General features: G+C 45.0%; 4 protein-coding genes across 4 annotated transcripts; 1 reads left to right on the plus strand and 3 right to left on the minus strand.

The window, feature by feature from the left end:
- Nucleotides 1-8,855: 8,855 nt before the first annotated feature.
- cacng4b (calcium channel, voltage-dependent, gamma subunit 4b) lies at nucleotides 8,856-19,619 on the minus strand. The gene is made up of 4 exons (XM_018761703.1): nucleotides 19,348-19,619; nucleotides 10,221-10,304; nucleotides 9,480-9,620; nucleotides 8,856-9,376 (listed from the first exon to the last, which is right to left on the minus strand). Exons 1-4 carry the CDS (start codon nucleotides 19,568-19,570, stop codon nucleotides 8,856-8,858), a joined length of 969 nt encoding a protein of 322 aa, XP_018617219.1. The 5' UTR covers nucleotides 19,571-19,619.
- Nucleotides 19,620-42,389: 22,770 nt separating this feature from the next.
- Nucleotides 42,390-64,775, minus strand: LOC108939967 (voltage-dependent calcium channel gamma-5 subunit). The gene is made up of 6 exons (XM_018761673.2): nucleotides 64,491-64,775; nucleotides 50,234-50,472; nucleotides 46,695-46,781; nucleotides 44,611-44,751; nucleotides 43,905-44,050; nucleotides 42,390-43,742 (listed from the first exon to the last, which is right to left on the minus strand). The coding sequence occupies exons 2-6, from the start codon at nucleotides 50,427-50,429 to the stop codon at nucleotides 43,485-43,487; spliced, it is 828 nt and encodes a 275-aa protein (XP_018617189.1). The 5' UTR covers nucleotides 50,430-50,472; nucleotides 64,491-64,775; the 3' UTR covers nucleotides 42,390-43,484.
- Nucleotides 64,776-70,197: 5,422 nt separating this feature from the next.
- LOC108940048 (protein kinase C alpha type) lies at nucleotides 70,198-216,406 on the minus strand. Its single transcript, XM_018761858.2, has 17 exons — nucleotides 215,741-216,406; nucleotides 213,717-213,748; nucleotides 165,550-165,632; nucleotides 126,514-126,625; nucleotides 125,468-125,596; nucleotides 114,038-114,194; nucleotides 113,811-113,945; nucleotides 112,151-112,244; nucleotides 101,389-101,532; nucleotides 100,343-100,516; nucleotides 98,025-98,116; nucleotides 96,915-96,977; nucleotides 95,288-95,426; nucleotides 88,739-88,819; nucleotides 85,948-86,055; nucleotides 81,382-81,522; nucleotides 70,198-73,456 (listed from the first exon to the last, which is right to left on the minus strand). Exons 1-17 carry the CDS (start codon nucleotides 215,908-215,910, stop codon nucleotides 73,292-73,294), a joined length of 2,019 nt encoding a protein of 672 aa, XP_018617374.1. The 5' UTR covers nucleotides 215,911-216,406; the 3' UTR covers nucleotides 70,198-73,291.
- Nucleotides 216,407-221,656: 5,250 nt separating this feature from the next.
- Nucleotides 221,657-225,814, plus strand: LOC108939838 (beta-2-glycoprotein 1-like). Its single transcript, XM_018761482.1, has 8 exons — nucleotides 221,657-221,795; nucleotides 222,175-222,351; nucleotides 222,638-222,734; nucleotides 222,954-223,030; nucleotides 223,462-223,650; nucleotides 224,859-225,038; nucleotides 225,169-225,366; nucleotides 225,543-225,814. Exons 1-8 carry the CDS (start codon nucleotides 221,726-221,728, stop codon nucleotides 225,605-225,607), a joined length of 1,053 nt encoding a protein of 350 aa, XP_018616998.1. The 5' UTR covers nucleotides 221,657-221,725; the 3' UTR covers nucleotides 225,608-225,814.
- Nucleotides 225,815-288,358: the final 62,544 nt, after the last annotated feature.

Raw genomic sequence — 288,358 nt, forward strand, 5'->3', positions numbered from 1 at the left:
TCGCACTTTTAAAACCGAGATGCTAGTAGCTGTAGCAGCTTCAAGAGCTGTGCTTCAAGGTGTGAACGTGCGTGAATGTGTGCGCACTCTCCGCATGGAGCGCCGAGGTCCGCAGTGTAGCGTGGGCCCAAACTTGAGGCCGGACTCACAGGTGAATACCCCCAGGGCATATTTCCCTTCAGAGGCCAGTCATGGTGATTATTCTCATTTTAGAGGGAGTCCAGAACGCATCAAAATGAGTGGTTAATCTGGGAATTACTGGCAGACTCCGCAATGCGCTTCTGTAATTGTAATTGGCCTAATCGTAAGTACAGCATAAGTTTGTTGCACCACTCCCCATTAAACTTTGCAAGGGCAACTGCTTTATGAATTTAAATAGCACGGATAATTGCACTCATTTTGGTCATATGTGCAAGTATAGTGGCACTTTTGTTTTCTTTCCCTGTCTGACTTTCCCCTATTTCCAATGATGACTACACTTTAGGCAGGACACGTGTGCTAAAATGCCCACCCCCATCCTTTATGGAATTTTTTTCCTTTGCTGGTAGAGTTAGGGGGGTGTGGTGGCACAGCAGGTTTGACCAGGTCCTGCTTTCTGGTGGGTCTGGGGTTCAAGTCCTGCTTGGGGTGCCTTGTGATGGACTGGTGCCCTGTCCTGGGTGTGTCCCTTCCAGCTTTGTGCCCTGTGTTGGTGGTTAGACTCTAGCTTGCTGTGACCCTGCTTGGGACAAGTAGCTTCAGCCTGTGTGTGTGTGATAGAGTTATGAGAGTTACCTGATCCTGGGACTTTAAAATACAGGGGTAAAATTCTGAGGAATAGTTAAGAGGACAAATTCATTGGCACTTAAAGTGATAACTGTAAGAAAGAACTCACTCATTTCCTCACCAGTGGAAATGGTCCAGGTTACATTAATGTATGTTGTTCTTTTTTTTAATTCGATTTAATTTTTTTCATCTCATGTGTCATAGAAATAGTAATTTGATAGGTAGAATTTTTTTGTAATATCTGGGTTTATTCTGGTGCAATCATGGTGCACAAAACCTCTTGTTGCATGTTGAAAGAGTTTACATTTTAACTTTAAGTTTTGTTGAAAGGTAACCTTAATTGGTGTCTAATTTTACATACAGCTGAACAGAATTAAAAGTCATCTGTGGATATCTATGCATTTTTCAATGACAGGCAACATAATTCAAATTTAACAAGATTATAGAAGCCCCAAGGCCATTTCCAAGAAGGTCATGCAAACCTCAGCTGTCTGTTATAAAAATAGGCAAGAATCCTCCTACAACCATTTGCACCAACTCCGTAGGATTTAGTGGCGAGATCCGTGTCCAGTATGAAGTGCGCAGGTGAACAGTAACGTCATATGTGATAGATTCTGTTACATTCTAATGAGAAAATTTCCTATTTAGGAGACCAGGCAAAGGAGTAATAACTGCAAGCGATCATTGGCCGTAGTTATTAAACGTACCCTTTTAACTTCTGACGTTAAATGGGCAGTTAATTATAAACCTTGATGAAAACTGTGAGACTGATCGTTTCCGAATTCCTTTTTGATTAAAGCCGGACAAGGAAGTTCAGGCACCACATAATCATGGTTGTCATTATTACCATTCTTCATTCAGCTGACACCTTTGTCCGAGGCATCCTGCAATTTTATTTCTGTAAGGTATACGACATACAACGATTTGCCCATTTTTACAGAAAGGTACTGCATATTTACTGCACCAATTCAGGGCAAGTACCTTCATGAAGGATATTAAAATGGGAGTGGGGCTCTGAACCTGGGACTTTCAGATTGCAAAGCAGCAGTCCTAACCACCACGGTATGATCCAACATTGCGTTAGTGCAACTGGAATCTCAGATTGTTAATAGAACAGAAAGGCTTTCTCATCTCCTTTTTGTATTTGGTAAAAGTAACTTGTCACGTCTAGGCTGTATCAGGGCTCAGGAAAAAAGGGGTAAAAACAAATTCACAGAGAATTCAAGTAGTTTTTAAGATAAAGTTGTCATGTTAGGTATTGTTCACATGTCCTGTAAAATTCAAAATATATTTAACCTTTTTAAATGCATATATATTTATATACAGTATATGTTTATTAAGGTAATTTTTCACACAGTTAAAAGGTATGGTGAATAAGATATGTAAATATTGACAGAATAGCTCAAACCACTGAATCAGTTCTTTCCAAATAATAAGTTGCATGTATAACATTTTTTAAACATACTTGTCCATTTTCAACTCCGTCTGCTTTTTCCATTTTTATTTTAGAGCAACAACAGTGTGCTTTGAAGGAATGTCATTTCTCACTTTGTATTTTCCTCCATTGACATATGTTGCAAAATCCAGATTTTTCAGGTTGTTTTCTCCAATGCAAATTACAATGTTAAAGCACTTATAGGTACTCATGCATTTAGACAGCTGGGCAATTTTACTGGAGCAATTACAGTGAGTACTGGGGTAAGTACCTCACTCAAGGGAACTACAGGCAGAGGTAAGACTCGAACCTGTACCTTTTGGGCCTAAAAGGCAGCTCTTCTAACCACTATGCTACCAGTTGCCCCTTTGCCTTCATGAGCTTCTAGTTTTCAGAAACTGGTATGAACAGGATGTGCAGAAACAGGTATGAGCATCAGTTCACCCTAGAAGTCGACTCATGTATTTTTCACCCTGCTATGTCATTGTTTTCGCAGTACAAGTGCCTTTATTCAAAACTGATCAAAGTAATCATGTCTTGTTTCCCTAAAGCGAGCAAAAGGCCAGTAATGAACGGTTCTGATGTGCAATGCACGTCCGCACGTCCGCACGTCCTAGAGGGGTACAGTGAGAGGGAGTGCGGCCGGGGAGCGAGATCCCGAGCCTTATTCTAACAGTCTGACACTTATTTGGAGCAAAGACACTGTCTCGTCCCAACAGAGCGGAGGTGCGGAGGAGCAGCTGTGTAGTGTCCTTGCCCCCACGATCTGGCTGATGGATCGCCTTTCATCTACCCAAAGTGCACAGGAGATGCCGATGCAGGCCGTGGGGGAGCCGCTGACAGTTTGCATGCATGGTTCTGCTCAGAAAATCAACACAAGTACCATTATCCTGTGCAGTCCAGACCCCTCTGGACAAGGGACCCGTCTCTTATTTCCTCCGTCCCATCGATTTTAGTTGCAGAGGAATATGTAGATGCGTTCCCTCTGCCCCTCTGTGGCCAGTGACGTCTGACCTATTGACCTCTGGGCTCCCCTGAGGAGTTCAAGTGAGCTAGCAGACTGTGGTCTTGACGGAGAGCGTCTGTCTCCAGGGTCTGAGCCATGTTCCTGCTCTGGAAGGACGCTGATAGAGGAGGAGCACTGGCCTTTGAGATGACTTCCTTTTCATGAGTGTTTCTCTCACTGTACTCTTCAGCAGAGCATTCAGGAGACCCGTGTGATTGTTGCACGATTCTGTGTTACTTCATTCTGTCCCCTGGCGGGCTGGTAGTGTTAAACCTCAATCGCTCTCTCAACAGTGTAATAGCATTGTGTTGCCCATTGACCTTGGAGACTAATGATTATTTTTGAGATGCACATTACTTTTAGATATGTTATCCAAAAATAAACTGACCTATATAAACGAGGCCCGACGATCTTGGCAGATCTTCCGATTTTGAATCACTGAAACGAGGGCCCAGTCGCTGCTTATTAAACCCTGGTAAACACCGGGCGTAAATGGAATTGTGGTTCACATCATCACATCTCTCCCATTTAACGGAAAGGACCAAGAAGCAACTGGACGTGACAGGCTCTGGCAGGAATGTCTGCTAAAATACCACAGTCCTAATTAGAGCTCGCCTTACAGTTTTTGGCTGCTCGTCCGGCAAGCTTTAGGATGCACGGTAATGTCTGCCACCTTCAGCTGCATAGATTGTTTGTTACTGATTGCTGCAGGCCACATGTGAGGCTAGATGCTCAAATGGAGGTTATGCACTTTTAATACTTTGGCCTGCGCTGACTCTCTCGCTTGAGCCTTTATGCGACTAGGAGAGGTTTTCTGATTAATACACACTAGTGTGGACATGACCAGCGATTCCCCATGCATTCCCACTGGGGATGTGCTCCATGATGCTTGAAGGAATGGGCAGCATTGGGTGGGGTGATCAAGAGAGCAGATGCTTTAAATGAAGTTCAAATGTTAAATCCCAGAGAGCGAATGGTATTCATTGAACCAGCTGCTTAACTGCAACCGGTTGAACAAGAAAATGGATGTGTGTAAAAACCTTCCAGCTAAGTTCCATTAGAGTGAAATTGTCCATCCATCCATCCATCCATCCATCCATCCATCCATTTTCATTAACCGCTTGTCCTGTCAGGGTTTCAGTAGTTCAGGGCCTCTCCTGGAAGTACTGGGCACAAAGCTGAAAGAGGCACACCCTCGACAGGACATCAGTCCATTGGAGGGTATCCAAAAACACACACAATCACTCAGGGACAGCTGGTAACATAGCTTTAGATCCAAAAGTTGCAGCTTCAATCTCTGCCTCTGGTTGTAGCACCCTTGAGCAAGGTACTTACCCTAAATTGCTCCAGCAAAATTACCCAGCTGTCTAAATGGCTAAATAATTGCGAATAACTTAACATTGTAAGTCACTTGGTAAAAAGTGTCAGCTAAATGAATAAATGTAAATCACCCATTTACACCCTATGGGCGATTCAGTAATGCCAATCCACCTGAACTGCAGAACGTATGCAGTGCATTAAGCAATTAGATTCTATTAAATACATAGCTAAATTTAAGGTCACATCTGCAGTTGCATATTTTAGTTTTCCCTACTGAAGATGTTGCACTCAGCAAAAGGTTCATGCGACTGATTGCAGCACTACTGTATTCGATCATATATTTTAGATTTCCTTAAAGCAGGTCTGAGAGAACTGTTAGTAAGCATTTGAATGTACCAGTTCCGTGTTGGGGAAGCATCTTTTATTCTGTGTTTACTTCACACTTAGAACCAACAAAACATATTACACTCATAGCTACCTGTACAGTATAACTGTGAATGACACAAAAAGAAGATGTATTTGATAATGGCACAAAAAGACAACATGCCCCTGATTTCAGTTATTTCAGTGAACTGCAACTCTGCGGAAACTGAGAAGAACTGAGAATAAATGCAACATTTAAAAAAAACCCACAAACTGTGTTCTTAAAAGATTCAGTAGAGGAAATAATGTAAGTTAAGTACAGATATATTATTTAGCTATTTTACAGATTGCCATAGCGTTCATAGATGAAAGCTATGTATTGCAAAATCATATCTATCTATGGCACACAATTTAAGACAATATAAATGTGTTAATTGTTATTCCTAGTCTACATAAAGCTACAGTACAAGTGGTAAAATATATAATTCTCTTTTTAAAGAAAATAACATATAAAATTCACGGAAGAAGGCCTTCAACACTTTGAAGCAGTTATGACAAAACAGCTGTATTTTGCTCTTTGCAACCACAAGAAGGGCTCTTTAACTGCTCTCCAGGTTTTCCACTTTCAAGCACAAGCCAGTCAAATGCTGGGAAATCCTTTGAGCCCAGAGGCCACCGATGTGTCAGAAAGCGGTGTTTGGTGGTCACTGGCGATCTGTCGCACAGTAGAGAGGAGTGAGCTCTGGCGGTCAACCATTTGGCCACCATCACACATTCCCACGTGCCCCGTGAGCCCTTTACCGTGGGCCTCTGGGCCAACAAACACAACTCCCGCAGAGCCATTCCTAAGAACACGCAGTCGAAAAGCACACTCGGTCCTGACATCAGCTCTCAGCGTAAGGTGAAGACAGCGGTGTGCCCCGCTCCGGCTGTATGTGGCCACGTTCCGATGCTGCCGTCCTCAAGGGCAAACAGCGATGGTTCGAGGCAGAGATGCGTGGGCCGCAGTGTCGTCAGCTAGACCTCCCTGCCTTCCGCTTCCCCCCTGGTGCCGAGGCATCATCTGTTGCGCGGCGTCATCGTCGGACGTTATTATACACCGCTGGGAGTTCCTTGATCTTTTGCTTCTGAACCCCTGATATTTGCCTGCCTTTTCTTTTATTCCCGCAAAAACGATCAGTTTTGGTGCACAACTGAAATTTACATAACACATCCGCTTGAGGAAGATAGAAAGGCTGGGAGGGTGACGTCTGCTTGATGTGAACAGGGGATTATCCTCCGACATGAAAGGAGACCACATTTAACCTGCATTCAGGAAAATGTCAACCGTTTTGCCAATGGAACAAAAGTTCAAAGCCATCACGATGAAGGAAATAAAGGCCTCACAATAACAAATCCCTCTATTTTTTGTTTGCTGTTGTTTGTCTGAGTGAGCACAGCTTACGCCGTCGGTGCGACGTGAGCGGGACTGTACTGCTGCCCATTTTTCACACTTCAGTGTCACGTTCCTTGTTGGTACATCAATATGGTCTCTGCAGAAGCTTTCTTTGCTGGCCAGCATATTTACCGTTAGTCAAGGGTCCTAGCTAAAGAGGTCAGTAGGCGTGCAAATTTGACTACTCTAAGAGTGCAGAAGACAAGCTGATGAATGGAATAATAAAGCTATGTGTGTGCATGTGTGTGTGTGCGTGTGTGTGTGTGTGTGTGTGTGTGTGGGAGGGTGGTTGCCGGAATCTCCTTTGGAAAAGGCCAATGCAAGGGGAGTATTGATAGTGGGACGGCTCTGTTAAATGAGGGTTCTCCCGGTGCTGTGGCTCCTTGCCAAAAATCACGCGTCTCAAGAAAGAGCCATTAAGACAAAGAGCCCAGCTGACAGCCAGGCGGCCGTTCATCTTCTCTCGCACAGCTGCCCAGGAATTACCGCCGGAACGCTCCTTCGAACCACACAAGATCGCGTTCGTCCTCGGGTTTAATCGGCTCTCCCTCCGAGCGTCACGTGGAAATCTTCTCGATTCAAGTGAAGGTGTACTTCACGCGGATGCAGCCAAAATAATACTAGAAACTGCTTGGGCTGGTCGTGAATTCTGGTTGTCTGTAAAGGTTGCTATGGTAACAGTTCACATCAATGGCTTCATTCAAAACAAAATCCAAACAGATGTTGCTTTTTCCGTTTCCCCTCTAAAAAGCCAAGCAGTAATTTAATTACGATTCTAAAGAAAGCTGAGCTGTGTTTGCTCGGTCCCCAACAATGAGAGATGACAATGTAATAGATGTTGGTGTACTTATCAAAGCAAGTGAAAATAGATAATTTTATTGGATATATCACAGTATAAATTATAGCTATTCATTGCAATCCTTTTTCTTCTCCTTTCCTTTTGATCCACCCTGTAAACAATATTTATCAACAAGAGTTTTTATCCATTCACTACCAATTCATAGCTTCAGTTTTTCTCAAAGGGAAAATTGCCTCTTTTCCCCTCAGTCCCTTTACTTCAGCTGTTACTACAAAGTTTGGATTTATTACATCATCATTTTATCATCTGCCCTTCCAGAATGACAACAGTTTACCGCGGTACAAATCACCGTACTCTCTGCCCCATGCCCGAGGAACTGGAATTATCTGCTGACTTCTGCGGCCCCTAGAAAAGAAGAGACTGTAATTTCTCCTGTGCCTCTCAGACTTTGCCGATCAGAGTGTGTCACAGCGCTGCCAAGTCCATTGAGTTTGTTAAACTTCGCTGCTCTTGAACCATTTCTGATCCCTAACATGGTGAACCACGTCGCTCCCGAATCGGCCGTGAGAGACAGAATGTGACTTCTGTATTTCACCGCACGTGACAAGATGAGCCGAATACGCAGCACTAGAGCGACTGCGCTGCCTGATTCAGCTCTATACACAAACTCTCTTGCTTAAAAGAAAAAAGCATCAATTTTTAGTCCCTCTCATTCTCTCATTGTGAAGTTTCAACCAGAGTCCAGGACCTTCTCTGAAATGCTACAAGCGAGCAGGAAAGGATATACAAAAATGAGTGGCACGCTCTCTGTATTAATACGACACCCAAGAATTCAAGACAAATTTTTTTAAACTGTTACAGCATCCCTGAGCAAAATTTGTCCACACCGGTATGAGAGAGATGTTCATTCCCACCAGTATTACAGGGCACATAAATATGTAAATAAGAAATAGACTGCAAGTAGAATATGACACTTATTACAAGATTCACAGAAAGATTCGCACAGCCTGTGAGCCGCTGGTGAGAGAACACACTAACGCATGGAACCACACGGCGACTACGGGACATATGGCACATGATGGAAGGATAAGGCGACGCCCCTACGCACAGCGGCTGTGTATGCAACAGACTGAAGTGAAAAACGCTACAGCTTTTTTTTTTTTAACTACATTTTCGTTAGCACCAGTTTGTACTTTACAAAGATAAATAGCGTCAGACCTAATCTTTGTTAAATATATGCAAGTATAAGTCAGACAATTTACTATATTCTGCCGCCGCAAAAAAAAAAAAGAGAGTGACATAAAAAACTCCCAATTCTGGGATGGAGAAATTAATAGGCTATCACTGTCTTATTCCAGTGTATCAAAAAATATTGCTACTAAAAATCTGGTTTGCCTGTACTTCTTCAGGCTAAAAGAAATGGTATGTCTTGCATCAAAGTGCTTTGCAGAAGCAGGGCGGTCAATTCACTCGTGTCTTTTCAGTGTTTGAGGGTGTTGTTTTGGCATCTTGAGGCCAGCGTACAGTCTGCGCTCTCCTTCTTTGTTTATTCTCAACTACTGCTTTTCCACTACCGTTTCACAGAGAGAGGACTTTTTGCTTCTCGCTTCAAATCAATTCAGATCTCTGAGCACCAGCTGTGGTTTGTTTTGGTTCCTCTGGTGCTCCTCTGCGTGGGCTTTGCTTCCTTGGAACCGGCCTCTTTCGGTGATGCTGCCGAGGATAAGAAGCCTCATACTGGGGTGGTCCTCCTGTTGATGCCTTCCTTGAGATCCTTCGGGAAGCAGTTATGGACCTGCAGGAAGCTGGGGTCGTGGTCGGGACTGTAGGAAGCCCCAGTGCCGGGTTTGAGCTGCTCCCTGGTCAGCGTGTACATGGAGATCTCGCCCACAGGCATGGCACTCACCATCTTGAGCCCCACAGGGGAAGTGTCCCGCGAGGGGTCTGTGGAGCGGGAGCTGGAGCGGGAGCGCCTCCGCCGGTAGCGGTAGCTGGGCATGCGGGCGTATGGGGAGGACGAGGAGGCGGCCTTGATGAACTCCCTCTGCGCTTTGAAGCGCACCTCCTTGTTCTTCTCAATGTATATGTTGACGGCCAGGACTCCGATGGACTCGGCCACGATGAAGGACAGCGCCCCAAAGTAGAAGGACCAGCCATAGTTGTACTGGTTCTTCTTGTCCTCGTCTTTCTTGTCGCTTGGGTCTCCCGCATTGCTGGAGATGTAAACAATGATGCCAATGATGTTGCTCAGGCCTGTGGTGGAGTGAAAACGAGAAAAGAAGGACTGTTTAAAAGAGCAGTTTGTGGTTTTCGTCCGGGATCTTACTGGTCGCTTCATTTCATTTTTGAGACTGACCTGCTGCCACAAAGAGGATGCCACCGCTGAGTACGATGTTATTCTTTCCACTGTATATGCGGCCCACCCCCACACAGAGACCACCCAGAAGCAGCAGGATGGTGCTGAGGATGGGGAACACGCTGGATGCCCGGACAATACCTGCATGCCACACATGTTCATCTCATTCATTTCTACATCACCTCGTTTGAACAGCTGAGTTTTTAAGTGCACCGTGTTTAAAGTGTTCATGTGCGTCCCACTGCTCTTGCGCCCCTTTCTCTGGACCCATCAGAAACGGTCACTCCATTACTGTACTTTTTGAGTTCCTTGTGGTTATGAGGTACATTACTGTGCAACACTTTTATCCACATGCCTTGCACACAGCAATCGCTGCGATACAATAAAGTCCGTGGAGCTCATTTTGAGAATATACAAAACCCATCTTGTCTGGCGTGAAAACACGATATTTTATTTACTGAACCAGTAGATTCAGATCAGTGAGTCATCTGTGCACCGGCATCGGGTACTCTCCTAGTTTTAAATATAATGTCCATTACATCTATGAACACTAGACGTAATTTCGCCTTGCTCTTCACTGGCGTCTGAGCCACGTCTCTCTCCCTCTTTGAAGGAACACAAATGTCAGTCTATTACCGCTCACGCTTCATACAAAAACATGTTTAAAAGTGTCCTTGTGCAATACACAGACACCTAACAAACCCTCTGGGACAGGAGTTCAGGAAGGGTTCTGTCACTCACGCAGAAGGTACTCCGAGCTGTCGGTGTCGTAGTCGTTGTCTTCTGGGAAGTGATTGATCCGGTAGCAGCTCCCTCTGTTGATTCCTGCAGGAAAGGAGTTGCTGTTAGTCGTAAGTATCGTGCCGAAAAACTTAAAGTAAATGCACTCCTAAAAGAGTGATCAAAGCACCTTCTCCAGCTCCTGTTTCTTCTCTATTCCCTGGCACATTAATGAATCAGGCCATTATAGACTGCTCATTAATTAACAGCAATTAAAACTGTGACCGAGCAGTTTTGCTTCATTTTGCATTTCCATCCTGCACCTCTGAGCTCTCAAACAGCACGCAGGTCCACTGAAGAGCCAGACAGAAGCGGATGAGCCAGATGTGGCTGTGACTCCACGGCTGCGTCCTGACCGCACCGTCTCTGTTGTGTCAGGCCCTACGTTACAGATGTGGTGCAGGAGGGGAGCAACATCAGAGCCTCCTTTGTGTGGCACTACTTAGCAAAACCTCACTGAGGTTACTGAGACAATCTTACAGAGAGTGTTAGTGTTCTTTGTTGCTGAAATACAACGAAACATGAATTGGATCATCTCCTGTGGATAAGGACTTCTCCTTGCTTGCGTGTGCTGTTTCGTTTACTGTCGGTGCTGCAAGATTTCACGGTCCAGGTTTTCCTAATGCGATGGAGTGCTCTCCTTCGGATGACCCTTCAACCTGAGGTTGACGTTAGTTCTCCGTACCCAACCGCGTCTCTCACAGCTCTGAATGCACCGCTTCCCACCTTCCCATCGATCCTCATGGCCCAGGAACAATGTCGGAGCTCAATCGGAAACCAGCAATCGCCACTGCGGGTTGCTTTTGTTCTCCAGTTCAACAACTGGATGAACAACACCATCATCTCTGAGACCGAGACGCAGTTATTTATTTATGTTAAATGTGTGTAGTTGAATTTCCAATAGAGAAATGAACTTCTTTGAATGCGTACGTGTGAGTAAAGCCCAGCATTCATGGAGTCTATTATGTGTGCTCATGCGCTGGTGTGATTTAAGTGGGAAGTTGTCCTCTGCATTTGTAAGACCGCTGAACTCAGCATCACCCATGCAGCATGTTTCAAAGCAACCTACTACATTCTTCTTGACTGGCTGACCGGATGTACAGTTCAGCACCACATAAAGACCGGAGTACTCGTTTGTGACAAGTCAGATGTCCTTATTTTTGTGCATTCTCCAAAGATGGTAATAATTTGTGGTTTCCTGCGCAGGCAAATGGCTCAAGAAGACGCACAGTCACAATGGAGATTAGCAACGCTGCAAATCACATCAGATGAAAACACAACAGAACGCAGAAGCTTTTTCTTAGGAGAGCACGCAATTCTATTTTGGTGGACTCATAATAATCAGCATGCAACGGCGCTGCGAAAGTCTGACAGCCCTATGTTTTTTTAATGTATGTGCGAAGGGGTTGCCAGAGACATTAAATGCCCCGTGTGTAATTGCGGTGATTTACAAACATCCACATTGTGTTTGTCTGAGGGGAGTGAAAGGGAATGAATGAGAGCTTGTGCTCTGACGGACAAGGCAAGGCTTCCAGCGCCGCAGCCGCGTGCCATGTCAAAGCGTCTTCCTGCCAATTCCTTGCTCGTAAATACACAAACGATCCCGTGTCAGACAGCGGGGAGATGCACGAAGCAACCGTCACAATTCCGGAAGTAATTGCACGCGAGTCAGCGGAGACTAATTTCTCAGCAAAAGCTTTCAAGGAGGCACCGTGTGCCACTCCGCTGAACCCATTAGGTGAAAAGCATTGAGCTGCTTTCTTATTCAAACATGTGTGTGTGTGTGTGAGAGAGAGAGAGAGACAGCGAGAAAGCGAGAGTGTGTCTGCACACTTTTAATTGCCTATAGGGTGTAATCAGGGAGACTGGAGCTAATTATTGTTAAATGGGTCTGGGGAAGTGGGGCAGCGGTTCTGTCTAGTCAGTGCAAACAAGAAGAGGACAGTTTAAGGAAGCAGACAAACCCACTTGTGGCTCCCCAACCGATCCCTCCGGCACCTTCCGTCAGGAGACACAGGAAGCCTCACCAAACGGCACATTTTCCCTCAAATGTTCAAGGGAATTATACATTACAGTCCTCCAACAGCAAAGTATGAATATTAAAGCATATTTTTCCTCTGATTTGCCTGTATCGCCTAGAGGTTTAACTGTGTGAAACTCTGTACCGAGGAAACTGCAACTTTTTTTTTTGATTTTTGCTTCCTGGAACAAGTTAGTTATGGAACCTGTGGTACATGGGGCAGCTGAGAAATATATGAGTTGTAATTAACTCGGGTCGACATCGGCGCTCTCTGGACATGTGTAACAATGCTGTCTTACTAAATGATGCTGTCATTAATTGAACCGCAAACATTTGGCCTCGGTATATGAGCTCCTCAGGCCACAGTGAGATCCTGACTTGTTTCACTTTTATTCAGAGGTAAAGCTAAAAAGATATGTAGGATCTGAATAACATATGAATGGCTTCTTTCAGAAGCTCAATGCGACCGTGTTCGGCTCGACATTGAAACGGGTAAACATCAGGCTGCGAGTAGAGCGTATCTCCGTATTGCTTTTTCTCTGCTGTTCGCCTCCCTGTGTCGCTGGGGAATTTGGGATCTCGCCGATCGGAGACACAGGTCCCACTGATCCTCAGTCTGGCCACAGCGTTCCCCATCGCAGATCCCGGGATGGGCTTCCCTCTTCACAGCCCATCTGTGTTTCCCACCTGCCTTTCCCTGCGCCTCCTCCAGTAAAAAAACACTCAGCATTCACCTCCCTTTGTCCCTCCTAGTCCCCAAAGAATGATGTCATCTGCTTTTGAATGACTCATTGCAGCTGCTTCCTTGTTTTTGACTGTGTGTGGGTTTTTCGAAAAATCTGCCGGGCATCCGTGATGCCACAGCTGTAGTCGAAGCGTTTATGCCGGGTGGTTTTCTCCCCCGGGGTAATGGGGCGACGAAGGCCTCGGGCTGCCCGTCTCACACAGGCCTTCCCTGTCTTGGAGCAGTGCGCATTGCTCCCCGCATCTTCACCATGGCAACCTCCCAGCTCCGTGCCAAGAATCGGATTTTCATAACGTCTCCGGGGAATGCCTTTGACATCTTCATTGTTCTTTAATACAGACCCAGCCCACTCCACACCCCCCACCCTGTCCACGTTACTCCCCTCAGGCCCAGATCTGAAGGCACCTTAGTGCTCTAAACAGCAGTGAGCTGCATGTACAACACAGAAAAGTCTGATTTGTAGATGCACACATGAGTGACACGGCGCTGCACTAGCGCATGTTTACTGGATGGAATGCCGTCTGAACACACAGCCCGATCCTTTCAAGTAAATCGCTGGGAAAAAGCGACTTTCTCCCCCACTTTGCTCAGTTGTTAAATGCTTTGTCTAAAATACACACTGCATTTGACATTTTTTGATACCCATTAAACTTAGAATCCCGCATGCGATAAGCACTGGCTGTTTAATTGAGGATAACTAAATAACGACGTTTGAAGTGCCTGTGGCATTTTAAAAACCCATTCAGTCCTTCCCCACAGGGAGACCTGTTTGGGGTTTCAAAACTAAACAGAGACCTTCCTGTTCTGCTCCATAAAAAAAAAACAAGAATTCTGTCTATTTGGATGGAGCTGAACTTGTCTTTGCATTCGTGTTGGGATTTTGTAAGATTAGCAACAGAACAATATTTTTAATATGCATCAGACCTTGGGTCATTTTGGCTTGGCTAAGGCTCAATGTCTAAGCATCTATAATTCAGCACTTGTGCTTTGAGGAAGCAATGCTGAAACACCTGGTGTGCGACTTGTTTTTATATGATAACATAGTACATTCTCACACTGACCTGTAACCTGAGGTTTGCCGGCTGAAATCCCTGCTATATCCTTAAGCAAGAGAGAGCTAGAACTAGTCCATTTAAAACATATATAAATAGTGATAAAATTGCAAGTTGCTTCAGACAGAAAAATTAGCCAAAGCAACAAAAACGAGAGCGCAGTCATAATGATGACACAGTTGTTTGTAAAAATGCCACTGCATTGCTTACGCCCTGCCTCCTGTTGCTGAAGCTCTGCTGCTGCCATGTAGGGGAACGGGAGAATATAAAGAAGATGGAAGCGGAATGGAGGGCACCAGGTCATCCCGCACAAGTGAAAGGACAAAAGAGGTTTGTCTCTGGAATAGAGCCATTGAAGGGAGATGACAGGAACATGATGATTTCCACAGGAAGAGACAGCTGTGATGGCTGCGGGGATTCTGAGATGCTGCCACGAGTGACACGTCACAACTCCAGCAGAGTATCCGTGGTGAAATCTCCTTTTGCAGCTTGATCAAGTCCCCTGCCGGGGACGCGAGCCACTTCTAGATCGAGGAACGACCCTATCGGGGCTCAGCGGAGCCTCTGATCTCGCGGTTTACAGACCTGCAGTGTGCTCACGTCTGAGTGAATTGGTGACCCTGCTTTCCGAGTGCGTGCTTCAACATAACGTTGTTTAATAGTTGATATGGTACAAAGCTCCTCTTTGCACCCTGGCACATGCATCACACACACACACACACGCACACACACACGCACGATGTCTACAACAGCGTCACAGGGCGCAAGGCTGGAGGGGGAGGGGACACACCCCGGGTGGGACACCGGTCTGCCGCAAGGCACCCCAAGCAGGGCTCGAACCCCAGACCCAATCATACTTTCAACGAATCTCAAAGCATTTTAAACTCAAAAATATGTTCTGCATGCACAAATGCGCACGCATCACGTACATTTTATACACGATACAATAAGCTGTCCCTTTCATACAAGGATATTGCTGGATATTTTTGTACTGGAACAGGTGCTCAGCTGAGGGACTCGATCTGTCCACCTCAAGATAAAAAAAGTTTACTTCCTTATCCACGTTGCATTGTTAGTTAAGATTTTTAATAAACTAAGCCAGCCACTGGCTTCCTTGTACTTGCGTAGGTAAAAAGACGAAAACACGTTATGATTTGAACCAGGTAAAAGAGTGAAGGCTTTGGTTGCACCTCTGCATTTGTTTGAGACACAAGCTTGAGACACAAGCTTGAGACACAAGCTGAACTCCCTTACCTGGCTATCTGAAATATGTATCCGAGAAATATTTTAGACTGCAGGGCCATATTTTCCCATAATATTTGCTTCCTTGACATCAGCCTTCCAAGCAAGAGCCTCCCCATCTGCTACTGCTTGACACCCACATTGAAAACACAAGCCCAAAGACACAGCAGGATGCTGGAATATTACTGAACTTCTGATTCCACGTTCACCACATACAGTTCATCATCAGGAGAAGGAATTTTTGTGTTGAAAATTAACCATCAGAAATGGCTTCAATGTGCTACCACTCATCAAAATGGCTTAGGAGACCCTGTCCAGTTCTCCTCATGTGCTGAACGCTAAATGCGTAGAACAAATACATTGTTTTCTCTCTGTCACCACATCACAGCAATGGAAGTGATGGTGAAATTAATCTCATTATTTCATTTGACTCCAAAACATTTCAGCTGAATGTAGTTACAGCTTTTCTGTGTCCATATAAAAGATCAGTGTGTCACTTTGAGTTAGAAAACATCAAGGACATGTAACACTGACATTACCAAAATTAAATGCAAACAAAATTAAACAAAGGTTACAAAAACAAACATTTCTGAAGGAACAAAATGTAAAAAGAAATATATCTATGAGAATGGATGAAAAGTATAATGCTCATATACACACTATACATTCAGAATGTTACAAATGTAATACGACTATATGCAAATTTATATGCAAGCGATGTAAAAGTGTTTGTGTACGACTGCGAGTGCATAAAATATTATATGAACAGGATACCATAAGGATCTATCTGCTGAAAGGGTAGAAATGTACACAGGCTCTTTGAAATTAGGCGCAGGTAAATATAACATATCTTCCCAAAGTGTTCCATCTATTTTCTAATAAACCTGATCAGAGATCTGTTATCAAATTGAAGACCAAGACACTGGTTCAAAACAATCATGCATCACAAAGAGACTCTCTGGATGGCATGTGACATTTATGATAGCCACACACACAAATAATGACACTTAAGGGAACGCATGAGCAGTTATGAAATACAAAGTTATTTTAGCTCATCCACTTCTCTTCTGCTATGTGTTCCGTTTATTTAATGCAACATGTTTGATCCAGAGTATTTCCAACTTACTTCTCTTCAAATATGCTGTCAAAAAAAGACAAAACATGACTAGACAGCACATTTGTACAGTATATGTAACTTATATCACTTATTACATATACAAATGCATCGTGGCAGGATGGCACAGCAGATCAAGTGCTGCCACCTCACAGTGCCTGGCCTGTTTGAGTGTAGGTTTGATTCTCGCTCAGTCTGTGTGGAGTCTGCATGTTCTCCGCACGTCTGTGTGGATTTCCTCGAATAGTCCAGTAACATGCAGGTCAAGTTAACCGGTGACTCTAAACTAAACGCTGTGTGTGAATGTGTATGCCTGTGGCTATCTGAAATGGATGGAATGGTGTTCCATCCAGGGTGTACCCCTCTTATGTTAGCACAAAGTGATTCAGGGATAGGCTCCAGTCTGCTGCAACCGTGACTCGGACAAGCGGATAATGAAGGCGAGTGAGTGATGTACAAACGCAGGCACTTCCTGGTGAACGCAATCAGTTGGTGCAAGGCTGCCTTTAACTCCTTTTTATAGTTATTGAACAACAAGTTCCTTTTAAGGCAAATTTTGACCCCTCTGCATCAGCTCTGCAGTTTCAGTATGTATTTTGGCATATTTTTTCCAAGAAGATTTTCTTCATGGAACTTGCAGGCTTCAGTCAGAAAGTGTTGATCTTCATGTAACATTTCTGTATTTTCTCCTGCCAGAATGATTGTGTCTGAAAGGTTTACCTTTTCCCATTGAAAACACTAAACCCTCATTGACGTGAGCACTGACAGGAAAGGTAATCTGCTCATTCGTCATTACTTCTGAGGATGAAGTAACACTATAAGTGTAGACCTGTCTACACACGGAAGGTGGGGTAACCAAGCGTAACTTCCTATGAATCACATTAGGAAGGCTGCATGTGGTTCTGGATGTGAGCTGTGTCTATGTCTATTCACGCTGCACAGATTTGTCTGGTTGGAAGAGTGGAGCAGTCCGAGTTGTTTGTAGAGATTGCTGTTCTCCTGAGAGCACAGCATCAGCATCCATCCACAGGTTGCGTGAATGAAGAAGCGGCGGAGCCCTGTTGATAGGCACAGAACTACTCTTGATGCCACTCACCCGCTGGCCATTAAATATCTTCTAAATGCCACTCTGCCTGCGGCTAAAACTTTACTGAGGAAATTTTACGGTTCAGAATACGAAAATGGCTACAGAGCTTTCACCTTTTAGTCACTTGAAAAGATAAAAATGAAAAAGTGTAAAATTAGCAATAACACAAATGGAGAGATTGCACCAGAGGTCACAGTTATACCGCCTGATTATCCTGCGCAGTGTCAGAAAAGGAGAGAAGCACAAAGAATCTGAAAGTTGACTCTGATTCAGCACCACACAAGGTGGACAGCGCACTCATTGTTCCAGGAAACTCTGAACCTCAGCAGTGACCATGAATTACGGTATTATGCATCCAGCAACTTGTTAAATCCTTATGGACAGGTAGAAGTGAGCAGAGAAAAAACAGCAGAGACCATGTGAAATAAATACATTTAAATAAATATGGTATAATTTAATCTCAGGGCTCTGACCACTGAAGACCCCCCTTTCCAGGATCACAATTGTCCCCCATGGAGATTAGTTTTCCGACCAGTAAATCATCTTTATTGATCTTCTTCACTGGTGCTACAATTAAAGCCTAGGATGATATTGAAAAACTGTGGTAATTTGTTTAAAATAAAATATGTAGCTGTGTAGTCACATTAATATTCATGGGTGCTGAAAATTTTATTAAAGGGAATATTCAATGTATTATTCAATAGAGATTAATACAAACAACAGCAGAAAAAAAAGAGCATAGATAAACATATGGATGCAAGTGAAGTAAAAAGGAATATATACAGCACAGTTGTATATTCTTTCTTGTTTTGTCTTCCCCGAGAAATCTCTGTTCTCTCTCTTTTGTTTAGAGTCTCGAGCTCAGGAGCAGCGCAGCACAGAACAAAGACTCTGCCCATCATCAGGATAAAACACAAAGAAAACAAGTGTTTGCCTGCTCCCGGCCTTAAATATTACACTCACCTTTTCATTTATCTGGACGATAACAAAGGTTTCTTTTCTATTTTACACATCTTTCTATTTTTAAATCCTCCCTGTGTTTCCATAGCAATTTCAGAAATGTAGTTGCCAAGCAACGGCATCAGATACAATGAAGCGCTGAATGAAAGGGGACTTTGTGAAGCGCATCTGAAGTCTCCCCGCACTCCGTTTTTACCATTATGAAGTGAAATGGACGAGCACACGAACCGTGTTCCGAATGTGGGACCGCACAGCGCTCCCTTGGATCGGTACCGGCGACTCTGCCGTGAACACTTTTCCCCACGAGCCGCCGGCATTTGTGCCTTTGTTCAGGCGCAGCCTTTTGCGCTTTTTGCACAGCCGCGTCCGCGAACATTTATGCCACGCACCGCAGCTCCATGATTTCCATGCCAGAGCAGAGCTTCTCTATGTGGACGTGAGCTTTAAGTTGAACCACCCTGGATGGAGCGTCCGTGTGGCCACCATCGTCCTGCTCCCTCCCTCGCAACTTTGTTCTCTCCAAGTGCCCCGGCCTGTGCGCTTGGGCACAGCCGCGACTGCTCCTTCCGCCGCACGAGGCCACCTGGGCACATGATGAGCACAAAAGAAAAAGGGCTCGAGCCGGGCGTGCAGGAGAGCGGCACCTTCCTCAGCCCTGTGTCTGCAGGAGATCGCGAGCCCCCCGCGAGGGAGACCCTGCCTGCGCATTATTTGGGCACACCGGTCCAGCGCATACCCGTGGCCACGGAGCGGACCCCACTCCGCTCCACTTTCTGCCGCATCACCTCGCCTCAAAGTGAAGAAGAAGAAGAAGAAGAAGAAGAAGAAGAAGAAGAAGAAGAAGAAGAAGAAACGTGCTCAGGCGTACCTTCAATGCAGCAGATCCTCCAAAGCCCGGAGTGCGTGAGGTCTCCTTTGGTCTTCTTGGCTTGGCTCTGGCTCTCGTCCGTGCTGATGTTCGTGGCGTTGCAGATGTAGGCGCGCGAGTAGAGCCAGTAGTCCGTGCCGATGGCGATGGTCATGAGGCTGAAGGCGGCGAAGGCGCCCACGGTGGTCAGCAGCATCTGAACCCCACGGTCACACCACGCCATGGCGCCTCATAACAACCCCACGGCGTCGGTCTACGCGCTGAAGTCTACACGCAGGCTCATGGTGGTGGTGGGCACGGCGGGACGCTCCAGCTAGCGAGCGCTCCTGCTTTGTCCCATGGTCCCCCCCTGGGCTTCACGCGCATCTCACTCCCTCGCCCAGCATGATGATTTTCTGCACTAGTTTTGCCCCGCGCGCCGCAAACTTAGTTTGCCGAGCTCCTCCGTCCGGCGCTGCCCGCAGCCCCCCGCGTGGTCGCGGAAGCACCGACTTAGTTCGGGGGAGTGCTTCGCTTCACGCCGAGTCGGGTTTCCACCGCACACACGCGCTCCCTCGCGAGCCGGGCAGCTTCCACAAAAGTCGCCCGAGTTGATTGAGAAGGAGCGTCGCGAGCCTCCACCCAAAGCCCACGTTGAGCCGCGCGCGCCAATGGGAGGAGGGCAACGTGCGCGCGGACGCGCTGCCACACAGCACCTCGAGCAGCAGAGTGACAGGAGGGGACGGCAGAGGACAGGAGGGTGGGAGGCGGAGGACGGCCGCCGCGGAGAGCGCCGACTGCCAGGGTCCGAGTGAGCCGCGCGCATCGCCGCGCGTCAAGTGTTCTCCCCTGATCGATCGCTGATCACATCGGATCGGTCGTTGACTGATCGCTCTCTGCTCGATCGCTCACTCGTCATAAAACCCAGTTTGCTGCTGTCACTTTCACTGGAACACGTGGCGTTGAGCACCGGCGGGAGGAAATTGCTTCCCGCACCTTTTACCTGTGCACCTTACAGTAGAGTAGAGTACAGGACAGTACAGCAGGTACACGTTAAGTCTTTCCACTGGCACATGGCTTCCCCTCTTTCACTCATCTAAATGCACCACGATCTGAATAACTTTCAGTTTTTCTTCTTTCTGGAGTTGACATGATCATGCCGTTTCATGTCATGGCAGAAACTGGTGAGATGTTATACCAGTATGAAGGAACAGCACTGTTAGTGACAAAAAGTTCATACAAAAGAACCACATAAAATAGCTATTCTATAACACTGATAATGTAAGAGGCTTGTGAAAGATTTTGAGCCGTGCGTTTCAATGCGCGTCCGGTCAATACACAGTGACACAGCACACCCTCTGTCCTCTCTGTGAATTTATATGTAAAGGACCAAATCCTGACAGCGGATACAGCTAATCTGGTGCGACAGCTAATACGTACGAGATTTGACTGAATTGCCAGGTGAGCGAAAAACGAGGAAAGCGCTGAATAAATATGGCTTTCGGGGAGGGAAGGTCAGGCAAAAACCTCGTCTCTCCAGGGAACGAGAGGCAAAGGGCACCTGAAGGAACCACAAGACTCTTGAAAAACTGTCTTCTGTCAAAACAAGACCGAGATGGAGCCCTTCGGCCTTATTGCACAACAACGTTTCTTGAGAAAAATCGAGATAAATGGAGGTTGCTTCTCTGTTCCTTACAAACAAAACTTCCCTTATAACTGAACTCTGCAACATGAGAGGGGCTGGAGTGCGAAGAACCCGAGTGTTCTGTTGTTCGTACCTTCTTGCCCACGGACATCGTCGCTCACGGTGAGACACAGATCAGCGCTTTTATTCAGGGAAGACGACGCGTGGAGGATACCTGTGACTACGTGCAGGCTGTTAAATCTGGCGAAAAACTTTTTCGTTTACAGCACTATTCATACAGTGTAGCTGAGAACCTCAGCACTTAAAGAGATTACTAAATTAGTTCATTTAGAGAAGCAATTTAAGTGAAAAGCACAGGTTGAACTTAGTTAACATCCAACCTCCAGGCCAGGATGGGAGACCCTTGGAGTAAATGGGAGACCCTTGGGCCAAACAGCCTGGTTTAAATGGTCACGGTGAGTCATGGTGAGTCAGGTGAGACAGCAAAAAAGTGCCTCGAGGAAACAAAAGTCTCCAAGGCAGGAAAATCCATTAAGGTTCAGACATGTTCAAAGTGAAGGATGGAAGCGGGTAAACAGACAATGAGGAAATGTGCTCAGCAAACCTCTGTTTAAGAAACGCTGACTTTTTTCCAAGACGTTTTCACTTTTAGTCACTATTTAGATTATAGAACCGTTTTAATGGACAGAAATGCAGTGACAGTAGGCTGCTTGGTCAATGGGACACCAAACGCCAAATGTCATAACTGTTAGAAAAAAGAAACACCACTTTGAGAGTATTACTTACCTTGCTCAATCGTTTAGAACGGGTCATTATGTCGACATTATGCGACGCAAACATTTGAACTTACGTCATAAAAAATAAATGACAATAAAGGTTTCTGCCGCCCTGATTCCTTAAATCAATGCATGAAACAGTTTTTTTCCCCAGCAGCAGTAATAAAAGGGTTATATAATAATAGTCAACTTCCATTTCATTGATCTCCAGTTGATTTCTTTTTTTTTTCTTGCAAGAAAGTAGCTTTATCTTAACACTTAATACGGTCATTACATTTTACTTCTTAAAACGATTGTTATTAAATGATCTATTAAATAAAGACATGTTATTTGATTCTGTGGAATTATTAACTTCCTGCTGAGACACGCAGAAACGAGTTTAACTGCTGTTCTTCTCTTTGAAAAGGAGCGCGGAAAATATCCTTCTTTACATGTTTCCGCAGATGTTTGCAACCGATGAAACCCCAGAGATTTACATTAAGTGCGTTAACGGCCCGGCTTCTCTCGGATTCTCGGCGCACGGTTCAGTTATCGGCCGAAAGGATGCGCTCATGTCCTCGCCGCACTTTCTTCGCCTGAAGACATAAAAGAGAATCCTGGTGATTTTGAACTCTTTTAAGATGCAATGTAAATGAGAGGCTCTGAGATGCTGGGGACTTGGGCTGTCATTGCCAGGCGACGCTTAAAGCAGGTTAAGACACTCCTTAAATGAAGCTGTCAGTGTAACGGTGCAGCGAAGGCCCCCGATAGTCGCTCGCACTTCTTTAATCCCAAGCCTTGCGTTGTGTCGCCGTGCCAGCGCCGGTGGACCAGCGCTCACGCCGCGCCTCGGTTTTTTTCCCCATCTTCCTCATCTCTCCGTCCTTTTAATATCTGCGCGTTCGCCAACAAGGCCGCGCAGAGGAGTATGCTTTTCGGCAGCTTAGCGTGGCGGAGGGAAGCCGCGCTAAACAGCCCAGGAAAGGAGAGGAATGTTCTGAAAAGCGGCGCCAGTCGGAAGAGGAAGACACTTTGAAGCACACTTTTATCTGTCCTGCTGGGAGCTTCCCTGAAAACGAAAATTGAATGTGTCACGGCTCTTTAAGAGGATTATTGTGCCTTTGTAAATCGTTCTTCTCTTTTGGCTCATTAACAGAGATACATTTATTACAAAGTAAAACATCTCCACCTGAAGGCATAGCAACGGTTCCATGTTTCTCCTTTATTTCTCCTGCCACACTTTGCAGCGTGTCGGCGGTGTGTCTCGTCCACCCGGCTCACGAAAAGCTCGACCACAGGCTAAATATTGAAGTGTAAAATAGCGTGTGTCCTCGTGTCCCGGAGTAAGCGGCCGCATCACACCGGTCGTTCAGCGGATGTTGATGACACAGCCCAGAATGTTCGTGGCACCGCTTGCTTCTCCTCGGGGGAAGGTGGTAGTGTACGACAGCTGTCAGAGATACCCCGGCTACTGCCTGCATGGGGGAGGTGCGGGGGCTCCTCGCCGGCCCTTGCCTGCTCCGCATCTTAACTTTGCTACTTACATTACATGCAGTCAATAAGTTCTAAGACTGGCAGCCCTGTGGCGCTGCTGTGATTACAGCACAGCTCCCATTGCATGTAACATGCACGTGCCAGAACTTACAGACTGTAACACGTATATAGACACGCCGCACAACACCAGTAGCGGCGTCCACGCTACCAGTGCTCCTTTATACTAACACTACAAGAAATATTAGCCCTATTACTACTAGTACTAGTACTGGTACTACTTTCAGTAGTTAGAAATATCACACTGTGACTGTGTGTTCAGGCCAGTGTTTACTGTACTACTGTCCTTCTCAGCTCAGAGCCCCTGGAGGACTCGCACCCTCTGTTCAGTGCGGCCGTGGAGCCCCCTTGTCGAACACCTTCAGGCAGAGGAGAGATCAAGGGGAGCTTCTGCTGTTTTTGTTTGCTGAAACCAGGAGTAGAAAAGTTCATGGGCTTCTACAGTATATGCCTTGTGTGTAATTGACAGCTGGGTGTGGCCAGGGGTTTGGTCTAAAGCGTCTCTCCCGAAATATAGTTTTTACATACTTCAAATAATATTTGTGCCACTGCTAGTTTCAGTCTTGCTGCTATTACTACTAGTGCAAGTACCAATATTACTAGCGCTACTGCGCCTACTATAGTAGCAACACCTCTGCTTCTACTACTGGCTCAGCCACCATTACTGCCACTCCTGCTGCTCTTACCACTAACACTTGTGCCACTGGTATTAGGAGTAATATTACACACGTACACATTGGCTGAAGCCACTTGTCCCGAGCGCGGTCATGGCGAAGAGGAGCCTATCCCGGCAACACAAGGTGCAAGGCTGGAGGGGGAGGGGACACACCCAGGACGGGACGCCAGTCCATCGCAAGGCAACCCAAGCGGGACTCGAACCCGAGACCCACCAAAGAGCAGGACCCGGCCAAACCCGCTGCGCCGCTGTGCCCCCCGTAGTAATATTATTAACAATAAAAAGTTAGTTTTTCCCATGTTATTATAGTATTATTAGTATTTACATTAACGTTCATGTGTGTGAAATGCATATTTCGTGTATTTCAGCGACACGTGACATGACCCGGCACGCTCTGATGACGGCCCAAAGCCCAGCCTACAGACCTCCCAAAGAGAGCCTGGAGAGCTGGACGGCGCTGAGCGTTGCTGCTGTGTGACACACTTCCTTTCCACTGCACAGCTCAACGAGGATGCAGGTTGGCCCTGGGGTCGAGAGTCAACCGGGGACCCCCTGTGAAGCCTCTCCTTTCAGACCTCGAGACGCCGCGCTGCGCTTGGTCGCATCGTCCAGCCGGACCCTTTCACTCGAGACCCGGACTCGGTGCCGCTCCGAATTGCTTCCGGGTCTCTGTGAACTTCTTGAGAGCGTTAATGCAAAGCTGGGCTCTCGGAGACGAGCTGAATCACAGCCGAGCTCGATGTTTGCCGGAAAAAGAGACTAGAAGGAAGGGCCTTCTTCCAGGGACGTGAGCGGCAGAGCGGGGCATGCTGGGAGTGTTCTCACGCAGGAGGAAAGCTCCCGGCCGGCCTTTAGTGGTCTCCTTCCGGTAAACACTTCTCCTACGCAGTTCGGACGCTCTGACCGCACGCGCTGGATGAACAAGGCACTTTGCTCTCCGGGTGGTCAGAGGAGGTCGGGCTGGACTTGGACCTGTGTGTCTGAGCGCTGGGGAGACAGGTCAGAAAGAACCAGTTTCCTGTCTGTCGACCGCTTTCCACACTCCTCAGCTTGAATGAACTGAAATTCTCGATGGGATTTTCCACAGGATTCCCAAGCAGAGGGGCTCTCCCCCCCGGCACCGGCAGGGTGGCCAAGCGGCACGTCGCCCCAACCTCGGTCCCTGTAAGTGCTGCCGAGGGCACGAAGGCAGGCGTTATCTGCGAGGCCTCTCGTTTGCCTCGCTAATGACTCCGCCGGGCGACCCGCGCGACACCCACCGCCTCCCCTCCCTCTCTACAGCCAGAAGAGGAGCTTATTCACCACGATAAAACTCATCTGTGCCGTCCAGATGCTGAGGCTGTCAGCCTTATCGACAGGCTGAAGGACTGCTGCTCAGAGTAGGGCTTTGAGCGAAGCGCTGGCGTGAGCGAGCTCAAACGGCTGATTTACATATCGGGATAAAATTCACTTTGAAAAATTATTCTTATTCTCCGATGGGCTGAACATGCAGTTGTCAAGCCGCGGAAACGTTGTTCTCAGTGGCAGTCCTTGAATATCATTGCACCCGAGCGTGTTGCCCTCGTCCGCTTTGCCTGTGCTCCGCTTCCTCTTTTGGTTTGATGTAATTTGGAATATTAATTTATTCAGACTGCGAGACAAAGTCTAGACATCTAAAGGCTCTTTATGAAGTATTGAGAGAAGGAGAAAAAAACGCACGGTTGAATTTATCTTTATTTCCGCCCAGCGGTTAATGTGAAAAATGAGAACGTATATCGTAGGTTGCGAGTCGTTGAGAATAATTGAATGATGGTGCAGTAAACAGGCTGAAGACGGCTGATGTAAGAGGGGAGAGGGCGGGGGGACGCTGGCGCTACTTGATGTCATAGGAGATAGGCCTGTCTAGACGGGGCTTTGAGCAGACTGGTGAGTCGAGATAAAAGTCACACCGGTAAAAAAGTAAGCAACCTTAAGCTGCTCAAGCGTGACTCGAACTCACGATCGCGGACCGCGCCGACTGCGGCGTTCTAGCGAATGAACCGGCGGGTGCCGGCCTCGCCCCCTCGTGCGCCCCCTGGAATGCCGGGATTATTGAAGGCTTCCCGGTCTCAGACAGCTGAGAGCCATCACCGGCAATCTGACCCATGCATGAAATTCTCGCTGGGCAGTTTTTTCTCCTGCCCTCCGTGGCTTCCGCCGTGACACCTTGGCCACAGTAACATATATTTGTCTCTTACTGAATGTCAGACAAATCACAGTCTTTTAACCTGTCAGTCTGCTCTGTTTCCCATCATCATTCCACTGTCTTTAAAGCGGTTGCCATTTGTTGTCTGACCCCTACTCTGTGTTAGAAACAAAAATATATATCAGAAAGTGAACTGCACAAGTACAAGAATAAGAACGAAGGATACCAATGTTTTGCAGACCTTTTCATATGTTATAGAAACAAGGAGGCTTTTTTTTACTGAAACCTATGAAATAAAAGAATGTTTATATCGTTTTTGCTTTTACTCAATGGATGTGATGTGATTTTCAGTCATTGTTAAGACACCGGATGACGGGTGAGAAAGTGGCTCCCTTTGGCAGTCGCAGTAGATGGGTCACGTTTGCTTGGTGAGAGAGCGGCAAGCCCCACCGCCAGACGCGGTCACGGTGTGTGTACGCTCGTGTGTGCGATGCGGTTGTGTGCTGCACTCTGGTCCCTGTCAGGAGGGGCACTCGGCTGTAACCCGAGCTCAGATCGCTCAACAGAGCGACAAGCTGGTCGGGGGGCAAGCTGAGAATCCGCGGGAGGAGCTGCTTTCAGAGATGCTGAGGACGTGGGAAGAGCGAAACACTGAGATGACAGGAAAACACAGTGCCAATGCAGGGGAAATGATGCGTTTTTCCACATGGTGACACTTACAGTCGGTGATCGAACAAGTGTCCTGATCTGAGTCTGAATAATAACAACGGGAAGGGGTCTAGAGCGCTGGATCTGAAGACTGGAGACCAGCGAGCTGCAGAAACAGGCAATATCACACGTTAATAACCGCACCCAGGATAAAAGCGTATCTTAACCAGGCCAACACATCCTTGATAGCGGAGATTTCTGGCTAACAAGTAAAAGAAGAACGCAACTCTTCAGCCCTTCACTTGGAAATTGATCACATTACCACATGTATAAGAATTTAAAGACTTTTTCTGGAGTTAGATGGCGATGAAACAGGCACACGAAGGATTGGCAAGCGGTGCTTCCTGTGCTGTTAGCCGTAATAGAGCCCTTTGAAGGAAAGCCTCACCTAGCAATGATACTGTTGCTCTTACAGCACTGCGTCATTAAAAATTCAATACAGAAACATACTGGTTGCTCTCACATTTGCTCGAGCAATTTTAGTGTGTCAGCATGACGCTCACACAAGACATGCAGACACAGCCAGCTGTGCACTAAATGCCGAAAAAGGCAAACCGTGCAGAACTCTGGGTAATAAATGCAACCCCCACTACTTTGCATTACACCTTGATGAAGAATAGAAAGCAAAGAATTCGGCACCTACATCTACTCATTTAGCCGACGCTTTTCTCCAAAGAAACTTAGCGTGTTAGAATAATTACAACTATTTACCCATTTATACATATGGGTAATTTCTTTTTCACCGGAGCAATTTAGGATAACTACCTCGGGTGGCACGGTGGCACAGCAAGTAGCGCTGCTGTCTTAGAGCGCCTGGGTGGTGTGCGGGAACATGGGTTTGATCCCTGTGGAGTCTGGATGCTCTCCTTTTATCTGTGTGGGTTTCTTCTGGGTGCTCTGGTTTCCTCCCACAGTCTAAAGACATGCTGTTCAGGTTCCCCTATAGTGTGTGAGTGTAACAGAGTGTGTGTGTGTTCCACTGATGTATGGATGAGTGAGCCAGTGTAAGTAGTGTATCTAGCAGTGTAAATCACCTTGGTAAATAAGGTGTGTGGGCTGATTACGCCACATAGAGTTCATTGGAAGTCGCTTTGGAGAAAAGCATCCGCTAAATAAATGTAAATGTTCTTTACTGAAGGTAAGACTCAAACCTGGGACCAGCGGGTCCAAAGGTAGCAGCTCTAACCACTGCAACCACTACACACACAAAACATTGCTCCTGTGTAGCATGAGGTGTGTACTGCGTGTCTGTTCTTCTCCCAGATACGCTGGCTGCTGTCCCTGTGGAGGTGACCGCGCTTGTTCTCTCTTCTGGCCACAGGTATGAGACGGAACGGCAGCCCGAGCCAGACTTTCCAGGAGTGCGTTTTTGGGGGCACGGTCACACTCAGCTTTTCAAAGACTGCGCCTCCAGTCCCACGGGTTTAATCAGGGTTCGGAGTTGGCTGAGCAGCTCGGATGATTAAAAGGAAGATGCTCTTTTTAAATATTTTACACTGCCAAGCTGCTGTGTCCTTTAACAAACTGCTTTTTTAATAATTGCAGCGATACACCGTGCACGTTCTTGCTTTAACATTCCTGCTACCCATCTCTCTTTAACACACACACACACACACACACACACACACACACACACACACACACACAAAGCTTTGTTCTCCTGTCGCTGTTGGTCTGACAGCTTCGTATAAACTCTGACTTTAACTCTTTAATGCAATGAACTCTTAACCCTACCCCAAAAATGACAAAATGAAAGATTTTTGCATGTTTAGTTTTAAACAAAAAGCTGACTACACTTTTTAAAGCCATTTTTTGGTTCATGTCAATGTCCACACAGTGTTTGTTATATGATTCTTGTGGGGATCTTTCTGGAATCCTCCTCTACTCATTTCTCTGCACTGGCTTCCTATAGCTGCCTGGATCAAATTGAAGACCCTGGTTATTGCCAACAACAGCATCAACAGAACTGCTCCCAGCTATTTACAAGACTTGATCGACCGCTACACCCTAACCAGACCGCTAAAGTCTTCCACATCTGCCTGCTTGGTGGTCCCACGCATGAAAGGTAAAGCACGGAGGTTCTCGGTTCTGGCTCCGTTGTGGTGGACCGATCTCCACCTCTCCCTCAGAACTGCTGAATCATTGTCCATATTTAAAAAGGGTCTTAAAACTCATCTCTTCCGGACTCACTTTGCCCATAGTCTCTTAAAATCATGCAAGGTATAAATGTTCATGCCCGTAGCGTATACATGTTCACGATCAATTCTTTACAGAGCCAGTCCTGCAATGTAATGCAAACGTTTATATGTTTCTCAAAAAAAAAAAAAAAAAACTACTAGGAAGGTGATTAAGAATTGATGATATTCTGGTTAAGTTTTATGCAGCTACTTGTGTGATGAATGCTGGATCACATGGGGAAGGAAACTAACTGCACTTAAGAATTGCATGTCTGCAATTATGTCCTCTCTTTCTGCTAATGTAATGCACACACTATTTTTTCTATGATGTGTACGTCGCTTTGGAGAAGAGCATCAGCTAAACGAATAAATGTGAATGTAAATCGTCAGTTACTCGTTCAGACCACAGGCAGCGCTCCGTAGCATTCCTCCGCTGTCACGCCTTCCCGTGGACACACCTCACAGTCAGTACATTTCTTCTCTGACATATTCAGAGCAGGAAGGGGCCCACGAGATGGACTCATGACTGGGAGGCTGTGGGGTCACACCCCAGGTGAGGATGAACGCATTTTCCTGCGTTTCAACTCCTTGACCACAATATCCACCTGTATAAGTGGCCACAGTGAGCAGGCAACTAAAGGGGAGAGTGTATCAGGCAGGTAAAGCATTTCTCCCACATACGGGTGACATTTACCAGAAGGCTCCGGAATTTAGGCACATGGAGGCACTTTGTACCAAACAGTTGTATGCATGAGTGGGCTCCTGGTGTGGGGCGGATCGGCTCTTTTCATCAAACACAGCAAGATGTTAAGAGAGAGGAAAAACTCTTAGGAGCTCTCTTCCTGCCATGGTGACTCATTTTCACTTCTAAATTGCTTGCATAAAACATCGGGTTCATGTTTAATACCTTCACCTTTGCTTCAATAGGGCTTCGTGAGCGTTTTGCATTTAACAAATGTGTCAAAATTTTTGAGGGACGGTTCGGAGGAAGAGGAAGTGAGTAATGTTTTTTTCTCCGGTTTTTTCCAATTATTTGGCCAAAATCACTCATGGAGACACGACTCTGAACTTTCCTGTGTCTCTGCATCTCTTCAGTGCCCACTATGCATTTTTTTTTCCATCGCATTCAGAGGTGTATTTTGAACATCGGTACTTCAGTATTTCAATATTACAAATGCTCTCTTAGAGTGCTTTTGTGTCCTACAGCACCACAGATATGGCTCTGCAACGGGTTAGTGCTGAAAGGGCCGATTATGAAAATTGCAGAGAGGATGGAGAATTTTCCAGTGCTTTCCGGCCCCCCTACTTCACAAGAAGTGGATGCTCATCCATTTAGTCCTGGCAGAGCGCTGATCTCACAATTATTACGTAAGTTTGGGGATGCGCACTTCACACCGATAATGTTTTTAAAAACAATTCAGACAATCGGAGAGCTGTGTGTCTGCGCGTGGACCAAGGACGTCCAAAGGCACCGCACCTGAGCTGGTGAACTGAAAGCAGGCAGAAGAAGAAGTCGTACGTCACGTTATCTTCTGACGGGTCGCACCTTGTGGATCACGTCTGAGGGGTGCATCGGTGTAAGGTTGATGCACACGATCAGAATGCCTGTCATTAAGCAATGGCAGCACACAGGTGCCCGGGAACAAGGACAAATAACTCAGCACCTTTGACGCATACGAAAAGTAAAATCAAAAGCAGGGTTAAAGATAGTGTTCGTGTGCATTTGTTAAAAAAAAAACGTTCTTGTTTACGACGGTGGGGGACCTTGTCGGGTGTCCGTAATAGCTTCTGCAAATAAGTCCTTCCACAATAACAACGAGAGTGGTTAAAGGTACAGCATAGGATCGGGAAGTGGAACAATACCTTCCACAAGTCTTTTTTCAAGCTTGGTTGGTGCAATTTTACAAAAGATAGCGCAGAACCTTCTCATGTGCGTTGCATGTCAATACCTCCTGAGAACATGCAGAAGGGCTCGGGCTATTCCCCTGTGTGTTCCCAACTACAGTGCACATTGTGTGGTCTGTCTTGATCCGGTCTGCGCCTCTCTGTTTCCTGTCATTAGTTTCTGTGCAGCTGAGGAGACACGTGGTCAGGGTTCCGCCTCTGCGTCTGAATCCAGAGGGCCCGCAGGGAGAAGCCGTAGGCCATTTCCCGAGAACGTCCTCACGTAGGAGCCGGGGCACCGGTGTCATGCGCCAGCATCTGTACACTGCAGATGTGTACATACTGTACATCTTACAGCAAGAGAGTTTAGCTCTTTTGAACACCACACTTTTCAGTTAGAGAACACAAAGAGGAGCAGCCAGTCCGCCTCCGTGACGCCACTGACGAGACTGTTGGCTCCTCGGCACCGTGGAGCAGACAAGCGCCTTGGGTACTTTAGAGGCGCTGCACTTGTTGGACTGTTTACTGTCTAGTGTAACGGTCCTTTGTAAATATCCATTGTCTTATTACTATTTCTTGTTTGTTATTCTTTTCTTGGGTACGGGTGTACTTTGTTATGTGTCGTATGTGAGATGCTGTGTGTGAATTTCTCCTAAGGAGATTAATAAAGTAGAGTACTGTCCTATCCCATCCTGTTCCCTTTCACATTTTGCTTGCACTGTGGGTGTGTTTGTCAAAGCACCTCTGCCACCTTAAAGATGTTGTACAAGCCTTCTTTCTGGCCATGAGCTCATTCTAATAAAAGCCTCCAGTGATTTTACATTTGCTTTGTCGTGTTTTTATGGGGTTATAGTGACAGTTGTGTGTTCACAAACTTCTACAAAGAGCTTTCAATTGATGCCGTGGAGTCACATTGCGAACACTAATGCAGCATGAGAAAGGTCTGCCTTCCTGAGATGTCTCCTCCAGCTTAATGAACTTTTATTGTGTGCTCAGTGTCTGATGTAAACAGTCATGTTTCCAGATGCAATGCACAGTTTGAATTTCGGCTCTAGGCTCTCCATGCTCTGACATCGTGGAGCAAAACTCTGTGAGACATTGCAGCTGAGAGATTTATGGCCAGACATTATTTCCACTTACATTTTCGACGGTGGATCTTCTACAAGTCTGTTTGAGCGGTAACCAAACGTTGGGTGTTTTTTGGAATTGTTCGGTTGGCTTTGAAAGTGTGATATTTTGCTAATTTCCATACAGTAGGTGCAGAGATTTTTAACTTGAAGCCTTTTACAGTACCTTTCTAAAACAGAGGATATGGTGCGACCCATTTCTGGTGCCTCCCTTAGTTTGATCCAAGTGCTCTGGGCAAGTAACTTTGTAGGTGCGGGAGAGTTCAGTCTAATACCAGGGGTCATGAACACAGGTTAAAGGTATCACGACGTAGTTGCATAATTCAGACCCAAGTCCTTTCCTTCGTACGGTGGAGGTGTGAGACACCAGTGATCCTCTCTGCATGGCATCGACAGGGCTAAATAATGCATCAATGCTTGTCTCTCCCCCCTGCAGCCTGTTTGGGGACCCGTGTGCTCACCTGTACCGTCTGGCAGTGATGAATAAGTAAACACCAGGTGCATTTCCATCTCTCCACATGGGAGTACCTGGTATCAGGACAGGTGTAGATGTTAAGGGGAATGATCTCTGGCAACAACTTTTCAGAGGGCTTTTCGCTCTGTGAGGTCTCTTGGCTCAGCCCTTTGCTCTGAGACGCAAGCTGGCATTCGCTTGGCATTCCACTGTCTCAGAATCATTCTTGTTCTTCTTCCTCAGTCAAACTCTCCAGAAGTAAAAGTGCGTGAACATATGGCACTCGCTCGAGGGCCTCCATTTCTCCTCTCGACCGTGAAAGTCCCATTAACGCAATTTAGGATCTTGAAGAATTCACAGCTAGAAGCCAAAAGTTAGAGGATCTCTGTTTCTGTGACAGTCGTGGGTGTGCTTTTGGTGCCTGAACTCTGGTCATCTGGTCTGGGAACCATAGGCTTAATTTTCACATCCTTTAAAGCATTCAACCTAAATATGAATACCACCAAAGTCCGGTCATGACTTTGATGCGTTTTCTCAAACGTTTGTGTACATGCATTAAAAACAAAAATTGACATACCTGGGCACCAGATACTGTTGTGGATGAAGAACTGCTTTCATAAGTAAAAGGTTGGTTAAAGAAAGGGTGCTGACATTGTATTCTTGCTGAAGGTACATATCCTGAAATGCTTTGGCAAAATTATATGTAAAATCAGGACCGATGCATAATAGTTAACATCTAAATCTAGAAATACTCACATGAGCAGTCATGCAACCCTATGTAACAAGTGTTTTTTGTCAGTTTTCTTCCAGTCCAACACCGAACAACTTGCTTGTGCGACATATTTCAGGAGGAACATGTGATTTTCAGAATGTATAATGTAAGACCGAAAGGAGGAAACGTGAAGCTGTTAGCATGTCGTACATACCAAAGACAGTGACAGCACATCATCAGGCACATTTTCGCCACAAAGTATCTATCCCACCACATTACACACGTTTTACAAACTGAGAAATGAACCGTGTTACATTTAACTGAGAAGAAGAAAGCAAAGATCGAACGCCTGTACTGTATAGCACAGTAAAAAGGTGAAAGAGACTTAAAGAGATGTGGCGGCCGGCCTGTGGTGGATATTTGATTCACTGGCCAGCCGTTCATGAATGATATGTTAGAACACCGGGAATCAAACGAGTTCGTTAAACCACAGGAAATGGTGGGTCAAACAAGCTGTTTACCTTACTGTTGTCAGCATGTTTCGGTTAAATAACGTCGTTTTCGCCTGTGCACGAAAAAGGCTCGGTGGCTACCTGTGACTGCTAACCAGGCCCGCTAATTCGGCGACGCGCACGGCTTCGGACCCTGTTTCCGAGAGCCGTTCCTGCCGTCCTCGGTAGTTCCGACCTGCCGTCACCAGTGTCAGCATTTCCGTTCAATTTTCGTATCTCTGCAGTCCACCAGCTAAGTGCGTGAAACGGCACGCGGAAATAAATTGAAATGCGGATGCTAGCTAATGGCGACAGCAGACACAGCTATCGATTCTGCTATTCTCGGACTGCCGCTCCCCGCGCACATGAGGTAACGAATAATATGATTCATCCATGATTAAATGCTTCGTACTGCAGGCTGCTTTAATGTGCACGTTTCTCTGGGGAGGACACTTTTCTCTGCACACCAGCTCCACGGCGAGAGAAAGGGTACAGACGAACAACAGCTCTGATATAGTCATCCCAGATCCCGCACTGCAACTGATGTCTTCTCGAAGGAAATTTTCGTATCTCTCCTCGGAATGGTGACATTTTGTTATGAAGTGTTAAGATTAAGCAAGGGTGGGGTGTCTTAGTTGTGCTCTTCTTTTTGCAGATGTGTTAAAAAATACTCTATATATGTATATACATACATAGACACAGTATAGAGCGTCCTCACCAGCTCTATCACAGTGTGGTTTGGAAGCTGCACAGTACAGGATCGTAAGACTCTACAGCGAGTGGTGAAAGCTGCTCGAACCATCTCTGGAATGTCCTTACCATCACTGGAGAGCCTGTACCAGGCCAGAACCATCAGGAGAGCCATTAACATCATCGAGGACAACGGTCATCCCCAGCACAGCCTTTTCGCACCCTTACCATCAGGCAGACGCTACAGGAGCGTTAAAGCCAGAACTTCAAGGCTGAAAAACAGTTTTTACCCACAGGTCATTTGGCTTGTGAACGACACCTGTCCGCTGCCTCTCCACCCATCACACCAGACACAGATTAGCCTCTGAGCTTGAGAGGTGTCAACTACCCCATCCGTCCTACACACACACATCCACAACGCCAATAACATCAGAGACCACAGACTACGTCCGCATACCTTTCGCACACAAACCCTAACCCCCTTTCAACTGCAAATAGACCCATCTACCTCTGCAGGACTTTGCACATGTACGTTTTCCATGTTTACACTGCGCACTGCACATTTTATATATGCATATAACTTTGTTTCTTGGATTTTTGCATTAATAGTAATTTTGTAAATTTGTGATTTACGCCTTGTGTTTTCTTTCCTTGTTTCTTTCCTTATGTCCTTATAATTTATGTCACAGGCTGCTGAGAGGATTCACAGAGTAAGAATTTCATTGTATGGTGTAACAAACTGTTTACTGGACATATGACAATAAACTCTTGAATATATATATATTAATAAACGTACATATATACTGTATTTACATATAGTATGTGTATGTAAATATACTTATATATGTGTATATGTACGGGCCGTTTCTCAAGATAGCCGCATAAAGTTTTGTCTCGACTCCAGAGACCCGCAACTTATAAACTTTTTTCCCTCTCTGGTGCTTTTCGGTTGACTCACTTCACAGAATTTGATATGTCTTATTCTAAGTACAAGGATTATCTGATTTCTTCCTCAGCACGGTCTCAGAGAGGGAAAAGAATTAAAGCAGAGGCCACTGAGGAAACACAGGCTGAAAGCACATGAGTAAAGAAGGTTGCTATGGATACTTTGGAAGCTTTTTATGAAGATGAAGAGATCTGGGCTTCGGCTACGTGTTCTGTGGCCATGTTGCAGCACCTCACCTTCAGCAGTAGATTTGGTGGCATTGATGAGCGGGATATCATCTCGTCAAGAGGCCCATCTGAGCTTTATGAACGAGATGTTCAATCGACTGAACGACACAGAAGCTAAACCCCCTGGAAACTCAGCTAGATGTTGCCAAAGCTAATTCCGAATGAGGGAAACCTGCTACCTCCGTGGCACCTTTGGAAACTCAACCTACCGATCTAAATGATTGCATAATAATATATAGAAAATTTAAACGTTCAAAATGGGATGCCTTTTTATAGAAGAGGTCATTATTTTCAGTTTTGGCTAAAAATTCATTGCCATCCATGTCATGCACTGAGTCTGACGTTGGTATTGTCTTCAGTAATCCTCTACTCATGAGCGACACTCACTGCTGATCAAAGAGGAAGAGAACATGAGTTCACTGTGGACGCAGACAGAGCCTTTCATGTGCTGGAAGGCCCATATCACTCGTGTCTCCACAAGCTGGTGAGAAGCTGGGAAGGTTTATCCTGACTTTATCCCTCTTCTTGCTTTCTCCCCATGGAAATGAATTCGTTTTTCGTCAAACTCTGTGCTGCAAAAGTAAATGTCACTATGCATTATTGCGAATGAAGGGTCATACAGAAAACAATTTAGACATGAAATATGTGCTCAATGTTTTAGGACTGCTTCCAGCAAGAAGTTAACTGTATTAGTTAGGGGCTTAACAGTGTCATACTTTTAATTACATTGAGTACACTGCTTGTACGGAGTGCTCTTCATGAGGAAAAAAATGAGGAAACGGACCTGGGGTTAATGTAAGAGAAGCAGCAGATTATCAGCCTTCATTATTATTGATCTTCATTTACCTCACATCTTGGTCTAGGAGAGTTTACAATATCAGATAACATTTACATTTACATGTACATTTATTCATTTAGCAGACGCTTTTCTCCAAAGCGACATACATCTCATTGAAAATACAATCAATGTGTGCATTACATTAGGAGAAAGAGACATAGCTGCAGATGTCTGATTCTTAAGTACAGTTAGTTTGTTTCCTTCCCCATATGCACCGACGTTCATCACGCAAGATTACGGACTTTATAATGATTTATCCATTTATACAGCAGATTATTACCATAGTAATTCAGGGTAAATCCTTTGACCAAGGGTTTTGCAGCAGGGTTGGGATTTGAAGCAGGGACCTATGCTATCCTGTACCCCATATACCCAGTGTCAACATCTTTCAGCTGTCTTCTCTAGTGACTTTTGTAGACCCACGATCACCCAGAGCTGAAAAGAGAAGCAGGGCCACTGAATGATAAAAGGCTCTTCCTTTGCTGTACGGTCCTGTTTCTAACACTAGATGTCATAGTACACAAGTTATATTTCCTGCTTGTTCTTTTTTTCATATCACAACAAATAATATATAGGTCTTTATACATCCATCCATTTTCATTCTCTTCTTGTCCTGGTCAGGTCCCCCGGGGTCCGGAGCCTATCCCGAGTCTCTCGGCGCAAGGCTGAGGGAGGTTACAGCCAGTTCATCGGAGGATATGCACGTTTTTACGTTCTGGATAACTATTTCCATTTTGTTTATGTGATTTTTGAACTTTTTAGTGTTTTTTAGTGAAGGATTGTATTAAATTAGCCATGTATGAACATTAGATCAACTCAGACAGGGCTGTCACTGATTGTGCTGTACTAGAGCACTGATTTTAGTGCCTCACTTCCTTCAGAGCAAAGTCTGTCACCCCTCAGGGCTTGATGGAGTAGTTCAGATGCTCATTAATGCAATTAGTAATCAAATAATTCAGCTGCAGAATTTTGCATGTTAATGAATTTGAGAGAATTTCAGTATCATTTTAAAGGATTATGGCTGGGTGTCATGCTTACTAATGACAATTTTTATAAATATGTCTGTTATAACTTTTATTGCTTAAGGGACAAAGACTAATGTTTTTGCGTGCTTGGTCTGACTTTTGCTAAAATTTTCCATCCATCCATCCATCCATCCATCTGTCAGTAACTGCACACCCTAATACAAGGTCACATTGGTCCACAGCCTATCCCAGATGCATGGGCTGTAAGGAAGAGTACACCCTGGATGGGAAGTCAGTCCACTGCAGGGCTGCTAAAATTTTGATCTTCGTTATTCGTCATAAAAGTATGTTGTCTGTCAGAGCTCAAGAAAGCCACTGGATGGTGCAGTGAGAAAGTATCGCTTTTCATCTCATAGTAAATGACAAGGAGTCAGCCCATTCATGAAGTCGTAATCAAGCTATACTCACTGCGTTTGAATCCTCCATCATGGACAGAAGGTGCAAAGTTCATGACACGGTTTAGCAGAAGTACAGTCTTCCTCATGTACAATGTGAGACAGAAGTCCAAAACAGATTTATTCTGCTTTATATATGAGACAAAGTGCTATACTCCTCCTGCACGTCATGTGGCACAAGTGAAATGAAGAAAGGAAAGTTGCAGAGTAAGGACATTGGAGGTGAGTGCCTAGGAAAAGTCGATTATGTGTCATTTTGCAACGGAAGGCGCAAGGACCGGCTGTACTTTTCCCATTTACACTCTTGTTTGGTGTCCCTCCTTACATGTAGCATGGAATATGTAAAAGGCATTTTTACAGGTCATTGTTTTACAGGGCTCTGTATCTGGCAGGAGCAATTCAAAAGCTGTCACATCTAAACAGACATCTTTATGAGTGTTCAAGCTACCGCAAACAGCTGGGCTTCAGGGAATTCTGCAGCTCATGGTCCAGCGGACAAATACGCCCAGAGGCTCTCTGCTGATCTCATCAGAAAGAAAACCTCTATCAATCACAGAGAAAAAAAAAAAAACACTAGAATTACATGTAAATTAGGATGTGATGCCCCCTGGTGGTACTCAGTGAAAGTTCTCTCAGTGTTCACATGGGCTTCAGGTGGTGATGCACTCTTGTGCTCTGTGTTGAGTGAATGAGCCACACTATGAAAAGCCCGTTAAATAAGATCTCCCTTGTTTAAGTTGTAGGAACAGTCTCCGACTACATCTGCAGTGAATTTCACGAAGGTGCCGAAGGTGTAGATCAGTTTGGCTTGGACTTCTGCTGTGCTCAGACACCGGCATTTCTGCAGCTTGTGCCAGCAGACTGAACGAAGTAATGAGGAAGGGTGTCTCTGTCCTTGGGATTGGACTGAGCTCTCTGAGGAAGTGGTATAGAGAAGGACTCTAAAGAGAGTCTCGCTCATTGTGGACAATGACTGATTCCCAGGCCCTCCGAGAGCTCTCATGAGACCTGGTCCACTTCACATATTGAGGGCCCCTTGCTGCTTGGGATGAGATGTAAAAATATAGGAATAGGAAGAAGAGAGACAGCTGGTAGCACAGTGGTTAGAGCTGTTGCCTTTAGACCCAATAAATTGCAGGTTTGAATCCCAGCTGTAGTACTTCTCCTGGGTTGCTTCTTAATTTATACACTTAGAGATAGAACGTAAAAAAAATTCATTTTTGGAAATTTTGTAAAAAACTTTTCTATTTTACGTTGGAGGTGCGTCGCTGCTGTTCGTGGTGTTTCGGGTAAGCGTAGTTGTTTTGCTACCGCTTTTTCCCATCACGCATTCGTGTCGTGTAGCTGTGCGGGTTGATAGATGCAAGTGGTAGGGAACAAATTAGGTTTGCTTCGGACTTTCATGTCTGCAGCTATGACTCCTTCTCTTAATGTAATGCAGACAAAACAGACAGACAAACAGACAGACAAAAGTGTCTACTAAATGAATAAATGTAAATGTAAGAACCTGTAGAATGCATGACAGTACAATTTTATTTGACTTTGGGCGCTCTGGCTGGACTACTTTGCATATCGTACTATAATGTAACCTTGGCTCAGGTAAGGGCCCCCATGAGGTAAGGCCCAGACCAAATGGCCCTGTTGGCCCCCCTCTGGTAGGGCCTGATTCAACCTCTGCGTGGTGCCCTTGCTGGTCCAGTTGTGCTGTTCCAAGGAGCTACTTGAGGTCATTCCTGCTGACTTTAAAAATGTCTGTCTATATAGACACTTCTCATGTTTCGAGACCTGCTTTTTCATTTTATTCCAGCGTTTAGAAAGCAAAGAACTGAGAATAATTCAACGGCTCTATAATGTGGTGTCCCCCAGGTATCACAGCTTGGTCCCATGAATCATTAATACCATCATCATTGCAGTATGTTAAACTTGACACTGCAGGACGGACTTGTAAATTACTGCTATCCATCGTCTCCAGAAAGTGGACTGGCATAGGAGCAATGGCAGCAATGGCAGCTTTAGTAATTAAGGAATTGAGCCAGTAATCAAAATTATTCCACAGACAAAGCCCAGCAAGGGATTTTATGTGCAGTGCAGTACTTTGCCTCAGCTGATTCTGTAATGATCATATGTAACGCAAAATGAAAACTGAGTTATGCACGTTCACGAATAAAATCATCTGCCAAGGAACTGCATTTTAGGACCAAAAATAATGTGCATGAGCTTTTAAATGTTCTCTGAAAGCTTCTGAGTGCTGAGCAACATTGCCCGTGCTCTCATTTTTCTAGTTAAGAATTTTAGGAATTACTTTCTAATGTGTGTTCACAGTATGCATCATTATATTAAAATTAAACATTTTGCTGTATTCTTCCCTTTAATATTTTACAGTAACTGTTGATACTGTAAGTGCCCAACATTGTTTTGAGCCGGTAGAGGGAGTCATAATGTAGTATGACACACATGGATTTGAGGCCCTGGTTGAGCCTTCTCTTCACACAGAATGTCCATTAAAATGCCTGTAGGACGCTGACAACAAGTAGGAATACGGTAAAAACTTCAGTACGGCAGTGGTGCTTTATTTCGTATTAACGTCATTATTCAATACATACAGTACACCATTTTTTCAATGACCGCTCTTAAAAAGAAACAAAAAATCTGCAAAAATGTTCTTCCAGAATTAAAATATGCTCTAAAATATTGTGTGTAAATTACAATATATGCAAAAGCTCACATTTACAATATGCAATGTAGAAGGTAGATCACCAAAACAGTCTCAGCACAGTAATATATTTCCATAATTCCCAGTATGGTTACAACACTTACAAAATAGTCAAACACTGAGAATGGTTATAAGCGCATATTAAATTATTAAATAATAATAATAAAAAAAATCTGTAACATATATACATGTCTTGTGATTAAATATGTACATTATTTTAAAAAAATAAAAACAAGACGAGGGAATAAAGAAATCACGTGAGTTTGAGGGAGCGCATGAGGAAAAACGGCAAGTTTTGCACAGCTACTTATAAATGTTCCTTTCAGCCAGGACCGTATGGACCTGTCCTGTATAGGAAATGTGCCCCTCAGTCATGATGGTACCTACATGTCCTGCCCGGGAACTGTCCTAGGCTGTCGGTGACTTGAACCCTCGCTGCTACTCTTAAGTTTTGCAGAAAAAAGCAAACATTGTGCCAAAGTGAAAAGAAAAGAAAAAAAAAAGATTGTGCCTCCTTTAAATATCGTGTTACTCAGGGTGGACTCGGAATGGTATATAGGGAAAACTCAGGGTTTTAGGTGAATTCAGGGTGTTACTGAGGGTAGACTCAGTATTACTCACCTCAGGGTGTTACTCGGGGTAAAATCAGCTCAGAAAATTACTTGGGGTATTAGGGTACTACACAGGGTGAACTCAGCTCAGGGTGTTACTCGGGATATTACTCGGGGTGAACTCAGGGTGTTAGGGTGTTACCTGGGGTGAACTCAGGGTGCAGTGAGCTTGCCAACAGACAAAGACAGAAGAGCTGGCGCAGCGTGACGTACGGCAATGTAGAAGGGCAGCGAGCGCTTTGGAAACGGATGGTCAACCAGAGATAGATAAGGAACTTCGCGATATACTTTAGGCAACAGTAAACACACTTCTAAGAAAGAAGGTTACATAACGCTAGCAGCTTAAATACTTCCTGCTAAATTACAGCAATGTACACATGGAAATCTGGAAAATGTGTTTCTGACATAACTAAGTTATCAAACAATCCCAAAATAGGAGAATCAAGCTATCCAGCGTACGCGCGGTGCCCATTTCTGCCCTAATCCCGTTCCCTCGTTTCGGTGTAACAAGGCTTTCTTTTTAGGCTTTAGGTTCTCGGGTAAACTGCGGGAAAGTCGGCACGGCAAAGGCCCCCCGGAAATCGGGTTCGACGGAAATCAGTCGGGATGTTGCTAGAGAAGGGGGTGCGGTGGCGCAGTGGGTTGGACCGGGTCCTGCCCTAGTGGGTCAGGGGTTCGAGTCCCGCTTGGGGTGCCTTGCGACGGACTGGCGTCCCGTCCTGGGTGTATCCCCTCCCCCTCCGGCCTTACGCCCTGTGTTGCCGGGTAGGCTCCGGTTCCCCGTGACCCCGTTTGGGACAAGCGGTTCTGAAAGTGTGTGTGTGTGTTGCTAGAGAGCAAAAACCTTCCTTAACCAATATTTTTCTGACTTGTAATAATTATGAATGCATTTACATAGTTTTCATTAATATGACTTAATTTAATATACACAATTTAGTTCATAAATGTATGGCTTTCTTTAACCACATTCATTTTCTGCATTTACTCCACCTCTTGAAATTATGATTGTTGCTTCAGCTTTATCACAAGAAATAAAGCCTCGCTAAAGAATATAGGCTTAATGTTTCCAGTGGGGGTGCGGTGGCGCAGTGGGTTGGACCACAGTCCTGCTCTCCAGTGGGTTTGGGGTTCGAGTCCTGCTTGGGGTGCCTTGCGATGGACTGGCGTCCCGTCCTGGGTGTGTCCCCTCCCCCTCTGGCCTTACGCCCTGTGTTGCCGGGTAGGCTCCGGTTCCCCGTGACCCCGTATAGGACAAGCGGTTCTGAAAATGTGTGTGTGTTTCCAGTGGTATACTGTAAATGTTCTATAATGTCAACATGAAAAAGTGTAATCCTATAACAATTAATTTATCTCGTCAACATTATATAAGGAAGGGATCAAACTAGAAACGTGTTCAACTCCTGTAACTGCAGACTAACGTGCGGCAAACACATTCAAGTGCATCTTAATCTCCTTTTAAATATTTGCCATTGATAAGGAAGCTGAATTTTTCTATCTCCCGTACAACACATTTCATGTGCACATATAAATTTCCAAATGTCACACAGAATAAAACTCCAAACTCTGCAACCAAATACAATTTGCAGCTACTGGGCAGACCTTGTCATTTTTATGCAAACGTGATTTCATGCCTTAATTGAATTTAAAAATGAGGCATATGGAGATGCAATCGATGTGAGCAGGCACAGGGAGACCGAGAGGCAGTGCGGTGTGTCTGAACGCAGGACGTCTCCGGCTCCGGCTCCGGCGGACGGACCCTCCGACGCCGGCGTCAGCACCGGACCCCCGCTGGGTCGGACACACCGCAGGACACCGATTGCACACGCGATGACTTTAGTTCGGACGCCGCCTCGCCTACTTCCTTATGGACTTTTAAATTAAAACGTGAAAATGTCCTTCTTTGAAAGTACTGGAACATGAAAGCAGCCCAATGTTGGGACACTTCGCTGAACAGCGTTTGGGTCAGTGTGACATTGACCCAGAACTGGCTGCTCTTGCTTCAGCCTGGAAGGAGAACACCGAGCATGAAATGAGAAGGAAACGCAGCCAGGCCCGCGGCAACCCTTTCGCATCTGCTTACTTTTCATCTGACGCCACTACGCATTTTTCAACATGAAAACGAGACACCATCTGTAGATTTAAAAAAAGAAAGAACTCCTTGTGGAAATGGAAGCCGTCGTCAACCGAGATGTGCCGAGACTTGACGAGGCTCTATCGGAACTGCTAATTTACTCGGGGCCACGTCTCGGCGCGGCTCGCGAACGCAGGAGTGGAGTTGCATCGAGAAGGGGCTTCCGGGTTTCTGAGCTAATGATGTGCCGCGGACCCGCCGTCGTACTCGTCGCAGCCGAGGGGGACGCCGTCGGGCCTCAGCACGGGGAGGAGGACATCTGGTCGTAGTCGGGACATTTGAGCAGGGCCGGGTAGTTGGAGTTCATCTGCAGCGAAGCCTCGCTGGAGATGTCGGAGGGGCTGCGGCCACGCACCCAGGCGTCCGGGTGCAGGAACTGGCCCGAGTAGTCGGAGCAGTTGCTGAGACGCGGACGGTAGAAGCCAGGGTGCGGCCGGTACATCTCCTCTGCCGTGTAGCGCTTCATGAACAGGTAGACGGACATCACGCCGGCGGTCTGCGCATACAGAGCCATGCGGTGAGGGAACGACAGCGGGGAACACAGGCACAAACCCAGCAAGACCACGGATGACCGACACTGGCGGACAGAGCCGATGTCGAGGCGGAGGAAGGAGAAACCCGGAGCGGCGGGTGCGGCGCGGGCCCTGCCGCGGCTCACCTCCGTCAGCAGGAAGGAGATGGCGGCGAAGGCGAAGGACCAGCCGTACTTGTAGCTGAAGTAGGCCTCGTTGTTCTTCGTCCTGTTCAGCATTTCGTCGTTGATGCTGGAAATGTAGAGCACGAGGCCCACGACGAGCGACAGGCCTGGTGGCGACAGACAGGGAGGGCGAGGGCAAAGAGGATCTCAGGCCTTTCGGCAAGTGCGGCACATGGCAGCGCACTTGAGGAGAAAGCCCAGCTCCGGCGCGGTACACGAGGGATGCTGCCGCCTTAATCAAATCGCGCAACGACAGCAATGCAGTCGGCTGCACGGGGAGCCGTTCGCCTCCGGTACTTCGTCTTTGTCCTGACCTTTACCGCCAAGAGAACCGAAACCAACGAGTACAATAAGTTGTGCGATACATACACGGGTCTAAGAATAACAGTAAAACCAGAACAAATAAAAGAAGGAATGAAAAGGAAAGAACTGAACCTATTTCATCCTGTTTTTTTTTTTATTTTTTAATACACCCCATATGGTTCCTTGTCTCGCTATCTTAATTCGTCTTTCTCCCCGTAGGAAGGATATATTACATTGAATCTGTAGCACTTTAAAGCAACGTTCACGCCGATGGCCCGGCGCACTTTTAGAACCAGGACTCCGGGTAAAGGGATGACGAAAGGTAGGGAGTACAGCCCCCCGCTATGAGCTTCAGCAGTCGTACCGGAGAGGATGAAGAAGATGCCGGACACGAAGGCGAGGATGGTGCGGTGCGGGCGGATGTGCCCGATGTTGCTGAGCACAAAACCGATGAACATGAAGAAGAGGCTGACCAGAGGGAAGGGCGTGGCCGAGCGGATCATCTCTGTAGGACACGGGGAAGGGATGACGGGAGACAGAGAGAGACAGAGAGAAAGAGTTCCGATCACCCTGCCTGGTGCCAGTATGCAGGAATAACAAAGGAAAAGGGAGTATATGAGACAAAGAGCTACTCTTGTTGAGTACATGGATCCAATAAACACCCTGACAGTGACAGCGCAGTACGCCACCTGCTGCAGGTGGGCAGCTCCACACGGAGGTGTTTTCTGACCAGCCGAGTGTCCGTAGTGAGAACGATGGCGTTCCGGACTCCGTCGCTCCTGACTCTCGTCCCCGTCATCGGGTGCGGAATCGCAGAACAAAAGGGCAGCGAAAGACGCCACGGCTCTCGGAACCAGACCGCGCACCTTAACCCGCGCCTGCTGCGTTACCTGGACTTTGGTCCGTGTTTCTCTGAAAAGCTCTGGGTCAGCAGCACTGGAGCGTGCGCTCTTGAGAAGCCCGTTCGCCCGTTCCTTCGTGAGCGGCGTGCGGTCGGCAGCCAGCTGGAAAGCGGTCCGACGGTGCGCGTTCCTGACCCGCTACACACTGACAGATGACGGTGTCCTTGATCACCGCCAACTCGCTCGCCGCTTCTTGGGTTTTAGAAAAATCACTCTTCCCGCGCGTGTTATTTCCCAGCTCTTCGACTGGCAGGCCAGGCCAGGATAAATCTCTGTTCCCGGACTGCCAGCGGAAGCCCGGAAAGATCCGTCCGCGCACAAGGAGGCGAATCCTGCCAACGCCCGTTTGTGTGGGCATCCTTGTGCGGCACAAATTCAGCCCGAGGGCTCCCTTCTTTTCTTTTACCCCCTCCGCACGCCTCCACCCCCGCTTCACCCCGTTTACCCTGGTTAAAAGGACATTAAAGACAATCGAGAAAGGGTGTTACGGGTTTGGGTACCTGATCCGACAGGGAACATGCTGGTCAAAAACCCCACGGCAGTCATACTTTAACCGGTAAGTGTACGTTGCTCTCATCGGTGGGTTGGAATGTGAACGCACGCTGAGATCAGTGCCCCCCCCCGAGTCTGGAGCGAGAACGCGAAGAGGGGGATTAAAGCAAATACCACTGGTGGGCACGAGTCCCGTAAACCGAGCCTGCATCGTAAACGGGGGACGTTTCTCACGATACATCGCGTAGGAACGTCTTAACTGGCGGCAGGATGGAATCGCGAGCGGCGGGCTCGCTGACATGCGTCCTCGCTCCTTGAGCTGACAGCAATCGCGCCACTCGTGGAGACGGTGCGTCGGAAAGGGAAATCAGCGTGGCAGGTAACTCCTCGGTTTCCAGGCAACCCGAGCATCGCCGTCCGTCAGCTGCTGCTCGGCAACACTTCCGAACAGTCGGAGCAGCACCTTCTCAAATGATTCGCATCCCAGGTGACCGAACCGCAATCCTTATTTGGATGGTAGACCTCCTCCTCCGTGAACTACATACCCAGCTGCTTTGTTCTTCACCAGTTCATATACCAAGCAATCTTCTTCGACACAGGTTAAACTACCCGAGGGCACCTTATTAGTGATCGCCTCACCCTCCCCACCTCCCAGTGGTTTTAACCTATAACCTACTGGTTCCATTCCCCCAGGACACAGCGCCACACACTCCTGTAATTATTTCCAAGTCCCACTGGCAGCTGCTGGCCCTCATTAAGGAGCTGTGCTTAGAAAACCCAGAAGTGTTACAGCCATTGTACAGAATCTAATACCTCACAAGAGGAGTAAAGCTTCCGGCTGCTAATAATCCCCGTGAAGAATTCTCCCTGAGCTCCGCAGCTCCGAGCGTGAGCGAGTACGACCTTAGCGCAGGTGGACACGTCCCTGGGAACACCAAAGACTAGAGGGGAGAGCCAATGAACTGCAGGACTTGCTGTGGGTACGTGTGCGTGTGTGCGTGTGCGTGTGTGTGTGTGTGAGTATGCGAGTGAAGGCCTTGAACAGTTCACTCACTCAGCACGCTGACCGTGGACTCTGAGGTCATCTGCACATTCATGGGCATGACGTACTCGATGGTAAAGCAGCGACCCGTCTCCTCACCTGGAACACAGCGGAGATGGAGACGTTTCGGTCAACTCGCGGCTCCGTTAGCGATGACATCACGGTCCGAGTCATGCCGACAAAGCGAAGAAAGATTAACATTTTTCATCTTCTTTTAGTGGGGGAAAGAAAACATTAATGTGAAAAAAAAACTCAAGTGTGGGAAATGGATTCTAGAAGCAAATGGCACTTGGTCCTGTATAAATTGATGCGAAGAATGACGCGTTTTGATGAATCATAACATTTGACTTTGAATACAAAACACCCCAGCATCCCATTAAGTTGCTGCCTTGTTTTCGTCGCTCACCTGCTTTCGGGAGGGAACCGTTGCATTCATCACTTTTCGTCTTCAGTCAACCACGCCTTGAGAATTACCAGCATTTTGTCAAACACCACAGCTGTCGCTGTATTTACGGAAGACAAAGTCGTGGCTGCTGGTCTCTTAGAAGAGAAAGAACCGCTGATACCCAAAATAAAAACCCTTTAACTGCACAACTCGAGGTTTCTCTACGGTGCGTTGTCAACGACTTTGGAAATTATTTAGCCCGTGAAACGTAAAAATGAAGAGCTGTCTCTAGCCGGCTTCGGGCCGGAGAGAAATGCGGGAAACGAGGCGAACTAAGTTAGGCAGGCTTCGGTCGAGCGTATCACGAGCCCCGTCCGCACCCGCCCGACGCAACGAGACTCCGGACCCACGTGACCTCGCCGAGGGCCCCCCGCCTGCTCCTAACCAGGAGAGGCGGCCATTTGGCTCCCGCGGCGTGTCTGATTGCAAGTCGACAGGCTTTCTGTAAACATCTCGCCAAGTCACCCGTCACCCACACGGGCTGTCAGCGATGTCCCGCGGCGTCCGGGGAGGTGCTCTCCGAAGCTCCTTCTCACCCGGCGAAACAACGAGCGGCTCTTCCCGCATGTCTCTTTCACGCCCCGTTACGGTCAGGGGGACGACCTCGTTTAATTACAACCCCTCCTGCCAAATTAAGCGCTCGAGTTGTATCGCTCAGTTACTCGATCCCACAGCACCAGCGATGACCGTCTGTCATGAAAGTCCAGAGAGGCCGGCTGATGTGTAATTCAACATTTATACATTTATGCAGAAAAGTCTTTCAGAAGCCAGCTGAAGCAAAAGCTTCCTCAAAAAAATTACCGGAGAGAAAAATATGTACAGCTGTAATTTGTTTTGCTGCGACTAGATAATATAACCATCAAATACTAAATTTCGGAGTGCTTTTTCATTTCCAAAAAGGAATGAAATCACTTTCCCGAAGTAAACACAGAAAGCAAAATCAGTAAACTAAAAGCTGCTTCCTCCCCTTGCTGTTGAGTGAAAACGGAAGGGGTGAATTGGTCTATTCTCTCAAGTTATCATCCGTTACGAGACCACACACAATCCAAAATGAGACAAAGTGTTGACAGTTGGATATTTGGCGGCGCTTTGTAACAGAGGACCCGTAAGGATGCAAAGGCCAGGGGACGCGTGCGAGTTATTTCAGGAGAACGTGTTTTCCGAGGTAGAAATGCTCACGTGTGAGCCACGAGAAATGAGCCACGTTGCGCCACGGTGCCTTCTGTCTTTCCGGCGCGCTGCCGCCACGATGGCCGAACCCTACGTAGCACGGCCTCCCGGGGCCGTGGACACGAAGGTACGGAAACGCGACGCTTCCACGTCCGGCGAGGCACCGAGCGGAAACAGGACTTCCCCCTGCTCCATCAGCGTAGAGCCGGCGAAGGGACACGGGAGATCAAGGTCCATCGGTCGTAGAGCGGCTGTGGTGGAGTTCTGATCCCGGGTCAACTGAACCTACCGCCACAGCTCATCAACAAAGCCCTCGACATCTGCCAGCGCTCCCTGCCGTGTCCGCTGCCGCCATGCAGGACCGCCTCCTGTATGAATGCAAGGGATCCACGCTTGTCACACGAGCCCCTCGGGACGGGGCTGCGCGCTTTCTCGCAACAAGCGAGACATACACTGCGGCATGACGGCAGTTCGCGGCATCCACCCTGTTTGACTTCATTGTTATATTGGTGACACCTGACGTCTTACCACCTTCTGGGCTCAGATTTTGGCCTGTGAAACAGTGCGGTGAATACCTGGCTTAATGGAGGGTGTCACCCAGGCAGCGGCTGGCATCTCTGAGGAGGAAAGGGTCATAGTTAGTGCCTTTTGGTTGTACTGAGTGAGGCGGCCACATGAAAAACTGCGCGGTGGGCAAAGCAATCCCGGAGAGGGTCTGGTACCCATGCTGTGCTCGCATGCCCGGGTGCACACCGAGCACTGCCGCGCAAGAGAGTCGGTTGGTCGTTTTGGGGAGGGACGTCGGGTACGACTCGGCCAGGACGGCGTTCGGCGCCGCGCAAGCTGGGAGCAGGCTTTCGACATGCCGGAGAGTGAAGTCTGCAGTAACTAGAGAACGAGCAGGAAAGACAATCGTGGGACAATCAAGGCAGAGCCCTTAGCTCGGAACTTACAGGTAAACAAGATCTGCATCATGAAGGATGCTGCGGAAACACTGTCAGCGAATCACTGAGCAGCGGGGACAAGGAATATTCCACGATGACATACATAGCACCTACAATACGTGAGAACGGAAGGGCGCTTGCGAACGTGTCGAGGCGCAGAGGCCTCTAATGCAACTCATTTCCGGCCGATACCAGTGACCGCAGTACAACGTGTTTGTGAACAAAGTGTAAATGACATTGCGAGAATCTCGATGTTTCTTCAGCAGCCACAGCAGGTATGAAGAGCAGTGTGTGTGTGTGTGTGTGTGTGTGTGTGTGTGTGTGTTCTGCCAGAAGATGCTACGTGCATATTATACCGGAAGCACCACACAAATCTGGGGGTAATGAAGCAGTCGTCATAACACATTTATGGTCGTCAATGGACATAAGTGACACAAGGGATCTGTGGAGCAGGCGAAGAAGCGGCAAAGATAACAGGAGCAGCGAACGCACCAGATCAGTTAAATTGGAGGGAGGGACCCGCTGCTGTATCTTTCACAAACAAAGTTGCCTTTTTAAGCCTCCTTCTCTGCTAATGGGTGAACACTGTACATTTGTAATTCACTAATAAGCTAGATATTAATATTGCGGGCCTGCAGCTTGTCTGCAACAATCAGTGTTATGCACTTTATACATTTCAAAGAAAATGCTATGCATTAAGAAGCATGAGCCTCGGTCATATCTACAATTCATATACAAAGAATTTCAGCTATATGCCTAAAGTTAAAGATACTGGCAAAATATCAAATAAAGAATAATCAACAAGGTTTTCATGGGATGTTCAGTGGAATATTCACATTTCAGTCATGCAGAAGTTTTCTTGAGGGTGCCTAGGTTTACCACATTTCTACGATATTACTGCAGTGCCTCAACTAGCAAATCCCATGCACAAAAGCAGATTCCCCCTCAGCAAGGGTGACCTGGGAGTTGGGACAGGAAGCGGAGGCACTCACCGGCCTGGAAGCAGACCCTCCAGAGACCCGAGTGCAGGGACATCTTGATCTCGGTGCTCTGGTTCAGGGGCAGGATGATGCCCTCCTCCAGGTAGAGCCAGTAGTCCGTGCTGACGGCGATGCCCAAGAGCCCCAGGCCGCACACGGCGAACACGCTGCTCAGCAACGTCAAGGCTTTCCTGCCGCATAAGCTCATTCCACTCGCTGTGCGGCAGGGCCGCGGCTGCAGAAACGGGAATCTGCGGAGACGCAAAGGGACGGCTTTTCACACATTCCGGCGCCGCGCTGAGATGTGGTAGGTGGGCAGCGAATCTTATTAATCATGGACACGAATGAAGGAAAGCTTTAGAAGTCTTACATGGCCAAAACAAGTCCGCTTTACTGTAGTAGAAGAACAGCAGCGAATGTGAAAATATGGTTTTTTTTAAAACGGAGATGCTGGCAGATGTGACAAAAGACATGAAAAAATCCGAGTTATCGGCCTCTCGAATTGAGTGAGGAGGGGCACGGTGGCGCAGTGGGTTTGACCGGGTCCCGCTCTCTTGTGGGTCTGGGGCTCGAGTCCCGCTTGGGGTGCCTTGCGATGGACTGGCGTCCCGTCCTGGGTGCGTCCCCTCCCCCTCCGGCCTTGTACCCTGCGTTGCCGAGTTAGGCTCCGGTTCACTTTGGGACAAGCAGTTTCAGACCGTGTTTGTGTGTGACTCGAGCGAAGGAGGTGCCTTAGCTCAAATATGTAAAAATTACACGTGATTCCACCATGCGAGAGATCCCAGTGCTATGGTGTTGAAGTTCTACATGCTCTTGAAATGTAAAAAACTTATGTTTAGGGCTTCGCTGCATTATCTCTTCACCATTTACTTCGCCAGAGGGGAACAACACTGTTTCTTCGTGTGGCATTTATTCGTTTTCTTCTTCATGTACAAATGAACTCAGTGGCCACGGAGACCTTCATTGAACTATTATACTTATAATCTCATTCCTCTCCACATCCATCAATCTAAGACCTTTTCTGCCGATTGTCAGAGCAGGCACTACAGCCATCTCCTCATTTACCCCGATCCTCCCTCAGGTCAACCTACGGTGTCACACACACACACACACACACGATGGCATACGGTATGAGACGGAAGACAGTGCTGAGCAACACGCCGCTCATCACTTCTCGCTCCAGCAGACAAAGTTGCAAGGCAGAAGTCTTTGCGACACACTGTATGTATTTAACGCAAAGCGCCGCAGCACCTCGCCTCCCTGTCAACGTACGTTCGCAGCAGAGATGCAAATAGAGCGTGTGAGCGCGTGAGCGATCGGGGTCTGACTTCGATACCGCGTTCACCGGGGTTATTTTTGTGCCGCGTTCGAGTGACGTGCGAATTAGTTTCTCGAAAGGTAGACGCCATCCACAAAGTAATTTCCCGGAAAGCACGTCAGGGGAATAATCCATTTTTGAAAACAACAAAAAAGTAGGAATGGGTTTAATGACCCTTCTCTAATGCATCACCTACCGCCTGGATATTTGTGACACCCGGAAAGGTACATCCTGTCCCTTCCCGACCCAACCGGGAGAGAAAATAGCTGGTCTCCCTTTCTCCACCATTAACGACACACAAAAAGTCTTAGATTTATTGCGGGAAAACCTTGTTTAAGATGTAATTCAGAATTATGACTGCAGAACTATATAGTGGTGAAACTAACAACGTGAGCAGTGTAAGGTACATCGCCCTGGAATGTGCGAGCAACAGCGGAGTCCTTATAAATAAACATTCACAAATACATGGCAGGTTTAAGCGAATGTGGAATTTGACTTTCTCAGTGGTACAGAATGTCCTGACCGACTAAGGGCAGGAAATAGGCAGCACTTTTTCCAGGGGAAATAAACTAGCCCGGTCCTTCTTGTGCCTCGTTCGGGAATCGGGTTATTCTTCGACGGTTTGCGCGTGCTCCTTCGACGAAGTTTCCTTTGTTAGTAGGTTGGATGCCGAGTTGCACAATAGGGAAAAAATAAGCGATTGACGACCGAGGGACGCGCCGAACGAATTACAATCAAAAGACAGAAGGAGCACGCAGAGCCGCTGAATGAGAGGTGAATTACCGAGAAAGAGTTTGTTAAAAAGAAAGCGAGCCCATTACGAGACTTCCACGGAGGTTGGAGAGAAAAAGCCCAATCAGTAGAATTCTCCGAGTGCGTATGGAGCAGCTCGGGAAGCGGCGGCGTCACTTGCGCAATTTCGTGGGGCTGAATGGGCAAGGAGTGCGGCTCGCTCGCCGTTCTTCCTGTGTGCACGAAGAACGCTTCTTCTCCAAGGGGCTCATTACGAAGGCCTTGTGTTCCCTCCTCTGCTTCGCCTTTGCGACCGCGGCGCTCCCTTCGCTGCCGGGGAGCCAGTCGATCCACGTCGCCCACCCAGAACCTGCGCCGAGGTTTCTCAGGGACGCGCTGCTGTGACTTTTCTCAGATTGGATTAATTCAGCAAGTGTGTGTGTGTGTGCACCACAGTGTAAACTCACAGCAACGCTGCACACACACACACACACACACACACACACACACACACACACGCACACAAAGTATGTAGGCATTCCTACAACTCCGTCGCTTTGAGGGAGCCAGAACCAAAACGTATTTTTTCAAAAAAAGATGGAACGATGCCACAAAGAAGACAATTACACAGAAAAACTAAACAAAAAGTGGGACGATCATAAATATAAAACTCCCCGAAAAAAAGATTAGGACTTGGAGCACCAGCGAAGAAGAGCGATCTGCACGAGGCTGGCTGCCACCCGCTGTCAGTCATCCCAAATACCGTAGATAGTTGAGCTGTCATTTGTGTTACCCTCGTGAGCTTGTCCATGAGTGAAAGACGATTCAGGCCCAAACGCCTTACCTGTGCATGTGCGCAACTGAGCAGCGGTTGCGCTCGACCTCGGTCTAAGTACCTTTGTAATAACGACCGTGCGCTCCTTATAGCTGGAACCTGCACTTCCTGGCCTTGAAAAGATCTCCCCGGGAACCTCTGCAGTCGTCAACGGAAACCGAACGAGCGCCAGCTCTGCCGTAGCGACAGCCGCCCGCTCCTTCCCCGTATAATGGTCTCTCACGCAATCAGACAGAAATAGAAGCGCGGACAAAAGAGCGCGTGGACGGGGGAGCGGATGGCGGAATGAAATGAAAGGGTTTCTTTGCGCTCCCAACTGCAAAGCGCCTTCTCCTGCAGGGTCCAACTGCTCTCTCCTCGGCTCGGAAAGTGCTCGGAGGCTAGGGAGACGTGCAGGGGTCTGGACTGAGAAAAGAAGGCCGGGGACATATGGAGTGGAATGGAGCGGAGCTGGGAGACAGTCGGTGTCGCTACGCTCGGCCCGAGCACAAGATACACTCGCTGTTAGCAGCCGGCGGGAAAGTAGGGCTGTGCCACGAACGGCCTTGTCGAACCGATCCGTCGAAAGAGAACACGCTCTCCTTCAAGAAGAGCGCCAATGCAGAGGAACTGAATAAGAGGTAGAGATGCACAAAAAAAGGAGACGGCTAAAAAAACTCAAAAATTGTACAACAGATGGTCTCCTGTCTGTTTGCTGCTTCTGGATGACGACTCCCACCACAATGTTCCTCTAACGTGGGTAAAAAGAGCAGCTCCGAGTCATTCTCATAGCCGTCCCTCGCAGAGAGTTATTCCATGCAGTAACGAGCAGCGTGTTGCCATTAGCTCAGCATCTAACCCCCAACGGAATGTGAGACGAATGGCAGTTTCCGAGGGCAACGAGCTTCCGCCAAATGGAAAAAGTCCTCACGAACGTGACGAGTGACACCGAAGATATTTCGAATGGCAGAGCTGCTACGGCCGTACATGCTCTGTATAAAGACTAAGACAACGAGACACTCCAGCTGCTTGTGTTTAGCCATCTCTGCGGCATTGAAAGGTGTAGGCGTTAATCCGGATTAAGGCAACAAATGGTGCGATCGACAAAGGGCTGGAAAATGCAAATGTGAAATGAGTAAAAGTGACACAAGTGTCCACTCACGGTGTGGTTCATAAGGTGATCTTGCCAAAAGTTTGGGTGGAACAGGGTTCTTCTTTCCCAATTACAAAAGAAGCTGTAAAAAGGGTAGTGTAGTGGTTACTGCTGCTGCCTTTAGACCCAAATGTTGCAGGTTCTAATCCCACCTCCTGTTACAAAACCCTTGAGGAAGGTACTCACCTTAAATTGCTCCAGGAAAAAGTTACCCAGCTGTATAAAGAGGTAAATCAGTGGAAGTAGCCTAACATTGTAAATTGCTTTGGAGAAAAGTATCAGCTGAATGAATAAAGGTAAAAGGAATCATTAATTAACTGGAACATATAAACAAAAGATTAGGGTGAATAACTGTTAAAATAATCATATGTATCAGTGTGCGGATAAAGAGATGTTAGGATCAAGACAAAGTCGGCACATGTATTTGATCTGATGTCTTTATTCCTGAAGAGAGTGTGTGCGTCACCAATCTTTCCCACATTTGCAGAAGACATGTTTTCATTTTTCTGCGAAGCTTAATGGATCCTGCGAGGAGTACGGCTTGCTTTCAGTGACCTTCCTCTTATTTACCTAAATATAAGTAGATTTAACAAACAAACAAACTGAATGATTCATCTTGTTGCGACACACCTCGCTCACTGACGTTTCATTCCCCAAGTTGCTCCGTGCAGGTTTTCAAAAGCTATTTTCCCCACTTCCCCAAGGAGGTACGAGACAACCCCCCCCAGGCCCCTTCTCCTCATAGAATACGCAAACTAAGCACTGGATTACAGGACAAGTACACGTTCCAGAAAAAGGCAGACGTGCAAAACGGCACGTTTCAGCGTTAGCAAAGCATCTTTAAAGAGCGCATACATTAATAAGGTCAGCGCTAATATCAGCCATGTGTTTGACGGAGTTGTACATCGAGGAAAACGAGTTCTCACAAGGGCACGTGTTACCCGAGCCACGGTCCACGTCGAAGCCTCAGGTAAAAGGTGAGGTGGTGACACAGTCTCGGTCGCTCTCTCCTCAACAGTCTCTTAGAGCAGGCGAAGCAACGCAAGAAGTAGAGGGGTAAAGCACTCACGCAAAAAATATACATTTAAGATGTCACCAAAAATTGCATGAACGGCCACCCCAAAGCTTGAGTGAGCTACGAGGGCTACGGCAGCAGCAACCGCGAACACGCGAGGACGTACTGTATGTGCTGCGACCACGCGGGTGCCCATGGCCGCGTTACGCATCCAGGCCACGGAAGCGAGAACTCTGCTTGCCCTGCGGAGTCGGGGTTAAGGGTGTCTGTCACTGTGTCTTACGTTAGAGAACGGCTGAGCTCTAGGAATAGTGTGTCCCCCAAGAGAGCAAGGACAAAACCCAGAGCGGCCTCCTTAGCTCTCCGCGTGCGCTCCTCCTCCGTAGGTCCGTTCGGGGCAAAGGACGAAGCCCTGGAACACCTAGCTCACCGGACACAACGGGAAGGCGAAGAGAACGAACGCAGGGGAATTCAGAGACTCGGCTGCATTAACTGCAGCCTCGGTACGGTCGATAGCGTAACGACCGGCGTTACTGGGGAGTGCGATGTTTGAGCGGGAAAATGTGTTTATCGTGAACAGCTGAGAATTGTGGGTAAAATGTGACTTGAGCGTTCAAGCACTGTGCATGGGGGTTGTCTGTTGACCAGTGAGAGAAAAGAGGAAAGCGTGAGGGGTGCCAAGCACGCTGGGAAGGCAGGCTTCAGGTGCAGGTCGTTGAGGAAAAGGGCTCCTCGGACCGAGAGCATCATTTCCTTGTGTTCGCAGCTCTCGCTGTGGTCCGTCGTTCCTATAAACGTCCGTAATGACCGGTGTCCGTACGTTCTTCTTCGCCCCATCCGAACCCAGAGCGCTACAATTGCAACCAACTCAACGACAACCAGTAAACGGCGATTCAGCATTGTTTGAACCTCTCGAAAAACGAAAACACTCATACCCAAAGATACGCCCAATCAAATGACAAGAACTGAGCTTTAAGAGGAATTCCAGTTAATACCCCCACTCCGGCTTATGAGGCATTTCTTTGCATTTATGAGGACCAAGTTTAGATTTCGTTCACCTCCCAAGAGCTGAGCATTTGTTCGTTTAGCAGATAAGCAAATTACAACGACTATGACCAAGTATCTAGGTGGCACCTTCACCCAAGGTGACTTACAGTGGTAGCAGCTATACTGCACTGAACTCCCTACAGTGATTCTCACACACACACACACACACACACACACACACACACACACACACACACAAGGCAATTCAAGCAAACCATGTCTTTGGATTGTAGGAGGGAACCAGTGTGAACACTGGCAGAACATGTGAACTCCACACACAGAGCACAAAGGTTGAACCCACATCCAGTTGCAGAGCCCAAGCATTGTGAGACACTGTGTCAAATTGTTCACTGAGCGCAAATTCATTTACAGCGTTTTCAGGTGTTTTCCATTGCTATTTTTGTTGTTTCTTTTTGCGTTAAAGGTTGAATTAATACATAAACGTTGAGTATCGTGTATATATTGATGCTTGTGAGCATCTCTTATACGTGCTCTACATAACAGCTATAAATGAGTACCGGTATAATCATACAGTGATACGGAGAATTAATGAAGGGAAACTGCTGTGATAACTAATGCTTACTGAAGTTATGTCCATTTTAGTGGAACTTGGTGATATTTCCACACAAACTGATGTAACTTTTGTTGGATTTCGAGCAACGATGTCAGAACGAATGCCGTATGTACACTTCTAAAGTCATTCAAATGGGAAGTGACGTCAGACCTACAAATATATAACGGTGGTAGGAGGACTGACAAAACGAAACAAAAACATGAGGGTACATAAAGAATCAGTGGAGCAGAGAATCTGAAAAAGATGGATACACACATAGAACAGATCGATCACCAAAAAGAAAAGGATTACAACAATAAAAATAATGAAAAGGCAGCAAATTAAGAATAGGATCTCAAAAACACACATTGTAAAGACAGTTGTTCATTAAGGCCATTTGGGAGCAGTGTGCTTAATGAGTGACTAGACCAAGCCTCTCACTGCAGCAGATGTGCGTGTCACATCCACGCCCACAACTCAACCGACAACACCTGACTCCGCTCCAGCACCCGATTAACCGCTCACCCTTTAAAAGAGCCTCCTCAGCTCCCATACCTTTGCGGAATCTCGTCAGGGACAACCGCCCTTCCTTGTGACTCCTCGCTCATACGTATCTCCGGTTCTCAGTTCACGTTCTCCGGTTTTGACCCCTAGCTTTGTTTCTCGTCCACGGATCTTCGTTTCGACTCCGATCGCCGTTCGACCGACTCTTCGCTTCGTCTCCCGACCTCGCCCATGGATTCCCGCTCGGACCTCGACTGCCGATCGACCGACCCTCCGCCTGTCCCCGATACCGAGAACTTGCCCGATCCTCGGACTCCAGACGAACGACTCCGCAATTGGGTCTTTCTGTCCCGGTTCTCTTGGCCTGACGTGACAGCGTGTCCGTCACCACCCATTCTTGATGATATAACCATTTCAACTGCAACAAAACGAAGGGCTCCGATGTCATGTACAGCAGCACTGAAGCGTATAGAAATGTACGATTTCGAATCCTTCGTTTCCTGACATCACTTCCCATGTTAATGACATTAGAAGTGTATACATGGCTTTCTTTCTGTCACGTATGGGTACGCTGAAAATGGCTTTCCCGCCAAAACACGTGCATCCATAAAAAGAAGCTCGTTCGGCACGCTTCGTGTGCGGTTTCTCATGATTGCTCAGAAACCTGCTCCACAACAGAGGGTTTTGAGTATCCAAGCCCTTCTTACCTTGAAGCTGAGCATGTCCTTTTGTTTTTTCTAAAAATTTTGCCGCTTGTAAATGCATAAAAACTCAACATTAATGCTAACAGTAATAATGGCTTTGAGTTATTAGAATTAACCTTACAAAGGGTTGTTCATGAACACTTAACCTTAGTAAGGTGGGACAAGGCTGTAGTTTTACATCAGAACGTGGCTTACGTTTTTGAGTTTTCACACCAAAAAGCACTCTGGAAAGGTAAAGAAAAATGGCTCACAGGTTGCTGTTCCTCCCTTTACTAAAACAAATGAAGAAAAAGGCATTTCCAGTGCATTTCATAAAGCCAGAGATATTAGATAAGATTTAGAACGGCGAGGTTCAACGAATCCATTCTCCATTATAATGAAAAATTGCTCAGAAGGAAAATCAATCAGGAGCGACTTATTGGAATGAGGACTTTTCCCTGTTAATGTCTTGTTGACGCAGGACTCAGAAGAAAACCTACATAAAGTCATACAGATGTGCTGTGGAGCCGAATGTGCAAGCAGCGGCAGAGCGGCCCTGGAACGCATCGGTGCCGTTACAAGTAGGTCAGCCCGCTGCCCGCACAATTAAAGTACATCTAGACTCATCAGCTTCAACACTACCATGTCCCATTTTTACATTAAATGCACACATACACACTTAATATTTTGTACGGGAGCAATTTCAGATCTGCAAGTCTTCATATCAAGCCTTCGCCACATTGGCTGATCACTGCTTGCATCACCTGACCCCTTGAAGATACCTTCTGGACCTGCCGTGGGGTGCAGATCAGCGCTAAACGGGCTCGGACTATATTAATATTTTTCCACGCAAGTATGAAGTTATCGTCAGCCAGGAGTGTTTGGGAAGCATGTATTTTTTTTCACCTCCAAACATTTTATTACCTCTATTTCTCCTCAATCCGCTTTAGGAGTCAATTCCGCTGCTCAGTTAGTCTTGCTTTTGGTTCCGCCCACAATCGCGCAATTATTGTATATTCTCCGCCGATCTTGCGTTTATCCCCTTGAGGCATCCTTGTTGGCAAGGACACTATATAAAAATGAGCTTCACTGAATGTTTCTTCTCCACAGGAAGTTAAGAACATCAGTGCTGGATCAGTAACACTTGTGCAGCGGACTCAGACTTGCTCCAAGGCAGGATGGCCATGCTCCAGCGCTCACTGACCTTGTTAGCATCAAGAGTCCAGGTCTTCAAGATCTGACAGATTTATGGCAGAACAAAAACATGGAATGTGGGGCTGAGATCTTAAACTGCGCTCACGTTTACGGGGGAACCGCAAGCGGCATCCAGTCGCTGTGAGGCGTTGTTCCGTGTTCTTCCTGCCAGTCCATAACTCACATCAATAGTCACCTGGGAGAAGATGTACTTGCGTAAGCTGTCATTGATCAGTGGGGTGCGAGCCATCGGCGGACAGCTATCCTCACAGCACGAATTCAGTCTGTTCCGAGAGTGGTGTTTTCACACACGCGGTCGGCACACAAAGGGCACCAGGTAGCGCAGCGGTCAGAGCGACTGTCTTTGGATTCATAGAACAGGTTTGAATCCCTGCTGTTGCGCATTTGATCGAGGCACAGTACTTACCCTAAATTGCTCCAGTAACAACTACGCACGAAAAACAACTGGTGCAAACAACCAAATCAGCAAAAAAAAAAAAAATTACCTTCTAGGGGGAAAAAAACAGATTTAGATACACACACACATTTTCAGAACAGCTTGTCCCATACGGGGTCACGGGGAACCAGAGCTTACCCGGCAACACAGGGCGTAAGGCCGGAGGGGGAGAGGACACACCCAGGACGGGACGCCAGTCCGTCACAAGGCACCCCAAGCGGGACTTGAACCCCAGACCCACTGAAGAGCAGGACCCGGTCCAACCCACTGCGCCACCGCGCACCCTCCAGATTTAGATACTCTGGATGTAATTACAAAAGCAGTGCTCGTGTGTTTTGCCGCCACAAGCATCTCGATGGCGACCGGGGGTAAGGACACTTGGCCAGTGGAGCAGGCTGTCAGTGCGCCAATGTCCATCCCCGTGCCGCAAAGCGAAAACGACTGACCGGTGACCTAGTTCATCTGATGGCAGTCTGAGGGCCCTGTCATCCGTGTCCCGGTCGGACAGGCGGTCAGCCATCAAGCGGGCCAGGACTCCGAGTGCCTGAGGACAATGACTGGGTGAGCTGCGCGAGGGGGGTTGGGGGCAGTCGGAGAGCCCCGCGGTCAGCGTCCTCGACCAACCGTAGCGCTGCGTTGCGGGCCTCCACACTACCCGCGCGAGCGATTGGTGGACGCGTGAGTTGTGTGTCCCCTGCGCTGTCACGAGTGCTCGTCCCGTCCCAGAGCTCCTCAAACAAATATATCATCAGCTAATGGACTCAGAGGTCCAGAGGGTGCAGTTACTCCCTCATCCCGCACCACAGGAGAAGCCGAAATCAGGCTGCTGTGCGCACGGGTCTTAGCAAGTCACCTCTGCCTCTTGCTTTCGGGTCTGGTCACTCCTGTCTTTCTCTGGCTCCTCATTTATCTGGGCACACGTGGCGAGCGTCTCCTGCTCCAGGTTGGCACCGCAGGTGTCTCCCTGACCACCCAGCGCCCGTGCTCATGGGGGATGTTCTTTCTGACCGCTCCTTTTCCTTCGTGCGTTGACACCATCCGCCGCCCATCAGTCGAGCGCCACGTTTGGCTTGCGACCCAGTGACGCAACCGCGTCTCTTCAGCCGGAGACCTACAAACCCCTGACACACTTTTTCGGTTAGACGGAGTGAAAAGGGCCAGCTGTAGAGAGCAACGATGTTGGAAGCGACAAAAACACGGCAATGGGGAAGGGGCACACGTGCGCGCGCACACCAGATTTCCGTCAAATTCAGAACGAAAGACATTAAATCAAAGCACAAAATATCAACTGTAAAAACCACTGTTACAGGACAGTACACACACAGCTGTACTGTACTTTGCAGAAATAATTATATTTAAATTTGTTTAGTATGTGAGGCAGAGCGGTGCGGTGGTGCAGTGGCACAGTGGGTTGGCCCAGGTCCTGCTGTGTGGTGGGTCTGGGGTTCGAGTCCCGCTTGGGGTGCCTTGCGATGGACTGGCGTCCCGTCCTGGGTGTGTCCCCTCCCCCTCCGGCCTTACGCCCTGTGTTACCGGGTTAGGCTCCGACTTCCCGTGACCCCCGTATGGGACAAGCGGTTTCAGATGGTGTGTGTGGTATGTGAAGCATCAGCCCAAAACAATACATACTCCAGTACAGCCAAACCTGTTACCTGATGCTGCAGCTCTCTGACAACTTATGAAATCTTTACGGATGCATTTATCATCATCAACGATAATAATGTAATTTTAGAATAAACGGGTCTGAATTCGGACTCGCTCCCTTACTGGACGGTTTCGGAGTTTCACGTGAGCTTTCCGCGTCCAGCGTCAACGAGGAAGCAGCAAGTAAAGTGGGGCAAAGGCGACGCGCGGCCGCATCTACAGCCCGGCGAGGAGCTCCGAGCGTTTGTTTTTCAGGCTTCATCGTAAGGACGCGGTCCTCTCTCTCCTTTGCAGCTTGACAGCACCGGGTCACGTACCGGGCTCTGCCACACAAGGGGCGGCCAAAGAGGAGGAGGGCGAGCCCTGAGCCACGCCACATCGAGAGACAACCTCCCAGCGTGCTCTTTGCGCATCGGTGGCGGTCAGCAGGAGCCGGCCGTTCGTACCTAACGTGTGAGATACCGCAGGATAAACCGAGCAGAAGGGATGACAGAGGGATTTAAAATAGAGACCAAACAATCCAAAAAAGCAGGAAGAGAAACGAGTTAGAGAGACGGAGAAGAGCGCAGAGAAAGGCGGCGCGTTTCAGCCGAGGCGCCGTTGGACGGAGTGAGAAGCGAGGTGAGGTGATGCGAGAGAGGGCAGCGGTAGGAGCCGGTGTTACTGTGGACAGCGGGCGGCAGGCGAGCTCTGGACGGCGGTCAGCGCATTACACACACTCGCACGCCTTTCTCCTCGACGCGGAGTTAATACATTCTCCGGCAGCACTCCATCGCTTCATCATTACCTGGAAGCTTAAGTCTGAACAAAGGGATTTAACAGGCATCTTATCTGAAGCCAAACAAAGCAAATCTCATTTCACACCCTGTGCTCTGTTTATGAGGCTCTAATGACCCCCCAGCAGGGGAGTTTTCGGGAGGCCACGGAGCGATATCAAATTAGGTTTTATCTCGATGATTTAGCTGAGCATTAAGTTACATGCGAGATCCAGCAGCTAAAACAGAAAGCACCGGAAAATCCCAATTAGCTCATAAATGCGAAGGGAGAGAGAAGCGCCTTTCGAGCGGCTTCAGTGCTTCCTGGAGGAACCGAACATGTGCAGCGGTGTGTGCTGCTGTGGCCCTGATCACACGCACCGTCTGAACTGCCTGTCCCATACGGGGTCGCGGGGAGCCGGAGCCTAACCCGGCAACACAGGGTGAAAGGCTGGAGCGGGAGGGGGCACACCCAGGACAGGACGCCAGTCCATTGCAAGGCATCCTAAGCAGGACTCGAACCCCAGACCACTGGAGATCAGGACCCAGTGCAACCTGCTGCGCCACCACATCCCCTCACATATAATTTAACAAAAAAAATAAATAAATAAAAACAAACACTGGGTTTTATTTTCCCTCCCCCCCTCCACCCTGTTCTCGTATTAAAACTGTCCTTGGGCTTTTCTTTTAACTGCTAAATTACTTACCGACGTACATTTACATTTATTTATTTATTTAGCTGACGCTTTCCTCCAAAGCGACGTCCAATGAACTCTACGTAGCACCATCAGCGAAATTCAGTGAAATTTGTATAAAGAACACTTCAGCACTTTATCACTTGCCGGAAATAAAACCCTCGAAGGTGCCAGGCGGTGAAAAAGACTCAAAGGTTTTGGAGAAGGAAAGGCCTTTTCGGACAGACGCCCTTCGGAGCGGCTCGAGCGCATTCCCGTCCCGTGCGGAGCTCGGCGTCACTCTGCACCGCACGCCGCTTCCCACCTCGGTGGAAATGTCGCTGGTGTACGTCGACCGGGTGAGAAATCCGCGCCGCCACGCGCTGCTGTACTTTTCAAGGAAAATTTCCCCAAAATAACTTGAGCGGGACTGCCGAAGAGGAGGGAACCGACAGCGAGAGCGGGACTAAAGTTGCTGTCTCTCCACCTGCTGAAAATATACCTGAATATGATGTCATGGGCGATTTTAAGAAACGATGCGGGACATTTGGTAAAGAAGGAAAAACAAAGGTTCGGTGCTCTAGTTCCATCAGACTGAAGGAATGTGCAGGTGCACCTGAAGACAGAGGGATGAGAGCAGGAGACAGTCGTTCCTGCACACAGGGTCTCTCACACACACACACACACACACACACACACAGGGTCATGGCTACGGCTGAAGTGGCTCCGCTGCGCCTGCCGTGAGCACTGCTCGCTTTACCTTGCTTTACTGCACGGGAGCAGCAGGACAAGGCAGGCGTGCGAGACCGCCGCTGAGAAAAAACACACACGCACAAGGGCAGAAAAACAGCAGAAAAAAAAAGGCTGAGGGGAAGAGCAGAACAGCACAGACTACAAAGGGGAAAAAAGAAAAGAGCAACAGGACAAGAGAGTGATGAGAAAGAAAAGGAAGAGTCGAAACAGCGCAGCGAAACTTGATGTTGATGGTGGGGAAAGATGTGGAGTCGGCAGCAAGAAAGGAAGGAAGAGCAGCACCAAACAAACACATTGTATCAAACAAAGCGGTGGCGGCGGCCGTTCCGTTCGAGCGCCACGGTTGCGGCTCCGGCCGCAGTCACTCGCTGCGCTTAGTTTTCGACGTGACCGCAACACACACACACACACACACACACACACTTCACGTCTCTGTAAGGGAACTACACCACTAGTATACAGTAAAGTAGAGGAATGTGTTGAGCGGTGAGAAGAGGAAGTGCCAACACACAGCAATTGAACACTGACTGCACTGTACTCAAACTGGGCAGTACTCAGTACTGTACTCAAACTGCACAGTACTCGTAAGTATTGTATTTGTTCAGCGACTCCGTCCACGAGGACTCACTCACTGGCTGTTGTGTTCTAGAACACACTGCTGGTCTCCATGAACACGCGGGTAATAAAACTAGTATAATACAGTGTGTTTTATATATGTTCATATATATATATAAACACACTGTATTTTATATATATATATAATATATATATGATGTATGATGATGTCCTCGGTCCCTGCTCCACTCACTGCCCAGACACGATGATGTCGCACAGAGCTCTAAGACACACAAACTCGGCACACACACGTCTGCGTCCACACAGTTCACTCACTGTGCGAACGGTGGACACTCGCAAACATTCAAAAGAAAACACGCAGCATCGCCAGGAAACGTGGTAAAACCAGCGCATTTACCTTGCAAAAACGGGCGCCTTGGATCGCGGTGCTCCTTCCCCGCTCGCGCTCTGTCCGCCGCTGCTCCGACTGTCAAGGTGTGTGTGTTTGTGTGTGTGTGAGAGAGAGAGAGAGAGAGTCAACGGGTGGGTGCCTGTGTGTGACACGCGCTGCCGCGCGCACTCCAGCCGGATGAATGAGGAGCTGCGGATCCCGCGTGCCGTGCGGGTGAACTTCGCGGGTTCGCGGCTCCTCCACCGGAGAGACTGGCTGAGCTGCTCGCGCGGCACCGCGTCACCGCCTCACCGAGCTTCCTCCCGAACGGGGACGCGCCCGACACTGTAACCTGAGGCGCGCACACCGCGTTTCTCCCACTCACACACACACACACACACACACCTTCGCCGAAATGGGTCACGGGGTACGGCACATTCACGTCAGCGGAGAGCGAACCTAGTGTGAATATTACGAGAGAACAATAAGGTTTCCAGATGTCGCACGCGCAGCGAATGTACCCCGCATTACCTTGCGTACTTTTCCAGACGCGCCTCCGCGCCACTGCGCGTTTAAGTGCTCTGTGAACGAGCACATCTGCCTCGGGGGAGCTACTGTCGGTACCCGGCGATTTACTGTCGTCGGGCACACAGCGCACCCTGCCTCACGCACTTTGCGTCCGGGATAGGCTCCGGACCACGGCGACCCTGCTGCGGACAGGCGATTGTTTATGATAGACGGATGAAAAGCAATTAAGCCACTTGAGTACCGATAAGAATGTTCATTTTCCTCACTGCTAACAAGTTACATCAATATAAAAGATTCTGGATAATATTCTTCTTATTAGGGGATAAGGCACTGGATTGGTAGAGGGTGAGTGGTCATGTATAGCACACTAGCAGTTACCTGTGTTTCTTTACCCAGCTCAAGGCTGACAGACAGGTCCCAGGTCACAACATAACACAACACACACACACACACACACACAGAGAGTCTGTAGCTGCTTGTCCTGAGTGGCGTCACGGCAACCCTAACCCAGCAACACAGGGCGCAAGGCTGGAGGGGGAGGGGACACACCAAGGACAGGATGCCAGTCCATCGCAGGGCACCCCAAGCAGGACTCGAACCCCAGACCAAGGACACACCCAGAACAGGACCCAGCCAAACCTGCTGCGCCACCACAATGCAACACGCTTTCTGAAAATAACTGTAACTGTAATAACGCTGATGATGGATGTGATTATGAGGGAATTTGATCACGGAGGTATAATGTGAAATGTTTTTTTTCCAGATTAATTCCTGACTTCCCCCTCAGACACTACACCACCTACAGCAGTCAGTTGAATTATTTACATGCATCTGCTCTATTACGTTATTCTGTTATGCATAATTCAGAGATGTTTCCTTTAACTGGGCAGCACGGTGGTGCAGCAGGTTGTGCTGATGCATCGTCACAGCTCTTGGCCTGTGGCTTCGGATGTGGGTTTGCATCTGACTTATTCTGTGTGGAATTTGCGTGTTTTTCCTGTCTTTGAGCGAGTTTATTCACACTAAATTTCCCGTATTGTGTGTATGTGCGTGTCTAGCTTTGAAGTGTGAGTAGTTAGATAATTGTAAGTAACTTCAAACAGTACATCAAGCGCTGTAAGTTATTTTTTGCATAAAACTGTCAACTTGATAACGTGACTTGATGAGAACGGTGGGGTAGGACTTGATAACTGTCTTTGGTTGCCATGTCAAAAAATGTACAAAAAAAGTAAAGAATTAATTTATTCGTTTAACCTTTACCGGGGGGGGGGTGTGGTGATGCAGCAAGCTTGGCTGGGGTCTGCTGTGTGGTAGGTCTGGGGTTCGAGTCCTGATTGGGGTTCCTTGCGATGGACTGGTGTCCTGTCCTGGGTGTGTCCCCTCCCCCTCTGGCCTTGCGCCCTGTGTTGTCGGGTTAGGCTCTGATTCGCTGCGACCCCACACGGGCCAAGTGGTTTCAGACCGTGTGTGTGTGTAATACAGGAGACATTAAGCTGTCTTTCGTTCACACAAGCCTTACTGCCTCAATATTTGTGTACCGTGCTAATATTTTTGGTCCCCCCTCCCCCCAACTACCTGTAGGTAGATACAAATGTTTGAATTGCTCCCATTTCCTAATTTAAGTGCACTACATTTCTTCCACCTGCAGTAATATAGATGAATGATATTTTATAGCTTTTTTTCATGTAAAAAATATACATTGAGAAGGCAGGAAGAGTTACTGGAAGCTTTTTTTGTTTGGGGGGAAATCCCAAAAGAGCAAAGCAATTTTTTTTTCCCACGTTTAATTCATTGTAAAACTAATTTTAAAGTAAAATGATAAACTGCTTTTTAAACATTTGCATCTTTACTGCAGCAGGAGGATGTGGAGACCTTCTGCTGTTAATTGCTCTGGTGCTGCATGGCTGGGCCTCCTCAATTGGATTAAAGTGGGCGTGACAGCAGAAGTGAAGGTTGCACCAATAATAGGATGAGATTTTGATTTAGAAATATTCACGGGCTTCGGAACGATGCATCTCTAATGAGATTATCAGGCCTTGGAGGTGATTAGGAGTGGGAATGCCCAGCTGAGTTGCGGGTGATGTAGCCTCAGTTCATCACTTTTCACTGTCCTCCCTTTAAGGTGATTCTTTAACTCTGAGAAAGTCGGTGTGTATTAGCCTGTGTTTTGGGTGCGTTTAGGTACGGAGAAGCACCTCATGTGCAGGGCACCGCTAATTCCACAGACACGTTTGAGACACACATTGAGAACAGCCCTGAAGGCTGCACCATCATTACTGCCAATATTGTCCAGTTAGAAGGGTAGCACAGTGGCACAGCAGGTAGCACTGGTGCCGTGGGTTTGAGACACAGGTTTGGAATCAGCCATGTCCGCGTGCAGTTTACATGTTCCCTTCATGTTCTTAGAAAGTGGGAAAACGTGCTTCCTCCGGGTGCTCTTGTTTCCTTTCATAGTCCGCAGATGCGTTTCCGGTGAATCGCGGACTCTAAATTGCGCTAAGTGTGCGCACGACTTTGTGAGCGAATGAGTATGTGTGCGTATGTGTGACTGCCATGCGATGGACTGGCATCTTGTCCAGGGTGTGCCCTGCTTTATGCTCTGTGCTTCCAGGGTAGGCTCAAGACCACCACAGCCAAGCGTTTGTTGATGGATGGATGGATGGATTTTCCAGGTGATGTTGTTCTACCTCCAGAAAGGAGCTTTGGGTTTGTATGAACAGCACTGCAAATGTTGACATGCTGAGGAGCATCCTGGACATTAGAGACAGAGCAGCAGGTGAGGATCCCCAAGGGGGCAGAAAATACACACACACACACTTTTTCCATCAAAACAGAGAAAGCAGAGCGGAGTACAGGCTGACCTTTCACTTCTTCCATAAAGTGCACTCTTATGGCCAAGCTGGAAGGAGGGGAAAAACAGGAGACGTGACACTTCTCTGGTGCTCTGGGAACTACTTGCATGATGAGCGGATCCTTATATTCCACTAGCAGGGCAACGCGGGACACTCGGGGAGCAGCGCAGCTTGCCGTGTGTGACTGAGGCCTGTGGGTTCTGATCCGCTGTGACAGCTCCAGCCATTACACCAGCACCTTCTCGGAGCACTAGCCGTACCCAGCCGGGCCAGCGAGAGTGCCTTTGAAATGATTGACATGCAGAGCTCTCCTACACATACGCACAATCGCACATACCGCGGTGCGGTAATATGTGCGTTTACATTGCTTAATGTGATTACGAGACGGCGCGTCTCCACACTGCAAGTCCTGGACCAGTACGTTCAGCGCTAATGGAATTTATCGTATCGACGAAGAATCGGAGGCAGTTCTTGCTGTTGAGACTGCTTCCCACATCTCACCGCGTTGCTCTCGCTCTCCTGAGGACAGTGGTTGGAAACAGCCTGTCCTCGGAAAAGTAATCAGTAGTCGGGGATGGGGCCGTGCCTCGACGCTGCGTGGGATAAAATTAAAACGAAAAAGAGCTTCCAAACAGTTCACGCATTAATTTAGCTCAAACCCCAGCGATGAAATATTTAGGTCTGCAATTTCACGCTTCTTTTGATCGTCAAACTTTTACCGTGCAAGGCACCTGGCGAATGCTCTCATGTAAACCACATGCCTGGCGTTGCACCTGTGTTCATTAAGCAACTAACGTGTAAAATGCAGCTTAATTAAGAGGGACAGTAGTGGAGGATTTAAATGTCATACCTTTATTTGTAAACAGTACCCTTCATTCTACAATTGAGAGGAAACAGCGTAACATGCAAGACAAAGAATTGGGGAGATAACAGAATTAAATGGTAATAGCAATAATAATAATAATAATAATAATACAGAGGATTATTGACAACAGTGTGACAGAGAAGAACAACTGCTTAAGTATTTATTTGCAGAGTTAAGTGGACAACATGCACTGCAAGAAATGTTACTTTTAACTTCTATCTTTGACAGCATCTTTCTACTGCGGGAGGCCAATCTCAGAGAAGCGGGGCGGTCAGCGAGCACCTGGTGCCTGCAGTCTGTCTGATTTCGCTCTCTGCTTCAGCAGGTAAATTTCGCCTGACCTGCTGTGCCTGCCCACCCAGGGAGCCTTCTGTGACACCGCAAGGGGTGTAGCTTGCCAGCGTTTGCACGGGATGGACACCGTGGGCACGGAGAGACGTTCCTCTCTGTGTTGCTGGCTTGCATCTTGATTGGGACCAGACAAAGGTCTCTTTGCCATTGTGTGTGTATGTGTGCCTGTGCGTGTTTTGGGGGTGAAAGGAGATGTGAAGGTGGATCTATTCCAGCAGAAAAAACGGCTAGAAGGGGGCTCGGCCCCAGGTGACCCCACGGTTCTCTCAGTGACCCCAAAGCTGATGGCATGTTGTCCAACACTCTCGGAACGCTCCTCCACCTGCTGGCTGCAATGCAGTGCAGCTGCAGAGAAGGGCTTCCTCCTTCTTCATGCCCTACTGTTGTCCAGTAAACATGATTACAACCAAATCTTTTAGGAAAGGATCTCCTTTACCGGCACCCTTTATCAAACATAAAAAAATAAAACCTTTGTATTAATATCTTCTTAATTTAAATGGAAGAAAGCAGTAACTTGATAAGAATTTATTTTTAAAATACTTGAGGTTAACATCTAGAAAGATCATTAATTTCTCAGGATGATGCCCATACATTTGACAGAGTAGCAAGGTATCTGACATAATATTAGTAAAACACATTTTGAAAACTACATAGCAAAGTACTGCAATACAGCCTTGCCTCTGAACAGAAAGGTGAGCAAAGCTGTCATTTCCACTTAAAGCCGTAAACCTCACCTGCCTGAAGGGGAGATGAGGATGAAAATGTGGAAGGTGGCACATGATGCGGGCTGTACTTTTTTTAAACCGATAAAGTGCTCATCCAATCACCTCTACCAATGAGACCCTCTACAAACTAACAACACAGTTAAGGAAAGGAGACATGTAATTTAACAATTTACAGATTGCTAAGAAGTAAGGTAGAGTTATACATGACCCTTACCTGAGTTTTTATATGTGCAGTATAGTGAGTAAGAATAATCACTTATTACAAGGTATTTTCTTTGACTTGGTTTAGGATTGAGAGGAATCAACGTGCATCACTGCCAAATACAAGATATTACTTCTCTTGCAGTTTAGAGATAAACTGTTATGTACGAAGGGGAAATGCTTTGTGTCCGTGGACGTGAGAGGGCGATCCGATGGTATGAAATAAGGCAATCTGCATATGATTGATCGGTGTTCTATGTGAGAACAAATCACCAGTAATATTCAGACAATCCCACCTTTTTCAAACATTTCTTACGATAAAAAACTCCACACAAGTAGATCATATCACAGCAACTCTATGAAAAGATGTAGGTGGAAACCATTGATGCAAAGAGTACAATCATGAATCAATGACATAAACCAAATTTTTACATATGCATCTACCTTTCATTTGAAAGGTTACAAAGGATTAAAGCAGAACATCTGTAAAGGAAGGCCCTATTCGTTCGACCCAACAGGGCCTTCAAGCGGGTGAGATGAGAAACAAGGAGAAGTGACTTCCTGTGAAACCGACATACCAATCTGACCAGAGTGACCACCTTGAAAACTTTGGCGGAACAGGCTGGACCACACATGGGAAGGGGAGAAGGTAAGAAGATAAGATATGGTAGTCACTCAAAGGATGGCTTTAACAGACACTGACAAGGTTTGGAGCCTGGAGGCTGACAGATTCCTCCTGAGAGGGGTGTGGTGGAAAGGGCAGCTCATTTCATCAGAGGATGTTGGTCATAGGGTGCAGGGACAGCGGTACGACTCGCAGGGTGGCTGGCGAACAGTAATCCCACTGGAGCTGCTCACAAACGCACGCTAACAAAACCCTGAAGTGTGTCCGGCGCGAGCGGCTGGAGATAGCTTGGCCTTCAGCTTCGAGTGGCCCGACAATCGACAGCAACGCACAATAACTGCCGTTACGCTGCATTGCTAGGAAGCGTTTGGAGTTTCACAGAGAGACAAACGAGTCTTCCTACATTCGCTTGGACACTCAAGCTACTCAGAGCGGTCAGTGCGGCAGTCTATTTCTAGTGCAAGACTGCTCTCAAGGGTTCTATGTGTTACAGAATTGGCACAGACGTAGGCTGAGAGGTTAGAACAAAACTCGCATTTAACAGAAAAACAGAAGGGAAATACAGCTTCCCATTAATAGTTGATACCAGATTCAAGACATGGATGATTCTTTACGTCTCTTCTGAAATTTCGTTGTGTCACGGGCAGTGAAATACACGGAAAGGAAGGCGCAACCAAAAGGGTAGACAAGGATGAAGAGCGCACCAAAGCGGCGAGGAGAGTCTCGCTCGGAACGATGTGCTAGTTCCATGCTTTAAGACCTGGCGTCGACATACCATGCGACGCTCGTTGCTACTCACATGCATTTGTTTTCCTGTCGCTGCATGCAGACCAGGAGGGCGAAGCGCAGCGGCGGCACCAGCCAAAGCACGCGTTCGGACAACTCGCACACGGCTACCAAATCCAGATACGTCCGGACAACATCGAAAAAAGAGCATTTGATAAATCTGCAAAACTTAGGTCCCCGTAGACATTCTACATAGTTTAGTCATAACAAAGCTACTCAAGACTTTTACCCAATTTTTACAAAGAGATCTCCTTTTGGATCATTTTTACATGTTTAAGTATGTAATGTAATAAAAGCACATTCACTTCTTGGTATAAAAACTGCAAATCTTTGAAATGACATCTTAATATTTACAAAATAGTAAATACTCCAGAGCGTACTAATGGTACACATGTGATAAGTGGTCAAAACAGCCGTGATAGCACATTAAAAATAATGGACTTATAATTTAAATACTAATTAAATGAATCTCCAAGTTCATACTGAAGCAAATAAAATTTATATCACATAGGATTTAGTAATATAATACTCTCTTTTAAACTTTATATAATGGGATGATGTCAATGTCTAAGGAACTAGAAGGAGCTACAATGCCACGGTACATATGCAAACAATGCCCCCTTCTATTCGGTAAATTTAAATGCAGCTTTCCAGGAAAACATCAACCACAGTTTCTTATATTTTCATAAAGTAATTATATATTATATGTTATACAGTATTTTTATCCACTAACAGAATTTTACATGGTAAATGTGATGACATGACAGTATTCAAGTGCCATTGTTTCTGTATATTCTATTAAGGGTTAGGGTTATATCATACTAGGAAAAATATAATAATTTGGTTATGCTAGCAAACCCCCCCCCCCCAAAGTGAAAACGAGAGCTACTAGAAAGGTCTGTATGAGAAAGTACTTTACTATGCTCACGACGGAATGTTTACAGGAACACGGTTTACGATTTTGTCTTTTTCAGTCTCAGTCAGTAGGGGCTGATGACGCACACGGTGAACATGACGTTACCTGGGTTTGGACATTACTACGTCGACAGAGGACCGCCACCTCCAGCCATTGGCGTTCCTCTATGCAGGTGCACATCACTGATCAATTGCCACAAGTCCATTTTTGGCACACCTCGGACAAAAACGCTGTCCTAGGCATCGCTCTTTCCTTACGGGACATACATTTTAGGGACAACTGATTTTGCTGTAGGAGAGAGGCGTCCCGTACTTTGACAGATATGAATAGCAAATAATGAACCCCACGCCTTCGTGGGCAGCGGCCCTTTGACAGCTTGGGTGGGGCAGTTACTATGTTCACAAAGCAAGCCGGGGAGAAACACACACGCACACATCTACCGCGCCTGATACACCTCTGCCACACAGAGATACTCAACAGGACCAGATGCAGGAAGCTCAAATTATCACCGAACAGGAGGAGTCACACAGACACCTCACTGAATCGCCCCCGACGGGATCTGAACAAAAGGATCTACAGACTTCTTCATCCGTGCCGCGTTGTCATGGTTACAGTTGTTTTCAGTACACAGAAAGCATCGCAAGCTTAACCCAGGCATCTCAAGCAGTTCTCAGTGGCTAGAAATGGTTTCTTCCAAACACAATACAATTCTCGGGTGAATTATCTTTGTAACTTTTTGCTGTTCGATTCTAACAATGCAAATTTCAGATACCTGTTCTAGAACTAATGCAAAGGAGGTGTGAAAACTGTGGACTCTTTTCTTCCTTTGATATGTTATCAGACTGACATTATTGTACACAACAGGAAAATGCTAAACTGACACACGTATTGTTTTAACGTCAAGGGGTTGGGGGAGCTGCGGGTCATTTCATTGAGCTGGCGGCTATTCCAGCGCACGTGTCCAACCCGTCCTTCTGCTTCATACCATGCTGTGCCGGGAGGGATGCATGAACTGGCTGTTGATGAAGGAGAAGCCAGCAAACTCAGTCTGGTCGATGTTGGCGATGACAAGCTGATCCGGGGGCGTCAGCATGGGTTGGGTGCGCGTGAAGAACTTGTCAAAGTTCTCTGCTCCTTTGCCACACTGCGAGGGAAGACGTGACAAACGTTACAACGCGTGGATCACACTGTCTCACAAGCAACAACGAGAAAGTGAGTACAGGGATGCGTTCAAGCCTTTTAAAATGCCTTCCACTGAGTCCTGTTTAATGGACACTTAAAACATTAAAATAGGAACGGAGAAAATGTTTCGCTGCTCCAGCCGAGGACCTTTGACCTTCATACGAAATTCAACAACGTTTAGGTTCGTTTAAATCATTTCCGCATTTCATTCAGAACCTAAAAGACGACGGATGGTCATGCAATGTTTCCGTGAACACCCATTTAGTGGCCTATAAAATAAATCATGGCATTTGATTTAAAGTTTTATGCTGTCTCGTGAAGCGTGAACAATACATACTATCAGCGCATCGGATTTCACGCTCTAGATGAATTTCACCTGGATGAAATACATTTGCACTTGGCTTTAAAAGCACTGGCACAGCTGCTGGAAAACAGAACTCATTTAAATGAGATGTGGACTCACTCGCTGCAGATGAACATCACACCTCTTCCAGACTCCACAGTTTGTTTACCAGACCTACTGCTGTTTCTAGGTCAGAGCGACAATTTGATGCTTTGCAGCTAGACCACAGACTGATCTTTAATTAAAATGTTAAAATGAACTATTACATTCACTATATGATGACACTCTTAACACAAAGTTACATACGACTAATTACATCTTTACAACAAGCTGAAAAAAAGAAAAATCCAAGAAACTTTTAAAATTAGTGTAGACAATGAAGTAAAACAGAAGTTAAGGAAAGGGAAAAAGCTAGGAATGATATAATATGGGTAGAACAAATGTAATAATGCTAGTTTAAAGAAAAGAGTCCTAAAATGGGGTTATATAAACATTTGCATTTACATTTATTCATTTAGCAGACGCTTTTGTCCAAAGCTACATACAACTCAGTAAAAGTACAACTTATGCATTAAGATAAAGAGACATAGTTGCAGACGTGTGACTCAAGTAAACCTAGCTTGTTACCTACCACTTGCTGCACCGAGGTTCATCGCTCGAGTAGGTGGAGCAGGTGCTTAAGACACAGTATAGACAAATCCTGATAGCCTCCTACCAATTTTTCTTTCTTTCTTTTTTTTTTTTTTTTTTTTTTTTTAAATGAACAAGCAAAAACACTGCCAGAGTAGTGGCTGAATAAAGGCTTTATCTGGTGATGCTCATGAAGATACGGTGCATGAACATTTACACCGTACATGAGCTGGAGAGATCTTGGGCGAAATGGGTCCGGAAAAGGTGAGTTTTCAGACCCTTCTTGAATGTAGACAGAGTTTCCGCAGATCTGAGTGAAAGGGGAAGGTCGTTCCCGGGACCGCCAAGCGAGCAGAAGTAGACGAGCGAAGGGGTCTAGCTGGGGTGTAGCGATTGATCAAGACCTGTAAATAGCTGGGAGCGGTTCCATTGATGCATTTGTAGACAATAACCAGGGTCTTGAATTTGATTCGGGCGGCTATACGAAGCCAGTGCAGAGAATTCAGTGACATCCCTTTGAGGAGAACAAGAACCAGACAACTTCGCACAGCAATATAAACAAATCCACTTGTCTGCCACGTTAATCGCGTGGCTCGACACGCTCAGAAAATGAACCGAAAAATAAAACTGCGGGAAGGCGATCGGGGTTAGTCTATCCTGAGTTTCGTGCAGCTGCTCGAGCGATGAACGTCGGCGCATAAAGTGGAAAGGAACGAACTAGGTTTACTTGAGAATCACACGCCTGCAACTACGTTTCTCTTTTTCCTAATGTCATGTACAAATTGTATTTCTCTGAGATGTACGTCGCTTTGGAGAAAAGCATCTGCTAAATGAATAAATGTAAACACCGAAACAAGAACTGGGCATAAAAGTTGAGAGGCCCGCTTTCTGAACGCTTCAGCCGAGTTTGTTACACGACAGTAAGAGTGTCTTCGGGGTGGGAACTGATACAGCACACGAAAAAAGTGTTTTTAGGCTTATTTATAGGGTACTTGAGAGTGCAGCGCTAACACGTGCTTCCATCACGGTAATGTCACCGAATGCGTTAAGAAAGCTCACAAGCGCAGGATTCGCCGTGTAAAGCCGAAGCGCCTCGGGTCCGTCAAAGTCCCGTTTGATGGGAACGGGCCGCGCTCCGCCATCCGCGCTCCGCCATCCGCGCTCGACCCCTCTAATCTGCCAATCCGCGGAAGGCCGTAGCAGGGCTCTGGATGCTCGGCACGAATGCGAGCTCTGCGTATCGGAGAACGGCTTGAGGGGAGCGCGGGGAATGCAATATTTGCTGACACCCTTTCCCTTACGCATAAATTTTTAAAGGTCTGCGGATGAAAATATCTCAACCTGACGACGGTAACGTCATCATTCACACTGGTAACACCTCATATATCACTCGGAGCGCGCTGAGCTTTGATTATTTGGCCATTTTTTGAAAGAATTTCCCACGGGAATACTTCAGGGATACCTTAATATGTTAGCTCTGCTCGGTCAATTCAATTTCTTTTAATGGCCGATCAATCACGAGCTGCGTATGCCAAACAAACATTGTAACCGGCCTCCCAGCGATCTGTTCCATTTCAGCTGCACTTACCGGCTACGCTACCGCAAAATGAACACGGGACCGCAGAGCACGGAAACGCGTTTCCGATGGAAAACGTGCGACGTAGAAAGGAACATGTCCGCTGGTTATTTATGTAAGTGCAGGGGAAAATTGTTCGGGTCTAGCCTACGATGTCACGGGGTAGAGCTAAAAATAGGCCCAGCTGTCTATCGGCGCTTCCTCTCATTGATGGAAACCTCCATCGATCGGTGCTCCGTGTCTTTGAAGTAATCAGCCCTGGAATAAAGCCGTGTCTCAGGGTGAGGAGGGGGATACGCGGGGGGCACCGTAGCTGTTGGGTGCCGAAGCGGTCCCTCCGTTAGAGCTCCATCCGGTCTCTCGCACGGCTCGCGGCGCAAGGGACGTGTCTGGGAGAAACAGATTTCTAACAAGAACAGCGTTCATGTTCACAGCATGGCTGAGAGTGACATCTGTCACACAAACGCTGTGAGAGGCAATACGGCGCGAAACAGAAACACTGCGCTGCTTGGTTGTCAGTACGAGCTCTACTTGGACACAAACTGGTGTACGTCAGATCTGCGTTTGTCACATTACCTAAACATTTGGCTTTAAATATACAGGGGCTGGGGGGGTGCGGTGGCGCAGTGGGTTGGACCACAGCCCTGCTCTCCGGTGGGTCTGGGGTTCGAGTCCCGCTTGGGGTGCCTTGCGACGGACTGGCGTCCCGTCCTGGGTGTGTCTCCTCCCCCTCCGGCCTTACGCCCTGTGTTATCGGGTAGGCTCCGGTTCCCCGTGACCCCGTATGGGACAAGCGGTTCTGAAAATGTATATAGGGGCCGTACACTTTTCAATGATCGGAAGCTACGAACGCTGTTCTTCCTGTTGACTTTATTTAGCGCGTTACATTTCGTCCTCCCTTCTTTCGCTGGCAAAAACAAATCCATCAGAGAGAGTTTGCGTAGAGATGGCAAGGAAGCGCTGGCACGCGTCGAGCTGTCAGTGTGTGAGATTTGCAGGCCTCTCCACGTGAGCCTGGTTCACAGAGCATTAACACTGTACGATAACACACACACACACACACATGTACGATAAATGCACGAGTGATGCTGCAGTTGCTGCAAGGTCGCTACGGATATTCCAGCCTGTTTCTTTAAGAGTCAGAAGCCTGCATTAGTAATTATAAGGCCCATCTCTCTGGGGACAAAATTTGCAACTCTAATTCTGTGCATATGAGGTGACCCCTGTTTACCAATGCAGCGGATGCAGGACACGTCCAAGGTAAGAGGAGCGCGATGCACCGTAGGACACTCTCCCTGAGTGACAGGAAGGTGACCCCATCTGAGGCATTCCTGAGGGTCATTCACTGCATGCTCCAATGGTCCTCACCATCCCTCTATAGGTGCTGACAAGCCTGCTGGCTGTGAGATTGCAACAAGGTGCTCTGCTCCAAGTCCTTCACGTTTCCTTTTCCATACACACACCGGTCCTGATTGTGCACCCAGCGAGCCCCATGAAATGAAATCCAGGACAATATTGAACTGTGAAAGGCTAGAGACTAGTAAGAACATTTAAAATTCATATTTGCTTATTATTATTTATAGTTCCTCCATGAGGAAGAAGCATATGAAGATGGACGAAAAGCCACAGGGCAGCAGGGTTCGTGGCTGGCTGCTTCAGGGAGGTCAGCTACTCCTGGGATGAGGAAGTGCACTAATCCAAAGTCCCTACAGGGTCCTCGCAGCAGGCGGAAGAGCTGTCCCGTACCTCTATGCCTTTGCGTACCTCAGAGGGACAGTGGTGACGTTCTGCGTATGCTCTGTGCACCGTGAGGCTCCAAGCTCAAAAGTCAGGGAGGAAGAACTCTGATAAAACACACACCACTGCACACGAAACCCGGAGAGGTGGTGCTGAGATGGACGTTGAGAACCTCATCCTGGCACGGAAAATTAAGAAGGGTAAACAACTGCGCTGAATTGAGAAATTCACCTTGTGTTTCATCATTTTCACAGCACCTGCATTTCTGTGATGACTGAAAACAATCCGTTAAAAGTCCTGATGGATTGTGGGAAAAGCATTTGGTGGCTGTTGTCCTACATTCCGGGAGACAGGAGCCAGGTCTGTGGTGCTGGAATGATCCAGCGGGCTCAGGATGCGCGTGCACAGACACGCACTCGTACAAGCTGTGTGTACACGGTCAGCGTACATAGATGTCACTGGTCTCACTTCTAAAAGCTCAGGCATCTCCCCACACATGCAAGAGGGCTGTAGCCCACAGTAAAGTAGGCGTTACAGTAAGCATTATGCAGTGTCCTGAGATTCATTATCCTGAACAATGACAGCTCAGTGTTTTAGGACATGCAAATTAAAGAAGCACTTTGCAGAGCTCCAGTCCACAGTCTGAGCACACCAAGGACAGACCGGACAAAAGAGTGAAAGCAAAGCGTCACACAAGAGCCCTGCATCTATGAGAACTGCTGTAGAAGAGCCGGGAAGACGTATTGACTGATTTCCCAATCAAAACTGTTTACCAATTTTTTTTTTTTTGGTTTCTAGGTCTAAGTGTACCCACACTTTTAGTTAGTGCTGTAACTAAAATGTAAATAAGCTGAATCAAACTGTCAACAAATAAAACGGAGCAATGAGGCCGATTCATCCTTAGTACCCTCCACTTGAGACCGGTCTTGTTTCCGAGGTTGCCATGGCAATTGTTGTTGTTGAGCTCAACTGTGGCTCTCATAAACCCGTGCGTGACCTATCTGAAGTGACAGGAGCACAGGGAGCACAGGGAGCACTAAGACAGGCGCCCTGATGTATGGATCCTCCTTATAGGCTGAGGGAAGTACAGTGCATGTGTGCTAATTGTTGCCTCCCCACAATCCAGTGGCAGCATTGTGTTCGATGCTCAGGGCTACTTGAGCCTATGTATTGATCGCAATTTCACAGCTGTCAGGCGGCTAAAGTGGGGCCTGATGAGGGCTGCAAGCTTTACGGAGCTGAGGATTAACTGGAAGGGGCGAGGGCAGGCAATGGAGTCGGCGATGTCACGACGGATGCAGCGACAGCCGTGCCGATGCATTATAAATGTCACACATCCGCCTTGACGTTAGAGGCCAAAATGCAGGCAATGGACTCGTTTAAGCAGAGATGTAAGGTCACACCAGAGGTAAACTTCACCTGTTGTGGCAGTGTACATGCTGTACACACATACACATGCGCCTGCAATCAGAACGACACACAGCACTGGCCCTTAGAGCAACACCACCGTATGTCATAACTATTAGTGAAGGTGTTTTATAGCAACACAAAAATACATTTCCCGAGAACTTTTGATGACTCGGTAAACGTGGCTAGCTGGAAATATTTTTAATAATTGAAAACATGCCTCTACGGTTAGTCTTCCTGCAGAGCTACAAATCAAGACCACCAGTTTCATTAACTCTCTTGAATTTTTTATGGATAATTTTGCAGAAAATATGGTGTAGGCCATTTTTCTTCTGCAATATTTGTCACAACTCAAAAGCGCATCTTTGCTTTTTTTTTTACATATTTACTCTCAGATGAGGACAAATCTGTATAATGATGCTAACTGCACCCTGATGTACAGCACTCATTTTTTCCTTGTCATCCAAACCAGTATCAAAGCTGACAGCCCACTTTGAAATTCTGCCCCGAAAAAAATTTTAACCAAAAAAAAAAAAAAAAATGTATTTAATGACAGATAATAAGTCGTGCAGAAATGTCAGCCACTATTTGCTGGTCCCCAAGAGTACATCACATGGTGCTGATGTTGAGCCTTGAGAGCCAGCACATAAAAAGAGCGAGAATTTCCAGTGTGAGATTTGACAGGTATGACTATGGCGAAGGAGGTGGAGACCCCTGGAGTGCCTCTGGTTTAATGCACGTGCATCACTGTGTCTCAGCAAGAAGGCATGTTGACTGGAGGGAGGGGAAGCAGGGTGACGGACACACCCTGGGTGGTGTGTGTCAGTCGGTGACTAATGAAAGTGACAGCGCATGACACACACACACACACACACACACACACACACACACAGTATGGGAAATTTAGAGTGATCAATTCACCGGAAACACGTCTGCGAAACACATGATTGTGGGAGAAAACCAGAGCACCCGGTGGAAGCAGAGAGAACTGAAGTGTACAAAAAGGTTTTCTCGACATTGCATCAACAGCAAACGTTTAGGACGCTGCAGAAACTGGACAGCGCATCTCCGAGTCTGCACCCAGCCTTAACTGGTATCGTAACAAAAAGTTGGATTTGATACGTGAGCCCACTTCTTCAAGGCTTACTTTGTGAAGGACAAACACTGACAACCTGGAAAAAACTGGTAAAATCATGTAAAAACAGGTAAAAAAAACAGGATGAAATCAGGTTGTGGTGAGAGTGTAGGTGTGGATATGCAGTGCTATTGGCTCAGAGCACCCTTTGTGTGTATGGTGTGGACCCTACGCTGAGGAAATGGAACCCTGTAGCGTTCTCATCTCAGCCAAATCTTTGGGGAAAATGGTTAAGCGGAGCAATGAGCACATTGCAAAGACCTGCACTTAAACCATACATGTATCCAAAGGCCAAGGAAAGCCCTGCTTGCTGTACCCTTGAGGGAGGCACGAGTTCAGAACGTATCCACCTGTTCAAGCTGAACAAGTGCAAAAGTGGGGACCTATGTACATATTTGCACAAGCACATCAGTAATGGGGAAAAAAAAATGTGCAAACATAATGCTGCGCTTTTGATGCAATAAACAGATTTTAATGTTCCATCAAACAATGATAATGACGGGATCACAAGAGGATCTTCTGTGACTTCTCTGTCTGTGGCATATTTTTTGAAATTGCTTCTGAGCTGTGCACTGGCAGCCAGCAGAATCTGTTCTAATCCACGAAAACTCACAAACGTTACAACGTTAAACGAACGCGTCCGACAGCAAGACGCACGTAGGGCTATGCATTTATTCGACGGCTCTTTGTTTAAACCTCAGTCTCACGTCATTGCCGCTAAAAGGACAGCGGATGTGAAAACAAGCACAGCCGTGTACATGTGACCTTTACTGCGCCAGAGGGATGAACCTGGCACAAACACTGACAAGAGCGACATGGGGAACCTCAGCACATTCAAACAAAATGTATAAAAATGATAAGACCCAGAGCAGGCAAACTTACCTTTTCTGCAAATTGTGCCTATGGTGATTCACTTTTAAATGATGTAATATAGTGTAATTATAGTTTTTTCGCTGTGAAAAAAATGGAGGCTCAGAAGAGGCACAGTACAATAGCAGCCCAAGCTCCTCGTGAGCAGGCGTGATGTCCCCTCGCAGAGCCGGCGTCGTTGAAACTCACCACTTTGGGCTTGAAGGGCGGCTGGATCTCGCGGTTTGCCAGGCGCTCCCAGTCAATGCGGCGGAAGAAAGCGTGCTCCCGGACGTCCCGCTCTCCCTCGGGTCCGCAGCCCAGCCGCTTGGACGGGTGCTTGGTCATCAGCTGGACGGACAAGGTCCGAAAACGTGACGAGCAATGGAAACACCGTGCTGCCGAAGGCAAAGCTCAAGGGTGAAGTAACGCGCCACGCTAAGACCTGTCCGCTGACTGCGAGAAAAATAAATCACTTTCGCTTGTATTAAAGACCACGGCTTCACCTCCGTCTGACCTCTGAAATATTTCAACGTTTATTGTATTTAGCAGCAGATCTCTCCTCTGGCTGTTATGTTTTGGGGTGCTGCCCCAGGGCATTCAGCCTGCACTCATTTAAATGCGCAGAAGAGCATACATCTATTTCAAAGCCGGGGCAGCCCGTTTCGCAAACACCAATCGGGTCATTAATAATTCACACATCCGCATCATCCTCCGGTAACATATCATGTGCTTGGCATTAGTACGTTTGCGGCAGACCCTGAGAACGACCCTCCGTCACAAGGGGCCAGGATGAGGAGGCTGTGACACGGGTGTCGCTGTCCTCCACCGTGCCTCTGCACCGACATCGACGCTAACGTCAACCTTATCCCAGCCCTCAACCTCAGCACCGCCACCTCTCCCAATGCATTTAAGTCCCATGATTAGTTGAAAAGTGTGAAATCATGCGCAGGCACCAGGTTTCTACATGGGAGGGCGTGGGGGCTGGGGGCTCTAGTCATGCGCAGAGCGTGGCTGGAAGTCGCCTTATTGAATTAGTGCCTGTGTCACTTCCATTGTAATGGAGAAATTAGAGTGTAATGACGACGTAATCTGCTTCTAAAAGCCGCTCCTGGGCATATTGCTGGCACAGATCCTAGGTGTAGTGGCAACGGCTGCATCCGAATTCAGCTGCACAGTCAAACAAAGGACACTGAGCAGTTGTCTCAAACGCAGTTTGTTCCCACCCCACGTGTGCTGTTTGGAAACAAAACTGAATCAGATGCCTTTCCCCTGGAGAGGCCATGAGGATTAAAAAGGAATGTCCCGTTTTCTTCTCCGTGTTCGTGACACACATCTGAGCAGTGCCGACCTGTTGGGTGCTAATGCAAGAGCGACCGTGATCGCGATCGCGCTGCCGCGAGCCGCTTCTCCGCCGACTCCCGTGTCCTCCCGGTCGCGGCTGCCGGAGCGGCAAACGTAATTCACGGTTACTGTGTTTTCACAGCCCGGCGCCGGCCCCCTGTGAACCCCAAGCCCAAAGCTGGAAATGGACCTGACACATCTTCTCAACAACACTCCGCTTTATCAGCCACAGCAACGCTTCAGCTCCAAAAAAAGCCCCAAAAAACACACCACCACCGCTGCCGCTGCCTACCGACGAGGACCTTCTACGATACAACTTCCTGTGGACCCCTACTGAGTCCACCATCGATCCGAAGCACGAGCATCTTTCGGTTCAATCTATTTGGGAAAGACATCATTGAGAAGAGCGAGGTCTCTACTTGTACACCAAACCGCCCAAACTGAGCATTCGCAGCCTGCGGACGGACCCGCTCCGGCCTTGGGACATGTGCTCTTCCCTGCTGCCAGCGCTGTCAGTGTGTTAGCGCGTCAAAACGGAGCCCTCTTGCCCCAAGGAAACGGTATGAGAGGGCTCCACTTTCACTGTCTTACGCTGCTTGACAGAAAGGACTCAGGAGAGTGCACGTACCCACCGACTACATTTCTAAAAGTTACTGAAGCTTGAGGACGATCCAACCTTCTTAGAAATCCTGCAAGGCAGAGGGATTGTGAGGTTACCGGCCCAGTGCTCAGATGCTCAAAGCCATCTGCAGCATGGCAACGATTTAAACTCTTTACTACAGAAGGAAGGTGTAAGATAAAAGCTTCTGTGTGTTTGACACGTTAATCTACCTGCGCAACGTATACCGCACGGTTCAAACATGCTTTTGGAAGCCTCGGGCCTCAGTGCTGCGCACAGCTGCACGAGCGTGACTCGGTGGATCCGTCATTTAACAAAGAGACAAGCGTCTCGCTCTCTTTCCCTTGTGGGTCAGGGCCGGCGACAGGCACTGCGTATTCATTAGCCGGTGGAGGGAGGAGCGACAGCTCAGAGTTTGTGAAATGGGTTGAAGCGCCTGGGATCGGAGGTGAAATGAAAAAAGACGGACCCGGTCTCACCCATCCGGCCAGAACGCGGCCAGGACGAGCGATCGAGAGGAGGGGGGCGGAGGGAGGCGCCTTTGCTCGGCGTCTGAGCCAACACAGTCCAATTAGCACGCTTTTGCACAGGTCACTGGTCCCGCCACCCAACTGGCGATAGATCGCTGCAGCCGCTCAGATCGTTTGTGTCGCTGCCCGGGACACCTTGTTGGACCCAGCTTTGCTCTCCCACACATGGTCTCGGCTTGAGAGCTGAGACCCGACCGAGCTCTCCCGAGAGCCGCAATGAAAAAGGCCAACGGCGCTGAATCTCAGTCCAAATGGATGCTGTAACTGGCTGCAATGTGTTGAAACACCTACATGATTGCACTAGTGTACAAAACCACTAATTAAAGCTCTCATTATGCATTCATATACATTTATAGCCTGTTATCAAAACTGACAGTTCAGTGCACAGCACTGGCCTCTTTATATGTCACGCTTTATGATTCTTGACATGTTCCAACAATGCGATTTAAACGTCTCGCGTTTTTGATCTTGTTGATAGTTATTTTTCATAAGTTAAGTGTTATGAACATTAATGAATGGGGAAAAATACATTATGCTGTCTCTCGCCCTGTTTAATTACAGTCTAAGCGTTAGCCATCAAGAACTAGACTGATCATATATTTATGCTAAGCATAACTCAGGCACTTAGATAAGATGCATATTAAATGCTAATGAGAAACAAGTGGCCTTTTTCATTTTGTCACATATGGGTTCAAATTAAACCTTAGCAGAAGCGGAGCGCCAATGATGATTATGCAGTCTCAGACATTTGGAACGATATCCCCAGTATCATTTCCAGGTAGCAGTATAATAATGTTGCAGACGTAGATTAATAAACGTCTTATCAGCACATTCGTTTTATCTAAATTGGATCTTTCCTGCATGTGGGCGGCATCAGAGACCTGCTCCCAGCACTAAGTAGAACACACCCTTTCAATCCAACCGGCTCATTTTGCACCCATCACCCGGGACACCTCAGCGTCGTGTCAACACACTCATGCTGGTTGTGTACTTATACTGGGGATACTTGGGCAACCCATGTGCCTCTACACTGATCTCATTTTTCGTTACTAGCTGGTGTCTTGAAGAACCCGTGCGGTTCTCCTCTCCGCATTCGCAAAGGGGTCGAGAAGTGGTGCCTCACAGGTGTGCAGTTGGACCCCCTGATTCACAGCTATCATGCTCATCACATCAGTCTGCTTTGTGCTTCTGTTACACTGGGAAGTCATCTCTGTGTCTCATCCATCCCTAATGAAATCCCGAAAGAATGTCTTCAGACCGTGGAAATATGAGAGTTACAGCATGACCCTCCTCATCTCTGAGCAAGTACCAGACTCCTTCCTACTCATTTCTTCACGCGAATGTGGCCGTTCCAGCGCTCTTAGCGATAAAAGATACTTTTTTCAGACTCTGAGCTGAAAAATGAAGGCAAAGATTAAGCCTTTGGCTTTAGTGTTGCTATTCAACTGTTCATCATCTCTGGTCTCACAGGTTAGAAAAGCCTCAAACTGGACACTGCATAATTAACAGCGATAAGAGCCATCAAACAAAGGCCACTGAGCAGTTGGCCACTCTAGCCTGACAGTTTCTATAGATTGTACTCACAAATGACAGTATAATCTCTGCTCTGCTAATGGCTCAGTAAGTCTTAAGATTTTGCATCAGCGGAATTAATTCCTTTCACTGTTCTAATGGGACTTAACATTTCTTCTCAGTGTTCACTGTTTGGGGCGGCAAGGGGGTACAGCAAGTAGTGCTGCTGTCTCACAGTGCCTGGGTGGTGGGTGTGAGAGGACCTGGGTTCAATCCCCACTCAGTCTATGTGGAGTTTGCAAGTTCACCCTGTGTCTGTGTGGGTTTCCTCCGGGTGCTCCGGTTTCCTCCCACAGTCCAAGGACCTGCTGTTCAGGTTCACCCATAGTGTGTGAGTGACAGGGAGTGAGTGTGTTCCACTGATGTATGGATGAGTGACCCAGTGTAAGTAGTGTATTTAGCAGTGTAAGTCACCACGGTGAATAAGGTGTGTGGGCTGATAACACTACGTAGAGTTCACCGGAAGTCGCTTCGGAGAAAAGCGTCTGTTAAATAAATGTAAATGTTCACCTGAGCGACTTCATAGGTTTCCTTTCCATACACAGGGCTCCACCAAATTGCCTATAAAAGGATGCCTTCTCACAGCTGATTGGTGTATCTGCATGTTGTTCAATCTGCACACTTGTGACATTTTCACACACAGGAGTGTGAAAGAGTACAGGTCAGTGTGAGAGAAGCAGTCATTGGAGACTACTGGACTGCAGCACTTACTCCTTTACAGATGGACACAGCCTCCTTGGACATGGACTTGGGGTAGGACACATTGTGCTCCATGATGGACTGGAAGAGCTCATCCTCATCTTCACCATCAAAAGGAGGCTGTGAGGAGTGGAGGAAAACAAAGAAGAACTCACGATCCTTGCTGCTTCAGACTGACTGCAAACAATAAAAAAACTGAGCCGTGTCTATGTTTGTGCGTCTGTGTGTGACTATGTGTACCTGAAGAAAGCATCACCTACAGCTCAACAAATTGGTGACTGATGGGAAAGCGAAACGGTTTTAACGGTGTTATTCGGAAAAGGTGACCCGGTGTGTAGAAAACAAAAAGGTCACAACCGCTGGTCTGCGATCAGCCGAAAGGCATACTGGTCTCAAAAGACTTTTGGGAAAAATAGCACATGAATAAAAATATCTCGTGGAAGCCCAAATGAAAACAATTTAAAGGTGTAAAAGGTTTCAAAAGTACTCTGTCTTCTATTAATTTTTGCTGAGATGCAGACTTGCAGATTGTCCATACTTTTGTTTTTCATGACATTTCAAAGCCTATTTCATAAGGCTTTGGAGAACAACCAGCAACAAAAAAAAATTAGGCAGTCGCAGACAACCTTTTCTGCCAAAAACAAACCTTTGGTAACAGGGGAATTTATTTTTACATTTTTATAATTCTCAGCACAGCATGCCTTAACCCTTTCATGCAGCCCTACACCAGAAAAATGACCTATATAACCAGAACTTCAGCTCAGTGTAGTTTTAAAAGGTGTGTTCACACAGGTAAGGCTGTGACACTTTTGTTTAAATCCAGAAGGATTTTCGAAAGCTGACCACGCGACCGCCCGTATTCAACCACAAAGAAGCAGTGGCATGGAAAGTGCAGCTGGGGTGGGTCGGTGACGCTGCACAAAGCAGCTGCCACTTCACATCCTCAAAGCTCGCGCAGTGCCTGTGGAGAGCGGACAGGCGGAACTAAATGGCGCCTGGGTCGGAGCCTCGGGGCGTCGACTGGACTGCGCTCTCTGAATGCCCCTCCGGATCTGGATCAGGAGGTCGACGGCAGCCGTGACTACAGGTGTGGGTCTGGTGCAGGGGCTAGCAAGGCCTCTGAGCGGACATGCTAAGTGGCGGGGTGCACAAACACAATAAGGTCCTCCCCAAGTTAACAGAAGGTCCTCCGTTAAGTTCTGACATCATTATAATTTGTGACTTGCACATATAGGTCGAGAGGGCGGTACGAATGACTAATGAAGAAGCAAAGAGAAAGCAAATCGGAGACACAGGCGAGGCACAAAAAAGGGCAGAAAAATGACCCCCCTGCAGGCAAACAGAGCCTGGTTATGAGCATCATTTTTCATCCCTTAACCTCCTTTCTTCTCCATAGGCGCATGTGTGGATCTGGCAGGTGGAGAGTGCATTTCTTTTCATCTACCTAAAGACTCCATTACCACAGACCCTTTGGCAAGAGCTGGCTCCCGCTCCTCTGCTGTCTCCCTCACCTGATGGAGGGGGCACCATCCACTGATGAAAGGGGGCTGTCATAAGCCCCGCTACAGGGCTAAAGATGCCGGGGACGGGTAAACTAGCTGTGTTTCGACAAACAAACAGGAAGCTGGAAGTCCGACAGAAAAAGCCGTATGCATGACTTGCCCACGCCAAATCCTGTCATGTGCAGAAATGTGAGGGGGCAGTGCCCATCAGCCACTACAGTCTGCCAGCAGATAGCGCTGATCTGCAGGGAAATGGATCCGTGTACTTCCATGCCACATGTGAGCTTGCTGGGTTCCAGGAGGGTAGCTGGATATAAGAGAGCATGACTGCGGGATGAGAGAATGTTTTGCTGACCCAAACCATGGTCAGACTGCCTCGGTGTGGGCAGGGACCTTGCTGGGGATAGGACTGCTCGGAGCCGATCTGAGGTTTACATTAGACGGCAGAGGGAATATGAACGAGAGCACAGCTGCTTAGTGTGCAGCAGCAGCTCCCAGCTGAAATTCTTCCTCAAGCACGGCCTTAGGGTTGGGGACTTAGCACTAAAGCTGCTACGCTTCATGTAAAGCCCCTCCAGCCACACCATCCACCGACTTAAACCTGTTCATTCTCATGCTGACTACCACACACGAGCTTTTTGAGCAGCGGCGTGGAGCTCCTGTGTTAACGCCACATGGGCAGCTGAAATAAATCACAGAGCCAGACTCGAAGTGCAGTGCCAGTGCTTAGCCTCACACCGACCGGTACGCATCGAATGCCATTTCCTCCAGGGAAAGATGTTTGCAGCAGTGATTCTGGGGGAAAAGTGCCAGCTGCTGCCACCAAGATACTTCCTTTCCATCATCTTCAAGAAAGGAGACTTCAGAAATGGGTTTTCCATTATTAACAAGTCCATGGCAAGATGAGTATTCAATCAGCTGGGCGAAAATAGCCGTGTCTTCACTCCCACCTAATACTGCTTTTCAGTAACCTTCTACAAAGTATATATTTATCTGGGCAGAGCCTGTAAAGTTATGACTGTGTACAGTTACCAGTCAAAAGTTTGAGCACACCTAGGCTGTACTTGTATGGTATGAAATGGATATAAGAGTGAAAGAAAGCAACACGCAAGCCCCTGACATCTCTGGAAATTGCTACACAAGAGCTCGGAAGACATCCTCACTCAAAATACTACTTTACTCAGACTTTTGGCAGGAAATGCACATGCACATGCATTGTTAAAAAAAAAAAAGGAAAATAAAAATAAAACATGATATATTTTAAAAATGTGTATGCGGGTAAACGGAAGAGGAGGGCATACCTGTCCAGCCAGCATCTCGTACAGAAGCACTCCGTAGGCCCACCAGTCAACCGATCTATTGTATGGCTGATACGCGATTATCTGCCAAGAGAATCGAGAGCCACGATATCAGCCACTGTTGCATATTTCCAAGACATTTTTTCACAACATACGTGTAGTGAAATAATCTGCGCGCCACCGTGCAACTGGGAGTAACTTCTCGTTCGGTGTTATAAGCTCACTTTTAATTGACAGGCAGCCAAAGAGGGTACGACGCATGCCTTCCACGCTCACAGAGCCCGTCACTCTTCTGCAATAAGCAATTAGCATCTTCCTCTGTGGGCCCCAACGTGTCATTAAACTGTAGCGCAGCGTACAGCTTCCTGCATACTATTTTTTACCATCCCACAAAGGAGCCACTTTCTCATCACACACATGTGATTAATGTAGCTGTAGTAAGAGAAATTTTCTCATCAGGCCTAAATTAGCACTTGCTCTACAGAAGTGGCCACCCATTACGTGGCAGCAAAGGCAGGCAAAGAAAGGGACAGCGATAGTAGTGCAGTGCTACAGTGCCATTCTGCCCCCCCCACACACACACACACACACAACAACAAGGCACAAATGCTTAAAGATCAATACTGAGAAGAATCACATTGCACAGACATCCACACCTGTGACAAAAATGTAAACAGCTGCAGCACAGAGGCACTGAGATATCAGTCCTGGGTAATGGTGCTGTCACGGGTTCTAGCACCCTGTACGAGTCTCCACTTCCTCCAACCCCAAGCGCTGACAGATTTCAGCAAAGGAGCCCCACGTCGCACCGGCTCACTTCCCGAGTAAGTGCAAATGGAAGTCTCATGCAGCAAGACTGGAGTCTATTTTAGGAGACGGTGAAATAATCCATATATTAGTTACACATCTACTGCAAAATTGATACGCAAGACGGATCCTCTTTTAACAGAACAAGGCATTCGCATGACAAAGTGTTCTTTGTCAAGCTGTGAGAGGGTTATTATTTAATGATGTAAGGAAGCGAAACGGCATCTCCAGCTGACATCTGCTAAAGGGGGTACTAAAAAGAATTCTCAAGACCCTCGAGCATCGATAAAGCAGTGGGGACCGCGCGCACGTTCGTGGCACGGAGGAGAGTAGGGATTTTACAAAAGTGCTAAACATGGACGTTACGGCGTTTCACCGTGACTCTTCTTGGTTTCCACGCGACGCGGCATTTGTGAGAAATTTGCACCACACCTCTAATTAGCAACCCCATGAGCTGTGAGAGAAACCCAGCGAGCGGAGTCACTGAGCCAGGCATCCTCCGTACATCGGCGTTATTTGATAGCTGAAATCCGTCAGCGTCGCCCGCACTGGGGCAGCACGGAGACTCCGTGGGCCGAGTCAACAGCTAGGGTACGAGGGAGGGGGGGGGCATTAATCTTGAGGGAGGCTGAAGCCCAATAACTATATGCATCGTCGTTGGAGTCTTCACCGAGAGCATTTCGGAACAGACCGTACCTCATCTCCCAGCAGGACTACCCACCATCTCCCGGGTGATTATTGCTGTCGCAAACTTTCTTGCACGGATCAGCCGGGAGAAGCTCTCCACGCTGAGACCGGTCTCCCTGTGACAAACCTCACACCTACACCAAAATGCACCGCTGTCACACAGGCATTCATTGGCCTCCTGCTTTCTCCGGGCAATCTCACAAAAAGTGCGCAATCCAGTCCGGTGTAAAGCTCCCGAGCGGCTGGGACTACGGATTTACCGAGGTGCTATTATCGCGATGCCCCACAGACAGACGACATTTAGAGAAGATCCGCAAAAAGCTCTGAAGCGTCGGTACATTGTTCTCTGCCCTATCTACATGGTCACCGTTTTTACCGCCCCTCATTCAATGTGAAAGATTAAAGAGCCCCTTTAAGCCATCTGTGCTGCTGGGCTTCTGAAGGTGCCGCTTAGGACGAGCGTGTTCGGGCATGAGCGCGTGAGTTTACGCGACAGACAGAGAGTGAGATTAATAGAGAGAATTTAATATTAAACAGCAAAAGGTTGTTGCCGCTCAAGTTTCCCAGTCCTCAAGTTTCGGTCATGTCTGGTTTTCACGGCAGGGGACAGCGGGAACGACGACACCCCCGGCCTGTCCTCGGCATCTCCGCAGACAGGTAAACGGATAACCTCTGAGTTTATGCGCGGCTAAATAAATCTGTTTTAGCCGAGGTGAACACTAAGTGTTCCGCACACAGTCGTACGCGCGCAGGCATTCAGCACTCCGGTCTCTGCTGCACCACCGTGCTGATGACACAGGTCCCTCAGGGAGGAACACAGGGCAGAACCACACAAACCGCACAAAGAAGGAGCCAGCCTGTGAGGCTGAGCCCCGGACCAACGTGGCTCTCCTGGAAAACAAGGCGTTTCTTTCTGCTGCCACCTCCTACCTCACTGTTCTCCGGTGCCACTGGATTTAATGCGAGGCCCCGTTAATTACAAGGAAAGACATGCGTCTTTAGGAAATTTTACAGAAATGTTGCATAATGACATGCAGATGGAGGAACTGGCAATGTGGGCAGAGAGAGCAGATGGTCGTTACACAGAGAGAATAAATCATAAGATAAGAAATGGCTCTCTTAGGGTCTCAATGGGGATATTCGGCCCTTCCGCACGATCAAAAATAATCTCAGCATCCCCACCAGCCCAGATAAAAAACATAGCATATTCTCGCATAAATATAGCTGGGCAGCTGAGTCAAAGACGGTCAAATCAGATAAACCAAAACCGATCCCAACACTGGTTTAAAAAAAAAAAAAAACTGAACGAGACAAACATCTTACTACAGTATTGCATACAAACTGGAATAGATCTATCGTTAGGTGGGAAAAATAACAGGATATTTTGGCTTTAGAGTAGATAAAGCTCCCTTTGGCTCTTTGGGGTATAAGCTAAGAAGTGTACTATTTGATTTCTATGTTGATGCTGACGTTTCCACTGAAGATCCTTTAGCTCCAATTATCACACTTGAATACAGGGAGGAATAATATGGTCAACGTGGCCTGGCTTCGCGAACAAAGATTTAGGAAGGGGACTGCCCACGTCTGCTGCATGCTCGCTGGTGGCTGACGAGACCAATGTGGGACAGGCAGGTCCAGCCATAGAGGCGTCATACACGTGGGCATGCCTTTTGAACCTGGCAAGCGGAGGTTTTAGGTGGAGTGCAGTCTGCGTAGTACTGGCCCCACCCTTTACACCTAGGGTTCGTCTGCCATGGCTGAGCAAGCTGGGATGGTGACGGCGAGGTCCCCGGGCGGGTCGTAGGTGTTCTGTCGGAGTGTCTTTCTCCTAGATGGATGGCCTGACAGGGCTAACAAGTTTCATCTGCCTGGGTTTGGAGTCAGAGTTGTCCTTCTCTTAGGCTGGCTGCCAACCAAGGCTAACGAGTCCGACCTACCCGTCCAGTCATGCTGTCGGACTCTCGGTCGCCCCATGACGTAGCAAGCTCTGCGGAAACGGGGGGGACCGACGAGAAGGTGTTGCTACAGATGCAATAATGTAGGAGAGGCCATTTGCAGCGACCTCCTGTCTGGCGAGCCAGACAGCGGCCACGCGGCGATCGCTACACCGCGAAGGAGAGGTGATGTATTGCGTGTGCACGTGAGCGGGACGTCTGGCCCGAACCTCACCAACCCCCACCCCAATATAGTAGCTTACATATCAAGCTGCAGAAAGAGATGAAATGTAAAAAGGAAAAACACGAAAGCCTACGGTGGTTTATCCTGCCATGAGCTTAGAAGACGCGCAGGGGACAGGGGAGAGAATGTGAGCTCTGCTCCAGTAACTGACCTGTGGACGTGGAGCTGGCAGACCACCCTACTGCGAACAGGAGATGTGTGGGCGTGCCACTCCCCGGCCACAGACCTTCACCTCAGTGCACTGTGAGAGCAGAGGGCAGCGGGGCGCCATCGCGCAGATGCTCGCGCTGTTCGTCATCATCGTGACAGTGATCGAGACGGACACCGTGCGACCTCTGCTGCTGCCCTCCCGTTTGTTTTCCTCCCTCGTCCCGCGGAGCCCCGATGAAGAGCATCGCCCTGGGGAGCCGCAGCGTCCGGCTGACACGGTGCGAGCACGCGTGTTAGCATGTACATGTTTACCGCGCTGGAGCACTTTGTCTCATCAGGCTAATGTTGCGTGACAGATCTGGATCATGCTTTCAGCCACTCAAGGCTCTGCATGCTCTGCGTAACAGGCTCCTGATCAGGGTTAGTTGGCACTGGAGCCAGGTGCTCTAAAAACATACCATATGGCTACAGCATAGATGAAGCGGTATAAAAAAACACCTTCATGCACCACATGTGGATGCGGAGTAAAGCTGTATGAATAAAAAATGAGTACGATATCTTTCTCAGATACTGAGAGAGATTCTCTGCACACGTCCTGTGGGTGGACAGAGTCCTGCTTAGAATCCTGCCCGAGGCTCCAATATCTTAAACCCCATGCTGTTTAACTGATGACACCTGAAGATTTACAAATTCTAAAAGCCCAAAACTGTCATATTTTGTGCTATGAGCCAATAAAAAAAGACCCGTGTTTCGAAGCTGATGGCTGCATTTCACATCAAAACCTTTTCCTAAATGCACTGTGAGGGTCTCTCCATTAGCATGAGAGAGGCTGTGGGCTCAGGGGACACGAGTTTAAGGAGGCCCTGCTTTGAAGTTCCCAATCGATCCCACCGCATGCGTGGACTCGTATCCAGGGCCTTGCCCCTCCTCCCCAAATCCCGAGGCTGTGGGGATGGTGGGGGTGGGGGGCAGATATTTCTGTGCTGCAAGGACACACAGAGCCTGAGCTGAATACTCTGGCAGGGATGGAGCCAGAGAGCTTTGTGGGCTCCCACGACGACTCCCACGATCCGATGCGATCCCATCCTTGCTGCCAGCAGCCTCGACCATGCCCTCCACAGGCGTAGCGGGACACAGAATAAACACGTAGTCTAACTCTACCCATTTTCACCCAAGGCAACAGCTAAGTACATCAGATTACACAGAATAAAAAGGGCTAAAATGATTGGTGAACCTTTTTTATGTTTTCATTTTGGAACAAACTGACGCCCTTTCGTAAAACTGAATCATCATGCCCCACTAGCGGTTACAGACAATAAAAAAAGAGTGCAGTCTTAGAACGTGTTAATTAAAAATATTTAAATGCCAGTTGCCTGGACTCATCTCACAATGCTTCGCCGGAACGGTTTATGAAAGTTGTCACTTCGGGCGCTTTAACGAGGTACGGAGAAAGCCGGAAGAACGGTGCACGCGTGGAATTTGTCCGTGATGAAAGCATTAAGCAAAACCCGAGCCTGGCACAGCAGACTGAGTGGAAATGGACATTAAATGGGAGCACACCATTTCATTCCTCCAGTGCAACTGGGGCAGAAGCAGAGCAATGCGCCTGTCGCTGCTGTTTCGCATGGCTAATCGTGCCAGGCCCTCTCCCTCTGCCTCCCCCACCTCGCATTGAATACATGAGTTTTAAAAAAAAAGGGAACGTGTTTTTCCCAGATAACATCCCCATGAATTGCTATGTAGGTCAGAAGAAGATAGCGGGAAAACAGAGCGGCATGGCCCAGCCTGGCACCTTCAAGACCGGCCCACGGGGATTGACACATCGGCGCCTGGAGGGAGGAGCCACACGCAGCGCAGAACGGAGCAGAGCCGCACGGCTTGGCCTCGGACCTCGGTCCCAGAGACGTCACAGGCGCTCCATAGATGTGAAGAAACAAGAGCTATGATAAAAGGGTCACAAGGCACCACTCCCTCCCTCCCGACAATGATAGCAGCTCAGCTGGAACCCGCACCTTATCGAAGTCGCTGACAATGAAGGAAAGGACGTGTCAAAGCAGCGAATGAGACGGAAGGTTTTGAAAGGTCTCATGTCCCTGTGGTCCAGAGGTTCATCTCAGATTTTGGGGGAGTGAACTTCTCACAACACAGCATGCTCCTACCGCTGTGACAGTGGAACTAATCAACCTCAAAGCCTGTTCCACAGGAAATCGATATGTTCCTGGCTCCCTGTCAGCTCACATCTTATGGAGTACGGCGTGGAGTTGATCCATTTTGTCCTCTTTTAGCCCAAAACATAAATTCCCACTTAGATCCTTGGGTGGCACACCGTTATAATTCTCCTCTTAACATATGCTGACATTTTGACCTAGTTTGAAATTATCAATCAATAGTGCCAAATTTTATCATTTATCTTCATTTCTCCTTAAAGTAAAAAAAGAGTTCCAAGTGATTCATTGGATTCTGTAGGAAAGAGCAGAACATGCTGCATGTTACTGGCCACTCATGACGTGGAGTGCTATTGGAAATACTCGGCGGTGATGAGCCTGTGCAGATGTACATACACGCAGACTAAACATGTCGCTCCAAAGAGATACCCTCACGGGCACACCTGCATTTCTATTGGAGTGGCATGCAACAGGTTGAAAGGAAGTGGCAGCGATGGCAGTGTGAGGGGCTTGGTGCTCCCAGTTTGGTGGCCTTTGGGGCAGAATGTATAGGATACCCATTCACCTCGGGGGCGATGTAATCTGGGGTCCCGCAGAAGGTCCGCGTTGTAATCCCCTCCATTATGTTCTCCTTGCACATGCCGAAGTCAGCGATCTTAATGTGGCCCTCAGAATCCAACATGACGTTGTCCAGCTTCAGGTCTCTGGAACAGACATCAGAGATCAGTGACATGGGGGACTGAGTGCTTTCAGAGGCTCAGGTGCCAAGAGGAAACTCAGACACTGTTTTCCAGGCAGATGGTTAAAGAAGCAAGGATGGTTTAACACACTCTTGTTTCTGACAATTATTTGAGTATTATTATTTCTCAGGTATTATATTGTCAAAGCAAATTTAATCAGAAAATCGGAGCTATAGGACAACACAGCTGCTGTCCCACAGCTCCTCGACTGTTTGGATGCAGGATCGAATCCGACTCAGTCTGCATGGAGTTTGCATGTTCTCCCCACGTCTGTGTGGCTTTCTTCCTGGTGCTCTAGTTTCTTTCCACAGTCCAAAGACACGTGTTTCAGGTTAACTGGACAATATAAATTGCCTGTAGTGCATGAACGAGCGGGTGAACGTCTGGAAACCCTGTGATGGACTGGCATTTCCCCTCGGGAAACCCTCGCTAGCCTAACACAGTGATTCTGGGGTAGTCTCCAGGCCATTGCTACCCTGACAAGGACGCATGGTTCCTAAACACGACTGAGTGAAATTTGAGCTACATATAACGTTTGGGTTTTGCTGCTCTTGGGCTTACTGCCATACTGCATATGATTATGGGATATCAATCACTTTCTTTGCTTCAGTGTAGCCCTTCATACTCTGTATACTGTAAACTTCCAGCAGTACCCAAGGCGCCCTCACAGGTGTGAGCATTGAGGCTACTGAGCCACTGAACTCGGCAGGGAGTGACAAACTCCTTCACGTATAATTTGCTTGCACATCAACACCGATGCATTATTTGCCAGAACTGATGTGAATAGAAGGTGATGAGAAAAAAAGAAAGTATGTGATACTGAGATTTTTTTTCCCCCCTCTGGTACATTAGAGATAATGGGTTTTCATATAATTTCCCTCTGTTAGATAGGAAGCAACGGAAAAAAAACTGACTTTATGGCTCAAAGTTAAATTGGCTAAATTTCTCTGAAACGGACTGACATGCCCTGGAGTTGTCAGAATTGAGTGACTATTAGTGGAAAAGAAAGAGCTAGAATGACATCCAAAAAACTATACGAATAAAAGGTATTTCTCTGTACAAAAGAGCATAATGGCCACATCTTCCCGAGATATTCAATTTTCTCTCAAGAGCACATGTACTCTACAAAAGACATTCTCAGTGAGCACAATAAAAAAAGCTATCAATAATTCAAGGCAGACTACTGAAAATTAGTATTGATTATTACCGCATCAAATACGCCTCTGTACGTGTAAAATAATTGCAGCAACAATAACGGACAGCAAAAGATAATACCTTAGCAACAGCAGATGCATTTTATAGAACAAATTATACGTTTAATGTATATAAACCTCACAGGTAAAGTGTGGATTTATTCTCTGGTAGTTGCTGCATGAATTATCGACTCGAGGGTGTGTCAAAAGACATTTTTCGTGTGACGTTGCGATTCGCTTTTTGCCCGATTTCACCCACCTGTAAATGACGCCCTTCTTGTGCAGGAAAAACAGGCCAACAGCAATCTCTGCTGCATAGAACCTGAAATGACACGCGGGGGATCAGCCACAGCCGCTGTCAGTCGCAGCGAGCAAAGCCCTCGACAGAGCATTCAATTAACCTGGACTGCCGCTCTCTGAAGGGAGCTCAGAGACGCTTGGTGAAGCCCGCATGCAGCTGAAGCAAAACATGAACAGAAAAATGTAACGAAAGCTGCTTCTCGTACAGTGTACTTGTACATTTTTAACAAAGATCTTAAACTGAGGGCCACTCGGTGGTCACGTTCTCTTCTGTTTGCGTGCGTTTCCTCTGGGTGCTCTGGTTCCCTCCCCTGAACCCAAGCACATACGGTATGTTTCAGGTATAGTGTGCTTCAGGGATAGGCTCCAGACCACTACAACCCTGAACTGCACAAGCAGCTATTGACAATGGATGGGTGGATCTTTAACTGCCTGGAAAAACGGTTTATTTGCGATCGTAGGATAGAATCGCCTCATGCTATTTTGCCTTATAGTAAATTTACTTCCTTTGAGTCGTGTCCGTCTTCCTCGGCCATCCTTTCTGCCTGCAGCTGAGGACGGTAAGCAGCGAAACTGAAAATGCAGAGCTACTAGTAAACAATCTGTGCGCCGGTTTAAACAACGGTGCCCGCCTGTGCAGCAGCCACTAGTCGATGGAAGCCAGGTGGAGGGAATCTGCTTAGCGTCTGTCTAAGTGGCACCGGCGCTCAGACGGAGGGACACGTCACGGCTCTCCAGCAGCTGCTGGAAGCATCCCACCCAGCAGGGCGGCAGGCCTGTCGGATTACAGAGTTAGCCCTTCCAGCGCCGGCACGAAAAACACCTAATATACACATCAGGCCCAATATATACAGTGGTAAGCAAACGGGGTAAACTGTGCACACTGTGATTACGCTGTCAGCAGTGAACAGATAAGTCCCCAGAAAAGGTAATCGAGTGCAGGAGCTCTCCAGCTCCCAGTTCAGCCAGCTCGATCAAATTGAGCGGCTGCGGACTCGGGCAGCCCGCCTCCGCCATGCAGCCATTCCACCTGGCTGGCTGTAGGTCAGACAGATTAGAAGCTGCTTACACTGCCTGTGGCTCCTTGAACTTCCCCACTTGCTGGATGTGGTACATGAGGTCTCCTCCGTTCACGTACTCCATGACAAAGTAGAGGCGGTCCTGCCACCGAAAAAAAGGCAACATCTTGTTAGGGTACAGCTGGCGGCGTAGGGGTTCGAGTTGCTGCCTTTAGAGCCAAAGGTGGCAGTTTTGAATTCCACCTCCGGCTGGAGAGCCCTTCAGCAAGGCACTTACCCTGAATTGCTCCAGTGAAAAAGAACTTACCCAGCCATATAAATGGGGTAAATACTTGTAGGTAGACTAACACTGTAATTTGCTTTAGAGAAAAGCATTGAGTAAATGTTATTACCGCTCGTGGACGGCTAAACGGCAGGCCGTTAAGACGACGTATCGACACCCTTAAAATGCAGTTAGTAATCAGCGAACCGTAAACGTACCCGGCCTGCTTTTGTACTGCGGAGGCATAATGTTGCGACATCAGACTTCGTGTTCCGTTTCAAATGTGCCGCATCCACGGTCACGCGGATAAAACGTCTGGCCAGCCGTCACGGAGCTCGGATTAATTTTTTACCTTCATTTTAAACGTCTTGCCGCATGAAAGAAACCTCTCCTCTCCTGCTCTGCCTTTTGACTGAGAAGAAAAGCGCAGGAAGAACGCAGCAAAGACGTTTAAAAATGAGTTGAATAATGCAAGGCTCCGCGATGGTCCGTCCATCTGCGATACGGATCGGAGGCCTGAGCTGCGGCGGCTTCTGTGCGCAACGCAGATGTGACAAAGCAAGAGCACGCAGTGCTTGAATTATGAATTTAATTTTTTCACCGAGCAAGGCTCCAGGCTGCCCCGCTCTAAAGCCGGCACAGTGCTGTCGGGGCAGAGCTGAGAATTGCGCCTCCCGGTTCAGAGCCCAACACCACAGCGGTGTTCTTCCTCTCTCCGTTTAACAAAGCGCTGTGTGAGTTTGCCGAAAAGATGACTGCGGCTCTCGCTGCACCGACGAAGCGAATTCAAGTGGCTGTTTTACATTGTTGAGGGGCGGGAGGTGAAGCGCTCAGGTGACCCTCAGCATTCCATCCTCGGCAGCGGGGGGTGGGTCCTGCTGCTGCGCGCAGCCTCCACCGGCCCTGGGTCTACAACGCAAGACGCTCCTGCCCGTCCCGTGAGGATGCCGAATTGCCACTTGTGACAGATACACTCGAGCGCCCAGGTGTCATTTCACAGGAAAATGCAGCTCACAGTACGGAAAGTTCCCGGAACTCGATTAAGGGCGATTAAAAAAGAAAACACACACAAACAAGAGGAGGGGGGAAAGATCTCCTGGGGCAGAGGAAACGGGACCTTCAGTAGTTTGGAGGTTTGCAAATATGGAACCCACACGCCACAGCGAACACATGGAATAATGAGGCCAGAGCCACACAGCGAACAAGGCTGGGTGCGGTACAGCACTCCAAAATGCTGCGGTAAACAAGTTCCACCCTTTTCCATTATGCGTCTTCGGGAAGCTTTGAGACTCCCACCTTCGCGCTTATCGCTTCCATTCTGGGGTGCTATGTTGCTCAAGGCTGCACTTAATCCAGTGTATGTACTGTACCCATCTTTATAACTCCCACTGCTTTATTCTAATGCACCTTCTGTATCTATAGACTCCAAAGCTGTAAGGTACACTACACTTGCATGTACATGTATTCATTTACCATATGCTTTTCTCCAAAGCAACGTACATCTCAGAGAACACAACAGTGTTCGTACTCACTATGTAAAATCACTTTAAGTACTAACTAGTGTCTGATAATGAATGAATGAATGAATGAATGAATGAATGACCAAGAAAACACAGATGTTTTTGTTACCATGTGCCTCCACACAGACAAGTGAATCAGTTGTGCCCCCAGTGCAGGGAGAATTGAGATGGAAAATTGGTATCTAATACTGCTGAAAGCCTACATGCTCCATCTCCTGCTCCATTCGCTCTCTTTGCGGCATCAGACACCCAGTTCGGCGAGAGTAAAAACAAAAATACAGTAAAAGAGACTGGATGTGCCAGTGAAAAACTTAAAATTCTAAAACATTTACACTCTTAAATTTCAAACAGCTGTCGTCAGCCTTTCCAAATCCATTTTCTGCAAAGTGCTTTAGTGAGATCTATGGAACTGGACTGCTGGACTCCCTGCCGCAGGTTCCTTTACCCCTTAAATTGCACAAGGGCTGAAAGGAGATTGAAAGATTAAAGATTAAAGAGAATCCATAATAGCAGGGAAACATTAGGAAGCCGGCAGAATAAAAACAAAAACACAGACATGTGTCTGCGCACACGCGCACACACTGACCACGGTCTGGAAGCAGGAGTGCAGCTGTGTCAGGAAGTGTGGCTTCTCTTGCTGGGCCAGCACTCTCTTCTCCACCATGGTGCACTCGACGTCATCGTCCTGAATCACCACGTCCTTCTTCAGGATCTTGATGGCGTACAGCTCCTCCGTGGACTTCATCTCTGCCAGCATCACCTGTGTCAGATTACCAAGAAAGCTAAGGACTGCCTACAGTGCAGAAGGAGGCTCAGGTGAAGAGAAATACAAAGAAAGATGTGGAAAGAGTGAGAGAAAGGTGCTTCGGGCCCAGTGACAAAGATGAAACACTGATCCACACCTAAGTAGAACACAGTATAAAGGTATAGTGTTGGTTTCTCTGTAAACCTTACCAAAAAGCACCCAAACCCCAAAATTAATGTCTAGTACTATGTGCATTCCAGGTCTTGTGAGCAGTGAACTTAGTACATCACCTGTGCAATGTGGGGAAGGGGGTGTGATGCAGCTGCCAACTGAAAGTTATCATGCAAGAATTTCCTTTAGTGCTCAACGGTGGTGGACACAGATGAGTCCATACAACAGAACAAGAGATCTTTTTTATTTAGCACCCCCCCCCCGGTGGCACAGCAGATAGTGCTGGTGCTTCGCAGCTCCGGGGTTGTGAATTCAGATTTGGGTTGGAATATGGCTCAGTCTGTGTGGAGTTTGCATGTTCTCCCCCGTGCTCTCGTGGATTTCCTCTGGGTGTTCCGCTTTCCTACCACAGTCCAAAGACATGAGTTTCAGGTGAACCCGTGACTCCAAACTGCCTTTAGTACGTGAGCGAAAGAGTACACGTGCGATTGCTCTGCACCAGACTGTAGGCCCATCCGGAGTGTAGCCTGCCTCACGCGCTGTGCTTCCAGGACGGGCTGCAGACATCGAGAGCATGCACTGGACAATGGCTGGATCGGTGGCTGCATGGAGCGTTTTTGTCCAGTACAGCGCTGCAATAAGCTACCTTAGGCCTCAAAGAGAATTAGAAAGTTGCGGAGGAGGAAACACCCCCTTGTGACCCTGTCAACCCTCACCTTGCCAAAGCTGCCTTTCCCCAGCACAGCCAGGAAGTTGAAGTCTGTCAGCTTGACACTGTCCAGGTTGCTGGAGGGCAGCTGAGTGCCCCTGCTGTCATCTGTGGTGTCGATCACCTTCGTCCCTGGCCCCAGCCTGGCTTTCTACAGCAACAACACACAACCGGTTCAACGCACGCTATCGTAAACACTGCACGCAGCTTCTGCTGAATGCATCTTCCAAAAAACTGCATCCATTTAAGAAACAGATGGTTCAAAGAGGTCATATGGACAAAACCAATTTTTATGAGGTGCTGGGTCTGTTGCTACACTGAGCAGTGCTACGCGTGTGGCGTGGAGGTGTTAGATGCAGTGCAACGGAGCTGCTGCCGCGGGCGGTTCAAACTGTGCTTGCGGCTGCTGTCAATTACACCTCTGCCCTGGACACACGGCCTGCGGGAGGAGCTATTCCTGACACCGACAGCGCATCTCTCCTCCCGGCCCTCCATCCTCACTAAACTCTTCCAGGAAGTCCAGGTGGAGGGTTTGGCGCTCTGTGGCGGAGGGCTTGCCGTTCTGCGGTGTCGGAACATGAATAAAAGAGCACGGCTTACGTAAGCCCATTTACCGCATTCCAGAGTGCAAGGATAGATGTCACGGCTTGCAATGCCGCATCTCAAAGACAGCGGACAACTTTTTGAGCTCTGTCCTAAAACGGACTAATGTAAAATTCATAAATGCGCGTTTTGTTACGTGGGAATTATGCAAAGCTGCAGTCTTGTTAATGTGGAAAAAGAAGTGGAATAATAAACGTCAGCAACTGCCAGCATGTCTACCAGCAGGGTTAAAATGTAAAACTGCATCCTGTTCCTCGCTTTTCCACAAGACAACTTTGTGAATGTTCATTCGTACTACAGATGCCGTGGACCCCAACAGCAAGCCGAAGTTGAGACGCAGAAGAGCAGCGCATCCCTGACTGCGGCACATTCTCGTTACAGGGAACAGAAGACTCCAGCATTCACGCGCACTGTGGTCACCCATCCACGATGCAGGTAAAGTTACGGTGAACGTGCGATCTCCTCTCTGCATTCGCCGGCTCCCGCGTGCTGACCGTGGCGGTGTGCGCAGCGGTACGTGCGGAAGCTGCAGCTGCACTGCGTAGCCCCCTTGCCGCCCTGAAACATCACGCACCCACCTGCGACTCGGACGTAAAGCCCTCGGCATTAGCGCATCGTTCCCGTGGAGTCGAGGGGGTCATGCATGAAGAACTCACTCTGTCCACACCTGATGATCTCAAGTGGGAGCAAAAATAAATAAAAGCACACTTAATGCTGCGTGTTAGGAACATTTCTCCAACCATTACGAGCTTCGGGCTTCACGTTGACTGGGCCATGAACTACCTGTCACTTTACCCCGATGTGTGTATGCGACCAAATGTCCACCGCTTTCCTCCCAAGCGCCACTACGTACACACTACGTACTAATGGTTTGTAGGAAGCTCAATAATAGCCTCACTTTAGAGGTCCGTGTGCAAAATGTGCTCGGAGCTGCATGCGGAATTAGGTGACCTTTGGTTATCTCCTTCCTCTCTGCTCGCTGTACTTGCATGTCAGGGTTCCAATTCCACGGGATTGAAAAGGTGTCCTCAGCAAACCGTACTTATTGTGTTTCTTTGATGCCCACGTGCTCTTTTGAAGCGTAGGAAAGGAAGAGACAAAGCAGACCCTTGTTGTTTCTTGCTGCACAACGGATGGCGTGCTGTCTTTTACCTGGCAGTGAAATGAGAGAAAAGCCAGACGCCGCGGTACAGAACAGCACACACACTGCAACAGCACACACCGAAGGCCGCTATTAGCTTGTGTGTGTGTGTGTGGCAGGACAGGCAAGATGCAGAGGAAAGACAGGCAGACTTCTTCACCTGGCTCTCAACACAGCAGCAACATGCACATGGTGGCCGCAGCAATGAAGTCACGCAAACAAGGTACAAAGCCTCATTCCTTCTAGCGCATTCTGCTTTCCGTAGGCAGTGACTCCCTGGGTTACAAATTGTGTTCATCAAGTGTTTTTTAAGCAGACTGAGATGAAGAAGAAGCATCTTGAGTTGGGGTTAATGTCTCACCCACTCTGGTGGGTATAACACACAACAGATAGAGAGGCCCACGCAAGCCAAACTGAAAGCAAAGCAAACCCAGACCAAACCCAGGCGAGAGAGAACAGCCCGCAGACCAGCCTTACTTCCTGTGAGACGCACCTTATGAGACTCTTCCAGGCTGTGACCCTGCAACCACACGGGAGACGGTCAACGCTGTGGTCAAGCAGCAGTCGGACCGAAAACACCTACACGCAGGTGTCCGGTGCTCCTGATCGTACGGTGCATCCCTAACGCCCCCGACTCCGCAAATCACACGCGGTGCGATAGCTCGGCGCTCCAGGCACAATCGGCAGATGTTTGTCAGTGGCATCGTGGCTTTAGCAGCATTTCTACCATCTACTAGAGGAAACGCATGTAAACCTTCCTCTCTTAAGTCAGCCATTAAGGCAACTGGCCAGCGTCGTTTTGATTTCATGAGCGCAAGAGTCCTGCTCGTCACACGCTGACGAGTCAATTCGTACGGATCACTTTGCGTGGCGCAATTATTCTGGCAGGGTCCCCGGCGACGCCTCGTGATCAGCATGATCAGCACGCAGCGCAGCAATCTGCCAACTACGCCACCGCCGATGGGTCCCTTCGTGCCCAGCAAGGATAACGACTGGCTCGCACGTTCCTCACGGCGGTGCCCGTTGTACGAGGCACATGTTTTTCTTTCTTTTTTTTTTTTTTTAAAAAAAGAAGTTCCCTTCCTTCGCGATGTGCTAAGGCTCGCGGTGGCCACCACGACACGCTTCCTATGCGGGCCGTTCCAGGTGGGTCCGAGCGGGCTTTCTGCCACAGTGGCACCGGGGGACGAGGGCGGCAGCTGCAGGAGGAAACGGCCTGATGTGTCGGAGAAGCTTGTCAAAGCTCAAACCTGTCAAAGAAGACAAAAGGAAATGCCGCTACCGGCTGAACGCCAATATGGAAGTGTGCCCTCGCCGAACGTGTGATGGCAGCCTTGGGCTTCGGAAGAACACGTGAAGGAAAGAGCAGCGGGGAAGCCAAGCGTGAGTTACGGTACGTAGTGGAGAGTGTGTCTCTGCAAGCCAGCGGGGTGGATCACAGTGAGCTCTGTGTGCGTGTGTAGGCCAGCCCTCCCTACTTCAGCCCACATTATTTCCCTCAAGAGCAATTCTCCACAACAATCTCTCTCTCATTTGAGGCATGAGACTATGGGGAGCGGACGGGGCGGATAATTGGACAGCGCACGAGGTGAGGCTTCCCAATTACTCCTTGGCACTGTGGGCCGGTGCCGGATGCATCAGGCCCGGGAACGTGCCGCTCGACTCATTTACAGGACATCAGAGGGGATGTCGCCCCCCATCAGAGAGGCAGCGAAGAAGCTCTAAACACACGTTCCGGCGAGTGTTAGTACAGCACGTTGGCTGTTTATCCACTGGGTCAGTTAGGGGCCCTTATTGACAGAGAGGAAACACCACAAGAGGCCTGGTACTGAAGGAGTCGGAAGGAGGTGTCCATGGTGTCTCTGTGGACCTCCTGAGGCAAGGCTATTCAACTCAGGTTCCTGGAGACCTGACTCCTCAAGGTACTCTTTCCGCCTAAGAAACAAGTTGGCACTCAGCATAAGTCTTTAAAGTTGGGGCAGCTGGTAGCGTAGTGGTTACAGCTGCCGCCTTTGGACCCAAAGGTTGCAGGTTTCAGTCCCAGCCCCAGCTGTAGTACCCTTGAGCAAGGTGCTTACCCTAAAACTGCTCCAGTAAAAGTACCCACCTGTGTAAACGGGTAAATAACAGTAAGCATCTTAACATTGCGAGCGGCTTTGGAGAAAAGTGCCAGATGAATGTAAAGCTGTGTTGCAACATTTAAATACGAGTACGTACAACTACGTTCCTCTGATCCCTGTGTTGCCATGAAAGCTCCAAAACGATGACCTCTACTGCAGTCCAGTGGACTCCAGGGCCACGACACTGACCGCTCTAGTTCAGGCATGCGCACAACTAATACTTTTATTGCATTTTAAGGTACACACTTTATTGTTATGTTTTAACAATGTAGAGTTGAGAGATTCATGGACACAAAAATGATGTAAAGACTAGCATCAGAAACACCAACGAGGAAACTTGATGACATCTCAGCTCTTAGGGACACCTGAAGTACAATTGTTGGCGGCCGATGTCTAGGAGAGATGGAAGGCATAAGAAGAAGCAGCATATAGCGTACAGATGCTCCTCAATTTACAATGGTTCGACTTACGATTTTTCGATCGCTACTGGTGGGAAGAAGAAGAAGAGGAGGGGAATTACTCTTGAGGAGAAACTCAAGATAATGGCCCAGCATGAAGGCAGCAAGCCCGTATTGGCCATCGCACGTAAGCTAGGCTATGATGTTCGGTAGGTTAGGTGCATCAAATGCATTTTCGACTTACGATATTTTCAACTTACGATGGGTTTCACGGAACGTAACCTCATCGTAATTCGGGGACCACCTGTAGTTACCAGAACACAGATTGATACGTATTAATAAGTGTTTCAGTTGTAGCCACTTTACAGAAGTGCAGATGTACTAATCAGTAAAACCACACATAAGAGAAACAGCTGTTTTATCCGAAACCTTGGACCAAATTTCACAGTTTAAAACGTACGGAAGACTGAGCCCCGTAAGCAGGTTTGTCACAATGGCTGTGATTTGCCGCCATCTACTGGTCACTCTGGGAATTTACGCGGGCGGACGGAATTACAGGCGCGCCTCGCATAACGGGGGAAATCCCTTCCATGGAATCACCGCGGTTGCAGAATTCCCGTTGTGAGGGGTTGAAATTACATTATTTCTCAATGAGAAGGTTATCAGACGAACAATATCATCTCCAACTTATGTTTTAATTTTCTTTTGGTTTACAACCCCAATGCTTCGGTACTTTCTATTCCACCTCTTTAGGGTATGTTTTGACAATTTGGCGCAGGGATGTTCGGGATACAAACAAAAATCACTGCCTGTATAGTTCACTCTGCAACGTGCATGGAGGCTATGCTTCTAGAGGGATGGTGCAGTGTCACTAAGAAATGATTTCTGTTCTGTGATTGTCCTGATTTAATCATGAGATGAAGGTTTTACTTACAATTGAGGGTCACCGTTTCTACACTAATTAATGCAATATGGTAATTATTACACTAGATTCAGCCAGAAAACAGCCAGATTTAACCACACAGGGATCAAAACCTTACAGGTCTGACAAACCAAGTGTCCCATAATACAACAGGTGATGCTGTTGAATGGAGAAGAGAAAAAAAAAAACCCCGAAGTAGAAACACAATTTTTTTTTGCATAACCGGGCAAAAATGCCATCGTACTGAACAATAAGGCCAGTGTATGAAAAAAAGGTGCATGCTGAATTTTTACTTGCCATTATAGAGGTTTTTTGTTTTATGGATCCCTGTTATACAAGTGCAGTCAGTTAACGGTAATTGATGTGTGCAGCAAAATGATAAAATTAGCATGTATATGTACTTGAACAATTCATGGGTGGCTGCATCACAAAATTACCTGATCAAATGTGACCGAGCTGAACAAGGTGAGATGAAGCCTCATACTTGCCTTACCCTGCCAGACGCCTGGTGTTCTTAGCCGATGTGCACTAGTACAAAGCGCCTGAGAATACATTCGATGGCTGTGATTACCTTGACCAGCCTATGGAATGGCTTAGAGTGCTCTGGCCGGGCACGGCTGCTCTCAGGTGGACCCCCACGGACGCGATAGACAGATGGCATGGACGAATGAGACCCCTTCATACGGCCTGCTCCCCAGTCACGGTACAGCGCACTGTGTATGACGCATGCCTGGATCCGCAACACTGAAAATGCCCGCATTCAGGGTGTTGGCATCCTATAGCCTGGCCTGGTGACAGACTCATAGAAGCCAGAGTACCAGAGTAGTACTCAGCACACAGCATGTTGGGGTGCGGCTCACTGAGGCCTGTCCCAGACGCGGGCCGGAGGAGGTGGGGGAGGAGAGAGCAATGGTGGGAACTGGGCACTCTGAGCGGGATGTTGTGGACACATGAGGGACTCAGAGTGCTTTGGAGGAGCGGGAAGGTTCGAGAACAGTAGCAACCCGTTAGGTCCGTTAATTTACTAACAACAGCACCGGAGCTCCACAGCCAACGTGGACACGGGACAGCTCTGTCCTCCCGATGAGCAGAGCATTCATGGAAGATCCAGGTACTGGTGTGCAGTGCATTGGCGTTCCTTGAGCTGCACAGAGACGTGAAGCTGAGAGCCTGGGCACAAATAAACTCCGCCCACCGTCTCGGTCTACCCCTTGGGGATGAATCACTTATCACTGACTGTTTGTGCTCACAAAAAGGATACTCTCAATGATACTTTCCTCCCTCTCGGGTTGGAGTCATTGGAGAACGCCTTCATATGCTAATTTTATGAAGATACCGTTGGGATACGGACACAGTTCTCACGAGCTGAAATTCTACTGCATGTTAATTTAGTCATTAATTTGTGGGCATTTTTCTCCTAACTAGTGCAGCACTGCCTAGCACTGTGTGAGACCCACGTCCAACCCACTTTAGCCGTTTATTGTTAGTAAATTGGATGTATTTGCAGCAGCTGAGGGCTACATACAAACAATCTCGAGGGAGGGCTGGGGGTGAGAACAGAGAATGGGACACTGGACACCAAGGCAGACGGTAAAACTGAAGCGGGAGGACAAGCGAAGGGGGAAGGAAAGAGAGTGCAGGAGCGAGCGAGAAAGGAAGGAAAGAGGAGGGGAGGAGAGGGAGATACCTTGAGGAAGCGGAAATTAATTTGGCAGCCCTGAAAGAGACAGGAAAAGAAAACTGAAATATTAGTTGGCTTTGGATAGTGGAAGGAAGGGACTGGCCTTCAAGGGCAACGCCATCCACAGGTCTGGGAGCGCAGGTACAAAGAGGCACAGGTGTGAAATACTTATAGGAAACAGACCAAACGATACACCTTTTACAGCACATATGAAAACCGCCATGCCCTTGCCTGGGTTGAAAGCTTTGGATTTCATTACAGAGGGAAGGTTAATGCCCACCTTTTACGTTATGCAAAAAGGGAAAAATATGAAGATGAAACTGTTTTTCTCTCACATACACACTTGATTTGATTATTAAATTGAACAAGGGCAAAAAAAAATCGGTAAGACTATAGCACACCGTTGGCCACAGTGACTCCAGATGTTTCTTCTGGTGTGTGATGAGAACCGTCAGGCGGGAGCCACTGATGACCCTGCACTAGTCCCCTTGTGCACACATATCCCCAGCAAGGCTCAAATACTACAAACTTGACTGATATCCATATACACCGATTTAAAAATTCACGAAGACTGTTTGATCAAGAACACTGTATTCCCAGTCTTGTCCAACGATATTCACCAGGAGATGTGAAAAAACAGTGGATGCATTCGGGAGGACGGCGCCTCCGATCGTCACTTTAGCGCCCTTTCCGTGAGGGAACCTGTCCACCACCTGTCCTTCTCAGTTCCTTTTTCAGGTTACAAAATGCTCGGCAGTGACGATGAATTCCTCGAGAAACAGCGCTGTAGAAAACCCTCTGACAGGTCATAGAAAAAAATGAAGAAAGTGCACTCGGACTTGAGCAGAGCCACCATCGCTCATCTGCTGTTAGTGTCACTTACCCAGAGACTTTGCCCGAATCGTAATTGTGACAAAGAACTAGATGATCCGTAATGCTGACTGGAGCATTACATTAACCAAACTAATGAACGTTTCTTCTCGCACACGTTTTTCTTTAATGTCCTGTGTCTTTACCAATGACGGAATGTCAATGGTGCTTTTCCTTCATTCAAGGAACACCAGTCAAGTCATGCGAGAGGCTCAATATTGTCTTGTGGAGAAAGCAGAATCTCTACAATCCCTACGGAGGAATACTGTACAGCTCTAAAAATGTTTAAATTAATTACAACTCGGGACAAATTTTGGCCTTTGTTTCCTCTCTCAGGGAAAGTAATCAACTTAGAAACCAGCCTTCCATCAGTGACTGAGATGCTACATGTGAACCAGTGTCTCTTTACTATCGGAGTAGACAGGGAGGGAGGGGGCTCAGCAGGAATAGTGGGGTATGAGATGACATCCAGGATAGTCACGGAGACATATTAAACCTATCTGCAGCTGTCTCTTCCGTCACTGCTCTGAAAACACCCAGTAAACAGAAAGAGTCATTAATTATTGTGTACACATGCATTCAGCATCTGTGCCAGTATCACACATACTGTGGCTAAGAGGATATACACTCTAAATGAGTTTTTGCTTGATCCCCCACTGGGCTGTTTGTGTGTATGGGGGGAGGGGACACTGTCATATCCCTGCCATGTGCTAACCCGTCCCAGGGCACCGCATCTGCACTGGGTCAGTGCTACCAGCAGTTGCTATGGTGATGGCCAAGGCCGGGTCCTCGGGGGCCGATTTCCTGTGTGCCGAGGTTAAGGGGTCAAGGGGATGGCGGACCCAATGCGGAGATTTGTGAGGCGGGGGCTGGAGACGGCTCCTCAAGAGACCAGTGCCGCCTGCCACAGTGGACCTACGGAAACCCACCATTTCACTTCCCTCCGTGCAGGAAGTCAAATAGACTCACTTTCGATCATTCCAATTACAATCCCGCTCTCACCACACAACCCTAACCCATTACATGCATTTAAGGCCTCAGAAATGGTTTTTGGGACTCAGGAGATCAACAGGTAGGAAGGGATGGCAAACCTCACAATGCTGTTTGTGTTCCAGGAAACGCTCTTTCACTCTAATTTGAGGCCGGGCATTTCCTGAGCAACATAAATGGCAAAACGGCAAAACCGACAGAATCCGCAGGAGTTGGGCTACACGCCTCTGGCTACATAATAGCCAAAGCAGGTGGAAGTTGCGCTTGCTCTGGTGGAAAACCCTCTGCAAACACTGTTCAGAAATGAAAGCGTGCAGAAAGAGTGGATAACAAACAGCCGTGGAGATGACCACAAAGGCCCAACAAACTGAATACAGCAAATCCTACAATAAACATCAGTAACAATTTTGGGCAGTAGGTGAACAAGCAAAGGAAATGCTGGTATGATAGTGCTGGCCAAAATGTTTGTAGCTTATTAATACCAGAATATCTGAAAGTAACAGAAAATAGCTTGTCCTCTTCATCTGTAGCTGACTTTAAAGTACAGTGAAGGACAAATCCAAATATATGCAGAGGTCCTGGTAGGGGATGGACTGTTGAGTGGAATACGTCTGCAGGGTTTACTTTTAGGAAGACGTGATAAGTAATGTAGGCACAGGTACTGGAATGGGAGCGATTCCTACAGGGGGCCACAGTGCTGTGGAAAGGGGATTCTGCCACTCATCATCGCTGCCTTGAGGGAACCTGAGGGAATCCTACATCTGACAACATATGTCATAAGCTCGCGTCTTTGGGAACGAGCTAAAATTTACTTCCGTGGAACTGCCTCGGCATGCTTTATTCCCACACCCAGGCGAAAGACGAGATAGGTCTTTCAGAAGAGAGGAAAATGAGCACACCTGTGAGCCAACTTGTGTTGTCATTCCATGATTATTCCGCATTATTTTTATCTGCTGATGTGGATCAATCTGCTTAGCTTTCAAACTTTTGGGTGGACAAAACTAAAAGAGCTCTCTGAAAAGTTGTATTTCAAACAAGCTCTGTCCAGCTAGGTGTGCTCGCTGCCATAGTGTCTAATGAGCAGACAGAGCAGAGACATTTCTCTGTGGAGCTGCTGACATGATCCAGATAAGGTTATCACTGTATGGATTTTCCTTCCCTTCCCTCCTTTTTTCTCTCGCCATTAGATCGTTGCAGTGTCAAGTTGAAGCTGAGAAGCTTATCACTGGTTTTTACCATCCAATCTTGATAAAGTCATCAGTATCAGTATTCCACTCGGCACGGATGTCAGATGGATTATCATTTAGAGGCAAAACAAGCGAGTGTTGCAAGGCACCACGAGGTACCATGAAGCCGCCAGACAAAAACGGACTCTCCTCCTCCGTAAACGCCATCAAAAGCGGGTCTAGGAGCCTCATGAAAGATGCTGAAGGCGTGGAGATCAGAAGTCGGTTCAACGGCTCCGTTTCCATGGAGCACTCGTGACCGTGAGGCGACTCGCTGTCCAAGATGCGCCTTTTATAAATTCAGAAGGAGGAATCCGCTGTACAAATGCAAATGACTTCATTTGTTAGTGACGGTCGATATTGAATTGCCCATGCCTAACAATTAATTTAGGAGATGAGCTGGAGCTTAGTGAGTCATCGTGAAAATCTGGTGCATTAAACAAGATAAGAAGGAAAGCAACCTGTAGCTTGCATCATCAATCACCGCATATGCTGGATAGTGACTCACAAGCACAAGTCTGCACTGGGCAATATGTTAATCATATTTCTTAAATATCATAAATGCTTTTGAAGGGTTAGGGAAGAACGTATAATCTAAATAAGAGTCAGAAATCAGTAGCACCGAAATAACACAAACTAAACAGACTTGGTACAAATCACTACATGAACTCCTTCTTTGGCTGGGCAAGTTACTCCACCTAGGCTGCTGCTGTGACAGATGATCCCGAGGGGTAGAGGAATGCACACATGTGGGTGCGTGTAGCCATCTCTGTGAGCGAACAGACAACTGTGGCCATGGCCTCTGTCCTCATCCTCACCTCGAACTTCTGTCTGAGCTCCAGGTTGCCGTCATTTTCTTCTGAGATGGGAACATTGTAGTACTCGCCTTCCTCCTGGTTCAGCAGCTTGTACCTGGGATGAAGAAAAGATTTCACCTGTGCATGTGGGGTGGGAGAGGCTAGAAGGTAACTGGAAAGATAACACACATTGACTGAAACCGCTTGTCCCAAGTGGGGTCACGGCGAACCGAAGCCTAACCCGGCAACACGGGGTGCAGGGCTGTAGGGGGAGGGGACACACCCAGGACAGGACGCCAGTCCATCAGAAGGCACCCCAAGTGGGACTCGAACCCCAGACCCACCAGAGCAGGACTTGGCCAAGCTCGCTGCGCCACCACACCCCCCCTACCCCCCACTGGGAAGGTCAAAATGGAAAAAACAACCTCTGCCAAAAAGCTTACAGATGTTTCAATTTGTCAAGTTCACTTTTTTAGCTATGTCCATGCCAGAGCACTGCCAAATATGTATTTGAAGTTATCACTAATTTCTTTTCAGATACATTATACAGGCAAATGAAAATCCAGGGCTCTGTTGAAAAAAACATGACCTGCCAGATAGGCTTGAAATATGAAAGCAAACCTCCTTTTTTTTTAAACAAAAAAAAAGAATGTGGTTGTCCTGTAGTCCTGTGAATGACTGCAGTCCCCACAGTCATTATGATTATCATGCTGGCCTCAGACCAGAAGCATACTTAGCTACTGCGCAGTAGCAATGTGATCTCAAAGCAGAGCTTTCGTGGTACGACTGTCATTTAAATAAAGCAGCAAGGACAACCACAGGTCTAGACTCACATTAAAATGTATCCCCACCTCGGGGTACTAATTGGAAAATGAACAGACACTGAGGGCAGGTTTGCTGGCGGGCTGACTTGGGCTCCACATAAGGAACCAAAAGACCTCATCTCCTGGGGACTAACCCAAACAAAGGGAAGGCTCAAGGGACAATAAAAAGTTAGATAGCTGTCCGACTGCCACGCACTGGGGACAGGCTGAGGGACCTGCTCTAACCCCACCCCCTCAACCGAACTCTTGGCTCCAGCCTTGATGTCTATCTAGGGCCCCGGATCCTGACACTTACTTTAGCGTGATCAACACAGCCAGCCCCGCAGCCTCAGACAAAGGGTAACCTCATTATTTTCATGAAGCTATTAAGTACATGACTTACAACAGCTGGCCACAAGCTATATTGTCCAGAAGAAATGACACTAGAGCAGAGGTCAGTCAGAAAACACAGAAGTCTCATTAATGTGTGATTTATACCCACTTACATCAGATGTGTTGGCATTGCAGAACAGACGTGGGTAATTGAGCATTACGAGAGCTGTAGGTCAGCGGGTTACCACTGTGTTCAGTGCCGAAAATATTAACTAAACGCATAATTTCGAAAGAGGTTAACATCACCATTACTTTTGAGAATCTGAACATTTTATTGATTGGGTACCTTTGCAGTTGATTCTTCCCTAGAAAAGAGAGGTCATGTGATTTTCTAAACTAATCACTCACATTGTTAACTACCTGAGTGCTGGGACTCATGGAAAACCTACAAATCCCATGGATCTTGTAGGAAACGACTGCACAACCCTGTGGTACTGTGAATTGGTTGAACAGAAGTGGTCACGTGCATGTGGGCGGAGCCTCACCAGCCATACGCCGGAGACTTCATCAGCTCCGACACACCGAAGGACAGAGAGCCCATGAAGTCATTGCGGGTGGTCCGATCCCAATCCCACACCTCCACCGAGAGCCGGCGGTCTTTGTCTGCAGGCTTCAACTTACTGAGAACACACACAAAATTAAACAGACTCAAACTAGCCAACCCCCATGAACAAAACACAACTCCGCCGTTGTGCTGTAGGGCAGAACTCACAAGGTAAAGGACTCGTTCCAGATGGGGTTTAAGGAGGAGCGGATAGTCTTGGTCTTCTGCTTGGTCTCATTCTTAGGGTCAGGGATGAGCTTCAGTTTGACGTACGGGTCCGACAGCCCGTTGGGATCCATGGGGATCAGATTTCTGCCCTCGCCCACTGTAGCAAGAAACAAGCACACGGCTGAATGGAGGACTGCTTTCCAACAGAGGAATATCTAGAAAATCTATTACAATTACTTTTTGGTGCCTTGGTAACAGTACAGAGGTGAGGTACAGGTAAATCACTTCGGGAAACAAACAAAAGAATCACACTTCAGGTTTTTCAGTGAATTTTCTTCTCTCCATATACAAAGAACATGATTTTAAGATAAATCCCAGAAAAAAAGCACCGCAGTCTTCCAAAGTAAGAAAAAAAGACATGAGTAATTAGAGAGCGCCATCCATCACAGCTCCTTTTTCAGATGACGGTGGTCAGGCAGCGGTTCGCTTACACATCTGTGCTACATTAATGCCCTTTTTCTCCTCTAAATAACGACCTCACGCACACTGACAAACATACTTTTCTAACTCTACACATATATAATAAAGAAAAAAGACAGGTTTAATGTGGTGCAACAGACCATTGCGAAGTGAGCTTGCAAAATATTAAACGTGGCTACAGGGAATAAAATTTAAGATAGCTTACAGAATAATAATGTAAAGTTTTTATGCTTTACAATACGCAACGGAAGAGAAAAAGAAATGGTGAATTTAGAATATGCTTATGAAGGCAGGTATACGTATAAAACTGTTATGTAAATTAGTGTTATGTATACAGGGCTAATACCGGATTAATTCAATATCAGAGATAAGCCTACTTAAAAGGGCTGTCCTGCTGTCTGTCCTGGAGTTGACCTCAGTGAGAAGGGGGAAAAAACAAACAACACATCACTCTGAAAGGTGCCTTTCTAATTTTGACCTTCCAGGTTGATTTCTGATTCATGCAGGATATGTGACATTCCCGTCATAACGCACCATGCAAACCGATGCTGGCATATGCGTTACAGCACAAACGTACCCGTTTGTACCAAAGTCTGCAAAGCTGCATTTGTGTGGTGGGAAAAAAATTGTTGATCTGAGACCACAACAGATTGTTCATCATGTAGTATTTGAATGATCAATGATTACATACTGTAGATATTAGTGACTTAAACCAAGTATTTTCTACAATGTACTTGAGACAATCCTCTTTATGGGTATCAGTTTATCTCCACACCGTCCCAGATGGAAAACGGGATTTGCCTGCTCCATCACGCCGTGATTATACGTATGTACGAGAGGTATGTGATTCCACTCCTTGATAAAGCACTGTCACAAGCGCACTGATCAAGCAGCAGCAGACGGCGATGAGGGGGAAGAAAGGCCCCATGCCGAGCTCTGGCTCTTCCTGCAGCGCGTGTCCCACCTCAGATGTGTCCTCTGACAACCCTGGACAGAAGGGACACGAAGCTTGTTAGCTGCTCATTAACAGGCTTGATGAGGTCGCTTTTGCTCGAGGACCCCCGCTACAAAACAGTGATGCACTAGGCCACACCTATACCACGCCCCCAGTTGGCCTCACCGCCGAGACTCAGTATTCAGAGAGCAGAACCTCGCCTCTCACCAAGACGTCACCTCTTTTGTTAGTGATTTATAGAGCAAACAGGTCCTCCATGCAGCCTTTTACAGGAGATTAGACATTAATTATATTTCTACACACTGGGCCAAATTCACTGTATTTTCAGTGCTTCAGAGGACTACTGTGATATACCGCATCGGTTTAAATTGCCATTTGATTAGTGACCTTTAAATGGGCTATAAAACAGCATTTACTTGTCTGCACCGGTGGAAGGGGGCTTTCGGTGCATCTATTTCAGACAGAGATGATGAGCCATGCCACTTTTCTTTTCTGAAAAGAGGGGTAAGGTGGGGGGCTCAGTGGGAGACTCGCTCAGGCTGCGTGATGGAAATATAACACAAACTCCGTTACAAACAAGGCTTACATCACCACACGGCCCCTCGGAGGATTCCTTCTATCATGCCAATATCTCACAATGTCACTCGCAATCATATGTACGCACTTGCTAAGCAGAGATTTAGGCTGACACACTCAACGCAGGTAGAGGAGGAAGCCGGGCTGCACGGATGCTTCCCCTAGCAAGGAAAACCAAGAGCTCAGCTTTTCATTAGCCAGCCACCTCGGAACTGGAAGTGGGTGACCAGGGAGTGTCCGCTGCTAACGACACGGTACACTTCCCAGGATGCCGAGTGCCTGCTGTCCACCAGCGTGTCACCGAAGTCACCGAGGCTTCCGAGAAAGGCATCTGCTTTTTCATCTTTTCTTTCTTGTACGGCTCTGCATTGCCGTTGAGCTTCCAGCATCTTTATTAGGAAAGGCAGACGGTGGGTGACAAGACAGTAACTGGGAAATGTTTGGGAGAGCAGTGCCAAAGCAGGGCTGGGAAACCATTATAATGCAAAGCAAATACACCAGAAAAAGGCCATGCTACGGGAAGTCATCACATCACATCGCAGTCAACACGCAGAACTCACGAATCTGCAAAAGGCAACGGTATTTTACCTGTAATCAACGGCACAATGGGTGAAAAACAGCCAGTTTTAAAACATTCCTACACATGGTGACAACAACAATAGGTAAAGTAAAATTTTCCCTTTTCTCTTGTAAGAACAGGGTCTGGGGTTCGAGACCTGTTTGGGGTGCCTTGCGACGGACTGGCGTTCCGTCCTGGGTGCGTCCCCTCCCCCTCCGGCCTTGTGCCCTGTGTTGCTGGGTTAGGCTCCGGTTCGCCGCGACCCTGCTCGGGACAAGCGGTTTCAGCCTGTGTGTGTGTGTCTTGCAAGAACAGAAAGAGAGGAAACAGAAAGTGTGACCCTTTTCTTCTCCGCTCACACAGCTACAACTGTGACCAACAGGAGGAGCTCCAGGGCTTCACTTCTCCAGACACACGGCTCTCCCTGCGTCGTCGGCTCTGCTGCTTCTCTATCCGCAGACATACAAAGCGACGGCAGGTCTTGGCATCAGTTCTGCCCTCCGAGTCACCACACGCGGTCCTAATTATGACTGGCGTATAAACGGTAAATACTCGTGTACCTTAAAACCGCGGAATGCTTGAGCGTCTTCCAGCAAAAGCGGACTTGAAAAATGTACCACGGAACCAAGGGTCAAATATATAATACATAGCCATATGGCTCCTTCAGAGGATTGGTTGTACCACCTGTATATAAACATGCTGTTATTGTGTCACAGGTTTTGGGTCAGTGGTATCTGAGGATCCCTCCCCCAGCTCTTTGAACGGAGCATGCCCCATGGGTCCTGCAGCGGCCGGCTGTGGGGCTCCCCCACTTTCTGTCTGGTCACAGCAGAAGAAAGTCAGGCTTCCCCACTGTCCGCACTGACCGCTGACACGCTAGGGCACAGAAGGGAGGGTTTACTCTGCCGCTGTTGCTTAGATACAATATCCAGGGGCGGTCAAGGCTCTGCATTCATGCCTGAGATGAAAAACAAGGGCCTATGGCTTCTGCAATTACAACATTAATGTGGCCCTTATTCATGGAAGCCTGGTCTGCTCTACCGCTCCCTTGTCTTTACTCTCTGTGACTGCATCCTTTGAACAACAAACACTGGAAAAAAAAGAGATTTATAATTGAATATGCATCATTGATCTCTGCTCAGAGCAGGCTGCTACTGCCATCTTCCTCGATTGAGTATAGACCTTCAAACAGTGAATAGCCCCTATGTTAATGTTATAAAAGCCATGAGTTTCCTATGCAGTTGACTGCCCATGACAGCAGCGTTGCACTTGGCACGTACAGCATCCCAAACGGCCTGCAAGGCCTTTTCTTCTTCCGAGGCCAAAGGAAGAGCACCCTGTTGCAGCTGTCACGGAGGAACATCTGGATCTACCCAAAATGCCTTATTTGGGCCTGATAAGGAGAGCACGGACTGGGTCACGCAGCCACTTTGAGCCACAGAGTTGCGTTTCTAGAAATGTGTAGAGAACCTGCAAGATGTCCTTGGCGCTTGGCTCTAAAACAGAATCACGAGACAGTGTTACGGCCCACAATTAAAGGACCTTCACTGTCACTTAGGGCTGCAGACAGGGCACAATGGGGCCGCAACATGGATCTAAATTCATGGCCCTGGGGATTAATCCCGCAGGACCGTTCCAAAGACCTCTGGCCTGATCAGCTGCACTGTTTCCACCCAACACTTGAACAATGCAAAACAATGTCCTGTCAGGTGTGAACTTTGTTCCTTCGGTCTGTAAATGCAGTGCAAATCCTGGTAGAGATCTGGCGTGTGGTCCTCCCTCGCCAAACAAAGGTCTGCTTCAGTGATGGGTGCTTCGCTGTGCTGAGGTGAGCCTTGTGTGCAGTCACTTCTGTGTGTCCCCTGGCTCTTCTCCAACAATATTGATGTCTCCATCACGAGAAGCGCTCAACGACGAAGAGGCGTTAATCCCACGGGGGGTCCATCTTGATGTGTTTGCCAGTTGGCAGCGGCAGTGTCCAGGCAGATATTAGAGCACTAAATCTGGCTGCTCACTGTACTAAGGTTACAGATGTCCAGTCACAGGCAATACATCAGAGGCAATGGGCAGGCAGCCATCACATCAGCCATTTCCCCTCCACCTTTTCATCGGCACACTCACTTTCAGCCAGTGGGGAGGTCATTGATGGACAGCTCTCCAAAGATTAGGCGGTACTCTTAGCACGTGGCAGTTGGGGATCCGCAATTCTCTTTCTTCAGGCGAAGTGAGTGGCATCCATGTGCCGTAAGCCCAGACGGTCTATATTCCTCCATCGTGCTTTAATGTCTTTGAATCTTTCGGGTGACACAAGCTGGACTGAAGGGCACAGGGATGCAGCACAACTATACATACATGCTTTGAAGAAATAAACTCACTAAGCCGTTTTCAACAAGCAAATTGCTAAATTTATTTTAAGGTTCTGCCAGGGCTGTGCAATGCGGGCTCAAGGCAGAGTTCTCGCCCTCTGCAGAGCTGTTCGTCAACCAGCTGGGGAAACATCTGTGTTTCATTTATACCCCAACCATCCGCTCAGGGTTTGCCTGGTATGTGGAATTCAACAATCATTTTGTTTTATCGCATAGCTGAGTTATTATGGCTATGATTCAACTTGGCTAAAGTCTGCTGTTAGGGTCATTTTTACCTGGCAAAAGATTTTGATCTTTGAAAAGAGTAACAGGGTAATACTGGCGAGTGTAAAGAAGTGTGGCAGAGCAGCCTATTAAACCCACACTGGCAAGGAAGGAACTGAATTCAAGCGGCAGGACACTGGAATGGACACTGGAATGCTGCTTTTAAATCTGTTGGTCTCACAAATGTTCCACCTTCTCCGTAGTTTGTACGTGTCCTTGACATAAGACACACTTCATGTCACTTTGAAGGGAGAAGTTTATAAAAGATTTTTTTTTTTTTCTTGAAAAATAGGCTGACTGTTCAACACCTTTGAGACAGTTATTCCAGGTCCAGAACTGGGTCTCACAACACAAACACCCATATAAATATTATAAGTAAGGGTATACTTTGAATGGTACCCAACAACCGCACTTCAGAATAAATGTATTTAAACTAACTGTAAGTTAACTAAGGATCTCTGAAATTCAGCCACGCTAGTTTGCAGATAAAGCAGGGTTTGGTGTAAACCGAGCACATCTGGCTGTAGAGGATGTGGGTCGCTGCTGAAATTTACAACAATGCTCCTACTGAAAAAAGGTTCCCCCGTTCCTCCATCCTAGTTTACTGCACTGCATGTTTTTTCGGAAAGAATAGCCTACACAAGCTGCAGGGACGCACGACTGTTTAGTGCTGCAGTGCACTTTTTTCAGGAGCTCAGAATGTCATCTGCCCTAGGAAGTATTTGACACATTTCTACAATGTACCAGTGACTTAATGTGAAGTATAAATTATACGTTGCATTATTTATAGGTTAAATAAAAGAGGAATGTCAGTGCCTCCCTACAAGGTTCTGCAGCTCCCTATCAAACCAGGACCTGCTAAGACATGAGATTCTATTGTTTTATGATATGATGATCCTTCACACTGGGACATGGGGAGGACAAATTTTGTAGCACGGACTGAGGTGCTGTAGTACTGTGGACTGTGAAACATCTGAGATTCCTGGGCTCAAACACCTTCCTCTGGTCAGAGGGCTCCATGTGGAAAATAGAGATGTACCGCTGGTGTACCTCATTACAGCTCCAGGTCTACGGACCCTTTCGGACCACTGCCGCCCACACGCTTCCTACAATTCCTTCCTTGTGATTCATGTTAATTCAGAATTCAAAAGACGACAAAGTATGAGGACAAATAAACAGGAACAGGAAGCAAAAAAGGTTTTTATTTCGTTCTGATCGTTGGTGAATGAGGAGCCGCGGGGGAAAACAAAAGGACTTTCACTTTAATTATACAGCTGTCTCTCCTGGGGCCCCTCGCTGGTCTAGCAGGCAGCGATTAAAAGTGACTGTCTGTCTTGGTCTAGCTGGGGTGGAGGAGCTCGTGGGGGTTTCTACCACCGGTGACTCAGTAGCCCTGAGTTCCGACCAACCCCCGAAACCTGTACCGCACATCTGTCCAGCAGTTTTCACAGCGGCAAAGCATCGATGGGCCTTTGCTAGACAGGGAACAAAACAAGTTACCCCTCTCAATGCTGAATAATCCAAAATCCTCATAATGTGCACAATAGAAACATTAATACATGCAAAAACATGCCTCTTCGTGAAAGCCTTCCATTGATGCTTCAGCTGTGTCCATTAATAAATCAACTAATAAAATTTTATACATTTAATTACAGTATGGCAATTATTGTGATTATTTGAGATTCAAATAGTTGATTTGTGGGGCGAAATGGTAAAGCACAAGGTAACACTGATGCCTTGCAGCACCTGGAATGTGTATTTGAACGCCGGTTCCAATCTGGCTGGTGGAGTTTGCATGTTACCCCCAAGTTTACATGGTTCTCCTTCAGGTGATCTGGTATCTTTTCAGAGTCCGAAGATGTGCTTCAGGTGAACTGGAGACTCTAAATTGCACGTAGTGTGTGTTGTATATGTCTGAATGACTGGAGGGAGTTTAGTGCAGTGTCTCTAATGATCAAAGCCACCTTAGATAAGATGTCAGCTTCATAACAGTTTACAATCACTGTACATCGCCTACGTGAAAAGAGTCAATGTAACAGATTTTTACAAATACACAGTCTCCAGTACGTGTGCTGCAGTGCATTACACATCATGAAAAGTCCTTCAGTGAGGGGTAATTATACAACAATCTGTGCTATAAAGGAGTTGCCCCATTGATGCCACAGTGACAGGTAACACATGGCTGTGACTTGGGTCTCAAACAAGAATCACTTCATTTGTTAGCAATTGCTAGAAAGTAGGACAAGCTGCAACCTCCAGAGACTCATTCATAGAGACGTGGAAAGGCACACCAACGCCAGTCCCCAATATTCTGCTCAAATATACCATGTCATACCAAGTACAGTCTGCCAGGCTGAAGTTTGGTTTCATGTTCTGCAGAGTTGGGGACTAGAAGTCTCTGTTGTGTGCTGCACAGTTTCTGGCTGGCAGGATGCTACAGGCTCACCTCTCTGCTGCGTTTCAGTGCGGGCCTCTGCAAAAAGAGAGCGCCTGCAATTACGCTTACAGAGAGCAACTCAAGTGATCTCGTGAGAAAGCCAATAAAACAGTGGAAAGCAGTAATTAGCAGCAATGATAAACTACTATGGGAAGACCTTACGCATATCATTCTTGGATTTCCCAGGCATTAGTGTAGGGTGCAGCTGAAGACATCACTTTCAGCATTCATTATCTCTGAAATGGCAGCAGCACTTGAAAATGAATGGAAAGCCAAGTCGCAATCAGTGCTATCAATTATGAAAGAGGCTTTGGCTAGAGCTCAGGCAACGAAAGTGCTGTTGATTGACTATATCTACTGTATACCCACAAACTGGATGAATATAATGAGCCAGGATGCACAGAGGCTTTGCTCATTTCTTGGCTCCCACTGGCCAATGCACAGAGCCACAGGATCGCTGGGACCATTGTGTCTGCTGATGGGTCCTGCCAGCGGAGCCTGCCTAGCCGCCTCTTCCTCTCAGACTGCAGCGCCACCAGGATCGATAGACGAAGGGATCGAGGGGCACGAACCCAAGTGTGTGAGATGACAGCTGGGAACAATGAACAAACGGGCAGAGGCGAGGTCCCCCGTCCGTGGGAGGCGAAGATGCCGATGTGCACAAGGACCGCATTTGTCTGTGCCTGCTCAACAAGAAGCGCCTGTTGTGCTTCCTTCAGGGCCCAGAACATTCCCCATGTCTCACAAATTATGCGCTTTATTGGATTTTGCACACTCATCCCTCGCCTCCTAAAACTGCAGGCATTGAGCTGACAGCATCGTCTTCCAGAAACTCAGCTTGATGAGGAAAGGTCTGCTGCCTTGTGATGGTGGCGTGGACCTCAGTGGCAGCGCTTAAATAGTCTGTGTCTTCTGTGGAGAGTCTGGGGGCAAAAGCTTGGCTGCCGTGAGACCAACTAGTGTCCGACAACCCCCCCCACCTCCGACTCCTTCCATTTTCATACCAATATGTTACAGTCACAATGGCACATTAAAATGTAGTGCCGCAGCAGTGAGAACACAGTGCTCATTCATCTTGCTTAGACCTTTCTGCTCTTTTGTTCTTTTCCCTCCTTGTTCAGTGCTCCACAGTGCCTTCCCTTTCTTCTGGTTTCTAGTAAAATCTAGAAATGCGGAGATCTCAAACCGGAACTTTTCACTCGTTCGGAGATCCAAAATTACTGCCGAGTCCTCTCTACCTTAGGTAAACATCACGGAAAGACATCACTGCAGACCCAGACATATACAAACACCTCAGCTGTTACGAATTTGATTCAAAATGTGTTTTCAGACATCATTTTAATAATGTCTTGTACGAATGTAGTGCTGCCGCTGAGGCACAGTTCACATCAAATCTTTGGAGGCTTCCACAGCAATACCCATTAGTGCTAGTACACTGCACTGAGATCCAAGTCCATTTAAATACACCTTGTCAGATTTAGCCCCCACTGCAATATTTTGTCATTTTCTTCCTGGGCCAGCGGAGAGCAAGTGCAGCAGCAGCCACTTCTGGGCTCCCTGAGAAATGGGGCAATTTGTAGTGACGGCTCTGCAACCCTGGGGCAGCACGGTGTCCCGACAGCCTTCTTTGGAGGGGCCCGGAAAGACTTTTGCGGAGAGTCGCATTAGCGGAGCCATGCCGGCGCTGGGATTTGCACACAAATTGAGGACAGTCTGTGGATGCGCCCCAGCCTTGGGGTCACAGGTCCTCATGGAAAGCAGCGCATGCGCAGAAACGTTCTCCGGGGACCGCGAGCGCACAAGCTCAGCACCAAGCAAGCTTCCTCTACATTCTCAGACCTCTTTAAAACACACGAAAACCTGATATAAGCGCTACCGCCTCGTATGCATTATCATACACTTGAATCCAGACAGCGTCAAAGGTTTTAACCAGGATTTGTTAACGCGACTGAATTGCAGTGTATTTCCACTGCTAGGTGAGTTGAGGGCAGTTGTTCAGGCTCTTCAACAGAGCACTTGTTTAGAGAAGGTTCAAAGGAATAAATGCTAAAAAAAACAGTATTATGAGAGCTCCACAGCACAGGTATAGACAGGATTTGCAGATATCAAAGCCTTAAATTGATCCAGTCTTGGCTCATAAACCACACTCCGCTCCACCGGCACTTAGAGCCCATTTCAAAGTTCTAACCAGTGAGGTTATACTTTCCTTTCATTTTTCATGGCTTTTAATCCCACCTCATTTTAAACAAAAGCAATTATCAGGACTGGGGCAGTCGACCTCAAATTATACTCGGGCTGCGATCTGGAATGCAGTCAAGCAGTAATGATGAGGATTTCCGAGGACCACTATCGCAAGTGAGCTGGCAGATACTGAACACTATTTGCCCAAAATTGATCCAAAAATATAAAAGCAAAAAATGCCACCTAACATAGAAGGGCAGGCAAGTGGAACAACACGTGACGGTGTTATTTTGGGTAGCACGGTTATCAGGACAGAAACACAAAACAGAGCGGCGAATAGAGAAACGAAGCAAACCGACTACAGCAGCGAAGGACGCTTTTATTGCACACCTTGGTAGGAGGACAATGACTCTCTCCGCACTGCGAGGACCAATCTGCAGACCCAAGCACTTAATTCCTCATGGCATGGTATAATTATCAAGACTCCTTCAGAAAAATGTGGCAGTAAAGATGTGGGGAAACAATAGTAAAACTTATACATTGTCAACAGTAACATTTTATCCCCGTCAGAGTCAAATACACAAGTTTGTTGAGATGGTGGAAGTGCTGGTGATGGTGATATCTCTGCATTCTGCGATACCTCGGAAATATTTACACAAAGAAAGGGATTTTTAATGTCCATATTTGATTTTCTGTAAACATTTATGTGCAGCTATCATCTGCAACACTTAGAAGACTACCTCATCCCTGGGGGATGTGTAAACTAATGTTAAAGCGTCACCCTGGAACTGCTATAGTGGTGCAGCTTGTTGGTGGAAATACTGACAGTTACTAGAGACGCAAACAGAAAGAGGTCAAAACAGAAACTCCACTGTGTCAAAACCTTGAACTTGACCATAGCAACATCACGATATACATCATAGCAGAACAGACTAACTCCTCTCAAAGGGTTTCAAGCACCTGGAGGATGAAGACAGAAGCTGCTGTCAGGAAGTCCTTTTCTGATGGACATGTTGAACAATATAAACAGATTCAAGAACCTTCTGATTCTGGCTAAGACTCGTTATAATTCTGACTGGATCCTGGTTCTCCTATCTGAGGTCTGAGACACACCAATGGCGGTTTAAACTTGACAGTAAACAGGCAAGACCACATTGAACATGCTGTGTCGAGGACATTAAGACACCGGCTGTAAGCCGTGGCCACGAGGAGAATGTGTGTTTGGCAGATGCACCCTTCTCAACCCAGGTATCCTGTACATGTAACTGCTCTTTCACATGCACTTCTGTGACAATTGTGGTTATGTAATTAAATCCTAAACTAAACGAGACAGAATTCATAAAGTTAATTTTTTTGGTGACACTACGTGTGGCTTTAAAGCCTCTTCTGCGCTCACTCTGTTTAATCTGTGAATCCCCTTGACCCGTCAGCGTCTGCTCTCACCGCGTCTCCTACGAAAATTAATATCATCTTGACCTCTTCTTTGCCTCGAAAATCTATCAGTGCTTTGAAAGGTCCGCCGAGTAAGGCCGCGGTGGGGGTTCTCAAAGTGTATTTGGTGCTGTCGACATGCTTTTTGACCCAGAAATGAGATGCATCAGGCTCCACCCACCTGTCACATGGAGCTTCTCTCCGGACACTTCGCACTTTAGGTAGATCCGGCCACGGCGCTCCGTGTGGTCCGTTCCGCACAGGCTGGGCACGTTCATCACGCACTGCTTGTGCACGTTCATGTCACAGGCTGCGGAGGGAAACAGAAATGGCCCGTGGACTCACCATCACGAGACATCTGGAGATCGGTTAAAGTCTAACGAGCAGAACGGAGCTCATGTGGGGATTAAGTGTCCATTCCGTTGAAGAGACTGGCTCCTCTTTGCACAGTGGTGCTGCTGGAGCACAGAAAAGGCCGCTCTTACGACGCTCACAGACACCAAGATCCACGAAAACAGACGCACGCGCACTCAGTACAAAGAGAAACTTCCTTCAAGTAATTTACAAATTTTAAGGGGGGGGAGAGTAAAAATTGAGCAAAAAAATGCTGATTCCTTTCGGAAAAGATGCACAGGAATAGTGACAACAAATCAACTTCTCAATTAAGCTGTATGATTATCTTCATATTGTGCATCAGCTCAGAAGATGAACCGCCAAATAAATGTGAGGCTGACGGACAAACATCCAAATGTCTGCTGTCATTTTAATTAGAGAGATACAACTTGCAGCCTCACATGGGAGAAGAGGAAAAAACAACAAACATGCAGCTTCCAATAAGCTGGAATCCAGCTGCAACTTGTGCCAGTGTGAGTTGACATATACAACATAATTTTCTTTTAACAGGGCCCTGCAGCCATAATTAGTTTTTAATGGTTGCTCTGGTAGAGAGCATAAGCTGTTTTAAACAAGTTAATTAATGTAATTTCTTTTCTTATCTGTGATAGGGTTAGAAGTCAGAATACTAACTGACTTTCAAATTCCGCTTCAAACCATCTGGCCTCTCATTTTACATCCAGCATGTAAGAATATAGTTTCAAATCAGTGCAGCAGCAAATACAGCACACTGCACTCACCATTTTGCTTCCTGGAGCTCAGCGATCTTTTAGTGACCAAACAACATGTGCTGTATCATTTCCCAGCGCTGTCTGGTCGCCCCCCAGGACTTACTGTCGCACTTCATCCCCTGGTGGATGAGCCCGTAGAGGAGCGAGCCGCAGTGATCGCAGAATGTTGGGCTGCCATATGTGTGGATCTTAAACTTGTGCTTGCTCCTGGGGTCCTGCAGAAACAAGGGCGGCAAGCACAACTGTGGCATAAAACCAACGAAAGCAAACCGAAGCCCCATCGCCCAAACTTATGTGAAGCCTCTATGTGAACCATTTTAGGGCAACAGGGAGCAAGGTAGCTAGTAGGCACAGACTGTTAAGAGCTGCTGGTTTCAGGTGGAACGCTGCTGTTGTGCCCCTGGGTAGGATCTTTACTGCCAAACTACTCAAGTAAAAAGAACAGCTGTGGGTACATGGGTACAGCTGTAAGTCACTGCGGATGAAGGTGTCTGCTGAGAAAACATACGGTAATTAATTGTGTCATCACAAAGGTTAACTTGCATTTTAGTGCAATTCAGTATAATTATTAAAAAATAAAAGGTAATTTTCAGGTCTTCATTTTCAAGGCAGTTAGATGATTAATTGTGTGCTTCTGTTTTTCAAGTCAGACAAATTGCTGAACCCTGGGCCACAGAGCCATGACTGGCAATCACATGTAATGAGTCACACACAACAAATGGACACATGCAACAAATCCACAGTAATCTGATTAAAAGGAGGAGAAGCAGTCCGCCGTCAAGAGGTTCCACTGCCAACACCTCCTCTCTACTGTTTTCTAAAAGGCTTCACAGGAAGAGCTCATGGCTTGGGCAAGAAGATTCGGTGTGCCTTGGGAGCATTTCCCAGGGCAAAAAACGCGTTCTCGTGAACGCAGTTGAGCCGTCACCCCCGGCGAAAGCTATTTTTAGACACCCTGTTGTCACAGCATGCGTTCCCTAATCACAGTTGTGACTTGCCATTATCAATTCGGCATCTATCATGTGGCTAATTTTGGAAGGTAATGGTGGCGCATTGCCACTGAGGACGTTTCGGGTGGTGATGGATCCTACGGTGAGAACCCTAGGCCACAGAGCCCTCCCAGTACCTGGCCTGCCTTCCCTCCTCTTTCCACACAGAGGCCCCGGTTTTGTCCTCAGGCATCCGGGGTCGTTTAAGAGAAGCACCACCGTCCTCCTGCTTGCTTCAAACTGTGGGTACCAGCTTAGCCTTAGCGCTCGTAGCGATGCCATTCTGGAGGCAGTTCTTCTTTGCAGCGCAACGCAACTGACCACTTGAGGCAGTCGTCAGTCAATTCACCGCAGGACTTCCTGCTTGAATACCTCTGACCCTTGACAAACTGCAGACTACGTGTAGACCCATGACTATGTGAGGACAGCACACTCCTAAACAGCTCATGTAAGGATATGAATTAAAAACCAACTGTCCTGTACAGTGCTCATGGTGAATGCCACCTTCTGCAATGCTCACGCTGGTGTTATTTCTTCTAAAAGCACAGCTGTTAATAACAGTTATAACACACAATTAGATCCTCATTAAACAAAATATTGCACACATTAAGAGTTGTGTCAGTAAACGGCACATATTTGTGTTCTTGTTATTTTGTGTGTACATTGTTTGATAAATAACAGTACACACACACACACACACACACACACACACACACACTGTCTGAAACCACTTGTCCCGAGTGGGGTCACGGCGAACTGGAGCCTAACCCGGCAACACAGGGCGCAAGGCCGGGGGGCACACATCCAGGATGGGACACCAGTCCGTCGCAAGGCACCCCAAGACTCGAACTCCAGATCTGCCAGAGAGTAGGACCTGGCCAAACCTGCTGCGCCACTGTGCCCCCCCCCTCAAATTACAGTATGTTGTAGTTAAATATCATGATATTATATAATAGAATTATGGTATAATCAAATTTGGGTATTTAATGTAGGCTTTTGAGGTATTCTAGCTTGGCTGAGTCTCCAACAACTCAAACGTCTGGTTGGACTTTGAAGGCTGACTTTCTGAAGGCTCAAGATTATCTTGAGGACCTTTCAGTCAAGAAGATAACCAATGCCCCACAGGTATGTGGACCAATCAGATAGCACAGGACAAAGAATCATTGAGATAACAGGCAGCTGGGGGATGAACATGAGCCTGTGCAGAGGGATGCAGGGTCATATTGCACCCAGGGTCAAACTGCTGCCTTCATAAACATCAAAAAAGTGTCCTGTTCAGTTGCAGGCTGTAGCATGGATTTATCTACAACCCTTGCTTACAGATGAAGCCTAGGTGTAACCTGTATCAGCACCTGGCGCAAAGAACCCAACTGCTTCATCCCCTTTATCCCTCACAGTCTTTGCTGAGCTCTGAACCAGACGGCATCCTCTATCCCTGCACCTTCATCCAAACTGACAGAACTTTATACTGCCTTGCACTGGACTGGAATCACACGGCGCAGTATATGAAATTATGGACCATTTAATGTAAAGCTGTAAAAAAGATGTTTGTTCGGGTATGATGCAGGAGAGCTAACCAGGCGTGAGTTTCAAGTGCTGGGGAAAGAGCAGGCAAGTGCTGTAATGAGAAAAATCATTAGTTTCCTCCCAAAAGAGTCATTAGAAATCCTGCATCAGGCCCAGCATTTCCCCATTCCCCTCAGACACCTGGATTACAGATTCTTCATGTCCCTCTCAAGCGCTCCTTAAAAAGTGCACGGGTCACATGAGGCTGGGGGCAAAAAGTGGCGCCTGATGTTTGGAGTCATGGAGCAGCTGGCAGCGGAGAGCTCCATTCCCCCGCTCTAGAGCGAGGACGGTCCTCTCCCAGAGGCCCAAAGCTGGACACAGCCTGCGGAAGAAATCTCTCGGGTCTGAACGGCAGAACTGCAGATGTAGGACCGCAGGGCCTTTCCGACTGTAAGTGAGACTGAACGCTTCTTAGCTCGATAAACAGATTTAGCGCAAAACAACTAGCTCTTCACCGCACTTGAAACAAAACAGCTAAAAAAAAGACGAAAATACTTAACATCAAGTACATACTGCACCACCAACTACAATATTGATACAATTAATTATAAACACCCACATTTATTTACCTGACACCTTTGTCCAAAGTTACATGCAATGTTAGGTTTGTACACTAAACTGCTTGTACTTATTTAACCATTAAAACAGACAGGTCATTTTTACTGTATTAACTCAGGATAAATACGGTGATCATGGGTATAATTATGGGTATTAGGATTTGAACTTGATTGTTTCTACTGTGAACTGAGTGTTTCTAAACACTACAATACCTGCCGCCCCGAAAATGAAATTCTTACAAAAAAGACAATAAGCATTATGAAAAACACTAAAGACTTACTTCCTTGCCTTTAGAAAAGACGTGAAACCAAACTCAGTTTACAGTTACTTAAGAATGTGAGACCTCCACACTGGGTTTTTACCAGACATATGAATACACATAGACATTAGTGAAATCGCAGATAAATTCATAATTTCATCTATAATTACATTCAGTACAATTACAATCATCTGCATTTTATACTAAATAATAAAACAGCAGAGACTTAGTAAAGCCCTGGTAGTACATGTAGTTATTCCATCAGTGCATAATGACAGCATGGTACTTAAAGCACCACCTGCAGATGGGAACAATGCTATAGAGGCAAAATGAAGGCATTTAATAACACGAAGCAGACAATATTGATAAATATGCTAGGAGGAGGTGTAGGCGCAGAAGCACCTCAGCAACACAGGAGGTGTCAATAACAGCGGCAACAAACAGATCTCTTGGGGAGTCGTCATTGTCTGATTTAGAGGATCTTGCAGTCTTGACTCCTCTTGTATTGGTAATAATGATAGTTTGCAGGTAAAAAGCAGCATACATCTCACACAATGTCTACAACCGCTTCTCCCAAGCGGGGTCACGGTGAGCTGGAGCCTGACCCGGCAACACAGAGCGCAAAGCTGGAGGGGACACACCCCGGAGGAGACTCCAGTCTGCCGCAAGAAACCCCAAGCGGGACTAGAACCCCAGCCTCACCACTAAGCAAGCCCAAGCCAAACCTGCTGCGCCACTGTGCCCCACCAGCATACATCATATCCAATCAATTTATTTGAAGAAAACAGAGAAGTAAATACAATTAACCACTTTCTGCACAGTCCTATGGATGAGTGTAATGATGCATTCAGTATCCTAAGAGCTGTAATAATAATAATAATAATAATAATAATAATAATAATAATAATGATACCTGCATACAATGTACATTAATTCTTTACCTGTAGCACTTAACTGCAGGGGTTGTCAATAATAGCTTCCTGTGTTCCAGGTCAAACTGCAAGATGTGCAGCAAGGCAGATTTCTTTTTGGCTATGCTTCATTGAAAAATAAACTGTTTTTTCCAAACTGACATTTCAAGAGTCATTTCGAAAGAAAAAATGAGACACTGATTAGCACAGACTCATTTTAAGTGGCCTTTCAGATTATGTTGCCATTTTTACCCACAATCCTTGGTTTTGCTCAAGCAAGAGCTGCAGAGACAGGTCTCCCTCCTCTCTCTCTCCTTTTACGCTGAAATACATCGCAAATCACGGCACTCTGGGGTCCACCTTCCTTGTCATGGCCCTGGCTTGGTCCTCCATCAGCCTGCCCAGCTTTCACCTGCTGTCTGGCTCACCAAAGGAGCCCCATCAAGGAAAGACAGACGGTGGGTGAACCAGGCATCTATAAACTGCCACCTGCCACCACGGGCCCTAGTCTTGCGAGGGTCTTGTTGGAACAACAGGCACACCTGTGGCCAGGTGTAGAGGCAGGGGTAGGTCTACTGGTTAAGGAACCAAGAGGCTACAGGTTCAACGACCAGGAAGAGCCCCGCTGTTCTACTTTTGAGTACAGTTCAGTAAAATATGAGGGTAACTGGAAAAACTACCTGCAATAATTTACATTTGGACAGATTTTTATTATTGTGGAGACTTTTTGACTTGCTCTGTTTAAAGTTATATAAATGTAGTTAAGTTTTAAATTATATACCATCTCTATACTTTTTAATTTTAAAATGTCTGCAACTGTATTGGCCGCATGGAATCGTGGAAGGAGAAAGATGAAGCCAACTGCAGAAGCAGTCATGGTTTCAGATGAGGCCCAGTCTCCTCCTTCCATGGACAGAGGACAGCACACAGTGGGTGGGGATGAGAATGGGAAGAGCACGTGTCATCCACCATCTGCCTCCCAGTAAACGGGATCGCTGTGTGTGCAGCTAAGGACAGATGCTGAGCTGGTAGTACAGTATAAACAAATGGGAAATATGGTAAAAATGTTTACTCACACTAAACTCCCCAAATCCCAGGACTCCAACTTTCCACCTTTTCAGAAGTCCGGTTCATTCACTGAAGGGATGCAGCATTATCATTGACTTTATGAACTTGCAAAGATGAAAACCAATGACTCCTCCTTTCAACGCAACCACCAAAGCAAACCTAAAAATTCTGGTTGATTCACACTTCCAAAGCTTAAGGAGCACTTTGGACACACCAGAATCCAAAATCAGTGCAGTGAATGCAACCTCATTTGTATGAATTACAGAAGCTGAAAATGTATGACTGGTAAAGGCATCCTGCCGAAACACGTCTGTGTAGAAAAACAAAACTATTCTGGTAAACTTGCATCTACTCCATATTTTTTCCTAATCTTGCATTTACCAGTGGGTTCCGAGCAGCCAAGCTCCTATCTTGTTCTTTGTACCCCGCTGAGTGCATCTTCTACTCTTTTCAATACAATTGTAATGAACCAGCAAAAAAACAAAACTGTTTCATTAAAACCTACTTCACAAATGCATGCAGCTACTAACGGCCAAGAATCAAACCCCGAGAAACGGCAGTCAGATTTTAAATGGTATATTACAAGCTGCAACACGGCTGACGCTGCCAGCGAACTAATTTACTGTAGACATGTTTATGTTGTGGTGCCACAGAGGAAATGTTTACAGCATTCAGAGGGAAAAAATAACTGCTGACACAGGAAAATGTCAGTCCCTGATTATTATTAAGAGTGACACTGATCATCGATCTGTCAGCTGACATTTCCCAGGGATCATTTGGAGACCTGTCTTAAGGACGTCCCATAGATCAGTGTAAGAGTAAATGCCGAGAGGCCACTCGGAATAGGCAAGCAGGCCGAGATGACTGAGACCAGGGTAAGGCGACAATCCTTCGCGCCCCTCCAGCTGAGCGCAAGTGTCCTGCATTCCACAGAGGCAGCTCCCTAGCACTGCTGAGTACCCCAGGTATCCCTTCCACCTGTGAGGGACAGGGGGCGCTAGATGAATGTAATCGCTCAGTGCTGTCCTGTATCACGTCCCTTTGCAAAATCTCTTCCTGCACATTGTTTCAAAACATTAAAAAAATTCATTTCCATTTCATTAGACAAATTATAAGATGGATAAAAATCAGTTAAACAAATCAATGTATCAGGGCAATCCACTTCACTGTTTTTCGCACTGACGCCTTCTAAAAGCTTAGAAAAAAGAAAGAATGCGTATGGCTGGCTCTTTGAAAAATATAATTTAAAGATGGGAAATAAAGATCCATCCATCAGATCAGATGAGCTGAATAGAAAGTGCAGAACTGCATATTTTGTAATGACTGATCGACAGTTTAATTGCCAGTATGTCACTACAACAGCAGACTGGGGACACTGAATGGATAATATCTATAATTTCCCATTCATTCCTTTGTGGTCTGATCCAGTCAGTTTATCCAGCGATAATTGGACACTGTCATTTCTTTCCTTGTCTCACTTTGTGCAGAGTTTCTACAGGCATTTGGGAATACATTAAACTGGGTTTGGAAGGAGAACACCTTACGCTGAATAAATCTCCAATACATCAAGACATGGCGATTTATATGCTTCCACCTGACAAAAGCATAATTTCAAAATACACAAGCGTTAATATTCCCGAGCGTGTTGTATTTGGAAGTATTTGAATACTGTCAACCATTTATGTTACCCTGTAATCCCCAACTGGAGGAAATACGGTCTGTTTAAAGAGCAAACTGTGTGTCCTCTCAAATCCCTGCAGTTCAGTGCACCTGACCAGCAATCAAAGCAAAATACAGAAACTTCAGTGGGGCGGAGGTAGGCGAGTGACCGGGGTTTCGGCAAGTCTTTCAAGGTGTTTTAACCGACACACTGAGTGCTAAATCTTCACCGCTATGTAAAGAAAAATTGCTTTAATCCATCCACCCATCAATTTGCAATAACCGCTATCCAATCCCATTTAGGGCTGTGGCGGTCTGGAACCTATCCCAGGGAACATGGTGCAGGGCAGGGTACACCCTTGACACAATGCCAGCCCATCACAGGGTAAGAAAGGACTTTAAATGCACTGAAATGCAGAATGCTGTTTACGAGCCATACCCGGGAACACGAGGATGGCCGGCTGCAATTCAACTGCCGAGTGATGACCAGGTGGCCACCTTCTCTTCTCTCACTTTATCACTGCCTGACCACGTGGGCAAACTGAACCCTCACAAGCAGGGAACTGCTGATCACATTGCTGCTCAGAGGGACATGAGGACAGAGGGGAAGAAAAGGCAACATCCACCCGTCATTGGCATGTTTTCAAGCGACAGGGGGCATTCGCACTGCAGGACGCCTTTAAAGCAAGGGTATGTGGAGCTGCCCAGATTCACTGGCAATTTTATTTGGCAGCCAAACGTCACAAGACTTAAGCTTGGATCACCTCCACGACTGCAGTCAGACCGCCCCTTTCTTCCCACTGCTTTACGTTCCACTGCCAGCGCTAAATTAAGCCACAAATAAGAGTGTCTGAGTGGTTCTGTCTTAATTGCGTTGTCTCCAGAATCTCATACTGAAGACCCCTTAATTAGCTGGATGAGCTCAGTCTGTTTCAGGCCGAGCGAGAGCAAGCGTGCGGGAAAGAAAGAGCGAGAGAAAGACGGGGTGGTGTGGGAGATCTGGCCATGGTTAGCAAAGTCCACCCACACACAGCTGATGCTGAAAGATTAGCTCGTTGTTTTCCTTCTCCTGGTTATCTGCAGAGGTCGAGATCGATAGGAAAGGAGAGAATAGCATCCTTCCTGCTCTCCACATACACAGTCACTCACTGCATCTCAAATGACTAATTGTCATGTTTTTAACCTTACACATAATTAAAATTGTAAATTGTACTGTAACAAAGGTTAGTCAACAACAGGAAAGCAAAAAAAGAAAACACAGAATAATATTTCAGTAATTAATCCATCACAGGTAAGTCATACTTGTAATCACCGGGTGTCAATATTTGGAATCGGAGGTCTCGTGAAAAAACAAATGGATGAGAAGGAAATAAAAACAAAACAAAACAAAAAAAGTTAGGACACTGCGGAGCGAAGGCAGCCAGGAATACCCAGGGTTCTACAGGCAGAAAAGCATGAAACGCCCACCAGCAGTTCCAAAAAATCAGTTTAAAGCGAGCTATGTTAGTGCAGTGTTAAATACAGAGGCAGGGCCAAAGGGGGGTGGGTTTCATGGCGGATGTGGTTCGGGGACTGTCTCTTTAGTGGCTCCGCTCGTTCTGGGAGGACATATGACTGACAGCTCTAACTGAATGGATGGACCCCACAGCGTTGTTGGGGGGCTGAGAAAACTAATGTGTCGAGGCACGCTTGTTTATTTACACTAGGTTGTTCATCCATCAGACTTGCATCCTGCATTCACTGCTGAGGAAAATCACTTTCCTATCAAACTCGTACTCTGAGATTTACTGTACATTTACAGTATGTCCAGTGTAGCCGGAAGACTTCAGTTCAACCAGTTTGTCTACAGTGTTTGGACTGGGACCACACTATGGACACAGGGCGGTGCTTGACTGCTCATGAAGGACTCAGCAATGGAAAGCGACCATTTTCAAATGATTGTGACACTCATTCTAAGTATGTGATCAGATTTATTGCTTAATCTGGGTTTCACGGAGACCATGCGGCTCTGAGAATTAACTGATATATTATGTAAAGACCACTGCTTTATTCTTCATTTTTACAGAACAGAAATGTGCAGATAAGAACAAAAAAGCCGCCACGGGGGCAAGGGTTAAAGAATGGCACTTATATAGTTATGTGGAGAACTCAGGAGAGTTTCATTTAAACTTCATCATTGCACCATTAGTTGTACTATTACAGATACACCATATAACCCACAGTATTTCAGGAAGAAATGAACTCATGTAACTTTTGTGTGACTCTACATTGATCCCTGCCACTACTAAAATGAGTAAATATGGGGAAGGATCAGTGGTACCGCTGATTTATTGCTCTTCCAACCAAGCCATTAGTTTCAGGGAAATCAGCAGCTACTTGCAGTTCATTATGGTAAAACACATCAACTCTATGTTCGACCCATGTAGACTGATGCAAAATTATGACCAAAAAGGAAACAGGAAAATATCTGTTTGGCTTATTACTGGACTAATGACGCATCCGTATCCCCATTCCAGGCCTGGTGCTATTAATTAGACCATCACTGCAAGGCAAATAACTTCATATAGCAGAAAACCATCTGTGGACTTGCAGGCTTTCATTCCTTGCCTCTCCAGAGTTTCAGACAGACCCTTGGCTTCACTCGCTCTCAGCTGTGCTGTTCTTGTCTTTGTAGATCAAGCCGTACTTTTAATGAATTCGTTTCAAAACTTAAAATACAGTTTACTCATCCCTCTGTGATAACGAAGACCTAGGGGCATGCTTAGACTATCCTGACGTGCTGTGTCTGCGTTTGCCTTCAAAAACCACTAGGTCCAACAAGAAAACATGATGACCGCGTGCAAGACTATAATATAAATTGTGTGTTTTCCTAGGTTTGTGACAGCAGAAGTGGCAGAAAAAAATGTGAAACATTAGGCGTTTAATTTGTCAGCTATAGAGCACCACTATATCTGAGGATTGAGACTGAGTGTTTCTAGGAAAGGATGAGTTCAATGGCAGAAGGTGAGGGGCAAATGCCTCTCCACAGAAACATTTCAAGCATAAACAGAAAAGATCAAACAAGTAGCAACTGCCGGTGAAGAAAACACGGTATTAACAGGATCAGTTCAAATGTGTCATCTTTTACTGAATAGCTCAGCATTCCTCTGACCTGGGCAGCGGTGAAGTACCCTGCCATTGGTTCCACATGAGAACCGGGGTCAGGCCAAAATGGCCTTGCGTAACTCAGGGTTGTATTTTTTTTTATTACCGTTCTGTTGTCATTACGCTACTGCTCTTTGCACAGCAGACGACCTCGCCTTGCCAGCGAGAAGCTCCAGATTAGGCCATTTAATTTGGGTTAAGTATGACCCTCAAAGGTACGACAGCTGTTCTCCTCCCGGGATTCTGAGCGATGATCTCTTCACTCAGAGCTGCTGCTCGGTAACCATCACAAGGGCGTGTGCCGCATACATGCAGGCCTGCTCTCTCTCGGTACACAGCACCGGTGAGAGGTGTTCCACCTCACATGTCCCTCATGCGTCTCCCCACGCGCTATTTAGGTGCGGCCGTTAATTAATCATCAAAAGAGTGTCATCTAATCAAAAGTGCCACAGGCTCAGCGGCAACGCAAACAGGCTTGGCATCGGCTGCTGCGGGAGCTACCGGCAAACGGCTGCGCTTCCACCCATTCGCCATAATTAACACAGTATAAACGAGAGGTCATCAATAATCAATTGGGCAACCCAAGCAAAACCCTAAAGATGTCAGGAAATTTAACGCTGTGGTAGAAAGGCATAGGGGGCATTAGGGTATCAGTTAACCGTCCAGTCTGAAGGCAAAGAACGGCTAAACCCCTACACATTTTGTGTTCACAACAAACCCAGAAGGGATGTGCAAACTGAGGACAAGATTGGGCACTGGATATGTACACCTTCATGGCTAAGTGAAATAAACAGAAATAACAGTGCTTTATTTTAGATACAGTGCAGCAGAGTCATTTTTAACCACAGCGATTCCTTGCCTCTAAGTAAATTTAAATTCAAATAATCAACACTTTTTTTCCCTCCAGCTGTGTGAACAGCTATACCTCAACTGTTGACAAGCGTACATGTCACTTATTTGTAATAAAAATAATAAAACTACATGTGTTGCCACATCATAGTTTAAATCAAGTATATTATTACTATTTGTATATTGTACATCTAGTGTATGTTATTTACACCTAATGACACCAGAATAGTAGTAGTATAAAGTAGTACATAATAAGCATCCACAAATTTTGTGAGTAAACATTTAAGTTGGGGTTTCTTGGGCCTTACAGTGAGTCTGAAAGACCAACTTTACATGTCTTGTAAATAATACATATCATATAAGTAGTACGTTGTGCGTTGGATAAGGCAGTCACCAGACTCTTGGGTTGTTAAATGATGTTCCCTGTTGACACAGCAGTCAACACAGGAAAATAATTTCAGTGCATTTAAAAAGCAAAAAAAGAGAATGCTTTCGATCATATGTAACATAACCTAATGTACAATTATAAACTTAACAAGACAACAGCTTGAGCTTTTGTCACTCTGAAAAAGGAATTTATAATGGCTTCTACAGTAGTAATATTACATATTGATTCAAAGAGGGGGGTTAACAGTAGTGGAAGCTGTGGGGCAGCTGTGTAGATGCAGTGGTGGAGATGGTAGGAGGAGTGGGTGTGTATTTGAGGTCATCAAAATCATCAGATATAATGGTGCTTCAAAGCACTAACTCTTAACATAGTGGTTTGAGCTGCTGCCCTTTGAACCAAAGGTTCACAGGTTTGAATCCCACCATCAGCTCTAGTACCCTTGAGCAAGGTACTTAGCCTAAATTGCTCCAGTAAAACTACCCAGCTGTAGAAATGGGTAAATAATTGCAGAATAGCTTAACATTGTAAGTCGCTTTGGAGAAAAGCACCAGATATTACTTCTATAGAAAATTATGCCAAAGTAGCAGTAATGTTTAATTTTTTGGCATTTTGAAAGAATAAAGCAGTGAATTAATTTCCTGCTGCGCTGTACTCAGAGCCCTCTGCTTCATAACAGACTCACTAGTGCTGGATGTAACCTAAACAAAGAAGATGCGAAGGGTGGGGAAATACTGACGTTGCAGTGCTAACAAAAGTTGTATGTATCTCAGGTGTCTGGAACTTCTCCGTCAACTCGTGATTTAGGGAAACTAGAACTCCGACCCTGGTTCATACCAGAGTAGGTTGGATTCGTTCCTACTACACAGCGATGGGACTGACGACATAGCAGGTAAAGGACACGGTTGTGTAACCTTGGAGCGGCAGCTGTCAGCTGTACCAAGCGAGTTATGACATACCAAAGGCTGTCAAAACTTGAACTTCTGGAAGTTATTAACTTGGAGTCAATTTCTGCACAGGTTTAACGAAAGGAGTTTTTTTTTTCACTACACTCTCCAAGCTTTCAGGTCTTCTGAGCACTAATCAAATGTGCCTTATAAGGTTCTGAATGTTGCGCTGCACTGTTTATAATTAAGAATCAGAAAAATGCAGCCTTTCCTCCGTATAAGGTCCACTGGCTTTATTATGGCTCTTACACGATTCTTGGGTGCGCTTTTCAGTTTGACAAACGACTGTAGACAACATCCACATGACAGCGAAGTGATCTGTTCGTCAAAGACCTGACAGGCCAGTGCACACCAGAGAAAACCCTGGCTGTTGTATCACCCGCAACAGACACGACATCGTACCGGGGAGCCATCAGCCAAAATGAATCAATACGCTAATATGACGCGTGTGGAAATTTACTCAACTGCTTCCTTGAAGATCAAAATAACTGGTGTAGCAACTGGGAGTCTAACAGGCAGAGAGTTGATCAGTGCTCATGTTAATGGAATTTGGTGATATTTTAGCAGCGAAAAGGGTGTAAATTTTGAGGCTCAGGAACACAAAATGTTTACTATAAACTAATAATGTGTTTCAGTTATGAGTTCACCTTGTGATGCCTCTTGCAGGAATGCTTTACTGGTGTAAGCTGGGGGACATTGGTACAATACAAGCACTCACACACACACAGCAGTGTAATAGAGTGAGGACCCAGAGTGTTGACTAAAGGTGTTGTGCAGTCAGTTCCTTGTTTGCTCATTGTGCAGTCAGGGTGTGGTGCTGAACGTGTGCAGGCCTCCGTAGTTAATGGGAAACAGCCAGTCTCGGCTCTCGTAATTGCGAGCCGCACTTATTAGACGGGTCTCCCCCCACCTCCGACGAACAACCACAAGCAGCATTTACATGGGGTGGCTCACACCTCAATCAGTCCCACTTGACGTTCTAGTGCATTTCTCAACAGCTATCAAAACGGGCTCACTAAGCAGTGCTTCAAAATGCACTTAACTGCAAGGCAATTTCAAAAATCGAGTGTATGAATGAGCGATAATTGCCATTCAGAACAAAAAAAACGGAATGAGGTCTGAGCTACGAGTACCTGTTCCTGAGGTGTGACGGCTTCATTGATGGATGATGAGCAACATCGCCAGAGCACTCAACTTGGGCCTCTGCGGGGGTCCTTTTGAGCACGGGCCACTCACCGGGCGCCCACTACACGTCGCTCCGGGGAAATTAAGCAATGCGGTACCACATCGCACTGAGCTCTCCAAGGAGACCTAGTATGAAGGGTTGCAGTCAAAGCCAGAGATCAGGACAGATGCGTCACCCAGTGTCTCTTTTGTCAAATAATATACTACCTTCTTTCAACAACTAATAAACACAAACAACTGCAAACTCACACACACAAAGCACACAGGCAAACGTACATAAATGCACAAAAAGTGAAACTGACACGCACGCTCACACAAGGAAACAAAGAAAACAAAGAGCAGAAACACACACTGGGACACACAATTCCCTGTACGAAACATTCCCTAGTCTAAGTGTCTCGGTGATGGACTGGCATGTCACTCTGCAGGTGGTTTCTGCCATCAGACAGAGCTCGAAGAGATGGCGGGAGGCTAAAGATAGCTTGAGCTTCGCCCGCAGGCTTTGGCTACGAAGCAGAGAAGACGCGGGACTTTGCAGTACAACGCTGGTGGAGCGGTGGCCTCATTGGCCTGGTTCTCCCGCACGGCTACCTGCAGTGGGGTCATGCTATTTACATTATATTAACAAAAACCATTAAGAGCTGATACAGGAAGGAAATGTGTCTCACAGAATTAACTCAATAAAGCGGTGTGCCATTTCTGCTTGGTCAGCTGTCGTCGATTACAGTCGGCTCATAATATTATCTCAAATATTTCAAACCATTCTGACAAGTTAATTATCCAGTTATAAAAATAGTGATGTGGCTGTATGTGAAAATAAGTTAAAACAATCAGCATTTTTTATTTGCAAGAGGAACGTTGATGTCATTTTGACTCAGATTCAGCAATAACTGCTCTCCATGGTAAAGGGGGGTAACATCTGTCATGTTGATAGATGCTGAATTGACCTGACACTGGAAGGTTTACAACATCTGTATGAATTCAGTGTTATCAGAGGAGAGCTGCTGCACCACACAAGAACATACTATCTGTTTATAGTAGAGTGAAACCTCCATCTCCTCCACTGGTGGGCTTGGTGAGGTTCTTCACCCACAGGGCTTCCGCTGTTCACTATGGAGGCTGTGCTAGTAAGGGCTAGTAAGGCACCACTTCTCAGACAAGTCCAGCAGAGGATGGCGACCGGCAGAACTGTGCCATTTCTCTACTGTTATCCCTTCTTTCAAGCTGCGACCTTAAAGATACACCGTTTCTCTACCCATCACATTGTGCTGTGGAGGATAATTAGCTAGTGTCCTCAGTGTTCCAAGTACGCGCACGGTTTAGCGCTTTAATGGTTCTTTTTGTTGCCTGGTTACCTTATGTTCTTTGAGGTGTCCCGTTCCCCTGTGCTCTTTCGCTCAGTGAAAATAAATATGAGCTCCTTGGATGGATATAAATACGAGCTGTCGCATCCCCTCATGTGCTGAAACCACTGCAGTTTGAAGTATCTGATTCCAGGGATGCGATTAATCTGGGCTCCACTAAATGACTAGTTAAAAGCAAAACTTTTTGCCTCAATCAGAAACGTTGCTACCAAAATGTACTGAATGGAACCAGAAACCTCACACTACAGAAGTCTTTCAATAAAAGCAGACTGGGTTGAAGACGTCTAGAATCCCGCATAAAAAGACTGGGAAGTTCCTGATTACTCCAAGTCCCTCGCATCCACAAGTTCAAGAGTGGTGACCGTTCCTGCTTCTGTGTCCCCTTTTGGCGAACAGTAGCTCAGTTTATGGAAGTGGATACAATGGTGGGTCTTGAGCGAGCTGGGACCACAATGCACTGCAGTCACAGAGCACCGCAATGACACTCTTCTCGCAATGCTCCCTTTCCTAGGTGTCACCATTCACACTTTTTCATTTCTCATTGTCTGATTGCAATGCATGAAAATAAAGACAAATAACAATTAACCCAAATGGAGAATGCTAGACTTTAGGTGCTGTTGTCATCATTTTTTTTTTTTTTATCTTTTTCCCCCTGAAGAAGCCAAACTGGAATAACACATTTATTTAGCAGACACTTTTCTCCAAAGCAACTTACAATAGATACTATGTAGTGTTATCAGCCCACAGACCTTATTCACCAAGGTGACTTACACTACTAGATACGCTACTTACAATGGGTGACTCATGAAGAGTGAGTGGAAATTGAAGCACCTGGATGCGATGCAGGCAGCATGCAAACTCTACAGAGACTGAGTGGGGATCAAACCCCCATCTTCTCGCACCACCCAGGCGCTGCGAGACAGCAGCGCTACTCGCTGTGCCACCATGCCGCTCGCTTCTAACATCTAATTTAGTATGTGAACAAGAGAGGACTTCATGTGAGAACTCTTGTTTCCTCTGAAGGTTTGTTAATGCTCACCATCCAGACATGCACATAAAATATAATTCCCTGGACGCTCCTGCCTCTGGGCTCTGACTTTACCTCCCTTTGTGGCTCAGACGCAGAGCACCTGTACAACACCATTTCCAGCATCCTGGTATCTACAACAACAGCAGTTCCAAGGGAACAATTCAGACCTTTATTGCTGGCACAAAAAGCATATCAAATAGTGCGAAAGGAACACTAACTAACCACCAAACACAAAGAGTCAATGTACCACTTGTCTTATTTAGCCCAAGCAGGCTTGACTGGGGCCCTCTGTGTGGTGGGTCTGGGGTTTGAGTCCTGCTTGGGGTGCCTTGTGGCGGACTGGTGTCCTGTCTGGGTTGTGTCCCCTCCCCCTCCAGCTTTGCGCCCTGTGTTGCCGGGTTGGGCTCTGGTTCACCACGACCCCACTTGGGACAGGCAGTTGTTGACTGTGTGTGTGTGTGTGTGTGTGTGTGTGTGTATATATATATATATATCTATAAAAATCTCCCTCTCACTCCCACAACTGGTGGTGTGTGTGTCTTCCTCAAGCTCGGATCCTCTAACAGAGGCCTTGAAGTTTGAGGGTTCTGCGCAGTATCTTAGCTGTTTCTAGGACTGTACTCTTCTGGGCAGAGACTTCAGATGTTGTTCCCAGAATCTGCTGGAGCCACTCTCCCAGTTTGGGGGTCACAGCCTTGACTGCTGCTATTACCACAGGGACCACTCTAGACCTCACCTTCCACATCCGTTCCAATTCTTCCTTCAGCCCATGGTACTTCCCAATCTTCTCATGCTCCTTCATTCTGATATTGCTATCACTTGGGATCGCCACATCTGTCATAACTGACCTCTTCTCCTCCTAGTCGGCCACCAGTATGTCTGGCTAGTTTGCCAACAACTGCTTGTCAGTCTAGAACTTGAAGTCCCACAAGCTCTGCTGCTTTCAACCACCTTTGGTGGTTTCTCCCATTTGGACTTGGGGACTTCCAGTCCGTATTCTGCACAGATGTTCCTGTACACTGTCCCAGCCACTCTTAGTATACGCTGTCCCAGCTTGCATCTAACACCATGCTACTATGTGCTGAACTGTTTCAGGGGCATCTTTGCACAGTCTGCACCTTGGGTCCTGTCTGCTATGGTAGACCCTGGCCTCCATGGATCTGGTGCTTAGAGCCTGTTCTTGTGCTGCCATGATCAGAGCCTCTGTGCTGTCCTTCAGACCGTCTTCTTGCTACCATTCAACCACACTTATCCAGTCCGAGTGACATCCCAATGTCATCACTGTATATCCTGGTGAGGTGAATCAATGTCTCCTTCACTCCTGGCATACAACTTGATGTCATCCATGTAGAGGAGGTGGCTTATGCTTACTCCACTTCTGAACTTGTATCCATATCCATCCTTTGCTATGATCTGACTGAGGGGGTTCAGGCCTCTGCAGAACAGCAGAGGGGACAGTGCATCACCTTGTCATATGCCGCACTTAATGGTCACTTGTGTGATGGCCTTGGAGTTGGCTTCTAGTATTGTTTTCCAGAGCTGAATTGAGTTCTTGAGGAAGGCTATCAGTGTCCTGTTGGCCTTGTATAGTGTCAAGCACTCCAGTATCCATGTGTGGGGCATTGAGTCATAGGCTTTCTTCTAATCAATCCAGGCGGTGCTCATGTTGGTCTGTCTGGTCTTAGAGTCTTGGGTGATTGCTCTATTGATCAGTAGCTGCTGCTTTGACCCTCTGCTGTTGTTTCCAATGTCCTTCTAAGCTTTGCTCATGTACTGACTTAAGTGCCTGTTCAACTTAGCTGCTATGATGCCTGAGAGGAGCTTCCACGTTGTGGAGAGGCAGGTTATTGGCCAGTAGTTTGAAGGTGTTGAACCCTTGTGGGGTTCCCTTCATAATCAGGATTGTCCTTCCCTGTCTTAGCCAGTCTGGCTGAGACCCTGATATTAGCAGCTCATTCATTTGTGCTGTCAAGCATTCATGGAGTGCAGCCAGCTTCTTCAGCCAGTAGGTGTGGATCATGTCAGGTCCTGGTGCTGTCCAGCTCTTCATACTTGAGATTTGCTGTTGGATGTCTGCCTATGTGACGATGACTTGTTCTGGCTCTGGGAGGTTGCTGTGGTCTGCTCTCAGGTCCACCAGCCACTGAGCATTGACATTGTGTGACACCTTCTTCTCTTTTATATATACTGTATATAAATCACTTTCATTTTTACATTCCTCGGTGCTCTTCAACCAAAACAAAGGCTGCCTGCTTACTGCCACTATAATGTACCCTTTCTCTAGCAGGGAAGTGTCAACAAGTGCTGAGTGAACTCACATGATAGATACATAACTCACAGTAGCAACAAAAACACTCCTTTAGATTCTGCACTGCTTTGGCTTTACTCCTGCCTGTCCTGAGGCAAAGGTTATGAGCAGTCCATGTCCCTGGAAAAAAAAAAGCTTTGACAAAGGAATAGCTCCAGGCGAAGGAAAAGTGCCAACGCAGAACAAGTTTATGAATATTTGTGGTGGCTGAACTTGCAATTTGAAAAGACAGAGCATTTTATCTCAGGCATGATAAATTGCAGATACAACCACTGTTGATTTTATATCACATAAACAACTGATATATTACAAGCAATAAGCAAGCAGATAGTTAATTTACTTCCTATGTGATGGTAACGATTGAACTCTGAGGATTTATAGTAGCTTCCATCCACATAACAGACAGAGTTACTCAATATATATAGACTACAACAAAGGAGAAACTATAACTCATTGTAGAGGGGTGCGGCGGCGCAGTGGGTTTGGCTGGTTTGCCATGACCCTGCTTGGGACAGTGTGTATAAGTCATCATTTTCAAACTGTGTAATTTCACACTGAAGTTGAAAATTTTGTTAAATACTCTTTTGATCGCATAGGGATTTACATGATACCTTAAAAAACTGTGGGTGACTGGGGAGGGTTCATCCCGCCCTGCACCTCCCCCTCTCCACGGACACAACCCCCTTCTGCACAAAGGAAATGCTTTCAAAATAAGCCCTTCCAGCTTAGCCCGGCAGTAAACGGCACTCGTCATATGATAAACCTATTATGTTCGGTGGGGCAGCAGGGGAATGGGGGAGAAAGTGCTGCCCTGGGCTGCAGAGACGTGCAAGTTGGTCAGTGCCCCCCACCCAACCCCATTCCCACCAATCAGACACAGAGATGCCAACGCAGCTCCTCCTGTTCTGCTCCATTTCTAATCACAGTTTCTCAGATCCTGAAGTAATTAACTTAATTCAACATGCCAGCAAGGAACCTTCATAACATGCATAACAGATGAAAATTATGTAATTTCACATTACTGTATATTGGTTGGAAAATGTAGGAAGAAGCTTTGGTGGGTTCTCCCTGGAGAAATACCACATGGAATCTACACGACCTGATGCGTTCAAATATGCGATGGGTACTATTTGTAGCATCTCGGATGCGATAAAAACACTTCTTTGAGGTCATTGTAAACACAAAGTCAATAAAAAGATGCTAACAGGCACATAACTTAGTCCTGCAGTACCTGATTCATACAGTTTTTGGAACAATTATTCATTGCTGCAGGTTAAAAATTGTTTTAACCAGACATGTGCTGTGTAGCATTTTGGGTGTTCAGAAACGTTCCATAAATACATTAGAACAGATTGCAATTGTTTTCCACAATTTGACCAGCTGACATATCTTTTTGATACTTTAACTGATTTAACTGTTAAGAACATTTAATTTGCACAAATGATAGCTGACTGACCCAAGACACCATTCTGAGGCATGCCACTGGTGTTAACATTAAAAATGGCAGGCAAGTCCAGAACTCTGAGGGGGGTATGGTGGCGCAGTGGGTTGGACCAGGTCCTGCTCTCCAGTGGGTCTGGGGTTCGAGTCCTGTTTGGGGTGCCTTGCGATGGACTGGCATCCCATCCTGGGTGTGTCCCCTCCCCCTCCAGCCTTTCGTCCTGTGTTGCCGGGTTAGGCTCCTCGACCCCGTATGGGACAAGCGGTTCAGACAACGTGTGCGTGAGAAGTCCAGAACTCTGTAACCACTGACTTTGCTTTATTTAGGTTATTAATATAAACTGGAATTCAAAATATTTAAACAGTGGCCCAGGACCAAAATCAAGATTATATGTAACAAAGCAATCATCCATTTTTAGTTGATGATGTAGAGCTTGCTTTGGTTTTTTCAGTACTGGACACGGACAGGTTTGATCCCATCAAAGCTGCTCCGAATTATCTCACACATCAAGGTCGGCATTTCTCCTCTTTGAAGGGCACATGTCAATACCAAACTCATCGATGAGACTTAGCACAGACCTATCCTGTAGGAGAGCCAGTGAAGTGGGAGGAGTTGGAAGGAGGAGACTATCTATAGAGAGGTGAGAGCCTACAGTCTCTGAAGGACAGTAGAAGCCATCTTTCTCACATGAGCATCTCAAGCTTTATCTGAATGGAAGACGATAAAGTGCTGAAATTCAAAACTCAATATTACTGCGGCACAGCAGAGTGAATGGAAGTGAATAGACTTTCTATCTTTGCAAGTGTTGACCTTTAGATAGTTACACTTTATAAAAGCAGAAGTGACAACCTGAGGACAATTAATGGATTTTGTGTGGAAATGGGAATAAGGGCTCGTTATTTGGCTGTTGGGTGATGCCTCCTGACATGGAGAGACGCTCCCCCTGCTCCATGGGAGATCCTGCATTGATTTTTCAGAGAAGCTGGGAAAATAGGCCACATCTGCACCTGTGATGCTCACACCTTTAATGCAACAGCCTGTTTCCAGGAGAAAAACTTGTACAAAACAGAGGGAGGGGGGATGTGGTACTGGTGCTACATTGATTGGGATAAGAAATGGCCTTATTCAGCACACAGGAACTATGGTAGCGCAGGTGCATGCCATGTGCAGCTTGGTCTTCTTAAAAGGATATAACTAATCTGTTAATTTGGAACCAATATTCATTAATTTAGTCTGCACTCATATCAGAGGCTTCTAGCATGCTTTACATTAACTGTGCTGTAGATCTCACAGCAGTCATCAGTGACCTTGTTAGTTTTTATGAGACACTATTCAAATATTTGTCCTTGCCAGTCATCTAGGCACAAAAAGAGATGACCTGCATCCATTCGGCAGCAAACTACATTTCAATACAAAAATCAATGTTAAGCGTGAACATTAGGTTCAAAGTACAATGCTCCTTCCAGGGTGTCTGGAAATAGAGACCTCTTACTAGCAGACCCCGATGCTCATGGTTGTAAAATGGAAATCAGCCCTAGGCCATGTATGACAGCAGAAGCCCCCCCTGGGGAAGCACCTTCCAGTGCTACTGGGCACTAGACACCTCGCAAAAGCGGGGTCTTGCGGTATCGATGCATCACCACCAGGTTCCCCTTCACCTCTCTCTGGGAGGTGACATTTCATAAGCCAGGATGTGGCGTTTCAATCCTGATGAATTAGTCACTGCCACCGGTGTCTGTCATGTCACGTCACTCCTGTGGTGTCACCAAGTCAAAGAGAAAGGAGAATAATAATACCTCCTAGCGGAGGTAATTATGGTGCCGCCAATGAGGATCTAGCTGGAAAGGTCCTGCTGAGAGAGGAAAACAATCAATGTTCTTATACAAAACATCCAATCAGAGTATAATTCCAATTAGTCCCAGAGAACAGCATGATGAAGGGGGAATGTGTGTGGGGGGCTTGAACTGCAGTTGCTTAATAACCCAAAACACAAAAATTTGACTATGAGAGATATAAGAAAACAACATTCTAACACGTTTATAGCGCAGAACATGTTCTTTCGGCTCTACAAACAAGACGGCCGATCTGAAAAATATTCAGACAGTAAATGCTTCGCAGTGTGCACAGGCACAGAATTGATCTGCATCTATGCGTAGCCTGGAGCCCAACTATGAGATCTGTAATACACATTCTCTAATATGCATTCCAATTCACAACACAGCATCTTTGCTTTGCCTGGCAGTTCCATTAAATGCAAAATTAATTTTTCAATATGTGGCGAATGTATACAGTTAGTAATATAGGATTATTGCATCTGGGAGAAAATCAATATGAGGGTGGCCTAGCTTATTATTCTCCCCGAGTTCTTTTACAAGCTGGAGTACACAGTGGGATGAGAAATAGACAGGGACTAACAGCTGGTGCACAAGAGAAAAAATTATTTGAATTCCGTGTGGATATTCACATGTACTTGTGTGCGATTTCTATAGCCACTTTCGTTGCAAATATATATGGACACAGAGGATTTGATCTCATCCCTCTTGGTCACCATTCTCAAGCCAGTGAGATTATCTCTCTGAGGCATCGTTGCAACGGAACGCAAATGGGTGGCAGGAATTTGGCCCCGACTGGCACGACCTTCTCTGAGACAGTGGAGCTTGAGCCGCCTCCTCTTTAGTGACCTTGAACACTGCTTCCGTGCACAAGAGTCACAGGTCCAGCAAGCTCTTCGCACTGGGTATAGACGGAAGATCCTACTCTCTGTCCCAGTCACACGGATGCTTTCACCTGAAAAAATCCAGGCATTGGAAAATGTCTGCGGCCACACACTGATGTCTGGCTTTCAGTGACGGCATCTGTTGAGTGTTCTTCATTGTCCGCATTGATCTACACTGAATGAAATGAGATAGAATGAGCCAATACTTTTGTGAAGAAACATTTCCAACTAAAGATAAAGAATGTAGAGGATTTGAAAAAAACGTGGGTTCCACGGGTCATCTAACACGCAGTGGGGCTCTGGGAGGATCTCAACCATGTTACATTCAATGCCTTTAACTTCAGCAGTTTATCCTCAAGGTCCATCCCATAGCTCCTCACCTGCTCCAGCTACATGGTCACTGCGTCCAAATCTACTTATTACCCCCCAAGATCAATGCTGATGGCTTTGAATAGACAAGTGCATTTGTTTGCTTGTTTTAAATGAACATATAATTACATCAATAAAAGGACCTTATATAGCAACATCAAACGGCACTGCTTGGACTGCAACCAAATGAAGAGCAGAGGGCACAGTCTCTCTGAAAGCACTCGCTCTCTCGACTGGGCCATGGCAGGAAATTGAGTTAAGGATCTAAAGAGCACTCTGACTGTGAGATTAATGACCACCCCCAGCCCAGAAACAGGAAGCGAAGTCTCGATGTGGCACAGCCCATATGGCAGACCTGTAGCTCCAGGGTAGCAGGATCGGACTCCACCCCTGAGTTCCGCTCTCACGCAAATTACAGAGACAGCTCGATCCTTTAGCTTTCACTTAACTTCTTATAACAAGAACACGACATGTGCAACAACAAGGCCACAAGTACCCAGTTTTACAGCGATGTACACGAACAGCTCGGTCAAAAAGTGTTCCCACGGATATGGTGCAGCCCTGAACACCACTATATTCCCAGTCTCCTTCCTAAAGTCAGCTCCCACCCCACTGCTCTCCTCGCACAGAGCACAGATCTCACTTCACTTAGAGCTACCTTTAGCAGAGGATCTCCCCACCTGTCAGTCACAGCTGCTTCTCATAACAAAAGCTTTTATTCCCTCAGACTGGCAGAGAACATACAGTATAATGGTATAATTGTCCGTACGTGTCTATCAGTCAACACAGTGACTACTGCAGACTGAGCAGGGGCTTGCAGTAGGAAGGAATGGCACCAAGTCCAGAAAATAGGATACTGGGTCAAGAAAGTAATTAATTTGTTAATCCGAAAAAAATAATCTATATTATGTGAATACTGGATACTGTACACCACTGATCTTCACCAGAATGACAGTGGTCATTTTAACTAACCATTTTTTACTAAACCAGTCTTCAACACAGTCTTCCCCAACTGCAGTATGGATTTTAAATAGAGTTTTTAACAAGTTATTAACATTGAAATCAACCCACAAAACAAACAAACCAACAAAACAATGTGTGCATTAAATATCTCCTGAGTTAAAGGAACAAAAATTAAACTGTAGTAAAAATAAATATGGCCCAAAACAGATGGCATCTTACACCTTTTTGGGAAAAAAAAAATGTGAATACTAAAAGAGAATACAGATGAAGACATCAGTCTGTGACATACTGGGTTTTGTCTTGTGGTTTACGGGCAAGAACTCAATGTGAACTTCACTGTCGCATTACACTGCTACCATGGGAACCAAGAATACTCTGTTCCTTTCTCTTTTTTAAGGTATTTACAATCAAGAAGAACTACAAGGATCACTTGAGCAAATGTAAAACTCACTTCAGCAAACTGTTTTGAAAAAGGCACCAAATGGAGGCTTGAAATGATTCACACTGCTTGTGTCAGCTCTGGAGATGGTGCGTGGCTGGACCACCCCAGCCCAGCGTCTTCTAGCATGCTGCATGTGTTGAGGCAGATGAATGGCTCTGAAATGTCCCTGAATACAAGCGATATTTGTTCTTCGTTATACTTTGGAGAAGTCGCGATTACAAGGAACGTGTGAAAAGAGCACATCACATCCATCCCCATCAGACTCTTCCAAATGCTCTGGCTTTCTGGAATTACCTACAAAACAAAGAAGCCCTGTTTAAAGTAGGATGGATCATGTTATGCCATATGTCAAATTTTGAACATGTTCCTTCCATGACCCATATCACCCTATCCAACAATAATCCTTGAAATAGGTTTGTGTATTTACAGAGTACAGATGTTTGTAAAAGCTGCCAGTAGCTTTCTTCACATGCTACTTGAACCTTTATGTAACTAAAGAAAAATAAATTAAAATCCTAATGAGCCTTATGCTGTGTGTTTTTAAGCAGCTAGCTGGCACGTTTGACTATCTGCCATGCTAAGTACATAAAAATAACTATCAGCCGTTAGTTAAATGTTTCAACAATCATTACATCTGTTAAACTAGGCTAGTTGGCCAAACTCTCTAATTTTATTATTAAATCTTCAGACACAGTCTGAAACCGCTTGTCCCGAGTGGGGTCGCAGTGAACCGGAGCCTAATCCGGCAACACAGGGCACAAGGCTGGAAGGGGAGGGGACACACCCAGGACTGGACTCCAATCTGTCACAAGGCACCTCAAGCAGGACTCGAACCCTAGACCCACCAGAGAGTGGGACCCGGCCAAACCCGCTGCACCACCACACCCCACATTAAGTTTATTGAATTTAATTCAAACATGTTTAGTTTAGGAGTGGTTTTAAACTCAAATGTCATTTTTGGATAACGTACGGTAGCTAGAAGGAATTTTAATGGCATTTTAATATTTTATGCCATATGACCACTTCTCTATTTTGAAATGATTCACTTCATCTTCATGTTTCAGACTGTGAAGCTCGTCGACACACGTGACGAATATCAACTGGGTACTGTTGCTCCATGCTACTGTCATCGCCAGACAAAATACCTCACGTGCCATGCGTTTATGGACCAGAGCAGACAGTTATGGTGACATAATCGAGTTAGTGCGTGGGTGATGTCCACAAAGCATTAGGTATAACAAAACAGCAAAGATATGAAAAACAGGAAATGTTTTTGAGCAATGCCAAAATAAGGCCCCATTTGGCCGAAAGCAATTTAGCGGGCCAAAGAAAACACTTCTTCTCAGACTATCCATAGATAGGTTCAATAAGTAACCACTGTACTGAGGATTCTCAGCATTGCTTACCGCTCTCGAGAAGTACTTGCGTCCACAGACCTGCTTTTTCCTGATACAAGCTGAATTTTTACCAAGAAAATAAAAATCCTACGCCTTCCTGTGCACTTGGCTACTCTACAGAGAGCGGCTGTAAACTAAAGCTTGCTTGCCTGCCTGCCTGGTAGTTCAGAGGCATGTTTGTGTATGCGGTCTGTATGATTTGTAATGCGTTGAGATGTAGACAGCAACCCATTAAGCACTGCAATGTAACGTAATGCAATTTCCACACCAAATCGCTGCCCGCTGGACTTGAGTTCACGTCCTCATTAGTTGTGTGTTCCTGGCATTCCGAAACCGGACGGGCCCACTCCCCTTCTGCGTTGTTTTCAGCCATGTAATTCTCAATGTAGAAATTAAGCTGTGAACATGTGAATACCAATTTAAAAGATTTCCAGCTCACATGCTGCTGAGTTGACTGTTAATTGCGTGGGCACTGTAACGAAAGAACATTTGCTCGATTCCCTTTAGTCTCCAACAATCCCGTCTTTGAATTAAGACCTGCAGCAAGGTTCTCTCTTCCTGTGTTCGTCCTTCAAAAAAATCCAGCTGTCTGTTGCTGCAAATACAAAACTGCTGCAAATGTAGATGAGAAAATGAGTAAAAATACACAGAAAGTGTATTAATGCATATCTTTAAAGACTTTCATATTCAGTTCTATTGTAATTAACACACACTACCGCTGCATTTCAATGTGATGCTGAGGAAGCAGTCAGCATCGCTCTCTCCTATCTTGGTGTCCTTGTCCGCTGTAGCCCTCTGTAACACAGGTGAGACAAGTAGTAAAGGCTTCGCAAAAAGATGATAAGTGTTAGGGCTGGCTGTTGATGAGGGGGATACAAGGAATCCAGCGACTCAACAGCGAGGCATGAACTGGTTCAATGATCCACAGCACTGATCGGCTGCTCTGAGAATAATCGCTACACACCCACTCACACCACTGCTACAGATCAGGAACGCAGCGTGAAGGACGACTGATGGGCTTCAGCGCTTCTTCTGTTTCGCACAGCACCTGCGCAAGGGAACCGTGGTTTTGACTGAAATTTACCAGAGACATATTGCTGTACTGTCTGCTACACTTGCACAGAGCCCCAGTGTCAAGTGGGGTCAGATGCAAAGGTGGAGTGATAGAAAATGCCTGCAGATATCCCCTATTCCACTTTGCAATGTGGCACTGCAGGAGTGCCGCCAACCCAGTATATCCCTAAACACTCAGCTCTGGCCAAAACATGCACAGTTCAATCCTATCTCTGGTTCACAAGCCTGAAAAAATTTAAACATTCGGAGGCTCGCCTGGCTTCCTTGCCAAATTCTGGCTGCTTTTCCACTGAGCCACAGTAGGACACAGTGGGCAATGTTGGTTCTCAGTGTTTACCTGAAATGGGGACCAGGGTGAAGGGCCTGCTGAAAATCTCTGTTAAGATTTTCTGTTTACTTTCAGTGATCTGGGATAGATCCACTAGAGCAGTCCCAAATGTGTACAAAAACAAACTCCTGGACCAGACTTTGAAAATCTCAGCATGCTGGTGGTCCTCAAAAGAAAGCTGTAGCCCGGCTTGGGTTTAAAGAGCTCCTAATCAGTTCAGGAGAACTGCCAGGCTATTGGTCATATACTGAAAGAAAATCCCACATCAGCAGAAAATTGTTTGCAAGGAGCATCATGTGCCCTCATGGGTAACCACCTAACGTCCCACAAGAACAGGACTGCGATACTGCTGCTATAACCTCCCGTGATATACTGGTGATATTATATTACGACAAGGAAGATTACAGGTGCTGTAATTTAGGATTCTGTCTGAAACCTACTTTAGCACATTTGTTCACTGGCATTAGAGTTGGTCTCCTCTTCTTGAGGGTCTTCAGCAAGGGGAATATTGCCATCTTCTCTATGTCATCGCCATTTTCATTAAGGTTCTGAACACTGAAAATCTTCCTTCACACGTCTTCCAGTGTTCTCCTAGGCACCTCAGTCCTTGCAAGGCTGCGATTTGCCATCTGTGAACCGTGGTGCCCTGATGTGTCACCAGCTGCTTCAGATGCCTTGCTGGGCCTTTTTCGAGTCCGGAGAAGATGCCTGATATCCCTCCTGAGCAGTCTCCCGAAAAGCCACCGTGCCTGCTTTCCTTTAAAATGGCCACACTAGGGAACAACTAGTGCAAAAGCGGGCTCAAAATACACGTGGGCCTGTAAAACTGCACACTCAAGAGTAACCTCCCCAAAAGCATGCTACGGAAACCAACATAAAGCCTAGAGAGATGCGGGGGGGTATAAAAAAACACTGAACTTGAGAGCCACTCAGAGCTTTTGAAGGGCTGTGATGGGACCACGGAGGAGGAGAATGAATGGGAGCGATGGCACCATGGCGGCAAAGATGTTGTGTTCCAACAAAACAAGATAAAGGAGCTCCGACTAATTATGTGGGTGGGAACTTCATGCCTGCCTTTCAGGAACACAGACCAAATAAAGACTGTGAAAGAAGGGCTTTGGTTGATGGAGGAGGCTGAATATTTGACCAGTTGAGTAGATGATAGAATGCCTGGTTCTGCGTCAGTGCGTTCCTGTGGAAGTGTGGTGACGCAGACCCTCGCTGGGCCCATGAATGAGAACGGGCCCACACGGCTGGGAGCAGCATGGCGCGGGTGCAGGTGGCTGCATTGATAGGGTGCTGGAGCACGCAGGCACGCTGTCCTCCCTATGCCGAGTGGGCACAACGAGCGATCTTATTTCAAAGATGTGACGCTTGCTCCATCCCCCCATACACACACATGCACACAACTCTATTATGTTCCCCTTTCTTACCGCCCACCACCTACGTTCCAGCAAGGCCATGAGGAGGAACAAATCCCGAGGGAAGAGTCATACCCATAATGTACCCACTCCGTCCTTCAAGTTTCGAAGTTCCATAAGAAACCCGTGAGCCAACATTTATTTAGCCGTCTTCTGACACTCTTGCATTTAATACCAAGTATTTAGTTGTACAGCTGATTATTTTTATCTTTTGTACTCCATTTTCCTTGAGCAATTCAGACAGGTAACTTAGCATGGGGACTACAGCAGAGTTCTTCACACGACTCGAACCTGCAGCTCTTGTTATACAAGTCAATACAAGTGTTGAAAAGGTATAACGACAACATGTACAGTGTGTAAACGACACTGAAGGTCATATCACCAGTACATACAGACTTCATGAGTGCATTAGCATCCTCAGTGGTGCAAAGAGAAGTAAAGTATGCCTTCATTTTGTATTGTCAAGCAATTATCTACAGATGTTGTGAAACTGCTGCTACCGGGGGACAATAAAGTAATAATGGAACTGCCGGTGAAACACTCTGCTATGTACATCCATTAGGGATAAACAGGCGAGAAAAAAAAACAGCCCCGGGGTATTTCACATGAAGCTCCATCTCTCCAGGCTACCGTCACGATGAAAAGAAAAAAGGCAGGTACAACAATTGTTTATTAAACTTTTTATCAGACTCAAATATTGATTCTCAGGGTGGAATTTGCTCTTGTCCACGAGCAATTTGGTAAAAAGAAAAAAAAAAAACAGGAAAAACACTGGTAAGTGTAGGTGTGTTTTTCACAATTTCTACATTTTTTCTAACACTAATGTAATTCTGATAGTAATAAACACTAATATCGACATTCTGTGCGATGTGCTCTGTGGAAATCAGTTCAGTATGAAAGTCATTCATTCATTCAAAATTACGTGTATACCTGGAAGCAGTTCTTTAATTTGTGTGTGGGTGTGTCTCATGCAAGGGGTGCAGTGGCACAGCGGGTTTGGTTGGGGCCCGCTGTGTGCCGGGTCTAGTGTTCGAGTCCTGCTAGGGGTGTCTAGCAGCGGACTGGTGCCCCGCCTGGGGTGTGTCCCCTTCCCCTCCAGCCTTGCGCCCTGTGTTGCTGGGTTAGGCTCCAGGTTGCTGCTACCCTACTTGGGACCAGCGGCTATAGCCATTGTGTGCAGGCGTGTCTCGTGTAAGCACACCCTGAGGATGTGCTCTGATAAAAAGCCGAGGAGGTCAAAAAGGATCCCGCAACAAGACGGGTGGTTTCCTGTGAAAGCAAAGAGGTGAACTTGCTGGGACACCCTGTTGGAAGTCATGAGTGGCAGTGACACTGGTACCCATGGTGATCATTACTTCCGTTAGTAGGTCATGCTTCCTTCCTCTGCAAGGTGCCTGCTGAGTGCTCCTCTCCATGTGAAGAAACATGGAGCTGCTGGCAGTGAAGCAAGCCTGCCAAGCAAGCAGTGCATGAAATGGAGTGGCTTGGACCTTCTCTTCCAGCTCCTCTCTCAAGTAATGAGCCAGGAACTCAATTTGTTATTTAATCGCCCCAGATTTCTGGAGTGTAAAGACATTGCTAGCAACACAAGATAGCCATGAACAGGGTGTTATGGACAGGCCCTATTTCCAGTCATCATCTACACAGGACAATTCCTACATTATTCTAACACAGGACACGTCCATTTACTCAGAATTTTCCTTCAGCAGATAACAGTTCCATAACACGACGCTGTAATACAATTTACATCATTAGGATCAGCAAAAGAAACACACATACTGTACGTGTAACTCATTTTTAAGCTATGGAAGACTGCTTTTTCCTAGAACTTGAAACCATGAGGGCTACAGTGATGCACATAAAAGGGAAGTTATAAAGGATGGAGAGGGGAAGAGCTTCAGAACTTGCATCCTTGAACAAAGAATGAGTGTCTACAACAGCAGTCTGGGTTATATGTGCAAGGTGGACATGTGTGGAAAGGTTTGGCCATAGGAGTGGAGTCCCAGCCGTTAAGGACTAAAGCCCATTAAAGCTTCCACAGAAGCTCAACACCACTCTCCACACAGACAGAAAAAGCCACACACTGCACGGTTACTCTGGGTCTCACAGGGCTTGCAATGTACTGCATAGCCTGGGTAGACAGGGGTTCGCAGGATTTGCAAGGTGGTTCCTTATGAATGAACCAGGCTGGAGAGCCACTAATCCGAGGCATTATAACAGCGAGCGTGATAGCGGCAGCAATGCGATGGGACTGCCTACAGCGTGTACAACACATTAACGGCATGTTTAAGACCCGATAAAGCCGCACTGATGAGATAATGGGGCTTTAACCAGATCATTTTGCCAGGGATGCACACAATTAGGGAAAGCGTCCGTAGCCCTGAGAATGAGGTCTCTCATGTAAGACACACTGAGGACTGATAGAAGGAACCATCAGGCCCACATGAAAAGCTCATCCTGCCTTCTCTGAGGGTACACTCACGGAGGAGTGTCGTTTATACGCTTCGTTTGTATCCTCCTTTCTCTGGAACTGAGGACCTGCAAGGACTCACAACTGTGCTCCCAAAACAGATGGAGTTATAATATGCATTGACTGTTACAAGGCTTTTTCTTCAAAATACTCAGCAGCATCAATGGCCTTGATACACATGATTTGTTCCTGATGGATTCTAGAACACAACTAAACTTGTTTGCTCAATGCCCTGGCTGTCCTATCAATCTTAGAATTCTAGCAGAGACCGGAACGCACAGGTAGTAAATCCGTAGTCTTCCTCCGTTTTCGCCATAATGCAGGTAAACACTATGAAGGACTATAAACTCTTAATATAGTACGATGCTTTACCATTACTGAGTAACCAGAGAGCCCGAGATAACTCCGGCTCAGAGAGCAGATAAGCAGGACCTTCTGCTTCACTTTCTTTTTTTCTAAAGACTGAGATATTCTTGAGGGTGCACCATAAACACAGATTACTATTTCCCAAGAGGAAAAAGCTGTTCACCTGATTATTTCATGTACAGCAAACGTTTCAGAGATTGATGATCAAACTAAGGTATGATTTACCAGGATGAAATGAGAGTGCAATTCCAGTTCAATAAGAACAGAAGAATGGCTGATTCACAAGTCATGACATGAGAACTGTTATTACAGTATGTCATTGTTGTAAACAGTGAACACTGGAAAGCAGAAGGAGCACAGAGAGTGAATGAGAATGATTGTGATGAGACATATTAATTGCCATGAAACAACAGCTTGATTAGTTAAGAAGTCCGACCTTCCAACCTCAGTAACAGTCACCCACCCACAGACAAATCAGCTCATTGGAAGATCTCTCCCTCTGATGTGAGATTGAAATATGCAATCTAAACAACAAAACACAATGCTAATAACACCACATAATAGCAGGAACAATCTCACACAAGGCCAGAAATGACCCAGAATACTTGCAAAGAAGGTCTGTTTGGTTACACATTGGATTTAGACTATCAGAGATTAAATTTATTCATCTGACATTTTTTTCTGCAGTAATTTTACTGGAGCAAATTAGGGTACCTGCAACCTTTGGAGTGAAAGACAACAGCTTAAACCACTATGCTGTCCTAGACATATGCTGAAAGGATGAATAAAAAAGGATTTCAAGACAGGACATAAGCATTGCTGACACGTCACACTTTGAGGGAACTTAACAGAAAATGGTAATACAGGTATGTCTTAAACATTTCTGTAAAACATTTCACTGAAATATTTCAGAGATGCAGCTGCTGGTACATGAAAACATTTTCATGCAAATTTATGGGGCAGATGTGTTTATAAATTACAGTGAAAGCAGGAGGGAAGAAATACTGTAGTGCAATTAAACATTAACACAATTTAATGGATCAATAAAATGCTGAACAGGAGTTCATCTAATTTGTAATTATCTACTTAAACTGGATTGACGATGGGCACTGTTCCGCTGGCAAAGGTGAGATTAAAAAAATAAGAAAATGTGGCAGTCTGCCCTGATTTTAGGAAGCTAGCACATAGACTATTGCATGTAAATATAGTATTTAGGTTTACAGTTGCACAACTGGAATAATGGACAGCCAATCGATGATAAGAAGTCTTTGGATTTAGTCCAGACCTGCACAAATTGGTTAAAATTTCTACTCAATGTTTTATTCATTGCTTTTATATGAGACTAGATATCGGAAAATGGCACAAAAAGTTTATTTTACAAAAATTCAGAGATCCTGAGCAGAAGGATTTCTGTAAATTTCTTGAATGTTTTAGAATGGTCAGAATAATTCAAGCAAGTCTTCTATGAAAACACTTAAAGATGTGAAAAGGTAAACATGTTGGCCTGGGCTGTAAGCCTTTATACCACTGGACATTTGGCTTTGTGGCAATATAGTTTATTTTTATGAAACTGCAAAGGTTTCCATACAAGAAGGCTTGCAACAGGCAATGTTGGGTTGAATCCTCAGGCCAACAGCGACACCCAGACCTTTGCATTCCACCCCATCGCTGAGTGACAGGCCAGAGGTATTGTGATCACAGCCAAAGACCATATGGGTGCTCCAGTCTTTGGGAACCGAGAACACTGAGTTCTGGTCCTGGAGGGCCTCTGTTGACAATGACGAGTCTCCTGGCATGGAAGCTAGATGGTGCGGGAAGCAGCAGAGGAGGAGGAATGGAGGAGGGACATATGGGAAACCCAACAGAGAGAACAAAGGCATTCTGATATACTGGCAAACCATGCAATGAGACAATAAGAGTCAACATAACTCCAGACACTCCAAAGAAGACCCTTTTGACTTCAGCTTTAACCAGTGTCCTGCACTTGTTTTTTCAGCTCAAGGTAAAAGTTTTATTGTTACAATGAAATGTTTTCCTGCATCGAAATTGGGATTATTGCCTTTTAGCGTGTGCCATTTAAAGAACTGTTTACTATTTGCATAAAACATGGTTTAGGTATCAGTGTCATCTATTTCATAATTAGCACAAGTGTGTAAGAGAACTTCGTTAAAATACATAAGAGGTGTATAATTTAATTTTAAAACGCTGAACACACATTATAAAAGTTACTTACACTGTAGGTAACATATTGTTAATTTTAATGACGTTTCTTGTACTGGTCTACTGTGACTGATATGATGCTTGAGCTGTCCAGTGACCTTAAGTCTTCTCAAAGTCAACCTTCACAGGATGCTGACTATAGGCAATGTGGTTTTAGGTCACATGAATTACATCAGTGAAAATCTAACAAAATCCACGTTGCAAATATATCCTTGTGGATTGAGGACAGTAGGAACAGTGTCAGTGTGTGCAACAAAATGTGTTCTAAAAAAGATGCTGGAAAATACTGTGGTCCACAAACTCACACCAAGTCATGAGACTTCTTAAAGAATTTTGGCGTAATTGTTAGTTAGGTAAAAGCTTTTTTGGGGCAGATTATTAGAATCTTCCTTTATTTACATTTATTTCCTTAGCTGACACTTTTCTCCAAAGCGACTTACAATTTAAAAATACTTACAGTTATTTACACAGCTGGGTAATTTTAGAGGAGCAAGTACCTTCCTGAAAGAGATGGGAATTGAACCTACAACCTTTGGGTACAAAGGCAGTAGCTCTACATACTACACTACCAGCAATTCCTCAACTATTATTTACATTTCTTCACTTAGCAGACACTTTTGTCCAAAGCAACTTACAACAGATACTATGTAGTGTTATGAGCCCACACACCTTATTCACCACAGTGACTTACACTGCTAGATACACTACTTACATTGGGTCACTCATCCATACATCAGTGGAACACACTCTCTCTGTCACTGACACACTATGGGGGAACCTGAACAGCATGTCGTTGGACTGTGGGAGGAAACCCACGCAGAAACAGCGAGAACATGCAAACTCCACACAGACTGAGCAGGGCTCAAACCCACGTTCTCTCGCACCACCCAGGCACTGCGAGACAGCAGCGCTACTCGCTGTGCCACCGTGCCACCTGAAATGAAGGATTAAAAACACTGGCTGAAGATTAAGAGAAATGAGCAAAATGACAAGCTAGGAGAAAAAGACACTTGGATTTACACATCATGTAAACCCTACAACTAGAGCAAAAGGACTGGTATAAGTCTGGCACAGTGCTCAGTTCATCAAACTGAGGTGGCACTGCTGTCCCGTGCAATGTCTGCAGAAGGAGATCCGATCACTACGAAGGAGCCCGTGACCGGGCACGTGACCATAGAAACATTGCCTGGGCCAGACGAGGTGGAGCAAGTTCACTTAAAATAGTTCTCATACTGCTGCTAAGAGCTTCTGCCTCTTTGCAAACATCCAGCTCTCTTAGCCTCTTCTTCTTGCACCCTTGTTCCAAGGGGGGGTCTGGGACTGCTACAGGTGGACGGATTTCCCAGCACTGTGAACGAAACACACCCCCAAAGTAAAGCAAAGAGAGAGGATGCATCTTAAAGCGCTGCAAGTACTTTATTAATGACCCATCAGCTGAGGCATAAACACACCGTGAACTATCAGTTCCTTTGAAATTTGGCCTGCAGGGCAACAGCAGCATCTCAGTGATTTAAGCACTTGTGTCGTTGGGTCTTCAATCCTTTGTCGGTGTTTACGGCATAGAGCCGAACGAGCTGAAGAAAGTGTCCGTTCTGTTTATTACAATGTGCGAATAAACATCTACTTGCTGAAGGCACAGCGTGCCAGAACTATGTGGTAGCCTACAGATTCGCGCAGGGTTTCTTTTGTGGTCTTCATGAATCCAGAATCGCACGATGATGTCATTAACCAGAGCCAAAGTTGCACTTAACATGTTTAATGGGCATAGTCCTATTGGCCAAACTGACACGAGATTTCCTGTACCATGTTTAAACACCAACATGTCTCCAGTAATATCCCACGCGGTGATATTCAGACAAAAACACACAGAGGCAGCATCAGACGCAAGGGGTTACGTGAAATAATGCCATGCATGTCCAGTGAGGGAAAAAAAAAAGCATGCGACATAAGAAAACAGTGCAAACAGGAAGTGTTTTGAATGGTTTTGTTTTGCAAAACCTGACAGCTTGGACAGGCTGCTGGTCAGCTAGACACACAGAGCAGGGCACTAGGCGCAGGACACAATTTGTGAGGTGAAAGCTGCATGCAGTTCCTCCGTCGCTACACCGGTAGACTAAAATGTTTTAGCACGGCTTCCTCTGTGATTTAAAAATATTTTTTTTTCCCTTGGCTGAGAAAGAGAAGGTTGCTGAAGCCCAGGAATGAGTCGTTGCCCCCATGGACACGTACTCATAGGCCAAAGCTGTGGCAACTAAAGGCTTTTCTATTAAAAGCCTGCCAGACGAGGAGCTGGAATGACACACAGAGAGCTCTGGTTACAGCAACACGTGTGTTACAGTAGCAGAGAAAACGTCACGCTGTGCCATACCATGGCTGGCTTCCAGCAACTTCCAGAAACATGACTAAAGGTGTAAATTTTTGCACTGCTTCTCTGTGGGGTGAAACATAGCAGGGGAGGAGGAGGGCTAATCTGCTTGAATTTCATTTGCATTCTTCCACACCAAAACCACAACTTCCCAACAAGGAAAAACTGTACATATTAGATAGAGTTTTATGGAAAAAGAGTGGGATCTACGCAAATAGAGAAGCAAAAGACAGAGACAGACAGATGAATGGCCGAACAAAACAAGCGGAACCTGTACAGATTTCTGCACTCTTCTCCCAGGGCTCGCATGGGCGCAACGAAGAGCAAAGGATTCGAACACTCGCAATGAGGCTGTGGCAAGTGTCAGACATCTGCCCTCAAGGATGAAGGGATTTTTTTTTTTCTTCCCAGCACCGTGGGTGTACTCCTTCTACAGCCAAACAAAGAGCATCGTTTGTCAGATGGAAAACAATTTATTGGAAGCAAATGTTCCATCTGCTTTATAAACCACTCAGAGTTCATTCTGAAAGAGTGCTGAGAAATATGGCAGCGCAAATAACAGCAGCAAGTAACATATGTTTACTTACACGTTACAAACAACATTACGAAACACATACTACATAGAGTACCGCAAGCTGTGTCTACAGAGAAATTGAGGACAAAACAGCAGGAAGGAGAACTGTAGATAAGAACACAGGGCTTAACCAGAGAGGTTTTCAGATCAAGTCCCAGGAGGGGTCCTGCTTTTGCAGCAAACCTCTTTACCCTGGATTGCTCTAGTAAATCACCCAGCAGTAAAATGTAACGGGCATCTATGTATAAAATAAATAAAAATAAAATAAAATAATAATAACCTTCATTTCTGCTAGGCTGTGGGGTTTTGATGTGGGTTCAAATATGGCTCAGTTTGTGTGGAGATTGCATGTCATCCCCTTGTTCACATGGGTTTCCTCTAGCTGCTCTGGGTTCATCTCACAGTCCAAAACTTGCGTTTCATGTGAACTGTTGACTCAAAATAGCTCTTCTTGTGTGTTTATGCGAGTGAATGTTTGTGTGAATGCCTAGCAATAGACTGGGTTTCCATCCAGGGAGTACCCTGCCTCTTGGATAGGAGCACCGAACCCGCAGATTGGTCGCTAGTTTTCACTGATGCCACTGATGGAACAATACTGAAAACAATCAAATGTAAAGTGAAAGCAATGTGACAGGTCTGTATAAACCATATGTATAAATTAATTGCCCTTATGAATTAAATCAGAAAGCAGCGCAGGAGGCGTCACAAGGAAAACCATTATATCAACGGGTACTGGTGAGCACCAGTGGCATATGAGCAGACTCACCGTGTAACGACTAACACCAATGCTAAACCTAGAATTACTCAACAGAACCCATCCGTAAGGATAAATGGGGTGAATGAGATCTTTGGATCGGAAGGTGAGACCACTGGACCGAGGTTGGCAGAGAAGGACATCCACCAGCTTGCCACCCACTTGTGTAACTCAACAGCAAGGAGCCCCAGAAAGATTGTGATTTTCAAGAGAGATTTCCATCCAGGAGGAGGAGGGATAACATAACAAGCTCGAAAAGGAGTTGAGAGCCCAGTGAAAGCATGAGCTCCTCCAAAAGGACGCTCATTAGAGACAGCTAAGCCGGTTGGTTCTGAACTTCTAACCCAAAGTGGTTGAAGTCTCCCAAAGAATCAGACACTGGGGATGAAAACAGCGAGGTGCCTTGAGACAACAGGACACAATGTTCAATGACCTTTCATTAGAAAACCTTTCGTGATAAATTGGGTGGGCAGGTTTCATCATCCGAGGAGTCTCGAACAGGCTGTGAACAAGCTGTATTGCCTAAATTAGGAGAAAAACAAAGGAGGTGAGGTTGAGGGACCCAACCTCTCTTGTGAACTGTCTTTGGCGCTGCATTGAACCGGCTTCGGGTTGCGTTGGCCTCCCCAGGCCAGAAAATCCTTGTCTAGCGTCTGACACAGTCACACTTTAACCATATAGTTGTACATAGTGACATCTATGTGTCCCCATGTGACCCCAGTGTAAGTCAACATCCCTAGATAGTAAAGGAACCCCCCCCCCACATTAATACATGACTTTAAATAATCAAACCTATGTTGGGTGAGAGGCCGGGGAAATCAGAAACCCAATAATCCACCACACAGTGCACTCTGTGGAGCTGAGGAATTTAATATTCACTTTAAAACAAGTGTTCCCTTCATTCTCTTTGTCAGCTTAGCATTACGGTAATTGATTGACTCATACAAATTATTATCATTGCTCATAGTTTGCTTAGATTATGCCGCCCTCTGAAAAATAACTTTGCGTCAGGGTGTGCTGAAGGGTCCTGGTTAATTCAGCAGTCTTCTTTGAAAGTACCACTGGAAAAGGAATGCAAATTAAATTTTTTGTTTTGCATGATATCTTAATCAAGCAAATCATACAAGGATGTTATTATTTTAAGATGTTCAGGTGAACTCTTAAAATAAGTTCTGCAGAGGCACTTCCTGAAGTTATGGCCCGCTTCAGTAAATATAAACTTCCCTGTGCATTAATTACCTCTTACCTCCATCCGATGCACAGTCCATAATTACATGGTTACACATGTATCTAGGACTCGCCCACAGCAAAACAAGTCCACTCATATTCATTGTGCATCAGAGGACAGCAAAAACCACTGCATGACTTTACATGTATCCTAGGGAAAGGTCCCTAATGTCAAACCCATTTTTAAGACAGGACCTTGGGGAACAGCATGTGGCAAAGGCTCTGTGTTTTAGCTGGGGTGTCTTATTGAAATAATTAGTGCATCTCATGCTCATCTTTGGTATATCCAACATAACTCCAGATGCCCTGACCTGCCAACACAGGAAAACACAGTGCAAATTTAAAACTAACTTGGACGAATGTGAAGGAGACACATTTAACTGCCGGAAAGCTGATTTTTACGTAATTGCCTACTGTTCCTGATCCAAAGAACATGCTACATTTCTACATGCATGCCACTGCTAGCCATTTACATTGATTCATTTAGCAGAAGCTTTTCTCTAAAGCGATGTACATCTCAGAGACCAATACAAAAAAGTACATTACATCAACAGAAGGACAGATTTGGATGCAGACGCGTTGTCACATTCCATAATTCGAACCGGTGTACGTCACACGAGTAGCTGCATAAAGGTTTATCCATTGCTAGAAAATGTATATAGATATTTCTCAGAACACAGGTTGCAGCACTCAATGCCACAGCAGACATGGACAGCAACGGTGGAAACAAAAGTAATTGCTTTGGGGACCTTGGGAAGAAGGGGGCAGAAGGGGATGAGGAACTTACATCTGTGTCAGGGCCCTTGTCTGCTCCAGGGCAGGTGAATGTGACAAACTCATGGCACCTCTTGTGGACCACGAAACAGCAAACTGCAGGGGAGGAAAAAGGACACCGTCAGTCCGGTTCCACGCAAACACACGCACACACATACACAGAGAAAGACTGATAGAGGCACATAAATACATTCATAACACTACACAGTATAAAGGAGAAGGTTGGGGACGACTAATGTGACTCAGTGCCACAGAGCAGCACGGGAACATGCTCCTTCTCCACGCAGAAATACGTGCTAAGGTGCCTTCAGCTCCCGTCACGCACAGCGTTTCCGATTCTACAGCGAGAGTGTCACTTTTTCCCGCAGCAAGCTGCACAGCTGCCTGCTCCTCACCCCTCGGCGAGGGACTACATCAAGGTTTCTGGCCACCAGACTGCAGCCTTCGCACCAGTGGAAAAAAATGACCGATACGGTAAGCACCTGTGGGCCCAGAAGGCTGGAGAAAGCCTCACAGATATGCGGCTCTTCAATTCTATTCCCCTGTGAGCTGGCAGGGGCGCAACCAAGCACTGCACTTGATGGACAAGTCCCTGGACACACCCTAGATAGATAAGGAAGACCAGCTGCTTCTAAACTAACTGCTATGGTTATTACAGAGGCAGCTGGTCACACGGCAGAGAAGCCGAGAAGACCTGTGAAACACTTGGGAGACAGATGACCTCCCTGACTTTCTGTTATACCATGCAGTTTTGTTAGATGTCTGATTCCTTTGTTGTGATTTCCATCTGATTTGAGCTGCTGCTTTTGGTTTGCTTTTAAAAGGGTGATGTCCCCAATTTCTGTTGTTTTAATGCTTATTAGTTAATGCTGAGCTTTATTTTGGACCCCCCGTTGACTGTCTGTCGTGCACATGCGGCCACCTATGGCGCGCGCACACACGCTTACGCACACACACACACACACAATGCGCTACTGCAAATCGCTGCAAATCATATCCATTTCCCATGGTCAGACCAATAAGTAGGTGCAGTCCAGTCCTCCCACACCCCACACATTCATGCTGTTAGTAATAATGACACATGAATAAGTTTCGCCCCGTCCAAGTGCAGCCACTCTACTCTCCTGCAGAAGTAGGCTCCCTCTCCAGGCTCCCGCCACAGGTGACCCCCTCCGCCAGTCAGCACACCCACAAAGTAATATGCTCTCAAATCAGAAATGCACAGTGATGGGCCTCATCTCAGCGTAAGGCATAAGCTCTTCAGACAACACCGAGTGGAATGACAAAGCGTCCGTTCCATTGCAAGGCCGACACACCCAGCAGAGCTGGGGAGTTGCACATTTGCTTGACTGATGGCTACATTTTCCCCATTATGGAGAGGAAGAGAAAATTATGCCGGCAGAACAACTGACCACTGAGATGAATAGAGTGCTCACCTAACCTGGCCCTCAAATTTGTGTGAACCTTTTCACTTGTTGCATCCATGCAACTGTCCTTAATAATAGCCTATACCAAAGACACTCAATGCATGTTTTCAAATACCTTATTTACTTTATGGTCAAATGCGCAATTACTTTGGACAAGCGGGGAGATTCGTGGGAGTGATTATAGTCCAATAGTCTAATACTCTTTTGCAACAGTCGCCGAGTTACACATATAAAGTATGATGAAATATTACACCATTTAACGGAAAGAGATGGTCGGCAGTTTTTCTCCACCACATGCTTTCTGCAAGTAAATTTACTGTAAAGTTCTTAATACTGCCATATTTAAGTAATCACTCCAGGATTGTGTGGGATCAACACAATCTATTACCAAATAGTTGGTCACGTTACGCATCTGATAATATGGTTGTGAACACAGCCAAAACTTCACCAGCCATATTCTTGGCTAAATAAAAGCCATGCACAAATAATAAATATCAGATTTTGCTTCAAACATCATTTGAAGTGTTTATAATCTGTACACAATAGGGCGCGAGTGACAGGCAAACCTCTTATTTACAATTTTGCTTCCATTTGTCAATAACGACGACAGAATGTTGCTGTTCTCTAGCTGACGGCTGAAAAAACTTAACAGATCAAATAAATTTTTTTAAAATTTCTTATCATCTACCCCATCCCAGCTCATACATGCCCTTTCTCCATGTGCTAATGACAAAAGGGTGTCACAGAGATGACCACAGAGCATGGCACATACTGCTATACATGGAGCTCTGGTGCAAATTCATTACTTTATGGAATTATAGACCAACAGCATTTATGTATGCAATACAGGAGTTGTATGGGCAACAGTTTGACTTTAGGGCTTTTTGTTTGATAAGCAATCTTGACTGAAACTGCCAAACCACTCTCATTCTAGTTTAACAAGTGACAAAGTATATAACAGGCTTTTCAAAAAAACCTTTTTTGCCCCATCTTCTGTATAATCATGAGTTTTCTGAAAAAATAAAGGACATTTCAAAAGGGTTCAATACAGACATAAATACTGACACCAGTATGAATGATGAAGGGATTTGTTTCTGCATTCTTTTTCATTTAGCACTCAGGAAAATGAAGACCCTCGTCATTTCTGTGACCTTCAGAAACAAGTGCTGTATATAACAACCAGACAGATGATCAAAAAATTGGCTGTCAAGCTTTAATTTAGCCAGAGGATGTAGAGTCCAGGTCGTGCAGCAGGACTGAAGAAGGAACAAAAGGATGGATGTCAGGGGGCAGGACCCTCAAACATCTGCGACTCGATTTACCCGATCAGGAGATGGACAAAAGCGATGACCTCATGTTACTTGGGTCTGGAACAATTCACAGCTCTGTTTCTGTACGGATGCGGTGCAATACCATAAACAATAAATATATAATACAGAGGAGTGACAGGGACAAAGCAGGCCAGGTTTAACACAGTTGTGGTTATGAAAAGAGCATTAACATCTTTAAAGGAGAGGAACCAAAATGTCAGAGTGACTACTAATGGGCCAAGATGAGTGGCATGTCTTGCTGTGACCTTATCATTATTTCACTTTCGGGGCAGAATAAATTATGCAGGAGTAACAATATAATGTGGATTTTCAAATCAATAGCTATCAAACCCAGAGATCTCTGCAGCAGAGAGAGGGGCTGCAAAGATAAATGGAAACATGCAGTAACATGCAGTAACGCCCTGGAACCCTGGACCACCCACACGTCTGCACCACCACAACGGGTAACGTGTGGCTGCTGTCAGCTCACCCTCCGCAGCCACGCGGCCCGATATCAGTTAGGTAGGATTTCATGGACCGTGTAGGAGGGCTGTTCATTGATGGAACCTCGCGACCAGAGTGCCATGCGACGGAGGAAGCGCCTTTTTATTAAGGATGTTTAAAAGTCTGCGATCCACTGACTGGCTACCGCAAAGGGCGGCCTCGGCGAGCGATTGCGTTTGTTCGTTCCACCTCTTTGAAAAGTCAGCTCAGCGAGCGGCAGATTGCTGATGGAAGAATGCCGCTCCGGCCGTGACACATGTTGCAGACTCTGAAGAGCTGTCAGAAAACATAAAAAAGAAACGTATGACGTTCTAGGTAATGAAAATGATTCGGTTCCGCTTAGGATGATGAATAGAGAAAAGAATGTTTGTTTTTAATGAAATCAGTTCCATTGAAACTCCTCTATACTTCCTCACACAATATGGCGATTAAAAAGGGCAGCACAAAAAAGCTGGCTTATGAAATTATTGAAAAGTCTCCTCATTCAGCAAAAGCTTTAAAAAGGTTAGAGAAAAAAAATACATCGCACAGTATGAATCCCGTTTTCTGTAAAATATCACTTTTTGCAGAAATTGGAATGAAGCTACTCGTCATCCGACAGAAAGCGACTGTATACTTGTACGGCGTACGTACCGTAAATGTTTACACACGTGTCCTTCAAAAAGTAACGCATCACGTTTCCATTTATCTTTGCAGCCTCTGAATTTCTGCCAGTACCGCAGACTTCATTCGGTGCTTCGGGAATCAACGCTTTCACCGCTGATGTGTTGTGCAAAGTATAACGGGATAGTGGCACATCTCAAGAGACCTGAACACGTAGCATGGTGACACTGCTAGGAATTGCCTGTTGCTCTGCCCAAGCCAAGCCTTTCAACCGCCAGCCTGGCAGCCGTGAAAGCAAAGGGAGAGCGGCTCAGGAAAGGGTAGCTCATCCTTCATCCATCAGTGACAATTGGATCCTATACTCACTCACTCTCCTTCATGCTGGCTGTGCTTTTCCAGCATGCTGTTCAATTGGCCAGCTTCTGACCAGCCATCAGCGTGTCTGCCTATGGAAACTATCGAAGCCGGAAAACAGAGATCCGGATAATTTAATAAATACAGCATAATGATACAACGCAAGTCTATTCATATACATTCTGCATTTACGGGTAGAGCACCTGAAAAAACACACGCAGGTGGTAAGCTCTGGAGGACATGGAAAAAAATGAGCTGAAATCAGTTTTCCTCCAGACTGCATGCATCAGACGATGTGTCACAAAAGGTGCAGCACAGGGAAGGCTGCGCTCTCATAAAGTCCCCTGAGATGCTAATGGAGGTGTGCCTGTATGACTGTAGGGATCTTCCAGGATCCAAACAAGGAAAATATTTGTGTTTTCAAGCAGGGTGTCAGAGTCAGACCAGGAAACTGTGTGGCTTCAAAAAAAAAAAAAGAAAATGAATGTGTTAATAATCAGGTTTTCAAAGCAGAGTGAAACTTTTTCTTGTTCATGTAAGTTGCTGCAAACATGGCAGAAAGACAAATTACCCCTGCAAAAAAAAGCATGATCCAAACTGTCATGATTTATACACGCTCACACTTCTCTTTCGAAGGGGAATGGGAAGAAAGCCTGCTCAAGTGTTAAACTGTGTCGTGATAGTAGAAAGGAAAAGTGTTTCTTCGTCTGGCTCACTGTCTCAGTGTCCAATTACTGCCTATTCATCAGGTATGCTCGGTTTTCACATTACTGAGTAATGATAGGTAATAAGTCCATGGAAAAAAATGTAAATGCAATCTGCTCCTGTTCGAGCTGATGTAATCCTGAAAATGCTGTCTCCTGTCATGAATACTTAAAACGGAGGGGAAAAAAAATGTGCGGAATATGACGCTAATAAAGCATGGAATCAATTTCTCAGAAGCACTAAAAGCCCAGGTTCTGTAGCGGCCCCACTAGACAATACAAATCAGCAAAAAAAAAAAAAAAAAAAAAAGAAAAAACCTGGTAATAAACAAATGACAACATGGGTTTTCCAGAAACCCAATAACAGCCATTTAATTCCACAGAATTCCTTGCTGCTGAGTGTTTCTAGGAAACCAGCAGAGAGCGGAATACAACATCATTCTGAAACTTTTGAGGACACTTGGTCATTAGTGGACAATAAGTAAGTTCATCTCCGGCTGGGAGATGAACTTACAAACACCTTTGACCCCCGGGTCCACCCTTCTCCCCACACATGCATTACACACTAATGTGCCTGCGCTGGCTCTCTACCTTCCACACTCCCAGCAGTCCCGTAAAGGCTGGAAGGTGTGTTACCGTTGTCGGCACCGCACCGGGTATGAGGAGCGCTGCTTGCCAGAGAAGTTAACAATCCCTCCCCTTCCTTAATGAGAGGCCGTTGTGCTGTGTGACGCTTGAATCCCGGGTCTGAGGTCATAAGCCAGAATGTAAGGGCTGGGAGTGGGGGAAAAGGGAACCTGTTTCCATGGAAACAGGCCAAGATCTACAACGACATGATCATAATAAATCAAAGAGCTTATCCAAAGTCCATATCGGAGCAGGGACAGGAGCTGCTGATCGGCTTTTCTCTCCATCCGCAGTGTCCCCATGCATAAGGGAAACATTCCACTCAGCTCAAAGTAAACACTATCAAATGATGTACCCAATCAATTCTTCTCTACTGAACACTAATTCATTACTCAGTTTTTCTGAGATCTGAAACAAGACCACACTAGAATACTAAAATGAAATACGTATGGCAAGGACACGAAGCCAAATAAAAAGACCGATAAAGAGGGCAGCCGTGTCACATTCAGTTACTCCATCTCAGGTCACTCATCAAACTGTAAGAGAACACAGAGCATACTATTCTCCTCATAATATTTGTCCCAAAAGTGTTTGCATGGCCTAAAAATCAATGGATAACCCCAATTATTACAACTCTTAATTAGATTAAGGCGATAATTCTTTCACGCAGTTCACCATAAATCAAGTCTGAAAGGATGAAACTGTCAGATACATGGAACAAATTGGACGAGGATAAAATACGACAAAACTGAATTGTTAGATAAAAATATCTAGCTGTATAACAAAAAGCTGTTTGGCTACAGAGAGGTGTGGTGGTGCAGTGGGCTCGGCTAAGTCCTGCTCTCTGGCGGGTCTGGGGTTCGAGTCCCACTTGGGGTGCCTTGTGACGGACTAGCATCCCGTCCTGGGTGTGTCCTCTGGCCTTATGCCCTGTGCTGCCGGGTTAGGCTCCGGCTCGCCGCGACCCCACATGGGACAAGCGGTTTCAGACAGTGTGTGTATTTTGCTACATCTACATTTATTCATTTAGCTGATGCTTCTCTCCAAAGCCACTTACAATGTTAAGGTACTTACAAATGTTTACCCATTTATACAGCTTAGTAATTTTACTGCAGCAATTTAAGGTAAGTACCTTGTTCAAAGGTATCAGAGCCAGCAATGCAATTCGAACCTTCGCTTACAAAGGCGGCAGCTCTTATCACTATGCTACCAGCTGACCCTCCCCCTCCCCCCAAAAATAAATAATATTGAGAAAAAACTGCATCAGAATTTTCAGGGGCAGCTTCATATAAAGATGTCCAGTATGCAACACCAAGATGCACCTAAAAAAAGATCAGGGCAGATAAATGCTGCCGGTTCCAGCGCAGTTATTATTTTCTTCGTTTGCAAAAATACAATGCATCTACACATCCAAGTATAACTGCAATGTGTGTGTGTGTGTGTGTGTGTGTGTGTGTGTGTGTGTGTGTGTGAGATTAACTCAAACCTAAGGAACTTACTGCCGGTGCCTATCTGTGTGATGAACACATGTGCCCTTTGATAAGAAACTAATCGTAGTTATGATGATGACATACTATGGTGTAAACTCTGAAAGTGGGGAATCTGTAGAAACGAAATGTAAAGGGCCAAGTTCACTTGGGTAAAGTTTCTGTCGTCACAAAAATGTGCTTTCCGTGTCATAATGTCTACATAATTGGGTAGATGGTGGAGCAGTGTGGTGCAGAGCACCGAATGGAGGGGCTCCTCTGTGCGGCAAGTATATTACAAAAAAAATGCGTTTCCCACAGGTGTGAGGCTTAACGCCGCTGCTGGAAAAAGAGACGGATCAAAGTTCCCTAAACTGCTGTTCGCACAGTTTTAATCAATTATCTTCTTTCGGCTGGCACAACCAACGTGGCAAAAGCTAGTAAATTGGTTCAGATGATTAAACGGCGCCTCTGCAGCTGATCTGAAGCCAGTCACGGGTGCATTTGCACCAGAGGCCCCAGCCTGCTTATCGGTCACCGGAGAGAACGGTCCTAGAATGCAGATTAGCGTGCCTCGTCGAGTCGGCTAGGAAATCTCCGGCGCGTGGTGTATAATTGATGGGATTACAAACACCGTGCCTCACGCAGCCCCTACAGACGCCTGGCTGGCAGCGCGTCCGTGACTCATGGTGCCCGCCCACCGCCAGCGAGCAGGATGCTGGATCCGTGACTCGGCACTATCAAATGCTGTATATGGAAGCTGTGATAGAAGCACCTGCACTTTATGCTGAAAAGCACTAAAAATAACATCATACCTCCTTGATTTCAGGCTCCTGAAAAAAAAAAAATTACTTAATCAGCACTCAGGGAAGCAAAGAGAAAAGTAAGTGAGGAACGACTCTTGAAACAAAAAGGTCATTTGCTCAAATCCCAGCCATACACCCACTGTATCTCCGGACAAGGAACTTAAAATGGGAAACTTCAGTATAAAATATAGCTGTAACTCTAATCTTTGCACTGTCAGCTGCTTTGGACAGCTTTAGAATTTTAAACGGACATAAGCTGTTGTCTTCAGAAATCATTTTAGTGGCAGGAGCAGAGAAATTAATTGCTAACATAATGGCAGTGTAAAAAGAGTATGTATTGAAAGTGATTCACTCAAAAACTGAGTAATTCAGATCTTTTTCTGTTCCAGTGGACAGCTGTAAGGTTATATGAATGTCTTTGCTCTTCCTCAGATGCCAGATAGGCCATGGTTAATTTGTGCACCTTCAGAGACCGTACAGGAGTCAACAAAAGCTTCTCGTGACACACAGCTTGGTTACCATTAATAGTGCCACACTCAGCACATGGACTGGACTTGAGACATGTCCCCAACCCGGTATGTATGAGAAATGGCAGGGTGATGCACGTGGCTTCGGCTGGAGCCAGTCGCCCAGAGCTGCTGTCACAGCCTACTGGATTAAGTGCCACCATCCCACCTGCAAGAGGGCAGGCTGAGCCGTGCCCCCGTGTCTCTATACCCCTGTCTAATGGGTCAAACCATGAGGAACATCAGAGAGAGAATAATTGAGCAGCTGCATTAATTCAAAGCAACGAGAGCGATTTCTCACAGGTCAAGTGTATCTTGTTCATTTGTTTTTTGAAACTGTTCTGGAGTGGTCATCCACCCATCATGAGCAGGACTGCTGTGAACCAGAGCCTATCTTAGAAGTACTGGTCGCAAGGCTGAAGGGAGTTCACCCTGGATGGGGTGCCAATCCATTGCAGTATTGGAGCACTAGAAAATAATAACATGGAGTAAAAGTCAGTACATGAAGTACATTAACAGCAATGCTGAAGAAAAACATGAGTAGCACTCTCTTTACCACAAGAACACAGACATGTTCACTGGTCTTGCATGCAGTGGGATTACGGAGGGCATTCGGAACCCTAACTTCAAAAAGCATTTTCCACTAAGAAGATTATCCGTTTGATCTTTATTCAATAATCCTGGCAAATAAGTAGAAGTTCTTAATTACACCAGCAATGTGTGGAATTTCTCAGATATTTCATCTGCTAACAGGGGTGTTAAATCTTGTCAGATACCTGGAGAGCACAGATATATTATCAAAGTACTCAATGGTGATATACACAAACATCAGAGGACACATTAAGCGTGGACACCGAGGAGACGCATCCCCCAATTTGCTGAACAAATGAGTTCAACAATTACTGCTGTAACCACTCATGAGCTATGGACAAGTTTTGTGGCAGTCAGTGGTGCTGTATGCTTTGCAGTTTTCCTTCATACAAGAAAAACTATGTTTACTGATAAAGAAAACTAGCAGTGAGTACAAAAAAAGAGTAAATAAAACTCCCATTGCTTTCCTACAGCTATAGATAGCAAGTTGAAAAAGGAAGAAGCCATGCGGCAGAATGGAGACCTATGTAGTTCGGCTGTACAAATAAGCCTATTGATGCGGCTCAGAGACTGAAAGTCTGAAAACATGACAGTTCTGCATCTGCTCTGACTTCTGCAGAGAATTCCACATAGAAAACGTTCACACTGTGACAATTGCTGGCAAACTTCCACAGATGGCAAGTGAGACAAAAACAAACGTATCTGATGATCAATAAAAACAATGTAAAGCGGAATCAATAAAAATCCCCAGGATTCATGTCAAGTCCAGTTCTACAGCACATTCATCCTCTCACCTACGGTGCTCAGACCACATTCCATACGTATAGTGGTGATTGGATTCTCTATTGAGTTTTAGGACTTGCGTGAAAATCTGATCACGTTTTTGAACATATTTATGCAGAAATAGGGAAAATTCTGTAAAGCTCACAAACTTTCAAGCACCACCGCAGGACAAACGGTGAATACCACAACCCCGATAATGAGAAAAGAAGTAGCACAAATCACGGCTTTATGAACTGAACAATCTAAGGAAAAAAATAGAGAAAATATAGGATATCGACAGGTCACTTTGAAGAACATGGTAGAAAACAAGTTCACCCCGTGCTCAGAACATTTTGCCCCTTTTTGGTTTCAAGAGGAATGTTTTCTAGTCCCATCCGTGGATCTCAGCTGTACCAGTGGCAGGTTCTCCCATTAACCAGAAGAACGCAGCTCTGTCACTGACTTGGCTCCTTCTCTGCAGATCTGAGCTAACAAACTCCTGGTGACACAGAAGGCTGCAATAACAAATACTACATGTAAGAACAGGCACGTGTGCTTCTGGTTCATTTATCCGACAACTTGAAACAGTAAAGTAAAAATCTAGGGGCGTATATGAGGGTTATTATAATATGTTGCTGGTAGACAAAAGCCCAGAGAAATGGGGTCACCAAAAACAGAAAAGCACAAAATGACAACATGTCTGAACGTTGACAGGAATCGCATTTCACAGCTTAGCTCCTTCTAACTCTCTCATGAGCCCGAATTGTAAGCTGAGAAAAAATGTGCTTTTCTACCAGGTTTGTTTCAGTCTCCTTAGAGAAGAGCTGATGCAGAAAGCAGTCAAGAGATGAAGAAGCACAATGAGAGAAGGGCAAACGTGATGTTGATGCTATCACGACCATGCCTGTGTGGTTCCCATCTCATCTGTTATGCACAGGGTATGCTGGGTAGCCAAGCTCCAGGCATGAGGAGATGAGCAGAAGTGGTTTAGTAATACAATACCTCTGGGAAATACAACATGATGCAACCGTGGTTTGGGGAGGGAGCTGTACAATCAACAGAAACTGAAATGCTTCACTTCCTGACATGCTGTAGGTCTTATTATCTTATGGGTGGGGCTTTGACTACTGGCTCTTGTGGTTAGGAGTGTCCCTGCACCATGAACAGGGGTCGACCGCTCACAGCTCCTCCCTACAATTTGTCCGGGCATCAGAGCCTCGAGGCCTTTATCTGCCTCGGCAGATTTTGTTCTCTGGAGGTCTTACGTTGTGACGAAAGGCCTGCGGTTGGCTGCGAAGGCCCTGCACTCGCTGTACGAGGTGGCACGGTGGCACAGCGAGTAATGCTACTGTCTCACAGTGCCTGGGTGGTGCGAGAGAACATGGGTTTGATCCCCACTCTGTCTGTGTGGAGTTTGCATGTTCTCCCTGTGTCTGTGTGGGTTTCCTGCGGGTGCCCTGGTTTCCTCCCACAATCCAAAGTTCAGGTTCCCCCATAGCGTGTGAATGACAGAGGGAGTGTGTGTGTTCCACTGATGTATGGATGAGTGACCCAGTGTAAGTAGTGTATCTAGCAGTGTAAGTCAACTTGGTGAATAAGGTATGTGGGCTGGTAACACTACATAGAGTTTGTTGGAAGCTGCTTTGGAGAAAAGTGTCTGCTAAGTGAAGAAATGTAATGTAAAATGTATGTTCAGAGCCCACCAAGGTGGTCAGGGATTCCAGGATTAGCTTCATCTTACATTCCAGTTCTTTTGTGTAAAGTTTCTGTCTATAAGCTTTCCATTTCTAGAAATGTAAAATAAGCTCCAAAAATTCAGTGATTTCTTCAGATTTAAAAACATGGTGTTTTTTATATAACCCTAAGATATGAGAGTTTGTGAGACATTTTACCTAGTCACCCCCAGATCTGAGGCTAATTTGTACTGTAAACATGGTACAGATATGCTGCTACAACAACAGAATGAACTCAAGACCCATACCTCACCCCTCTGTAGCCATATGAACACTAACACACACGTATCCTTAAAACACAAAAACAGAAAAAGAGAAAAAGTTTAATGTTGATTAATGATGATGGAGCAGCAGGGCGTATAATGTTTAGCAAAGCCATCACCCTGCATTTGCAGGAACGAGGTTTGGATCCCAGCTTCTGTTATAGTGATGTTAAATAAGGTACTTTCCCTGAATTGCTCCAGTTTACAAATAATGCCCAGCTACAAATGAATGAGTAGTAAGTAAGTAGCTTAGCACTAAGCTGTTTTGGAGAAAAGTGTCAGTGAAATACATAACTGTGATATTTGTCTGGGGGTCAAGGAGTATAATTATATGGCACCAAGCCTCCTCAGTTATTGGTTCTGGAGCACGAAATCCGCTATTCATAGTGCTCAGCTACCTTTGCTCCCCTAGAAATGAAATAGGCTTTACATATTATGAGATGAACTACCAGCAATCTTTCTGACCCAACAACTAGATTTTTGGATATACTAAGTTCAGCTAAGAGAAAGAGAGATGTTATGGTATAAATTCAAGAGCACGGCAACAACACAATTAAGAAACTGACATTTTTTTTAAGTTAGGGCAGCATGTGCAGTACGATACCTGGAGAAGCAAAAAAAATGGATAAAGGTAAAAATTGTCAGGCAAATGCATCAGACTGGTGTGAAAGTGAAAACAGACTTGCACAGATGTGCAAAAGCAGATCTTTCAGTCAGCATCACAAGACAGTCTTTTAGTGGCAGTGTGACAACAGTGCTTCTGGATGGCTGGACGAAAAGGACACAAGCAAGACTTCCTACTCCTGGGCTGAAGGAAGCCACGATCTCCCTGGCTAGTGTTAAGAGGAGGGACAGGGTGGTGTTGACTTAACCAGACTGTACAAAGCTTGACCCGTTCATCTCCTCCTCCTGTTGTCTTTGACTAATGCAGAGTGCTGAAAATGGCTTACTGATATGCACCGCCAGGTTCCGTTCAAGTGTGTGGGAGGCCTCTCCGAAATCTTTACACTGCAACAAGCTCGCCAGCATACTCTTTTTGGACTGCAACATTTGAGACACACCTTGCGTTTGCTTCTTTTTGAACAATGTCAACGCTCACAGTGGGTGACACTTCCTGTCTCAAAGTAACAGAGAATGAAGGGAGTGCCCTGTGAGTGCACTCTTTCCACAGTAGATGCGCTAAACCGATGTACTGCTCAACCAGTTATTTCCACATGTTCGCTTCAGAGGCCTGATGGACTCTTAACATAAATGATTTCTTATCTCTTCAACAATGTTCCTTACTTTTAAAATCATGACAGAAATCATTGGCAGGGGGCTGTGCAGTTGTACCTTTGAATGTAGCACCAATGGCGAGTGCGCATAGCCAGCTAGACCTTGGAATAACTAACGCTTTAAAAATGAATAAATTAAGTTACATGACATTTTAGTTTTAAGCTTAAATTGTGTGAGCTTCAAGCAAATGAACTGTTCACAAAATGATACAGCCAAGATAAACTAGGTTAACAAACTAGGTTTGCTTGAGACTTTCATGTCTGTAGCTGTGTCTCCTTCTCTTAATGTAATGCATAAATTGTACTTTTGCTGAGATGTACGTCGCTTTCGACAAAAGTGTCTGCTAAATGAACAAATGTAAATGTAAGACACAAAAATCTGGTTTGTCAGGCACAACTGTTGCAAAACGTGCTACATCTAATCTACAGAAGACCCAAGAAAAACGCAAGATGTTCCTCAAGCTACGCATCAGTTCCAGCAGCGAAGGAATAAACTCTATATACATATACATTTTCTGAATTAAACTGCTGCCTCAACTTAAAATGCATTGTGAAAACATGATATTCATGAATGAAAGATCTCACAGGTGTTTTTTTTTTTACTCCTACCCTATTCTTTTTACCTACTTGGATAAGACTGATTCTAATCCCAAAAGATGATCAATTTTTTAGACCTTTATAAACACAAGCATAGTTAAAACATGTATAAACATAAATTCAGGCATGAATTTCTTTAAAAATAAAACACAGCTTGTAGATGACTCAAGAGCAAGAGTCGTGAAGGAATGGGCAATGCTGCCATCTTCCTTTTGTGGTTTTCAGCCTGGAAAGTAGTACATTTGTTCAGAGAGATTGTAGTGTTGGCAACACCACTATCAGGTGAGTTCTCAACTACCCCAAAACTACACAGGAAAGTGGCAGACCACACAGGAAAGAGTTGGGTTAGTAAACTTAGGGTCGTTGTTGGGAGATCGAAGTCAGAAGTGTTGCTGCGGTAAACAGCGGCTGGACAGGAGCACCAGAGAACACCTTCTCCCCAAATCAAAACCAGGGCCCATATTACAATTGTGGAACTCTACCTGAGGAAGAGATCCCCTTTAATGCAAATCCAAAAACAGCTTCCACGTGGATAAAATAAACACAAGAAATGTCTGTAATCTTCAAGCAAAACTCTTCACCACAGGAAACTAGGGGGAGCATTGTCCCCACATTCTTCTCCAAAGTGTCCCTTTCAGGCCTCAAGGGAGCTTCCTTAAAGGAACCTTTCTGCTTTCTGCACTCCCACTCAACATGTAAAGAAGAATGGCGGGCTTGAGTTTTGTAGATGTACATTAGGAAAAACTGGCTGGAATTTCGGCTAAGACAAGGTTTTGGTTAAGCTCTGCTCTGCTTCATAAAAAAAAAAAAAGGAAATTAGAATCTGTCTGAAAGGGAGAGATCTGCTCTCAATCCAGTTTGATAAGAAGTCCATAAAGTTTAACCATTCCCACCATTGCATAAAATAAACAGACAAATCCATGAAAATCTGCACAGCTTTCCCAGCAAAATGTACACCTGGGATAGGTAGCTGCAGGCTGATGGGTATGACCACAGTGGGATGGATTTTTTTCCCCCTTCAGAGCAGGGTTATTACATTGACTCTGTAAATAAATTTGATAAACACAGCCAAATTAGATTGAAATGCTCTAAGACCCTGTCTGTGTTTCAACAAAACTTTGGAATTTTTCCCCCACAAAAATAACTGGTAAAGAGAGGCTTAGCCATAATGAAATAAGGGTTTTATTTATTAAGTTCTTCCATACAGCAGGTTATGTACCATTACAAGTGAAGGAGGAGAATGCATTCCAGCACTGTGGGGAGAAAAGCCTTGCGAACATCGCGTGGTCACGACAATTTGAGAAAACGCAGCACGGCTACACCGAGCCCAATTAGTTCAGGCTCTTTAAGCATCTTGCTGGTCCTATACAATACGAAGCACGCTTGGAAACGCACCGTAACAAAGGGCTGTTGCAGCACAGACAAATGAGCGCATACAAATCACAGTCAGCTTTTTGGAGGCGGGTGCTCTGCAAAGTCCGCAACCAGCTGGGAACTCGATAGCAGAATAAAGCCAGTTGGGCGGCTTTTCGTACAAGAGCGACCAATATTGCAATGAATGAGATGCGCCAGTCAAGAACACAAGCGCTGAAACTGTCGCTCCTCATCCATGTTTCACATCTGTGATGTAGATCATCTGCAGCAGCCTGTTGCACAGTCTACCACCACTACCGACCAGGGACGATTATGGGGAACATTAAAAATTCACAGCTGTTCAGCCAGTTTCAGGCACATTAGAAGGTGTGGTATCTTCGAATGCAGGCAGTGATTGCAGATCGAGAGCAACAGGCAATGACAACATAAGCTGCTGTGCTGAGACTTGTCCAGATGCAATTTACCATTTTACCACAGGAATACTACACTGCACAGTGAAGCATCTGATGAGCTTTAGGATTTTGTGCACTCTGTTCCTGAGGGTCTTGGTAAGTATCATGAGCCTCGTTAATCAATTTGCTCCCGTTAAGCTATTTGGCCCGCTGCCCTTTGGATAAGCCGTCAACGCAGTAATGCCTTCTGCAAACAGCCTCCTGTGACGTGTGTGCCTGGAGAAGAGCCCACTCCCTCCCCTTCCTGGGTCACAGCTAGGCTTATTTAAGATAAACACACAGCCAAGAGAGTCACCTGGCCTGCAACATCTTACACACAAAGCGTAACCCTAACACAAGGACACACAAATATAGACAGATACATGTCATATAGACCAATGTTAAATGGACAGATGAACCAGAGAAATATGTAGTAAAACAGACAGGGAGTATATAAATAGTCCACACACACACACACACACTATGGACCATGAAGTCTACCAGGGACTGGTAAGCTTAACAACTTTGCCCAAAAGAAGGGGAGAAATAAATATGTGGAATGTATTCAGCAGGCAAACAAAGAGCGCCGCATATGAAGAGCTGTAACCTGAACGCTGTATTTTTGCACATTTCATAATGACTCTTTCCTGTGGGGTCCTGGTTTTCTCGCAATAACAACCTTTTATCTGAGCTCATGTTGAGAGAATTGCTAGCCCCTTCCAACGGTACCGCTCTGGAGCACCGTCTGGACTGCCTGCCACTGAAACGCAGCAATCCACGGCCCGTCTTCCACCCCCTCGAAAGGCAAACAAAAGCAGATAACCAAAAAGTAATAACCCATTCTATGCACACTGGCAGACGGATTATTACAGGTCCCCTTTATGACTGCTGTCACTACAAGACGTCCATCTCCTTCTCTCAAAAAGGCAGGCATTTCATTTCAGGCACACGCAGTACGTGAAGTGAGACCTGTGTCTTCGTTTAGCCAAGCTATGATTCACCGGCTGAAAGCGTATTACTTAGACGGTGAGAGAGCCGCACATCGATCAGGGCTCCGTGTATTTCCCTGGTTCGGGCTGAGGGAACAGTCTAATAAATGAGCCTCATAGTTCCTCTTGATGACCATTTTTTATTGACCGTATCCGGATGTTTCATTACCTCAGAAGCCCTTAGGACCTCCTTTCCTCCTGGCATATGTGAGATGGATCTCTGCGACAGCTCCAGCTGCCTCACGCAGCGAGGTTTCGTGGGCCATTCTCTGAGCGCCTTACCAAGAGCACAGTCGACCCCGATTTACCAGCGTAAGGCTGAAGAAAGCACCGCTGTCTCAACTACTCTCACGTTAGTTTCATTACTATTATTATCATCATCATTATAATAGTAATAATAACAGCTCATAGCAATGAAGCAAGTAAGAGCTTAGCGTGATTTTACTGTAGTAATTCAGTCCCCTTCTCTTTCCGGACTGCCGGGCCGCAGTCGTTTCCAGTCCGCAGGGCATCGAGCTGGAGAGTTACTGACGTGACCCATCTCACTGCTGGCAACCTGCCTTCGGACATGGAGCTGAACCAGTTACTGTCCACCACTGTGGAGCATTGGACAGTCCCGAGGGGGGACAATCCACCATTCGCCAGTAGACAAACACCAATGCGTGTGTTCAATAACCGCAGAGACACTACTGGATGAATAATTATGTTTATGACTTTGTTGATATCTAACACTTTTGAGCACTTTTTTTATTTAGCCTGATATTTTACAAGAGCAGCTGACTCCCGGAGCAAAGTTCACGCCATACACTACTCTAAGAGAGCAGCAGAAGACACCTTTGCATCCAGCGGAAAGTACGGTGAAGGAATTATACTCAAAACACACACATGATGCCCATACCCATCGCAGATCAGTATTTTTCCATCGCTGGGCATGACAGAGCAGAAGGAGAGGGAACAACAACAGATCGCACTCATTGTTACATAAGAACTTTAATCTTTCCACCCTCAACCCAATTGTTAGTTCTCCCAGGGGAGTTCCACTTGGGATAAAAAAAAATAAATAGACTTGGGAGATTAACGATGTCAGTTTTAACATTTTATTTACAGATTGTTTAGGCACGCACTTTCACTGTGTCACTTTGCCTCCATGAAAGTGCTACTGGGAAGAAATGTAATTAGAACACAGAGAGCGACTCGTGTCTAAATGGCCAGTATGCAGAATTCCCATAAGGCATCCAAAAATAAAAAAAAAATTTATATTGATGCAGAAATCTGCTAGCGGCCATATCCTGCAATTAAAAAGCAATCTTATTGCAGTAAGAAGCCTTGCAGGACAACACTTGGAACTCCCAGCAGACTCAGAGACAGCTTGACTAAGGAGGTGTATCGTTCTCCACTTCCTTGGCCGCTAACGAAACCTCAGGTGTGCCATGTCTCAGCCCGAGTTCAGCAGACACACACGTTCACACAGGGCAAATGAGCTGGAAGTGATACCATACTGACGCTCTGGAGAATTAGGAGCTGCTCAAAAAGATGCATGATGTCTAAACCCCCAAATCCATTTTGATGGGCTCCGGTCAAGCTACGTGGTCTCGCAGGCGAAGCTCAAGCTGATGCCTGCTCTCCAGTTTGGTAACCGAACGCCCGCAAGCTCGTTCGCTCTCTTCAGCGCTCATCGATGCATGGACTGAAACACCCAACCACCCACTGCACATGCTGCAAACGAACAGAAGCCACCCCCTCCTTTCAGTTCACGGAAAGCAGGACAAAAACGTCCTCTTTGCATCAGACGTTGCAAGTGAGAAAACTGGTTCCTTGTGAACCCCCAGAATAAATGCGAGCACAGTTCCTGGTCACACTGAGCGCTACCCCTTTGTGTGTGGTTGGACTCACATTCGCAGTCCCAAGTTCCAACTACTGACCATGATGCCAGAAGGTTAACTGATTTTTCAGCACGATTTGAAATGTCCCTCCGCTGTACTGTGATACGGCAGGTTTTCCACTGGCTGCCAGCCGAGAGCAGCATATTAGCACAGTCGCTTAAGGACACGACACAGCCATGAACCTGTGTCGCTGTCTTTGCTTCCAGACTGCAATGAGAACATGTGACAACAAGCTGACATGAGAAGGACTTGCCTTTTGTCAGCTCTGGTCCCTCAGTAGGGAGGCCTTTTCAGAGGTAATCTGCAAGTATGCGCCACTATACTGATAAATGCAGCTTTTTAAGGAGTGACAGATGATATTTTACTATGAAATATGTAGGCCAGCCCTAATGGATTTCATATGGATCTTTCAGACCCCCCAGGACAGCAGGGACAATGCATGGTAAGCATCCATGTTCTCAGGCTGTGGCTAAGGGCCAGCATGAGATATAAGGATCTCACGGTATGGTGACACTTTACGCTATTTATAGCTAGCGATTACCAAGCTGTCAAAGTCCAGTCAATGCTGCTGTGTGTCTGGACCGAGTGGGTGGCGCCAGTTAAGCTGGTCTGGAGAAGTGGAACCAGAGTAGCTGAGACACGACAGAGAGACCAGAGTCAAAGGGACAGGACTGAGTGGGCCCAGATGGGATGGGATCGAATTCAGTGGGACAAGATTAACCCAATGGGTTATTATGGATCTCTGAGGCAGAATGAACCAACTGAGGTAGGAATCCTCCAGTTAAAACCTCTGCACATGCAGTCACAGAACAACAGGTAGAGCTGCTGCCTCAAAGCTCCAGGCCCGTGAATTCGAATGTGAGTTTGAGTCCAGCTCAGTCTATGTGGAGTTAGCATGCTTTCCCCATGTTTGGGTTTCCTCCAGGTGGTGCGGTGTCCTCCCACAGTCCAAAGATATGTGTTTCAGGTGTATTTTGGACTCTAAACCGCCCTGTGTGTGCACGTGTGTTACGTAGCACTGTTTGGATGGATAGACAGTTGGAAGCAGTGTATCATATCTGCTATTATAGGTCACCATAAACAAAGGCATCAGCTAAGTACAAATTAGTAATAACAGTATCTGTTTACAAAACCCCTGGGAAAGGGGGTTCGTTTCTGTCCCAAGAGGCATTATAAAGGCTCATGGTACAAGAACAGTGGCCTTCACTTCCTGCTCCTCCAGAGGGCTTTGGCATATGGGAGCCTCTGGACAGAGTAACTGTGCTTACTGCAGCTTTTCTGAACGCCTGGCTCCTGCCAGTGTGGCCTACTTTCAGCCTAGCTGGGTCCACTGTATTTAAATGTGACCGCTATTCTGTCTCCTTCAGCCCTCGAGAGGAAATAGGATGACATTCTAGCTCAACATCACACAGGGGATGTGACCCCAAGATCGAGTTTTGCGATGGTATGCAACGCTGCCTAGGGAAAGGGCATGTACAGGATTGTTGCTTAAAAAAAGGGATACATTATTTGTGGTTAGAATTTACTGACAAAGGGGGTGTGGTGGCGCAGTGGGTTCGGCCAGGTCCTGCTCTCTGGTAAGTCTGGGGTTCCAGTCCCGCTTGGAGTGCCTTGCGGCAGACTGGTGTCCCGTCCTGGGTGTGTCCCCTCCCCCTCCGGCCGTGTGCCCTGTGTTGCCGGGTGAGGCTCCGGTTCACTGCGACCCCACTTGGGACAAGTGGTTGCAGTCATTTTGTGTGTGTGTGTGTGTGTGATTTACTGAATGAATTTCATTTTACCTTAATTTTGTGTGTTTAAAATATGTGACTAATATTAAAAAACAGCGAGCAACAATTCTGTGAAGAATAAGCAATAACTGCAAAAATAACTTTTTCTAAAAGGTAATTACATGAACATTTTACATCAACAGGTAATTTTACATTTTTGGCATCTACAACTCCGCAAACACCATACATACTTCCACAAAACATAAACTCAATGAATCCGCATATTCGCATCACACACAGTAATAGCCTTTATTCAAACAGAGTTGCGAGTGCTTTATATGTCCTTTCAAGATAAGAGAGGATCTATAACATCCAACTTGAGCTTGAAATCCTGCAGTGCACATTCAAAACATGGAAGGTTTGATTTGATGCACATTTGGGACACTATTTACGATGCACTTCTCAATGTCGCTGGGGATGTGGTTGCAGGGGTTAATGTGTTGCACGGTAAAAGCCAACTGAAGAAGTCCAGGAAATCTGCTGTTGACTGGCTTCATAAAAAGACTGACCACCCCTGCCTTGTATGACTCCCTCCAACATAGGTTCCCTGGCTAATGCGGAGGACTTCATAAGAGACTCTTTGGTCTATAGTGAGTGGAGTGCCTTCAAAGAGGCACTGCTGCAGCCACAACAGATATACAGAAAAGTGAGTTGTTTTCAGCAATATTCAATTTATTTTTATAGAGCGCTCTTCTCACACAGTGACAGAGTGCTGAACAAAGGCATAAGACAAATAAACATATAAGATAGTTGGCTATGTACTAGAGTACTACAGTATCCATGCAGTTATTAAAGCTATAAGTAACCCTACTGGCCACGGAGGAAAGAAACAGAAAACTCCCAACTGAAAGACAAGGGAGAAACAGAAACCTCTGGGGGTCCAAGTGCTAGTGGCTGCCCACCATTCCTGGGCATTCTAGATTAAAAAAGACTTTCAAGTCACTAATAACAACATCCTAGATGAGCAACAATTCATCCATGCTACTAATAGTAATAAGCCCTGGCTTTGCAAGGAACTTTAAATGTAGTGGAGGAAGAAAAGAGCTGAAACAGAGGACTGTGCAACATTGCAAAACATTTTTACAAGGTGGTAGAGAACATTAATTGTACCCATGAGGAGAACCAAGGAGCTAGTGCCAAGGCAAAAACAATCACAGGGTGTGGTGCACTCTGAAGCTGATCGCAGATTATAGGTCATATATTCAGCCTGTAACAACAATGAATGAATTCTACTGTAGGTCCAATTACCAGCGGGACTGCAAGCTCTGTCTGCCTGCAGTGGTGGAGCACGTGACTCTACCCTTGAATCCACGCAGTGATGCAGGAGAAAGAGCTCAGAACCTGTTGCACAAACAGCAGGAATGCAGCACGGCCTGTTCTTTTGTCTACAGCAACTCTAAGAAGTGGTGCTAACTTGCTTACTCCTGTTTAAAATTGGTTTCCAAAGCAGGTTGAAGTACTCATGTTGTAAGACTACAGTAATAAAAGCAGTGCTCACTGCCTCAATGGTTACACACTGGTGGCCTGAAATGGTGTTTCCATTCCATCCTGCAGTACATTAAGGCTGCTGCCACCAACACACACTGCTGTTTATTGCTCACTGGTTAACACTACAATGCTTTTTAAACTGTTTGACAATCTGTAGGGCGTGGGAATTAGGCAGCCTCCGTGTTTATGAATTTTGCACTTTTTTTGGATAGACATAGAGAAAGAAGGAGAACTTTTCCGTTACGTCTCCGACTCTGAAAAATCTGTGCTCCCTAAGGCTGTGTACTGTCACCACCCCATGATGCTGTATACAAATCATTACGCCTCACATCCAGAGCTCGTGAAAAAGATGGCATTCATAGATGACACAACATCAGTAGGTCTGATTTTCAAGCATTGGCAAAACATTACACAGATATGAGGTCAGTGTACTGGCAGAAGGGAAGGTGCAGAGGAAACAGACTGCAGCTGAACACTGGGAACACCAACAAGCTGCTCGCAGAGACATGGGACACCTTTCACCACCGGTCAGTCGCTGGATAACGTGGACATCTTCACGTTTCTTGGCACAACAATGTATCTCTGAAGTGGCCCTAATGTAAAAAATCTCAGCAGACACCACACATGTTACAACAGCTGAAGAACTCTGGGGACGAAAAGAGAGTAATGACTTACTTTGACAGATTATGATCACCTTCTTATTAACTGTGTAATGCAGTATGGGAAGACTGTTTGAGAGAGATCTGAGCGATCGCTGGATATAGCTTTCTTTGTTACCCCGACCTATGAGCTCTATCAAATGGAAATCCAAAAAAATTATCCATAAAATTATCCCCTCTCACCCTGCCTGTTAAATTTCATCCCTCGTCTGAAAGGTTCATAAAAATTAAATACACCCTGCTCAGCTTTTACAGAACACTGATGAGGGTGTTAGGCATCACAGCTCATAAATGACTGTATGCATGCGAGTGTTTTGTGCATATTTAAAATGTATTTTGCTTTCAGCTGTACTAAAGTAAACTCCCATCAGCTCTGTTGGCACGGCAATGAAATGTTGAAATAAATATATTTACAATGTACAAATGTAAATACTGACGTGTCAAGGTTCGTAACGGATCCCACGTGGCACCGGCTGCATTTCGGCAGTGCACGCAGCACCAACTTGTGCTGTAATTCTCAATGTGCTTTAGATGCCTGGGGTCACAAATGATGCAGGCAAAGCAAATTGAATCACGCATAGGCTAATTCGGGCTGCTTGGAGTTGCTGTGCCCAGCTAGGTGATGTATGAGTTACCACCCCCACCCTTCCTCCTTCACTACCAACTCTACACACCAGCTCAGTTAGCGTCGATTTTTTCAGGGTGGTGGCCAGCATTGCACTCCCTGAGCAGACGAGAAAAATCGCCATGCTCATCCATAAAGCTGCAACACTGAGGGAAAGGAAAGAAGGGGACAGGAAGGAGGGAAAGTTTTCAGGAGGAGCGCAGAGGGAGCAAAGGGATCTGAGGATGCTCAAGGGCTCCTCAACAGTTTCACACAGCTGTGCTTTACAGATGGAGATTGCTGCTTTATTAGTGAAATGCCCTAAATGGGACACACATCTCAGGTCATTATATAAGGCCTTCGTTGTATCATTATATACACCATCCAACGAAATGTCAAAGGAGAGCTTGTATTGTAAAATAAATGGATAGCTGTGTGCCAGATCATTTTGCTGAGTGTTTACTTGAACTGGGCCCAGCCAGTTGCAAGTACTCAACTTTCCTGTACCATGCTCCATTCCCTGGCTGTGTCACCATAACCTGGCCACCATCAAAACTCACAATTTCACGTGTGTACTAGTGCAGCCGAGCCGTTGCCACACGGGAACAAAGAGCGGCAGAGTCCAGCTGTGTTTAAATTTAGCAGATTTCATAAGGCAGACAAAGAGGGAACATTAACTGGAGGATAAGCACCTCTCAATTGAGATCCATCAACCTTGGTAGAACACCATGCAACCAGTGACACTGTCAAACGCAGCTTGTGTGATCAGGGCTTTTCCGATTTAGCAGGGTCTACTTCGTACTGCCATTAATATAGCCTTAAATAACCGAAGGGCTCCTGGGGCAGTGATGTGAACCCCAGAACGGCGAAGGAACAGGCTCCCTGCTCAGAGGGGGTGTCAGAGAGGTGTGAGGAGTGCAGGACCCAGCACCGTGCCACATAACGCTGCCGACCCTCAGGAGAAGAGAAAGAGGGAGGATGGGTGCACTGCTAAAATTAGCACTCCCCAAGAAAGAGACAGATGAGCTCTTGCTGGCACTTCTCACTGTCTTCCTCAGCACTGATTGCGGGGGAGAGAAACGCTGAAGAGAACTGCAGCTCCAACCACACAACTGAAGTGTAGCAGGATGCAAACACACATGGGTCACTGCCACAGATGGACCCATGAATTTTTTTTTTTTAAATTTTGCCATTACATATTCAAACCCTGAGGCTATAGATTAGCCAGTGCCTATTAAACCAGTAAAACAAGAGCTATACACTCATTCAGCAACCCCTGTGTGTGTTGAGAAGGTGGGGAAAGCCATAGATAAACACTAACTTGGGAGTCCTTAGAGTAACAAAGAGGGGACCGGTGGGTGGCTGTGTCCTGAGCAGCCTGTCTACCACCCCACTGGTGTCTGTCTGTGTCTGAAAACAATACCCCTGCCAAAGGAATGTATCTTGGGCCTATGTGACAGTGACCCAATCAGTGTAGCACCAACCCACATAGATGTGACTCAGCACTAAATAGCGGGGAGAGAGAGAGTGTGTGTGTGATGAGGCAAAGGTGCAAGGTTGACTGAACCTGCTAGCCGCACATCAGATTATTTCCACTAGAAATTAAGAGCTCATCTGTATGAGTGTGAGGGGGTGTTGCTCACTTTGACCCCTGCGTAGGCTTCTGACTGCTAGTACTATGCTTCAGGGGACCTGAAAGGGACCTCCATGAATATCTGCACGAGAGTAAGTCACCACACCTGAAGCATATGCCCAACCAATGTATCCACATGACATGACACTACAGTTAGAGGGCAACAGGTTGCAACTCCCTCCTTAAAAGAAATGATGTGAGACAGTGAATGAAGCTGGTTGGTGCTGTGCTTACTCTGACAAGCACCTGATTACTGCCATCGATCTCTGCTTTACGGTCAAATACAGCGGGTTCCCGCTTACAAACAGGCTTGCAGATTACCAGGTGTGTCTTCTGGGAGATGGAGCAATGAGTGTGTACTTCTTGGGGTGTGACAGCACCTTTAAGCTGCAAAGTGATGGTGCTTGATGGTGTGGGACACCCCATGCCCAAACCCTGTCACCATGCACTGCATTAAGAGACTCTCCAGTGGTTTGCAGTGGCACTGGCTGGTGTTTGTGGAGGTGGGAAAGCAGCAGCTACCTAAATCAAACACAAAGGTTAGACACCTTAAGCCATTTGAGTGTGATCCATTACATAACAGCACGTTTGGAAAGTATGTTATATACAGTATACAGGCGCAGTAAGGAAACCTGTAAAAGCCCCTGGAGTAAAAGCTGAGGAGTCAGGCTTCCAAGCAACTCGGTTAATATGTTTACGCTGATTATCAGTTAGTATCAGGGTCCACGTCTGGACCGTGCCACTTGCCCGGGGGTTTCCGGAAGCATTTTACAAGCCTGGCAAGCTGCCATGCTGGGAATCTACAGCTCCATGCCAGGAATTTGATTAAACAGCATGATAAGAGTTTTTTTAATCATCAAGTTGACAACTGACGATGAATTCATTTAAGTAGTACTGACCATGTTTAATAGCAGCTTTCATTAACCCACATATCCACGTGTTCTCTTCACAGTGATAATAGTACTAACAATAATAATTAGTGTTTAAACAGAAACTGCCTAGAGCAGCTATTTCCACTTTCCTTTCACAAGCTACAGAAACAAAGTAAGACCAAGTAAAACGAACAAAAAGAATCTTCACAGATACAGCCATCTATTATGCAGGAAAGGGTGCTGTTCAGACACAAAAGGGTGTTAGTATCAAGGATGTGGCAGTGTACAAGATTTGCCATCAGACCCTGGAGGCTAAAAGCCATTTTCTGCAACGAGCAGCAGACACCGAGCGAGAGGAGATCCTTGGGCTGGTTGACAGCTTGTTTAAATGTCAACAGCATGAGAGAGAGAGGGTTTAACCCAAACAGAGACACACTCCATATAGCAATTTAAATGGCCCTTGTCACAAAGCTTGGAAAACATGAGACTTTTGCTACTGATGAAAAGCTGCCAGTTATTCTGGTGTGTAGCGAGAAGCAAAAAGACACCCTAAAAAAAGATGCACAGATCAGCCATGTTTAAGAGCACAGTGTATGGAAACCCAAGACATAAAGGGGTAAAGAAAACCAAGGCCTTTATCACACCCTCTTAGGTCATGTTCTCGTGACGTAGCATGAGTCTGCGCTGGCACGTAAGCAATCATGCTGTCTGCTGAGGGGACAGGGAAAAGTGAACCATGTCACGTCGTGCCACATGGGGTCATGTTCATTCACATGTGTGAGCCGGTGCTCCGGTCGTGACTCAGCGTTCTGCATGCCTGGGTTCCAAGACTGCGCTCTCCATCCAAGCAGCAACTGACCGTGCACTGGGGACGAGGTCATGAGGTCGCTGGGTGACGGTGCCCCCTGGCTCCGCGTGTGATTTTATCAGGAGGGAAGAACACTCCCAATTCCATTTACGTTTACCAGGGCGCGCATTAAAGAAGAGAACAGGCCCCGGGCCGGAATTCTCTGCAGAGTGAGTCCTTGGAAAATGAAATTACTGATCTGATTGAGAGCACCGCTCGGGCCGCATGCGCAACCAACAGTGCACAGGAAACGGCAGCAAAAACAGATGAAGAGTAATATGAGCGCAGCAGACACACACACAACCTGCTCACCGCTCTCCATACGTTTTCTGTTTTTCTGCGGCTCAGGACCATCCATGTGTCTTCTCTCCCAAGAAAAATGTGAGTAATTTTTCAAACTTCCAAATGCGGCTGATGCCCCAACCTAAAAGCGAATAATTTACCAGGTTCACAGTTCACAGAGACCCTTCACAGAAACAAGAAGGTTTGGGAGGAAATTAAAATGGTCAGGGAATCAGAAAAATTGCAACATAAGGAAATATGGATTACCCTGAAGTGAGCTTTGCTTATTTAAACTGGGAGTGCTTGTTTTCAGGATTTTTGGGGCAACTGGTCACTTCATTACTAGCATTTGGGCTTTTGTGTTTACTTTGCATACAATTGACAATGGTCAAGTAAACTGCATTTCATTGAAGATTGCAGATAGAATTGTGGATAAAGAGAAGCTGGAGAATCTAGAGCGAAAGGACTGACTACAGGCTAACATCTGCTTTGTGAGTGTGGACTGGAATCAGGCCTCTCCCACGCTCTGTTAGACTGTGTTAGAATTAACACAATTCGTGCTCCAAAGTGATGCGGTGGTGCAGCGGGTTCGGCTGGGTCCTGCTGCCTGGCAGGTCTGGGGTTCGAGTCTTGCTTGGGGTGCCGTGTGACGGACTGGCATCCCATCCTGGGTGTGTCCCCTTATGCCCTGTTTCGCTGGGTTCAGCTCTGGCTCGCCGCAACGCCGCTTGGTACAAGCGGCTTCAGCAAATGTGTGTGCGTGCTCCAAAGTGCATGAGATCACACACATAGGAAAGACACTTTTTACTGCAGCATCTTGGCTCATTTCAATAACTAAACTGCCAGGATGTGACTGCTGGTATGTCACCGTTGTATTTTCAGCTGCTGAAATGTTTGAACGGGATGCAAGACAAGTGGCTGCTTCACAGTAGTGCCTTGGCAGCACAAGGAGCAGGGAGGACGAGGGGGTTGTTCTCGAAGACCTCCTAGGAGATGTCCATTACAGCCAAGGTCGCAAAGTGCCAGTGCCTTTCACAACATTTCACAGATCTACCAAAGCTGCTTTAAAGCTCAGTTCTGTCTTTAACAAATTTGCATGAACACTATTACATTAAGCATGTCTCATGGTGTTATATTCCATCAAGAAGCCCTTATCAAGGTTCACTGTGTGATTCTCCACTAGTTAAGACCACTTAGCACAGGGCGCGCTCTACTCGTGGTGATGTCTTCCGAGGTCTTCCACTGAGTGTTTCCACCAGATACTTGGCATCTGGATTAATTGGCCTGTGGCAAACCACACTGCTCCGTTGGCCCAGTTAGGACGAGAGGCTGAGTAGAGATTTTTGGACAGAGAGGCCATGATGATATATGACCTTCTATTTCAGAGCTGGAAATCGCATTGTGTCTCTTATGTGAACGCCAAGGTCTATTTCAACTGCTGCACAACTCGATCACAGGGCGATGGGGGTAGAGCCTCTTCTGCCGTGGAGTTCTTCAACAGTGATTTCAAAACACAAAGGTCAGTGCAAAGCTGTGTAATTAAGTGGAAATAAAATGCAGGGTTTCTAGGAGGTGCTTCCTAAAACTAGTTATGCAGTCAGCGATAACAGCAAATACAATCACGTGCCAAAGCAGCAACTACTTTAAAGGTACATAGTTCCTCCTAAGCCTGCTAGGCACACTTGTACATGAAGCCTCACTTCAGTACTTGTTAGAGTGAGCAACAATTCTGCTCATTTAAAAAAAAAAAAAAAAAATGAAACTGTGAAAGGAGGGGGCAGAGGGACCAGTCGGTATATTTTTCCATTTATCGTTGCTACATCAGAGGGTTTTTCAGAAACTGCAAAGTAAACAGAGGTATGTTTCTGATGAGCTATTTTGTAATTTCTAGTCATTTTAAAGTAGACAACTTTAATGGTGCTTCATGTTAATAAAAGATACTGTAATAAATTGGTGTCGATGTTTTTTGCATCACACTAAATGTTTCCAAGATGGCATAGAGGACCACCGACACTGCACTGTATGGGATATGGATAAAACCGGAATAAGCCTTACAGCAAATTCTCAATTTTAGCTTTATTTGATGTTTTTAACAGTACCTGACCTGTCAATAACTCAAAGGATTAAGCTGTATCATTCAGCTTTTTGTGACTGCAACGTAGAGGTTGGACTTACAGCCACTTAGAAACTATTCTGAGTCATGAACGCACTTCCACTACCATTTGCTTTAGTAAGTTGAGGTACAAGTGTATACATAATCAAAAGTGTTTCTGTAATTCAGTGATTTAGAACAGCTGTTGCCTTAACCCTAACCCTGGACATCCCTTCATTTTTCTGTTTTTATAAAACTGTACTCCTGAGTCCCTCCCAGATCACTTAAACTCTGACAGTCCTGTGAAGCACAAATTAGTTTATCTTTAACATTAATTACAATCCTGCACAGCACCGCTTAAGCTTATAAGGATAATGCAGAGCACACTAATTACCGCTCACACAATACAGCACACCAAATCACATTAAAGACACAGTTACAGACCTGCAATAAAGCAGTAATGTTCAGGAGGCAAAAAAAATAAAATTTTTTTAAAAAAATTCACTGCATAATTTCAAATGATATGGATGTTCTATAAATATGGTCTTTACCAACAGATTTATTTTGACCTACATCTTCATTTAACTTGATGATTTACAAAGGGAAATTAGTTTAAAATGTATTTCTAAATTTGAATTTTTTTTTTGTTTTCTTTTGCTTTTTGAAATTGAAAGCAAATAATTGTGTGGGTTAACATCAAAGTTGATTTACCTTCTATCTGGATTAATATGAGAATTAATTAATTAATTTGATTTTGTCCTAAGACAAACTCTGATGTGGTGGAACAGACTGATCAACATTAAAACAACCCTAAAACGTAACAAGACTTCCACAAGGTAACTTTGTAAAATCAGCCATTAACTTGCAGCGGTTTGCCAAAAGAATCCGTGGGAGGCTTGTTTCATTATTTTTTCTATCATTTTTCACGCGATTCCCTTCCTATTGTCAGCAGAGTCGTGATTTCAGAACGCAGCATTTACCCACATTTTTTTTCAAAAAAACTTGGAAAGTACCTAACATGTTCATCTTAAAAAACACCACAAAACTAAAGTTCAGCACTTCTTAATCTATTTTTGTAAAAGTTTAAAGAATGTCAAGAAAAAAGAAAAATGAGTGACGATATTTTTTCCAGTACTATTAGGGAGAAGAAAGGAAAAAAAGACATTCTTACTAAAACTCAGTCAGGAGTCAAAACAAACTACGTGAACTTTCCAGATGAAACAACAGTAAATGTTTGTTCTATGTAGTTATGCTGTGGACTCAGTGTTATCACCACTTTGCTTTCTTCCTTTCAGGTTAAATTACAGTTAGATAAAGTATACAGCGATTAAATGGGGACCATGCACACCTTTAAATATTTAGCACAACTAGGGCATTATTACAGTAAAGGCAAGAAACTAAGATCCACAGTTGCAATGGAGATTAACCTAGAGATCTAACAAAAAGAGATGTACTGAACGTTTAGACAAGCAAGTCACTGAAATATGAGTGTAACAGACAGGACCGACAGCACGATTATACAACCACTCAACCTCATCATCTTCTCACTTTCTGGCTCTACACAGAGAGTGTTTGGTAACCCATGAAGAGGCCTGGAGGGAGAAATGATATATTATTATTTCAACTGCATGAACAGTAATGGCCCCTGCAAGATACTGAAAAAATGTATTGTCAAGAGTATTGGAAGCTGTTTGGCAGCTGGTTTCACACAGCTAGTCCTGGTCCCCATAGACACAAGGGAACAAAATACTTCAGTGCCCAGCCAGGAGATCATGGTGAAATTCCCTCAACACAACTCTAACGTCAGCAAGCCAAAAAACGTTGCGAAGGCCCATATCAGACAGGGGGAGAATGTGTTGGTGAAACAGCGCAAACAGTCAACACACACACAGCAACACACGCTTCATGAGTGCAGCTGTTGAGGACGGCTGGAACCAGGGGAGGGATGTACGAGGTCGGAAAACCCTTCCCTCAAACATATGTGTGCTTATCTACTTCTTTGTTTACTGTAAAATAATTTTAAGTAGCAAAAACAGACATACACAAATTATGCAATGTTTTTCAGCAGTTAACCACTGCAGTGAGGGTGGTGCTACTGCTGTATGGCAGATGAGACAACAGTCCTATGCAGCTTTGACAGATGCAGACATATGTCCAAGATCTCTTCTGGCTCACAGTCTCATATTGAAGCCTGCTGATGAGAGGGCTGATGAAGAAGAATTTGCAGAGCAACCTGGCATTCCTCAGCACTCAGTTATGTCTAGAAGCCACGCTTTCCACATATGATGTGTGTGTCACATCCATTTCAAACAGCTTTCGTGCCAATATAATTTTTATATTAGCATTTATATAATGTAATTTTATATTTTTATAATTTCATTGTTAGCAACATCTGATCAGCTGGTAGTGTAGTGGTAGTGAAGGTTCAATTCCCACCTCCAATTGTAGTACCCTTAAGCAAAGTACTTACCCAAAATTGCTCCAGTAAAACTACCCAGCAGTATAAAAAGGTAAATAACTAAGAATCTTAGCACTAAGTTGCTTTGGAGAAAAGTGCCAGCTAAATTAATAAATGTAAATTTAAAAAGACATCTATTGCATCTTGATTTAAGGAAGAAAGCACACCCAAGTGAAACATGGTTTAAGAAAATTGTATCTTTAGTATAAAGCCCCCCATGGCTAAAGCAAGGAGGGCCTCTAAAATGAGCCCGTTTGGCCTCTGTCTTTAAGCGAGGAACGGAAGATCGGGGCAGGATGGCTAGCGTGGGGAGGTTTCCAGACAGATGGACCAGAGGAGACATAGTAGCCATGATAATGTACACCTCTGATTCCGAGAGCTCAGAAAGTTAAAGGCCACAGCCTGGTCTGTATGAAGTTATTAAAGCAGTGCAACACCCGTTGCCTGGAGTGTCTTGTTTTAGCCCAAAATTACTGTAGCAAGGGCCATGCCACATTCAAGGCCACTCCACATGGCACACTGACAGCCTACAGATCAGTCCAGACAGATAAACCCACGCTCGTATTAATTAAGGTTTAGCAGAATGACAATTGCGAGAGCCGGGACGTGAACCGATTCGGTGTTGTTTGGAGATGTACTATAATCCGTCCATTAAACCGAACTGTAGGTGAATGGATTAAATGGGATTAACAGGCAGACAATAAAGAGCGGCAGCAGGAAACGGTCGCCTCCGCCGAGTGCCACAGAGGCACACTCCACCTGCAAGAGGAACAGGAAGCGCAGTGCAAGGGTTCAGCATGCTGCTGGCACTTACCCTTCTTTGAGCAGTTAAGAAAAAAAATGCGCTATTGGTTTTGACTCTTTCCATCCGGTGCATGCATGCAAAAGTAAAGTCTGCATACCATTTGTTATGCACTTTCATAAACAACAATGGAAGGGTGGATGACAGAGGAAGGAACTTCTGCTGGTGCAGCCCATTTCATGTACATTTTGAAAAATATTCTAATTATCTGAATATTCTATTCTTTGATCTTCTGAATAAAATTTTAAATATTAAAGGGAAATAAAAACTGATTTTTGTCAATATATTAAATGTTTCAAATTTTGATACAATGAGAATTACTGCAGATGGGCATCCCACAATTCTCCTTCATCATTCAAGTGTCTCATCATTTCCCAACTGCCTTCTTCAGCCAGACTCCTCCACAGATAGAAAGCCAGGTAATACTGTAGTCAGTTCAAATACAAATGCAGATACATCCCTGCATAACATGGCCTAATTTATGTATCCCTAAAAAGCAATCCATTTCCTCTCCATCTCTGCTTATATGCTGGATGCTGATTCTCAAGCCTCACTGCTAAAGTAAGTGGTTTCTAAATGCTTCAAAACAGCTTGCATTCCTTGTTCAACCGTGCTTCAGCAAGGTGTCTTCCTGCATCTGAACAAGCAAAGTCTGGATCCCATGTAGAGCTTCTATCCTCTCCTCTTGCATTTTAGCAGCCTTCACTTTGACCTTTGCAGCACTGTGGCACGTAAAACTCTCTATTCTCCCATAAATACAGAACAGCCCAGCTGACCGTGTGCCACACATCTTGACACTCAATCTACAGAACTGATTTCTCTTCAATAAAACTAACTGAAAGTAGGTTTTCTTTTATGTAACATGACCCAGTAACATTAGCTACCTCAGACATATTTACATGCCTTGAGTAGACAAACTAAGAAGGAATATAAACTGTTTAAAGGTTGGCTGGAGAAAACATGTTCCTTGGTTTCCTATGAAATTCAATCAGTACAATGATCTAGGACTTTGAGAGCAGGGCTGTGCTTGGCTTACACATCAATTACCCATTTATTTCTTGCCTCACCAAGAAGTGCCACCACCCCTAAGTCAGACCAAATAATCACCCCACAAGTACAGAAATACCCTCAAAGCCTCATTTCACACTTTCTTCTGTGTTCTCTTACTGTTTGGAGAGAGTGCTGCTTGGTGTCACCTGTTGGAATTTGAGAGGAAATCCACTTACTGGAAGATCATGTTGAAGACACACCTTAACCACTACTGCAGGCAATGGCTAATGCAGGCCTGCAGTCCCAGACTACGAGCAAAGCAGACAAGTTCTTTAGTAAGGACCATGTCCAGAGAGAACTACTACACCGCAGGAAAGTGCCCTGAGGTCTCAAAACAAAAGCTACATGTCAGTCATTTCTCTTTCTTTCAGCAGAAGATTCCTGAGCAGGATATTTACTCTCAACTAGATCCTGCCCATGTAAATCACTGTTTGGTTAAAAAAAATAAAAAAGAAAACTCTCCAAACAACCTTGTTTCTTCATCATTCAGGGGTCACCCCTCCAGCCATCTGCAAAGTCCTTCTCACTGTCATCCACAGTGGTATCAGGAGACAATTATCCTTATTGAAGACTTATTTGCCACAAATCTAGATTAAAGCCTATCCTGACACTTCCTTTGCATTAAGAAATGATTTGACCATTGTTTGAAACTGTGCAATAAAGCCTAATGGTTATGAAAGTGTGTATTTATGCAGGCATTTTTTGTAATTGTCATATGATCCCTCATTAAGGACAGGGCTGTCTCCTGAGCCATTTGTCATCATAGCAGGGCGGGATTAATTTAGTTTGCTCTTAAAGCATTTCAGTGAGAACAAAAAGCAATGTTTTTATCATTTTTCTTAATCGTCCTGTCTCTTTATCATCCTGGCTCGGATTAAACAACTCTACTACGCATCTATTTTTTTTTTTTAACATTTCCAATTTGTATTATATTGCACATTCATTTTGAAAGGATTTTTTCTTCCATTAGATATCAACATTATCTTAACAAAACTATGGGCAATTAAATATAAATTTCAGTGGAATAATTCAAAGGTCTGTGCATTAGTCTTTGCTCCATCATCTAATACTCGGGTAATGCACTTCAACACAGTAATGCCGCAATAATCTGTATTATGTGCACGGCAGCCTTCCTATGGATTACATAACTGTATTCACTGTTAAAAAAGCCCGGATCCAGGCCAGCCAACACCATCGGGATCTGCCATACAGAACAGTCCACAATATATTCCATATTAAATTCCTGGTCACATGACCACTCGATGAAACGGATTACAGTTTAACCTGAAAAAATAGCCAACATTACTACATAGGTTAGCTCTGTCCATCAGTGTCAGAACAAAACTATTTTGTCTCTCTCTGGCCCTGGAGGTTTCTGTAGCATCGCTGTTGCAATGTCACGCAATGCAGTATCACTCATTTACAGTACAAGTCATTTTACAAAAATATACTAGAGTTAGAAGAATTCAAAGCATCTGAAAAAGGAATATAAAAAGGAAAAAGTAAAAATAAAAGATGAAGGTAAACCTTTTTCAGATATATATCTACAGTCTTCGCTTAATATCAAGTAACATTTTGTTTGATGTACAAATTCTAATGAGGGTGAAGTTAGCTTTTTTCCACTATAGTACATAAAATACTGATTGTGTAAGGATGTTGCATGGGATGCAGGAAGCTTAGGGTGTAAAAACCTAGACTTACAGCAAGACTGTTGGTCCCAGAAGGTACCCTGCCGTTGTCCTTTTTGAAAAGGGAGTTAAACAAAACACTTTCAGTAAAAAATTTCTTCGGAAAAAATGGGTCAAGTGTGCGGAAGGCTCACTGGGACACCAACGGAGAAAATAATCCAAGAATCCCTCACAACACTACTTGGCACCTGCTGTCAAGAGGGGACTGGAGCTGCTCTGCAGGGCTGTCACAGGGATGTTCCTGAGGGAATCCCCATCACAGAGCTTCTCCACACAGCGCCACACACTTCACGGGCCTGAGAATGTACAAACAGGAGGGAAGCAGGAACACAGCAGCTGCCTGGACAGGTTGTTGATCTAAAATAAGAATAATTCAACCACAGAACAGAGGCCTCATTCACTGAGCTTTTGATTACTGAAGTTCTCTCTGTTCAACAGGTTGGTATGTTTCCATAGCTGTGCTGTGACCAGTTAGGTCATTCGGCAGCCCTTTCTCGCGGAGGTGTTCGATAAGCACACAGCAGCACTTACAGGCTCGCCCAGTCGCTGCTGAGCAAACACAGCAAACACAGTAGCACGTTCCAAGTGTGTCTCACTCACAAACATCAAGAACTGGCATTGACAAAAAAGTTAAATATTTCACATTTCTGGTTACGTCAAAAGATTCAAAGCCCATTTACGGATAGAGGGCAGCAGGAAATGAAAGAGTTATGAAACACATGAGCAAAAGGTTGCAAATTTAACAGAACTGGTTTTGTACCTTTCAACAAGGTTTTAGAAGAAAAATTTCTCAGTATATAAATATGTAACTATAAGCTCCGAGAAATTCCTTCAAACTTAAAATTAAACATTTTATCACAACATACCATAGTGACTTGATTAAATCTATCGTTTATGTCAAAGTTCTTAAAAGGTAAGGAGTTAATTCCCTAGAAGGTACAATAATAGACACATGCCACTCACTGAATAGATGCAGCTGAACCAGATAAGTCAACAAAAGCAAGGTCATACGCAAAGAAAGATTAATTAAGCCCACAATTCATTCAGGCTGACACAGAATAGAATAAGCCATCTAAAATTCAGATAAATGAATCTAAACTATATATCTCTGATAATAGAGAAAAGAACATTGAGGACTGCCTCAAACCACAATTAATGCAAGGTTTATTAAACGTCTGCTTTTCCAAGAACTCCCTGGCCTTGTTGATATTTTTAACCTTTTGCTTTTGTAAGGAAAAGGTGGTAGGTTATTATATTAAATAATAATATAATAACCTCCAGTAAAATCAAAAAAAGTGACAACTGAAAAAAGTCTCATCTTGGTTATCCGTGGCTATTCTAAGAAATTCATGGAAAATTTACTGCACCATTTCATTTCAGTACAGCTGCTTTGATCACATTCTACCAGTCCTCCACAGCGCTACATTTTACACTTGGTTGACTAGGTTATAAAGGCACATTAAACCGAAGATAAGGCATAAAACAGGATCTCATCTCCTTTTCCCTTTCCTGGGGAGCTTGAAAGGAGTGCGCGCTGTATGAGGACCTCTCAGCACTTCACCCAAGAGACACCAAGGTGCTCATCCATATCGTCCCGATACAAACGCAGAGGGCCCACCACTGACACCGCCCCCCCAGGCCAGGGCCGCTACGAACTCCCACCCTGCAAACGAGGAGATCAGAGGGAAGCCAAGCACGTTGTTAGCGACTAAATCTCCACAGGCTCGCTAGTGTGAGTCACAGAGCAAAGAGCGGAGCAGCGCTAATTAATGGAGTCCGGGGTGGAGGGTGGGGGGCAGATCAGCGCCAGAGCCCAGTGCCTCAGCTCAGTTACACATAAGACGAGAGCCACCGGGCGAATCGGAACACGACTGCAACACCACGACATACCACAGCCCACACTTGGGGATTCCTTATTACATTCCCCGTAGCAATAAATGCAGCAACAAATTAACTGTAAAACACAGTAACATTGTTTTCATGTCTTTTCCCCACTTTTTTCACCTCCCTCTTGTGTACAATATGTTAAACATTACACTGGTCTCCCACCCTATCCCATTATGAAGAAAAACGTCAGTAACAGATACAGAAGCCTGCACAACTGGGAATAACGTGGCTTTTAGAGCAATGTCTGGCTGTTTGTTTTTTCTTCTCCCAAAACAGTCACATCTCCTCCAGAAGCCCAATTATGGCACATTACGGTAAGAGCCAATTTGCAACTTAGATGAAAATAAGAAGCAAATTACAATTCATGGACAGAACATTTCAATGATTAACAGCAATGATGGACTTTTAAAGGTTACACAGCCTTACAGTAGATTCACTCAATTTTGTGAAGCAGCTCCCTCAGTGGAGCCAGGAAAGGAGCCACATGAAGTTATAGCCACTTCAAAACAAGAAGATGCAGGATGCTATAAAGGGCCACGCTAATTTCAAATAGAATCCTTTCACACTTTCAACATTTTTTTTTTATATTTAGGATAATAAAAGGATTGGAGTCATGACCAAAAAAAACTGCGGTATAAATCAATGGTGCTGCTTCATTGAACTGCTGATGAAAGCGGACATTTCTAACCTCTTTACACCAAACCCACTAGCAGAAAGCACCGCTGACGATTTCCAGTTTGAACTGTGTCAGTGCAATATTTTGTCTAACTGGCAAAAGTCATGGAATGGTGCCCACACTTACTGCAGGGGTTCATCTACACATCATCTGACTGGGACAAAAGGCTTTTATCCCTCTTGCTGTATGTAAATTCAGTTTAAATGAACACATTCAACTACTTGAATCCAGGCTGAATCCAGAACTACACATCAGTGCTTAAATCCCTCTCTGTCTCAAATGTTCCCAGTATGCCTGAAGTGCCCCAGGTCGTGCTATATTTGACAGAAATATTCCATTTTACATTTCATTTTTATTTGTTTCACTGTCTCTCATAAGCATAATGATTTAACACAGTACTAATAACAGAACGGTATCAACGGCACCCGAGGGTTAGTCAGCATAAGTGGATTTGTGTATTTATTACTGAAGCAAAGTGACACTGACTCTCAGAAAATAAAATAGAAGACCAAGAACATTTAATAGATACCAAGTTCTGGAATGAAAACGATGTTTGCAGTTCTGGAGCCAAGGCTTAGCAATGATTAAATGCTACAGGAAGCCAAACAGGTGATTCAGCAGTCCAGATGGTAAAGGAGAAAGAGTGTACTGTGGAGGGGGGGGGGGGTGTCTGTTTTGCACTGTGATCATTAAATGCCCAAAATATATCCACGTGCAGTGATCTGTGGGGTATGCAATCAGTAACGTTTCACTTTTTAAATACTACTTGTGCAGAGATATCCTGTATGAACTGGAATGAATAAAATGATCTATATGGCCACATATATGGGACTTACAACAGTGCAGGTAAGAAGTGGGCTTGGAAACAAGGACCGGTTTCTGAATACATTGAAAAGAAAATCCAAATATATTCATAGCCACCCTACAGTGAAAAGAGTTCACCTTTGATACAATAATACAACGCCTAGGGTCGTAGGTGGAATTAGCAGGGAGTGGTTTCCTGTTCTCTGTAGAAACAGAGATGTCAACAAATATTATCAGACTGGCATGGATAAGGAGGATGCATGGCCTTCCAAGGAAAAGGTGACTCCACCACTAATAAAGCGCAAGAGGAAGACATCCATTTCTGTGTTTACCCGCAGGACTGGTTTGGACTTCAGCGATATAGATGTCACTTTATCTATTCACCTGTGGGTGAAAGTTAGTTACACCTTCAGTTAAATACATTACTCATTTTTAATAGTGAACTCCAAACCTCCTTTGTTAGAACACCCAATGTTAAAAAAAAAAAAAAAAAAAAAAGTCTACAAATGTGACAGGTTATTTCTCAAATATGGTGGGGGGGGGGGGGGTATTGCATACTTGTAATGGTACTTCCGCTGAGGGTCATGAACTCTAATCAACCCTAGTGACCCCTAATACCAGAACCATTCACAAGAACAAAATAAGCCAAGCATGACTAATGTAGCCTCCTCTTCAGAGCTCCATGCACTGGAAGACCCCATAACTCTTCCTCAGACAGAGTCAACATGGCTCTCTGTACATTTGTGACGTCTCTGCTACAAAAAAGGACTTTTAGATAGGAAGAAGGTGTCAAGTAAAGTAAAACTTAATGCAGTTTGTTCAACTGACAGCACTGCCCCAATGTGGGAGTGTTTTAGGCAAATGTCTGCCAAACTTATTTTATAGGTTGGGGCTCGGAGAACTGTGCAACCAGATACGCCACAAATAGCAAAGTGAAATGAGGCAGGTGGCCATAACGCTGTCAAACCCTGAGTTACTAAGGGAGTGGGGTGTCTTAGCAGTAAGGATACACAGCTCCCTTGACATGACTGCACCACCTATTGCAGAAAACATGACCAACTCAGTCCCTACTCACACCAAGCAACTATCTGAGAGACACTGTCCAGTCAGGCATGTTGAAATTAAAAGACTTTACAAAAGGCTAACGACAAAACGGTCCGCTAAATGAATAAATGTAAATGTAAACAGCAACACTGATTTCTTTTGTATTCTCAATCACCATCTATTTAGCTGTTATTGGATGGGTCACCCTGGTAAGGGACTCTATGTCCTTTAAGATACTGTAAAGCAATGCAGAAAAAAGAAAAATGGAGAAAAGGGCAAAGAGACTGAAGACCTTGATTTGTATCCTAAAGAGGAGTGTAAATATCATTCTGGTCATTCTGGCATACAAACAAAAAAGCATTAATGCCACAGCCTAGCAGGTGAATTATTTATCAACTAAGAATGCAATATAACAAGAAATACCTAAAATCTTTCTTTTGTTTATCAGCACACTTTGCGGAGGAGTAGTAACTTGTTCACAGTTAATGACCATCAAATACTTTTACAGATTATGGGATATAATTCTTTCAATTTAACAATATTATAAGGACAAGTTTGCCAACTCTTATGATAAATTTGAATCAAGCTGCAGATTTAAAACCACTTAAGGCTAAGAACGATGAGGACAATCAGCAGAGGGGTTTGCTCTGAAGGTCTGTTGTAGTGGACTGGTTTGCTTACCTGCCCAGGTTTCTATTCCTGAACATAGTCCTCTAAAATCACACTGCATCCCGGTGACACAGCACACGGTAACATATAACCTGTGCACATAACTCTGAAAAGCAGAACTTGAATGATTATTCTGTGGATGAAAGGTAGTGATATCTGCGCTCTTAAATTAACTCCAAACTCTTAAATCTTAAATAAGCAAAGTGTCTTTCAGTCGCATTCTCCCAGTCTTTTCCACCATTGTGAGACATTGCCCGGCAAGTCACATACAGTGCCTTCAGAAAGTATTCAGACCCCTCCATTTCCTCCGCACTTTGTTGTGTTGTAGACGTATTTTCAGTATGTCACTAAACTCAACACCCACTCAAGAGGGCCTGCCAGACTGCCCTTGGTCCTCAGTGGCCAAACACTGAGCAGGAATGTACATCTCTTCCCATTTGGATCTGGTTAAACTCTCCAGCTCCCTGAGGATGTCAGAATAAGGAGAAAAGAGATTAAAGGAAGAAGACATTTCCTGGTGCTTGGCCAGTGCTGGAGGGCAGTAATAAGGTGACAATGAGCAATGTTGTAAAATGAGCAGCAGCAGGCAAAAAAGAAAAATCCAACATGGGGGGGGGGGGGGAAACGCTGCTTGTGAAAACCAAGACTGTCTGTTTTTAACTGTGAATCGTGAAAGACAGTCCAACAATATTTCAAAATGCCAGGATGTCTAGTGCAGACCACCCACAGAACTTGCATTAAGAGCTCAAGAGAAGCCAGGCATGTGTTAAACACCCCTAATCCTGCATCTTCTGCTGGGGGTCATCAAACTACTGTAGCTTTACAAAGTGGTTATTCAAGAAAGCAAGCTTTTGTTTATACGTTTTATGACAACTTAAAATACCCTATATGCTAACTGGTATTTCCATTATATACATCCAGCTGAATTCTGTTTCAGAGCAAATGTACAAGGCTAATTGAGGGTTTAAAAAAATGCAAGACTGACAGCACAACAGAACACATCTGAATGTACTGTATATGCCTTGTTCTATATTTCACAGATCTCTACTGGCTTGGTCAGGTATCTCAGGATCTGCTACGCAGGTTTACAGTTCTCTTGTGTAGACTGCACAAAATTACAATCAATAAAGTTTAAAAAACAGGAGCCAAACACTACCCATGTGGTATTTTGCAACAATAAAGCTTCCTCACCCTGTAAATGGCCAGGATTAAAGAGTGGAAGAGTGCATCTGAGAAAGGCCTCAGGCTTTACTGGCCCAAATTAAACAATGCTCATATTTAAATGTCCACATATGGATTCTATAGTAAAGAAGTTCTAAGACTGCTGTTGTTATGATACAACTGTTTTACAATTATATGTGAGACAAATGTGCCGATGTCCTGCAACCACAGCAGCCTCACATAGTGGCGAGTCTTAGAATTTATCGAGTGTACCACATATGAATAAACATAATAAAATACATGGGCAGAAAAGCAAAAGCCTTTTCCGATTTCTGTAGAGTGCCTTAACCTCTGTTGCTGCACCCTGCCTCTCCAAAAACACCTAGTAAATTCCCTTCCTGGGCAATCTAAGTAATGGGCATTAACTCAGTGGCGTGCTCAGTTCTACAGTATATAGAGTGTGCCGGGATTCCACATCTGTCAGCGGGGGTGGAGCGGAACTGGAGAAGCCAGAGAAGCTTCACAGGATGGATTTGCTTGGATGCAGAAACAGCATGGGCCTTCCCAGCACAAATATTAACATATCTTCTTAATCTGCTGACTACTGCTTTAGATTGCAGGGGAGCCATCTAACATATCCTCACATGTGTGCATGATTGGTTCTATTTCGGCTTATTGTTTAACAATTTGTATGTTTTCTAGTGACAAAAAAATTTACACAATAATTTCTCACATCACGTTTTCCTTATTATAGTGGTTGTCATTCGGCACACCATTTCTTAATTTTTTTTACCTTAATTTATCCACAGTGCAAGTATCAGGCAATTCTATTTATCCGACAATGAAAATTTAAGGAAAATTAGCTGCCCTTGACAGTTTGAGAACTGTTTACGTCAAGCCCTGACAAAACACCATATGATCACATTCTGGGTAAATTTCACTGGCTGAGGTGGAGAGACAGGCGATCAACCAAAGGCATTATCTCATTTCAGAAACCAGGCTGAGATCCACACACATTCTCCACAAATGGCCAGTTGGGGGACAAAGAGATTTTAGTTTTCCTATGAGTATCAGAACCTGTACTTTCCTGTAAGTATTATTAGCAGAAAGTACAGGGGGCCCAAAAGGCTCTGGATGAACAAAAACCAAAGATAAGATCTCAAGAAACAGCACTAATTTCTAGTAAAAAATAGCATCTAAGAGAACTCCAGCAATGGCTAAATGTCAGCATGCGTGTCATATAATTATCAAGAACAACTGAGCAGTGTCCATTTGAAGGCATAAGAAAAGCATATGCTGGCTAGTCTTTCTCCAAAGGCCCACAACCGCATTTTCAACTGCCTTACGGTCTCTGTAACCAGTCCTGCTCAAATCTCAGACTGCTCCGTTGAAAAAGTATATATATTCCTTCATCTATGCTGAGAAGCATTATTTTTTTCAATATCATACTAGCATGCAACAAGCCATGAAGGCCTTATAAAAATAGCCTGGATAAAAACAAACCACCTCCCATCTGAAGGCTCTCTATCTGGTAGTCTTCAGAGTATAGTGCTGCTGTTAATGGTTCTTTGCAAGAAATGAAAGGAAAGCAGATTCAGTCCCTATTGTTTGCTTGTGATTTCTGCACAGTTATGACACTAGAGTCATTTTAAAGCTGTGAATAGATATTCATTTTTTATGGTTACAAAATGTCATGTTTTCTTTATTCCACTATGTATTAGTAACTTTTTGCATTATGTGATCATGTTACCACCATGATCTGAAAACCAGAGAGCCCCTATTAGATCTGCCAGTGCTGCCAGCTCACTGAGATCTGAAATCTTGTACCCCCAGGCACCATTTGTAAGCAAATCCCACAGCTGTGCCTCTGGCCTGGCAAGGAAAACAGAGGCTGGAGGCCTACTGAGCCGATATCATCTCAGACTGTAAAGACCTGCAAGCCGTCAATGCACTCTTCCTGTCTCGTGCACTGACTCAGCAGCGGGCATCCCAGTGCAGGGACTCCTTGAGGAAACATGACACCAGTGTTACACAGTGTGGTGATGGAACAGGTTTCACAAGCAAAGCTTGTGGGCTTCCCACATGTGGATGTATTACAGTTCTGACCACACTCTTTGTGAAGGTCTCAAACATCAATGCAAAGGTGTTGCACTTTGTACACAGTGTGATGTTATGTGTGAGGCACTAAGGATTACCAGAGGAAAAACATGCAACTGAATTTGTATTCATTTATAAATACATTAATATTTATTACAGCAGCTTTCAAGAGATCTATACTTTCTACTACAGTATATGGCTTATATGATAAATATAATTTTTGTTATAATAATGGATTACAGCGATCAAGTCATGCATCACTTTTCGAAATAATTACACCACACATCTTTGTAAATGTACTTGGATATCCCGAATATAGATTTACTGAACTCTGTCAATGTTTTATAAACGTGAGGTGTCATAAAAAAATTAAGAACTTACTGAAAAGAGAAACATTTTGAGAATCTTGAAATACTATGGCACATGCATCATAGCTCCACTAGCTATGTTGACTTTACGTTGCATTTTAAATGTAACAATGATGAAATGATAATGATCTACATTAATAACACCTGAAATATTTAAAACATATGTCCACATACTTTTCCATTTTATTTCAACATCAGTAGAGCTCTTGAATAGTGAAATTGTTTGCAAGTCCATTTGGAAGAAAACAGCCATTATTTACAGTAATTAAGTTCCTGTCCCATTTGTTGACTCACACCCCATATTCAAGGTGATTTTTTTAATCACTGATGGGGTATTTTTAAATGAGACCTTCAACTCTGCACAGCACCTCTGACACCCATGTCATAAACGCTGTCATTTGCTTGATAAAATGGCATTGAGGATCCATTGTTCATTCAGTGCATTTCAGCTCAGCACCATGTGTAATTTGTTCTGGAAACAAATGTTTGGTTCGGAATGCCCAGAGAGCTGCCTGCAATGCTAGCTCATGGGTACGTGGCCTCCAAGAACAATGATGCACACACGTAGTAATAAGTAGGAATGCAGCAGGCATCCTTAAATAACCGGTGGGCCAGCATAGACCACAGACCCTCTGCATGTTGGTAAACATTTTAAATATCAGTTGAAATTTCACAACATAACAAATCCAGGTGACTATAATGCAAAGGTAGCATCCTCACAGAGGCTGCCTCAGAGCAGTGCTGTACACAAATAAAATGAGACTACACAAACGGGTGTTTTTAAATCCCACAAGCTCTGTCCAGGGAGGGGCGCCATGAAATTTTAAAGTGAGGGCAAAGCTGCAGGTCACTGGTGATCAAACGGTTGCCACAGCTCCTCCGCAGCCAGAGCCATCCTGGTGTAAGTTGGTCTGACGGCACATGCACGCTAATGCATATTGACCACAAATGCAAAGAGACACCGTCAAGATGCCCGGATGACACATCAGTACAGGACTCATTAATGGAACTTGCTACAAGTGTCTCCTGTTGCACTTGCTATAATGGCAGCCTTTGCATCGGAGCAGGATGCAAATGGACAAGTGTTAAAAAATAACAAATGGCTGCTATGTTGTCCAGAGCAATCAATTTAACAGCTAACACCCATTCTCACACTCAACGCACCCATATTGCTTTATATGACTAGTAAAATCATGACATTCTTACCCTTCTGCGCATGGTCAAAAACCAGAGAACAATGTATGCATGAGTCCTGCGCATAAACCTTTAGCCTACATTACATTTCACCACTGAAAGTCAAACTACAACATTTGCAGTACATCAATGGCAAGGAAACATGCCATATCATAGCTCAAAGCAACTGTTTTACAAGTGTAGCCATTTAGCCAATTTTTAAAGCCTCCCGCTGAATCAGAACCAGTTTGTGTCTCGTATTTTACTAGGAGACGGAGGAGAGAACAGCGGCTGGCACGCTCCTCTGTCTGTTGTACCTCGTCTTCCAATGTTAGCCTCTCTACTGTTGGAAAAATCAATCACAGCCTTGGGAACACAAACGTGTTTGACACAGAGTATCACTGATAACCACTGTCCAAGGCATGGCGAAAAGAACTTCTCTTAGACGACTTTCGTTTTCATACCTTTGAAGGCCATCAGCAGGGCTACAAAAATATGAGTATAAAGAATTCCTTCTTTGTTAAAACATGAAGCATAGGAATGTAATTTCAAAGAAATGCATAACGAAAGGACTTTAAAAGGTGTTGGTGTTTTGACAGAGAAAACACAAGCATATATGCTAGGGAAGTGAATGGCAGTATGTCACGTCTATGGAACGTTGGAGCGCTTCCACTAACCCCGGCTGACAACAGCGCCCTGTCGCCATGCTCGTGGGTGGTTCAGCCCCAGTTGTCATGGCAGCAGTTACACAAGCCCCTTTGTGCCCCTGATCAAAAAAAAGGCAGCCTATGAAGTTTGTAAAGTCCATTTCCTTCGTTTGCATGGGTTTCCGCAGGCCAGTTTCTCAGGCTTTTCCAAGATTCCTGCATTAATATAGAAAGCAAAGGGTCGGAGAGACATAGCTTTGCATACCGTAGTAGCTGTTGGTAGAGAGGAGCTGCTGCTACAGGAGCCTAAGCCATCTTTCTCTAGAGCAAAATCCATACCCCCACAGGATACCCGCCAATCATAGCTTGGGTAGACTACAGGACATCCCCGAGTCATTACTACGTCTGCCCCACCCACCTCATATAGGCTGGGCTACTGCCATTTTATTCTGGCTCAGATTAAGATTATCCAAACAAAATTAACTGAAGAGAGTAAAGAGACATTAACAGGTCATGAACCAGAAGATAAATGAGGTTGAGCAATGTAGCATGTTCACGAGCACACATTGCACTTTACAGTAAAAATTGAGGGGAAAAAAAAAAATCATCACACTGATCATATTTGTATCACTAAAGATGCAGACCATCTATCATCATACAGCCATGATGAAAACCACTGTAAAATTTCATCTAAAAACAACCTCAGTAACACGTATTTTATGCACACAGAACAGGCAGGAGAAATTCTCACAGGAAAGAAAAACTAAATCCATCACAGTTTTGAACAGAAAGTTATTTGTTGTCACTGTGATATCGGAGTAGCTATACCACATACTACACATATATACTACATTCTACACTATACTTCACCACAGGTGGAGCGACCGAAACAGAGCCCTGAGTGAAGTATAAAGCAACAAGTCACCAACCTGTACTGCAAATACCTGAGTCATTCTCTCACTCTACTTGTGTCCACTCCTACAGCACTAAGGCATCTGAAATGAGCTTTTCCCCAAACGTTACATCTCATAACACAGCCTCTCTCACATACTTGTGCTGGGAAAACCTACATTTGCAGTGCATCAAACCGTGACACACTCAGGTAGCCACGAAGCAGGCTCACAAACACCATGGTAGATTTCTCTGTGGAAATACCTAGCGCACGCTCTCCTGACATAGGCTGGACCAAGCGCCAAAAGCGTCTAATTACGGCACTGACAAGCTGTGCAGGACTGTGTTAGTTCAGGCCTGTTTGATTAACATTCATGGACAGTCCCGCAGGCAGTCTTTTCATTTATAACACCAACCTATGTCTCCCAAAAGTCTGTGCTCACAACTACTATCAGGACTGAAGTACACTGATGGTCAGAATCCTGTGCTTTGAAGTTGCCAATTAAACGCTCATTCATTCTGTAGGTTCATCATTTTATATCTGTTCTTCTCCAAATATGCAGTAAAGCAACTTTAAAACTGAAATATTCTGTTGCCTGATATATTGTACATGTATACGGAAAATGCAGTTTGAAGCTAATTCAAACTTTCATTCAGTCTTTGCTCGGCAACAAGAACTGAAATGCATTTCAGTTTCCAAGCAAGCACGTTTTGTAGCTCCTGTAGAGAGTAAATAACTGAACTTGACAATGAACTGTTTGACAACACAACGGAAGAAGCTGATTGATTATGACTCATAACTCTGTAGAGCAGCCAAGTTCCATCAGCACAATGCCACAAAAACAGCAAAGTGCTTTTGTTTCAGCCTGATCATAAACAAGAAAGGGCTGTGGTTTAGAGGTGCTGGGGATTAGGGGTGCTGCTATGAGAGCCAGTCAAAAACCTGCAGCTGCAGTTTTACCACATACAGAATATATGAGTTCTGCCTTTACCGTACCACCCAACAGCATTCACTGAATAGGAGAATTGTTCACAACATACTACAGCTTCTAGTTTCTGCATCTTCCAGATGCCTGAGTGAATTTTATCGTTAATAAATTTTGTGTACAGATGCCATGCTAAAATTCATTATTTAAAAAAAAAAAATTGTTTGTAATTGTACCAAGTAATTGCACACATCTTTTTTTTTAGCTCAAATGTACAAATATATTGATGTACATGTAAGCGCACTATATTTGTGAAATGACATTTCTGCAGCCTGTGTACACTACACCAGATAACTGAACATGTGAATGCAGTCTATTTCAACTATGAGCATCTCAATGGTTTCAACTGTCTCTGTAAAAGGTCAGCAAGTTTCAGCTGTGTGTGTGTGCATAAAAAGTTACACACCTGAATGTTTCTTGTTTATCATAACACTGTCACAGACTAAATGTGCAAATGAACATGCTGGTAAAACGTCTGGGTGAGATTATGCAAATGAATTTCTACAATAAGTTTATATTCAGAAGGCAACAGACAACTGATGAAATAAGGGGCAACTGATGAGGGGAAAAAAACAAGTTGAACCTGAAGTATGATTTTAATTCATTAATTTTATTCAAAATATTCATAAGCTCCCAATACATGATTACTGAGAGTTGTATTAATTTCCTGAGTCTCTACATTAACAAATTTAACAATTTCTTATACAACCCTGATGACATGCAAGCAAATACAGGGTCAGCGATAAAACTGAATTCTTCCATTGAGATTAAACTTGATAGGTAATCTTGAATTTCCACACTACTGTCACACGAAAATATGTAGATAACAGCTTTAACATATGTAAGCCACTAATGAGACACCACTCAGATCATAAAGCATACATAAATGAGAGGGACCTCAATCATTTTAGTACAACTTGTCTGCTCAGCAATCTTCTGAAAGACTCCAGAGATGTAGCTTCTTTCACATGTATGGGCAATTTCTTGCCAACTTCATTAACTGCTGGAAAAAGCTGTTTTCCTGTTCTAAATTCTCTAACCAATTACCAGTTATGTCTTTGTCTCTCCTCAGGCAGTGTCTGAATTGTGCTTTAAAACCTAGTGTGTCCATACTCTTAAAGGATTTTAACTAAACACTTAAACATTTTAATCGTTACTACATAACCACAAGGTAGCACAGACTAAAAAAAGTAGTTCTGAACGGGCTAAAAACAGATGCCTGATACAGATACAGCCCATTGATCTCAGAACACACAAGTTCTCCTGCCTTTAAAGTACAGTACCACAGAGACAGAATGGATGTCACAATAAAGAGTACAGCATTATAATTACCTTGGCACTGGAACCCCTGCTTTCCAAATCCCCTGTAAAAAACACAAAGAGAAAGCAAAGTGAGATACTGAGTCTCTACACAGATAATCCATGACTGAGTGATGACCTGAGAGTTGTTTGGAATTACTAGATCTATCATAGCGAACAACATTTTTTTTTTTTTTTTTTTTAAACTAACAAGTTATGTGGTTCGGGTCCCCTATTAAATGGTCTGAAAATCACAACGTGAGACAGGAAACAGGTAACTCTGAGCCTGCGGCTAACCAAGACAAAAGAGAGAAACTGGTCAGGAAAAAAAAGTTTATTTAGACTCCCAGACTAATGTCTGTTTACTGTTTGAATGAATGTCTGTGATAAGAAGTGCTAAATATTGTGTGTCTGAAAGACCATAAACCATGACAAATTCCTTGAATATGCAAACCATGCTGGCAAATAAAGTGTTATGAATTTATCTGAAAGGGTTAGCATAACAATGATTCCGATATTTTCCACTGAAAAACTGACGAGCAAACGTAAAAAAAATTATTATACATGCGGGCGTGATGTAAGATGCCAAAGGTGTAGCTGTAGGTATGGGTACAGTTTATATGGTGATGAAGAGATCATACATAAAGTGAAAACTACGGAACATCTTACAATTGTTACTGCAAAATAAACCGCATATGAAAAACTGTATTTAGGGTATTGTCAAAGTTTAAAAGTAGCACTGCCAATACCCTAAATACAGTCTTATTTCACTCTGCTCACTTAAGTGCTACATGTTTTATAACCGACACTCCAATTAAAACATTGTCACCAAGACACGTTTCTGCAACAGTGACAGATGATGCTGGAACGAAGACGGCGTTGTCTCCGAACTCTCCACCTCCTGAAAACATCAGCGTAGCAGCCTTGACTGTCATTTGAAAGTTCTCCTCCAGAACTCAGGCCCGGGTGACTTGTACAGCCACAAAGCACCTTTCACAGCACGTTCCCTCCTAGAGCAGTGTCTTTAGTGTGTGTGCGCACTGTGGGGTGTGACTTTCACACACACACTCTCTCTCACACACACACACACACAGAGAGAGAGAGAGTGTGGCTGGCTGCCTTTGCTGGCCATGCTGTACTTGTGCTCCCAAGTCAACTGAAGAGTGTGAACAGCCCCAGAAGCGGCGCTCAATGGACGGTTAGGGGCCCTCAGTGGGACCACAACATTAGGAAGGTAGTGTGTAATGTGTTGGAGTGACAAAACCAGCTCTGAAAAATAATTGTCAAAGTAAAGGGCAAAGGAGGAGGGGGTGGGTGCCGCTGAAAAGAGTGAAAACACTACAGACACTTCGGATGCAGCTCCTGTGTCAAGCTTTTCTCCATGCCATGGTCACGGTGCCATGACAGTAACTGTAACTTTCAACAAGCGGCCACTTCTTCTCTGTGGTTTGAGCAGACGAACCGAGATCACGGTTAGAAAATGTTAATGGAAAAAGAAAAGACGGCAAAAAAATTTCTCACCTAAAACATAACGTCACGACGTAGTCCCCGATCGATCCGTACGCGCTTCTCCAGCCACTCGGAAGTTACGACACTTTCTCAAAATCAACTTAAGTTGTGTAATATGTGCTGCAGCAGCACATGCGACCAGCGGCCACTCGCACAAACTCGGCTGCTGCTCTCTAGGCTTCATGAGGAAACCCTCAACGTGGAGCCGATGCGTGCGGACAGACGCGGCTCGTCGCGCGCGGACCAGCCTGCCGCGCGGACTCCCCCCCGAGGTGCCGCATTCCAGCGGCGGGAAGCGCGAGCGCCTCAAGTTCTACTCAAAAAAAGTTTGCAGCTCAGGAGGTAAAAAGAGAAGTTGAGGGGAAAAGTTTCCCGAAACTCTGCGGCCGCCATCCTACGCAAACAAATGAGTAATACATGATAAATAATTTGAGAGAAAACACAAAACGAGCTGCGAGGCAGTCCTCAACGGAAAGTGAAAAAGAGGGCTCAGGAAGAAAGTGGGAAGCAGAGAAGGAAAGTTGCTGCCGTGGCACCGCGCTGCTTACCAGATGAAGTCGGTGCAGTGGCTGCAGAAGGTGGGCTGCTTGAAGAACCTGGCGATAAACTTGTGGTTCTTCACCTCATGCACGTTCTTCTGCCTTAGAGCGCCTTTGCGGGCGAAGCGGTTCGCGACGTCCGCCGAGGACGGGTCGTCCGTGTGTATAACATCAGCCATGGCAGAAAGACGGTGTCCGAACCCCGAGTCCCGCTCAGACTGCGCCTTCTTCTTCTTCTTCACGCTGTGTTCCGCACTGCCCTTCGGAGGTGGCCACTCACTGGAGCTCCTCGACCCGCTGCAGCCTTTTCCCCCACTGTCGCCGAAGCTACAACTAGTTACTGACAGCTCGCGGGCTCGCGCCAGCGCTCGGCTTCCTCCTTTCACTTCGGATGACGTCAGTGGAGTTTGTACTCCCGTGGGAGTGGAGCCGGAGCGCGCGCGGGGCGGGTGGTGAGGGAGGCTCGTTCGTTCCCTGCCGTAAGCTGGAGGCGAGGCGCGCCATCCCGTGGACGAGTGCGCGAACAACAGCGCGTTCCACGGCGCGTGGCACACGTACGAGGGAGGTCCTCGCGCGACACTTGCCTTGAAGATTACATCACTGTGCGCAATGTGTTCTTTTTTTTTTCTACTTGTTTTTTTTAACGTCGCATCAGCTCGTTCGGTAATTGATTGATGGCAGACTCTGAGTAGCAATGTGTCAAAGTCTGTATTTGTGTACACAGGATAAGTGCATATATGAATTTATATGAGATCATTATGACTGAACGTTATCTTTTCGTTTTTGTGTGTTTTGCAGTAATTCTTCTAACTAAGCAACTCCCAGTGAACACTATGTAATGTTATCACCCCACACACCTTATTCACCAAGGTTACTTACACTGCTAGATCCACTGATGTATGGATAAGTGACTCATTGTAAGTAGTGTAAGACAATCTCTGTGTCACTCACACACTATGGATGAACCTGAACAACAGGTCTTTGGACTATGGGAGAAAACCAGAGCAGCCAGAGTAAACTCATGCAGATACAGGGAGAACATACAAACTCCACACAGACTGAGCAGGGATCAAACCCACATCCTCTTGTACCACCCAGGGGCTGGGAGACAGCAGCACTACTTGCTGTGCCACTGTGCTGCCCAGGTGCTGTGAGACATACTTGATACTTAACTCCTCCACTAAAAGCAGTTGCTCCCTCCTCACCTGGAGACAGCAATCCACTCTTTTCCAGGAGAAGACTATAACCTTATACTTAAGGGTGCTAATAGTCATACGCGCTGCTTCGCACTCGGCAGCAAACCATTCAAGTGCACGCCGAAAGTCACACTCAGATGAGGCCAAGAGGACAACAATGTCCGGATAAAGCAGAGATAATGCCCTTAGCCCCACCAACTGGACACCCTCAAAGCCTTGGCTGCTCCTTGATAACCTTCTCATGAAAATCACAAATTGAAGTGGAAACAAGACTCAACCTTGGCAGAGTCCAACGCCCATATCAAACAGATTGAACTTAATGGAGAGAAAATTGGCACAACTGACATTGCTTTCATACAGGGATTAGATGGCACACATCAGCACCCCCTACACACCATATTCTTGCAGTACCTCCCACAGCACATGCCGAGGAACACAGTCAAGTGCCTTTCCTAAATTTTCAAAACACATATAGACTGGATTTGTGAATTCTTATGCTCTCTGAAGTTGCTTGGAGAAGGGCTGGTCTACTGCTCCATGGTCATGAACAAATCAACATTGTTCCTTTAGAATCTGAAGCTCACCTATTAGGCAGAGTCCCCTTTCCAGTACTGTGGCATAGACTTTACCAGGGAAGTTGAGGAGTGTAATCCTCCTGTAGTCGAAAGACACCGTACAGTCCATTTTTCTTAAATATAGGCATCATCACTTCAGAACGGCAATCCAGAAGTGCTTTACCCACCTTCCATGTAATATTGAAAGCGTGTGTGAGCCATATGACCTCAACCTTGTCCACTGCTTTTAACATCTCCTGACGAATCTGATACACCCCTTCAGCCCTTCCACTATGGAGGCCTCGCACCACCATAGTCACCTAAGGGACGGTGATGGGATTTAATCTGTCAGAGATGCCAGACACTGCCCCCTAAAAGGAGAGTATTTTCACTGGGTTAAGGAGTTCTTCAGAGTGCTCCTTCCACCACCCAACAATCTTCTCAGGAATGGTCAACACGTTAGCACCCTTGTTTGGCACAGCCTGGGAAGAGTCACACTTCCTCTCCTGAACAAACTTGGGGCCACCAGTCTTTCTCCATGGCCTCCTCAAACTCCTCCCATGCCCAAGCTTTCGTTTCAGCATCAGCCTTCACTACAGTCCTTTTGGACTGATGGTACCTTTCAGCCAAGTCAGGAGATCCCCTCGTTAACATTGCCTGGAAGGCCTTCTTCTTCAGAATAATACTTTACCTAAATTTTACATTCATCTGGGCGTGACAGCTGGTAGTCTAGGGGTTGGCACTGCTGTCTTTGGACCCAAAGATTGCAGGTTTGAATCTTGCCTCTGGCTGTAGTACACTTGAGCAAGGTACTTACCCTAACTTACTCCAGTAAAAAATTACCTGGCTAAGTAATGTAACATTTTCAGTTGCTTTGGAGAAAAGCATTGGCTAAATGGATTAATGTAGGATAATACCCTAAAACCATAGCTTTTGGCAGCTGCTTCCATGACTGAGGACTTGAGCATGATCCATTCTGATATGGTTCATTCTAATTTCCTGTCTACATCCTCACTCGGTACAAAGGAAATGCTCTGTCTCCACTTCCTTCAATGCCATTTGCAATGTACCATCATGCATTTCAACATTATTTACACTTCTTATGCATTTATTGTTTGAGTTGTGAAAAATGTTACTCATTACTCGCTTAGCTGACATTTCAGTCCAAAATGTCTTGCAGACAGGGTATTCTTTTTGGAGTAATTAAGTGTAATTGCTTTGCAAAAGGGTACTACTGCAGCAGTGTAGAGTGGAGTTTGACCCAGCAACCTTCAGGCAAAAAGACCATGTCCTTAGCATGACATTACATTCTGATACTTAATTATTCTTTGTTCATAATTGCTGTAGAATACCATACCATACCATACCATACCATACCACAATGTCTTGTGAGAAGCTATAAAATTTGTAAAGATATCTGATAAACACTTGTCTCAAAAACTCCTAAATTAAGCATTAACAAAAAAGGATACACCTTATGTGTTTTTTTGTATTAGTTATTAATTTGTATTGGCTTGATTGCCACACCATGGCATCCAGCCCAACAATATGTGTTATAACAATAGAACCCAAAGGCCACAATGAGCAAAAGCAAAATTTAATTTGAAACTATTATAAAACAGTTTCAGTTTGGCAAGAAGACTCCAGAAGTGGCTGGTAACAGGGCATAACGCAACATATACCTTGGACACGACACTGGAACACTGCAGGTTAACCACATACTTATTTACTCACTCACACACATAAAGGGCAATAAAGAGTCACCAGTTCAGCTGAGGCATGTCTTTGGACTGCGGAAGGAAACCAGAGCAACCTAAGAAAACCCATACAAACATGGGGACACCATGCAAACCCTACATAGACTGACTGTGGATCAAACCTGCCCCTAATCACACAGCCTAGATGCCTTGAGGAACCCACATTACTTATTTTCCCCAAATCTGTGACCATAGCTGTTACAATTTTTGAACATGATTACATTTAAAATTGTGTTTTATTGTAGTTGTATAATAATATCTCTTTTACAACATGCATAATATCAATAATAAACTGCTGTTTGTCTAACAAAATCCTAAAGATGGGGACACCATGCAAAATCCATGCAAAATTCATACAAACAGGGGGACACCATGCAAACCCTACATAGACTGACATAGACTGCATAGACTGACATAGACTACATAGGCTTACTGTGGATCAAACCTGCCCCTTACCCACTAATTTCACAGAAAAAAAACAAAAAAAACAGATACATATGCAGCAGTCTTATAGCTGTATTAACACACCACAAAATTTGCACTTTTAAGTTCAATATCCCCTCTCTCAGAATATTTGCATGCATGTTTCACTGGAGAGTGCCTTGGAGGGGCCGCCTTTCCATGAAATTTTGCCAACTACAAACTGGAACACCCTTCAGCACGATGGAAGGTCCCAGGCATGTGCAAAGTGGAGGGGTAATGGAAGAGGGATTGGAGAGCAGCCCTAGTGTATACACGAGGACCCTTCCAGTCTCCAAATGTGATCATTTCATCAACTTGTGTGTGTGTGTGAATACATGTATGAAGCCCATGGTCCACACTAGCTGGGTTGCTTATTTGTAAGCCACAAACTTTCTACAGCCTGAGACTGAGAGCAAATAAAAACATAGAACTTTGTACACACACACACACACACAGAGACTGAAACCACTTGTTCTAAGCAGGGCCACAGCAAGCCAGAGCCTAACCCAGCAGCACAGGGTACAAGGCCAGAGGGGGAGAGGACACACCCAAGACAGGACACCAGTCCATCACAAGGCACCCCAAGCCCAAGCAGAACTCAAATCCCAGACCCACCAAAGAGCAGGCACAGGCCAAACCCGCTGTGCCACTGCACCACCATAGCCCCCCTCCCCCTTAGAATTATGTAAAAGATGTCAGTTTATTTACTTTTTTGGAAATACTATTCTTTGGGGTGCCAATAATTTTGAAATCCATGTTTTGCAGGAAAATAAAAATGCACTACTCAGGAAAATTGCTTATATTTGAAAAAATATTGTGGTAGAGGAAAAGTAAATGCCTTCGCCAAATGTTTAAGGCCGGGATATCACCCGTTTCTTGTTTTATTCTTTTCATACATTCATTTTTAAAGGTGCCAATAATTCTTGAGTTGAGTGCATTTTGTTAGAGTGAGTTTTAAGTCATTGTGAAACTGGATATTTTATTGAGTCCATACAATGCTCAAGCAATATCCTTGTAAACAATATCTTTCTGCCTGAAGTCTTTGTGACTGTAGCTTCATCATAATAACCGGTAGGAGGCTATTTTGTTGTTTCTTTAGTGGATCACAACTGATGACGTTTATGTGGCAGTTTGTCAGAGTGAAGTGGCTGCATGGATGGGACAGAGGTGCAGAGCAGCAGGGCTTTTGATAAGCGCTGAGTGTTTTTTTTTCTTGTTTCTTCCCTCAGTAGGCGGTCGTCAAGGAGATGGCAATAATAAGTAAACCGTCAAACGATCATTCTTCAAAAACGTGATGCAACCTTTTTTGAAAGCGCATTGTACTACATTACTGACAGTGCGCGTTAATAAAAATTTTCTCAGAGTTTAATAAAGAGAGGTTTTCAGTTTGACCTCCATTAAAAGCTCCAGGGCACCAGCTGTGTGTTGTCTTAGTTACCCACTGAAAGTTAACGTTCAGCTCTTCATAAATATGTGATTACGTGGATTTTGAATCTATACAAGTTAATTTAAATTACCAGGTAGGCAATTAGTAGTGTTATTACATCTCAAAGAATTGTTTTCCTTGTATTTTTAAAGGACTGTACTACCTTAAATATATAACAGTGTGATATAAAAGCACTATTTTTACGTTTTATACAAAGAACACTTTGTACTATGTAAAAATGTACAAACAAAAAACATTTAACCACTTGCTGTTTACTCATTCAGTGAAATTGCAACACCTCCATGTGTTCATGTGTGTTGTAACAACACAAATATTAGAATATTTCTCTGTCAGGTGTTATTTCTGCTTTATACATACGTGTGTGTTGTGATGCAATGTGAAGGAAGCAGAATTTGATTCTTGTGATGCCAAGAATTTAAGGGGTTAAACATTCAGCCCAAGGACTTTTCCAGTGTTGGCTAATTTTGCAAAATCAACAGCTGTTATCTGTTTGCTCTGCAAAGTGTGTTCAGCAGAGCTTTATATACCTCCCCACACGCAGCTCTGAGTAGAACGTCTTCTCTGACCACCACGAAAAGATGTCTCCAAGCCTTCACTTGTTTCTGCTTTGTCACTTGTCCTTGTTCACGTCGGTGACACCGGGAAAAGGTAATGTTCACTTTCTGGAATGTACCGTCAGGAGCACTCGGGGGTCTTACAGGAAGGGAAACGAGTGTGTAATAGATGAGTGTGCCGTGTTTCCATTGTAAGAAGAGTGACCTTGTTTTGACTATCATATTAATGTGATCACCATCATTATTTGTGTAATCCCTGCTGACTCGTTCTCAAATTGTGGGTCTCGGTGAATTTGGAAATTACATTTCGTGGCATATATGTAATGTGCTTACACTCAGCCAGATATAAAGTAAAAATGGTTGAACGTGGTTTTAAATCACGTGGTTAAGAGAGGTCACAGTCCATTCCAATATTATTTGTGTGCGTTTGTGTGTGTGTGTGTGTGTGTGTGTGTGTGTGTGTGCTTTTGCAGTGTGTGGTCGGCCCCCTTTACCTGACACCATAGACCAAACTGGCATCCAACGAGTCTATGAGCCTGGGGCGGAGGTGTTCCTTGCCTGCAAGCGTGGTTACGTCCCCTCTGCAGGGTCCCGCAAAATTATCTGCACTTCCAATGGAAAATGGACGAATCCCACCCTCAAGTGTGAACGTGAGTGGATGAATCCCACCCCCAAGTGCGAACTTATCCTTTTCGAATATCGATACAAATACTGCCAGGTATTCTACTTTAGTGGCCTGTTGTGATGATTTTGACAGCATTGTTTACTGCAAGGGATCAACAGTATGTCAACAAGATTCCGTGTTTAAAAAAAAAAAAAAAACAATGCACAGAGTTACAACATGATTAGGATGACGTGATTAGAGGATGATTAGGATGTTTGTTTCGCCAACTACTATGAGACAGTATAGTAACCTGAGTCAAATGAAATGTGCAGCTAAACAGTGCGATGTCCCTGGGCCCCTGATGAATGGAAAAATCCACTTTACTGACATATCGTTCCAGAGTGTCATCAACTTCACCTGCAATGAAGGGTAAGAGTGATCCGTAAGACTAGACATTTAGTAAAAGTCAGCATTAACATTAAAGTTCATTTTGCACATAAAATTTTGGCAAGGTAGTAGATTCATAGTTACATAAGATCTACTTCCCTGGGGCTAATTTGCTTTGTGTCTTTTTCCAGACCAAAATATCTGTCATGTACTATACCAAAGCATTTTTGTAAGACAGGTGGTAGATGTTGTGTTTTGCAGGTATGTCCTCCGTGGTGTTAATAATAGTGAATGCCTACAAAACGGCACCTGGAGCAATGCTCTGCCCTTTTGTGAAGGTAAGTGTGTTATTCAGTATTTTATTGACCACCAGTGCAGGGAGGAGAAAATGCAAAAAAAAGACAATGATTATTAATAATACATTATTATTAATGATATTATTGTGTTGTAACTATTATCACATAATAATAATAATAATAATAATAATAATATAGGCAATGCAAATTACGATCCTTACACATCTTAAATACTGCATTTTTTTTTAGGCTAGACAGGGTGCTATAGCAGGGTCCATGCTCAGACTTGGTTGTCTTCTTGCTACTTGCCATCAAACAGTATTACTTGAGTACATAAATTAAAAGTGTGAAAATTTGCCATGGACAGTGTACACAAGAGAACTATGCAGATTAAAGAAAGAAACATACTATAAATACATTTTTCAGCTGCCTAAAGGTAATTCATCATATTCACAATGTCCTTCTTTCTCCAGTGGTAACCTGTGGTTTACCTGAAATACCAAAATATGGCAAAATCATTCATCACAAGAAGTCGAAAGACAACACAACGGCGTTTGGCGACAGTGTGACGTACGAATGCTTGCCTCCACAAGCTTTGTTCGGCAATGAGATAGGGTTCTGCACAGCTAATGGGAACTGGACCAAGGCTCCAGAATGCCGGTGTAAGTAAAGAACAAAGAATGTGTCATTAAACTGTGAGTGTCATGGTCGCAGACAGGAGATGGGAGGTAGGGTTTGGACCCAAGTGTGGGTGCTGTTGTACCAAAACACGGGAGCAATCAAAGACTGAGGTCGGGGACCTGCGAGGATCTTCCGAGGAGCGAACGTCATTGTGAGGGACGAAGCAATGCTCAAGAAACCGGTAAACAATCCGAGGTCAATCCGAGGAACTGTAAACCAAGAATAGGTTACTGGGTACTGGGTACTGGGTACTGGGAAAGCAAGACGCTGAATGTACAAGCCTACGGAAGGGCAATGTAGATTCTGCACCCGTTGCCATGTCGGCACTGCTTTTATACCGAACCGTGCTAATCGGCAACAGGTGCTATCGCTGAGCCGGTGGGTGTGGGCGTGACAGTGAGATGATTTTAAAGGAATCTTTTCATTCTGTCTGCATTATCACCATGTCTTCTCAGATGTAAAATCTCCTTTCATAAATTACAAACAAGTATAAAGGTAACTACACAGGTCCAATAAAAGGCTCTGTTGAAATGGTATTACCAAAAATGGGAAAGATCAGAAGCCAACAATTTTAATTAAGAACACTCTTTCTGCAGTTGCACTGTAAAATAATGTAATTACAGTTTATATCAGAAACCTTTGTCCAAAGCAGAGCAAGCAATAAGAGTCGAGGAATTGTAGATTCTTGAAGCAAGCCTATCTGAATACTGTTCTTTGCTTATGAATAGCAACAGGTGTCACACCCCTATGATTGGTCATGTCATCACAGTTATGACACAAGTGGCCACTGAAACATTCATCCATTTGCAAAGGGCACTAGATAGGGTGACAAACTTTACGCTTTCCGAAATAGAGGGAGGTTCTTACATATGTAAAGAATATCCGTGAGTGTATAGCCTGCGGGGGGGTGCGGTGGCGCAGTGGGTTGGACCACAATCCTGCTCTCCGGTGGGTCTGGGGTTCAAGTCCCGCTTGTGGTGCCTTGTGACGGACTGGCATCCCATCCTGGGTGTGTCCCCTCCCCCTCTGGCCTTATGCCCTGTGTTACCGGGTTGGCTCTATGACCCCGTATGGGATAAGCAGTTCTGAAAATGTGTGTGTGTGTGTGTGTATAGCCTGCATTCCATAAGTGGTAAAAGATATAGGGAAAGGTATTTATTGTTAACATGTTTTCTGTGTTACATTGCAGTTGTCACGTGCCCAGTTCCCCCTGGCATAGAAAACGGATTCATATCCTTCGCAGTGAAAAGGGAACATAGCTACAAGGAGAAAGTGAAATATGGGTGCAAAGTAGACTACATTCTGGACGGACCGGTGGAAATTGAGTGTCAGAAAACTGGACAGTGGTCCACAATGCCAGTGTGCAGAGGCAAGTCCAAACTCTCTCAGCTGCCATAAGATAACCCAGGCTTTTTGTAAATGGGGGGCTTTAATGAAGAAAGAACAATGATGAGCATGACAATGATAAACATTAAGCAAGTTTCCACGTACTTTTCCAGCCCCGTGCAGGGTTGACATCGAAAGAGGGCGAATATTCTACAATGGACAGAAGATATGGATTGAGAATCTGAAACCCAACAAAATCCTGCATTCAGAGGTGGTGGCTGTGTACTGTAAAAACAAGGAGAAGGCCTGTGGATATCCTGTAACTAGCCAGTGTATTAATGGGATACTGAGGATTCCACAATGCTATGAAGGTGAGATTACTGAGAATCACTCTAAATGAATAATTTTCATTCTGCTATTTTACATCACGCTAACCATTCTGTAGGATTGCAATGATGTGACACAATGCAGTGTGTTTTTACATTTCTTCGTATGACAGAACACTATCAGACAGCAACTCATTATTGTTATTACTATTTTTCTGCAGAACCGAGTGGAGTTCAATATAACCTGAATTCCAAAAGCCTTCCATCTGAAATAAAGATGTGCTGAAAATTAAGATATGAAAGCTGAAGTGAAGATAACATAAAGAGGAGGGAAACCCTGCATAAAATTAATAAAATTCAATTTCTTCTACACAGATGGCTATCCAGATGCCTCCTTAAGGGGAAAATGGGGCAGATTCATTCAATAACTGTGATAGTTTTGTTTACTTTGAAAACCAAGTTACATAGTAAAAGATATGGTTAATAACGTCTATATTTATTCTTTGTGTCATTTTCCTAAAGTGCCTTATAATTGAACAGATATAATGTGTATATTAGATTGAGCACAGAGACTGTAACCATATAAAATGGTACCATAAATATAACCACTTAAGTGCACCTTCATTAAAAAATAGTGCATCAAAGGGCGAACAGTGTAAACAATGGTGAGGCTTAGCATGCCCATTTTCACAAGTTATCATCCAACAAGTCAGAGAGTAAGTGTATTCCGATAATTGTACAGCAATTATGTATGCAGTGGTGCCAGGCATTCTGATGAGACGTGATCTCAGAATGCAGTGATCAGCAGCGATCTGAACAGGTAGGTTTGGAGCTCTTTCTTGAAGAGGCGCAGAGATTCAGAAAACAGGAGGTTGTTCCACCACTGAGTTTTAGTGATTCATTACCATTGAGAGGAAGGACAGACAGGCCATCCTGATCTTCACGGCTTAAACAGTTTGATGTGAGTCTGGATCAAGGAAGGAGCTATAGTCCTGGCAGTCCACGCAGTGAACGCCAAGGTTTTCATCTAATGCCATATGAGGACATAGTTCCAGCCTTGAAGGAACTACAGCAGTCCACAGGAGACATTGTCAGAGCAGAGAGCGGTGAGGTTAGGGTGCATTCACACAATGTTTTGCAACAGAAATGTACAGAATGCAACAAGCTATTAAAACTTGTCATGGGAAATAGGGTTTCTGTGTCCAAAATTTAGGTACATGCACCGTTTTCGGTCGGCATTGACTAAGATTTTAATTTTCAATTATTTTAAATCAATTTTAATTTTAATGTAGCTTAAAGTTAATAAAAATGTTAAAAGTCCTACAAGGCAGTTTTTACTTTATTGTTCATTTGCTTATTTAACTTTTACAGAGCCTGCCGGGGCAAATAAATTGTGGCACATGTCTATTATTACATTTTTGCTTGTATAATTAAAGGAAAAAATTATGGACACACACTGTCTGAAACCGCTTGTCCCATGCGGAGTCACGGGGAGCCGGAGCCTAACCCGGCAACACAGGGCAGAAGGGACGCACCCAGGACGGGACGCCGGTCCATCACAAGGCACCCCAAGCGGGACTCAAACCCCAGACCCACCGCAGAGCAGGACCCGGTCAAACCCACTGAGCCACCGCACCCCCCAATTATAGAGAGACCAAAGGCCAACAATTCACTAACTGTTCAAGCGTCACATCTGCAAACAATGAATTGGTCTTACCTTCCCAGAGAGCACCGATATAATCAATAGGGGTTAATTTTTAAAATTTTAAGAGATCTGAGATCCAGTTAAATTCTTGTCTGGGTGCATCATGGGTTTTGGAAAAGAAACCTGGTGATTCTGGGAAATTCATGACTAGGGAAGAAAGGAATAAGTAAAATTTTCTGCCAATGGCAGCCCAGTTTTCCTATGTGTCAATGGTACTCTGCGCCATCAAAGTCATTTCGCTGAGATCCTGGACACCAAATGCAGAAAATATCCTACATGCAGTTCAGGGTGTTTGCTAATTCCTGTGGTGAAGGTGTGCCGATTTTGGAAAGAAGTGTGTTTTGTTTTCAAGTTAATACTTTACTAAGCTTCTTTTACATTTCGGACTTTGAAATGTAGATCAACCCTGGATTCTGGTAACGGAGATCTTCCTCTGTTTGCTCATCAGAATTACTGAGTTCCAGCAACCTTTGTGTTCCGCGATTAATTCGACAGCTCCTGTGGCTTTTTTCTCTTATCATTTTAAATTACAGGTAGTGTGATGGTTTAAAAGACAGCACTGTGATGTGGCTCCAGGTTTGTGAGTTCTGATGTGGCACAGGCTGTGTGATCACAGCTGACCTGAGCTTCTTCAGGGTTTCTTCCTCTCTTGCAATGAAATGTACATTTAGTGAATTGCTGAGTGCACACTGCCCTTAGCGTAAGCTCTGCATGAGCGTGTGAGGGTATTTAACTTTGGTTGCCTTGCCTCTGATCATGGGGCTACTCTGCTTTTTTGTCTGCACTTCTTGGGATTGACCCAGGAACACTGCAGCTTGGCCTGAGTAAGTAAATAAAAGGCCTGCACTGTAAATGCCTGTCGTTCCAACAAATACAATTATAATACGGCCTTACTGATTAACAATACCCTTGTCCTGAAATAGTTCCCATTGCAAATTTGCATTGGCCAACACCCTCCTGATGAACCTATTGAATTTACTTTTTAATTAAAAAAGTATAAATCATTATCATTTGCAGGGGAGGGGGCGGGCGGTGATGCAGTGGCACAATGGGCTTGGCCAGGTCCTGCTCTCTAGTCCTGCTTGGGGTCCCCTACTTGGGACAAGTGATTTCAGCCAGTGTGTGTGCTTGCTATCATTTACTTTTTGAAACACAAATGAAAAGCTATTAAATCTAAGAAGACATCCAAACAAAGCATTTAAAATGTTTAAATGATGAAAGAGGAAAATTTTCCATTAAAACTATATGAAATGTAATGAATCGCAAGTCCTTCTACCATCCTGGATCCCTGGAAATGTCACAAGATGTCAGTATAACACAGCTTAGCCTGTACTGGGTTTATGTGCCGCTTGTCCAGAGCCATTCTGCTGGCATGAAAATGAAACATAAAGTTGCACAGGAAAATACACTGGAGAAGCAGCAGGGAGCATAGTGCTTCATGCCATCATCTTACAACCTTACAAAAAGTCTGAATCCAAGGTCCCACTGTAAAAACCTTCAGCAGAGTACCAACACACACACACACACACACACACACACACACAGTGCTGGGAATGCTGACCACACGAAGTTGATCTGGGACAGAGACACATTGTCTTGGAAAGGTCCAGCACATGATTTCTCACCTATGTTACAGTCACAGAACAGTGTATGATATGACACCTGGAAACATTGATTAATACTGGACATTTACTTTACATTTTACATTTACATTTATTCATTTAGCAGACCCTTACGTTTACATTACATTTACATTATTCATTCAGCAGACGCTTTTGTCCAAAGCGACGTACATCTTAGCAAAAGTACAATTTGTGCATTACATTAAGAGAAAGAGACACAGCTGCAGACGTGTGACTCAAGTAAACCTAGTTTGTTACCTACCACTTGCTGCACTGAGGTTCATCAGCAGATGCATAAAACATAGGATAGACAAGTCCTGATACCCTCCTACCATTTTTTTTTCTCCTTAGATACACAAACAAGCAAATACAATGCCAGAGTAGTGGCTGAATAAAGGCTATATCTGGGGAAGCTCATGAAGTTACAGTGCATGAACATTTACACCGTACATGACCCTTCCACAAGGTTGATTTGAAACACAAAACAGTTCCCCTACTCCAGCTGTCATGGCAAACAGAGGACACGGAGGAGGCTGGACTCAAGTGCAGGATTGTTTATTCAGTACCAAAGGACTAGGCTTGTTCTCGTGGTTGGGGACGGGCGAATGGTCAGTCAGTTGGGGAACTGGACAGAGGTGAGGATCTGATGTCGTGGTCGAGGGACAAGGCGAGCGGTCCTTTATCAAGGAGACATGGAGCAGAACTAGGGGACGACGAAGAACAGGACTTGGGATGAGCAGAGTGCAGAAGGGACAGTTGTCTCAAGTGAGATTCCACAACTGGGCAGTGCTGGAGTTAGGGGTTTTATAACCAGGTGCTCAAATTAAGGCCAGGTGCTTCTGGTTGAGGTAAGGGCATCATTGTGACACCAACACTATGTCATTTCTGCTTCAGTTTAAAGATTAAACACAACTTTAGTGCTTACACATGCCTTTGGAGTTAGTTGTATATAGTTTTTTTAGTTTTATTTGAGTTGTTTATCAAATCCAGGACCACCTGCAACATGAGACCTTGAAATAACCTGGAAGCAATCTCCGATGGAATCTGAACCCATCACAACTGAGCATGGACATCCAGCAGTACTATTTCTCTTTTTATCACTCCTAATGTGGCAGTAGGTAACTTGAGGTTCTTAGATCAGTTCCCTTTGTAGTCCTGTTTAGGCAGGCAGCAAAACCATGTTACCATGGTGCAGATTATGGTGAAAAATTCCTGGAAAGGTTTTTTTTTCCCTTTATATTTTTAAAACCTTTTTGAAAACGTTCAAGTATTTCGAAACATTTCTCCAGCTTTAGTGCAGCGATCTCTAAAGAAGCATTTTGGTTATTTTCGAAATGATGGTTTAGTTTTATTGCGAAGGTGTAGAACATTACATTTATTGTTCCTGTCAGCTGGGGAGAGCTAGGCATCTGCAGAAGAAGCATCGTTGCTACGCTTCTTCGAGTTCACATCCTTTCGGTCCCTGTAGCCTCACATCTGTGCGCGTATGATTCGGATTATGACGTTAACGTGATCGGAATTGCCAGCCCTAGTCTCAGTGCAGGAATGTACTATCTTCTTCATGTCACTGTAATTTAGATAAGATTAAAAGAAAAACAGCCTCTTACCCTGTTTTTTTCTGCTATGGTGGGTTTGATCTCTGTCCTTTGCTGTCTGTCAGGAGGCAGCAAGGACTTTTCCCTTTCCTCTTGCCTTCGCCACCTTCATTTGCCTGAGTCATGAGAACCGTCATGAGAATGGGCTTTCATTCCACTTGCTAAGGAGGAACATAAAAGGAAGTGCCTGCAGGTACAAGCCTCAGCCAGTTATTGAATTGTACAGGTCAAAGTGAGAGAACGCCCCGGTGAACACTTACCCCCCAGCCTAGTACTCTGACATGGTGGACATTAGCCTCACGGTCAGCTCTTACCTCTATTACTTTACATGGAGCATAATGGACCGAGTGGAGCCCTTAGCCAAACTAGGAATTTTTCTTGCCCTGAACATCACATTTCTTCGATCTATCCCTTCTCATATCGACATGCTTTCCATTAGCATTTTCCCACCACAAATTCCTCATTTTCTCAAGGCTACCCCAGTTCGGACCAAATGCTAATTGACAGGGCGCAGCCCGATGCTGCAGACAGAAAGCAGGATTAGAATTCATTCTGAGCGAGAGCCGCAACCTCAGGAACGTAGTGAATTTGACTGTAGTGCTAAAATTCGTTGATCCCAGGCGCACTTTGACGTGTTTCAGAGAAGGCTACATATTTACTGGCAGGTTTAGCAGGTTGGTTTGCTTGAGACAAAAATTTCATTTTGTTCCTGACCGAGTGCCTCGACAGCACTGAAGAGCTTCCTCAGATCTTGCCTGATACCCTGACATTAAAGGAAAACGAAGAAAACCGTGTTTGTATGTTGCACTCACATCTAGCATATTTTTCTCTCTGTGTTTAAAAATTTGAGAATTTTTTTTCATGCTTGCAGAATTGGGTTATTTGTAGTTTTAGGAAACTCAGATTTATCAGATGCTCTGTTTTTACACCAAAATGGTAATTGTTTTTCCTCTTTGTAGTAGCTGTCTCCTTGTCAAAACTTTGTTCTTTCAAAGTGCTACAAGATATGGGCAATATCAGATTGCTAAGCATTTAGCATCTCCTTCATATTCTGTAGTATAACTTTATCAGTCTGAAACAGAATCACCCTTACTGAACATAACATCCTGCTTAGGGTTCAAAGCTTAGAGTCCAAAGGTATTGACTCCACGACAATGGATATGTTCCTGCTCTGGCCACGAGGTGGAGATCCCTTCCTGGCTTTTGGCTTTTTTTCTTTCTCCTGAAGTGAATCCAATAAAGGCCCAACATCTATATTTTTGATCATAACCAGAATATCATGTCGCTTTCAATGACTGCCAAACATTAAAACATAGGGCTTTGCACTGTAAAGTATGAAATGGTAATATCTTTCAATTCAGGATAAAACTGACAATATTTTCCATTGATGCAAAAGCCAGAAATAATTATTTCAGCAACAGCAGTAAAAATTCCAATTAGAAGAATTAGGACCATACATACGTTGTGTGTATATTCCATGACAAAAACAGAATCTTTTTCATTTTTTTTTTTTCATTTTACTATAAACTGGCGTGTGGATATTGCCAGAGCCTTTGTTTCAAGCCCACAATTATTTTGTGCACTGGACAGACCATGTAGATTTATACATTTCACATGCAATACACTGCATTTTAAACACATAGTATAATACCAGTGAAATGCAGTTATTTTTAATGAAATGACCTTTGACTTCCACTTTCCAGGAATGTATTGCTGACCCCAGTGAAGCCCATGTGTGCTGACTTCAAACACTTCGACATTGCTTATGACCCAGAGATAAACAGACATCGTTTTGCCTTGAAATGCCGTTTATATTGTTTTACACTCGTGCTGTTGGGAATAAACAATTTTGAAAATCCTCCCCCAGAAAAAAAAAAACTTGAATGAAGGACAGAGGATTCTCTATACTGATTGAGCACAGATGGACTTCTGATCATTGCAAATGAGCTTTAGACTGTACTGCATGTTTATGTTGTTAGATGGTCATTACAAACTTTAGTTAACTGTATCAGTTACTCTTTGAGGCTTTTGTTTGTAAGGCAAGTGCCAGCTCCAGGCCCTCTTCCAGACTGTTAAGTTCCTCTGCTGTACTCTAGATGGTGTTGAGTTTCTCTGTAGTGCTTTAGACCCTGCTGGGATTCTCTGTCATGCTGTCAACCATGATGGGTTCCTCTCTTGTGCTCTAGACACTTTTGGGTTCCTCTATTGTGCTCTAGACCCTGTTGGGTTTCCCTGTCGTGCTTCAGACCCCGTTGAGAAGCTCTGTCATGCTGTCAACCACGATTTGCTCCTCTGTTGCGCTCTAGACCTTGTTGGGTTTCTCTGTCGTGCTCAAGGCCCTTTTGATTACTGTGGTCATCTTAGTTGGCAGTTGGAATCAGACCATGTCTCATAGCACTGGTGTGGCACTATGCCACTCTACCTGGAGGTCAAGTCAAAGCGCATTCATGTCAGGGTCTTTTAGTCAGGGCAGCAGCACCTTGTTGTTCTTTTTTGATGCCCCCTCCTGGTTACAAGTCAATCCCTGAGGCTAATACTCCAGCCGTATCCGATTTAAATATTCCCATCTATGTGTGGTGCGAGTGTCCCGATTCATATCGCTTAGCCCTTGCCCACCATCCCCTGAATAGTGAGCTGTGTGTCAGCGAACAGTTTTGGCAACTATTTTGGGATGTAGGGCTTTATACAGACAAGCACTCAAAAAATTTGAATAGCTACTTACTAATTATAATTTGTCACTCTACATATAATAGTCATAAAAAATACTTAAGCTTCTCACAATGTTTTTTCAAGCTGTGGTTTTGAAAATTAGTTTGAAATGTTGCATAAAAGCAAAGCAAGTTTGCGAACCAAACATGTTTTAACCAGTCACTTACCACAACGTGTGTTTGGAGTGTTTTGGACTGGATCCCAAACTCCTACGGCACATTTCACTTTTAGGATATTGTATATTAACTAATACTGTAGCTTACGTGGAATTAGATATGAGTGGTGAGTGCTGGATACTTCACTTCAGTTGCTGCAGGAAATGTCCTGCTGTATGAGCAGATAATTAAAGGCACAATAATGAGTAATGACATACTGAAAAGTTAACTTTCAGGCCAGACAAAACTGAAGATTAAAGAGTGTATAAATTAAAATGCTCACCATGGTCGGGTAGAGCAGAAGAGTTTAGCTCCGACCACTGTGGATGAGCTGTCATCTTCTGAAACAGCAGGGTACGTTCAGTTGTTTTGAGAGGACTCTGCAAGGACTGCAGGCAACGTAGGCAAACAAGGAAAAGACCCAGAGAAAATTGTGCCCTCTAGGGGGAGACAATATTTTTATTCATCTAAAGATAGAAGTTTTACACAGTTTATCCCCCCCCACTTCCTCCCTCCTTGGGTGACAGTCATTTAACTGCAGATTATTTAGATCAGTTAAAGCCAGCGTTAAGTGCATGTAATTAGCTCACTTTAATGTTCATAATTTGGCAGCGAAACAAATTAGCTGTGCCCGTCTGACAAGGAGCGGCAAAAATTCTCAGCGTCTTCAGCTGGCTAGTAGGTGCTGCAGGATCACGATCTTCACAGGGCTTTGCCTGCTGGTATGCAGAATTAACTCATTTCAGCGGTGAAAGCAAAGTATATTGGGACGTCTCTTATTTACCTCCAACCTGAAATTACAGAAGAACACCAGACACACACACATACACACACACATTGTCTACAACCGCTTGTCCCAAGCGGGGTCGCAGCGAACCGGAGCCTAACCCGGCAACACAGGACACAAGGCTGGAGGGGGAGGGGACACACATCCATCGCAAGGCACCCCAAGCAGGACTCGAACCCCAGACCAGCCAAAGAACACCACACTATTTTTTCTAATTTCTACACATTTCATCACTATAACAAAATGAATGAATAGATTTATTACTTGTCTTTGTACTCTGATGGAAACTGTAAACCTCATCATGTGCAGATTGCTGTTGGGAATGGCACTATTATATGTTCGGGAGCTTTCAGTATTATTCACCTCTTGCAGTAACTTTTGAACTTCTCAAGAAATGCAGGTTTAAATGTACATCAACACTGACTTGTACCGTACAGTTGTGTAAGTTACAGAACAACCATACATTCCATTCGTTTTTAGGTTTTAATTTGTGGGTTTCCGAACAAAGACGAAATGTGTGCTAACACTCTCAAACGTGAAATGCTGAGGTGAATGGGCGTGAGCGCCTTTCTTTTTTGAAAATGGCTCATAAATGATGGTCCATCTTCAAACTGCCATGCAACAACCAAAAGAGTAAATCACTGTCCTTGCGGGACTGTTGTTGACTTTGAACTCTCGTAACTTGCGTCAGTACTGCCCTCTTGAAAACATCTGTCAGTGCCCCTGCTATGTTGGCTGCCGAAATGAATTTTGTGGCACTAGTGCCTGTGCTGCCTGCATGCGTAGGGCTGCCACATGCTGCCTGTGCGACTGTCAATGAAGAGCATCATAAAAGTGTCCTCTGTCCTGTTCCTGCCAATACCCTTACGTCTGTAGCAGGAGGAGAGCAGTTCTCCTGACAGGTTCCTATCCTGTTCTTGCACGTGAACTTGGATAATGTGCAGTGTGTGAGTGAGCACCAGTTCAAGGACATTCTCCACATAAACTAAATCATCTGCCAGTCCAAGTTATGACCTACTGAACAAAAAAAGGTTTCAGTAACCCATTCATTTCCATTTTGTTTTCAACCCTTAGTGGTCTGAAGCGAAATCCTTGCCTAGTGCTTCTTTAACTCCTTCCGCAATTTTTTAGGTATTGATATGAATTGCAAAATCCTCCTTGTACTTCTCAGGGTCTAAATGCACAAAACTCTATTTGTAATAGTTTATTCTATTGTTATAATAATAATTATTTAATTGTGACTTGGCTTTCAGTAGCAAAAGAACTGTATGAATTTAAGATGTGAAGACTGCAGGCATTACATGTTTGCAAAGTAAATTTCTTCACCTAATTCCAAGAAGGTACACACTCACTGGCAACTTTATTAGGAACACCATTCTATTACTGCTTGACTGGTATTTGGGGACCCTATGTGTGCCAAGAAAACATTCCCCACACCGTTACACCAACACCAGCATCCTGAACTGTTGACACAAGGCAGGTTGGGTGCATGGATTCATGCTGTTTACATCAAATTCTGACCCTAACATGTGCATAATGCAGCAGAAATTGAGACTCATCAGACCAAAGGATGTTTTTCCAATATTCAACATCCAGTTTTGGTAAGCCTGTGCCCACTATAGCCTCAGATTCCTGTGCTCAGTTGACAGGAGTAGAATGCAATGTGGCCTTCTGCTGTTTCAGCCCATCCACCGCGAGTTTTGATGTGTTGTGCATTCAGAGATACTTTTCTGCTCACCAGAGTGGTTATTTCAGTTCCTGTAGCCTTCCTGTCAGCTCAAACCAGTCTGGCCATTCTCCTCTAAGTTCTCTCATCAACAGTGTGTTTCTGTGCACAGAACTGCTGCTCACTGGATTTTTGCACCATTCGGTGTAAACTCTAGAGACTCTTGCACATAAAAATCCTAGGAAATCAGCAGGTTCTGAATTAATCAAACCACCCCGTCTGACACCAACAACCATGACATGGTCAAAGTCACGTAGATCAGAAATTTTCCTCATTATGATATTTGATCTGAACATTAACTGACAACCTTGGCTGGTGTCTACATTTTTTCTGCATTGAGCTTCTGGTTGATGATTGGCTGATTTATCTGGGATAATTGCATGAATTAGCAAGTGTACAGGTGTCCATAATAAAGTAGCCAGTGAGTGTATGTTTTGAAACATAACCCTTATTAACTATTTCCACTGTTTATTATAATATCTTGATCTTCAGTCTAGAGGTCTATACAGTCTATTACAAATGGTCTTAGATGAACAGGGTCCTAGTAACTCTCAAATTATTTAACACATTTAATGGTCTCCAGTCTTGTAACAAGAATCCTGACCCACTATAATAAAATGGGCCAAAGTTTAAAAGAAAATACAGCCCTAAGTAGAAATTTGTGGCTTGAAATGTTAAAAGCCATGATAGGTCCTACCAATACAAGATGTAGCGTGAAGGAAAGAGTGTGTTCTGGAATTACTAGTATGAAGGTATACAGTGCTTTTTTGTGAAAAAAAGACTGAGGTGGCCTTTAACTGAAACCATGAGGACCTTCAGTGCTTCACTCAGGAGTTGCTTCTGCTTAAGGAAGACAAGAAGGTGCCAAGAAACTTCTAATGAACATATACCTCACCTCCTACATTTCTTCATAACATTTATACACTGTGTATTGAAACTCGGCAAGGCAGGAAGTTTTCGTACTCTAGAAGGTTCTAAAAAGGCTGTATTCACTCAAGTGCATGTACTTTAATGTGTTCTTTCTGTACTTGTTTAGTCTGCATTTATTCACAAATTATTAATCTAACTGCTACACTCGATCCGTTCCCTTCAGGAATTTCAACTGCAAGCCTTCACAAGTCAAGCTCTATGACTTCTAAACCACTTGTTGCCCATACGTACTGTCGACTATGAGTGGCAGGCTGTCTTTTTGCCAGAATCTCAGCTCATATAAAAGAGAAAATTTAAGATATTTGTGTCGGTATGGAAGTTTTGGATATGTTATAAATAATTATAAGTCATACCTCATTAATAAATCTGTGTATCCAACCTATAAATGTAATAGCTGCTTTCTAAATATAGGTTCAGACTAATGATGGTTGACTTATTTATTCCTCTATGGAGAAAAATGGAGATATAATACTCATTGTAGCTACAAATTACACCAGAAGATCAGGGGATGCAGATCAGTGTGCTTACATTTACAACATTAACTCATTAAATTGGTGCTTTCCCCAAAACCACCTACAATAACATAACACCTCACGTTGCTGAGAGTTTGGGCAGGAAATGGGTCCATTGTAAATAGTAGAATTGTGGGTAAATGTAATACAGTGTTCAGCCGCTGGGGGGACCGTTTTTGCCAGTGGGAGAGGAGAGAAAGCCCTGGGGACGGTAAGGAGACTGGGAAGGCTGTGAAGGCTGGGAAGTCTGGGAAGGCTAGCTTGAGGTAAAGGGCCTTGAGGAAGAGGGGTCCTTGGACCGAGAGCATTGTTTCCCTGTATGCTGGTGTTCTAATAAATGTTCAAAATGAATGCTGCCCATGTGTCCATCTTGGCCTTATTTTAATCACTTATACAGCTGTGGTTAACACAATTTTAGTAGTGCACTTCAGGATGAGCATGACATTGAAGGGTATTACAGTAGGACATGGGATTGAAACCCATAACCTCCAAGTCCAGAGATATTGGCCCTAACTACTACGCCACATGCTGCACAGTCTTTAAGCAAATCTTGGTAAAGTGAACCGTAAATCTACACATACAGACCCTAAGTAGAGTGGCGATTATAATCTTTAAAAAGGTAGACAATTTCCATAAGCCACCCAAGGGCCAGTGAACTTTTCTGCAGTGTAATGATTAAAAATCAGCCAACAGAAACTCAGAAGGCATGGCAAGCAAAACTAAAAATCTGATATTCAAAGTATTTGCATATCCAGCTACTGAACAGACTGTGATATTTAGAAAGGTATTAGAAAGTATACCTCATCAAAGGTTTCTTGTAAGCTGATGTTCAGCCCTAATTTTAGGATTAAGAACATCTGAGACACAGAAAAGTTACTGTATACTGTATATTGCATTAAGACTGTCTGGTGTGGACAAAGTTGTTGTGGACAAATTCCAGAGAAGTTATATCCCTGGATCACTTAAAATCCCGTTTACTTTCAGCAGCAAAACACTGTCAACGCAGCAACGTTTCATGGGGTCAAAGAAACCATGAAGGACGAAAGGAAGGGGGATCTGTGGCTGGAGGCAGACAAACAGCAGACTCTCACGGTTTTGAAATATTGCATGGTATCAGCTGTGTTACTCTTTCCCACTGCAAGTTTGAGACACCAGCATGAACTGCAAGGTAAGAGCTTAATGAGAAAGAAATGTTTGATTCTGACAATGCCTGGGCAGTTAGCACAGAGAACCTGGTGTCAGCTTGAATGTCTCAAGGTTCTTTTTCCTTTTCATTTGGTTGTGGGTACCTTCCTCTTATTGAGGTCCAAAGCATCTTCATTTCAGATTTGGCAAGCTATGTTCTGATTTATGATATTTTATTTATGGTTTTCTCTGCTCTCAGCCATGGATGCCCAGTTCTCCATACTGGAGTAATCTGCTGGTTAACCAGCCAAGCATGTGAGGATCTGCAGCCTCTGGGCTCCTTGCAAGTGGCTTGATAAAACTCTGTGTGCATGGATACCTTTTTAAATTATTGCTTTATGGTAAACAGAACTACTTCTTGCCTCTAAGAAGTTTACTTAGTTTACTTCTGAGACATAATGCTGCCTGACTCACATCTCTTTGGTTCAGTGTTGTTAATGCTCTAATGGAAATGCTTTAAAGTGATTCATAATCCTTTAGTTATATTCTACACCCTTTTCCAGCCTATCAGTGATCTGAACACCTGTACAGTCACAGGTTTTATGCTGACAGATGCAGTTAAGCTCATAGATTTTTTTTCTCATCAAATCCTAACTGCTATTAACATTGCTCACTTGTTACCTGTTGCAATCTGAGCATTATAAAAGCATTTGTGCCGATAAACTAGGGTCGAGGTAAACAACAAATATTAAAGTGACATATAACATGGAGAAAAGTTTTCATAGTCCAGTAGAGCGAAGATAAAAGGTTTCTTCCGACACTGATTCATCATGTCTTCATGCACAGTGAGAATGAACTCAAACAGCTGGAGAAAACATTACAATTACGCATTATGGCTAACTGGGCAAGTTCAGTGTGCTTGATGTGTGATGCTAAAAATTCATCTGAATAAACCGCAGTAGAGCAACGCTGAACAATGGGGCCTTCAAGTGCTGCTGCAGTTTCACTGTCCGTGGATTGCTGTATTAACACCCCGACCGGGAGGTAAAAGTGGAATAACCTGAAAGGACAACAGGAAAGAACGCCAGCGGCACATTTGCAACAGTTGTACTTTCAGAATTTAGTTTTGATTGGATTTCCCCCCCACTGTGCTTAAATTGAATGCGGAATTTCAGAGGAAAACAAGGCTGTGCTATTAAAGCGGAATACGTGAGACAGAAATATCGAAAAAGGCTGCAAAACTCATGATTTCCTCCTGGGCGCTGGAGGGAGTCGGTGTGAGTGATCAAACCTGCGTGCCTTCACGTTCCTTTAAAGCCCTCAGCCGAAACCCAGTGTTCTACAAAAAAAAGCACTCACCCCCCCCCCCACGAATTAATTACCGGAGACGAACAAAAAGGAACTAATGAGAATGAAACGTTTTTTTTCAACATTGGTTCAGGCCCAAAGATTAAAAGATGTTGAAAGCTGTGACAATTAATTTCAGCTCTCCATTACTGAGATATTTGATGTGAAATCGATGGAAGTCACAACACGGGATGAACTGTGCAGTGGCCTAAACAGACACCCATGACAATTTTTGGGCGTGTGAAGGTGTACTCTGCATTCGCTGGTATGATTTATGGCGAACGGCGATAAAGTATGTATTATACTGGAGAGGCAAGTGAAATATAGTTTTGATGTGTAAAAATAAATGTATGTATATTTCTCTCTGGATTGCTTCAGAGTAGCCTGATCCAAGCTCTGACTGACTCCAAACCAGTACCGTTTGATATGGAAGCCAGAATTTAATGTATTTCATCCCAGTGCCAAAAAAACACTTTATGGTTAGCTGTTAAATTGACAAGCACTTCGATTTTACACCCTTAATGGAAAAGACCTGCAGTAGATAATTTCAGAGCACGTCAAAATAGAGAGCGAACATCTAAATTGTGTTAAACCAAATGTCAAATGAGGCTTTTCGGTTGGGTTTTATCCACTGCACTCAACATGTCAAACATATCCCTCGATCTGAGACACAGAAAACCCCAGAGCTTTGAAATGAAAGCTGTTTTTAGAAACGTGCCCATCGGCCTGACAAACGTTGCGGCGCGTACTCGTCTGCGGTGGTCCCACGGGAGAGCCGCATCCGCGCCGGATCACACCGTTGTCACTTCCATCTTGGTCAGGGGAAAAAAATCCCACTCGCCCTGACCTCGCCAACATCACACAGAGACCAGGCCCCCAGAACAAGTCAAAGAGAAAGAAAAAAGGCAAAAACTGGCAAAACAAAACTCTTCATGTACCGTGGGAAGAGAAAGGCAAAACCACTACGGTGACAGTTCCTCCTTTTAACACAGACACATTACTAAAGCCATAAAAGAAAGGCTATACAATCAAGTGGAAAGGGAGCACAGAGTGCCCCCATGCAAAGCTCCGACAACCTGCTGCTGTCTTTCAGCCTCCGGCACACCTGCCTGTTTCGACAGGACCGGTGACTCCGTGTTCTGGGGAAAGATGCTGGCGCTCTTTCATCTGCGTTCACAATCTTTCAAATAAGCAGCTTCGCGAGCGCTCGTTTGGTCCGTTGCATACATTACACACACTTCTTTCCACCAACCTTTATTTAGTTTGAAAGTTCTTCAAGTCATTTGTGTGGAGGTCGGTGCTGACAGCTCAGACTGTAAGAATGTTTTAAAATCCACGCTAATGTTAAGTACACTACTTTTTAGAGGTCCTTTCATTAGTTGCACTCTCTGTCATGATGTTACTGCTATTACGCTTAGCATTAGTAGACCAAACAATTTCAATGTCAATGTCATTTACATTTACCCAACACTGTTCTGCAGAGCAGCTTACAACGTTAAGGCCGCAATCACAGACTTACAGTTATTTACCCATTTATACAGCTGAGGAATTACACTGGAGCAACTTAGGAAGGGTACCTCGCTCACCGGGTACTACGGCCAGAGGGGGGAAATCGAACCTGCAACCTTCGGCTCCAAAGGAAGCAGCGCTAACCACTACATTAGAACCTGTCCCTTCCGCGTGTAATTCTTGCACTGGGGACAGTAATGTCCGTTTCTACTGCAGCTGGTTTTTGTGATGCACGAGATGGCCTTGCCCCCAGCCTCCCACGAGGCTCGCCGAGCGACCGCTGGGCAGCACTGCCAGCATGGAGTCCATCCTCTTGACCTGGTGGCTGAAGCTGCCCTGCGTCGGCAAAAAAAAAAAACAAAAAGAATCTGCCAGCTCACAATACACAAAGAGACGACCACATGTAAAGGGCTGACCGCTTCTACAGTAGACTGAAAGTCTTCCCGAAAATAAACTCTCAATGTCAACCGCTCGCAAAGATTAAAAGCGCTGAACTTTAAAGGGTGACCACCTGTCTCAAATCCCCGCAGAGTTTCTCTCTGCTCTGAAAGAAACCACAGGAACCAAACGTCCGTCCGACTGCCACCTGCTTCCCTTTATGTCTTGTGACTCTCTTGAAACCACAATTGCACACTGAGCATGTCCCACTTCACGCTGAGGCGGATATAAACAAATAAGAGCTGCATACTAACTTTAACCATGCTATATGACTATAAACTATGTCGACCTGTTTTTGATCTTGAAACTGTAGAAACTGTGAATTTTTCAGATTTTCCCTATAACGTGAAATCGGGTCCCTACTCCGGTCTGAGTTTTTGGGAGGAAATAATTGGGCGCTTTTTACACCAACAGAAAAACCACATTTGGGTTTAGTTTATACATTACATAGTATTTCATTCCACATACTTGCTGTATTTTTTAAAAGCTGAACATTTATATTTTTTCAGTTTTGGAGATATGGACGTCTTCAACTGGAGAACGTTCACATGGAATCAACACGCAGATCCATGCTAATATAAGAAGGAGAAAACGTGCCTTTGGTAATTCATGAAATCACTGTCTAGAATCATTACAGTTTCCAAGTGTAATTCAATAAGTTTGTTAAGATGGAGTTCAGACAGCTGCTATAAAAGCCTGACTTTAATAAGATCTAAAATGAAATGTAAGCTAATATAATGGACAGCTTAACCAGCCATACCAGTACAATGACATGACAGTTATGTGTACACAAGGTGAGCCAGCATATGAAAAAAAATTTCTGGGTATGAATTATAATTACATAATCTTTATAATCTTTATAATTACACTGGAAAGTACAACTGTACCAAACCTGTAGCTGTAGTGTTTCACTCTGTCATGTTTGTCTGACATTTCTAGTGAATTGGGCTAAAGATGGAGTGATGGCAAGTGAGTCCGGGTCTGTGTACATTGCATTAGTTTGTTTTTTGATTCGAAATTGAAAAACAAAATGCGAATTACGATGCCTTCATTAGTTTTTTCTTTTAAAATTGAAAGCAGAAAAATGAGGAAAAACAGCTTTTTATTGTTTCTGAGCGCACACACAAAAAAGAAAAGGACTTGTTTATTAATGCTCTTTTTTTGTTTAATCATCCAAAGTGTATAAATCAAAATCTTGCAATACCAAATGGGATGAATACCCTAAAGTGCACAATGTTTCCAATCTAAAAAGTAGCCTGAACTAGAACCTAGAACTTCCTGGTGCTTTTTACCCCTGCGCTTAATTAGTAATAAGATTCTTAAGTTGTAGCACCTGAAAAATCCTGCCGATTTTCTCGGTGGACGTCATCCTCCCTTACTGTCCCTCTTTTGCTGCTTTTGAAAAGCACACAGTGATCCGTATTAACTTATGATCAATAATTCAGAGCGAAGCCAGCATGTTCGATGAAACCACTGGATTATGTGCGGTTTCACTTAGTTTACATCCGGGTTGTTGAAGAATACCACAAAACAAAATAACCCTATATGAGACATATTTTAAATATTTTACATTTTGAGAAAAAATGGTTTTTAAACATAGTTCATTCACAATTTGTTTTTCATTTTTAAAACAAAACCAGGTGACTTCACCTCCCGAATGTCTGAGAGGTTCGTTGTGCTGCGACACATTGCTTTTTATACCCTGCTTAGTCTTGTCTCTTGTGCTTTCACAATGGTGAACTTTACTTTGCTTCTTACAATTAATAATGGATATTGTGAACAGTCCTGTGCTGATGTCAGTAGTTCAAGTTAAATCTGATGTTCATACGATTGTTTTCTACTGAAGTTTAACTCCAGCTTTTCAAGGCGAATGTACCATCATTTCCACCAACCAACCCCTTGCTCCAAGCGGGGTCGCAGCGAACCAGAGCCTACCCGGCAACATGGGGCGCAAGGCCGAGGGGACACATCCAGGATGGGATGCCAGTCCGTCGCAGGGCACCCCAAGCAGGACTTGAACCCCAGACCCAGCATACAGCAGGTACTCGCCAAACCTGCCGCACCCCCACGACCCCCTCCCTCATTCGTAAACTTGTTTTATTATGTCTGTGCACAACTATAGAGAAACTAAAGAAGGGACTATATATTTCAGGTAAAAAGTGAAAACATTGTTTTAAAAGCAGACTGTATCCCCTTGTTCCAGAGAAAAGAGTAGAAATTGTGAAATTAGACTTCAGAACAGTGTTTGGCTTCTCATTTTCAGAAATGAAGACCTGTGTGAATCTACTTTTCATTGTAGCTACTAGGGCCATGAAATAATAAAACATTTTTGAAATTAGACCTTTCTTATTCTTTTAGTGTTATCTTTTCACCATTGTTGACTGTTAAGAGCTTTTCATTCCCTTAAGATTTATTTGCTTTATAGAAATCATGTGGGCTACACCCCCATTTGGTTCAGATAATGTACAGTAATGATGAAGAAGCAGGCCCCAACAGGTGAACCCCAGGCCCCAGACCGATGCTTATCAGATCACATTCCACGCATATACCAGTGGGAAGCAGAGACGCACACTATTAGGCGAAGTCCTGCTCGTTCGTACATTTAGCGGCAGAAATCGAGAGGGAAAAATGATGTCAAACGCAATTTTGTTCAGTGGGTTGAAATAAAAGCAAAGCTACCGTTGCATTAACACATGACAAAGATTTTTTAAGTATAAAAAGCCCTTTAAAAAGAGGTTTAGTTTTACGCAACTTAGATCTCAACCTGTTCAATAGCAAGAAATCCTACATAATCCATGTGAGAAAGATATTATAAAATGCTGGGGAAACTCAAAGCACAGGAGCAAATGAGCTGTGGAGCTTCAAAGTCCCCGAGGTTCATGAATAGGTAAAACTTCCAACAAACCCAACACAAAGTAAGACATAGCTTTAACGCTATTTTCTGTAAATTCGTCACTCGTGGTTTACTTTTTATATTGACAGCTTTGCATCACCTTGCGTCACCATTCTGCCATTTAGACAATGATACCAATATATAGAATTAGATGTAATAGCTATGTGCTGCCTTTGGGAATTACTTTTATCACTCACTAATTAACAGTAGTTCAGCCTTTGGTGGCAATGACTACATTTCAGCTGGGTTTTATTCAAAGGCATTCATGTCTCATAAGTTGGGTGCTTTATAGAAATAAGGTATTTCTGTGGCTTATTTTTCATTAAATGTGTGTTAAAATAAGCAAAATATCAGGTTAAGAAGTCAAGTGATAAAACCCCAAGGAAGAAGGAAATCCAAGCAGAAAAGGGTTTCAGCACATCATCAAAGGCAAAGAGAGGGTGTTTAGCCCAGTACTGAGGGGCTGGGAGGTACAGCCAAGGTAATGGAGGAATAACGCAATCTCACATACCTGGGGCTGTCCGTTTGAAAGAAATTTGAAAAACACTGCAGACCAGTTCAATTTTTCCACATTTCCTCTTTCCTGGCACTGTCTTCCCTGCCATACCATGTAAAACACCACAAAAACATATCTGTGATAAACAATAAAGAATGACTTCAAAGTGCCCTTTTTAAATACATGTTTTTCACCTTCCAAACTGTTTATCTGAAGGAGCACCTCAGACCACGTCAAGGCATTGTGTGCTCCTGTCCTGCTTCCGTCTTTTTCTTGAGGTTTTTGTCACCTTTTGTCAACGGAGCCCAGCGTACACTTTGTGAACTCCACGGTGCTCCTCTCCCATCGGGGCAAAGCAAGCACAGTATGAACTTTCTGGAGCTTCAGCCGGTGACATTTGACTCACTTATTGCCACTACCTGAAGGGCTAAGACAGAGTGTTGTGTTGTGTTAACTAGACTTGATCTTTGAGCATGTCTTCATTCCAGTTTGATGCACACCTGCGGAAACTGTGGTGGTGCACCAAGATAATGACCATGTGTGTGCATGTGTGCGTGTGTGTATGTGAAGGGGGTTGGAACACCATGTGTCTGTTTGAGGGACAACCTCATGACCTTCACATGCCAAAGTCGACAGTTCCCAGGCCTTGGTCTGCTCCTCTCCCACACAGCAACAACATGGCCCGAAATTCATCTCCAACACGTCTGCACATTCCAGAATAACAAGCAACCCTAGTATTCGGCCCCTTTGTTGGCTTTGATGACTGCTGAAAAGAAATAACTGCTTCTTCCATCACAATGAAGTATCTCGTATATCTTCAAAACTGATCTGCAGAACAAAAATGGGATTTAGCTAAAGGCAAACTTTCCATAGAGCTCAATTCTGGTGCTTCTTTTCTTCACGTTGTTCTTCAAGATGCAGCGTTGCAGAAGGTCGCTCCTGACTCCAGACGCTGCACATATTGCTTTTAAACCAGCTATGTTCTGTTTATACTGGGCTATGTTTCTGTAAATATTTTATACAGCTTTGGCAACATTATCCATGTATCTGGTGACTGCATAACAGCAACCAGATGTCCTTTGAAGTCCAATGATCTGACTTTGTAGCTGACAACAAATAACATGCACTTTTATTACACGGTAAACATGTGATGCTTTCTCATCCCCCACATCCTTTCAAGTTCATCTGTTGCAAAACTTTGCACTCGCTCCTTCGCGCTCTCTCTAATCCCAGGCGAAAGGGACTTGGTTACGGCCCGAAAGCCGTACTCCAAAATAGCCGTAACCGCATCTGAAGGAAATCTGAAGAATTAAGTGCACTCCAATGTGGACAGAGAAGAAGTAGCATTGTTCAATGTTAATGACACTCAGTTTATAATCCGGTAGCAGTCATCCAGGAGGCGACGCAGAACAAACATGCTTCAGAGCAAATTGGAGTGAAGCAAAACTCAGAAACATTTAAAAAGCTCTAATGTGGTAAAAGTGAAAATATGCTTGTTCCCGTCAGTGGCGTAGCCAGTTGCTAATGCTGCAACTTGGGTGATTCTTATCTCCAAAAGCGGTGGGAAGCGTGAGTAATGAGGAGGTGGGTAAGAGCCGGAAATCCATATCAAAGGCTCCCATGCTGGACAGGACTAGGTTGGCAGAGGGGCCACCCGACCAGAACTCAGAGGGACACGGTCCTATCCAGGAACTCCTAACAATGCCAAGGCCGGGTACAATGCACAGCTGCATCCTCCTAACAAAGAAAGCATTGAAGTGGCTTTATTTATTCATTCGTTCGTATGAGGGTGACACGGACGTTGCCAGCCGCTTCCGGACCCATTCTCCTTCAATCTGCTTTTTTAACATCAACATTGACGAAAATACCAAAGCTTGTTTTCAATGTTCAAGGCAAGATATCAACCTGGGAATTCTTCTTGGTATGATGGAAAGGAACCCTTTTCTTAAAATGAGACAAAATGACTTTGATGAACCAGGTGGCACATTACAGTGCTGAAATGTTACTCAAAAGTACACGAGTCCTGGAATAAGAACTCGGCCCCTTTGGAAAAACACGAGTCTGACGTGACCTTATATGGTCACACCTTTCCTGCTGATGAATGATAGAAAAAGAATTGCCCCAACATGATATGCAATTTTTTTTACAGAGTGTTCGTAAATATATTATACTGAATACTTTTAAACGTATTAATTGCAATACAGGATTGTGTAGGAAGCAGTTAGAGAAACCGGATATTGCGGGGGCAGAGCGAACAGCGACAGCTCATTCTGATGACAATTAAGATTCCAAAACAAATAGAGATAATTAAAAACACAAACAAAAGTAAAAATAAGTGTTCACAGGGCAACTGTTATCCAACAGAGATTTTAGATTATACCCATTAAAGGACATTTAATCTGGATGCTCGTATCTGTGATGTTTAATCTGGGTGCATTAGTTGATTTGTCAGGACACATTTAATATCGGTGTGCTGCAACACCAAACAAAATGATGCCAAAAAACACTCTTACAGAAACCACAATGAAAGCTCTTTTGTGGACATAAGGAAACGCAGCATAATTCTTCGAAGACAGAAAGTGTCAGCAAAGCAATGAAATGAGGAGGCAGCAAAAGCACACAGTTACACTCGTGTGGACATGTTATAGCTGCCACATGTGTTCAGAGCGTGAAAGCATGCCATCGTGCCCTATAGACCTGACTTTGAGAGGAAGACGTGAAAGTCAGGATCACGTTTTTACGCGCTGCCAGTGTTCTGTTGAGCGAACCTGCAGCACATTGCACAGCAGTAAGGTTGCGCGACATGAATGGTGAAATCTCCGGAGGAAAGTGGATAGTCCACCTCCTTCACAGAGAGCACCATCCTGGTAGCGAAATAAAATCATGTATACAGCAAATAAAATTGTGTTTTGGGGAAAATGTTGTGACGGAAGTGCTGCGAACAGCTATCGTGTTTTGCCGGCAAGCTTTAACAAATATGACTTTAATGCGAGTATGTGGTACAATGAATTATTGTTATGAATGGAGTGGAAATGATTAACTTTCTGATCACCTGATTCAAATTTACTGATGTGAACATTTAGATCAGGAGATCTTCAGTAATATCCCTTTTTAAAATCCACTGTTTCAGAGCGAATGACTGAGCGCCAATTATTTTTCCTGAGGGTGCAGTGGCGCAGTGGGTTGGACCGCAGTCCTGCTCTCCGGTGGGTCTGGGGTTCGAGTCCCGCTTGGGGTGCCTTGTGACGGGCTGGCGTCCCGTCCTGGGTGTGTCCCCTTCCCCCTCTGGCCTTACGCCCTGTGTTGCCGGGTAGGCTCCGGTTCCCCGTGACCCCGTGAGGGACAAGCGGTTCTGAAAATGTGTGTGTGTGTGTATTTTTCCTGAATGTACCTGCAATCCATTGTAAACAGAAGGAGTGAATAGCAGAACCTCCAAAGTACCCAAACAAGAGGAGCCTGCAAACAGAATCTTTCATCCAGTGCTTTATTGCCTCCGGAAGGCCAGCAGGCCACAAACCAAACCTTCAAAGTTAGGAATACTGTATACAGAAAAACTTTCTGTCGACTCCTCCTCGTGGATTTTTCCAGCTCAAAAATAATGAAACGGAGAAAATGAAATTCAGCAACAGACTAGACTAACAAAACAAGTCAAATCAAAAGCAATTGATGGAGAAGAAACGTGTGCTCTTTTTGAGGAACGTACATTTCTTCCTCTGGTTGCTTTCATAAGTGTCTCCGGCGTGTTCTCTTCTACCTCCAGGCCCTGTGGAGTGAAGAGATGGGATATTTATAGGGCCTGCCCCTGGGTGGGGTTCAACAGCATCCACCCTGCCCAGGTGTGAGCTGCCATCCCTTCAGGTGCCAGTAAGTGTGTCTCACACATGGCACCTTCACCTGCTCTGGATTCCAAAAATGAGGCTTTGTTCATTTTTTCCCTGTATGACAAGGCATTTTTCATTATGACCACGCAATACTTATCATGGATTTAGCTTAAAGTGACCACGGTTTAGTGGTAGTCTGAGCACACAGCACCACTCTCTGGCTGAACATGTTTTTGCCCCTTGGTCCTCAGAGCAATACGCCAGTAGGAGCCTGATGATTTTCACCTCATTTTGAAAAAGATGCTTCTTTCATAATACTGGCTACTGCATGCAAGGAATTTAGTGCTGTATTAAAGTTAAGCGCAAATAATACAGCCTTAAATTTTTGTGCATATATTTTAACCTATGCTTGTCTTGCAGGGGTGTGGTGGGTCTGGGGTTCAAGCTCCGCTTGGAATGGCCTGCAACGGACTCCCACCCTGGCCTTGTCTCCTCCCACTCGGCCCCACGCCCCGCGCTGCTGGGCTAGGCTCCAGCTCGCCTCGACCCTGCTCGGGACAAGCGGTTGATGGCGATGGGTGTTTGTCTTTGTATGCTGGTATTAGTGGTCAGTTGCTTTACATTCTATCATCTTCCCCATGATGTAAATATACCACTTTTTAGTTGTGGCCATTCTCCATTTGCACTGCAATGAAATCTTGAACTGATGCATCCTAGTACAAATGCCAAGAGGATTCAGCAAATGTTTTGTAAAGACATCATTATGAAGGCATAAGCATTTTCTACATAACAAGTCTCACACTTCTACTCATTTGCACAGCTGAATATTCCTCAGGAACAATTCAGGTTAAGTACGTTCTTCAGTGGAACTGCGGAAGGGTCCCCGCAGGAACAAAACTTGTGACCCACATTACAAGCCCATGAATGCCTGTTTTTGTCATGCTTCCCGCACAAACGACATAATGGATCTCACTCGCTAGCATGTCCATCATTCACCTTAGTCAGATTCAAATCACACTAACGTAGCATGAAAATCCAATGCGAAAAATTCTGTTCAAGTCTGTTTTTGTAAACAAAAATGTTTCTGAAGCGGCCGCAGTTTAACTTTTCCTATTCAGAGCAGTAAACAGCGGCTTTATAAAGTGCAGTTGATTCCTTGATGATGTGCTTGGCACCAAAGGCATCATGCTCTACAAGCCTTCAGAATCGTCAGTCGAACACCCCATATAGAAACACGTGCACTAATGTCATGGAAACCTGCAGAACTCAAGCCTGTGTTCCACAGATAGTGACGAGGAAGAAAAAATGAGCATCTGAAGGGAGGAAAGTAGAACACGGGCATCCCTGCACACCGTCAAAACCGTATTGGGATTATATTGAAATTATACTGGAATTTTGTGCATGCATGCAGTGAAAATCAGAGTTCTAACAGTAGCATTGCACATGGGTTTTTACTGCTTACACTTCAGGCGGAAAAAATCTGACCCGTCCCAAATATGCCCGTAAAATCACAGTTGGCTTCCACAAAACTGTCAGTGCAAACAGTGAGTAAAACACAGATAGTAGTTGAAGCTAATACAGTAGTATAAATAAAGATATCTTTTGTTTGACTTAGGCTAACTCTTAAGTATTGGTTAATAAGGAGTCTGATTTACTTTCAAGCACACACTGGGAGAAACCGCAGGGCCGAATACTTGACATTTCACAAACTCTTACTATAATAGACTTTTGTGCAAAAGTGTGACTAAGCAGTGTTTTAAATGAAGACCAGAAAGATGAGATCCAGCGGCCTGTTCCTACATGCTGTCCTTCTGAGAATCCACGCTTTGTGACTCATAATTACGCTCAATTATAACAGGGTGGGACCTGTGGACTGGGTTAGCTTAAAAGCTTTTCCAGGGGAAATGGGCTGGGTGAGCTGCTTACTGACATGTCTCATTACCAGGAAAGGTGCATCATGTCTAAAATCTTTGTACACTTGAGTCTCTACCCCCTTCCTCCCTGCTCCTCACCCACAAAGTTTTGAACTCCCGATCGCTCAGGGTAATGTCGGAGGCATCTGGGGGCTGTCTTTCTGGCATTCTCTGACTGCTGTCTGGTGTTGCTTTGTGATTCCACATCCAATAAATCTAACACCTTTCACAAAAAACAGCATTTGTTGGAATGGCTTACAAAGTGTCACAAATCAACTTGCTCTCATTACTTCCACTTTACATTGCATTAACTGCCTTTTGTTAACCTCAGAAATAATGCATGTGCTACATTCTTATCAGTAGTCCTTAAAGGTGGTCCTACCTGCTTCCTTGCCCATTCAATCTTTTCACCTAGATTTTAATGTAGCGTAAAACAACCAACATTTAAATGTTGGTACAAAAATTAAATTACGTTTCAGTTCTATTCGAAATGTAGCACTGAAAATGTAGATGTTTGCGCATGAAAAACAACAGAACAACAAAATGGTATCTGACACATTAAACTTTGCTTATTTTGCAAGTTTTTGTATTGTCTGTGCACCTCGTTGCGAGTCCTTGTTCTATGTGTTTGTGCCGTGACTTTATATCTCTGTATCGCCTACTGTATGCAACTGAATTTCCCTCTGGGGATCAATAAAGTACTCTATCTATCTATCTATCTATCTATCTATCTATCTATCTAATGTATACTGTCTTCATCATAGTGTTCAAAACCCCGTGCCATGAAGAACAGGCCAGAAGGACAGGCATGCTGTGACAGGTCACTCACTCATCATAAAGAGCATGGAGCCACAGCAACGAGAGAGTAGAGTACACAAAGAGAAGGCATGGCTGGGAATCCTTGCTCTGAGGCTGTAAGGTGATCTTTTACGTGCTGAACCATAGCAAACCTCTGTTCATCTTTGGGAATCATAACACTGTTAATGCAGTTATTGCTAATTCAGTACTTTCAGAAGGATCATTTTAGGTTTGGTCACATTTCATAAAATACAGGTATCCTGTTTAGAACGATGGTAACGTATTTGGGTGCTTTTGGCAAAGCACAGTATGCAGCCTCTTTAAAAGTTATCCCTGATATTGAGACAACTGGTTTGAATCAATGTAGAGAGAAATGAGCAAATGAGAAGAAACAGAGGGCTATTTCAAAGTGAGGACTCCACTAAGACAAAATTCCTGTTGCCACCGTCCATGGCACCGTGATGGAGGGCACTGAGGTGTGTTAACATCTCATCAGGCTGGCCTCTGCTTCAGCGGAGATGGGTGTCTTCTTTTTCCGCTTTTTTTTTTTTAGCTTTTTTTAAATACCAGAAACAGACTTCAGGTACCAGAAGTGAATTGACGAGAGTATTACACAGTTTGGGGTAGACGTGCAAGAACCGACAGTTCGTCAGTGAACATCCACAAAGAAAATCCGAGCCTAGCAGTATGTGCTCGTCTAATTACTTTAATAACATGGTACAGTACCTGGCATAAAATTAGCACAGCACCACATATAATGAATTTAAAATTTCAAATCTGACACAGGGGTCACTTTTTCCACAGTTCTCATGAAGTTATGAGATAATGAGATAGCTGGTTGGCCACAATTTCCTCATATCTCAAGATAATACACCATCCTTTGATCTTACTGTAACCATCAGTTTGCAGTTTGAATACGGATTTTGTTGTTTTGAGATAAATGTTGAAATCCTGATAAAGGCAACTTGTCATCACAAGATAACAAACAAGAAACTTGCTCTAAGATGGCTTTAGAAATAAAAAGAAAATATTTTATATGTGAAAAATGGCACTATGTAATTTTTCTAATGATGATTGAAGTAACTTCTAGGCATGGCCCTCTGCCCAACAAGTCTGTCAGTGAGGCGGATAAACTTTCTTTGGCTTTCCTTCTGTTCCATGATGACCTTTTCATTCCATTTCTGAAGATACACCACACTGTAAAGCAGTAAAATGAGTCAACACTTCAAAAAATCCTCACAATGTCCTTCAGCGCTCAAAAGAGAGTGTTTCGGTGTTCAGTCTTCACAAAAGTGATCTTGCTTTCATCGCGTCACGACACCCACTCTGTTCTCACGTTGCCGTTTCCAGCTTTCTCAACATTTCCCAGCTTTTCTCTTCATTAGGCAGTTCGTGAAACATGTTACTTTTTGTTGCCTAGGAAAAACCACTGAGAAGAAGGAATCCACACGTGTGATGTTTACCTTGGCATACGTGTGGGTAGGAATAAAGCCACAACAGTGGATTAAGTGGGTTTACAGGCTCTAAAAAATGAAAACACTTTCTCTGCGAGTATCCAGTCCCCATTAAAGCACAAGGGAGACGGTACCAACAATATTTGCGCACTTGTTTCAACTGGCTCTCCGCAAAGCCTAGACAGTAATTATTTTAGTTCTGTTTGGGCACCTTGCTCAGGGGGTACTACTGGTACTACTGGTAGCACAGCAGGAACCATCCTGTATTATTAAGACATGTTATATAGGAATTACAGGCATATTTGCATACATGTACATCACTGTGTTTTTATGTAGAGCAACTAAAAGGTACAATGCGGCACAGCGAGTAGCGCTGTTGTCTCGCAGTGCTTGGGTGGTGTGAGAGGATGTGGGTTCGATCCCTGCTCAGTCTGGTCGGAGTTTGCAAGTTCTCCCCGTGTCTGTGTGGGTTTCCTCAGGGTGCTCGGGTTTCCTCAGGGTGCTCTGGTTTCCTCCCACAGTCCGAAGACATGCTGGTCAGGTTCACCCGTAGTGTGTGAGTGACAGAGAGAGTGTGTTCCACTGATGTACGGATGAGTGACCCTTTGTAAGTAGTGTATCTAGCAGTGTAGTCTGGTGTGTGTGGACTGATAATGCTACATAAAGTTCATTGGAAGCTGTTCTGGAGAAAAGCATCTGCTAAATAAATAAATGCAAACACCATGTGCTGTAACCCATTTGTCTCTATTTTTCAGCATTTTGAAACTGAATTTAATCGTCTTTTTTCTCAGTTCCAGTAGAATGTGAGTGAAGTCTGAGAGGAAGAAAGTGACACGAGTATTTCCTCTATGGCATTTCCTTGGTGTGAAAGAGAAGGAAATTGTGCAATCCTAGATGTGAAAAAGTAATTGCCCCTTAACAGTAATCAACCTAATTAAGGGGGTAATTAAAGACAGCGGTTTGAATACAATCAACCCTAACTCAGGCAGACGCTGTCCAAGATAATTGTCAGCTACTTAAACACTTTCCAGCAGAAGCCCAGCTGCCAAGAGATATTCACAGAATTCCATCATGCCAACCTTCAGAAATTTTGGAAGTGCTCTGGAGAAATGTGTTCTTGGAAAAGATACATAAAGAATTAATTTAAGCAAATGACATGCTCAGAGAAACTAAACTGTGTGTTTTGGGTTAGAGTTGCAATCCAAATAAAATAGTGCACCTACAAAAATAGTTGAACAGATATTACACACACACACACACACACACACACACACATCTTCTGAACCGCTTGTCCCATAGGGGGAACCGGAGCCTAACCTGGCAACACAGGGCGTAGGGCTGGAGGGGGAGGGGACACACCCAGGATGGGACGCCAGTCCGTCGCAAGGCACCCCAAGTGGGACTCGAACCCCAGACCCACCGGAGAGTGGGTGAACAGATATTATTGTGGGAAAATGATATGAAAGCATTCAAGAAATTTCTGACTTGTAAATGAGTGAAGAAACATTTCAGATCATGTAGCGTTCTCTAAATCTTAAATTCCATTAATGATACCTCCCCTATGCCCTACTTGGAAAGTCAAGAGGAGTTTAGATAAGATGCTGTACAATTAAGTGAGCTGTTGGTTGGAACGGAGTGGCCGGACACATGCTTACATTTAAGACACTAAAACTTCCCAGTACGATACTTAGCAACGTGACTCAAAAAGTAAATAAATCAAAACTCTTAAGAAGTGTTTCTTGTGCTGTTTCTCCTAGGGTCGAACCCACAACCTTGGGCTTGGTGTAGATGTAACAGAATTGTACAACTCACCAAGGTTTATGAGCATATAAATATATGATTGTGAGTACTCGTGTGTGTGTGTGTGTGTGTGTGTGTGTGTGTGTGTGTGTGCTTGTGAATTGCAGGGGGCGCTACAGAGTGCTGCCAGTGTGATCTTACGTGTCGCTGGCCCGCCCTTGCCGGCTAAGCTGAGTGAAATGAAAACATTCGACAGTAGACAGCAGGGCGGCAGTGGCATGGGGGTAAAAAGGGTTTAAAAACTACTTTTACTGAGAAGCACCCTCTTGAAAAAGCAACTGGAGTGTTTTCATGTGGGCAAAGAGGGAACTGATGTGCTTTTCTCAGCGGTAAATACTTCTCCATAATGGGTCACATTCTGCCCTCACTCTTCACCCTCTTGCAGTGTCTCATCTTTAATGTACATTGTGTGTCAAAGCACAAAATGTGCTGTTGCTGCGGAGGATGAACTCCAACACACGGCGTTACCATACTGCCGCCCCGAGCAATGCAACGTGGGAACTCGGGGCGAACGGCTTTGTTTCCAGTCGCTCCGCAGAGCTGTAATGGGTGCCAGATGATGGAGATGAAGGAACGCGAGGCCCGTGGTCTGTGTTGCAAAGGGTACAAGGAGAGCGCTGAGACTCCTTGGAATGTCGTTGGCCTCTACGTTGGGCACCACCATTCTCAAGAAGTCCCTGCGTCTCAAGGCGGGGGGGGGGGACTGTTGTGTTTCTCACGAACCCCGGCAAGCTGTGTGAAAACCATGGGAGAATCGGCGAGCATCGCAATTACCCTGGTTCTGAATGAAAGGTGGCGGGGGAGGTGGGTGGGGCACACGAGAAAGAAACGGTTAGATCAGTTTTCAGCGCTTGATTCCAGAGGGAACGAGAAGCAGATGTCCCAATGAAGAAAGGCAGCACACCCCCATGCCCCCCCCCCCCTCCCATTCCCTCTGCCCCCTGCCTTTCCAGCCATGCCATACCCCAGCCACTGACATTAAAGAGATTTGTGAGGTTAATCGGTGACGTAACTTTTCCTCCTTTATTTTTTTCCTTGCACTCAGTAATGGCGGCCAAGTTGAGTCTTTCGGAGTCTTTTTGCTGTTAGTGTATGTTCTGTACTGCTAAGAGAGACCGTGTTTTACCCCGGATTAGGTGCAAGAGAAGCAGCACAGTAAGCTGTGCTCTAATGAGACTGTAAATGTTTTGAACAAGGTGAATAATAACGGAATAAGGGAAATAAGGAAAAGACATACTGCATACCGTTAGGGTTAACTCAAAGATCATTTTTATTGTAACTCTTATAATTGCTTTGTGCTCTTCGTTTAGTAGCTGCTGGTTAGAGCTGTTGTTTTCCCCTCAAAGGCCCCAGGTTTAAATCTCAACGTAGCACCTTTGAGCAAGATTCTTACCCTGAACTGCTTTGGTAAAAACCACCCAGCTGTATGAGTGGCCGAATGCCTGTAAGTAGCTTAGCATGTAAACCTAACACTGTACGTTACTTTGGAGAAAAGCGTGCGCTAACTAAATGACAGGGATTAAATCGGGGCTAAATCAGTTAGCTAAATAAGGGACAGCTGGTAGCGTAGCGGCTAGCACAACTGCCTCTGGAGCTAAAGGTCACAGGTTTGCTGTAGTACCCTTGAGGAAGGTATTTACCCTAAATTGCTCCATTACCCACCTCTATAAATGAGTAAGTAACTTTAACATTCTATGTTGAAAAGTGTCAACTAAATACAATTGAATAATAGTATCAGACTGTCTTTGCAGTTCATTGCAGTGACTGGGAATGTCAAGCAATAGAACAGATTGTCCATAGGAAACTCACACACACTGTCTGAACCGCTTTTCCCATATGGGGGTCACGTGGAGCCAGAGCCTAACCTGGCAACACAGGGCAGAAGGCTGGAGGGGAAGGGGACACACCCAGGACGGGACGCCAGTCCGTCGCAAGGCAACCCAAGCGGGACTCGAACCCCAGACCCACAAGAGAGCAGGACCCGGTCCAACCCACTGTACCACCGTGCCCCCCTACCCATAGAAAACTAATCTGTGGAAAGATAACTAATGAGTTCTAAGCTTCATGAATGTAGCAGTTTGATGTCAAATTGAACATTTTTTGGATTAAGCTGCAAAATGGCAGCACGCAACTAACGCAGCCTTTCTGAAACGGGTGTGTTTATTCGGGATGAAAGCAGCCGTCAGCTGCTTGCACTTCAGAACCGGAAAACCACAAACACATCCTGGCTCCGCGACTCAAGAAGGTACGAAGCATTCGTGAGTGTACTCCCCAAGGACTGACCTCCTCCCTACCTCTGCTTTAAACAGGGAACATCTGCCTTTCTGGTCCTTCACACCTTCCCACCTGCAAGCGAATAACCATCCCAGTATTGATCTCCCATTGATAGATGGCAGCCCCCCTCCCTCGCTGGAACAGATGTCAGGAGCTAGAGTCAAAGAGATTGATGTTTTTAATGAAAAGGAAAAGCACGCAGACACACACACGCACACACACACACACACACACACACACACACACACACACAGACAGGGACATGCTTTTCTGATTGAAGGAAACTTGGGACCTGGAGGAGGATGATGCTTGGCAGGCTTCTTTGGAAGTTTAGACTCAACTTATGTGGTTTTGAAAAACTTTTTAAAAAGCACATTTGAAGATGTTATAGGCGAGACACCCACATGGTTTTGTGCACGGAGCAATCTGCTTGACTTCTTTACTTCAGTCACTCCTGCGGAAGGTCTGTTGTGCCTTCTCAAAGACTGAAATAGAAGAAGGGGCAGCATAAAATCGAGACTTAAAATGCAGATTTTGATGAGCCAGGCCTTTCATTAAGGTTCTGGTGAGGAGAGCTTTTGGAAATTAACATATCTTACATTGCTTATGAGCAACCTTCTAAAATCAAGCGTTTTGCCTTTCTGTACGCGATCGATTGCGCTGACCAACACCGAAAGCAAGACGGATGAGTGACCAGTTGTTGTTTTCTGATGAGGAGCTTTTGAGGAGTTTTCGGTTATTATAACTTCTTTGCTCTCACAGCTACACATCCAACAAAAGTGCGATCAAGTTGTGACTAAGGACGGGGAAATCACAATGCAATTCAAACAGAGCATGCATCAAGCAGCAACGTCTCAAAAGTAACATATGAACTCTGTCAGAACATTGCAAGTTTTAATGTTTGATATGCTGCTATATCCCAAAACTATAAAAATCTGTTTCGGAATTTTTTTTTCGCCGCCTTCAAAAGACGTATGGAAATACGGTGCGGTTCGCAGGGTAGCTTTCATACAGCAGGGTGGTTATTATGGGCGCAGACGTGTTTTTGCCCTCTAACCTGAACGTGTCTGGTTCAAGTTCTTGACAGAATGTAAGAAATCACACAAGAGTTCTATGTCAGGAACGCACTTGTCCTTTGCGACTTTATGCAGCATCCCGTGCCCTCGACCTTGCGGTACCTGGTGTGCAGGTGAGCGTTCCCATATGTGAGTGGAAGTAAAGGGGGCACTATGGATGCACATTGAAATCAGCACTGTGTACAGTATGTGTGTGAAGGTGGCTCATTTGAACATAAAAGCACTGCTGCAGTGCAGCTCCAAATGTAACTTGCCAGTGGATTTGTATTCATCTGACAGCCGTAAAGGTGTGTCCGTGCGAAGATGAATAAAAAGATGCGTGTATAAATAATGAATCTATGGCAGGTGTAAATTTTTAATTAAATTCAGAGTACAAACAACATGTAAATTGTGGAGCTTCGGCACTGAGCCCTGGGGAGCGGGTTAGATTTCCTTTTATCTTCTAATGGATTTAATGCCATTGAAATTGAACTAAAATAGTGAAAAATGTGTAATAAATATTTAAGACTGTTTGCTTTGTGTATATTGTCAGAAAAAGCCTCTGACAGGTTTGCTGTAAAATACGCAGGAATCCTGATTTATTTTTTTCTGTTATTGTGCTGTCATGTTAAAAATGTTTCAGATACTGAAACTGTTATTTTTAGATTGTTAATATTACCGCTACGCACCTGTTTTGATTATGTGCGAGTATCAAAACACGCAGAAGAAACTGATTATGTTATGCAAAGGTTTTTTAAATGAACCTGGTCAGCAGGGAATAGAGAGAATAAATATTGTAAAGAGTGTTAATCCTTAAAAAAGCTTTAAATACAGCTTTCTGTTTACGTTAGAGGTGTTAGAATGAATCTGTCTGGCTTGGTGTGTGAAATGGCTGTAATGTGTCAGCCAATCCCACGAATATCAGCCTGTGCTCTTTAAAATCAGCAGAACAATTAGACCATGAAGATGATCAGTACTCTGATTATGAGGGACTTGATGATGGTGTGTATTGGTACGACATGACCTGCGAAGTTGGTGAAAGCCCGGGCCTTTCCGTGGGCTCTTCTTTGGCACCCCCAGGGCCTGAGCCAATCGGGAGGCAAGAGGAGCGTCAAACCCTTGAACAGCAAAAGCTAAATGCCCTTATCCTCGTGAGAAAGGTTAAATAATAGGGGAATGCTCTTCAAAGACTACTTTGTAATGAAGCATGGTTTTTGCATCACTCACTGTGATTGGATTGGATTGTCTAAGACATGAAAAGGGCCTTTTTCCTGTTTTAATTGCTGCAGTAATTAAAACGACAGCGCACGAAATCAGAGGATCAAGACAAGTTTACCCTTGACCCCTACAGGGCAACTGCTGTGCAAAAGTACCTTATATTGATTAATAATAATCTCTCCTCTCCCAACTCTACATATTGTTGTTAATAATAATGATATTATTATTGAAGGGGGCGCGGTAGCGCAGTGGGTTTGGCCCGGTCCTGCTCTCTGGTGGGTCTGGGGTTCGAGTGCCGCTTGGGGTGCCTTGCGATGGACTGGCGTCCTGTCCTGAGTGCGTCCCCTCCGCCTCCGGCCTTACGCCCTGTCTTGCCGGGTTAGGCTCCGGTTCGCCGCGACCCTGGTTGGCACAGCAAATGTTGTCATTTTCTACAGCGGTTTCACTGAGGTTCATCCCTCGGTGTTGCGTAACACCTGAAGAAATGGCTGTTTGGAAGGCAGCTAGGTGTGGCTCAGTCATAAAGGCAACAAGGTTCATCCTGTTGCGCCCTGTCTGTTACCATTGTTGACACTTCCATCCTCACCTGTGTCAATGAAAGATGGGCTTCTGACACGCCGGGCCGCCGCTTTCAAGACCGGTGTTGCTGGCTCACACCCCGGGGGGAGTCTGTCCTTGAAGGCACCGCCCTTTGCCCGGGGGACGGAATCAGATACGGCAAGACGGGCCGCCGGGGGTTTGCCGGCGCTTCAAAGCATAACGTAGCACGGGGAAGCCACACCTGTGGATGGCCATATCTGCATAGCAGCGTGGTGATAAAGGTACACGTTAGTGTGATCAAACAGCCATTGTTTCAGTAGTGACCCCGTGAGTGTGTATGTGTGTGAAGGGGCGTAAGGTAACGCCGTGGCAGTTAAAAACCTGCTGCTCAGGTTCACTGCATCTCGGCCTCTTTAATCAAGGCTCCGTGCGGCTACGTCGCCATGTGTGGGCTGCTGCACACGCACAGAAGGAAGCAGTTGCACTTTTGCTCTCGGGAATCTGATTTAAATGAACTCTGTCAGTCTGGGGGTGGAAACAAAAAGGGTTTTCTTGTTCTTGCATGCGCAACTTTCCTGAATGTTATTGCAATTACTGTTCAATCCATAACGACAGTAATCTGCTTCACAATGTGATGATTTAATCAGTACTTACGTTAACTTCAGATATTGGTTACTTAGCCACACTTGGATATTGTTAATATTTACAGATCTGGTTGTGCACATCATACTGTTATAAAGGCATTTGAAGGTAAAGTGCTTTTAATACAATATATATTCATCTTGCTCTTAGAATTTTTTTGTAGTTTGTTATCAAAGTTACACAACATCTACAGAATATGGAAATATTTAATTCTAGTACTTTTGTGGAAACACACTGGCGTCCCCTCCTGGGCGTGTCCCTTCCCCCTCCAGCCTTGCGCCCTGTGTTGCCGGGCAAGGCTTCGGCTCGCCGCGACCCCGCTCGGGATAAGCCCTTGCTGATGATGGATGGATGGACTTTTGTGCAATTAACTGCGCAGTGGTAGTGTAAAGACTTCCATCCCAAAACACCACTGAAACATTCAGTGAGTTCTTGCTATATCACTGAAATATCTTTTTAAACTTGACAGCACCCATATATCATTCTACATCCCTGACTTTTTTATGATTTAACTTTGTTTCATATATTGTTACACTGATATGATCTTACTTGTAAATATGAGGTATGAATTTGCATCTTTGTGTTGACTGCACAAACAGCCAAGCTGAACAAAATTAATACTGCATAGACACTCATACAGTGGACTATCTGAGGGAGGCTTTACAAAAGGAATGAATCATTCTATTTTTTTCTACATAAATCCATCACCACATCAATCATTTAAAACCCACACCCGACAAGGTGAATATTTCTGTCACTGGGTCGTGTTCGACCACGGACTTGAATCCTGGCCTCCTTTACCACACGCAAGTTTCTTACTACTTTAACAAAAAGGTCAAGCAAACAACACATTATATGTTATTGGCAAACTCTGGCAAACTTTTCCCCATTATATCACACCTTTTTAAATACTTACAGTATAATGCAAATATGTAAGACAGTGAACATCACAGACAGTGACTTTGTCCGTATCACGAAGAAACCAAGGCCTCTGATCGAGCTTCCAAGGAACAGTACGCTGTGCCCTCCCACACAGAGCCAACATACATGGCCATGCTGGTGTTAAAGTAAATTCACAGAGTACTATGCCATAAGACACATTCTGCATAATTTGCTTTTGGTCTCTCTTCTCACCTACAGGGCTACCAGGCATGACTGCTTTGCCATCACTGTAGTAACTGCAGTGGATATAGCCACTCTCAAAGTCTGATCTCTCACCTATATTGACCCACACATTGTCATTGACAAGCCAAGGTTGCGTGTCAAAACTCCCAGGATTGCTACAGTACACAGCCATGCTATACTGTAAACCGGAAACATTCTGATTGAAAATGTTTTTCCTTGCTTGAGTTCAAGTATTACTCTTAAACCATGGAGCCACAAAAATAGCCAAGCTGTACTTTAGGCTTACCTGTGCTTGCTATTTTATGTTTATTTGTCATTACATGAAGAGTTGCAGGTGGTACGGTGGCACAGTGGCACAGTGGGTTGGACTGGGTCCTGCTCTCCATTGGGTCTGGGGTTTGAGTCTTGCTTGGGTTGTCTTGGAATGGACTGGTGTCCTGTCCTGGGTGTGTCCCATCCCCCTCCAGCCTTACGCCTTGTGTTGCCGGGTTAGGCTCCGGTTCCCCGCGACCCCGTATGGGCCAAGTGGTTTCAGATGATGTTTTTGTGAAAAGTCATGATTGATCTTCCCTGGGTAAATGTCTGGTAAAGTTCAATGAAAACAGTATTTCTTTGACAAAAGCTCAACTGTCCACATTGGAGAATTAAGCACTTGTTATGGAAGAGTGTTTAAGAGTCTTGAGTACAACATTCATCTACCAAAATCTTTTTGCTTTCATTTTGTGTGTTAATATGTTATTTTGAATAAATCTACTGAGCCTGTTACTTCGACATGTACTTTGTTAACCATTAGGAAGACAATCGACTCATCAGGACCTTAGAAAGACATAGAGAATTAATAAGAAACACACCTTGGAAAACACTATGTCTGAAGTTCCCAGGCAGGTCCCAGGATTCTTAATCAATAGCAGCAGAGCATTAGATTTATGTTTCAATAGACTAAATTGGTTCTGAAAGTTCTGTGCTTAATAGCTGTGACAATGTGTTCATTAATAAACCCCCCACAAATCCAAGCATACTTTCACTTGGAGTTGCTTTCATTTAAACTTGCTAGGTTCCAGCTGTCTGTTGACTAAATTTTTTATCGAAGCAATAAAGAGAGAGATTCAGCAAAGTCTCCCGCTTTAATTCTGTAGAAGGGAAGTCGGACTAATTGAAGCAGGTTTGTTGACAACTGCCGCGTGTCTTCTACGTTGGGTTTTAAAGGAGATGAAGCCAATGTACATCCCTGGGGAAAACATATTATTTTTGCTCTGTTATGAAGCATGAATAGTGCATGAGTCCAATTATAATGATCATTATTTTCCAAATTACATTCAGTTGACCAGGAAACTAAATGAACAAATTAGACATCTTGTTTATTACAGGGCTACTGATGAAAACTGAAGGGACTTTTGGAGATGAAATCTGATGTTTCTCAAAGCAAAGAAGACAATCAGAGTACACTTGCTGGCACGGGGAGATAAGAGCTGTGGATCAATACTGTTAAGATTATTTGAACTAAGTTTGACTCTGCGGGAAGATGGGCATTTTTATCTCTCTGGAGACGTGCGTCAGACTTCTGTTTTTCAGCCTGTCAATAAGAAAAAAAAACACATTTACAGTCATCAGATGTCTTGAAAAGCTGCTTCACAGTCATGTTCAATAATCTAGCCAGTTGTTCCTCAGTCTTGGTCCTCCAGTGCATGCTGTGTTTTAAACACCGAGACGGTAATTTGATTTGATAAAACTTGCAAAATGAACCAATTTTTGACAATAAAAATAAGATTAGTTGACTTTATTTGCTCATTTTGTACCTTCAAAAATACTATAAAAATATTATATTTTCATATAACCGAAAACATAAACCATCCCTCATCTTAATTATTCTGGATAGGGATCAAAATTTCACACACTTGCACTTATCTTGCACACACAAGCATGCTCTGCCTACTGGTTATTATGAGGTATTTTCCATTTTATGTCTTGGCCACAGCTCTGCCGTGGTACCTTTTATAAAGGTAGTCCTGTAGAATATCCAGCTTTTGTTAATAGTCAGCAGCTGTTCATCGCTGTTCATAATTTTATCATCATTGAATAAAATGCTGGAACAGCAATGAAATAATGATCAAAAGGCAGTGTTCCAACAATATATGTACTGAATATGTTACTGACACAGTAATAGAAGCTAATGTGTAACATACAACATGGCCAACTGCATTAAGAAATGGCAGTTAGTAGAAGAGACAGTCTTGACTAGTTTCTATGGTTTCTGTTGGAGGTTGAGCCTGGTTTTCACTAAGTGTATGGATGGAATAAAAGCAGTAGATGCAAGGTCATTTGTTCACATGAAGTAGAAATCACATAATAACTCTCAGCTTGATTTTTTTTAATACTTTGCAACAGCAAGTAACCAGTAACCCTGTCATGACATGTTTTGTTTTTTTTTTTTTTTTTCATTCTCGCCAATATAATTCAGGAAATTGCAGTTACTTGACATTTCGTCTGTCTTTACAGTCAAATATCACTCTTTAACTGGGCAGTTTTCTTGAGGAAGGCAGTACAAGTGTTGCATTCATTATGACTGTGGTGTCCGTATGCTTAGTGACATCCAGGCTGCACTCTTGTAATAGTTAATAAGCTTCCCCAGTTGGTGAAGAAGCAGGATACAAAATGGACCGGTCCGGTGGTTGTCCTCGGGGCTTTGCTGTCAAGATCCTTTAAAAGCACCCAAAATGTACCTTTCAACGGCAGGTGTAGGATCGCTGTGAGGTGCGGCTCACCTGAACCATTCTGGAGATGTGAGACTGTGAATGAAATGTGTGCCTTCATGGGAACAAGGTGAAAATTGTCTCTGTCTAGAAACTTACCATTTCAGCTCTGCCCGAGGTCTTCATCTCATGTCCCCCAGCTTGTACGATGACATAACCGATGACGGTGTCCCTCTGATGGACACAGACACAGGGAGGAAATTTTCCATGTGTGGCAAGTATTTTGGGTGAAAAAATAATAACAATTTGTGCTTTTAACAATCATAGACTCCAGAGTCTGTCCTGGAATTGGCCTGGTGTTTATTTCTTCCGTTTTATAATGTTTAAATTATATGTGCCCAATAAAACATAGGGCACCTTGTGTGTATGGAAAATCATTAGCTGAAATCAGAATGCATGCTTCTGTTCTGGGAAGCTGACATCATTTTCAGTTTCACCAGTTTAATACTAGCATTTTAATAAATTCTTGTTCGAGCAACAAGTATTAAAACAGATTAAAGCAAGTGTGCAGAAAGAGAGCCTTTGCACTTTTGCAAACTTCCAGCCTTTACTGGGCCTGCCTTAGTATTGACTCCACTCTCATGTGTTCCGCATCCAACACGTCCACTAAAAGGACATCAAAGCCTCTCATGGAGGATGCTAATATTTGCTCAGGTGCATCTTTCTGTGTCTCTTCTGGATTATAAATACATCCAGAGCAAAGATTTGTCTGAAGGCGGTATCCTAGTGAGAAAACGGTCGTGGCCCCCTGGCGCTCCATCTCCCCTGGCCCCTGGTGCTCTCACTTTGAACACCCATCTTTTCTCAGTGAACGCTGTGATCTGTGTCAGCTTTTCGGTGGGACAGTTCCTCTGGGGCAGGGCGACATAGCTCTGACAGCGGGGGTGCCCAGGACCGCAGCGTTTGATCTTCGGCCGTCCAAAGGATTTCTGGTTGGAAGAAAAAAAACATTTGCGACTCACAACATTAGGGGGAAAAAGATCTGCCTGAGGAAGTGCTCTTCTCAAAAAACCTGGAAGGAGGACAGTCTTCTCCCCAGCAGGTTGCTGATTCACGTCCCAGGAGAGGGCACTGCTGTAGTACCTGTCAGACTCTAATTACCCTGAGACTCGGGGACTTTAATTGGGACTTTAGGCTGAAACATATGTCGTATAAGCACTGTTAGTACATACGGTCCGTATGTACAGTTTAAGTAAAATTGTAAGTTGCTTCGAACGTAAATGTTGGCTTGAGCAACGACGTAGATAAGGTTCCTCCATGTGAGGCGGCTGGACACACAGGTGGGTGTATGTGTGTGTTGTGTGCCTGTAGAGGCAAAGCTGACACCGCCGCTTTCTGCTTCTGCCCCCCTGGAGTTGCATGACTCCTGGAGCAGCTGAGGGCAGCCCGCAGCAAAGTTGTTTATTTTGCACCCTAAATAAGGTCTCGCCCCGGCTGCTTCCCACCAGGCGACAAAGAAACTCACTGAGAATGTCGGAATTCCCACTGCCCATCAAAGGGCCGTGCAGCATCTGCGGAACAATGACAGAGCTATGTCAGAGTAAGACAATGCGTGGATTGTGGGAGACTCGCGTAACCGGTACTGTGAGCCCGTGTGTGAACTCCAGCGTGTGGGGGAAAACACGCCAGTTTAAAAGGTCTCGTAGAGGTGAATGTGTGAAAAGTCTCAGAACGGTATAAGCACTATTTTTTTTTTTTCCTCATAGTATTTATCTGAGACATCAAAGCACAGGAGAGCAGATGCATCTCAGCAATGTCCATTGTTCAGCATTTTCTGCTTATCTTGACTTCTTAAACCTATAGCTTGCTGTGATTGTTTTCCTGAAGCATGTTTTTGTGGCAGGGGCGTGGTGGTGGTGCAGTGGGTTTGGCTAGGTCCTGCTGTCTGGCAGGTCTGGGGTTCGAATCCCGCTGAGGGTGCCTTGTGATGGACTGGTGTCCCATCCTGGGTGTGTCCCCTCCCCCTCCTGCCTTGCGCCCTGTGTTGCCGGGTTAGGCTCCGGTTCTCCTCGCCTGGGACAAGCAATTTCAGACTGTGTGTGTTTTTGCGGCACAACAGCTTGATGCACGGTTTAAGTAGCTCCACTTCTTCGTGTGTTTAACAGGAAACGTTCATGACGCTGAAAAATTCACTCTTCACAACTGGAAATTTATTTAACTTTATTTCTCTAGTACAGCTTACAATAATTTATCCAGGGTTCCGGAGCAACTCAGTAAGGACTTTACCCAAGATATACTACAGCAGAAGCTTGATCCTTGGTCTTCTGAGTTCAAGGCTCCAACTGGTACAATACCTGCTGAGGTATTGATTAGATGTGTGCAGAAGTTCACAAAAGTTGGAATAAACAAATTATACCAAACTGAAACTTAGCTGAAGATTAATTTCTTTACTTTTTACCAATCAGAAATAGTTTAATCAATGGTTTGATTATTAATACCTTTTTAAATATTAAAACTTTACTAACATAAATATATAAACTTCCTCATGGCTTATTACAAAGTATTTCCTTCCAAGACCTGCTCCGTGGGTCTATTCCAGTCAACAGCTTCAGTTGAAGCCCAAACCCGCAGAACTACATGAAAGCAAATTGAGAAGTTGGCAGGTCAATGGGGCAGTTGTTCAGTCATTCCTGTTTTGTGTCTCATATGTTTTGTGATCAAAGTGGGTTGCAAAGGTGTGTCGTCTGTTACTGTCATGGCCTTCACTGCAAGTAGAGTAGAATATTTTTTGAGAAGACTGTTATATTAAGAGGCCTAGTAGTCTTTCTGGGTGTGTGCGTGATACTAAGAGATGGAGCCGAAACATGGTGTTCCTGCATCATTATTTTTGTTTTTCTAATTGATTTTATGGTGCATTTTTGCTCCCAATTTCTCTCTGTTCACCCACAGACAGTTACCCAGCTCTTACATCTCCCCACCTACAACGAACCAGCAGTAATGACCTCAGCCACACAGCTCTTGCCTGTGCAAACTGTCAACCACCCAACGTAGTAGCTGCAGAACAGAGCAACACTTGCCTGATTCCAACCACAGATGGAGGGCCCAGCTGACCATGGGTTTTGCTGAGAGCAAAAAGAGGAAGAGAAGCACAGCCATCTCATCCACCCAGTGGATCCCAGGGCTGTTTGCGTCCCTTGTTGTAGCACGCTAGTGATTTGAGTTTGAGTTCTCATGACAAGGCACGTGACATGCCGAGGCACCATTTGCACAGGTCTGTTCTATTGATTCTACTGACTTTTTCATATACTGAACACATTCATGACACCCATAATGCTCCGCACAAGTCACAAAAGACAAGCTGACAACATACATACAGACTTCATAGAGTGTAGAATGGACAAAAATCATGTTCTTATCCATGTCTCAAGCTCTGTCTGTCAGAAAAATTGCATGGTAATGCTCAATGTAAACATGGTTGATGCTGATGACACGACAGTCATTGGACTGATAACGGGGAGGCAATGAGTCGGCATACAGGAGGGAAGTGGCCGACCTAGTAAAGTGGTGCCACGACAACAATCTCTCCCTCAATGTCAACAAAACAAAGGAGTTGATAATAGATCCATGGAGAAGGAGGGAGCAAAACTCATCACTGCATATTGGTGAGACAGTGGTGGAGAGGGTGAGCAGCTTCAGATTCCTGGGTGTTCACATTACTGAAGATCTCACCTGGTCTCACAACACATCACATCTTGTGAAGAAATCACGTCAGCGTCTGCATTTCTTGAGAAGGCTGAGGAAATCTGGCATGTCAAGCCGAATGCTCAGGAGCTTCTATAGGTGTGCAATCGAGAGCGTCCTCACCAGCTCTATCACAATGTGGTTTGGAGGCTGCACAATACAGGATCATAAGGCGCTACAGCTAGTGGTGAAAGCTGCTCAAACCATCTCTGGAACGTCCTTACCATCACTGGAGAGCCTGTACCAGGCCAGAACCATCAGGAGAGCCATTAACATCATCGAGGACAACAGTCATCCCCAGCACAGCCTTTTCGCACCCTTACCATCAGGCAGACGCTACAGGAGCGTTAAAGCCAGAACTTCAAGGCTGAAAAACAGTTTTTACCCACAGGTCATCTGGCTTGTGAACGACACCCATCCGCTGCCTCTCCACCCATCACACCAGACACAGATTAGCCTCTGAGCCTGAGAGGTGTCAACTACCCCATCCGTCCTACACACACACATCCACAACGCCAATAACATCAGAGACCACAGACTACTTCCGCATACCTTGCGTACACAAATACACACTCCCCCCCCAACTGCGAATTGACCCAATCTACCTCTGCAGGACTTTCCACATGTACGACTTCCATGTTTACATTGCGCACTGCACACTTTATATACGTATACAACCTCGTTTCTTGGATTTTTGCACTAATAGTAATCTTAGTAATTTTAGTAATTTTTGTAATTTGCGACCTTGCACTAATAGTAATTTTTGTAAATTTGTGATTTACGCCCTGTGTTTTCCTTGTGTTTTTCTTTCCTTATGTCCTTATAAATTATGTCGTAGGCTGCTGAGAGGATTCATAGAGTAAGAATCTCATTGTACAGTGTAATGAATTGTTTACTGTACACATGACAATAAACTCTTGAAATCTTGAAATGGTTTGTACCATGACAGCCAGCTGTGTTGAGCTGATGAATTCATTAGGAAGACCACGTCTGTGCAGGATGTGTCATATAAACAAGATCTGGAAGGAAAACACACTGAGTCCTGTTACTTGTCACGCGGAACCTAGGACGCGGGGACGACTGGACCCGAGTGCAGGATCGTTCGTAAGGAACCAAGGGGTCAGCCGAGTTCTCGTTGTCAGGGACAAGCGAAGGGTCGGTTGATCGGCGGTCAGAGTGAGAGCGAGGATCCATGGACATAGTCAGGGGACGAGGCGAATGGTCAAAAGCCGGAGACCGAAGACGGGAAGCTAGGGATGAGGAAGAACAGGCCATAGGGGCAGATGGGACGGTTGTCTCACTGAGATTCCACGAGTGTAAGGGAGCCGTGGAGGGTCTTTTAAAGGCGAGCGCTCAGATTGGTGTCTGGTGTTTGATTGGTATCAGGTGTTGTCGATTGTGGTGCGGGCGAGGACGTGACATTACTAGTGCGCAATGCAGAACCCAGCCTGCAGTCACAGCCTCTAACAACTGCCATGCATGGATTCCGTTTCATAAGTGACTGAAATTACTTTCTGAACTCACAGATACACTTATTCGCTTGTCCCAGTCAGGGTCACAGCAGTCTGGAACCTATCCCAGAGGTACAGGGCACAAGGCTAATTATGGTACAACCTGGAGGGGGCATGAGTCCATCATAGGGTAGCCATACACACACGTACACCCATATTACAAGCAACGTACACTCCTCAAACGACCTCAGACACATCTTGGAACTGTGGGAGGAAACCCGCGCAGACACAAAGAGAGAAGCAAACTCCACACAAACTGTGTTAGTTTCAAGGCTACCCAAACAGCTTAGGTGCTGTGAGGCAGCAGTGCTACCTGCTGTGCCGCTGTATTGCCTTTTCAGGCGCATACTAATGTACAGTTATTTAGAATTTCAAATGTTGAGCAGACCAGCTGGCTAATTTTTATGGGAACAATTGTGGGTAAGTACCTTGCTCAGGGGTACTACAGAAAGTGAAGGGATTGAAACCTGGATCCTTCAAGTACAAGGCAGTGGTTGCAATCTGGATTGTAACACTCAAGTAATATACAGCGCCAATTACAAACAATGAATATGTGATTGTCTCAGGTATATACTTAACGGAAATAGAATCATATTAAAAGAATACATCATTGAGGATTTATAATGCATGTACAATTTTTGCCTCTGACTTAAAGTACATCGTTTGGAAGAGCTGCAATCCCAAAGGATCATAAACAGCCGGCATACTGTATGTTTCTATAGATAAAGAGCCAGTGCCTGTTTCCGTAGACAAAAAAGTGACCCGAATTACGACAAAAAAATATTTAAACAAGATGATGTTTAAAACAAACAATTTAGACTTCAAATATTATTTAGAGTAATAGGTATTTTTATGTGTGTATGTCTGAAGACACTTTTTGTGATTTTTCTTCACATTTGAAACAACAGTTGCAGGTCATCCAGGAAGCCAGATTCAAGCAGAACACAGAGTGGATGAAAATGAGTGATAAAATGCTATTTCTCAGAGAAACAAAGGAGAAGAGATACAGTAGTTGCTGCAAGTGGGGACAGTGTTGGAAGATGGCAGTCAAATTGTCACCCAGTTCTATGGAAATAAATCACGTGAAACCAAGTGTTAGATGAGGACTTGCTCTAATCTTGGAAGAGTACTTGTAAGATCAGTAAATGCAAAATGCAAAGTGATAACAGTTAACCCATATTCCAATGTTCTTAATTTTTCATCAGTTATATAATTTTTAAATGAATCAGTTCTTTAAGTTCAAAATAATTTTTTTTTTCTGATTTTCACACACACACATTTTCAGAACCGCTTGTCCCTTACGGGGTCACAGGGAACCGGAGCCTACCCGGCAACACAGGGCGTAAGGCCAGAGGGGGAGGGGACACACCCAGGACAGGACACCAGTCCATCGCAAGGCACCCCAAGCGGGACTCGAACCCCAGACCCACCGGACAGCAGGACTGCGGTCCAACCCACTGCGCCACCACGCCCCCACTAGTTCTGATTTTCATCAATGATCAAATAAAAGGTACGTATTTTCGTTCAGCAGTTATATATAAGTGTTCTTCAGGAAAATTTAGTTTAACTCTGCTGAAAAGTTACACTGAATCCTTGCATGATCCCCCACGTGAATAAATCATACCTTCTGTTTCAATGAACAGCTCAGTGATGACCATTTAATTATATATATACACTGTAATTAAATTATAAAAACCAGAATGAACAAGACTTGGGTCAGGACTGGAAACCACTAGAACAGTAAACAATGAGCCTGAATTCCAGCATGAATCATGATACCAGAGTCACTGAGAATTTATAGAATGCAGTATATAGGCGGAGTAGAAAAATGAGCTTAAATGTGTTGTTTTTTTTTTTCCCAGATTTTTTTAAGATCAAGTAGTACCTTCAAGTTTGGTCCCATCAGAATAAAGAGTTACTCACACCTGTGTTGTGGCAGGTACTCAGTACTGACTGCACCTTCACGAGGAAGCGTGAAGCCACTGCAGCAGGTTGACATAAACAAGAAGTGGAGATTATTCACACTAAGACTGGGAAAGCTCCGGGTACGAATACCGTTGCTTTAACAGGGAATAGCGGTACAGATGACAAAAAGAGAAAAGCAATATTGATAGTGTCGATGTACTCCCCAGAAGTGAAGTGCTGGAAAAATTAAATTAATCACTTTCTAGTTATATGCACAGTGTTGTTTTCCTGAATCGCACAGATCACGTCCATGCAATTCATACCTTGAGGAGCAGATCAAGCTGCACTCCAAGAATATTTGTGACATTTCTAACTTAGCGATCCAACAAAGCAGCCTCTTCGTGTTTTTCACCGCACTAAAGTCTTCGGAGAAATCGTTAGCCCCCTGCGCTTGGGCGCATGCACGGGGCCCAACTTCCCTGCCGAGAAACACAATCTGATCGGTTAAAACCAGCGGGGGGAGGGGGGGCCCTGGCTAATTACACGTGTGGAGAAATGAAGAGATAATGTGAAAAACGCGGTAAGGGTTGCTGAGAGGGTGGTGGGGGCAGTGGAATGGCAAAAGCCTCGCTGTCATTAATGAATATTGCATTTTGAGAATTAGCATTCAGCGGCTGTCACAGGTAAGTGTAAAATAGAGAGACGGGTGACCGCGGCCTGTCAGCAGCGCTGAATTTAAGAACCATCAAAGCCGCACGATCCTGCAGTGCAAGCCCCCCATTTAATAATTAAACAAAGTACAGTTCAAGGCATAGCTTCAGATGAAAGAGACTCATGTCACTGAAAATTAGCTTCTCTTTCTAGCTCTTCTTTTTTTTGCTGTTGTTGGTTTAGGCAGATTCACACATCCCCACCCTCACCGCACTGCTTCTTCCTTATTCATAAATTGTATGATGTCAGTAGATCAGCTGAAGTAAGATACAGCATATACTGGTCCTCTTCATTTCATGTCCTGATGTACAGGACTTCTGAAAATCTCTGTTTATCTTGCTTTGCTTTTTTGTGCAGTGCCGCATGCTGGCGTTATCCGCAACGATCTCGAGCAAAACTGCATATCGAAGATGCGCAGCATTGTGGTGATGTCATATCTGGCTACTTAATATTGCTGAAAGGCAGAGCTGCATTTTGTCATGACTGCCTGCTTCCTTTTATTACCCTGGTTATTGTTTTGTTACTCATTGTTGTGAAATACAGCCCTGTTATCCGTCTCCGCAGAGCTTTGAAGCTTCCCGAAACTAAAATGTCAGCGGTGGTCATTTTTCAGCGCCGTATTACTTTAACTTTACCCTCCACACAGGGGTATTTACCGCGCCGCTTTAACGAACTCAAATTATTCAGGAACCCTTTTATACAATATAAGAATTATAGTCGCTGTGTCAATGTCCTGTGTAAAACACCGATTGCGCTGCAAGGGAACGTTTACGCCTCTAAAGAGATTTTCTTTGCAACATTTGTGTAATGATGCTAAAAAAGTTGGTAAGGCATACATTCTGGGCACAAAAATTGACGAGGCTACCTCGTACCCGCAGCTCCTCACCCAGCTGCTCTCATCCTGGTCACCTGGCATCATACTGGGTGGGCATGGGTACGGGTCCACCAACGCGAAGGCTCGGAGCGCGTTTGAGGCAGGCCGCCCCCATTGCGCTCGGTCCCGCGCTGGCGCGTCATGTTCCATGATGCCGACTGCGACAGATAAAAGCCGAGAGGCCTTTTATCGCATCTCCCAGGGCTTTCATACCAGTTGTGTAACATCCTGCCCCCTGGGTTGGGGTAGCGTGTTTAGGTTATGTTCCAAACCACCTTGTCCCACTCCAAAGAGATATGTGGGATGATAAGATATTGGCACTTGTTCCACAATGCTTGTCTGAGTCGTACAGACATTTTGGCACCATTTGCAAGCGATCTTATTAAGTTATCCAAACTTTTAATTATGCAGAGGCTGCCAGAACTCAGCAATTCCTTCAATAATTCTGATAAGGACTTGGCATTATGAACATCAAATGAGGAAATTACAGAACCGCAGAAATGAATGAATGCAAAACACAAAGTGAACTAGAAATATTACAAAGACAGACAGCAGAGAATAAGATTTTTCCAGGAAATATGAGTGCCATTGCAGGTGGCTTGATGACACACTCAGACTTGAAAGAGCATTAATGAAAGCGGTGTAACTAAAGCACAAAGTGTATTCATTAAAAGCAGATTATGTGGCCACCCGGTGAATTTTGGCTGTGATTTTGACTGTTGTCATTCTGCTCATTGGCTGGTGCTATCGATTGACCAAGCAAGTTCTGCTTGTTGACTTCACAAGTTGCTGACATTTATTCATCTAGCGAAGAAACTGGGGTATTGTGTCTCTTTGTACAGGGTTCAGACGCGTCCCATCTGAGATCTGGAACACGGCCTTTTAGCCTCAAAGCCTCCCAAGTTCTAAGCCAAAACCATTAGGCTTTCTCTCATTGATCCCCAAATAAGCTATGCTTTAGTCTGCCGTCTCCTCAATTGTTCATTGTCTCATTATTTCCTCCTCTCTTTGAATTTTTGTACAATTTCAATAAAAAAGATACTATTTAATGCTTAATTTATGTTTCCCGTTCTGTTTTCATTAGAATAAAATGTTGGCACAAACTGTTTTAAGAAGTCACTTCGCATGGTGTAAGTGCATATTTTTAAGCTCTGCATACTTGTTTTTTCCTCATCTGAAAGGGTTTTTTCTTTTTTTTTAAATTCTGGCTCTGTAGCTTTTTATGAAGTGCTTTGCTATGACATAATTATTCTGACCTTATCCCTCCTTATGGCTAGGTGTTGAGGAGAGTGACCACGCATGGAGGTTTTCATCATCACCAGACACCATTGAATTAAGAGCCTCACACGTCACTGAAAGCCTCACTTTTCTTTAGGGCTTTTTGATGGTGCTGAAAGCGTACGGACAAAGACCCACTTTCACAATTTATGTTGCCAGCTCTCCAAAATACAGCTTCCTTCAACACCAACCATTTTTGTGAGCACTAACACACAAAGGACTCTACACTGTATTTTTAATCAAGAGTCTGTCAGCAGGTTTATATCCTTCACCTACTGCATTCCGAAGAGATACCAGCTATGTGTAGGACACTGAGTCATGTACATATACTGTGCTGCTTGAAAGTGAGTGAAACCTATAGGGATGGTCATTATTCTTGAATAAAATATTTAAATACTCATGAAATCTAATCTTAAATCTAAAAATAAGATTATAAAGGGAATAAATAATTATGATTTACACACCTGATTCTGGGGATGCGGTGGTGCAGTGGGTTTGACCGGGTCCTGTTCTCGGGTGGGTCTAGGGTTCGAGTCCTGCTTGGTGTGCCTTGCAATGGACTGATGTCTTGTCCTATGTGTGTCCCCTCCCCCTCCAGCCTTACGCCCTGTGTTGCCAGGCTAGGCTCTGGTTCACCACGATCCCGCATGGGACAAGCAGTTTCGGATGATGCGATGATGATTGGACACCTGGTTCTACTTACCTACTTATCTTCACCAATGCAACTTGGGCTTCACCTATGTTTGCACCTGCACTACTTCCACGTTTCTACTTCAGACATGATTTTCCTCTAAAGCAACATATGGAATTGGTCATTACACACCTGTTATGTCAGATGAGAAAAACTGCTTTTCTTTAAATAACCTTTTTGCAGTAAAACTACGGGACACAATGGGTTCAGAATATTTTCAAGCAGCACTGTGAGTGAGTATACTTATTAAGAAAGGTTCTGTTTGACAATGATAGACAGAGCCAGGAAAGTAGAAACTGGCAAAGAATTGTAAATCTCTACATAAATCTCTCATGGCTCAGAGTCTTTGAAAACTGAACATCAAGGTTTGGATTATGGAAAATAATTTTTTTTCCTCCTCAGTGACCTCTGAGTATTGGCAGATTCCTTTAACTTGTACTCACATATTTCACTTCGTAGCTTCTCAGCCCATTTGTAGAAGGTTGTCCTCGATCTGCGGAATTTAGAGGTTAATAGAACCTCAAAAAAGCTTAAAGACAAGACCTTTTATGATGTGGAAGAACATAATGTTCATTTATGCTGGGATAAAGAAAATCCAACTCAAAAAGCAAGAAAGTATGCGGGAAGTTTTGAGGAGGAGACTGTTTCTTCATCTTATTCTGAGTAAGAATTTGCTCAACACTCATACTGTGTAATGAACAAAATGTTCACTGTGACATCAAAAGCAACTTTTACAATGAAAATCAGATAAAAATTTGGGAAAGGCCTTTAAAGCAAGCCTCTAAAAACAGGACTAGAATGGAATTGGGTTTTGCGGTCTGTGGACTCCAGCCTGCTGGCCTGAAAGGGCTTGCTTGTGGGGAATATGTCAGGAACTTTAACCAATGTGATTAAGATTTTAATGGTATTATTTTGTTGCTCTGCTGATCCTTTTATCCAAAGCAATATTTTCCAAACCCATTTTTACACTTGAATATTTCACGGGAGCAATTCAGGTTAAGCAAATTGGCCAGAGGCACAGAAGGGGGTTCTTTCCTGGGACCTGAACACACAACATTCATCTTGCAAGTATAAGTACTTTGTCATGATTAATTTAGCTATCTGAGAGCTTTCTGTAAAGCAACTTACATTTTATATCTGTAAACAAAGATACTTTCAGTTGTTTACCTTTTTATGCAGTTGAGAATTTTTACTGCATTACTTTAGGGTAAGTACCTTAATAAAGGGTGTTTATAGTGGGAGCAGAGACTCAGAAGTCATGAAACAACATACAAAAAGGATTAACTTATTAAACAACAACGTCATAAAGAACATTTCGGCTAAATATAAGAACTAACACGAGGCATTTTATCCAAAAACATTGAATAAAGAAGACTAACTGCTGTTCAATCGCCAACCAATAAGGAATCAAGAGCCATGGCAACCAAAGATGTGCATTCATACATTTATTCAGTCTTCTATACATGTACAATGTACATTTACATTTATTTATTTAGCAGAGGCTTTTCACCAAAGCAACTTCCATTGAACCCTATGTAGTGTTATCAGCCCACATACCTTATTTACCAAGGTGACTTACGCTGCTAGATAAACTCCTTACAATGAGTCACGCATCCATACATCAGTTGAACAGACTCTGTCACTCACACACTGTGGGTCAACCTGAACAGCACGTCTTTGGACTGCGGGAGGAAACCCACGCAGACATGGGGAGAACGTGCAAACTCCACACATCGAACTCACGTCCTCTCGCACCACCCAGGTGCTGTGAGACTGCTGTGAGATGTTCCTGTTGAGATGAAAATATCAATTATCATCATTAAACTCCAGTTGGTAAGATATGATCAGTATATTTATATGTAAATGTATCTGAACTTTTTTATGCACGGAAAAAATAAGTCACAGCCAAGAATCTGGGACTTTTAAATATCAGGATTTGATTAATTAAAAGGGTAACACTGAAGACTTTCAGACCGCCAACCAAACTATATTCTTGCGACATCTGGACTCATAAGGAGAATGTACACATCAAGGGGCTCAAGAAACATCTTTCCTGTAAATTAGTAGTCTCTCCCAGGATGACATCATATGTTAAGGGTTAAACAAGTGTACGAGAAAGTCCCTCTTCGGTAAAACAGCAAACACAGATCTAGTGTTCACTCACAGAAGAAAACCCATGTGGGTATCAGGCCTTTAACTGTTCTGTAACGCTGGCCATTGGGCAAAGATTCTATCGCTCGTAAGAGAAACAAACAGTCGGGTTCTGCGATAAGCTTGCGGAACCATGGGAATGCAGTAGAAAAGGGCCCCGAGAAAGCTGCATTGTGGTCAAATGCCATCCTTGTTGATCATAAGTTACTTTCATTCTTGAACCATTTGGATGAGCAAATAAATGTGCAAACTAGCGAACATCACAGAACACCATTGCTGCTGATTTCTACCATGGTGTTGCAGCCTTGCATCATGTGTCCTTTGTCTTTTTCAACGAATGTGAATTTTATCCCAGGCTCCACTGTGGTTCTCTCTGCATGCAAAAACTGTTCCAGCTTCTACGTAGCTATTTAAAGGAAATTCCTCTCTCCCTCTTGTCGTTCTGTTGTATTTCACCTTTTAATTAAAATAATTGTAACGATGAAAGCATAACCTGACAATAAAAGATGAAAGCTTTGCTGCAAATGTGAAGAGCAGCCAAAATACTTTAAAGGTAAACTGGAGCTTCCACTGCTAAAGTTGTTTAATTTAAAATATATAATGGTAGCAGTAGGTGAGGTGGGAGGACTCAGGAACCTGGATGTTTTGATGAGCATCGATGCTCAGGTGAGCAGCCGGTTCTGCAGCAGTGCAACGGATCCTCATCTCCATTCTCAATCCATTCCCAATTCCCATCTCCTGGCCAGACCTGGGTCCTTCAGATGTGGCGTTATCATAAAAAACATACTGCCCTCCAAGATCGTTTCAGTGCCCCAAGAATGCAGGCTGAGAGTGTGGAAATTGCTATTTCCCCTAAAAAAACGTACCGAAAAGATATCTGTGATATTTTTAAAGAAAGAATGTGCACTCACTAAAAGTTTGTTTAAATACAATTATTTCTGGTATGTTTGACACAGACGCTAAGTAATTTCAAGAGCCACGTACCGCAAAATCAGCCCACCTTTAACTATCAAAAATGAGGTCATTCCTGCTTGGGTCCCACATATGATGTCATTGTTTACTGTTTGTTTACTTCGCTTTTGCCTGCGAGATATCACAGTTTACCAGCACTTGCTCTCCAGAATTAATAGCTATGCCTGACTCATCAGCTTAAGGCCTGTATTTGTTGTCCATGTTTGGCTTCAGAAAACAAAACTGACATCATTCGCAGTTTAGCTGCTTGTTGGGAAGAAAGACCTGAGGCCGATTTTTACATACTTTCCCAAATCTTGTTAAGTCTGACTTGGATCATCATTCACCACTTCACACTACTTCACCTTTGGCACCGAAGGACTCCACAGGGATCACAGATGCTGTTTGCGTGTGTGTGTGTGTGTGTGTGCTTATGCTTTCTTCACTTTCCTGTTCATGCTCTCTTTCTTTAATTCCACCGCCTTGTCCTGAAGACATGGTACATTGCATTGTCGAGAACTGGAGCTCCTGCGAAACCCTCATGCGCAGATTGCGATGCAGCTAATGGGAACGGAATGTGTTTGCACACTTACACGTTGCGCATCTTAACTGCAGTTGGCTTGAGCCAGTGCCAAGCTTATTTAGCACCATCCAGTGGCTTTGATATTTCACAACACGCAGTAGCTTCCTGGGAAGGACACGGAGAAACACCAGTTTGGTGACCTTTACTTTATTGCTGTGATCGTAGGGAGCGGCCCTGTTCCTTTGCACCTTCCTTTACTTGCTAGGAAACCGAATTGAAACCTTGAGCACCGCATGCGGCTCACAGACGAAATGTTGCCTCTCGGACGGGAGCTCGGAAGCAGCTCGCGTGAGGCTCGACTCTCGCGAAGCGAGATTAACGAGAGGGGAGCTGACTGAGCGCCAACCGCCATCGCGAACGCGAAGGCTCGGCCGCCGCCGCCGAACGCCGAAGCGCGTCGTGCCAAACAATAAACTGAATTCCAAAGCTGTGATCCCAGGAACACCACAGCTTTTGTCAGCCTTTATACTTGAAATTATTTCAACATTTAAGAGCGCATGTTTACTTTACTTTCTGTGTTCTTAACAGAGCAGAAATCGCCCTTGAAATCATTTAATGGTAAAACATAACGACATTGAAAGAACGTGTTTAAGTTGTAGTTGAGACGGCACAGTAGCGTACGCCTCAGTTTTATTAATCGTTTCATCAGCTTAAATGCATTTTCCAAGGAACTGGTCAACCTTGAAATTTTCAAACCCCCTGATGACCTTGCATCTTGTTCAGGGTTTACTCTGCATATCTCACTGCTGTATGCTTCTGGAATAGGCTCTGCTCCACCACCACCCAGCATTAGGGCAAGAGGTTATTCATAACGCGTGAGTGTGAATTAATAAAAAGCTTCAAAATAATTTGCATCAAATTAATTTTTAATTTTACTTCAAGGGTGCTCGCTTGGATATGTTATATTCATCGCATGAAGTGATTTTATTTTATGCCGTCAGAGCTATATTGTCATGTTTATGGAAGGTGGTGAAAACTTTCTGAGGACGGGTGAGTGTACGGCAGAGCATAGGAATGCCATCAGCTGCATCGGCTCTCGCGGTCCTTGGAAGACATCTTGGGATGAATAAACTACTCCCAGCTAATGACCACACGGGGCGATGTGGGATTGGAGTGTACGCTTATGAGATATTGCAAATGTTGCGGGGGGGGTGTACCGTTCAGACAGGCAACGGGCTAATGAGGTGAAGGCGAAAACCGGTCTGCTGGGGGTGGGCCAGCTGTGCCAGTGAGGGGTCGTCCAGTCCGGATGCAGAGCCGGCAAGCTGCGGGCAGGATCCTCCTCTTTCAGGCCAGGAATTTAGAACTGAGTGATCATTTCACCAGCAGTAAGATGTGGGGAAGGTGATAAGGGCTATGGTGACAGGGAAGGAAAGTGTAAACTGAACAGTACACTGTCCTGTTGCCGCAGGGGAAAAGTTAGTGCGTTCACAGAGCAGGAAGATCTGCGGCGGATTCATGGCTTTCTTCCAAGCAAGGTGTGTTTTGGAGAAGCCGGTTGGTTTCTCTTTTCATGATGTGTGTCGGTGCGCGTGCATGTGCCTGCGCATGCGTGCCCGTGCGTCCAGGTGCAAGTGTATTCCGTTTCCTCGCTCCCACATGCAAATGAGACCCAGTCCAGTGATTTGGTTTCCAGTCCCATGTTACCATAGCAACGACATAAAGAACTACAAAGTAATTAATAAAAAAAAAAAAAACTTAAGTTTCTTTCTCTGCAGTTACTTTCATCCAAGCGCAACTCTGATCGTCGCAGGAAATTAGCATGGCAGCAGAAGGGGAGCCTTTCTGCGCAAAGCAGTCGTTCATTTGTAAAGCAGTTCTGGCAGTCTGAGGAAGAATAGCTTTGGATTTATGATTGGAAGAGAAAAGGAAAAAGAGCCAAAAAAACACCATAAAGGAGGGAAAACATCCTCTGCACAGCAGGTTTCTGGGCGCTGGCATTTTACCCTCAGTCAGGAGTCTGGTGGTCCGTGCTGAGTTGTCCTCTGTGCGCGCGCTCCCATGCACAGAGGTGCGATGCCAATTGGCCCCGCCTAGCTCACCTGCTGCTCTCTCATTCCCATTACATTCCACAGCCCACGCGGAGCAGGGTGAGAGAGGGAGTGGTGGGGCAGAACAATGGCCATCGCAGCCCCCAGGCCAGGAGTTTAGAGGGAACCCGCAGGCCGACATCAAACACTGGATCGATCGGTTAACACTCGCTGGATGGGCTGGGTTCGGAGCAAGAGCGGGAAGACATGGAAAGTGCACCAAATGGATCATCTTCTCGATCCTACACGAGAATTTTTCCAAACTCCGGAGAGTTTGAAGTCAGAGATACTTGTGTCATTTATATTTTACAATGTCTCGGTTCAAAACAGTGAAAATGTACAAAGCGCAGAATTGATTTACCTTGCATCCTTGCATGTAATCACTGAAGCACTCACCTTGAGCACGGCTTTGCTTTGCCCTTGTAATGCTGCAATTTAGTATATATGGAAAAAACACCGCGTACAGAAAAAATGACTTCCAGCCTCCCAGGATGCTTTTCAAGTTGCGAGGAGCACAACAATTAGGAAATGGATAAACAATAACTTGATGATATTTTTTTAACATTCCTCCTACATTTTAAGCAGCACAGGCACAGTTGAAAGGCACGCATCTCAAACCCAAGGTGCTCTCGCAGAACAGTCTGCCTGGCAGCTACCCAGCATGCAGTGCTGAAACAAAGGGCCCCCTTTTGATTCTTACACAGTGTGACCTTTTTTGATTGGGAGAGATTGGTCGGCGTGGAAATCAATAAGCCGATGTGCATTTGAAGCTGCCTTATCTTTCCTCCCACTCCAGCAGGCTGTCTGCAGGTAGACGTGGGGAATTGAATAATGAAGCTCTTCTCGCAGGCCAGCAATAAAGCTCCTTTGATAGCTGGAGGAATGGCTCACTCACCACCCCAGGAGGCCTTTGTAAACAACGTTTACAGAATCTAACACTGCCTGAAATGAGCCTCAATGCCGACAGGAAGCGGGAGACCAGCGGTGAACCCTCCGGTTGGGCCTATTCTCATTGTGTCCCATGACTGAACAGTGAGGTTTATCTCCCTTTTCAGCCTTGGTTTGCCCACCATCCCATTTTCAATGGGCAAAAATACCAGCATACAAAGCGACACATGGCCAAATCATTACCTTTTAAATAATTCTGGATTCCAGTGGTTGATAAATGAATGGCCTCATAGCGGGGATCTGAACAAAATGTTTGCGTTCTACGCTTTCATCATTGCTTGTTTTGCTTTGTATTTGCAACTGTTGGTTATTTGAAAGAAAAAATATCCAATGTCGCACAAATTTGGCTGCTGTCACAAACTCCCAAACACTTCTACAGACGTGCAGCTCTGTTTCAAATACCTCCCAAACTGCTGTTCATGGCTACAAGGCTTACTATAGAGCTGGTGATCCAGGCCTAGCCAGGCGGTGGGATGAACACTCATGGGTCTACAGCTGGAAGGAGTTCTCTGTGGAGGATCTCCAGAGGAGAAGCCTGGCTGAACATGGTACGCTGTCCCCGGGCATCCAGCTGGGCTCCTGTGGCCATTTTGTTTGCATTCCACTCTACTGTGGGGTCAATGAAGCTCAGAGCAAATGGAAGGGACCCAGAAGGAAACCGAACTTCATTCACGCATGAGGAGGCTCACCCCCTTCCACCCCAGGCTAATGATAAGCAAAACACAAAGCCATTGTGTCCAGATTTGCTACCCTTGCTGAGGTGGTTTTGAACTTCTGAGGATACTCGCGTGTCTGAGAAAGCCATTGTGTTTGAGATATCAGTTATTCCAAAGAAAGCTTCACTAAAATTGAAAGAACGCTTGAACTCCTGGCCTGATAAAAATACTGTAATAATGTTACAGTACTCAAGATTTTTTCTCTATAGATGTTTACAGCACTGTCTTATCAATTTGTTCAATGCGGTTAAATTAATTTGTATTCATGTAATGTTCTTTCCAACAAATTTGCCTCAGAGCACTTAAAATAACTTTGTGCAAAATGTGCAGAGATATCATGTAGCAGTACAAATAACATTAGCTGATCTGCGGTGAGAAAAAGTTACATATTCTATTCTTATTCGATAACATTAATTTTGAAACTAACATGTGTTGATTATAGCATTCTCACTGACTTGCTGAAAAATTTAAGAGGATACATTTTTATAGCAGCATTAAAATGCACTTGGTCAATCAAAATACTGAAGAAGTCAACTGCAGTAGAAAGCTAATTCATGATCACTGTAAAGACCATGGAAAATGATGAGTTCAAAATTTCAAAACCATGTCATACCACCTGTGCCATTTAAGAAATTAATTACTTTGCTTACGGGATTGACTCAGTTAAATAAATGCACAAAATAACTTGTGAAATGTGGAAAACCATTCCTCTACATGATATAATTCGCTATATGCCCCCATAAGAGGCAGATTAAGAAAAATGGTGGTATATGCTTTTTCCTTCTGAAAGTGTATGCTTGTTTACTGGGGTGTGTGGTGGTGCAGTGGTTTGGACCAAGTCCTGCTCTTGGCTGGGTCTGGGGTTCGAGTCCTGCTTAGGATGCCTTGCGATGGATTGGCATCCTGTCCTGGGTGTATCCCTTCCCCCTCCAGCCTTATGCCCTGTGTTGCCAGGTTAGGCTCTGGCTCTATGGGACAAGTGGTTTCAGACGGTGTGTGTGCTTGTTTACTTTTGAATGTCCAGAATAACTGTTGAAAATAATTTAAATTAGGGATCAGGTAGAGTAAAGAGTGACAAAATAAAGCAACGAAACTTCACACATTTCAAATATAAAATGAGGATTAGAAGCAAGTTACCTACACGTATTGACCAGCCAGTGCAGAAACAGATGTCCCTCTCTACTCATTGCACCATAGCACCACTTATGGTCTGGTTCCTTTAAGAAGCTCTGTATGTACTTCTGCATGCTTCAATGGAAAACTAAACAGCTGTTTTTCTTCTTTTCCTTATGTGCCTCCAAAAAACATCTGATACCATTTAAATGAGAAAGAGTCACAGTTTCCACAGTGCATTATAGGCATTCCACAGCTCCCTTCGTAGAGCAGCACGGTACATCCATACTCAGCACACACCGTGCCCGCCCACCAACCCACCCACCCAACCACCCAAACCCATGAAGAAGCACAAGGTACAGCTTTGAAGTCTGCCTTGGTCTGGAGTTCTCCTGAACCTGAACAAGGCCGTTGCTTTTCATTTCTCTATGTGAATCTTCAATGTGGAGAGTAAAATAGTTTCACTGCTATTCTGAGTTTGCTTATCGACTGGTGCACCACTGTGGTTGCTCCTTACCTTAAACAAAGCGCACTTTTATTGAGTGAAGGCCAGAGCTGGATGGTCTTCTCACTAAACAGAGCTGGAATAGGTGGATATGTCAGGTGACACAACATTTTACCATGTCCTTCAACAAATGTATAAATTAAATGTTGTTGGGCTTGAATGCAGAGATCATAATCGGCTCAAAATTAAAAAATGTTGAGAAATCATTTTATTTTTCCTCGAGCATAAACGATCAGTACAGTATGATAAGACCGAACTGACCGTTTACAAAGAGCACAATTCATCTGTGAAATCATTTGGTGTCTAGGGTTTATATCAGATAGGAACAAGGTTACTGAGTTCACTGTTAAAGTAGTTCATGCTGGACATCATTAGATCAGTAAATGCCAAAACTGGTTAATTTTGGACATATTTTCTTGGGATATGACACATACTTGTATATAATACTATATGCATTACAGAGAATTTCTGCTGTTTTCTTGACAATACTGTACATCATAGATGCTGAGGAGTGACTTCAGTCACTTGAGTGACTGAAGAATAATTGTGAGCATACATTTGGCAGGTGTCAAAATTTCTCCCAGTCCTCAAGGAAGCATCACTAAGGTGGTGTCAGCCAGGGGAAAAGGGGGAAGATGTTCTAAGCAGAGAGCAACAAGAGGCTTGGAATAGTATGAGTGTGAGCGACAAGAGGGTAGTGGACAAACAGTCCAGTATTCAGCACTGGGTCAGGAGTTTCGTGTGTTGACCAGAAAAAAAGACAATTGGCAGGGCCCTGCGACATCACTTTTGTCAGACACCAGTCAAGCGCTTAGTAACACATATCTACAATAACAGTGTCGAATAGTTCAGACATACTGTAGGCTGAAAATATGAAGAACTACAATCATACTAAGAAATTAAATATTGACAATGTTTTTTAGCCTTTACAAGTAATTGAAATGAGCCCTTCTTGGGAGGAGAGCTGATAGTGTAGTGGTTCGAGCTGCTCCCTTTCCACACATTGGTTGTAGGTTTAATCCCCATCTCTGGCTATAGTAGCCTTGAGCAAAGTACTTACCCTAAACTGCTCCGGTAACATTACCCACCTGTATAAACGGGTAAACTAATTGTAACTCACTTTGGAGAAAAGTATTAGGTAAATATCTTATATATTTACCAGAAATCAATGCAGCGCAATTTGGGTTACAGCATCGTAGGTATACTTACTGCCATTGAACTAGCTAATAACCATAATTTCCTATCCCATACTTTAGAGACTGAAGTTGTGTCTCTTGGTTGTGTGATTCGCACTGCTGGGATAAGGTGAAGGTATAGTTTATCTGTTTGCCAGCAGAGCCTGGCAAGCAGTGCTAGAAAGGAATTTACTTTTACCTGTTGTCATTATTCTAGTGGTTTTGAACAGGTTATCTGAGCTGTTCAGACTAATAGAACAGACTGCGGCACCTCAATACTCCCATGTAGTCTATTCGCGACATGTGTATAAGTGTGATTGTATATATCGAACAAATAAGAAACTATAATAGCACAAAATGAGGATTTTACATTAGCTGGGAATATTTCTGGCTTGAGGTCACGGTGCAGAGAGTTGTATAAATTATAAATGAACTTTTATTTACTTAGATAATGTTTTTCCAAAGCAAGCCTGCACTTCACAAACTCCTTCAAGACCATCTACAAGCCTCCGAAGGGGTTCATGGACACACACACACACACACACACACACACATTTTCAGAACCGCTTGTCCCTTACGGGGTCACGGGGAACCAGAGCCTACCCGGCAACACAGGGCGTAAGGCCGGAGGGGGAAGGGGACACACCCAGGACGGGACGCCAGTCCGCCGCAAGGCACCCCAAGCGGGACTGGAACCCCAGACCCACCGGAGAGCAGGACTGCGGTCCAACCCACTGCGCCACCGCACCCCCGGGTTCATGGACAACAGGTTAAAATTTCTTGAGACAGTATTCAATAAGAGAAAATATATAGAAACAAAGTATTACTTACATGCGGAATAGCACTTCAGATACACCCAACTGTGTGTGCGCATATGTGTCTATGTGTTTATAATCAGTGAGATAAATCTGGCTAACAGACGTTTGGAACATTACTCCTCCTCCAAAGTAATGATGTCTTGCAGTTTGCAGTCTGCTTTGAACATCTGATGTTACTAAAGCAATAAGGAAATAATAACTAGCATTAACAGTAACCAGTTGCTCCACTTAAATATTTTTTAATCACAAAAATCAGCTTCCTGCTCCATATGTGTGTGTGTGTGTGTGTGTGTGTGTGTGTGTGTGTGTGTGTGTTTACATTGTTTTTATAGTGAAACCATGATGAAGGTGTACTTTGCATTTTTGCCACAATGGCTGTGTACAATGCTCTGGAGGCGAAATGCCTGAATGAAACATTAATAAACATCGAGTGTAAAGGCACAGCACAGAATATCTAACTCTTATTCTGACTTCTTTCTTCAAGCACCTTGTCAGTGGAATAGAATGCACCAGAAATGTTTTGGCCTAACTTAAAGCAAACATTAAGTGCTGTATGAGAAAGGACAGAGAGCCTCTACCAGTGAATCTGCATGTCGTCGGGGGGAAACCCACACAAACACAGGCAGAACATGCAAACTCCGCACGGACTGAGCGGGAATTGAACCAACGTTCTCTCGCACCACCCAGGCTCTATGAAGAGGCAGCACTACTCACTGTGTCACTAATAATAATAATAATAATAATAACAATAATAATCATATATGTTCATCAAATAAATGTGTTAATTTGAAATAATTTTTTTAGCTTTATTATTAACATTATTATTGTCATTGCTATTATTATTAGGGGCCCCTGGCTTGTGTTGGTAAGATTTAAGTGGTCCTTATGGGATTATAATATTTGGGCCATATTTGGATCCATCAGCACTGAACTTTTTAAATTCTGCCTGCTTTGAGAAAGTCTTGAAAAGATGAGATGAGGACAGTGATTAAGGAAAGTGGTTAGAGGGTAACACCCCCTCCTCAAAATACCATACCCATTAGCAAAGTTTGACCTGCCATGTGATATCCCAAAAAAATCAAACAATGCAGCTATCTTTCAGCCGGTGGTCTCCTATCATATCATCTTTCGGTGAGCTCAGAAAACGAGGAAGCTAAGATGAGCCAAGAATGCATACTGAATGTTTCCTCATGTTGGGAAACTGTCGCATATCATAGCAAACGTACATCTTCCGCGTAGTAGGTAGTGTAGTGGCACACGCTGTACCTTTTCAGTCTAAATGTCCCCACTTCAAACCCCACTTATGGTGTTGCAACCTTGATCAAGGCACTTACCCGGAGCTGATAGAGTAATACTCTGTTGTATAAAAGACTGAGTAATTTTGAAGTTGTTTATTTAACACAAGTGTCCTTGTGCAAGTGTCAGCTGCATAAAGGTTTATATTTTATTATATTATGTTCTATTACATTATATTATATTATAACAAAATAGATTACATGGCTAAAATAATGTTATTAGCTGTTCAGCGTACTGTTTTCTGCCTGTTCGTAATTTATGAGTTGTGGAGTACTTTCCACAGTCACCCCCATTATTCAGTTCAATTCAATTTATTTTTATAGAGCGCTTTTCTCACACACTGACACGGAGCATTGAAGAATTAACCTTTCCTTTATTTTTAGGAGAGGCCTTCCGACAAGCCTGTTGGTTTTTTGACCTCCATTGAATTATTCAGTTTTTACTTCTGTACTTTTATTCCTGTGCATTTTCTTTTCTGCAAATAAATAAAACAAAAAAAAAATGAAATTAAAAAATAAATGTGAATAATATGCAAACAGGTCAATTCTTAAACTAGTATTATGTCTTCTCTTTTAGATTCACAGCTGTTTCAGAAACAGGAGGACAGTTAGAATGACCTCTGCTGATGTAATGAAGCACAATAGATGGAGACCATGAAGGACTGATAGCAGCTATGTAATACAGTGTTTTTTGGAATAACGACATCTTCGAATTAATCAAACAGTGATGGGAACAAAGATCGATGACGGATCAACGGATGTTACAGAGCTCACAGTACGTGTGTGTTGCATGGTTTGAACCCTCAAAGGAATTATGCAGAAATCTTGGTTTACAGAAAGGAGGCTTTATGTATTCAATCACATATATAGCAGATCGTCAGCATTTTTTCACCAAACTTAGTCATATATACTATTCGCAGAATATACACACACATATATTATATATATATATATATATATATATATGCACATATATATACAGTCATATGCCGCTTAACGACTTTTCACTTAACGAGTGACCGCATATACGACGGTGGTCCCCTAACATTATAATGGAGCTGGAAAATTTTCCTCGTCTAGCGATGTTGTAGCCTTGTAACGTCGTAGCGCAACGTGTTACTCATGTTTTTGTGGTGGTGCTGGTGTAAACAAATGTACTGCA

Source organism: Scleropages formosus, chromosome 20, assembly GCF_900964775.1.
Source record: "Scleropages formosus chromosome 20, fSclFor1.1, whole genome shotgun sequence".
NCBI lineage: Eukaryota > Metazoa > Chordata > Actinopteri > Osteoglossiformes > Osteoglossidae > Scleropages > Scleropages formosus.

Coding starts and splice junctions, on each gene's coding strand:
- LOC108940048 (XM_018761858.2), bottom strand. CDS start 215,910: ATGGCTGATGTTATACACACGGACGACCCGTCCTCGGCGGACGTCGCG. Junction 100,517..101,388: donor GGAAAGGCAGCTTTGGCAAG/GTGAGGGTTGAC, acceptor AATCTGACACAG/GTGATGCTGGCAGAGATGAA. Junction 98,117..100,342: donor ACTCCTGCTTCCAGACCGTG/GTCAGTGTGTGC, acceptor TTTCGGTGGCAG/GACCGCCTCTACTTTGTCAT.
- cacng4b (XM_018761703.1), bottom strand. CDS start 19,570: ATGGCGTGGTGTGACCGTGGGGTTCAGATGCTGCTGACCACCGTGGGC. Junction 10,305..19,347: donor GAGGATCTGCTGCATTGAAG/GTACGCCTGAGC, acceptor CCTTTCCTGCAG/GAATCAACAGAGGGAGCTGC. Junction 9,621..10,220: donor CAGCTCGGAGTACCTTCTGC/GTGAGTGACAGA, acceptor TGTGGCATGCAG/GTATTGTCCGGGCATCCAGC.
- LOC108939838 (XM_018761482.1), top strand. CDS start 221,726: ATGTCTCCAAGCCTTCACTTGTTTCTGCTTTGTCACTTGTCCTTGTTC. Junction 222,735..222,953: donor AACTTCACCTGCAATGAAGG/GTAAGAGTGATC, acceptor TGTGTTTTGCAG/GTATGTCCTCCGTGGTGTTA. Junction 225,367..225,542: donor GATTCCACAATGCTATGAAG/GTGAGATTACTG, acceptor ATTTTTCTGCAG/AACCGAGTGGAGTTCAATAT.
- LOC108939967 (XM_018761673.2), bottom strand. CDS start 50,429: ATGAGCTTATGCGGCAGGAAAGCCTTGACGTTGCTGAGCAGCGTGTTC. Junction 44,752..46,694: donor GTCCACGGTCAGCGTGCTGA/GTGAGTGAACTG, acceptor CGTGTCCTACAG/AGATGATCCGCTCGGCCACG. Junction 44,051..44,610: donor CATCTTCTTCATCCTCTCCG/GTACGACTGCTG, acceptor TGTCGCCACCAG/GCCTGTCGCTCGTCGTGGGC.